The sequence below is a fragment of the Doryrhamphus excisus genome, chromosome 8 (genome assembly GCF_030265055.1).
Source record: "Doryrhamphus excisus isolate RoL2022-K1 chromosome 8, RoL_Dexc_1.0, whole genome shotgun sequence".
Classification (NCBI taxonomy): Eukaryota; Metazoa; Chordata; class Actinopteri; order Syngnathiformes; family Syngnathidae; genus Doryrhamphus; species Doryrhamphus excisus.
In genome coordinates, this window is record NC_080473.1 from 829,709 (window position 1) to 1,118,066 (window position 288,358).

At 41.4% G+C, this 288,358-nt stretch overlaps 11 protein-coding genes and 1 long non-coding RNA gene across 22 annotated transcripts in view; 4 read left to right on the forward strand and 8 right to left on the reverse strand.

Annotated features, from left to right (window-relative positions):
- gbe1b (glucan (1,4-alpha-), branching enzyme 1b) overlaps window positions 1-5,698 on the reverse strand; it is a 94,666-nt gene extending 88,968 nt beyond the window's left edge. The window contains exon 1 of the mRNA XM_058079408.1: window positions 5,465-5,698. Coding sequence (XP_057935391.1) covers window positions 5,465-5,562 — 98 coding nt within the window. The 5' untranslated portion in view covers window positions 5,563-5,698. The remainder of the gene's footprint in view (window positions 1-5,464) is intronic.
- Window positions 5,699-28,186: 22,488 nt separating this feature from the next.
- On the forward strand, window positions 28,187-159,455 carry cadm2b (cell adhesion molecule 2b). 5 transcript variants are annotated; one of them, XM_058079412.1, is made up of 10 exons: window positions 28,187-28,454; window positions 117,830-117,856; window positions 138,222-138,371; window positions 147,719-147,871; window positions 148,024-148,161; window positions 152,815-152,973; window positions 153,248-153,338; window positions 155,078-155,256; window positions 156,444-156,566; window positions 156,642-159,454. In XM_058079412.1, exons 1-10 carry the CDS (start codon window positions 28,385-28,387, stop codon window positions 156,758-156,760), a joined length of 1,209 nt encoding a protein of 402 aa, XP_057935395.1. In that variant the 5' UTR covers window positions 28,187-28,384; the 3' UTR covers window positions 156,761-159,454. The 5 variants fall into 5 exon arrangements, with proteins under 5 accessions (XP_057935395.1, XP_057935396.1, XP_057935398.1 ...); XM_058079413.1 differs by lacking the exon at window positions 117,830-117,856 and having other exon boundaries at window positions 156,642-159,455; XM_058079415.1 differs by lacking the exons at window positions 28,187-28,454; window positions 117,830-117,856 and adding an exon at window positions 44,278-45,200.
- A 13,041-nt stretch (window positions 159,456-172,496) lies between these two features.
- rwdd2b (RWD domain containing 2B) lies at window positions 172,497-176,484 on the reverse strand. Its single transcript, XM_058079488.1, has 4 exons — window positions 175,492-176,484; window positions 175,328-175,395; window positions 173,181-173,546; window positions 172,497-173,113 (listed from the first exon to the last, which is right to left on the reverse strand). The coding sequence occupies exons 1-4, from the start codon at window positions 175,699-175,701 to the stop codon at window positions 172,885-172,887; spliced, it is 873 nt and encodes a 290-aa protein (XP_057935471.1). The 5' UTR covers window positions 175,702-176,484; the 3' UTR covers window positions 172,497-172,884.
- Window positions 175,912-186,317, forward strand: usp16 (ubiquitin specific peptidase 16). 3 transcript variants are annotated; one of them, XM_058079480.1, is made up of 18 exons: window positions 175,912-176,121; window positions 176,264-176,340; window positions 176,417-176,610; window positions 177,479-177,582; window positions 177,669-177,784; window positions 177,903-178,102; window positions 178,168-178,263; window positions 179,093-179,223; window positions 180,831-180,918; window positions 181,451-181,526; window positions 181,593-181,684; window positions 181,783-181,836; window positions 182,714-182,857; window positions 182,926-183,484; window positions 183,560-183,651; window positions 185,577-185,663; window positions 185,751-185,898; window positions 185,975-186,317. In XM_058079480.1, exons 2-18 carry the CDS (start codon window positions 176,280-176,282, stop codon window positions 186,076-186,078), a joined length of 2,346 nt encoding a protein of 781 aa, XP_057935463.1. In that variant the 5' UTR covers window positions 175,912-176,121; window positions 176,264-176,279; the 3' UTR covers window positions 186,079-186,317. The 3 variants fall into 3 exon arrangements, with proteins under 3 accessions (XP_057935463.1, XP_057935462.1, XP_057935464.1); XM_058079479.1 differs by having other exon boundaries at window positions 175,913-176,121; window positions 177,900-178,102; XM_058079481.1 differs by lacking the exon at window positions 178,168-178,263 and having other exon boundaries at window positions 175,913-176,121; window positions 177,900-178,102.
- A 112-nt stretch (window positions 186,318-186,429) lies between these two features.
- LOC131134332 (transcription regulator protein BACH1-like) lies at window positions 186,430-197,957 on the forward strand. The gene is made up of 5 exons (XM_058079484.1): window positions 186,430-186,563; window positions 187,973-188,222; window positions 190,588-191,574; window positions 191,650-191,856; window positions 192,568-197,957. The coding sequence occupies exons 2-5, from the start codon at window positions 187,983-187,985 to the stop codon at window positions 192,757-192,759; spliced, it is 1,626 nt and encodes a 541-aa protein (XP_057935467.1). The 5' UTR covers window positions 186,430-186,563; window positions 187,973-187,982; the 3' UTR covers window positions 192,760-197,957.
- Window positions 196,746-228,575, reverse strand: LOC131134329 (glutamate receptor ionotropic, kainate 1). 2 transcript variants are annotated; one of them, XM_058079476.1, is made up of 16 exons: window positions 228,141-228,574; window positions 211,931-212,098; window positions 211,607-211,864; window positions 209,696-209,877; window positions 209,320-209,373; window positions 207,242-207,415; window positions 206,341-206,484; window positions 202,482-202,589; window positions 202,117-202,158; window positions 201,763-201,876; window positions 199,579-199,782; window positions 199,281-199,504; window positions 199,068-199,186; window positions 198,776-198,993; window positions 197,730-197,955; window positions 196,747-197,660 (listed from the first exon to the last, which is right to left on the reverse strand). In XM_058079476.1, the coding sequence occupies exons 1-16, from the start codon at window positions 228,223-228,225 to the stop codon at window positions 197,371-197,373; spliced, it is 2,610 nt and encodes an 869-aa protein (XP_057935459.1). In that variant the 5' UTR covers window positions 228,226-228,574; the 3' UTR covers window positions 196,747-197,370. The 2 variants fall into 2 exon arrangements, with proteins under 2 accessions (XP_057935460.1, XP_057935459.1); XM_058079477.1 differs by lacking the exon at window positions 202,117-202,158 and having other exon boundaries at window positions 196,746-197,660; window positions 228,141-228,575.
- Window positions 228,576-228,808: 233 nt separating this feature from the next.
- LOC131134338 (uncharacterized) lies at window positions 228,809-261,061 on the forward strand. 2 transcript variants are annotated; one of them, XR_009131381.1, is made up of 4 exons: window positions 228,809-228,955; window positions 229,419-229,528; window positions 252,617-252,741; window positions 260,410-261,061. It is a non-coding gene; the product is annotated as an uncharacterized LOC131134338 (long non-coding RNA). The 2 variants fall into 2 exon arrangements; XR_009131380.1 differs by lacking the exon at window positions 260,410-261,061 and having other exon boundaries at window positions 252,617-253,656.
- LOC131134333 (claudin-8-like) lies at window positions 229,691-232,520 on the reverse strand. The gene has a single exon (XM_058079485.1). It carries the CDS (start codon window positions 232,396-232,398, stop codon window positions 231,343-231,345), a length of 1,056 nt encoding a protein of 351 aa, XP_057935468.1. The 5' UTR covers window positions 232,399-232,520; the 3' UTR covers window positions 229,691-231,342.
- Window positions 234,250-238,075, reverse strand: cldn8.1 (claudin 8.1). Its single transcript, XM_058079489.1, has one exon. It carries the CDS (start codon window positions 235,930-235,932, stop codon window positions 235,159-235,161), a length of 774 nt encoding a protein of 257 aa, XP_057935472.1. The 5' UTR covers window positions 235,933-238,075; the 3' UTR covers window positions 234,250-235,158.
- On the reverse strand, window positions 238,263-239,406 carry LOC131134334 (claudin-8-like). Its single transcript, XM_058079487.1, has one exon. The coding sequence runs from the start codon at window positions 239,357-239,359 to the stop codon at window positions 238,469-238,471; it is 891 nt and encodes a 296-aa protein (XP_057935470.1). The 5' UTR covers window positions 239,360-239,406; the 3' UTR covers window positions 238,263-238,468.
- On the reverse strand, window positions 241,606-242,665 carry LOC131134337 (claudin-4-like). The gene has a single exon (XM_058079490.1). The coding sequence runs from the start codon at window positions 242,489-242,491 to the stop codon at window positions 241,799-241,801; it is 693 nt and encodes a 230-aa protein (XP_057935473.1). The 5' UTR covers window positions 242,492-242,665; the 3' UTR covers window positions 241,606-241,798.
- The window catches only part of tiam1b (TIAM Rac1 associated GEF 1b), a 45,617-nt gene continuing 1,673 nt past the window's right edge, over window positions 244,415-288,358 (reverse strand). The window contains exons 2-29 of one of the 3 annotated variants that reach the window (XM_058079475.1): window positions 282,822-282,960; window positions 269,458-269,536; window positions 268,474-269,371; window positions 267,134-267,596; window positions 266,697-266,869; window positions 266,252-266,476; window positions 265,481-265,666; window positions 264,253-264,399; window positions 264,108-264,182; window positions 263,078-263,248; window positions 262,854-262,958; window positions 262,661-262,742; window positions 262,486-262,572; window positions 262,062-262,274; window positions 260,400-260,500; window positions 258,091-258,135; window positions 254,721-254,909; window positions 253,178-253,246; window positions 252,593-252,718; window positions 250,937-251,045; window positions 250,390-250,569; window positions 249,086-249,204; window positions 248,908-249,016; window positions 248,790-248,848; window positions 248,614-248,719; window positions 248,450-248,537; window positions 248,209-248,381; window positions 244,415-245,820 (exon numbers count right to left, since the gene is read on the reverse strand). In XM_058079475.1, coding sequence (XP_057935458.1) covers window positions 245,387-245,820; window positions 248,209-248,381; window positions 248,450-248,537; window positions 248,614-248,719; window positions 248,790-248,848; window positions 248,908-249,016; window positions 249,086-249,204; window positions 250,390-250,569; window positions 250,937-251,045; window positions 252,593-252,718; window positions 253,178-253,246; window positions 254,721-254,909; window positions 258,091-258,135; window positions 260,400-260,500; window positions 262,062-262,274; window positions 262,486-262,572; window positions 262,661-262,742; window positions 262,854-262,958; window positions 263,078-263,248; window positions 264,108-264,182; window positions 264,253-264,399; window positions 265,481-265,666; window positions 266,252-266,476; window positions 266,697-266,869; window positions 267,134-267,596; window positions 268,474-269,361 — 4,722 coding nt within the window. In that variant the 5' untranslated portion in view covers window positions 269,362-269,371; window positions 269,458-269,536; window positions 282,822-282,960 and the 3' untranslated portion in view covers window positions 244,415-245,386. Of the gene's footprint in view, window positions 245,821-248,208; window positions 248,382-248,449; window positions 248,538-248,613; window positions 248,720-248,789; window positions 248,849-248,907; window positions 249,017-249,085; window positions 249,205-250,389; window positions 250,570-250,936; window positions 251,046-252,592; window positions 252,719-253,177; window positions 253,247-254,720; window positions 254,910-258,090; window positions 258,136-260,399; window positions 260,501-262,061; window positions 262,275-262,485; window positions 262,573-262,660; window positions 262,743-262,853; window positions 262,959-263,077; window positions 263,249-264,107; window positions 264,183-264,252; window positions 264,400-265,480; window positions 265,667-266,251; window positions 266,477-266,696; window positions 266,870-267,133; window positions 267,597-268,473; window positions 269,372-269,457; window positions 269,537-282,508; window positions 282,619-282,821; window positions 282,961-288,358 lie in introns of those variants that run through there. The other 2 variants (XM_058079473.1, XM_058079474.1) reach the window with 2 other exon arrangements.

The following is a 288,358-nucleotide window of genomic DNA, read 5'->3' on the forward strand; positions in this document are numbered from 1 at the left end:
CCTGACATGACACAGTATTTCAAAGGTGAAATGGGGTTTATTAATTAAAACAAGACATGCAATAGGCATCAGAGCAAAATTGGATAGGTGCAGAAATTTGGCCACCCCTGTTGTTTTCTTGATTTGAACACCTCTATCTCCCTAGCGCTGGTCAACTGGACCACAGCGTGGGTTTTGTGCGCTCATTAAGCCTGGCCTTTCAGTGACAGACACATTCAGTCATCTCATCAAAGGTATCTAAGGTGGCCAGTCGCAACTTGGTTCTCTCTGTGAAACTCTTGTGGCGACGGGCAACATGGGGTCAAATGAGCATCGCGGTTTACACAAAGGCTACAAAAAGCTGTCATTTTCCACTGTCTGGAACATAATGAGGTAATGGAAGAGCACAAACACAGTTATTCCTAAGGCCAGAAAAATATCAGAGGCAAGGGCGAAAGGATGGTGAAAACTGTCCAAGACAACCCACAGACTACTACCGAAGAACTACAACATCAACTTGGAGCCCGTTGGCTCAAGTAAGCAAAAGAACATTTGGACAAGCAAGCTTCATTTTGGAATAAAATGCTGAGGTGATGCATATTGCACATCTTGTCTTCATCCAATAAGCCTCATTTTGCTTGTGAAATACCACTGTGTCCATCAGTGATCATGTAAGATACGTAAAAGATAAGGGAACATGGTTTAAAAAAAAAAAAGTTTAAAATGCATAAATATGGTTAGAGCTTTTAAGAGTAGTAATAGTTCATGTTATACATATAAAATTTAGTTGTAAAAGAAAAAAAGACACCCTACTATTTTTTTAATATGTTTGTTTCTAAAATAACCAAATCTCCATTGTTGGCGTTTGGGTGTAATACCGCAAGGTCCACTAGGGGGTGCTAGCAGCGATGGTGGTATAGAGTAGGTGACAAAACGACAGAGGAAGAATAAATCCAGAGGGTGAATATATGACAAGTCATCGTGGATTGTCTTCCTTATTCTGTACCACAGGTTAGTACAAAGTATAGATAATTAATATTTTAACGGCTGTAAAGAGTTTAGAAAGTTGCTAGAGTAAACAGCTGACTGCTAAATGTTTGTTACAAAATGTGTTGTAGAGCATTTGAACATAAGCAAAATGGCTAATGCTAGCCAGCTTTAATGTACAGTTAATAGCATGAAGCAGGCTAATTGAAAAATGTGAAATGTGTCTGGAAACAAATTGGTAATTGTTGATGTAATCATCTTATGATATCTGAAATGTTGGTGGTATAGAGTAGGTGACAAAACGACAGAGGAAGAATAAATCCTGAGGGTGAATATACGTCAAGTCATCGTGGATTGTCCTCCTTATTCTGTACCACAGGATTTTCAAGGCATGCAACCCTCCAAATGAAATAATTCTCCAAATATCTACTGATTTATTCATGAAAATGATTGTCAGGGGTGGCCAAACAATGTAAACTGTAAACTGAATTCTTTGTAAATAAATAATTGGAAGCAGGGGCATAAAGCCCTCATTGGAGCATCACTAATTGTTACAAATGTAAACTCACTCCAAGTGAAATAGCGACCCGTGTTCAGCACACAGAAATCACTGCCGCCGCGGCGGGCAAACGGCTATCAATTCAACGTGCCCCAGTGGGATACAATTATTTGAGTTTCATCAGCGGGGGGGGGGGACGCGTTTGAGGCACGTCTCGAGCTCGGTGAAGCCTGGCAATCCCAAGCTGGGTCTGTGATGGAACTGACACTTCTTATCTCAATGCAAGGCTGGAGCCTGGCACCCATGCTGCAAACGCCGAGCGGGCGGTCGCTTACCTGCCATTTTCACAGATGACAGACTAATGAAAAGCATGTGGCCTTTAATTTGAGGTCTTGTTCCTGAGACTGAGCAGACATGACTGCGTTGTTTTGTTATTACTACGCAGACATCTCAGTAATTACTCGTTTTTTAATTAACACACAGCAGGAAGGAGCAGTTGTACATGTCCTACAGATAGTCTTTGCACCTCAGCAACTAACAAACCACTAAAACCAAAATGTTACATGGCTGCAAATGACATCAGTGGCGCCCGCTATGGGTTGCAGTCAAAGTGTTTTGGAAGACATGCTAGCATAAAGATCAGACCAGTTATCAATTCTCGACACGATGGCGGCTACGTTTTTCAACCAATCTCGCTCAACTTTTACATGCATGTGCTTGTCAGTCCCCTAAAAGTGTGTGCCAAATTTGGCGGCGATTGGTCTAAACCAGGGGTCTCAAACACACGGCCCGCGGGCCAAATGTGGCCCACAGGACACTAGTTTGAGGCCCCCGCCTTGATATGAAAGTTTAATGTTAGTGCGGCCCGCACAAGTTTGATATGGATGCTGTATGGTATCATGTACCCAGAAAAAATGATTACGTTTGATTCATGTTCATGTTAAAGGTTAAATAACTGTTAATAGTTATCCTCCCTATCCGTGTGGATGTGGTAAGTTTTTGGCTATTTAAGTTTAAAGGAAATAACTTGAAGGCTACCGTTTTGGTCGTTAGCTCTCTAGTTTGCGAGTTAGCATGTGTCTCAAGACCCTGCAGTTGCGCAATATGTTGTAAATAAAATATTATGAAAATATTATATTTATGTATTTATTACTGATTGATTGATTTTCTTCATTCTTGATTTGTTCTTCTTGATTCTTTGATTTATTTTTCATCTCATTTTGTGTAAAAAAAATAAAAAGTAAGATATTTGAGAACAGTGGAATGTTTTATCAGAGCTCTTCTTGTAGAAAATTGGAACCAAAGCGAAGTTTTTAAAATGTTTTTGTTTTTAATAAATGCGTTTTTTTTTTTTTTTTGGGAAAACCTGATGCGGCCCAGTCTCACCCAGACCTGAGGTCCAGTGGCCCCCAAGTAAATTGAGTTTGAGATCCCTGGTCTAAACACTCCAAAGTGCAGAGCTCACTGAGGCAATCACACTTAAACGTTGGGGTGTAATAATAATATAATGTTTTTGTCGGAAAAATAATAGCACAAGCTCTTTTTTTTTTTTAAAGAGCAAAAAATGCAATGTAAGGAGAAAAATAAAATATACGAATAATACGCTCTGTCAATGCTAACACAACATTGACATGCAGGCTGTTTTTTTTCTTGAAATATTAAAAAAAATTGTTTTTATGTGTGATTTAAAAGAAGTCAAAGTGGTCCCCACATCTTACGTTTTTTCAAATATGCGGCCCTGAGCGGAAAAGTTAGGACACCCCTGTGATGCCCCATAGACTTACTATGGCAACAGTCCTTCTTGCGTAAAAGACACTTCCTCCTATTTAAACCACTATGCTCACACAGCATAGACTGTGACTGTCATAGACTGACTAGTTACATTTCCAAAATCCTTAACCCCTAACAAAAGTTCTTAAAACAAATGATCATCAAGGCGCTAGTAGGAAGAAATGCAACTTTTCCACCATTAAACCTGCTATACGGGCAGGATGTGTTCAACACCGACTAATTATGGCATTGAACGTTCCTCTGTTCAGCTTTGTTTTCACCTCAGCTAGTAATCAAAATACAGTACGCACAGAATACGACACCATAACTTTTCACTGCAGCCTCCTTCTCTTGTGGTCATATCGCGTAACAACGGGAAAACGAGAAGACATCTGGCAACACTGCGAGTACCTCGCAGTTAAAAGGTCATCCTGTAGCGCTGGAAACAACACGTTGACTGTCATTTGCTTTAAATAGTCACGGTTATTCCGGTCTGTGGGTGATCTAATGTCGTCAACGTGCATCTGATAAGACGTCCAGCATTATTCTAACAGCAGCAGATGTGATTACAACTAGATCGTTATCTGGACAATATACTATAAATCCAATAACATTAGAAATAGGGCTACACGGCGGGGGAGTGGTTAGCACATAGGCCTCACAGCTAGGGGGCCCGAGTTCAATTCCACCCTCGGCCATCTCTGTGGAGTTTGCATGTTCTCCCACATGCTAGGTTAATTGGCGACTCCAAATTGTCCATAGGTATGGATGTGAGTGTGAATGGTCGTTTGTCTATATGTGCCCTGTGATTGGCTGGCGACCAGTCCAGGGTGTACCCCGCCTCTCGCCCGAAGACAGCTGGGATAGGCTCCAGCACCCCCGCCACCCTCGTGAGGATAAGCGGTAGAAAATGAATGAATGAATGAACATTATAAATAGCTTTGATAACTGATAATGAAAAAGAAACGCTTTAATGAGGCGAAACTACCTGTGCTGTGTGGGTGGGCAAATCAAGCGCCCCTTTGCCTCCTGCCTGTCACTTCCCCTGAACTGACTTGTAACAAATGCTCCGCAATTAGTGGTAAAAAAACAAAAAACAAAACATGGAGCACACAAAAAACCTTATCAGCCAATTGCATCGCTGCAGCATTTGAAAAGTGCCTCCATGGCGGCACACGGGCTGCTCGGCGTATGTACCCGTATACAGTGCACCTAGCTGGTCCTCAGCAGGTGTCTCCCTCTGCTCTGTACTCTGTTTCTCCTGATTGCAATGATGTGGTCGTAGTAATATCATTATATTTGATCAGGACCACCAATAGGTACACATGTTCAAATCCCAATTTGTTCCAGTCCTTCTTACTTACAGGTGTTCAGAAACTACCCTACTACCCTCCTGGTAGTCCGGTTTCCTCCCACATTCCAAAAACATGCTAGGTTAATTGGCAACTCCAAATTGTCCATAGGTATGAATGTGAGTGTGAATGGTTGTTTGTCTATATGTGCCCTGTGATTGGCTGGCGACCCAGTGAAGGTGCTGTCTGTCATGGTGATTAGGCAGAACGACAAATGTCATTCAGTTTAATCCATAATTGTGAAAAATACATATATTTGTTGTACAATCTATCAGTAACATATAAATATATGTTATTGGGTGAAAAGGCGTAATTTAGAGCCAATGAGGAATATGACCTTGAAAAACAGTAGCATGCTCCTGTCAATAGAGGATCTTTGATTAGTGTAAATATTGCTTGTGTTGCCATTTGGTGAGGTAAAACTGTGAATGTATGTCAGGTGATTGCACTGACATTACTCAGGTTACAGACTATTCAACTATTTAGATGAATAAAACTGACGTGGAGTGTCACGTACCATGTATGCACGTCAAATGACGTAGCACTGACGTCACCGCGTCTTCTGACAAATGAGCGTTGTCTCCAACTGTCAAACAGCACGTTGGCGAGTGTATTTCAGGGTCGTTCTCTCCCGTTTAATCACACAAGGACAAACCTTCATCGCTTAAGCAAGCGGTAGGTGGACACCAAGGAGCAATGATGTCAAACAAAACGTCACACGTAAACACAGAGAAGTTTTTGAGTGCTGCTAACTTTGTTTTTGTCAAGTGGTTGTGCAGTTTGCTATCACGGAACGGCACGTCAGAGCAAAGTTCACCTTCGTGCACAACATTCGGCGATTAATTTTGCTTTAAATCTCTATCTGGGAAGCATTTACCTCCTCTGGAAGTCCTTCTCGTAAGGCTTGAGGTATGGGTCCATTTGAAGGAGAGTCTTGAAATGAGGAATGGTAACATTATACTCCTGGTCCGCCATGGTTTTCCTTCCCGAGACGAAAGCAATCGAGCACCGAGCGCGGTTCCTTCCCTTTAAGGACTCACGCCGCGGTGGACAAAGAGCAGGAGTGTCCCGAGTGGAACGATTGTTATCGGACGTGACTTTTGTGCAAAGTCCGCCCCATTTCATCAGGCGGCTGTGTTTACTGTGTGGGCCGAGCCGAGCCGATCGTAATCGAATATAGCCGAGTGCGACTGTGACGCCTTGCCAGCTGAGGTCAAAGGACGACGACTATGGTGATAGTTTACATCCACTAATCATTATTATAAGAAGTAGTACCAATAATAAAATGAATGAATGATGAATTTTGAATATTATCAATCAAACTTTATTTGTAGAGCACTTTTCATACATAAAATGTAGCACAAAGTGCTTTACATAAAAAAAAAAACAAGACACACACACACATATGATGCTTGTTTGCCTGAGTACAGAGGAACCTGGTCAGGTCATAATTATTAATTATATTAATAAATACTCCTGGCATAAAATATCCCAAACTACAAATGCACAAACACCACAACTAATGTAAATTAAAAATGTGTCTTTTTGGCATTTGCAGTATTTTTCTTTTCTATTTGTGTTTGATCTTGCATGAATTTGTCGCATTTTCCCATTGCATTTGTTTTACAGAGTATGTGTAGTGTTGCTTTTGGGTAATTTTATTGTACACATCTTTACCTTTAATTGTTATCTAAATCTTTAAACATGTGTTCTGCAAACAAAGACGTTTCTTTCTTCATTCTTCCCCTGCACCGTGGATGTTTTTGCACCCTAATTTGATAGGCTTTACCCCAGACTACCTCACATCAGAGACAGAGCCAACTTAATGGACTGGAGGGGGAAAAAAAAGACAAAAACATAACCTTGCAATGGAGTTGATTAAATGGAATGAAGAATCGGCGCGTCTCTTAAACGTGTCGTCCTTGTCACTAAATGAAGGTTTGACCAGCGCAGGTCACAAAGTGAACGTCATTGGAAGTTACCATCTGTTTGGAATAGATGAGACGCGGGTAACGTCCAGCCGTGAAGGTTATGTCAATAGTCTGTTGTGCGCTGCGAAAGAACAAACCTGAACAAGGGCATGAAGGAAAAACACACGCCAGAAGTAAACTTGGTATATTTACACGGCATCCACATCAGCGGCTTTCCAAGCAGTGTTTTTCCCAATGAATATTGTTCAAATTCTTAATGATGTGACCCCAAAGGCGTTTTCTGTTGTTTTTTGTGCGTTGACCAATTTTAAGGGCGTGCTGGAGTAGAATCCAAATCCAATCCAAGCGATGTTGCATAATGCCTCCTAAAAGGCTCTTCAAAGCAGACGTGCTGGCATGACAACATTGGAATCAAACCCTCTCCCCTCCTACTTGCGTGTTCACCCACATTTCACCCCGAGAAAAATGTGTTTCCATTCCCCGTAGACGTCGCAGCTACAATAATGTATTCATTCTGAGGAACTTCCATCTCGTCTGAAGCCTCAGCTGAAAACATTCCAAGTCGCTCGTAAACCTCACATCCCGACACAACAACAATCCTGTTTTGTTTGGGAAAGACACAAAATGAGATAGGCGTCGCCATGGAAATGTCACCACGCGACTTTTAAAAGAAGTCGAGGCAAACTCGCGTCTCATTTACTCTTAATTGATGTGGGCACGCAAGCATGGCGCTCGCACACGTGGCACGCCTAATGAAAAAACGCAATTACTGGTTCAATACCTGTAATTATTCATCAAAGCACTTCAGTGCATCCAGCCTGAGATTTGCTTCCTGGTGTGTTCAAGCTTCACAAAACACCTCCCGGGCAAAAGTGATGGATGTTAAGCGATAGCGGATTAAGCGAGCCGGTCGCTGAATACTAAAGCTTACACGTGTGAAAAGAGCAGCGGTTAAGACGCTTATTTCCATATATCGCATGTAGAGCTGCAACAATTCAGCAAATTAATCGAAGATTAACCCATCACACAGTTAATTGGCAACTATTTTGGTCATCGATTCACGTTTTTTTAATATAAATGTGTTGAATCTCTGAAATGTGAGCACTATTAAGCAAAAAGCAATACTTATTAGCAAATAGGAGCCATAAAGATCTTATTTATGTGTGATGAAAGTTAGCGTAGCTAGTTTTACAGTTCACGTGTGATAGGCACAGTACTTTTTCTTTTATGTTTGCTTTTTTTTTTTTTGAAGAGCAAGTATTGCTTACCCCGTTGTGAGAAAGTTTGTGATTCACAGACAAGTGAGACATTTACATATGAATTGAAGAGTGATTGCTTTTGAAAATATCTTTGCCAAAGACAATTTGACAGCTGGAGGTGCATATGAAATAGTTGCAAAGGAAAGAATAACAGGGGGGTGGAGAGGTAAAAATCCGATTCCACATAAGCAGTGTTGGCTAAAAAAAAAAAAAAGCAATCACTAGTCACTAGGGGGCAGTGTTTTCCAGAGCGTCAGCAGTCACAACGCTCGTTGCGAGCTGTTTCGCCTCCTGGGTAGTACAGTCAGCCATCCTTCGCCACGTCGCGGTTCTAATTTTGCTGCTGCACTCTCTTATGTTTTTTCAAAAATGTATGAATAAATAAATGACACTGTTTTGTGCTCGAATACGGTCTATTATTAGTAAAAAAATATGCATATTTAAGCAAATTGTACGTATTTTCAAGTGTAAAAACAGCTAAATGAAGTAAAATACAAATACAAGGCATTCAGAAGTATTCAAATTGTGAATGTGGAATTTTACTTTGGCCACTAGGTGTCAGTAATTATTCGGTGAGACGAGCACCAGACTTGATTGCCGGAACATCAGGCTTTTATTGCAGCTTTAAGTTATCTCGGGCACAGGCACAATAATAAAAACATTATCAAATCCTATTATCCTATTATAACAATTATTATATTGTTATTATAATCCTAAAAACACAAGCTACTTTTGTGGCCATATCCCCACCACAAGCTAAACTCTGGACCCCCAATGTCACTTCCTTTCCTGCACATATCCAGAACACATACTGTGACACAAAAGCATGAGTCATAGTTATGTCTTATATGTCTTATTTTGACTGTAGGGGTGTTATTTAATGTGTAGAAGGCTCTAATAATGTTAAACAGTATATTTACAATTTCTTACTTTGTTTGATTATGTCTACTTTAATGGGTTATAGTAGTGTAAAGGTGACTGTAGGGGTGTTGTTCCATGTCTAGAGGGCTCTAATAATGTTCAAATGGGTATTTAGAAGGTGGTAAACAGGTTTCCTAATGTCTTATTTTTGTTATTAGTAAGTCTACTATATTGGGTTATAGGAGTGTATTATAGAATGAGTGTTATTTCATGTCTAGAGATCTCCAATAATGTTAAATAAAACTTATTTAGAAAGTGGTAAACAGGTTTTCCATGTCGAATATGTCAAATTTTTTCTTATAATGTCTTCTATTTTGGGTAATAATTGTGTAAAGGTGACTATAGGGGTGTTATTACATGTCTAGAGGACTCCAATAGTGTTAAAAACTGTATTTATAATGTGGTAAAGGTTTTCTATGCTTTAATTAACAAATGATTCCATTTCTAAATAAGGAATCCTACTTTTCACTGATTGCAGTCGGGTCTGGAACCGATTAACCGCCATAAACGAGGGATTACAGACGTAGCGAACATTATAGATACACAATGGAATGGCGGTTTAATGTTATAGTAATTCACGAGATTTGCCGTAACTGGAAACTAAGAGGGTTATTAATTTTGAGCGGCATTACTGTACATAAGTAAACTATCAGAGTGAGGCATTGAATCCCCAACAAGTTCTACGCATAATCTATCAGCCAGCTTTGCAACTCCCTGGAAAAATGGTCTTATCTTCCCGTCTGATGCCAATGTATGCTAATTAAATGATGTCTGGCGGTCGGGTTGGGCCACAAGGCAGACAGCTTCCGTCTTCGGGGCATCAGATTGGGTGTCAGGGATCAGTGTGCTGAAATATTACAACTCCTAATTCATGTGAAAGAGGGCCGCCACCTCCGAGCGAACGCCACTAAGTGAAAAGGTTAGCGCCATTCACCAGGGATTCGTCGAGAAGCCGGATGATGCTAATGAGAGGTGATAAGTTCACTCCAGGCTTCAATTTCAAGGATGGAGGAGTTGGGATCTCCAAAAAGAAGGCGAGACAGACAGCGGCTCGTAAATGAGAGACATTAGAGGCAGGCGCGGGAGGCGGCGGGCATGGGAAGCGAAAGCGGAGTGTGTGAACACAGGGCATGTGTGCTGACTGCGCCGACATGAAGATGAGATGTTGGAGGTGATAAGTCACAGCTGCCCTTTTCACCACGGCTTGTACCAGAAGTAGCGTGCCAGACGTGCAGTGTGTCCGACGTGCACGATACATTCAGCGATGTCATCATCAGACCTCCTTCCTCCAGGCCACCCTGCCAGGGACGATCGAGCCCCAACAACATGAGCGCATGGATCACACCTCTTCATCCACAGCCACCTGCGTCGGCGTTCCAGGACCACCTGCCAATGCCGAGTAATGGGATGCCCTTCATTAAAAATGTCTACAAACCAACAGGAGGCCACTGAACCGAACACCTTCCTCACTCACAGTGCAACCAAACACAACACAACCCTCAAGGTATGCTGGGCAACTTGCCAGCATGCTTTGTGGCCTATGAAGAAGTTTAGAATTGTATTGCTTTGCATATATATTTACATGTAAGTTCCACTGTGTGTTCCACGTGTTCATTTATTCATTCATTTTCTACCGGGTGGGATTGAACTTGGGTCTTCGAGCTGTGAGGCCTGTGTGCTAACCACTCGACCGCCATGCAACCCCAATCATTCATTCATTCATTCATTCATTTTCTACTGCTTATCCTCACGAGGGTCGCAGGGGTGCTGGAGCCTATCCCAGCTGTCTTCGGGCGAGAGGCGGGGTACACCCTTTTAAAAAAAGATTAAAGACACACCTTTTTAATGAGGCTTTTAACTAATATTTTTTAACTTTTCTTATTTTTTTTATCTTTTTAGTCCTATTTTATGCTCTTAGTCTTCAGCTTTTAACTCCAGTGTTTTGTTTTTATATTTTAAGTCCTATTTTTTACTTTTAGTCTTGAGCTTTTAACTCCAGTGTTTCCTCAAAGGCGGTCCTCCACACTGGGGGTTGTGTCGGGTCTGCTGATGGGGGTGCCGTCCTTGGGTCCCTTCGACCCGGCCGGCTGGGGGTTAATCCCTTTAATGTGGGGGTTCACCCGTCTGTTGGAGTCAGGGGGTCCGGGTGCTGGTCCCCCGATGGCACGGCCTGCGGCTCCTCCCAGTGTGGACGGCCCCAAAGGTGGCCGTTTCCTTGATCCTCAGTGCCATGCCATGTCTCCCTACTGTGTGTGATTGTGTGTGTGTTATTGTGTGTGTGTGTGTCTACTATGGAGGGTGGGAAATAGGGGCTTTCTTTTGTTTCTTTGCTTTTTTCCTTTTAATTGTGGTAATTGTTTTAATTCTGTAAAGCACTTTGTGTTGCATGTCTTTGCAGGAAAAGTGCTATACAAATAAAGTTGATTTGATTTGATTTGACTGGTGGCCAGCCAATCACAGAGCACATATAGACAAACAACCATTCACACTCACATTCATACCTATGGACAATTTGGAGTGGCCAATTAACCTAGCATGTTTTTGGAATGTGGGAGGAAACCGGAGTACCCGGAGAAAACCCACGCATGCACGGGGAGAACATGCAAACTCCACACAGAGATGGCCGAGTGTGGAATCGAACCTGCGCGCTAACCACTCGACCGCCGTGCAGCCTGTTCCACATGTTGTTACTTTTTTCATGTCCCCTGCACTTTTTCAAAAAGCAGTTTTGGCCCCCAATATGTTTTATAGCCCAAAAAGTGTCAATCCATCTATGCATTTTCTATGACCAGGGTCACCGGGGTATGCTGGAGCCTATCCCAGCCGACTTTGGGTGAGAGGCCGTGACACCCCGGACCGTTCGCCAGCCACATCAAGCATTAGGACCATGCGGAAAACAATGAGCTGTGCTTTATGCTTGAGACCGCTCACAAGCTCTTTGGTTGGCTCAACCGATTTTTTGCTAGCGTGTGATTGGCAGGCCCTGCTGTCACTCCATGATCAAGCACTAGCACCAAGTAGAAAACAGCCACTCAAACTGAAATTTGTTTCCTTTTCGGACCTCGCCCAGCTCATCAGTTGGTTTTTATGCTAGCGTGTGATTGGCCGTCCCCACTGTCACTCCATGAGCACCTGGGGGCGCACCTGGTTCATTCATTCATTCACTACCACTTATCCTCACGAGGGTCGCAAGGGTGCTGGAGCCTATCCCAGCTGTCTTCGGGCGAGAGGCGGGGTACACCCTGGACTGGTCGCCAGCCAATCACAGGGCACATATAGACAACCAACCATTCACACTCACATTCATACCTATGGACAATTTGGAGTCGCCAATTAACCTAGCATGTTTTTGGAATGTGGGAGGAAACCGGAGTACCCGGAGAAAGGAACATGCAAACTCAACACAGAGATGCCCGAGCGGAGACTGGAACCGAGGTCTTCCCGATCTCCTGACTGCGTGGACAACATGCAAACCACCGTGCGGCCGCTAGCTAAGAAGCCGAAAACATACCACTTCCACACTAAATGGGAGGATAACTTTCTTGAATGCTTTTACTGCTATTACAACATTGGTTCTGATGCTGCTGTGTTGTGCAATATGCTTGTACTGTAAATAAATGACAGCTATAATTTCTCATGCACACCATTCACACTCACATTCTTACCTATGGACAATTTGGAGTGGCCAATTAACCTAGCATGTTTTTGGAATGTGGGAGGAAACCGGAGTACCCGGAGAAAACCCACGCATGCACGGGGAGAACATGCAAACTCCACACAGAGATGGCCGAGGGTGGAATTGAACTCAGGTCTCCTAGCTGTGAGGTCTGCACGCTAACCACTATACCACCGTGCCGCCCGGTGTTTCGGTTAGTTATTCATATTCACCTGCCATTTCAAGTTGTTAACATTTTAACAGGGCGGCACGGTGGTCTAGGGGTTAGCGCACAGACCTCACAGCGAGGAGACCAGGGTTCAATTCCACCCTCGGGCATCTCTGTGTGGAGTTTGCATGTTCTCCCCGTGCATGCGTGGGTTTTCTCCGGGTACTCCGGTTTCCTCCCACATTCCAAAAACATGCTAGGTTAATTGGCCACTCCAAATTGTCCATAGGTATGAATGTGAGTGTGAATGGTTGTTTGTCTATGTGTGCCCTGTGATTGACTGGCCACCAGTCTAGGGTGTACCCCGCCTTACAGACAGCTGGGATAGGCTCCAGCACCCCCCGCGACCCTCGTGAGGAAAAGCGGTAGAAAATGAATGAATGAATGAACATTTTAACATGTGTTCTGCCTTTAAAAATAATAAACATATTGCATGTTTACATCCATCTTAAAAGTTTCACTTTCTCTTTTTACAAAAGCAATGACATAGTGTCTTGTGCTCAAATGTACTCTAGCTTCAGTGTTGCCAGATGTTTTGTGGCAACAATGGCGATTTCACGTGCTCGTCGCCACAGGTGGCTTTGATGCTGATGATATGTCTCTTTGCCAGCGTCCTCGGATGCAAACAAACACGACTAAATCGGGAGGTGTTCATCACACCTGCGTGGGTGGCTGGATGTAATTATTGCAAACAAGCACAAACGTGTGCGTGCGGAGGAATAGACCACGCACATTTAATTGATGACCGTGCGAGGAGCTGAGCGCTTCAGCGGCCATGTAAGCCACAGATGCTATCAATAAAAATGTCCGTGTAGCCAATATTTTGTCAAAATAGCACCCTGCTCTTGTTTGTGTGCAGGACAGTGCAGGACACCTGGCAACTGCGGGATTTTTTAAAACGTTCATACTAGCAACTATGCAGGCAATGATGTGTCATTTTGCATATTGTTTCCTATTCCATCAATATCAATATGAGTGTGCATGTTTATTCTGTTTTGTCCCTGAATGACAAAACACTGAATGACATCTGTCCCTCAACTGAATGGAATGCAAATGATGGCGATTCCGCCCAAACGCTTTTGTACAACATCCAACATCAATAAGGTGATAATACAATGACCTGGATGACTTAGACCAGGGGTGCTCACACTTTTTCAGCATGCGAGCTACTTTTAAAATGACCGAGTCAAAATGATCTACCCACTACAAAAATGCAAAACATCTATTTATTTTCAAATGTATTGAGGATTATTTGTACGTACAATGTATGTTGATGTACCTTACATAACCAAATGAGCCAATATTGCAAAACACACATAATTAACTATTAACATTTTTTGTAATTACCTGAGTTTACTTTGATGACTTGCACTGAATTGAACCAGCCAGGGATGCATAGTCCGGACAGTAGCTGCTGATAGCCAGCCTCAAGCACACTTCCAAATGTTTATCAGTCATGGATAATATCCGTATCATAATATCCGTATAATATTCCATATCCGTATGGAAGTGATATGTTTTTTGCCTTTTTACTTGGTCCAGTTTTTGCCTTTTTACTTGGTCCAGCTCCTTCACTCATTTTAGTGACCATAAACTTTAGCGAGGGCTTTAAAATCTGACGCAATTGGCCGACTAGCTTAGCACTTTGCATCGTTGTTTACGCATGAGCGGTGACCTAAAGGTCAAAATTCAGTTGTCATCTGACTGGTTGTCCTGTATGTCAATCAAGTAACGGGGATGGATGATAGGCTGACATCGTAAGTTCTGCTGCACTTAGAGACGTTGTTTGATTTGATTGGTCGCCCGAAGGGCAACATTCAGTTGTCATCTGAATGGCTGCCCTGTATGTCAATCAAGTGACGGCATTGATGCTGGGATGATATTTTTTTAATGTCACGCCGCGATCGACCAGCGATCGACCAGTACCACCTCCGCGATCGACCGGTAGATCGCGATCGACTTAATGAGCACCCCTGACTTAGAACGTTGGAAGACGTCATGGTTCTCGCTGAGTTCTCGGTTCAGTGCTGCTTCCTCTGTGCTCGTTACTAACTCAGAGCTCCCATACTTCCTAGTTAGTGTGACGGTTTTCACAGTTAAGGGGTTTTGTTGCAACTTTTCACCAGCATCTTGCTGGCCTGCCTGGGTTCTTTGTTCTTGACTATTTGTAGCTGCTGTATCTGCTTGTGTGGATACCACAATAAAAAAAATTATTAATGAATAAATGATTTGTGCTGCACGGCGGATGAGTGGTTAGCACGCAAATTGTCTCCAAATTGTCCATAGGTATGAATGTGAGTGTGAATGGTTGTTTGTCTATATGTGCCCTGTGATTGGCTGGCCACCAGTCCAGGGTGTACCCCGCCTCTTACCCGAAGACAGCTGGGATAGGCTCCAGCACCCCCGCGACCCTTAAGCGGTAGAAAATGAATGAATGAATGCCTGGTGGACGAGTGGTTAGCACACAGGCCTCACAGCTAGGAGACCCAAGTTCAATCCCACCCTCGGCCATCTCTGTGTGGAGTTTGCATGTTCTCCCCGTGCATGCGTGGGTTTTCTCCGGGTACTCCGGTTTCCTCCCACATTCCAAAAACATGCTAGGTTAATTGGCGACTCCAAATTGTCCATAGGTATGAATGTGAGTGTGAATGGTTGTTTGTCTATATGTGCCCTGTGATTGGCTGGCCACCAGTCCAGGGTGTACCCCGCATTTCGCACAAAGACAGCTGGGATAGGCTCCAGCACCCCCTGCGACCCTCGTGAGGATAAGCGGTAGAAAATTAATGAATGAATGAATGAATCATTGGGGCTGCATGGTGGTCTAGTGGTTTGCACACAGGCCTCACAGCTAGAAGACCCAAGTTCAATCCCACCCTCACCCATCTCTGTGTGGAGTTTGCATGTTCTCCCCGTGCATGCGTGGGTTTTCTCCGGGTACTCCGGTTTCCTCCCACATTCCAAAAACATGCTAGGTTAATTAGCCACTCCAAATTGTCCATAGGTATGAATGTGAGTGTGAATGGTTGTTTGTCTATATGTGCCCTGTGATTGGCTGGCCACCAGTCCAGGGTCTACCCCGCCTTACGCCCGAAGACAGCTGGGATAGGCTCCAGCACCCCCGCGACCCTCGTGAGGAAAAAGCGGTAGAAAATGAATGAATGAATGAATAATATTGACTCCTATTTTGCGGAAATGGACTTATCGCGGTTGGATCTGGAACCAATGATCTCAACAAGGGACGACTGTATTACTATTCTTGTAGATTGTTCTGCAGCATGAGCAGAATAAGGAAACAGGAAGAGGAGGTAGACGAAGAGAGGCTCACGGCTAAGTAGCTGGTCGATGACTACGTAGGGGTAGATGCAACGGAGTGCTGAGGAAGGAGCCGGCATTGCTAATTAAAACTGGTCTACACATTTTTGGACTGTTGAGCCGTGCTCGCCGATGAGCTAGAAACCCGAGTTGGCATCTGGTCGTGTTTCGGGTTCACCCGCACAAGCGGCAGCGGTACATCAGAATAGTCCAGAATATTCCTCACAAACACACAGCGGACATACAGTACCTTCCCAATTTCTGCAAAATGCTACGTGGGGAAATAGGTTTGATCAAAGGGCGGAATCAATCACAAGTCCAAAATGAGAAATGTCGGAACGGCGTGAAAGTCAAAGGAGAACTAATGGTTTGTCTTGCACTGTTAAATATGTTAAACTCTGGGGAAATAATCAGCAGTGGCAGCTTTTTTTTTTCCCTTGGCTGGATCAAAAATACAAATTGGAAAACGTGTTTCAACAAGGCTTCAGTGTGTGTGTGTGTGTGTGTGTGTTTTATGCATACTATTTTGATGCAGGTCTTTGTGCTTCACCCTGTTACCTGCACGAGGAATGGACTGCTTGGTCTAAAATTAGCTTCACAGCATGAGAGCTCTGTGCTGAAAGACCCCGCAGGTGAATTAGCCATTAGCTCCAAAGGCGCACTCACCTCCAAAGACCCATGCTTTCCCAGTGCAGGGAGAAACAGCGCTCATGTGCGTCATTGTCATAAAGCCATAAAAATGTACGCAGTGCCGTGGACATTGGAGGCGCCATCACCATGCAATAAACCGTGCAATAAAATGCAACCAAAATGAAATGACCATGCAATAACATGTAATAAACTGTGCAATAACATGCAAAAAACATGCAATACACCATGTAAGAAACATGCACTAACCATGCAATGAACTGTGCAATAAAATGCAATGAACCATGCAATAACCATCCAATAAACGTGCAATAAACTAGGTAATAAACTTTCACCACGGTGTTGTGCGTGCACCTCGCTTTGAAGGCTTCATTTTGGGTACATTAAGGAAATAAAATGCAAGAGAGCAAACTGCTTTCAATGAAATGAAACAAAAACTGCAGGAAATTCTCCAAGAAATAGTGTGAAATTTCTACTTGTCCTCATATCTTTGTTTGTATTTAAAAAAAATACTCAAAATACTCAAATTGTCATCTTACCATGCACTTTATTCAACTAAAATTACAACTTTTTCCCCTGTAATATTATGACTTGGAAAATGTTAAATTTCTTTTGTAATTTTTGATTTTTTTTCTCTGTATTTTCTCATAAATTATAAAATTTTCGTAAATGTGCAAATTTATGACTTTTTCCATTCTTTGTTCTATACTATTTATTTGGCAAATTGTAACTTTTTTCTCATGATGACAACTTTATTGACATAAAATTCTGAGATTTTTATTTTTCCAAATTTTGACTTTATTAATTAAAATTTTTGGGGGGTAATTTTTCACTTTTTTTGTGAAGCTGCAGTATTTTCTCATAATCATTAAGGGCTAATGTGTTTTTCTCCTAGATGTATGAATTTGGGCTGCATGGTCGGCGAGTGGTTAGCGTGCAGGCCACACAGCTTGGAGACCCGAGTTTGATTCCACCTTCGGCCATCTCTGTGTGGAGTTTGCATGTTCTCCCCGTGCATGCGTGGGTTTTCTCCGGGTACTCCGGTTTCCTCCCACATTCCAAAAACATGCTAGGTTAATTAGCGACTCCAAATTGTCCATAGGTATGAATGTGAGTGTGAATGGTTGTTTGTCTATATGTGCCCTGTGATTGGCTGGCCACCAGTCCAGGGTGTACCCCGCCTCTCGCCCAAAGACAGTTGGGATAGGCTCCAGCACCCCCGCGACCCTTGTGAGGAAAAGCAGTAGAAAATGAATGAATGAATGATGACCGTTCTCTTGAAATGGCCGTGATTTTTTTCATGTGAAACTGAGGTATTTTCTCAAAATTAGACTTTTTGTTGTCACAGAAGGGCAAGTGTACATGTATGACTTTTTCTCAGATGACAGTTTAAGATGTTTTTGTCTTCAAATTGTATGCTTTTTTCATATTCTGACACTCTTCTTGTAATAGTGCATTCTTTGCTTGCAATTAGTTTTTCATGTGAAATGACAACTTTATTATGGTACAATTAACTTTTTTTTATATGACTATATGGTATCCTTGTAAAATGACTGTTATTTATTATAAAAATATTTTTTATTTTTACTTTTTTCCTGTGAAACTGCAGTATTTTTAAGTTTTAAAGTTTTTCTCATACCTAGATAAGTTTCTCAGACTTTTTTTTTTAATTCTGACTTTGTTCTTATAAAATTACACAATATTTCACAATATTAAAACTTTTTTGGGCCTATTTCCTGTAAAAAAAAAAATATTTTTTTGGTCATTTCTGACTTTTTTTCTTGTTTTGGGGCCACAGTAGGGATCAGAGGAAGGTGTTTTGACATAAACAAAGTGAGTTAGGGGCGGCACGGCAGTCGAGTGGTTAGCGCGCAGCTAGGAGGACCAGGGTTCGATTCCATCCTCGGCCATCTCTGTGTGGAGTTTGCATGTTCTCCCCGTGCATGCGTGGGTTTTCTCCGGGTACTCCGGTTTCCTCCCACATTCCAAAAACATGCTAGGTTAATTAGCGACTTCAAATTGTCCATAGGTATGAATGTGAGTGTGAATGGTTGTTTGTCTATATGTGCTCTGTGATTGGCTGGCGACTAGTCCAGGGTGTACCCTGCCTCTCGCCCCAAGACAGCTGGGATAGGCTCCAACACCCCCGCAACCCTCGTGAGGAAAAGCAGTAGAAAATGAATGAATGAAAGTGAGTTAGGTCCAACACAGAGTGCATGGAGTGAGGTTCCCCAGGCTGGAGAAGTTAGCGCATGGTCGGCAAACCTCTCAACTTTGTCTCCCCCCCAACAAGAACTAAGTTAGCTTGGCTGACTTTATTGTGTTAGATGAATTTTTCTTTGCATGCGAGGATCATTATTGGCTATGAGCCGTCTTGTTTTCAGTGGAGTCATTGATGGCTAATTTCCCTTGATCAAGCAAACGTCTTGAGATGCTGATCTCCGTCTGGACTTCCCCGAGGCAGATGAATAATTCATTTCATGCTCTGCTGAATGCAAAATGACACTTTCTGTCTCGGCTTCAGCACTCCATCAGGTTGCCATCAAAGTGTTTCTCGCATCAACCCGCCGACAACTAAAGTCGATGTGCAGGAAGAGTTTTGGCCTCTTCTTTATTGAAATTGCTGAGAAGGATGTTAGTGAAATACTAAACTGGAGGTGTCCAAAGTGCGGCCTTGGGGGGACATTTGTAGCCCACAGCCTTTTTTATTGGCCCTCTGCACATATTACAAATTTAGAAGAAAACTTCTAAGCAGTAGATAAACGGATAAGCGGTAGAAAATGAATGAATGTTTGCATGCTAATGCCTAGCGTGATAGAGTTGTGTCTGCTTAAGTTCATTTTTCATTCATTTTCAATACCGCTTATCCTCAAGGGTCGCAAGAATGCTGGAGCCTATCCCAGCTGTCTTCCGGCGAGAGGAAGGGTACACCCTGGACTGGTGGCCAGCCAATCACAGGGCACATATAGACAAACAACCATTCACACTCACATTCATACCTATGGACAATTTGGAGTGGCTAATTAACCTAGCATGTTTTTGGAATGTGGGAGGAAACCGGAGTACCCGGAGAAAACCCATGCATGCACGGGGAGAACATGCAAACTCCACACCGAGATGCCTGAGCGGAGAATCGAACCCAGCTCTCCAAGCTGTGTGGCCTGCTTAAGTTTATGAAAATTGCAAAATGTGCTATTATACTCATGTTAGCATGTTAACACCTAACATAATGGTCTTCTTATAAATGTCTCCTCTTAAATGGCTAAAAATGCTATTATGCCAATATTAGTATGCTAACACCTAGCATGATAGTGGTTAGTGTTGATGTGTTCACCCAGAAAAATAGCAAAAATGCTTGTAGGTTAACATTAGCATGCTAAGAATGTTTACATGCTAACACTTCCATGATAATGACATGTGTTTGTCTCTACCTATGAAAATTAGTATGCGAGCAATACAACCATGATAACATTAGCATGCTAACACTTAATATGATATTGCTGTTTATATATGTGTCTATACCCATTGAAATAGAAAAACATGCTAGTATGTTAACATTAGCATGCTAAGATTTACCATGATATTGCTGTTTATGTATGTGTCAACCCATGGAAATAGAAAAACATGCTAGTATGTTAACATTAGCATGCTAACACTTACCATGATATTGCTGTTTATGTATGTGTCTACCCATGAAAATAGAAAAACATGCTAGTATGTTAACATTAGCATGTTAAGACTTACCATGATATTGTTGTTTATGTATGTGTCTACCCATGAAAATAGAAAAACATGCTAGTTTGTTAACATTAGCATGCTAACACTTCCCATGATATTGTTGTTTATATATGTGTCTAACTATGAAAATAGAAAAACATGCTAGTGTGTTAACATTAGCATGCTAAGACTTACCATGGCATTGTTCTTTATGTATGTGTCTACCCATGGAAATAGAAAAACATGCTTGTATGTTAACATCAGCATGCTAGGAATGTTAACATGTTAACACTTCCATAGTAATGACATTTGTCTCTACCCATGAAAATTAGCATGCTAGCAATGCAACCATGCTAACATTAGCATGCTAACACTTACCATGATATTGCTGTTTATGTATGTGTCTACCCATGAAAATAGAAAAACATGCTAGTATGTTAACATTAGCATGCTAACACTTACCATAATATTGTTGTTTATGTATGTGTCTACTCCTGAAAATAGAAAAACATGCTAGTATGTTAACATTAGCATGCTAACACAATGATATATTTGTTTATGTATGTGTCTATCCATGAAAATAGAAAAACATGCTAGTATGTTAACATTAGCATGCTAACACAATGATATATTTGTTTATGTATGTGTCTATCCATGAAAATAGAAAAACATGCTAGTATGTCAACATTAGCATGCTAAGACTTAACATGATATTGTTGTTTATGTATGTCTACCCATGAAAATAGAAAAACATGCTAGTATGTTAACATTAGCATGCTAACACTTACCATGATATTGTTGTTTATGTATGTGTCTACCTATTAAAAAAAAAGAAAAACATGCTAGTATGTTAACATTAGCATGCTAAGACTTACCAGGGTATTGTTGTTTATGTATGTGTCTAACTATGAAAATAGAAAAACATGCTAGTATGTTAACATTAGCATGCTAAGACTTACCAGGGTTTTGTTGTTTATGTATGTGTCTATCTAAAAATTCCTCCACAGCAGTAAAAAGGCATAGGAAATAAATAACTTACCCTGGTATTGTTGTTTATGTATGTGTATACCCATGAAAATACAAAAACGTGCTAGTATGTTAACATTAGCATGCTAACACTTACCATGATATTGTTGTTTATGTATGTGTCTACCTAAAAATTCCTCCACAGCAGTAAAAAGGCATAGAAAATAAATAAAAAATTGCACAGTCCCAATCCCAAAAAAGAAAATGCAAACCGCTGCTGAGGAAAGTAACAGCAGGAAAAAAAATGTACAAACTCCAGGCGAGGAGCAAGGAGGACGTCCCACGGCCGTGCTTAAGAAGGCCGGTGAGTAACATGTGGGCTGATGATGATGAAGATGGCAGCTCAGCAACACAGTACATGACAATGACAACATTTATGAAAATAATTCAGAAAGATAGTTGAACTGTTTGGAAAATAAGAGAAATAATATTTTTCACCTCTATGGCGAAACTGTGATGAAATGTAAAAAGGACTTAGCATATCCACGTGATGCTTTACAAAGCATCAAAGTTGCATCCTTTCTTTTTTGTGTGAACCCCCCTGAAGTAAAGATGACTTTTGAAGTGTATTTCTCCATGATGAAATATGTGTGTGTAAAAGCAGGATAAGACCAGCAAATCATCTGGATTCTTTACTGGCGTAGCATGACTTATTTATGACTTTATTTTATTGGTATCACTTTATGTTACTTTGACGCTGGCGAGGCCTGTAATTGCGCCTACCTCAGTCATCATGTTTCCTTGATCAAATTTTAATCTGTGCATGAATTATGCAGCGCGTCTGCATAATGAACCGCTGCAATTCCGGCTTTCTTCAAAAACAAAACTTGGGGAAAAACACAAGTTTCCAACGTGGCATCCAGTTGCTCTTCTCGGGCAAACTTTGTTGTTGGGCATCAGAAGACACAAACTCTCCGCTAATGGACATGCTGCAAAATGTTGAGTCCGCCTTGGCGTTGACCGCGGCGGACTGCCGCACGGCTTTACTTTTTCTTTTTTCTTTGAGTGGTTTCCAAAGAGCGCATGAGTCATTCATTTTAAAAGCTCCGAGGCTTGTGGAGGTCTTAATACGCTCGGTAAGTGGAGGCAAGCTATCAGACTCGGGAGATGGCGAAGGAAGAAACAACACAACACACCGGACCTACTTTGCGACAAAAATGCCACCAAAGTTCAGTTCCAGTAGCAAATGTGTCCACCAGTCTTCCGTTTCCCCAGGAAACACCCGTCTTTTGCCCTTCTTTCCTGTTCTCCAGGTGAGGGCTAACCCTTTTCTTTCAGATGTTCCTTGTTTTCTAATGCAAATCTTATGAGAAATCAACCAAAATCTAAACATACAAAATTCTGTGACACAAATTGAGCTTAGTTGTGGACTCCTATAGAGCAGCCATACACAATAACCAGCACAAAAATCTTTCTAGATCTTCCAGAATCTACACTTGTTCCGCTACATTTCCTTGGATTATGTGCTTCCTGAGAAAATGGTCTGTTTTAATGTATTCCACCCACGGCCCGCCTCCAGGCATGCCCACTCCACTGTGGTTGGTCACACTCTTAAGTGCTTTGGTGTTGTGCCGGTAGGCGTCAAACCAAACTTTCTATGAGATCTTTTTTTTAAATATGTGTGTTTAACATACAGGGGCGGCACGGCGTTCTAGTGGTTAGCACGCAGACCTCACAGCTACGAGACCAGGGTTCAATTCCACCCTCGGCCATCTCTGTGTGGAGTTTGCATGTTCTCCCCGTGCATGCGTGGGTTTTCTCCGGGTACTCCGGTTTCCTCCCACATTCCAAAAACATGCTAGGTTAATTGGCGACTCCAAATTGTCCATAGGTATGAATGTGAGTGTGAATGGTTGTTTGTCTATATGTGCCCTGTGATTGGCTGGCCACCAGTCCAGGGTGTACCCCGCCTCACGCCCGAAGACAGCTGGGATAGGCTTCAGCACCCCCCACGACCCTCGTGAGGAAAAGCGGTAGAAAATGAATGAATGTTTAACATACAACCATATGTGTTGGATCCTGAATCCCATCCGGAAGTAGAGACTGGACAGTCCGAAGTTTCTCAAGAAAAGAGGTGACTTCAAGACGTCTCTCAATGGTAAGTAGCTTTAGCATTTTATTGTTTTCCACAGCATGGGTAACGTCTAATGTGTTTTGCGGGAATACCAGTGTGTAAAAAAACTCGGCTAGAGCCGCTAACTGTGGTAGGAAAGGGCTATTAGCAACCCTGCTCCTTGTATGCACACTCTATAATGCTACACAGACAAGCGCTTTTCCTCCATGACTTACACAAAATAAACACAGTTAGGACACTGATAAACTGTTACTTAGTGCTAGCTCTTCTGACTCTTCCAAGTAACGTTGGTTTCAGCAAGTTTGTGGGCTGTGTTCACAAAATAGTCCAATGTGGAATGCCGTTGACAGATTAAAATTTCTTTTGCTGGTAGGGAATCAGGAAGTCAAACCACTTGTGCCTGATGGTTGCGCCTTCAGGAATTGTAAACAAATGTGGCTTTCCCTTGCTAATAACGTAAACACAGAAGCAGAGCTCGGGGGAAGGCAGAGAGCCTATCCTGCCTAAAGCGCCCATATAAGGAAGCCCACTCTGCTGTGACATCACAAATGTACAGTTTTACCACGCCCCCTGAAAGCGAGCGTTCAGAGCCATCCCAAATGTGCAAACCTCATTTATCGGAAACTTTGAATACAACATTGTAACTACATTTATAGGTCAGAAAAGTGCCAAAAGCAAAATAGATCCCCTTGAATATTCCGTCTTTCTCGTTAAATTCTCAAATAAAACCATTCAGAAATATGAAATTAAACCGACCAACAATGTGAGACAAAATGCCATCAAAGTTTTGCCTCCCAGTTCTCCTCTCGTTGACGTAGTTTCCTGTAAAATGACTATAGCGACGGATAGCCAGGCTTGAGCCACAGCAATCTGCAACCCCCAACCCAGCCTGAGGGGCATTTTTCATTTCAGATTTCCCGTATTTTCACATGCAAAACTCCACAAAAACACTCACTGATGTCACGTCTAATTAAAAAGTATTGATAAACATGTGCTGAGGCCATTCTCCAGCAGAGGTTATTCTACTTTTTCAGGTGATTGGACATGTTTGACCTGAAAAGTACAGGATTTGATGGGCTAATGACACCTCTGTCAGGTACAATGATTGACAGTGATTAAGCGACAATGTTTTTTCCTCCATGTCATTAGACTTCTCATTAGATTACAACTTTTGCCTCTTCTTATTTTTACTTTATTCTTGTAAAATGACTGTGGTTTTTATCAAATTTTCCAACTATTTGGAATTTATTTTCTTGTAAAGTTTCCTTTCATAATTGTTTTCATATTGAAATATAATATATGCTTTTAAAACTACATAATTTTCCTTGTGATATTATGACATTATTTCGATTACTCTTATTGCCAATTTTCTTTTTAATTCCAACTTTTTTCTTAGTATTTTGACTTTGTTTTATTTTTATTTAATTTCTCCTTTCTTCTTGTTTCTTCTCATAATTAGGACTTTATTCCGATAATATTTTGACTCTATTGTCATAACATAACTTTTTCTGCAACCTTGTTTTCACAAATGTACAAATTATTTGTTTTTTTTTGTTTGTCATCATATTATGACTTTATGAAAATTTATATTTATTTTATTTTTATTATTTTATTTTTGTATAATTTATTTTAATATTTCTTTAGTAGCGCTTTAACAATGCTGCTGAAATGACATTATTTTTTCTCTTAATATTAGAAAATGCTAACTTTTTCTTTGTTAGATTGTAACTTTCTTCTTAATATTGTAACTATAAGAACGTTATAGTTGTAAAACTGTGTGGGCCGTGGGTCAATAAAAGAAAAGACAGCAATGGGCTGTAAATGGCTCCTGGGCCACAGTTTGGACCCCCCTGGTATTGCAGCTACAATAACGGACTGTACCATTAGATGCGTTCATGAGCAATGGAGAACAGGTGGCACGGGCCCCACGCTGTTTCCAATGGGTTGCTTATAGCAACTTTCATGTACACAAAGTATGTAAGTCGCCCCGCATCCTTTCGTTTTCATTTGGCCACCTCTGGATGAATTCCAGTAGTTAATGCAGTAAAACGTCAAATGAATGGATTTTCCCAATAATCACAAATCTTCCAGCAAATGGAGTGAATGATAATTGTCATTTCTTCCTCTGCAGCTTTCGGCATTTTTCAGCCTTTGACCCATAACCCATCCCGCTGGAAGCCGTAACGCGTTCAGCACGGTTAACCCACTTGAACCCGCGCGTGCGTCGCAGCCAGACACGGCCGGGCCGCCGTAGAAGCTCGCTTATGATTCACGGCGGAGCGCGCCGCTGGTAGCGATCCAATCCCGGCAGGCCTGAAGGTCACTCCCTCATCACTTCATTAGATCCGTGAGAGCAGATAACTCCCATGTGGCCTCTCCAAACAACTGGGAAAGAAAAGAAGAATGTGCAGGGGCCGACTGGGACGAGAATGTTTGCCGCTGTGCTCTTCTTTGATACGCAAAAGTCACCCATTTGCACAGGAAAGATGGATTTCCTCAAGATTGTGATGATTGGTTCACGTGTCCAACGTAACAGATGCCATATATTGCATCCTAAGTACTCGTACTACAGAGTGGGGCACAAGGACACGTTAACAACACTAGCATATACGTATGTCATGCTAAAGTGCTAACATTGCTAATAATGCTCTATTCATATCGTCGTGAAAAAGCGTCTCTCCGCTCAAATGTGGGCCCAAATTGATCGATTTTAGCACGTTTGGTGTTCATACACGTTTACTGTTATGTCAAAAGGAGCCTTTTGCGTCATCTGGGACCTTTGAGATGTAAAAAATACTTTTTTTGAGGCCCTCATAACAGGCACTAGTAGTGGGCGGTACTACCATTATGAAAAAGCCGAAAGAGAAAGAAGAAGACGTAGAAAACCTACAGTATTTATGACCTTCTAAATATGTTTTTAACATTATTAGACCCCTCTAGACATGAAATAGCACCCCTACAGTCACTTTTATACTGTTATTACTCACATGGCAGACATATGAGAAAATAAGATTTATTAGACGTAGAAAACCTACAGTATTTATGACCTTCTAAATATGTTTTTAACATTATTAGACCCCTCTAGACATGAAATAGCACCCCTACAGTCACCTTTATACTGTTATTACTCACATGGCAGACATATGAGAAAATAAGATATCTTAGACATAGAAAACCTACAGTATTTATGACCTTCTAAATATGTTTTTAACATTATTAGAACCCTCTAGACATGAAATAGCACCCCTACAGTCACTTTTATACTGTTGTTACTCACATGGCAGACATATGAGAAAATAAGATTTATTAGACGTAGAAAACCTACAGTATTTATGACCTTCTAAATATGTTTTTAACATTATTAGACCCCTCTAGACATGAAATAGCACCCCTACAGTCACTTTTATAGTGTTATTACTCACATGGCAGACATATGAGAAAATAAGATATCTTAGACATAGAAAACCTACAGTATTTATGACCTTCTAAATATGTTTTTAACATTATTAGACCCCTCTAGACATGAAATAGCACCCCTACAGTCACCTTTATACTGTTATTACTCACATGGCAGACATATGAGAAAATAAGACTTATTAGACATAGAAAACCTACAGTATTTATGACCTTCTAAGTATGTTTTTAACATTATTAGACCCCTCTAGACATGAAATAGCACCCCTACAGTCACTTTTATACTGTTATTACTCACATGGCAGACATAAGAGAAAATAACATATATATTAGACGTAGAAAACCTACAGTATTTATGACCATTTAAATATGATGTTCAACATTAGAGCCCTCTAGACATGAAATAGCACCCCTACAGTCACCTTTACACTCCTATTACCCATATGGCGTACATAAGACAAAATAAGACACATCTAAATATGATTTTTAACCTAACTGGTGTCCTCTAAACATAAAATTGCACCCCATAGTCATCATTACACTCCTATTACCCAATATACTAGTAGTAGATGTAATAAGAGAAAATATGACTTATTAGCCATAGAAAACCTGTTTAGGATATAGCAAATCTGTTGTGAACCCTCTGATTTTTTACATTAGAGCCTTCTAGACATGAAATAACACCCCTATAGTCACCTTTACACTCCTATTACCCAATCTAGCAGACATAATAAGAGAAAAAAAGATATATCAGACAACAAAACCTGTTTAGGACCTTCTAAATATGTTTTGTTAACATTATTAGAGCTGTCTAAACTTAAAATTATGTTTTTTTTATTTTTGACTTTTTTTTTTTAAGTTTCCAACTATTTTCATTTTGTTCTTGTCAGGTTTCTTCTCACAATTATGACTTCATTCCCATAATATCATAACTTAAAAAAAAGTTCATGCTGCTAAAATTCCTTATTATATTATGACATCATTATCATAAAATTACATATTTTTCTTACTATTTTGACTTTATTCTTGTAAAATTACTGTTACTTTATTCCATGTTTGCATACCGATTTCCCCATCCCAGCGCCATCTACCGGATGTGGTGATGAAGTGCAGCACCTGTGCGCCTCTGCACCTAGGGAATCGAACCTGTGGCTTTAGAGTTGCATGCCACCCAGGCTTCCCGAGCAGCACAATCACTATTGTGATGTTATGGCATCAAAAAGAGTGGAATTGTTTGGACTTGCAGGTGTTCTCCATTGGCTGGCATCCTCCTCGGTTGCCCCGAAGTGGGCGGGGCCTCGGCTCTCCTCAGCCAATTAGAGAGCAGCAGCGGAGCAAAGGGGCTGCACATGCACGCTGCCGAGCCAGCAATCGGCGCCGTCCTGCTCCAGAACGGTACCATCTGCACCCCTCCCACCCCCACCTCCTCTCAGGACCCAGCATCATCATCATCATCATCATCATCACCGCCACCACCACGCAGAGTTCATCCATGTAAAGTCCGGCTCAGTCTCAAACACGAGCGCCCACCTGGATACGCGAGGGAGCGTCCGGTCCACTGAAGGAAGGCAAGGCGAGACGAGTCGAGTGTCGACTTGACACAAGTGAAAGATGATGATGATGATGGTCCAGCAGCACCCGCTCTTCATCCTCTCCAGCCTGTGCGCGTGCATCTTTGGAGGTGAGCGCGGGATGCTGCAGACGGGCGTGGTGTGCGTGTGCGTGTGCGTGGGCCAAAAAAAAAATTCTTAACGTGCTTGTGCGTGTGCGTGTGTCAGAGTCCGCTGTGCAGGAATGCGCGCAAGTTGAATTGTGTGTGTGTGTTTGTGTGTGCGTGCGAGCGAGCGAGTGCGCGCGTGGTGACACAAGTTTGTCGTGTGTGTGTTTGCATGCGTGGGATGGTTGGGGGGGGGGGGGGCAAGTTGTGTCCAAGCGTGTGTCACACAGCTGCAGTCACCTCCACTTTGTCTCCTCATGCGGTATAGCGGGGCACTCAAGGTGCTGTGTGTGTGTGTGTGTGTGTGTGTGTAAAGGTTTTGCAGCCGCGTGCAATTTGTGTATTGATGACCGATTTGCCGGAAGTGAAGTTCGTTGCAATGTGATGTGTCGGTTGTGAGTCAAAGTTAAGATGCTGTCATCAGAGCCAGGTGCGCGTGACGCCCCGATCCCTAAACACCCCCCCCCCCCAAACACCCCCCCCCCCCATTAGTCCCACCCTTGTACGTGCACGGAGCCACCACCCCTCTCTACAAGCTTGCATAAAAACCTAATAATAGAACAAATAAATGTCATTTACCAACAGTATTTTTATTAGATGTCAAAGATTTTATAAATTATTTTATATTACATGTTTATAGCTGAGGTCGAGTGGTTAGCGCGCAGACCTCACAGCTAGGAGACCAGGGTTCAATTCCACCCTCGCCCATCTCTGTGTGGAGTTTGCATGTTCTCCCCGTGCATGCGTGGGTTTTCTCCGGGTACTCCGGTTTCCTCCCACATTCCAAAAACATGCTAGGTTAATTGGCCACTCCAAATTGTCCATAGGTATGAATGTGAGTGTGAATGGTTGTTTGTCTATATGTGCCCTGTGATTGGCTGGCCACCAGTCCAGGGTGTACCCTGCCTCTCGCCCGTAGACAGCTGGGATAGGCTCCAGCACCCCCGCGACCCTCGTTAGGATAAGCGGTAGAAAATGAATGAATGAATGAATGTTTATAGCTGATACATTCTTCTTGTATACACAGAATATACATACATGTTATAATTTAATTCTCAGTTTGGTCCCCCAATAATGTACTCAGTAACATATTTTTGTTGTTGTATTTCCGCGTTTTTCTCTCAGCTTTGTTCATTTTGGACACGTGACACAAACAGCCAGGAATCATCCTAGTAACGGGGACATCATGTCCAATTAGTCGCTGGGTTGCGCTTTTGCCAGAAGGTCTCTCACAACAAAAAAATATAAAAATGTTATGTCACCTTTTAATGAAACTGGGAAAAAAAAATAGAACATCCATCCATCCATTTTCCTCCGCTTATCCGGGTCCGGGTCGTGGGGGCAGCAGTCTTAGAAGGGAAGCCCAGACTTCCCGGTCCCCGGCCACCTCCTCCAGCTCCACCGGGAGGACACCAAGGCGTTCCCAGGCCAGCTGTGAGACATAGTCCCTCCAGCGTGTCCTAGGTCTGCCCCGGGGCCTTTTCCCGGCTGGGCATGCCCGGAACACCTCCCCAGGGAGGCGTCCGGGAGGCATCCGGACTAGATGCCCGAGCCACCTCAACTCAACAAATAGAACATCAGGTTATAAAGTTACTTACAGTCAATAGGACCAAAATGGTCACCTCCTTTACTGTCTGTTTTATGATCACATCGATGTGCTTTGACTTTATACCCTTGGATTTAGTCTGTTTTACAGCTTCTCATACACATACACTCACATAGCACAATCGGAGTTGAGCAACACTTACATATGACTGATGGAAAGACACCGGGAGAAGAGGCATACACAGAAAAGATACGTTATGTTTAAGCCGAAGTTACCCCGTGTGTGCAAGACCACACCCCCCCCCCCCCCCCCCCCCGGCTACTCCGTTTAAAGGGACAGTTTAAAGTAGAGACTTCTAAGTCAGGACTTATTACCAACCTGATGTGCAGGCAGACCCACTTCATGCAGAGGCGGGGTACACCCTGAACTGGTGGCCAGCCAATCACAGGGCACATATAGACAAACAACCATTCACACTCACATTCATACCTATGGACAATTTGAAGTCGCCAATTAACCTAGCATGTTTTTGGAATGTGGGAGGAAACCGGAGTACCCGGAGAAAACCCACTCATGCACGGGGGGAGAACATGCAAACTCCACACAGAGATGCCCGAGGGTGGAATTGAACCCTGGTCCCTAGCTGTGAGGTTTGCGCACTAACCACTTGACCACTGTGCCGCCGTCACTACCTATATTGTTCTTATTTTGTGATGCATTTTTGTTATGCAAACACTTGAAATGGAATCATCCACTACGATCGGGAAGAAAAGAAATAGCTTCGGCTTACCTTTGGACAGTTAGCCAACAAGCTAATTTCTCTCCCACCTTGACGTCTGTAAACATAGACGCAGTGAAGACTGTATTAAGAGGTCTGAAAGCTCTGCGTTCACATCAGATGTGAGTAAATATTGATCTTACCAAGGATGCTGTGTTGTTTGTGTATTTTGGTCCAACTCTCGAGCTTTTGTTTTTATGCCAGCAGACATTATCGTGCATCCAAAAAAGAGTTTTTCAGCACTCGGCATCACAAGTTGGCACGTGCACACAGCTTCAAAAGGATGTTTTGTGAAAAATCCAGCTGTGGATTTTGTTTCTAAACCAGACCAAGATGGCAATGGGAAAGTTTGTAGTTTTATTGGGAGCTAAAGACCTACCTCACGGTCACTGACTTCAGGGAAAGCTGTTGACAAAGCATGTTTTTTTTGGCAATTCTCCAATTGTCTTTGCCACAGTGTGCTTCAAATTTGTGCTGTTTTGTGTTTGAATCCGGTCTTTCAGGGAAATACCGTTTTTTCCGGACTATAAGTCGCACTTTTTTCATAGGTTGGCTGTTCCTGCGACTTATACTCCAGAGCGACTTATAAATGAAAAACTGTTGATGTTACATAAACACTGGACGCCTTTTCTGTTCATGTTTATTTTTTGTGTAGCTAATAACCATTGTGTTAGCATATCTTACACCTATTCAGCCTGTTCTCTATTCTTTTATTGTTAGATCTTGCCTTCCAAGAGGATGTAATGTCTGTTTTGGTCAAGTAATTTGTAAAATAAATTACCTGAAAAAAATGCGACTTATACTCCAGTGCGACTTATGTATGTTTTTTTCTACGTAATAATGAATTTTTGGCCTTGTGTGACTTATACTCCGGAGCGACCAGAAAATATGGTAATAGAATTTAAACCAAATTTTGTGGGTTTTTTTGCCTGAGTAAAACATTTTCAAATTTAAATAAGGCTAAAAGAAGTACCATATCCTCGTGGTTAGCACGCAGACCTCACAGCTAGGAGACGAGGGTTCAATTCCACCCTCGGCCATCTCTGTGTGGAGTTTGCATGTTCTCGTGCATGCGTGGGTTTTCTCCGGGTACTCCGGTTTCCTCCCACATTCCAAAAACATGCTAGGTTAATTGGCCACTCCAAATTGTCCATAGGTATGAATGTGAGTGTGAATGGTTGTTTGTCTATATGTGCCCTGTGATTGGCTGGCCACCAGTCCAGGGTGTACCCCGCCTCTCGCCCCAAAACAGCTGGGATAGGCTCCAGCAACCCCCGCGACCCTCGTGAGGATAAGCGGTAGAAAATGAATGAATGAATGAATAAATGAAGTACCATATCCAAATATAAGGCATTCATAGGTTGTGATATGTGTTGTACGATACTGGTACTAGAATTCAATAATGTTACTTTATTGTTGGGTGAGATACACAAGCACCAGACTTGATCACCAGACAACAGGCTTTCCTTGCAGGTTTGAATGATCTCACAAGAAGCCCAAATATCTAATAATCTAACACGGGCTACTCTTACGGCAGAAAAACTCAACTCTAAACCTCTGACATCACTTCCTGTCTTCCACCCAATGCTATAGAATGTATAGTAATTGTTCCCTGACTAAACACACTGTCACACAATTTGCTGTGCGGCCCAATTTGTGCTTCACAATGTCACGGTATATTTGTTTGAATTTGTTTTCCCTCATTGAACCTGTGTCTCCAGCACTCGTGCAGCCCCAGATTGTGAGGTCACGGCAGCACTCGTGTACGCTACCAGCAGAGTGCTTGATCATAGGCGAGACACAAAGGTCTTGCTACTTACCTTTGTTGCCAGATATTTAGGTAATGATGGATGTGTGTTAAAAGTGACTCTGTACTGCCATGCAAGCTGTACACTGACTACTCTAAAGTATATATATATAACGTGGCTTTCCATAGTATTGTCCCATGTTTATATAAAATAAAATGCTTGCTGAAACGTGAGACTTGCGCTTTTGCATCAGCGCGTTGCCGTCGACCGTGCCTCGTTCTTGTCAGGGCCCACGCTGCTATTTGCAGAATGTGCCGCCCCACCACAGTTTGCTCTGACAGAACAAATAAAAGGCTTGGCTCGCTAACTTTTTGTTAGCACTTCAACCTTGGCGGAGGTCTACCCAAGGATAACTTTCACGCCCACGCGGCCCATTTTTCATTTGGAGCGTATAGCGCAGGTTGGCAGTTGGAACGCCGCTTGATAGCTGTGAAAATTCACTTCTAGTTCAGCTCGGCTGCAAGTCTGTGTGTGTGTGTGTGTGTGTGTGTGTGTGTGTGTGTGATTGTGTGTGTGCGTGCGTGCTCGGAAGAGATCTCCAAATGAATTCATATGGATGGCGAGGGGGAAAGTGAAGCTCAGAGCTGTCACATATGGCGCTTTGCAGCCAGCTAGTGTGTGACACATGCAGCCTACACACACACACACACACACACACACACACACACACACACACACACAGACGCAAAAAAGCCCAAATTGTTACTGAGATAGACAGTCATTAGCTTCCAAGTTAGCAGCTTTATCAAACATGTATTACTAAATCATGCAGTTTTGTCCTATTATTTGTCCTATATTATTTGTCCTATTCATAAAAACACGTTACAAATGTTTCATTGGTTTGCCTCGTGGAAACATTTACAAGAAAATGGTCAAATGAAGTAAAATAGAAACATGAGACATTGAGAAGATACTGTATGTGGTACTGTCCACTGGTCACTAGCTGTCAGTCATGTCACTGTAATGTTGGCTGAGACACACAAGCACCAGACACCTTCTAATGCATGCACAATAATCCCCAACACGAGCTGCGATTGTGGCTGGAACCCACACCAAGCTGAAACTCTGAACCACCTGAACTCCCTTCCTGTACGCCCAGCCCCCCCTCCCCCCCGCCCACACACACACACTAAGCTCCCCTAGCAACACAACACATTTAAAGCAAGGACCACAAGTCTTGTTTATGTCTTATTGTCTCTTCTTATGTCAACTATAGTGGGTGATGGGAGAGTCAAGGTGAACATAGGGGTGTTATTACAAGTCTAGAGGGCTCTAATTATGTCAACAACCTTAGTTAGACTGTTTTAAACACAGTTTCTTTGTCTTAGATGTCTTATTTTCTCTTATGTCTACTATGTTGAGTAATAGGAGTGTAAAGGTGACTATAGGGGTGTTATTTCACTTCTGGAGAGCTCTAATGATATAAACCTAATTTAGAAGGTTGTAAACAGGTTTTCTATGTCTTAGTTGTATTTTATCTTATTATGTTGGGTAATGGGGTTGTAAAGGTGGCTCTAGGGGTGTTATTTCATTTTCTAGAGTGCTCTAATGATGTTAAAAACCTCATTTAGAAGGTTGTAAGGTTTTGTATGTCTTAGATGTATTTGATCTTATTATGTTGGGTAATAGGAGTGTAAAGTGACTATAGGGGTGCTATTTCTATTTCTAGAGGGTTGGTGGGAAAAGAAGTGTCACACCTTCCTTCCAGGTGTGTTCACTGGATGAAATTCTGAAGGCTGGAGACGGCTAGAAGATAAGCTTCTCAGCCCGTCTTTGTCAACGAATGAGTTCAGAACAAATGCATGGCTGTGCTAACGCTCGTCCATCAGGACGCTCCATTAGATTGGCCAGATCAATCCAAGCGTTATTACTGTGTATATGACACCAGACCATAATACTGTACTTTGTCGGCTTGCATACGTTTGAGAGCATTAAGACAAACGTCATGCCCACAGAAGGAGAGCATGTTAAAACGCGCTCATGAAGGCTCCCACAGATAAAAGTAAAGATGCCGAATCCAAGGTGGGAGATAAAAGCCCACAATCTCATGTCCTCATAAAGAGGGATTAGCAGCCTGGACGCCGGCTGCATACCGATGCCTGCTCGCGGCAGGCAGGCAGGGAGATGGAGGGAAAGGAAAAAAACACAACAAAAAAGTGAATGTTATAGAAGATGTGAGGCAGGAAGTAAAAATGATCTTTTTCTACTTCTTCTATTTCTACTTTATTAACATCAATATGGATAAACAACATTTTTATACCTCATAATTCCGCCTAATATGTAATAGTATTAGTCTAAAAGCAATCAACAAGTCTAACCTGTAATAATACCATTCATTTAATAATATATGCTATATTTTATTGGTACATTAGTTCGACCATTTTGAAAAGTACATTTTTCATACAGTGTCATAAAATTATTAATATATACAATTGTAATAAATGTAATTCTGTCATACAAAAAAATAATCCTTGGAAACATAGGATTTTAATATATGTATCATATATATATATATAGTATATCATCTAATAGTCAACAATACAAAATAAGTCTAAGTCTAAAATAAGTTACATTTTCCAAGAGAATTACTGCCAAATAACATTTGCATAATTTTAACAACATGTTAAAATGGGAAAATATACTAACATTGAAAATAAATTATATATATATATATATATGTATATATAAAAAATGATATTATAGATACTAATAGGTGTAATATGTACTATAGTATACAATGAAATAGTACAAGTACAATAGTACCTTTACACTTTTTACACTACAAGTATAAAACATGTACTACAATGACTATACCCTCATAGCAATATTTACACTTGACTCTATATCACATTATTAGTATTCATCAGTATTATATTATACATAATGTATTATAATAGTTTGTATTTTTGTTATTTAAAATTATAACATTACAAAAATAAAATGATATTATAGATACTAATATGTAATATAGTATACAGTAATACATTGAAATGATATACAGCTGTAATATGTTACAGTCAGATTATTTTGGATGATTTTAAAACTACATTTATGAGTATATATATATATATTTATATTTATATAATTATATATTTGGATGATTTTAAAACTACATTTATGAGTGTATATATACTCATAAATGTAGTTTTAAAATCATCCAAAATAATCTGACTACAACATATTACAGCTGTAATATATCATTTCAATGTATTACTGTATACTATAGTGCATATTAGTATCTATAATATCATTTTATTTTTGTAATGTTATAATTTTTTGAAAAATAACAAAAATACAAACTATTATAATACAGTATGTATGATATAATACTGATGAATACTAATAATGTGATATCGAGTCAAGTGTAAATATCGCTATGAGGGTATAGTCATTGTAGTACATGTTTTATACTTGTAGTGTAAAAAGTGTAAAGGTACTACTTGTACTAGTACTATTTCATATAGAAACTTTTTTTTTCCCCCCCACATGGTTGAGCACAGACAAAAAGTGTCACGTTTGAGAAGAAACGAAAGTGACGGCAACATGGAGGAAGTGTCCCACCCCCTGTTGGCAGCTCCTGGGCGTTCTTGCAGAAGGTCTGCGGTTCCCATCCTCCACTGCAACCATATCGCTCATTAACGGCGTCTGGAAGAGTAGCCCATCGTTCCAGAGAGCCGCGAAAAACACTTCCCGTTTATGCTTGTTGCCGCCTAGCCCTCATTTCCTGCAAAGCAGTGCCACCCCCCGCCCCCACGACGAGGGACGCCGGTCCATTTGCTGAAGCGCCGATGCGGAACCGGGATTTACAGCAGCCTTGTGAACGCGGAATTCCACACCAAATGCAACAAAAATAAAAACACGTGCTAATGTTAGCGTAGCCTGATTTCCTGCTGCCCTCAATGTCCTGTTGGATAAAACTTGTCTCCTTGCCGCCTCCTTGTGCCTGATCCAAATACCAGACCGAGGGTCAACATCGTGAATGATGAAATGAAAATAAGCCGTAATAGATACACCGTATATCCCGTCTCGGCTTTCTCATAATGGTAAAAACATGAATATTAGAATCAACTTTGCTCTTTTTTTCACCCATTTTTACTGTTAAATTTTCCACATTTTTCTACTTTTTTTCTTCAATAATCTGCAAATGTTTTTGATGTAATATTATGACTTTACTCCCATAATATTACAATCTTGTTTTAGTTTGCTTCTCGTACTAGCACTTTAAAAAAGGACCAGATTTTTCCTGATATCATCACAATGGATGATTCTCATAGAATGTGGAATTCTTGTTAAATTGTAACTTTATTGCCGACTATACTTTACGGCACTCGTTTTACTGCGTACCTTTTTGGAGTGGAAAAAGGAGGCAAGTAGAGTTGGGAAAAGTGCTTTTGCCCTGCAGGGTCGCCAAAGGAGAGCTCCGACAAGCATGGAGGCCTAATAGCGTCCACTTTGGACCTCTTTTGTGGGCTCACACATGATGAGGCATTTAGCGGAAAGGACATTTGTTGTTTGCTAGGTGACCTTAACCGCCAGAGCTGCTGCAAGCGCCCCACATAATGAGCACGCCGCACCCCGGCAGCCGCCATCACGGCCCCATAAATGCGGCGCACGCGGCAGGCAGGCTTTCTAAATGGACACACCGCACTTGGCGGAGGCCGGATGGAGGAGATGGCTTCCTGCAGACAAATGGCCCACGTGCTCGTCCGAGCAATTCCCCCAAAGTCCTAACCTGAAGGGAAGCTTTGGTGACGCGATAATGCAAAGAACATTCTAATGTCATGTTTGGGTCTTCTTAAAAAACGGATGTCAACCTCCACGTACGAGATTATAGTAATCCTACACACCAATAGTTTTCCTATTTCATATCATTCAGTTTTGTTTTGTACATTTTGCCTTGGTTTTCATACACCGTCTTGGTTACAGTTCCCACCCTCACCTGTTCTCATGAGCTTTGGCTCGTGACTTGACTATGTTACTTACTACTATGCTGGAGCACCCTGGACTGGTGGCCAGCCAATCACAGGGCACATATAGACAAACAACCATTCACACTCACATTCCTACCTATGGACAATTTGGAGTCGCCAATTAACCTAGCATGTTTTTGGAATGTGGGAGGAAACCGGAGGAAACAGAAGGTGCCTCGCTGTTTTACATGCCATCATAATGCATGACGCTCCCTGGGTGATTGGTCGCGCAGGGTGCCAACAGTGTGTGTTGCGGATGCAGGCGTCCTCTGGAGGATAAATAGCAGTAGGAAATTGGTTTGGTGGGATTGGCTCCGCTTGGCCGTTGGTTCCACCCAGGCAGGGGCTGCCTCCGTACTGGGCTGGATGTCATTTATAACGTTCCAAAATACACTCCTCATCCACGTGGTAAAACCAGTGAGACGGCAAAGACGGCAAGGATCTACAGTACACCGTTTGAGGGCCTTAAGGGGGTTCTAAGTAGAACTTCAAAAGGCAAACACAGCAAATGAGAGTGAGACAAAAAGAGTTCAGAGTAAGAAACTTACATTAAGCCAACATTAAAGTGAAACATATGCAAGACTCCTTCCGCCACATAGACATAAATACTCTGTATCCAACTGTTAAGTCATAATTATCACATACAAGGTCATAATTGTGATAAAAAGTCCAAATTATTAGTTACAAGTCATAATTATCACATAAAGAGTCATGATTATGAGAAAGTTGAAATCATGACAAGTCAATTATGAGATAAAAAGGAGAAATCACAAGTTATAAAGTCCAAATTATGGGATAAAAAGGTGAGATTAGGAGATAAAAAGTGTAAATTATGAGAAAGTTGAGAGAAAAAGTCAAAATTGTGACATTACAAAGTCATAATTCAGAGATGAAAAGTTACAATTATGAGGTAAAAAGTCATAATTTTGAGGGAAAAAAAACAAATTATGAGATAAAAAGTCAAAAATATGAGATAAAAAGGAGAGATTACGAGTTAAGTGTCATGATGACCCAAATTATGAGAAAATTTAAATCATGAGACGTCAATTATGAGATTAAAAGGGAGAGCTTACGAGATTAAAAGTCAATTACAGGATTAAAATCATAATTATGAGATAAACCATCATAATTATGGAATTATGAGAAGTCAGTTATGAGATACAAAGTCCAAATTATGAGATTAAGTGTAAATTATGAGACAAAGTCTTAATTGTGAGATCCACAATGCCATATAACATCATGACATTCCAACTAACGTTGCCAATGGTATCGTTCATCGGCCATCATTTGTGGGACACTCATCGTCCAGCCAAAGTCGTTAAGGTGACAGGCTGGTCTGTCTTTCATCGGCATTCCGTGTTCTACTTTTCCGTGTGTCTAAACATAAGCGGGATATTTGAAGTCTGCCGGTGAGCGCCTTTTGCCAGTAGCAAGATGGAATAAGTTTTTTTTTTGTCAGATATTCTTAGCTCCTGCAAGTCTTTGTTATGCCAGATCTACACGCTCCGGAGGGGGGGGGGGGCTGGGATGTGTCACACCGCATCCGTAAGCCGCTGTCATTTGCTCATGAGACAATAGTTGAGTCGGGGAAAAAGTTCATGTTGGGGTTCGAGTGAGATTCCAGCGTGGTGGATTACGTCACGTCTGCAGGAACGGAATTTTTCCCACGGTTCAGCTCTTAATTCACACTTTTTACACCAACACAAATAATGTGCTGACATCATCGAGCATAAGCGTTGTGATTGTGAATGCAGGCATCTACATGGGCCACTAGGTGGCACTGTTGGCTGATACAAGCACCATAAAAAGCTTTTATTGCAGCTCGGAATGATGTCACAAGAAGCACAATCATAATAACGTCATCATCCCAATAATGGGGGCCATGACCCACTTCCTGTCATCTCTCCACCCGCCACTAAGGTCCCCCAGGGAACACATTTACTGTGACACAGAGGAACAGGAGATTTACTTAATCTTAAATGGCTTATTTACTCTTATTATGTCTAAGCTGCCATTACAATACTTCAATGAGACAATAACCACCACATGTGAGTCTGTTATGTTATTTCTGTCTAATATGTCTTATTGTCCTAGAGCAGGGGTGCTCATTAACTCGATCGCGAGCTACCGGTCGATCGCAGAGGTGGTACTGGTCGATCGCTGGTCGATCGCGGCGTGACATTAAAAAAATATCATCCCAGCATCAATGCCGTCACTTGATTGATATACAGGGCAGCCATTCAGATGACAACTGAATGTTGCCCTTCGGGCGACCAATCAAATCAAACAACGTCTCTAAGTGCAGCAGAACTTACGATGTCAGCCTATCATCCATCCCCGTTACTTGATTGACATACAGGACAACCAGTCAGATGACAACTGAATTTTGACCTTTAGGTCACCGCTCATGCGTAAACAACGATGCAAAGTGCTAAGCTAGTCGGCGAATTGCGAGATTTTAAGCCCTCGCTAAAGTTTATGGTCACTAAAATGAGTGAAGGAGCTGGACCAAGTAAAAAGGCAAAAACTGGACCAAGTAAAAAGGCAAAAAACATATCACTTCCATACGGATATGGAATATTATACGGATATTATGATACGGATATTATCCATGACTGATAAACATTTGGAAGTGGGCTTGAGGCTGGCTATCAGCACCTACTGTCCGGACTATGCATCCCTGGCTGGTTCAATTCAGTGCAAGTCATCAAAGTAAACTCAGGTAATTACAAAAAATGTTAATAGTTAATTATGTGTGTTTTGCAATATTGGCTCATTTGGTTATGTAAGGTACATCAACATACATTGTACGTACAAATAATCCTCAATACATTTGAAAATAAATAGATGTTTTGCATTTTTGTAGTGGGTAGATCATTTTGACTCGGTCATTTTAAAAGTAGCTCGCATGCTGAAAAAGTGTGAGCACCCCTGTCCTAGATTCTATCTCCAATATTGGGTAATAGGAGTGTAAAGGTGACTATAAGGGTGTTAATTCATTTCTACAGGGCTCTAATAATGTTAAAAACTGTATCTTTTTTTGAAACTTGAATGTAAATGCTGTGCGTGTTACCTCTATTATCATATATTCGTAAATGACTACCAATAGTGAAGGATTCCCCCCCCCACACACACACAAAAAAGCAGCCATTTTTTAAAAAACAAGAAGAATTCAATCGTGCAAATTAAGCTGAAGGGTGACGGTGCGAGGCTCCAGGGTGCTTGGACAAGATGATCAGTATATTTTCCTACACCATGGAAAGAGATGATGTATCTCCACCGTGAGATGATCTCTTCATCTTCTTCACGTTACATCATCATCACATCAAGCAAAGCCCGTCCTTCCTTCAAGACGGCGAGGATTTGTTTTGCTAATCTGCTGGCAGGTGATCACATTTCCCTTCCCCTCGCATCCGTCCTCAATCAGCACTTGAAAGCTGACGTACGCTCGCGTTTATAGCGTGACTGTCGCTCTGGATGTTTGTCACTTGAGGACTGAGTGGAAGTGATTGGCCAATTAGAGCGCAGACGCTGACAGACGCCGACTTACCTTTGAGTCGTAAACGTGTTTGACTGCGTAAAACCTTGACAAGGTGCGAAACTCTGCCAGAATCTTCCCCCTTGTAGACTTTTCACTGGGAAATTGGAGGGTTTGACTGAAAGTGAAGTTCATGAAAAAAGTCCCTCAGAGCTCAGTTCAGCAAGGATTCTAAGGATTAACAGTACTTTTTCTTAGCCTGTTGTTAAGAAAACGACAAATACTCACGGGGAGTCTGATATCAGATGATGAAGTAGGATACCAAGAAGTAGGATGTCTTATTCATCAATTGGACATTTTCGTAATTAAAGCGTACAAACATATTCATGACCTTTAGAAATGCAATTTTAACATTAGAGCCCTCTAGACATGAGATAACATCCCTATAGTCACTTTTACACACATATTACCCAATGTAGTAAACATAATGAGTGAAAATAATGGCATAGAAAACATTTTTGAACATTATTAGAGCAGTCTACACATTAAATAACACCCCTATAGTCCTACCTACACACGTCTGGTCACATATACACTCATATTTCCCAACATATTACACATAATAAGAAGAAATAAGACATTACACATGTTTAGGACTTTCTAAATACATTTTTAACATTATTAGAGCCCTACAGACATGAAATAACACCCCTATAGTAACCTTTACGTTCATATTAGCCAAAATAGTAGACATAATAAGAGACAATAAGGCATATTAGACATAGAAAACATGTTTACAACCTATGACATAGATTTTTGCACAATATTACAGCCTTCTAGACATGAAATAGCACCCCTATAGTCACCTTTACCCTGCTATTACTCAATATAGTAGACATAATAATTAAAAATAATGCATATTAGACATAGACAGCCTCTTTAGGACCTTCCTAGTTAGTTTATTTTTAACATTAGAGCCCTCTCGACATGAAATAACACCCCTATAGTCACCTTTACCCTGCTATTACGCAATATAGTAGGCATAATAATAAAAGAATTATGCATATTAGACATAGAAAGCCTCTTTAGAACCTTCCTAGTTAGTTTATTTTTAACATTAGAGCCCTCTTGACATGAAATAACACCCCTATAGTCACCTTTACCCTGCTATTACTCAATATAGTAGACATAAGTAAAAATAAGACATTTTATAAAACCTTTTTAGGACCTCCCAAGTTGTTTTTTAACATTAGAGCCTTCCAGACATGAAATAGTACCCCTATAGTCACCTTTACCCTGCTATTACTCAATATAGTAGACACACGTAATAAGTAAAAAAAAATGTTTTAAAGACATTTGAGACATAAAAATCCTTTTTAGGACCTTCTAAGTTATTTTTTTACATTAGACTCTGGAACTGATAGCTGTATTTCCACTGGTTAAAAATGTTTATATTTGGAACTTTTAACCTTTGAATGTAAGTGTTTATTTTTCGATTTTGGGTCTTATGTTGTGCTTTTTGGTGCACACGGCCATCAAAAACCCACCGACCTCAAACGACCTGATAAAAGATAGGACTGGTGCATCAAATTGGTCCTGAAGGCTCGCGTGCACGCCGGCTCGTGTATCTTTGCCTGCATTGATCAAACGTGAAACAGAGCTCTTTAGGCGCGGCTCACGTTAGCAAAGCACTCTCATGGTCCAACGCTCGTGACCCGTGGACTGAACGCCGCCATCAAATTACAATAATGCGTTTGCACATCCAGCCGGCATTGGCGCTGAGAATGAATGTGAAGGTCATGGACCATAAACTTGGTAATGATACTTCAGCCTCAAATAGCTTGACTCGCATCCGGCGCTAACAACTTCACGTACGCAGACGCCCTCGTTGTCTCCTAGCATTACATCTGTACCTAATCAAGTGGCCCGTGAGCGTCCTGGCCTTACTAAATAGTCGATCGGACCTCAAAGCAATCCTTCATTGCTCTTCCCTGTCGAACAGCACACCCACGCTGATGACACAAATTGCCAAGCACCCCCCAGCTCCCTTTTTTTTGTTTTATTTTTATGAAACGGTGCAGTCAATAGCGAGCTTGCAAGACGGCCTAAAGCGGCTTTTCCTGCTGTGGTGTTTATCAAAGTGCACATTATGTGGCGGGACGTAAACAGGCGTAATTACACCATCAATCACCTCAATTAGTTATGGATTATCTTTGGGTAATTGACCCTTTTGTAGCTCAAAGTTAAACTCTAGTGGATCTCCAAGAGACGGGGAGTCAGATTTCTGCTGTATGAATTGAATACGCTGTAAATATCAAAGGCATTTTTGGAAATAAACAACTCCACGGCTTGAAATAATCATGCTGGAAATGCTCTGTGTTGCTAAATGTGATTACAAGCTGTTGTATTTAAGACTCCAAAGGAATCCCTCGCTGTATCACGCTTTTTCATCGTAGTTGAATGCAAATGCAAATTCTACTTATAATTGGCCTAAATGAAGCTAAAGGAAGTATGAAATACAAATACAAGGCAGAAGAAGCATGGTTGGCCACTAGGTGTCGCTGTTTGGTGAGACAGGCACTAGAGCAGGGGTCTCAAACTCAATTTACCTGCGGGCCACTGGAGCTAGGATCTGGGCAAGGCTGGCCGCATCAGGTTTTCCAAAAAAAAAAAAAAAAAAAAACGCATTTATTAAAAACAGAAAAATATACAAACTTTTTCAGTGCTTTGGTTCCGATTTTCTACAAGAAAAGCTCTGATAAAACTGTTCTCAAATATCTTCATTTTTATTTTTCTCCACAAAATAAGATGAAAAATAAATAAACAAATCAAGAATAAAGAAAATCAATCAATCAGTAATATATAAATATAATAATAATAATAATAAAACAGCAAATAATAAAAACTTAAGAAACCACATATAGTTGGTGGGTAGACAAAATATTTTTTCAAATTAAAATTAACAAAGCATTATTAGAGCTTTATTATATACTTTATACTTTTTTTTATTTACAACATATTGCGCAACTGCATGGTCTTGAGACACATGCTAACTCGCAAACTAGAGAGCTAGCGACCTAAACGGTAGCCTTCAAGTTATTTCCTTTCAACTTAAATAGCCAAAAACTTACCACTTCCACACGGATAGGGAGGATAACTATTACCAGTTATTTAACCTTTAACATGAATATTAATCAAACGTAATAATTTTTTCCGAGTACATGATACCATACAGCATCCATATCAAACTTGCACGAGCCGCACTAACATTAAACTTTCATATCAAGGCGGGGGCCTCAAACTAGTGTCCTGCGGGCCACATTTGGCCCGCTTGGCCGCGTGTTTGAGACCCCTGCACTAGAGTCTTAACTCTGGTTCCCTTGGGGACACATTTACTGTGACACTGCTCCAGCACAAGTTTCATTTATGTCTTGCACTTGGGCTGTTTACGATTGTAAAGCCATTTAAAGGTGCAAGGAAGTACGCTTGAAGTATGCTTGTCAGGAAAACACAAGGTACCGCTAACCTGTGTGTGTCTACGTAATATTATTTATATCTAATGTCTTATTTTCTCTAATTATGTCTACTCTATAGGGTAATGCACATGTCAAGGTGACTATAGGGGTGTTATTTTATGTCTGGAGGGCTCTAATATTGTTCAAATGTGCATTTCATTTATTACAATTGAGTGCGCCCTGTGATTGGCTGGCGACCAGTCCAGGGTGTACCCCGCCTTACGCCCGAAGACAGCTGGGATAGGCTCCAGCACCCCCCCCCCCCCGACCCTCGTGAGGAAAAAGCGGTAGAAAATGAATGAATGAATGAATTGAGTGCTACTTCAAAGCAATTCACTTGTTCAGCAAGAACAAAGAAAAGAATTATCCAACATGTACTTACGATGTCGTACTTCTGGTTTTCCAATAATATTGTGACGAACAATTTATTTAGGTTTCTTTGTCATAATAATATTACTTTGAAAAGATTCTTATATAATGTTTCGTGTGGGTGATTAACGGTGGCGGAGTGCAGGTGTGTAATGGGAGGCTCACTTGCCTGATTTGAGCTTCCATTGGTTCACACACCGGAGTGGAAAAGTTGGCAGGTCGACTCGTCGGGAGGAGACGCCAAAGGTAGGCTAAAGCTCCGCATCCATTTGTGGTGTCGCTGTGCCGCTCCTGCGTATGTGCGCCGTTGTGTGCAGTCTTGTGAGTTGATGTTGGGTTAATGGAATCCACGTAGAGTTGAATTGTAGCGCTTTCGCTGAGACAAGAATACTTCCTGTTTTAGCGGGTAGTGCTGCTTGTAGCTTCTGATTGGTTGCTTCCCTGTTCGCATTGCATGTTGGGTGATGTAGTCGTTTAGTTGTCATTGTGGGTGGATTTCAATGTGCGGTGTTATTATAAAACTACAGTACACAACAATACTTCCTGCTAATATTTGATTAGCTTATCTTGAAAACTTAGATTAACTCTTAATTATCTTACGTATAACTACCTATAAAAATTTATAATAAAGACTGGTTTATTGATGTACATTTATACAAATGCATACAGTATATCTACATGTTAGTGTGTATATATATATATGTATATATATATATATTTGTGTGCTATGTACAGTGATATCATGCAATGTCTATTTATTTATTTATCATTTGTGGACAAGTCTGTCGAAAAAAAAATAAAAATAAAATAAATAAATAAATAAGTAAATCAATAAATGTCTACATTGAGTTATAACAACGTGTCCTCCCGGCGATCCCTTTCGCTGGGAAGAAAATAAACAACCGAACAGTATATATATTGTTATCTTTCAAAACATGCTACAATAATGATGTTTTCCCTTATAATATTACAAGTTTATTCTTCTTAAATTGAGTCTTTTTTTTCATCGCTAGAATACAATTTTTTTTCCTCTTAATATTTAGACTTCATTCTCATAAAAATACTTTTTTCCATTTCTTTTTTTGTTTTCCAACTATGTCAACCTTCTAATTCTCACTTCATTCCGGTATTATTATAACTTTTTCCGCAACCTAATTTTCCAATAACATTATCATGTTGTTAATTGTTGTTAAATTTCCAAGTTTTTCTTCTCTCCACAAGCTAATTTCCCCCACAATTGCAACTTTATTTGTGGTTTTGTTTCACTTAACATTACCACAAAAGAAACACCTTTTAATATTTCTACTTACTAGTTTTTTCCTCATAACATTCTGATTTTATTCTTGTAAAATTACAAAGTTTTTCTCTTAATATTTAGATTTTTCTATTGCAGATGTTTTCATTTTTTCTGTTTGTTTTCAAATATAGTATTAGAAAGTGCTGCAGGCCGATAATAAACATCTATGAGCCGCAAACGGCCCTCGGACCGTACTTTGGATAGCCCTGATTTAAAGGCTGGTGTGCAGTTTGAAGTGTTGACTGGGGTTGAGTGGGCGCACTCGTGCGCCAGCATGGACCGATGCAGGTAAACTTGGTGTTTAGTATAATATAAGTTTAGTTTAATAGTTGAATGTAGGAGGCAGCTTCATCGGTGCTGCACAGGGTGGACACCTTTGGTAAAGAACAGCGTGGAGTTCTGTTTGTTCCTTGAAATAGTCTCGGCCAGAATGGAGATGATTTTTACTCCGTACCCTGTGCCAAAGAGTCTGTGGAGAATATTTCAGTGCAACAAGAGCAGAAGAAAGCGCACGTCTGCTCTCAAACGACCCGTCTCCCTGCCGTCCTGGTTGCAAAATGTCAGCTTCTCAATTAGTTTCATTTATTTCGCTGCTTGTTTTTGGAACACTGACAGAGTTTTCTTTTTTCTTTTTGCATAATCTGTGACATTCAAAAAGTAAAATGGCAAGAAGATAAAAGCACAGATTGCATAGATAATCATTTGTGATTTAACTGCTTTTTGTAAACACATCGACTGCTATCATCGATGAAATTCAGCACCGTCGTTGTCTGACTCACTCTCCTAAATGGATAAAGGACGACAAGGATTCTTCCTTTTGGGGGGATTTACTTCTCAAAATGTCTTTGATAGGAAACATCAACTATTATTCTTAGATGTTTTATTTAATGTATATATACAATTACAATAATAATGATTATTAATAGTATGACCAGTCTGGGGTGTACCCCGCCCCTGCTTGAAGTCAGCTGGGATAGGCTCCAGCATCCCCGCGACCCAAGTGGCATAGAATAGTGTTTAAATATAATATATATATATATATATATAAAATATATATAAATAATGTTTACATTCATTTTAGATTGCCAAAATTACAAGGATAAGATATTGTCTCTATCTTTTTAACCAAATAGACAACAAAAAATAAACATGACATAATATGTTTTTAATGTGAATATCATATTACAACAAATTATGGAATCCAAAATATATGTTTTTCATTAAATCAATACTTGTGACATTTTTGGTTGTTTTTTTGTTTAAGAATTCATATTTATAATAATAATTTAATTTAATTTAATTTAATTTAATTTAATTTAATTTAATTTAATTTAATTTAATTTAATTTAATTTAATTTAATTTAATTTAATTTAATTTAATTTAATTTAATTTAATTTAATTTAATTTAATTTAATTTAATTTAATTTAATTTTGAGATAAATGTAAAATAATATGTGTAATAAACAGAATTAATGACCCAATTTTTTGTCATATCATCTTTTGCTTGTGGAGCGTTATGACAGACGAAGGTTTGTGATTTTTGAACTATTGTTTTGGGGTTGAGCGCTAGCAGAGCTAGCAAAGTATCATGAACGACCATCCATCTATTTTTTATGCTGGTTATCCTCAGTAGAGTAGAGTGGCGGGGGTATGCTGGAGCCTATCCCAGCTGTCTTCGGGCGAGAGGCGGGGTACACCCTATATTGGTGGCCAGCCAATCACAGGGCACATATAGACAAACAACCATTCACACTCACATTCATACCTATGGACAATTTGGAGTCGGCAATTAACATGCATGTTTTTGGAAGGTGGGTGAGAACCCACGCACTCACACGGAGAACATGTAAAATTCACGCAGAGATGCCCAAGCATGAAGGTTTCATGCAGAAATTGCTCCAAAACGTGTAAAGACGTGATAGCGATAGCGAATATGTGGTTTAAAGTTCTTGTCTACTTTTGGTGACCTATTTTTTACTAAGCGCTCACCTGGCATCCGCTCCCGATGGCGTCGTCACGATTGGATAACTGCCGCCTTGTGTTCAACGTGTCAGCGCCTTGATGGAGTGTGCGCGTGCACGAGTGTCTTAGACGGCGCCTGCGGGGGGAAGGCCCATGCATGCCGCCCCGATATCTTGTCACCGCGCTCTTCCAAAGAGCTTATCACACGGGGAACATTTTCTGCTCCGCCGCATGTTTGAAGTGAGGTTGTGTTTGCGGAGACGATGTAACACACTTTCTCACCGGAGGAAATTGGCGCCGGGCAACTTTGTTGTGCTGCTGAAGACCAAATGTGTGATCATTTACCGCGGAAATACCACAATTATCTCACATCGACCCAAAGACTCCCATTGACATGGATGCTAATTGGAATTAGCCACTTCTCAAAGGTTATTTTTCATTGATTTGATGACTTCTTTTTTTTCTCCCCATTCAGTAAAAGTTCACTCTACCCACCAAGGGTGTCAGGAAGCGTCGGTGCAGATGTCTCGCAGTCGGCATGAATGTCAAAGCCGTAAGAGCAGATGGCAGGCGCCCAGAGTAAACGTCGCCTAAAGGCGTGCGGGAATGCTTTCTGAAAGCTGGCGTTTGCATCATCTATTTCTCGCTCTTGCATCTTCACTTCCACCAGGTCCGGAATCAAATTTGATGGAAGAAAAGTTGCATTTTTTCTCAACTTAGTTGGGGAGCAAATGCTGACTGTAAACAAACAAATAGGATATTTACGCTGGGCTGCACGGTGGTTGAGTGGTTAGTGCACAGACCTCACAGCTAGGAGACCCAAGTTCAGTCCCATCTCAGCCATCTCTGTGTGGAGTTTGCATGTTCTCCCCGTGCAGGCTAGGTTGTCTATATGTGCCCTGTCATTGGTTGGCCACCAGTGGTGTACCCCGCCTCTCGCCCGAAGACAGCTGGAATAGGCTCCAGCATCCCCCGCAACCCTTGTGAGGATCAGCAGTAGAAAATGAATGCCCTATGGAAGGGGGGTCCAAAATCGGGCGTTATTTCCGGTAGGATATTTACACTGGGCTGCACAGTGTACGAGTGGTTAGTGCGCAGACCTCACAGCTAGAAGACCAGGGTTCAAATTCCACCCTCGGCCATCTCTGTGTGGAGTTTGCATGTTCTCCCCGTGCATGCGTGGGTTTTCTCCGGGTACTCCGGTTTCCTCCCACATTCCAAAAACATGCTAGGTTAATTAGCCACTCCAAATTGTCCATAGGTATGAATGTGAGTGTGAATGGTTGTCTGTCTATATGTGCCCTGTGATTGGCTGGCCAAATACCCCGCCTCTCGCCCGAAGACAGCTGGGATAGGCTCCAGCACCCCCGCGACCCTCGTGAGGAGAAGCGGTGTGCCCTGTGATTGGCTGGCCACCAGTCCATCAGGCCACCTCTCGCCTGAAGACAGCTGGGATAGGCTCCAGCATCCCCCGCGACCCTTGTGAGGTAGAAAATGAATGAATGAATGTGGGGGGGTCCAAACTCGGCCGTTATTTATGATAGGATATTGACACTGAGCTGCACGGTTGACGAGTGGTTAGTGCACAGATGTCACAGCTAGGAGACCCGAGTTCAATCCCAAAGCTGGGATAGGCTCCAGCACCCCCGCAACCCTCATGAGGATAAGCGGTAGAAAATGGATGAATGAATGATATTTACGCTTTACTTCCTGAATGTAAGCCTACTACGTCCACCACGTTGCAGACCACTGCTCTTTCAAGATGTAGGCTTTGCTACACATCTGAAAATGCAGCATGGACCTCTTCCAAGTACCCTTGAGTTGTTTGATCTTTAGTTTTTTCTTCAGGCTGACCTAGGATGTGAGTGTAATGTGATTGTAATGTTAGCACATATACTAGCTATGCTAATGTTTGACTCGGCTTGTACAACCTCACCGGTATTGGACATATCTTCGAAGCTCGCCGTTGTAGACTGGCGATGCACGTTGAAGTCTTTTGCGACAGTGGATTTGAACTCGACTGTTTTGTGCAACAGAGGCTCATTTAGCAACAAAATATAAGACGACCTCAAGCTAGCTTCGCTACACATCTTAAAATAGAGCTTTGCCCGACGATCAGTCACGTTTCATGATTTAGTAACCTTCAGTGAATATGCTAACCTAGCATGATGTGTAATGTTAGCACAAATACAAGGTTAGCATTAACTAGCTATGCTGGTGTTGCTAGCGTCCACTCCTTAGTGTTACTACTTTGGATGTCAGGGCTCTACGTTAAAAACCAAAATGACTTGCCCATGGGGAATCCTTAAGGTGAGAACTACTTGCCCCAACTTGCCCCATGTAAAATGAAAAGTGCCATAATGATATCATATATCAATATATGCTGATAATTCATCAGATAATAGTACTGATGCATTGTATTTGGAGGAATGTCTGAATATTTGTGGAGATGTATGTTAACATGGCAAGCCATGCTACCTTACACATGGTAGTCGTAGTAAGCAGTGATATTTATAAGTTGTGCACCACAATGAAACATTATTGAATAGACACATTTGTGTACTAGTAAAGTGTTTTTAATCCAGAAAAAAAATGCTCAATGGTCAAACAATAATTTGTGAAGCAAAGGTGATAAAAATCCACAGAGAAATGGAAGCGCTAGATTTTGTAGCTTGTGCAAAATCAGCACTTGGTATTGGATCTAATGGGTGGTGTTTCATTGTGACCACTTCAAATTGTCACAGCAATGTGATTCACTCACCTGTGCCATCATTTGATTTGCTAACCGCTAATAAAATACTTGTTTAGGAGGCACTGCTTCATCACTTTTTGCTGTTTTCCTTCACAAGTTGTTGAAGAATTAGACCATGTTGGCAGGGACGCCATGACAGATGTTTTCCTAGTAAAACGATCGCTGATTGGTTGATCGCGAACAAGAACGGGTGTGGGTAAAACGCGGATTGTGGATTACGGACCGCGGTCTAAATAAACGATTCTGATTGGTCCATTTCAAGATTTGCAAGAATTGGTTTGCAAATTACCACCGGAATTACGCAGTCCGTGTTTTACCAACACCCAACAAGAACCGCTTAAAAAAAAACTCTTGGCAGTATGGCATGCTAAAGTGTACTTGCCCGACGGGAATATTAATGATTGGATTTACTCGCCCCAATTTTGTTTTAACTTGCCCCGGGCCATCGGTACATCGTTATTGTCGAGCCCTGGATGTGATCTATGGCATCTGACACACACTTGAGTATTTCAAATCGGTGAAAAGCCTTTAAATTTCATTAGTCTCACATATTGATTTGACCTGGCTGGCCCAGACTAATTCCTGGAGTAATATATTCAGCCATTGGCCTCTTTAATGGTTGAAAGTTTCCTGATTCTTGTGAAAAGCAGTTCTTAAAGACGCCATGAACGATGGAGGATGTTTGCATTGACGAGCCGCCATACTTGGCGATGTTATGTTCATGACCGGCAAGGTGCAAAATGTCACTTAGAAGTTGTGTCGCACGCTCGGTGTGCGGTGCCAGGAGGCGTGGAGACGGGATGTGCGCTGGCGTATGCAATACCACGCCGCCACGCAACAGCTTGCGGGGGCAGAGTGTGACATTATCGCACGACGGAGGCCCCCTTTGTTGTGGGGCCAACGCGGTGCGAGAGCATCGGGATGTCAGTGCGCATCCTCGCTCCATCTGTCTGCACGCATCCGCTGTGAAAACACACAACATCCCCTCTGACATGGCAATTACAAGCGGCTGGCAGAGTGGCGGGCAGCCCGGGGCGGAGATGAAACCAGCTCGCGGCCAAGCATATTGCTCGCATGGCGATGAACTCCGCTATCAGAGCAGATACTGAAAGAGTCAAGACTTGTGAAAGGGTGCCAAAAACTGGTGGAGAACCTGGTTTTATATCCTTCAGTCAACAAGCATTGACGGCTTTTTTGCTTTTTCTTTATTCCGAAAGAAGTTTCAACATGACGGACTCCATTGTCACCTGACATGTCCTCACTTGGTACCTTGTTAGCTTGTCCAGCGCCACTGCGCCCCCCCCTATTGTGTTTACCTGCTGCCATGTCCATCTGCCCCTGTGTTCGGCGGCCCCTGCGTCCCCATGCCACCCACCTGCGTTACCCCACCTGTCTGCAACAGGTCACGCTTATGACCATATTCATTCATTCATTTTCTACCGCTTCTCCTCACGAGGGTCGCGGGGGTGCTGGAGCCTATCCCAGCTGTCTTCGTGCGAGAGGCGGGGTATTTGGCCAGCCAATCACAGGGCACATGTAGACAAACAACCATTCACACTCACATTCATACCTATGGACAATTTGGAGTCGCCAATTAACCTAGCATGTTTTTGGAATGTGGGAGGAAACCGGAGTACCCGGAGAAAACCCACGCATGCACGGGGAGAACATGCAAACTCCACACAGAGATGGCCTGGGGTGGAATTGAACTCGGGTCTCCTAGCTGTGAGGCCTGTGTGCTAAACACTCGACCGCCATGCAGCCCCAATCATTCATTCATTCATTCATTCATTCATTTTCTACCGCTTATCCTCACAAGGGTCGTGGGGGGTGCTGGAGTCTATCCCAGCTGTCTTTGTGCGAAAGGCGGGGTACACCCTGGACTGGTGGCCAGCCAATCACAGGGCACATATAGACAAACAACCATTCACACTCACATTCATACCTATGGACAATTTGGAGTCGCCAATTAACCTAGCATGTTTTTGGAATGTGGGAGGAAACCGGAGTACCCGGAGAAAACCCGGAGAAGAACATGCAAACTCCACACAGAGATGGCCGAGGGTGGAATTGAACCCTGGTCTCCTAGCTGTGAGGTCTGCGCGCTAACCACTCGACCGCCGTGCCGCCCATTTGTGTGTTTTATAGAAATAAATAAGACGTCAACACCGCATTGTTTCCGTTGATCACTTTTTCCGTGCTGGAATGCTTCCTGACAGGAAAGGGCGTGGCAGTCGGGGGCGGTGGACTGTTTTGTCAGATTGGAGCCAAATAAAAGCGGCCATTGAAGAATGAAGTCCTGCTCGAGTCCGCCACTGTGGCACTTCCTTTCAAGTGGATCACGTCAAGGTCACCAATATGGCCGCTGAAAGGAACACGCACAGAAAAGAAACTCTCTCAGGGTGTCTAACTCCGCCCCCTCCGGTATCTTACCTTTGTGCTTGGTTCCCAGAAGGTTGCTTTTAAATCCAAATGTGTAGAAACGTATTGATACACATGAGTGTGTCTTCTTTTTAGGATGGCGGTCGTATTGCCAATTTCCGTATTTCCGATGCAAAGAGACAAGAAACAAAACTCATAAAAGGAGATCAAATCTTTTTAAGGCTGTCAGTGCCACTTTTTTTTACAAGCGTAATTGCGATGTGATGACTTGTTCACCAAAGCTTCTTTCTGTATGACGTTGTGTTTTTGCTACTTAAAATATGTTAGCCGGACGTGTGATGTCCTCTAATGATGGACGTTTTTTTTTTTTTTTTTTTTTATGAAGACAGCTGTCAGACCGTGAAGCATTTTTCTCCAACACCTATTTTTAATATTTGTTTTCCTGGCTTTGTGTTTTCTATTTTCTTCTTTTAATCAAATGTTGAACATCTCATGAATAAGAATTCCAAAGTCTGCCAACTGTTGTATTTTCTTGTTTGTCACAACTTGCTGCTGAAAGAAAATCAATGGCAACTTCTTAGCGAATAAGTCCCAGCAATACAAATCATGTTTGTTTAAGTGTCTATCAGACAATTATTCTGTGTGATTGGCTGTCAAAGAAAAAAAAAATTTTTTATTTTTTTTTTCAAATGAAAGGATTTAAAATGACAGCTCAGGTGCTCGGGTGGCTTATTAGAAATGTCCAAATTGAACACGTTTTTTAAACATAATTGGGATTCATGATTGACTTGACCCGGCTAGCTTATCTTGGTGGCTGTCGGACATCTACTTTGTACTTTGTACTTTTTACGGTCATCATTAGTTGGCTTTTCACTTGACTTAATGAGTTAGGGTTCACTTTTATGCTTGGATATGCACTTGTCAATAAATACTATGAGGTTATCATTCTTATCATTTTATAATATGGTTATAATAATGGTTATAATAATAATAAATAATTATATTAATTAGATAATAATAATTAGATAATAATAATATAATAATAATTATAACACTATGGTTATAATAATAATAATTATTCTAAGAATTCTATTCTGTGTATATTGTCATTTTTTCTGGATTATTTTTTAACAAAATAAAATAACATTGTATATAATATAACATTTTATAATATGGAAATTGTTATTAGGGATGATCCATAATTATCGGCCTGGTATAGGCATGAAAATGTGATATTGGTCATACATTTTTATGGTGTATTTTTTTTTTACGATTTTTGTTATTAGCATAACTGATTTCAATAACAATTAGAATGACACAATTACACACAATTCTAACAATTAGAATAATCTAATAATAGTAACAATCTACAATTATGTTTTGTTTACGTTATTTTTCTGGTTTAATGTTTTAAAAATGTTTAATAATGGAGTAAAGTATTTTATATAATAATATTATATAATTTTATAATAATGTATTATAATATCATACAAACATATTATGTAATATTACATAATATTATTATAATATATAATATGATAATATTATATAATTGTAATTCTATATCTGTTAATGTAAATAATAAAGGTAACATGCTAATCATCAAATACATACGTAATCAGTATATAACGATATGGGACAGAAGGTCAGGTCAAAGATCCACGTCTTTGTGTTGTAGGTGGCCAAGCTCATGAGGATAATAATAATAATAATAATCATGAACCGTCAATCAAATATTCTGCCATGTCGGGGGCCACACTTGGACCACCCCCGCTAGACGGTAAAACATAACAGACAGAAGACAGAAGGTGTCGTCTCAAGTTGAGCGTCGTGAATATCAATTCCAGCCTTTTCTCTCTTCTCATGATCTAGAAAACAAACATGATCGGCGTGGAGGACGGTTCAAACTTGAAAGTGCAGGAAAGTCAACTCGTGCACTCATCCTGTCAAGGTCAACAGCGGGAAGGATGCGCTGCGTCGGCTTTAATTGACTTTGTCTCCATTATCCTCTCGCTCTTCCGCCTGCCATCTTTGTACAGAAACGTGGCGAAGGTCGCTTTGGTATTCAAAGCAGAGCAAAGTGGTGGCAAAGCGTCAACGAGGCGGGCTTGATGAAAGTCTTTGCTTTTAAGTGTTCTTCAGCGTTTCCACACAAACTTTCTTCTTCTTTGCTTTTCCGAGACAAAAACTTATTCCGGGAAATACAACACCTGCTGACGGGAATCATGCACATGCTAACATGATGGTATGAGGCTTCATACACATGCTAACGTGATGGTATGGGGCTTCATACACATGCTAACGTGATGGTATGGGGCTTCATACACATGCTAACGTGATGGTATGGGGCTTCATACACATGCTAACTGGATGCTATGAGGAATCATACACGTTAACATGTGATGATATGAAGATTCATACACATGCTAACATGATGGTATGAGGCTTCATACACATGCTAACGTGATGGTATGAGGCTTCATACACATGCTAACGTGATGGTATGGGGCTTCATACACATGCTAACTGGATGCTATGAGGAATCATACACGTTAACATGTGATGATATGAAGATTCATACACATGCTAAAATATGATATCGGGATTCATACGCATGATAATACATATGATGAGGATGTATACACATTCTAACATGTGCTGGGGATTCTTGCACATGCTAGCATGCGATGGGGATTTCTACACATGCTAGCATGTGGTGGGAATTCATGCACATGCTAGCATGTAATGAAAATTCATGAACATGCTAACGTGATGGGGATTCATGCACATGCTAGCATGTGATGGGGATTCATCAACATGCTAACATGATTGGGATTTCTGCACATGCTAGCATGCGATGGGGATTCATGCACATGCTAGCATGTGATGGGGATTTCTGCACATGCTAGCATGCGATGGGAATTCATGCACATGCTAGCATGTCATGGGGATTTCTGTACATGCTAGCATGTCATGGGGATTTCTGCACATGCTAGCATGCGATAGGGATTCATGAACATGCTAACATGTGATGGGGATTCATGAACATGCTAACGTGATGGGAATTCATGAACATGCTAGCGTGCTGGGAATTCATGAACATGCTAACGTGATGGGAATTCATTAACATGCTAATGTGATGGGGATTCATGAACATGCTAACGTGATGGGGATTCATGAACATGCTAACGTGATGGGGAATTCTGCACATACTAGCATGCGATGGGGATTCATGAACATGCTAACATGCGATGGGGATTCATGAACATGCTAACGTGATGGGGATTCATGAACATGCTAACGTGATGGGGATTCATGCACATGCTAGCATGCGCTGGGGATTCATGCACATGCTAGCATGCGCTGGGGATTCATGCACATGCTAGCATGCGCTGGGGATTCATGCACATGCTAGCATGCGCTGGGGATTCATGCACAGGCTATTATGTAGATAAGGATTATTTAAAGTTCAAGCCCTCCGTCTGGATAAACACCAACATCTGCGTGTTTCTAGGTAGCAATCCAACTTATGCAGCTTCAATTTGCATGGGAAGCTCAACAAGCTCATTTGCTGCACGGTAAACTGCTCCAGACGCTTTGGTTTGTACGCGGCCGCCTCGGCGATGGCTTTATTTGCATTTAAATGCCTTTGACCTTGACACCCCACGCATGCTGCCTCCCTCCTTTGTGGCTCAACACCTTTTTAATTGGCTCATTAGTTGGCGTTTTGGGCTGCAGCTGGCTTGTCATTGTTGTGTAAATTCTAATTGTGTCGGAGACGTACGTTGCTGGTGCGTAATGAAGCTAATGTTTACAGTCACAAAGGTACGCTGTCTTTTCACGCTTTGGTCAAAAGCAGGGCGGCAAGATTGCAGACTGCGAGATGTTCATTCCATTGTCAAATATCCGTTGTTGTACATACACCCCCTCACATTTCAGCAAGGATCTTGTCCAAGGATTGTTTATCAACTCCTATCAAATTGGGTCCGCAGGTAGCGGCACAAACCTGAAGTCCTTCTAAGCACTCGGGAGTTTGACCAATCACAGCAGAGTAGGCATGCCTGGAGGCGGGCCCTGGGTGGAATAAATTAAAACAGACCGTTTTTGTGGGACGCATGAAATCCAAGGAAATACAGCTGAATAGGTGCAGATTCTGGAAGATCTAGAAAGCTTTCTCTGCTGGTTATTGTGTGTAGCTGCTCTATAGGAGTCCACAACTCAATACAAAGGGCCCAAAATAAGCATAATAGGTCCCCTTAAATATTTCAACCCTCTTGTCAAAGGATAGTACTATGGAAAGTAAACATGGATACACTTTAGAGTAGTCAGTGTACAGCATCACTAGCATCACTATGCATTAAAAATGAGGCAACACACAGCAACACACATTGAACATCTCACAATTGTGACCAAAGTGTCAATATTTCCCTCAGTGAACCGCAGCTCCTCAGTACTGGCAGCACTCATGCAACCCCGCATCGTGACGGTAATATGCTTGACCGTACAAAAGATGCAATTACCTTGCGACTCGCTAGTGTAGGAGTTCATGTTTCCCCTCAATGAACCGCAGCTCCCGACAACACTCATGCAAGATATTTTACATAACATTGAATAATTTTCAGTATATAGTTAGTAGTATATACTTCTATACAAGCTTTACACTGAGGCGGGGGATGTTCAAAAATATAATCTGACCGATATTATCGGCCGATATTGGCATCAAAATGATAATTGAGGAGAATAACAGACAAAAGTTGGCTGGACTTGAGTGAGATAAGAATATTATTATGAAACTTCAGTGCAAGTATTACAAGAGAAATTTGACAAGAATAAAGGTAAACATGGACATACGTTGGATGATCGTGGTCCATCCTTCCCAAACGATGACGTTGTCCTGCTGCTCCATCGTTCCCAAACGCATCCCAGCGAGCTGACGACACAGACAAAAAAAAAAGGGTGTACTTTCAGGTAACATAAATATTGGAAGCGGACGGGAATGAGCCTCTGGAGGTTCGGTGATGAAAGCGGCTGAAACGGCTGAAGGCCGCTCGGCTAGCGAAGGAGCGCACGTGCACTTGCACGTGCTCGCGCGGGTCTAAAGCGTTGATTGCTGGTTTGGAGGAGCCTCTCCAGCATCCTCTAATTGCCGCTTAGCGCTTATTTGCACGCTTGAAGCGGCCGCGGCGTTGCTGCAGGTGCGCAGCGGCGGAGACGGGGAGCTTCACGTAAGCTGCTTAAAAAAAATGTCAGCGTTTGCATTCCAGCTTTTACAGCAAGACGGAGAAAGCCGAGGTGCTGCTTGCAGCCAGCAAGCATGTTTTTTCCTGCGGCGGGCTAGGTTCCGCTAGCATTAAGTGCATTTAAATATGTTCACGTGCGGATGGAAATGCTAATCAGCAGCCGCTTAAAGGACAAATGTTAAAACCTCCATCGTTTGGAAAGAAAGAACGTCAGTCTGAAATGTCAAGGCACCGACCGCTTCGTCTTTTTCTACTTTTATTCGACTTTTATTGCATCTGCAAGGAAAGTTCTCATAAAGCCCAGCCGGCAGCGCTTTGCCTTGATGCAATATGTTCTCTTTGGTTTCATCATGCACTTGAAAGATCACTTTGATTGATGGGCAGATGCTCCTCCATCGTGTTTACTCTTTGCCTTTTCAATCAGAAGAACACGGCAATCCTGACACGCTTCCCACAGTCACAATGCCATTAAATGCACCACCTACAACCGGGCAAAATAGCACAAGGAAGGAAAAGGCGTCATGAATGAAGGCGAAATCCGACACAAAAATAATCCATAATTGCACAAAAATAAAGGCAAAATATGCCCTACAAGCCCTACAACTTTCCAATGTTACTTAGTCGTGTGGAAGAGTCAGAAGAGCTAGCACTAAGTAACAGTTTATCAGTGTCCTACTGTTTATTTTGTGTAAGTCATGGAACAAAAGCTCTTGTTTGTGTAGCATTATAGAGTGTGCATACCAGGAGTGGGGTTGCTAATAGTAATAATTTTCCCACCACAATTAGTGGCTTTATCCAAGTTTTTTCACACACTGGTAGTCCTGCAAAACACATTACACGTTGCAGATGCTGTAAAAAAAAAATGCTAAAATGCTAAAGTTGCTTACCATGGAGAGACATCTTGAAGTCACCTCTTTTCTTGAGAAACTTGGGACTGTCTAGTCCAGGGGTGGGCAAACTACGGCCCGGGGGCCACATCCGGCCCGCCAAGTGTTTGAATACGGCCCGCCTGTTCTTTCCAAAGTATTTCATTTAAACTCAACATACAAGCTGGCATCACGGCTTGAGCCAACCTTTTGATGGTGGAAGTGGCTGTTTTATCAATTTCGTTATTTGATGTGGTCTGTTGTTTACAAAATTCATTCATTCATTCATTTTCTACCACTCCAATCTCAAAAAATGATTGTTTGTCTATATGTGCCCTGTGATTGGCTAGCGACCAGTCCAGGGTGTACCCCGCCTCTCGCCCCAAGACAGCTGTTTACAAAATGCTTCTGAAAAAAGGGACACAAACACATAATAATAAAAACAATAATAATAAAATAATTCATTCATTCATTCATTTTGTACCGCTTTTTCCTCACGAGGGTCGCGGGGGATGCTGGAGCCTATCCCAGCTGTCTATGGGCAAGAGGCGGGGTACAACCAGGACGAATCGCCAGCCAATCACAGGGCACATATAGACAAACAACCATTCACACTAACATTCATACCTATGGACAATTTGGAGTCACCAATTAACCTAGCATGTTTTTGGAATGTGGGAGGAAACCGGAGTACCCGGAGAAAACCCACGCATGCACGGGGAGAACATGCAAACTCCACACAGAGATGGCCGAGCGTGGAATTGAACCCTGGTCGCCTCGCTGTGAGGTCTGCGCGCTAACCTAATAATAATAATAATAATAAATGTAATTTATAACGCACTTTACATCAAATAAATGATCTCAAAGTGCACATATAGCAGATTGCATGACACTTTTCCGTGTAAAAATGGACTGTTACGTGTAAAATACTACAGAGTCTGGCCCCCCCTGTCAATTTTGTTAAATCAATGCGGCCCGCGAGTCAAAAAGTTTGCCCACCCCTGGTCTAGTCTCTACTTCCGGATCGGATCCGGGATCCAACACATATGGTTGTATGTTAAACATCGACATTTTAAAAAGATAAATCGCCATTTAATATCTATTCATATATTGTTTATCAACTCCTATCAAATTGGGTCCGCAGGTAGCGGCACAAACCTGAAGTCCTTCCAAGCACTCTGAAGTTTGACCAATCACAGCGGAGTGGGCATGCCTGGAGGCGGGCCGTGGGTGGAATCAATTGAAACAGACCGTTTTTGTGGGAAGCACGAAATCCAAGGAAATACATCTGAATAGGTGCAGATTCTGGAAGATCTAGAAAGCTTTCTGTGCTGGTTATTGTGTGTAGCTGCTCTATAGGAGTCCACAACTCAATACAAAGGGCCCAAAATTAGCATAATAGGCCTCCTTAAATATTTCAATCCTCTGCAACTAAAATGTATTTTTCCTCTTTGCATTACTTCTATGATTTATTCTTCAAAAATTCTGTCTTATTTCAGCCTGATTTTTGGAAACTATTTTCATAAAATGACTTCTTCTATTAATGTTGTCCTTTACAGCGGTAGAACTTTTTCAACAACCTATTTTTCCAAAATATTATTCACAGTTTTGTTTGTTTCTTGTAATATGATAACTTTTTTCTTAAATATATCACGTCCACACCTTAAAAATTATGTTTTTTCTCTTCAAATTTTGAGGTTATTTTTGTAAAATGACAGCTTTTGTTGTCAAACTATTTCAACTTATTTATGACTTTATTCCCAAAATATTTTTACTTTGTTTCCTTAATATTACTTAAACTTAAACTTTTTCTTCAACTTTATTTGAAGTTATTTTAAGTTCTGCAACTTTTAATTTAATTCATTGTTTTGTTTGTTACTCATGATATTAAGGCTTTTTGTTTTTTAAAGTCTTTCCAAACCAAAATGTCAATGTTAAGCTACTAATGTGACATGATTTCCCACTCATAATAATACATTAGTCTTGTAAAATTACTTCCATTTTTCATGTTTGTGTTTTTCTTGTTAAATGACATTTATTTATTGTGTCGTGGGCCAATAATAAAATATAAATACCCCAGGCTCCACTTTGGATTCATACAACAAATGGAGAACAACAGTATAGGAGTGGATGGTGTGTATACTGGTGTATACCGGTGTATACTATACTATACTATACTATAATAATAATAATAATAATAATAATACATTTTATTTGTATAGCGCTTTTCAAGATACTCAAAGACACTTTACAAAAGAATGAAGTTGAATAGAGCAAGTAAACAGAATAAAAGACACACCAAAATACAACATTCATTGGTTAGTACACAGTTAAAAAAAAAAAAAAAAGCGGGGGGGGGGGCACAGCAGTCAGATATAGAAGGTTAGACATTAAAAACAGATTTAAAGAGGTGGGTTTTGAAACTGGGAAGGTCAGGGCAAGCACGGAGTGAATGGGGCAAAGAGTTCCAGAGGGTGGGGGCAGCGATGGAGAAGGCTCTGTCTCCCCAGGTTCGGAGCTTGGTCTTACAGGGGAGTGCCAGGAGGTTGGAGTCTGAGGAGCGAAGGGGACGCGGGGGATTGTGTGGATGGAGGAGGTCTGTGAGATATGGGGGGGTCAGATCGTGGAGGGCTTTGTAGGTGATGAGAAGAATTTTGAAGTGAATGCGTTGGGGAATGGAAAGCCAGTGGAGGTTTTGAAGGACGGGGGTAATGTGTTCACGGGAGCGGGTGGAGGTGAGGAGGTTGTGAATATATTGTAGTTTGTTGAGTATTTTGGACGGTGTACCGTAGAGAATACTGTTGCAGTAGTCCATTCTGGTTGGGATGAATGCATGGATCAGGGATTCAGCGGCAGAGAATGGAAGTGATGGACGGAGTCGAGCTATGTTCTTAAGATGGAAAAATGCAGTCCGGGTTAACTGTTTGATGTGGGGTTCAAGTGAAAGGGTGAAAGGGTCCAGGAGGATACCAAGGTTGCGGATGAGCGGGGATGGAGTGAGGGTGGCGCTGTCAAATTGAAGATGGAAATTATGGGTGGGTGTTGTGATGTTTTTGGGACCGATGATGATAATATCTGTTTTGTCACTATTAAGTTTGAGAAAATTTTGTTCCATCCAAGTTTTGATATCAGCTAAGCAGTTGGTGAGGGTGGAGTAGATGTTGGAGTTGATGGAGGTGGTAGAAATGTATAGTTGAATATCATCAGCGTAGCTGTGGAAATTGAGGCCATGTCGACGGATGATATTGCCAAGTGGAAGGATGTAGAGCAGGGGTCGGCAACCTTTATTATGAAAAGAGCCATTTCACCCCCTTGCTCACTAAAGAAAAATAGCCTGGAGCCGCAAAACATAGTATGTTTAAAACAAAATTGGAGGGAATTTGGGGCTATCAAAGTAGTTCAGATAAGAAAAAAACAAGTTGGAGTACTCTTGCTAGTATTATATTAAATATAAACTTACATAAATATATGTGTAAATTACTGTAAACTTACCTGATACCTGAAGTTCCAATGTCGCTGTTTTATATGATCTCTAATTTATTTTTTAGAATTGTCAAATAGCTTTGGGAAAGTATGAAAAGTATTTATAAAGTATTTTCCTTAATGTTTACCTGTGAGAGAGAACTGAATAGCATCCTGTCTGCTCATCCTTGTACTCATCCAATCACCAGTCAGAACTCAGTCAGGATGCATTCATGGACTCACACAAAGTTGGATTTTTTAAAACTCATTACAAAGACATGCTTTTTCCCCACTGTGGTGTTAAAAATATTCAAGCATTGCAAAGGGAGCCACAACAAAGAGGCTGAAGAGCCACATGCGGCTCTGGAGCCGCGGGTTGCTGACCCCTGATGTAGAGGATCAACTATACTAACTATATAGTATACTAACTATACTATACTATACTATACTATACTGGTGCAGACGGTGGTGTATGTCGGCATGGAAGCATGAAGATATCTTGTTGGAAAAGTGACTATTAGGATTCTGATGACGAAGCGAACGAATGAGCGCGAGCAGCTCGCCACTTTGTGAGCGCGAGCGTGACGTTGTTGTGTGTCGAGTACGTGGCCGTCACGCTGCGTGATAGATGACACTCCGGGGTTTATAGATTTCAGCGTCTTAACACGGTGTTAGTTTAACACTTTTCCGCTTTCCCCACTATTGTATGAATTTTTATTTTATTTTTATTTTTTAGTCGGCGTACAGACGGATGAGGGTGGCTCCCGGGCACGGCGAGGGCGCTGGAGTGCGTCTCGCCTCGACCCTGTCAGGTTGATGGAGTGAATACATTGTAAGAGATAATGGAAACTTTCTATTCGGAATAAAGAGAGGCTCGCTGCTCATTCATCAACATTGATTACTGGATGAGACGCGGCGCTCCTTACAAAGCCTCTGCTGCTGCTGCTGACTTGTGAATAAATAAATGCGGAAGAACAAAAGAGCACTTTTACGGGGGACATCACCCCAATTTGTTGGGAGCTTACAGAGCAGCCCAAACATGGAACTCAGAGGCATGCTCCCTCCAAGCAAACCATGGAATAATGTACCTGATAAATCAGTTAGGTTCCTCCGTCTCTTCCGGCTTTGTGGCTTTACTCCATCACGCTTTTTCAAAATGATATTCCTTCATAAATCATCACTGTTTTCTGGTGGAATACAGCCTGCTATTAGACCAGGGGTGCTCACACTTTTTCAGCATGCGAGCTACTTTTAAAATGACCGAGTCAAAATGATCTACCCACTACAAAAATGCAAAACATCTATTTATTTTCAAATGTATTGAGGATTATTTGTACGTACAATGTATGTTGATGTACCTTACATAACCAAATGAGCCAATATTGCAAAACACACATAATTAACTATTAACATTTTTTGTAATTACCTGAGTTTACTTTGATGACTTGCACTGAATTGAACCAGCCAGGGATGCATAGTCCGGACAGTAGCTGCTGATAGCCAGCCTCAAGCACACTTCCAAATGTTTATCAGTCATGGATAATATCCGTATCATAATATCCGTATAATATTCCATATCCGTATGGAAGTCATATGTTTTTTGCCTTTTTACTTGGTCCAGTTTTTGCCTTTTTACTTGGTCCAGCTCCTTCACTCATTTTAGTGACCATAAACTTTAGCGAGGGCTTAAAATCTCGAATTCGCCGACTAGCTTAGCACTTTGCATTGTTGTTTACGCATGAGCGGTGACCTAAAGGTCAAAATTCAGTTGTCATCTGACTGGTTGTCCTGTATGTCAATCAAGTAACGGGGATGGATGATAGGCTGACATCGTAAGTTCTGCTGCACTTAGAGACGTTGTTTGATTTGATTGGTCGCCCGAAGGGCAACATTCAGTTGTCATCTGAATGGCTGCCCTGTATATCAATCAAGTGACGGCATTGATGCTGGGATGATATTTTTTTAATGTCACGTCGCGATCGACCAGCGATCGACCAGTACCACCTCCGCGATCGACCGGTAGCTCGCGATCGACTTAATGAGCACCCCTGTATTAGACCAAAATATGCATATTCATTCATTCAAATATGTTGTGATTATATGTAGTGTTCTACACGGGTCACTGGGTGTAGCTAATGTTACTTTGATGAGACAATCACCACCACAGGAAGTACTGTACAGAATAGGAAGTGAAAAATGAACAACGAGCTAATATGTCTTATGTGCTGAATATTGTCTTATTATGTATGCTATATTGGCTTATATAGGAGTGTAAAGGTGACTCTGGGTGTTATTTCATGTCAAGAGGGCTCCACAACTGGTAAACAACATTGAGTGGTAAACAGCTTTCTTATTTTGTCTTATTATGTCTACTATATTGGGTCATAGCAGCATAAAGGTGGCTATAGGGGTGTTATTTCATGTCTAGAGGGCTCCAATATTTTTTTTAGTGTATTTAGAAGGTGGTAAACAGGTTTCCTATGTCTTATGTGTCTTATTTGGTCTTAATATGTCTGCTATATCGGGTTATAGGAGTGTAAAGGTGACTATAGAGGTGTTATTTCATGTCTAGAGGGCTCCAAAATATTTTAAAAAGGGTATTTAGAAGGTGGTAAACATGTTTCCCATGTCTCCTGTGTCATATTTTGTCTTATTATGTCCAATATATTGGATAATAGGTGTGTAAAGGTCACTATAGGGGTGTTATTTTATGTCTAGAGGGCTCCAAAATGTTACAAAGTGTAATTGGAAGGTGGTAAACACGTTTCCGATGTCTTATGCATGTATTTTTGTCTTTTTATGTCTGCTATATTTGGTAATAGGAGTGTAAAGGTGACTATAGGGGTGTTATTTTATGTCTAGAGGGCTCCAAAATGTTACAAAGTCTAATTGGAAGGTGGTAAACAAGTTTCCTATGTCTTATGCGTGTATTTTTGTCTTTTTATGTCTAATATATTGGATAATAGGTGTGTAAAGGTCACTATAGGGGTGTTATTTCATGTCTAGAGGGTTCCAAAATGTTACAAAGTGTAATTGGAAGGTGGTAAACAAGTTTCTGATGTCTCATGCGTGTATTTTTGTCTTTTTATGTCCACTATATTTGGTAATAGGTGTGTAAAGGTGACTATAGGGGTGTTATTTAATATCTAGAGGGTTCTAATAATTTTATTATCTCAATATGTGGAAATTACTCTTGTAAAATGAAAATTATTTTACTTTCTGCATGTAAATTTGATTCCCAGAATATTTTAACTCTATTCCCAAAATACTATAATTTTTTTTTTTATGTCTAATATAATAGGTGTGTAAAGGTCACTATAGGGGTGTTATTTCATGTCTAGAGGGCTCCAAAATGTTACAAAGTGTAATTGGAAGGTGGTAAACACGTTTACGATGTCTTATGCATGTATTTTTGTCTTTTTATGTCTACTATATTTGGTAATAGGAGTGTAAAGGTGACTATAGGGGTGTTATTTAATATCTAGAGGTTTCTAATAACTTTTTTTAATCTCAATATGTGGACATTACTCTTGTAAAATGACAACTATTTCCCCCCCCCCCCCTCAATTTTTTTTACTTTCTGCATGTAAATTTGATTCCCATAATATTTTAACTCTATTCCCAAAATGTTATAAAAAACTTTTTATGTCTAATATATTGGATAATAGGTGTGTAAAGGTCACTATAGGGGTGTTATTTCATGTCTAGAGGGCTCCAAAATGTTACAAAGTGTAATTGGAAGGTGGTAAACACGTTTACGATGTCTTATGCGTGTATTTTTGTCTTTTTATGTCTGCTAAATTTGGCAATAGGAGTGTAAAGGTGACTATAGGGGTGTTATTTAATGTCTAGAGGGTTCTAATAATTTTATTATCTCAATATGTGGAAATTACTCTTGTAAAATGACAACTGTTTTTTCACACCCCCTCAATGTTTTAACTTTCCCATAATATTTTAACTTTATTCCCAAAATGTTATAATTTTTTTGCAACTTCTTTTTCCAAAAATGACAACCAAATTTTTTTTTTTTTTATAATATTAAGAACTTTTTGCACTTTTTTCTACTAAATTGGGTTTTTTTTCTTCATCATGTCACATTATTCTTGTAAAATTAGGACTTTTTTCTCACTGGATTGGTGCTTTAGATTCGGTAAAAAAATGGATGACTTGTCATTTTGAGGTTTGAATCTTTGCGGTGTAAATGTAAGCCAATGAAAAGCAGCGAAAGGTCGCTAGCCGGAGTACGTAACGTGTGCGTTCACCATGGTGTCGGATCCGTGTTCAATTAGGTGTCAATTGTCAGGAGCTTTGAGGGCGGCATTGGCGACTGCTGTGGAATAATTGGATGAGGACAATAACGGGCCTGGATGTATTTCCGCGTCCTGTGTGACGACTCTTTTTAATGGGAGACGAGACCCGAGCAAGCCATTAGCCAGATGGGTGGCGCTAACTTCATCTCCAAATGATGTCTTTAGTGCGGCAAATGACCTCATTAGCCGGCTGATAACGCCGCGCCGTGAGCCAGCGCACCACCGTGGCGCCCCCACGTCAAACCGGTTTGCCTCCAATGCCCGTTAGAAGCACAGATGTGAACGCAAAGCAGATCGGGTGATTCCCGCTCTCACCTTGCGTCTCCTCCATAAAGAGTCGTCATGTCCGCTAGGCTATCTTCGTCGTCGTTGTCGTCGTCATCTGGCCGTGTGATGTGCGTCATTTGTTTCCCCATCAGCTTTTATTTCCCATCGTCGATTGGCGTCTGTCAGGAAGTGGAAGATAATGGACTAAACATATGCGTGAAGGTTAAATAAACATCTAACTTCCATCTGGGCACCAAAGCACCTTCTACTTCTTTGGACATCAAACTACATGAGCTTGAATCAGCAGCGCCTCCGCTGGCGGCAGCCGAGCAACGCGCTCCATTTGGACCGGCGCTTCAACATGCCATTCATACACAATTTCCCCAAATGGCTCAGTTATGAAGACTGGCAGGAACGGAGGTGTTATGACGTCCGCGTGCTGAGGAAGGTGGCGTCTGGGCCCCGAGTGCATTCGGCTCCCATCCGTGGCCCTTGGGCGTGAACAGCAAGTGTGAATAATGATGCCGGAGGCCGCGGATGAAGTGCGGATCCATCCATTGTGTTTCCCATCGCCGCGTGCCGGGATGGGCTCCGTGACCCTGAATATCAATCAGGATCAATGATTGATTTCATATTCATGTTTGATAGACTGCTGTGCATCATCATCATCATCCTCACGCCGCCCTGCATGGCCGCTGCTTTGTCATTCTTTTTCTTTTTTTGGGCTTGAAAATGGAAAATGGAGTCTTTATGACACACTCAGGCTTGGAAATTCTTATTTTTAACCAGGAAGTATCTTACATCCTCACCATGCTTTTGAAAAAAATTACACTTTTAATTGACTTTTATTACATAAATGTTTTATTATTAGTTGATTCATTCATCAGTTATTGTTTTTGTATTTATCATTACATTGTTTATTATACATTATTTTACTCTAAGTAGTGTTTGTACAGTATGTATAGGTTTTCAATGCCATTTTATTATTATTATTAGGATTATTATTATCATTCATTCATTCATTTTTTACCACTTATTATTATTATTATTACTATATTTTTTACTGTTGAGCAGAATGAAAAAAGTCAAAAGTTTAGAGACACTTTTGCATCATATTGAATAGAATGCCATTTTATTATGATTATTATGATTATTATTATCATTCATTCATTCATTTTTACCACTTAGTATTATTATTATTACTATATTTTTTACTGTTGAGCAGAATGAAAAAAGTCAAAAGTTTAGAGACACTTTTGCATCATATTGAATAGAATTTTTCACTGGTGTGTACCAGAAAATAAATATTATATAATCACTATCATTATACTTATAATTATTTTTACAATCTTTCTAACAAATGTATTTTGTTTAAAATTTCCCCCATTTTTTTGTTTTGTTTTTTATAATTATTATTGAATTTATATCATAGATGTTTTATTCTAAGTACCGTTTATACCAGGGATTTTATTTTATTTTATTTTATTTTATTTTATTTTATTTTATTTTATTTTATTTTATTTTATTTTATTTTATTTTATTTTATTTTATTTTATTATTATTTTATTTATTATTTATTTTATTTTATTACTAGATAATAATTTAATTAATAAATTAATTTTCATCATTTTCACATTTTATTTGCATGCTCTGGACTGAGCCAAGTGTCTCCAGACTTTTAAGCGAAAAGCCCCAGAGGAGTCGTGCTATTACTGTAAAATGGCGTCCATAGCTGGGGTGAAAGGTCGAAGCAGCTGATAGGCCGTCCCTGGCGTGTTGTTAAAGACGCGTTAAATCACCGACTTTACCTCCCGGATTAACACCATCTTCTCTTGCGGTGCATTAGCGGCAGGGGCGCCTCCAAAGGTGACGCCAATGTCGTATTTCACGGGGCATAACGAGCGCTGCCCGCCTGAGGTTTTAACGCGGGCTCCCTAATGGAGTCAAATGCACGGGATTTACCGAGCGGAAAGGAAAGTGCAATCACATTTATTTACCGCCGCTTCCTCCCTCCGGTGATGAGATTTCATCCTCGCCGGTAGCTAATAAGCTTTTTATCGTCGAGCAGGTTGGCGCCGCTCGTTCTTTGTTGTCCGGGACGGCGGCGCTAACGAACGCGAGGTTGGCGTTTGTTGAAGTGGTTAACTGCCACTACGCATAAGCAGCGATTGCTGGAGTGCAGCACCTGGCTGTCGCCAGCAGAGGCGCTGTTGAGTCTGTAGTAGTTTGTCGTGTGCATCGTTTCACTTCAGTGGCAAAAACAGCCACTGCGGGGTTGGGTTGCTAGTTACACTGCCGTCTAAACCGCGAATTTATTAGCAGCGCTCACAAGCACGCATCACAAATCAGTATCTTTGTCCATTTTTTAAAAATTTCTTTTCGTGGGCTTTTGAGTATTCCGGAGGTGTCAGCAAGGATATTTAGAGGTGAGTTTAATTAGAGCGAGTCGCCTCGGCGGTGCTGGCAAAAGAAAGGAATGCATAATGGCCGCCAGACACACACAAAAAAAGCGTCTTTTATAAGCTTGTCATGCTTTTGATTTGTCCACGCCTTGTCTTCTGCAAATCAGCACGCTCATTTGCAAACTTTATTGTTTTATGCGGAGGCATGTATTGGCCTGCGTCATGGCCCCGGCAGGACTTTGATGACTTCTTTCAGCCGCTTTTACATGACATGCTTGGCGTTTGGTGGATTCCCCCTTGTGGTCCCCTTTAGATATGCCTCATGGCGCTTTCATATTTAAAAAAAAATGTATGGAATCATGGAGGAAGGGGGCACAATAATCCATTAACTGAGCGCTGAAACTCAAATGGATGCTGTGAAATGGTTTGCTGGGGTGCACTGCTGGGCTGCAACCAGCAGAGGCGCTCCAGGCAGCATGGTTCTGACAAACAAAGGCATGGAAAAAGGAGTTCAGAACATTCAGAGAATCTCCCATGCTAGTAAAATGATAGAAAGAAAGATACGCTTTTGAATTTTCAAAGCTTTATTTTTTTTTACACTGAAGTTATGGAAGTGATTTTATTTTTGTTAGAATTTTATGAACGTATTTTCTTGACATAATTTAATGATGGAAATTTCACTGAATAAACATTTGTAAGCAGAAGGCATGTATTTGAAATTCATTTTGTATTATGACTAATATTATGACTACTTGATGCAACTTTTTTTCTTGTTAGAATATTATTTTTTCTATTCATATTTTATCATATTGTTGTGAAATTGCAGCTGTTTATTTCACTTGCTTTTTTAAATTTTCCAACTATTTCAACTTAAATTTACTTGTAATATTGTGACTTTATTCCATGAATATTATGACATTATTAGCATAATATTGTGACTTTATTCCATGAATATTATGACATTATTTGCGTAATATTCTGACTTTATTCTGTTAATATTATGACATTATTTACATAATATTGTGCCTTAATTCTATTAATATTATGAAATTATTTGCATGATATTGTGACTTAATTTCCATAATATTTGGACTTTATTATCATCATATTTTATACTTTTTCCCCAACCATTTTTTCCAGAAATATAACTTAATTTTATTTTTGTTATTTATCATATTATGATATTTTTTAAAAGTCTTTTTATGTTTAATATTTTCAATTATTTATTTATGTATTTATTTATCAGTTATTTTACCTCATAAGATTATGTTGTTCTTGTAAAACTGCAACATTTCCTTGTTAGATGAAAGCTTTTATTCTCTTAATGTTTTGATTTGATGCTTGAAGATGTACCGCAACGTTTTTTTGTTCAGTTTTCTTGTTAAATGAGATTTTTGGAAGGAGCCGCTCAATTTACTTGTAATATTGTGACTTTATTCCATGAATATTATGACATTATTAGCATAATATTGTGACTTTATTCCATGAATATTATGACATTATTTGCGTAATATTCCGACTTTATTCTGTTAATATTCTGACATTATTTACATAATATTGTGACTTAATTCTATTAATATTATGAAATTATTTGCATGATATTGTGACTTAATTTCCATAATATTTGGACTTTATTATCATCATATTTTATACTTTTTCCCCAACCATTTTTTTCCAGAAATATAACTCAATTTTATTTATTTATTTATTTTTTGTTTGTTATTTTACCTCATAAGATTATGTTGTTCTTGTAAAACTGCAACATTTCCTCGTTAGATGAAAGCTTTTATTCTCTTAATGTTTTGATTTGATGCTTGAAGATGTACCGCAACGTTTTTTTTTGTTCAGTTTTCTTGTTGAATGAGATTTTTGGAAGGAGCCGCGGGCCACACCATGGACCCCCCATCTTAGAGTTTGGTGTCTTAAAGGGACTAAATGCACATAAACATCTCAATGGAGATTTTACGCAGCCGTGAAAAAGTTTCCTTCCTGTTAAAGTCTTGATAAAAAAAAAACGTAGCCAAGTCGAGAGACAGACAGGCGTCATTTTCCGAGATGAGGTGTGAGGATTAGAGCTAATCTGTATGGCGTGACCGTTACGGGAACAGCGTGTTTCCTGCCAATCGTGTGATTTTTTTTTTTTCCCTGCCGACTCAGGTCACCTTTTCCAGTCAAGGAGACTTTGAGAGACAATTTCCACTCTGTGTTCCTATTTTGAGAATATGAAAAGTACAATAAGTACTATTTCCTCTCCCTTGGCAGATAGTGACCTCCATACTGAATGTCTGGAGGGCTTGCGAGTCATCGTGCGACTCGGCACCTCACATTTGTACTTTCTCTGAGCAGGATTACACAGAAACTACACACATTTCCATGGTAGTCAGCCATTGTTCTAGAAGTCCAGAGACTTTGCCAGAGCCGCCACACTGCATAATAGAAATAATCCAAAATTCAAAGCCCACAGTAGGTTTGCTCAACACTAGCGCCACCGTCCAGTAAAGTCAGCCTTCCTCACGGCGATGATCAATCATTTACACCATCTTTAATGAATGGAACTAGACACCTGTGGGCACAGTGTAGTATAACTAAGCCCGCAGGCGTCTAGGATGAGGACTCAGGATGGACACATTTGTCCCTCGCAGAATTTGACCTTGATTAGCAGGCTTTATTTGACATTGCTCAAAGCTGCAATCCGCATCAAATGGGCCCTTACAGAATTTGACCTCCATATGGAGGTTATACTTGTCCCTTGTGGACATTGCTTAAAGCTGCAGGCAGTGTCGCATGGGCCCTTACAGAATTTGACCTTCAATTGGGGCTACATTTGTCCCTTGTGGATATTGCTTAAAGCTGCAAGGAATGTCGCATGGGCCCTTACAGAATTTGACCTTCAATTGGGGCTACATTTGTCCCTTGTGGATATTGCTTAAAGCTGCAAGGAATGTCGCATGGGCCCTTACAGAATTTGACCTTCATTGGGGGCTATATTTGTCCCTTGTGGATGTTCCTTAAAGCTGCAATCTGTTTGCGGACATTGCTTGAAGCTGCAATCTGCATCAAATGGGCCCTTGTAGATTTTGACCTGATTATCAGGCTATAGTCGTCCCTTGTTGATGTTGCTTAAAGCTGCAATCTGCGTCAAATGGGCCCTTTCAGAATTTTACGTTCATATGGAGAGCACATTTGTCCCTTGTGGACATTGCTTAAAGCTGCAAGCAGTGTCGCATGGGCCCTTACAGAATTTGACCTTCAATTGGGGCTATATTTGTCCCTTGTGGATGTTCCTTAAAGCTGCAATCTCTGTGTGGACATTGCTTGAAGCTGCAATCTGCATCAAATGGGCCCCTGGCAGAATTTGACCCTGATTAGCAGGCTATAGTTGTCCCTTGTCGACACTGCTTAAAGCTGAAATCTGCTCCAAATGGGCCCTTACAGAATTTAACATCCATTTGGGGGCTATATTTGTCCCTTGTGGGCATGGCTTGAAACTGCAATCTGCATCAAATGGGCGCTTGCAGATTTTGACCTGATTAGCAGGCAATAGTCGTCCCTTGTGGATGTTGCTTAAAGCTGCAATCTGCGTCAAATGGGCCCTTTTAGAATTTTACGTTCATATGGAGAGCACATTTGTCCCTTGTGGACATTGCTTAAAGCTGCAAGCAGTGTCGCATGGGCCCTTACAGAATTTGACCTTCAATTGGGGCTACATTTGTCCCTTGTGGGTATTGCTTAAAGCTGCAAGGAATGTCGCATGGGCCCTTACAGAATTTGACCTTCATTGGGGGCTATATTTGTCCCTTGTGGATGTTCCTTAAAGCTGCAATCTATTTGTGGACATTGCTTGAAGCTGTAATCGGCATCAAATGGGCCCCTGGCAGAATTTGACCCTGATTAGCAGGCTATAGTTGTCCCCTGTGGACACTGCTTAAAGCTGAAATCTGCTCCAAATGGCCCCTTACAGAATCTGACCTCCATATGGGGGCTATATTTGTCCCTTGTGGGCATGGCTTGAAGCTGCTATCTGCATCAAATGGGCCCTTGCAGATTTTGACCTGATTATCAGGCTATAGTCGTCCCTTGTGGATGTTGCTTAAAGCTGCAATCTGCGTCAAATGGGCCCTTTCAGAATTTTACCTCCATATGGAGGATAAATCTGTCCCTTGTGGACATTGCTTAAAGGTGCAATCTGCGTCAAATGGGCCCTTACAGAATTTTACCTCCATGTGGGGGCTATATTTGTCCCTTGTGGACATTGCTTAAAGCTGCAAGCAGTGTCACATGGGCCCGTACAGAATTTGACCTTCATTTGGGGGCTATATTTGTCCCTTGTGGACATTGCCTGAAGCGGCAATCTGCGTCAAATGGGACCTTGCAGAATTTGACCTTGATTAGCGGGCCGTAGTTGTCCCTTGTGGACATTGCTTGAAACGGCAATCTGCGTCAAATGGGCCATTGCCCCTTGCCAAGTTATTGATAACCATCACCTTGCACAGTAGAAATAAACAGAACTACTGAAAATAATTATCTTTAATTATGAACAAGCATTCATCCACAGCGTAAAAATGCCATTCACGATATTAATATTAATATTAATGATATTGTGCACAACAGGAACAAACAGAACAACTGAAAAGATGTCACACTGACCTGATTTTGGCATGAAATCATTTTTATGTCCCTTATGTAGCCTATTTTTTTTTTAAAGTGTTGTTGTTGTCATAAATCATGAAGAGAAGAGGTCACGTTTTGTTTCCACTTCTCTTCCCGACACCTGCCGTTTTGATATGAATCAGACGGCTGCGCGTTGACGGCCGATCACGGCGGCTGTCAGACAGACTTCGGAGGCTCAGCGGCAAACGTGAGATTGATCACATGGACGGTTTGAAGGATGTGACGCTTCCCGGAGGTGATCCATTGCTGGATGGTCACATGACTCGTCAGTACTTGATGGCGCGGTGGGACGGAGAGAACAAAAAGCTGACATTTAACATTGGAAATATCCGCTTGGAAGAAATGGACAGTGGTAACAACATAAGCATAGTCGTGGTCTCCTCCTCCCAATAGTTCGGTGTCTCCCTCATTTGCAACGCCCCTTATCGTGTGCAATTAACCATGTAAAAGTGTAGTACATCCATTATTACTCTTCCTTGATTTCAGACTTTTAATACTTCATACTTCATACTTCAATTAGATCATTAAAATTTTCAAAATATGTAAATTTTCTTCTGAAAAAATCTTCACACACTATCTTCTCGCAATATTATTACTTTTTTTTTATGAATGACAACTTTGTTTTGTAGTTTGTTTTGTTTCCTCTCAATACTGCCCAGCATCCTTCGCCACTGTTGGGCAACTTTTTTTTGTTAGATTGCATTTTCTCCATATTTTGACTTTATTTTCCTAAAATGACTACTGTTTGTTTCACTTTGATTGTTGCTCCTTTAAAAAAATAAATTCACCTAATTCACCTTTTTTGTGTAATTATGACTTTATTCCCATCATATTTTGACTGATTATTATAATGAATATATTTCTATTTTATTTTTCCTCAAGCTATTTATCTAAAAATTACAACTTTATTTTGTTTGGTTGGTTTCTTATCATACTATGACTTTTTTGTCTTTTATATTTCAATTTAATGCGACTAAAATAAAATATTTTTTCCTCATAACATTACTAGTATTTTTTCTCAATATTTTTTTTTTATTTTGTCAAAATTTCAGCTTTTTTTTCATTTTAAGCAATGTTTTTTTTCTCGGAATTATGACTTTATTTGTCCCTTTTAACCTTATTCCTGGAATGTAATGTTTTTCCCAACCTAATATTCCTAAACATTTTTGGTTTCTCATAATATTACAAACTGAAAAAAGTCATATTAGAACGCTATTTTCATAAAAATAACGACTTTTTCTTGTTGGAACGCAACATTTTTGTCATAATATTTTGACTTTATTCATGTAAAATTACTGCAGATTTTTCCATTTTTGCTGGCGTATTTTCTTGTTAAATTGTATTTTTAGAATGTGCTGTGGTCCTTTTAAAGGCCCCAGGGCTGCAGTTTGGACACCCAAGGTATGTTTTTATCATGGTAATAATCATGGAGCGGCGTGGTTCAGGTGGTGGAGTTGTGGTCTTCCACCCTGAAGGTTGCTGGTTCGATCTTCCGTCCTCCCTCGACCATTTCAAAGTATGGCCTCAGTCGTCGTGATGCCAGTTTTGAGCACCTTGGAGGGGAAAAAAAGTGAAAATCTATTTCCATGTATTATTTAATAAGATTTTTTTTTCCCCCTGTCACAAAGTCGGCATCAGCATTCCGCACACACAAAGTTTAAAATATGTCCTCCAGCCACATTACTTGCTTCATTTATTTCTTTATGAGCCATCATTCTTCACTTTCATGCCCTCCTCATTTTATTTCACTTCCCAAAAGCGACTTCAGTGCCTTTCTTGCTCTCCAGATGCTTCCTTGAGCAGTGAGAAGGATTAGCTCTCTAAACAAACATCCCCACCAAGGAGGATGGAAGGTCATCCATCCGTCTGCTTCTCGGTTGGGGTTTTTTCGGGGTCTTTTTTTTTTTTGGAGCACGCGAGCAGAGCGCTGGATACGCCGTCGCACGAGAGAGCGCTCGGCATGGAGATAAATCACAATGACTTTTATTTGCATTCAGCTTCCGTCGGTGTTTGAAGCCGCAGAATTGAATTTTTTTTTTTTTCTCCCCCAGCTCCGTTTGCACGGTCAGGGGCTGTGATCTCACAGCTTGGAGCTTTATTTTATTTATTTCGTTTTATTTTGACCCTTTTTTTTCCTCTCTACGGAAACCTGATTCAGCTCAAATCTATTAAAGCACAACACATTTGCATTCTCACATGAAAATACCGGGCGGGGGGGGGTCCATCAGGGGAACGTTTGAGAGGGCTAGTCTTTGAGCGTTGCTGTAAAACACTAAAAAGCACCGTGCTTTTTTTTTTTTTTTTTTTTTTTTTTAATATATTTTTTTAAATATTTATTAATAATAATTATTTATTTTTTTATTTATGTCACCACAAGTTTGTTGGAAAGTAATGTTAGGAATGGAGCTTAGAGCATGAGACCTGCTAGTCATTATTTCATTGCTCTTAATTGATCGCATTAACTCGCATATAAGACGACCCCTCTTCTTCAAGATCGCTTTTTGCAACCAAAGACAATAAAATAGACATTTAAAATCCACTTTTCAATATCAGAGAAATAATAACGGTTTGGGGCGGCACGGCGGTCGAGTGGTTAGCACACAGACCTCACAGCTAGGAGACCAGGGTTCAATTCCACCCTTAGTGGAGTTTGCATGTTCTTCCCGTGCATGCGTGGGTTTTCTCCGGGTACTCCGGTTTTCCTCCCACATTCCAAAAACATGCTAGGTTAATTGGCCACTCCAAATTGTCCATAGGTATGAATGTGAGTGTGAATGGTTGTTTGTCTATATGTGCCCTGTGATTGGCTGGCCACCATTTCGGGGTGTACCCCGCCTCTCGCCCCAAGACAGCTGGGATAGGCTCCAGCACCCCCGCGACCCTCGTGAGGAAAAGCGGTAGAAAATGAATGAATGAATAAATTCAATATTTTAAGAGGGAAAAAGTCATATTTTGATTTCATTGTGCTTATGATGCCCAGCTGGTCCTAAATATTTTCTTACGTGTAAAACATTAGAAGGTATCAGCACTTCAGTCAACACATAACAAAATAACTTAATAATGTACAATGTGGGCTGCACGGTGGTCTAGTGGTTAGCACACAGGCCTCACAGCGAGGAGACCCAGGTTCAATTCCACCCTCGGGCATCTCTGTGTGGAGTTTGCATGTTCTCCCCGTGCATGCGTGGGTTTTCTCCGGGTACTCCGGTTTCCTCCCACATTCCAAAAACATGCTAGGTTAATTGGCGACTCCAAATTGTCCATAGGTATGAATGTGAGTGTGAATGGTTGTTTGTCTATATGTGCCCTGTGATTGGCTGGCGACCAGTCCAGGGTGTACCCCCGCCTTACACTTTTATATGAAAAAGAAAAAAATGTTGTCATGGAAACAAACATCCAAAATGCATATTTTTGCGGTTTGTGTAAATATGGACGCTTAAAAGCGTTTGAACGTAAGTTACACATGTACATAAAGGAAGTGAGTGTGTGTTTTTTTTTTTTTTGGATGTTGAGCGTCTGCCTCCCGGCCCGGCAGCCTACAGAGTGAGTCTATCACATCTTAAAAAAAATATATAAATAAAAGGCCGTAGCCTCCAGCGCTCCCCAGATTGCTTCCCTCGTGTACAAACACACTCACAATAAACGCTCGTCACTTCCACTTGACCGCACGGGGGGGGGGGGGGGGGCACAATCCCTCCTCCCACTGCCGCCATGACATCAGCCATCAGGCGCTGGCCCGCCTCCAGCCTCCCGCCACGTGACCTTCATGTCCGACAAGCACAGGTGGACTTGCCAAATGTACGATAATAATCATATTTGTATGATCATTTCACCGTCTGTACCATCAATAAGAAAAACACACACTATGCTACTAGCAAACACCAACAGGAAACATCCTGTACTGCACCTCATCTTGTGCATCACCTTGGAAGACGTAGCACAAGTGACGCATGAGCGACGAGCAATGTAGAACGAGTGATGTGCAATGTAGCACAAGCGACTTAGCACGAGTGACGCACGAGTAAAAAGTGACGTAGAACGCGTGATGCACAAATGATGCACAGATTTATCACGAGTGATGCAAACGCGATGTAGCAAGAGTGACGCAGAAGTGAGCAGCAATGTAGCACAAGTGATGAGTGACTAGCACGAGTGACGCACGAGTGAGCAGCGATGTAGCATGAGTGATGCACAAGTGAACACCAACGTAGCACGAGGGGTGTACAATGTAGCACAAGTGAGCAGCAGTGTAGCAGGAGTGACGCACAAGTGAGCAGCAATGTAGCACGAGTGATGGGTGACATAGCATGAGTGACGCAGTGATGTAGCATGAGTGACTCACGTGATGTAGCACAAGTGACGAGCAACGTAGCATGAGTGGTGTACAATATAGATCGAGGGATGCAGAAGTGAGCAGCGATGTAGCACGAGTGATGCACGAGTAAAGAGCAACATAGCACGAGTGGTGTACAATGAAGAATGAGTGCCACAAAAGTGAGCAGCGATGTAGCACGAGTGATGCACAAGTGATGAGTGACATAGCACAGGTGAGAAGCGATGTCGCACAAGTGATGCATGAGTGATATAGCATCAGTGACGCACAAATGAACAGTAACAAGCACGAGTGGTCTACAATGGAGCACAAGTGATGCACAAGCAATGTAGCACGAGTCACGCACAAGTGAAGAGCAACGTAGCACAAGTGGTGTACAGTATAGCACGAGTGACGCAGAAGTGAGCAGTGATTTAGCACGAGTCACGCACAAGTGAAGAGCAATGTAGCACGAGTGGTGTACAATGTAGCTTGAGTGCCGCAAAAGTGAGCAGCAATGTAGCATAAGTGATGAGTGACTAGCACGAGTGACGCACAAGTGAGCAGCGATGTAGCATGAGTGATGCACAAGTGAAGACCAACGTAGCACGAGGGCTGTACAATGTAGCACGAGTGACGCACAAGTGAGCAGCAATGTAGCATGAGTGATGCACAAGTGAAGACCAACGTAGCACGAGGGCTGTACAATGTAGCACGAGTGACGCACAAGTGAGCAGCAATGTAGCACGAGTGACGCACAAGTGAGCAGCAATGTAGCATGAGTGATGCACAAGTGAAGACCAACGTAGCACGAGGGCTGTACAATGTAGCACGAGTGACGCACAAATGAGCAGCAATGTAGCACGAGTGACGCACAAGTGAGCAGCAATGTAGCACGAGTGACGCACAAGTGAGCAGCAATGTAGCATGAGTGATGCACAAGTGAAGACCAACGTAGCACGAGGGCTGTACAATGTAGCACGAGTGACGCACAAGTGAGCAGCAATGTAGCACGAGTGACGCACAAGTGAGCAGCAATGTAGCATGAGTGATGCACAAGTGAAGACCAACGTAGCACGAGGGCTGTACAATGTAGCACGAGTGACGCACAAATGAGCAGCAATGTAGCACGAGTGACGCACAAGTGAGCAGCAATGTAGCACGAGTGATGCACAAGTGAGCAGCAATGTAGCATGAGTGATGCACAAGTGAAGACCAACGTAGCACGAGGGCTGTACAATGTAGCACGAGTGACGCACAAGTGAGCAGCAATGTAGCATGAGTGATGCACAAGTGAAGACCAAGGTAGCACGAGGGGTGTACAATGTAGCTTGAGTGACGCACAAATGAGCAGCAATGTAGCATGAGTGATGCACAAGTGAAGACCAACGTAGCACGAGGGGTGTACAATGTAGCACGAGTGACGCACAAGTGAGCAGCAATGTAGCACGAGTGACGCACAAGTCATCAGTGACATAGCGCGAGAGAGCAACGTAGCACAAGTGATGCATGAGTGACAGGCAAGGTAGCATGAGTGATGCGCATGGAAGCGCGAATGAGGGTGCAGGCTGACGTTGCCTTAGCCGCCATTGTTCACCACTGCCACACAGGAAGCTAAACAGCTCGTCAACAAGAGTAGCGGTTGTTCGCTCTCTGTAAAACACTGCCCCCTGGTGCTTGAGCGCCATTTTTTTTAGCTCAGCCCCACACATACAAACCTAAACCCCATTTTTGGACATATTTGAAGCATTTTTGTACAATATTTCCCCTCAAAATACCATCAATTGAAGCGTCTGCTACGACAGTTTGTCATTTCCCATCTGGCAACGGCGGGCCGCCGGCCCCTCTCGTTAGCTGGGACGCTGCGCGGCGTTCATGTGTGAGTCAACATTGTCCAGCTAATCTGCTCGGCTCCAGCTCGTTAGAAAATGACTGACAAGCGCTGATAAGAGCTCGTTACACATTCACGTCTCACGGTCACGTTCACTTCCCTTCAGTGTTGGGGCGCGGCGCTAAAATCGGCTTGTATTTACTCAGCCTTTAGCACAAAGGCTGCCCATGAAGTACCAACATATATAGTACGTATATAGTACATCACACAAATCTCATGCAGGCTTATCCAAAGTGCTGCTCGAGCCCCAGTTTTGATTGGCTCTTGACTCGTATGCAAGGCCATATTTGCTTCATCAGCTGGAACACAAAGCTAAGATGTGGATGTTTTTTTTTTGCATAAATAATTACATTGGATCTTTAATGTACAAAACATATCAGAAGATGCTATCTTGGTACTTTTGCTAGCACTTTGCTCGTACTTTCATCTTTATGATTTATGGCAGGGGTCGGGAACCTTTTTGGCTAAGAGAGCCATGAAGGCCAGATATATTAAAATGTGTATCTGTGAGAGCCATATACATTTTTTTAAACATTGAATGCAATAAAATGTGTGCATTTTTATGTAAGACCAACAGTTTTAGATATAATGGGCTCTAATTACGTAGACCAGGCACACTACCCCACGCCAAGGGGGTGTGGCCAGCACACTTTCGTGAGCAGCGCAGTGTCTAATAATAAATCAAATACTTGCTGCCATTAATACAACTTCTGCTGCTGCATGGTTTTGCACCGTACTCCGTATATTTCATTCTTTTGGCCATCTTTGTCAGAAGGCTTGGTTCTGCAGCTTTAGCTAGGTGACTATTTGACTAAAGGAGGAAAGTTTACATTTACATCTTAATGACCGAGGTACACTACCGCATTACCCAGTAATAATCAAGTTTTGGTGTTTGACCTGGAAAATATCATCAGGAAAGATGGATATGGTCGGCCGTATTGCAGTAGAAAATAGATGGACGGATTAAAATGCATAAGAAAGTTTTGATTTTTAATATTATTTTTAACAGTGATTTCTGTGATGTTTACTTTAAAATGTTAGCAAAAATACATTTTTATTGTGGTAAGAAATGCTTGAGAGCCAGATACAGTCATCAAAAGAGCCCTACCTGGCTCCCGAGCCATAGGTTCCCTACCTCTGATTTATGGTAATGTTAATGGTAATGGTTTTATTTCATTTGAACATGCATCAGATTACAATTGAGTGCATCACACATGGAGCAAAAGCGCTTGTCTGTGTAGCATTATAGCGTGTGCATACAAGGAGTGGGGTTGCTAATAGCCTTTTCCCACCACTATTAGTGGCTCTACCCGAGTTTTTTTTTTACACACTGGTATTCCCCCAAAACACATTACATGTTACCAATGCGAAAAAAATGCTAAAATGCTAAGGTTGCTTACCATTGAGAGACATCTTGAAGTAACCTCTTTTCTTGAGAAACTTGGGACTGTCCAGTCTATACTTCTGGATCGGATTCGGGCTCCAACACATATGGTTGTATGTTAAACGAAATTTTGGTAATGGTAATGGTAATGGTTTAATTTCATTTGAACATGCATCAGATTACAATTGAATGCATCACATAATCAGTTCCCAGTTCCACATGTCCAAAAGGAGTAGGAAGAAGCAAAGCTTATTAAATCCTACCCCTCTATCTGGTACTTTTACAATCAGTAACTGTTACATTTGTTCACTTCCTGCTTTCTGCTTCCATTCCATGCTTCCATTCCATAGTTTGATTCCACATACTGAAATGCTATGGCTAGCATAACGTAGTCCTAGCATAGAAGTGTTTCAAATGTACTTCTTCCCTGAGATCATATTTCCCCACATTTGTTCACTTCCTGCTTTCCTAATATAATTTCAGTTTTTTTTTTGTTTTTTATTGTACAAAATAATAATATTTAAAAATAAAAATATTTGTTTTTATTTTATAAATTTTTATTTATTTATTTGTATTATTATTTTTTTATTTAATTTTTTACATACGCTAGTTCTTCCCTGAGATCATATTTCTCCTCTCTTGTAGAGAAGTATTGGATGACATTTTTAGCTAATTGCTTATTTTTAGCCTTATGCATTATTTTAGCTGTTTGAAGATGAACTATATCAGCAAGTTTAAATATTTGTGATTTTAGAAATAAGGACTTAGTATGTTCTCTGTATTTAAAAAAAAAAATACACAGAAAACTCAAATATACAGTGTGCTGGAACGCCTCATCAGTGCTTACTGCTTTTATGAAGACAGGAAGGACAAAATGGACAAAAATAGATGTTCTACACGCACATATATTGTCTATGTGTACCCTGCCAGACAATGTTTTTGGAATGTGGGCGGAAACCGGAGTACCCTGAGAACATGGGAATCACTCGGCCACCATAATAATAAACATAGCAGTTGCAATATCCTTCAATCAAAGGATTTTCTAGCTGAATATCTGTCTATAGTGTCCCAAATCTAAAAGAACCACGATTCGTTTTTCTCTGAGATTGAATCCCAGATGGAAGCTGTGTTTGGCTGTGATAACCAAGACAATGTAGCAAAAAAACGATGAAAAACCGATGAAAAATCGATGTTCCGCTGTACTTACAGTAGGTTTGTGTTTGCTGCTTTGTGTACTTGGCCAGCAAATGCCAGGATCATGTTTTCTTTGACTTCCTCCTGATGATAAAGTCGCCGCCACGCCACGCCGGGCCAGATGTCGTGGCGCCGCGTTGTTTGCCTTGGCGCGGCGAGGAGTGAAACATTGTTGTAGGAATGCATTAGCATCCTTCATTACGCCGGCTCCAGTCACAGGCGGGATTATGGAAATGAGCCCTGATATGGGAATCAGTATGCGGGGGGCGTTTGGACGAGCTCGGCGAGGTCCGCAGCCAAGAAAGCGTCACACACAACATGTCTGTCGCTGTGTTTGACTTAGTTTAGCATTTTCTCCGCTGACGCTCTCCATCGTCTGTTTGGATGCGGCTAATTGGACAATGCGACAAAGATGAAAGATTGACTTCTTGTTTGTCTTTTCAACAAATTTGCCAGATTTGAAAAAGGTGAAAATGTCATCTTTTATCACGTCGTCTTCTATCACATCAGCACAGCTGCTTGCAATATGGCGTGTTGCACAAACGCAAACCAAGAGGAGTCAGTAAAGGCATCATCGGCGGAAAGCGACTTCTTTTCATTTAGTTGTTGCAACCACCGTGCGGAAACATACCAAAAGTTGTCATTTGTGAAAAAAAATCAATGCGTTCTTCACTGCAACGGCACAATTTGCTTTTTCTTTGGCCTTTTTGTAGCCTTATTTTCCAAGTGAGACTGACAAACACGTACTATACAAATGACAAATACTACAATTAATACAAATGCTACGTTACTGTAACATTCAACTTATTCTACAGGGTGGCATGGCTCGGGTCAGGGCTCCCAGCTGGATGGTTGCTGGTTCGATCCCGATGTAATGTTACACATATGGTTACATTACAACAATTATTCTCCATTGTACCATACAGTATAGGCTGCACTGGTCCACAAGCTTAAATGGGATATTTAGTACACAGAAATGTGTTGCACAGACTGTTTTTTATTTTTTATTTTTCCCGAACGGTTAACACGCAGGCCTCACAGCTAGGAGACCCGAGTTCAATTCCACCCTCGGTCATCTCTGTGTGGAGTTTGCATGTTCTCCCCGTGCATGTGTGGGTTTTCTCCGGGTACTCCGGTTTCCTCCCACATTCCAAAAACATGCTAGGTTAATTGGCGACTCCAAATTGTCCATAGGTATGAATGTGAGTGTGAATGGTTGTTTGTCTATATGTGCCCTGTGATTGGCTGGCGACCAGTCCAGGGTGTGCCCCAGCCTGCTGACATTTAACTTCAACTATTTCTACTAAGTGTTTGCAAACTTAATTTGACTTTATTGACATAATTTTTTTAACTTTATTCTTGTAATATTTCAACATTTTTTGCAAACTAATTTCCCAAAAATGACAACTCAGTTTCTTTTTCATAATATTATTTGTTGTAAAAATACATCTTTTGTTAATACTTCAACTTTATCCTACTAAAATGAGATTACTTTTCCTGACAATTTTTTTTCCTCGTTAGATTACAACTTTTTTCTTTTAAAACTTAGACAGATTTTCCAATTTTTGCATTTTCTTGTTGAATTATACTACTTTTAGAAGGTGCTGTGGGCTAAACCATGGTCGTCCCTTTGATGGCAGACGAGTGGTTAGCAGGCAGGACTCACAGCTAGGAGACCCGAGTTCAATTCCACTCCATATCTGTGTGGAGATTGCATGAATGTGAGTGTGAATGGTTGTTTGTCTATATGTGCCCTGTGATTGGCTGGCCACCAGTCCAGGGTGTACCCCGCCTCTCGCCCAAAGACAGCTGGGATAGGCTCCAGCAACCCACGCGACCCTCGTGAGGATAAGCGGTAGAAAATGAATGAATGAATGAACAAAGTAAGATTATTCATATGAATGAATATGAAAGAAGGAATGAATTATATATTTATAATATTTTCTAAACCAGTGTGTGTAAGATGCTTAGTTGAAAAGTAGCCTACCAGAAAAGTCATTCATTGCTGTCCTCATCCTCCTCCTGGGAAGTAAAACAACAACTACGGTCGTCCTCTTCGATGTCAGAACCACACAGCCTTGCGATTCCCTCGCCACATGCAAAAAAGGCAAAATGTCTGCTCTGAAGCACACAAGACGATCAATTAGCTGCGTCACTGTACGTATAAGTTGCAGGGTTAAAAAAGTAGCGGCTTCTACACCGGAAATTGCGGTGCTCATATACCATTCCAACTTCTAAATATTCACACATATTGACACATTTTCCGTACATTTTTCAATGTTGCCCCCAATTGGTGGAAGCTTTCATTTTGATTTTTCTGTGCAGGTTATAGAGCGGTCATCTTCCGACCTTATGGTTGCTGGTTCAATCCTTGAATAGATTTGTATTATAATTCTACATTTCAGCATTCCCACGCAATTTCTACTCAAATTGCATCATCCACTTTTGAACATGTGAGTAAAAACCGTAGTTAACTTCTGAGTTAAGTTAAGTATGTCCTATTCCAGGGGTGCTCATTAAGTCGATCGCGAGCTACCGGTCGATCGCGGAGGTGGTACTGGTCGATCGCTGGTCGATCGCGGCGTGACATTAAAAAAATATCATCCCAGCATCAATGCCGTCACTTGATTGATATACAGGGCAGCCATTCAGATGACAACTGAATGTTGCCCTTCGGGCGACCAATCAAATCAAACAACGTCTCTAAGTGCAGCAGAACTTACGATGTCAGCCTATCATCCATCCCCGTTACTTGATTGACATACAGGACAACCAGTCAGATGACAACTGAATTTTGACCTTTAGGTCACCGCTCATGCGTAAACAACGATGCAAAGTGCTAAGCTAGTCGGCGAATTGCGAGATTTTAAGCCCTCGCTAAAGTTTATGGTCACTAAAATGAGTGAAGGAGCTGGACCAAGTAAAAAGGCAAAAACTGGACCAAGTAAAAAGGCAAAAAACATATCACTTCCATACGGATATGGAATATTATACGGATATTATGATACGGATATTATCCATGACTGATAAACATTTGGAAGTGTGCTTGAGGCTGGCTATCAGCAGCTACTGTCCGGACTATGCATCCCTGGCTGGTTCAATTCAGTGCAAGTCATCAAAGTAAACTCAGGTAATTACAAAAAATGTTCATAGTTAATTATGTGTGTTTTGCAATATTGGCTCATTTGGTTATGTAAGGTACATCAACATACATTGTACGTACAAATAATCCTCAATACATTTGAAAATAAATAGATGTTTTGCATTTTTGTAGTGGGTAGATCATTTTGACTCGGTCATTTTAAAAGTAGCTCGCATGCTGAAAAAGTGTGAGCACCCCTGGCTTAAATAGTCTGGAAATGATGGTCAGGGGGGGTCAAACTTCTCAATACTCCACTACACCGTTAGATCCTCCATAGTGATACCATGATCAGATTGAGGATATAAGGCAACATATAAAAACTTTCCATGTCTTTATTCAGCACAGTCCCTTGCTCGGCTTTGCCCGCTTACTAAGAAATGTTACTTAGAAATCAAATGGACTTTAAAATGGGTTATTATGGTAGGTTATGTTCTCCTGCAGGGCTGCTGCACTCGTTTCTGCTTGCCCAGATGTCATGTAGACACCCCCCAGAGGCAAAGACTCTCGGGTTCTACTGGTGTATTGTGTCAGTGGGTCTGCGTGACTTTAAAACGGGACATTTTGACTCGTCCTCGCAGCTCGCCGCCGTCTAAAATAGCAGCAGGATTGTGTATTGAGTCCCAGGAGCCTTGCTGTTGAAGATCTCGCTCCCTTGCATAATCAGCTAACAGAGACGTTTGGCAGCAAAGTGTCGGGTCAAAGAGAATAAGGAAGAGAGAGCTTGGATGCTGCCATCATATCGGCCGCTTCTGTTTGCTCTTTCCGGACGGGGCCGCAGGGGACACAGACATGGTCATCAACAGCTGCCTCGCTCCTCCTGTGTTCCTATTCTGTTATCATCTGAGCCATTTCTGACAGTGTGTGTGTGTGTGTGTGTGTGTGTGTGTGTGTGTGTGTGTGGAGGATTTGCGTACAGGAAGCTGGGTTAAGGTGAAGAGTGACCCGTCATGGCTCAGATGATGCACATTGATCCTTCTGCATCATCTTCATTGATTCTCATTTGCGGTCATTTGTTTCAAAAGAAACTGCACAAATGTTAAAAATCACCAGTGAATAAAGGAAAAAAGTTTTAAAAAAAAGTCATTTCTTCAGAAGTAAGAATAATCATTTTAGTTGCATAGAGTTATGCTATTTTTAAAAAACAACAAAAAGTTGTAATTTTTGGAATATTAGGTTGCGGAAAAAACTAAATGTTATGAAAATAAAGTAAAAAAAAAATGTGGCGGTAAAGTTGTAATAACGAGAATAAGATGTACAAGTACAAATATTGGAAAATTAAAATCATATGTTGTAATTTTTACGTGTATAAGGTCAAAATATTAAGAGAAAAAAGTTGCTGTTTTTTGAGAAACATTAGTACATTAAAATATGATGAGAATAAATAATGTCATTTTAGTAACGTAGAGTTTAAAAGTTGTAATATTATGAAAAACAAAATTGTCATTTTTGGAAAATTAGTTTGGAGAAAAAGTCCAAATAAAGTCAACATATTATGGGAATAAAGTTGTAATATTATGAGAAGTTAGTTTACAAGAAGAAAATTTTGAACATTTTTTAAGACCAGTGTATTTGGTTCCAGAGCTGGACTCTTACATCTAGGGTGAAGTTTGACCAAAGTTTGTCATATGTAAGTGTAATGCATCTCTGATTGTGCTATGTGAGTGTGTATGTCAACAAGGTCTTCTATGAGAAGCTATTAGACTCAATCTAAGAGTGGCACAATAGCAACTGCTAGGCCCTCTAGAAAGAGAGAGAGATTATTGCACCTGTTGTATGTAAGTGTTAGGCAACTTTGATTGTGCTATGTGAGTGTGTATGTCGACAAGGTCTTCTATGAGAAGCTATCAGACTGAATCTAAGAGTGGCACCATAGCAACTACTAGGCCCTCTACAAAGAGAGAGAGATTATTGCACCTGTTGTATGTAAATGTTGGGCAACTTTGATTGTGCTATGTGAGTGTGTATGTCGACAAGGTCTTCTATTAGACTGAATCTAAGGGTGGCACCGTAGCAACTGTTAGGCTCTCTACAAAGAGAGACAGATTATTGCACCTGTCGTATGTGAGTGTAATGCATCTCTGATTGTGCTATGTGAGTGTGTATGCCAACAAGGTCTTCTATGAGAAGCTATCAGACTGAATCTAAGAGTGGCACCGTAGCAACTACTAGGCCCTCTACAAAGAGAGAGAGATTATTGCACCTGTTGTATGTAAGTGTTAGGCAACTTTGATTGTGCTATGTGAGTGTGTATGTCGACAAGGTCTTCTATGAGAAGCTATCAGACTGAATCTAAGAGTGGCACCATAGCAACTACTAGGCCCTCTACAAAGAGAGAGAGATTATTGCACCTGTTGTTTGTAAGTGTTGGGCAACTTTGATTGTGCTATGTGAGTGTGTATGTCGACAAGGTCTTCTATTAGACTGAATCTAAGGGTGGCACCGTAGCAACTGTTAGGCTCTCTACAAAGAGAGACAGATTATTGCACCTGTCGTATGTGAGTGTAACGCATCTCTGATTGTGCTATGTGAGTGTGTATGCCAACAAGGTCTTCTATGAGAAGCTATTAGACTGAATCCAAGGGTGGCACCGTAGCAGCTACTGTGGCCCTCTACAAAGAGAGAGCGATCAGTGCACCTGTTGTATGTAAGTGTTGGGCAACTTTGATTGTGCTATGTGAGTGTGTATGTCGACAAGGTCTTCTATTAGACTGAATCTAAGGGTGGCACCGTAGCAACTGTTAGGCTCTCTACAAAGAGAGACAGATTATTGCACCTGTCGTATGTGAGTGTAACGCATCTCTGATTGTGCTATGTGAGTGTGTATGCCAACAAGGTCTTCTATGAGAAGCTGTTAGACTGAATCCAAGGGTGGCACCGTAGCAGCTACTGTGGCCCTCTACAAAGAGAGAGCGATCAGTGCACCTGTTGTATGTAAGTGTTGGGCAACTTTGATTGTGCTATGTGAGTGTGTATGTCGACAAGGTCTTCTATTAGACTGAATCTAAGGGTGGCACCGTAGCAACTGTTAGGCTCTCTACAAAGAGAGACAGATTATTGCACCTGTCGTATGTGAGTGTAACGCATCTCTGATTGTGCTATGTGAGTGTGTATGCCAACAAGGTCTTCTATTAGACTGAATCTAAGGGTGGCACCGTAGCAACTGTTAGGCTCTCTACAAAGAGAGACAGATTATTGCACCTGTCGTATGTAAGTGTAACGCATCTCTGATTGTGCTATGTGAGTGTGTAAAAATAAAAAAAAAAAGAAGGTGTTGCCATCCATCGGAAAAGGGCACCTGGAGCTCTGCCAACTCTCTGTCAGTCAGCTCGAGATGCGGGAGCTGTGCGTTTGATAATTACTAATTATCCTAATTATAACAGGGGTGCCCTAACGTTTCCCAGCGACGACCTCATAGTGAAACATTTCTCTGAAGCAACACGTGCAGATATGCCAAGATGGTATATCGGCTTTGCTCCTTTTTTCCTCATTTTTTGTAACTTTTCAGATATTTCAGATGTCTTCTTAAATCATCTGTACATTTTCTTCTCATAGTATTATTTTATTCAGATTATATTTTAACTTTTTCCCCAACAAATGACATTCATTTTGTTCTCATACTTCAAAAATTACATATTTTTTATTGAACATTTCAATTTTTATTTTTTCTTATGTTATTATGTGTTTATTCTTAAAATTGCAACTCTTTTCCAAATGACAATACAGCTTTTTATTTGTAATATGTTGACTTTATTCTTATAAATGTTTTTTTCATTTCTGCTGATATTTTTCAACTATTTCTACTTAGTGTTTGCAAACTTAATTTGACTTTATTGACATGATTTTTTTTACTTTATTCTTGTAATATTTAAACTTTTTCTGCAAACTAATTTCCCAAAAATGACAACTTAGTTTGTTTTCTTTTTGATAATATTATTTGTTGTAAAAATACATCTTTTGTTAATACTTCAACTTTATCCTACTAAAATGAGATTACTTTTACTGACAATTTTTCCTCTTTATTCTCATAGATTTTTTTTCCTTGTTAGATTACAACTTTTTTCTTTTAATATTTAGACATATTTTCCAATTTTTGCATATTCTTGTTGAATTATACTACTTTTAGAAGGTGCTATGGGCTACACTATGGACATCCCTTTGTCGTCCATTTGATTGTCGGCTGCATGGTGGTTGAGTGGTCAGCGTGTAGGACTCACAGCTAGTAGACCCGAGTTCAATTCCACCATATCTGTGTGGAGATTGCATGTTTTCCCCATGCATGGGTTTTCTTTGACTCCAAATTGTCCATAAGTATGAATGTGAGTGTGAATGGTTGTTTGTCTATATGTGCCCTGTGATTGGCTGGCCACCAGTCCAGGGTGTAGCCTGCCTCTTGCCCGAAGACAGCTGGGATAGGCTCCAGCACCCCCGCGACCCTCGTGAGCATATTTCCTGTCAGTCAAAGCTTTTGGAAGTAATGAATGAATAATGAAATTAGCGCTGTAGCTACAAAGGTGTGCGTTTGGTGTTTGTTTCTGCTTGCAACTCTGAGACCGGGAATAAGTTCTGGCCATGGTTCTGTGCCATCATGGAAGCGGTGGTGTTGAAGAGGAGCGGTGACTCACGGCTGTGAGTCCCGTCAATCCGGGGCGGCGCCGTGCTTCCGCCGAAAGCGAGCGTCGTCGCTGAGCCGATGATAAGTCTGGCGGAAGTGCCTGCGCTCCCAAAATTGGATCCCTTCCTCCTGTCATGAGTCATTGGTTCTTCTCAGAGATTTGAAACCTCCTCCATCTGGCTCCTCGCGCTGAAATTGAATGAACGCAACAGCTTGTAGAAAACGGAATAATTTGTTATTATTCATGAAGGAACATTGCTTTGCGCGAGCGATACGGCGGCCTGGCCGTGAGCGACTTGTAAACAGGGAAGTTCACAAAGAGAATCCTTATTATTCGGAACATGCGGCAGCAGAGGCGATGCGGTGTCTCCCCAGTGCCGCCGCCTGCCTATAGATTTCCAAATAACCCAGACCTTCATTAGTCCGCTTTCCCTCGGCGGATCCTGGCCCAGATGCTTGTGGCGTAGTAGTTCTGTCAGGCCGAGCTGCCGGTGTCAGAAATAATGGCACTGGAGGTGTGCGGCTTGGAGGGGGGGGGGGGAGAAAAAGTGCGTTGAGTGCACTTTCATTCCCTCCAGGAAAGGAATAATGAAGTACACGCTGGCGCTCGCTGTGGGAAGTGTAATTTCGTTTGCGCACCTGACAGGCCGTGACGTGTGTTGCACAGAACATGATTTATTTGCACGACTATTTCAGTCCGACCTAATTGGACTTTAGTGGCGTCCCGTCGATGCGAGGCGGAAATGTGACGCCTGGGTAGTGTGCTCAGGAAAAAGTTAGGACACCCCTTTGTGTTCCAATGAATGACATTGGTGGCGCCAATTATGGGCTGTGGTCAAATGCTTTGGACGACAAGCTAGCAGACATGTAATACAGATATCTTACAAGTTTTATCGCCATTACACAAATACTCGGTGAATTATGGACAATTACTGTAATTGCTACATCACGACTGCAAAAAAGATGTTTTGTTCGATCACAGACGTCTTTTTCAACCAATCTTGCTCAAAATGAACACACATGTGCTTGTCGGTTCTCCAAATGGGTGTACCAAGTTTCATGACGATTGGCTAAAACAGTGACAGTGAGTGTTTTGTAGTGCTACGGGAGAAACGTCAATTCTGTCTAACCAATGGGGCTTAATGGCGCCACCATGTGGTGTGTTTGTCAGGAAAATAACAGCAGAGACAACACAGTAGGGGTGCATGTTTTGACAAATTGTCGGCCTTTTGTGTGCTTCAGGAGTAGAAGATTTACAACAGGGGTCTCAAACTCAATTTACCTGGGGGCCACTGGAGCTAGGGTCTGGGCGAGGCTGGGCCGCATCAGGTTTTCCAAAAAAAAACAAAAAAACAACGCATTTATTAAAAACAGAAAAATATACAAACTTTTTCAGTGCTTTGGTTCCGATTTTCTACAAGAAAAGCTCTGATAAAACATTCCACTGTTCTCAAATATCTTCATTTTTATTTTTCTACACAAAATAAGATGAAAAATAAATAAACAAATCAAGAATGAAGAAAATCATTTAATCAGTAATAAATAAATATAATAATAATAAAACAGCAAATAATAAAATTAAGAAACCACATATAGTTGGTGGGTAGACAAATTATTTTTTTCCGATTAAAATGAACAAAGCATTATTAGAGCCCTGTAGACATGACAAAACACGACTATAGTCACATTTATACTCTTTTTTTATTTACAACATATTGCGCAACTGCAGGGTCTTGAGACACATGCTAACTCGCAAACTATAGAGCTAGCGACCTAAACGGTAGCCTTCAAGTTATTTCCTTTCAACTTAAATAGTCAAAAACTTACCACTTCCACACGGATAGGGAGGATAACTATTAACAGTTATTTAACCTTTAACATGAACATTAATCAAACTTAATAATTTTTTCTGGGCCGCACTAACATTAACTTTCATATCAAGGCAGGGGCCTCAAACTAGTGTCCTGGGGGCCACATCTGGCCCGCGGGCCGCATGTTTGAGACCCCTGATTTACAACATTTACATGACTGTAAATGACATCTGTGGCCAAATCTATGGACAATTATTGTAATTGCTACGTCACGCTTGTGCCTCTGCAAAGTAAAGACATTTCGCTTCATGGCAGCCATGTTTTTTCTTGCTTTCTTGCTTTTTCTTGCTTTTCTTGTTTCATCTTGCTCAAAATGTACAAATATGTGCTTATCAGAGGTGTGATCTATTTTCGTAGTGATTGGGGTGTATATCCTAGAGTTATAGTGCGTGATTTGTTGTGCTATGTGAGAAATTTCATGTCAAACTACTTTGGAAGATATGTTAGCATACATGTAATACAGATATACTCCAAGTTTTTGTTGCCATTAGACAAATGCTGAATGCCTTATGGACATAGCATACAATACATAGCTTAGCATAGCAATACATAGCAAAGCATGCATAGCATACTGTAGAGTAAAGAGCCATGTTTTTCAACCAATCTTGCTTAAATTTGACAAATATGTGCTTATTAGAGGTGTGATCTATTTTCGTAGTGATTGGGGTGTATATCCTAGAGTTATAGTGCGTGATTTGTTGTGCTATGTGAGAAATTTCATGTCAAACTACTTTGGAAGATATGTTAGCATACATGTAATACAGATATACTCCAAGTTTTGTTGCCATTAGACAAATGCTGAATGCCTTATGGACATAGCATACAATGCATAGCTTAGCATAGCAATACATAGCAAAGCATGCATAGCATACTGTAGAGCAGGGGTGCTCATTAAGTCGATCGCGAGCTACCGGTCGATTGCGGAGGTGGTACTGGTCGATCGCTGGTCGATCGCGGCGTGACATTAAAAAATATCATCCCAGCATCAATGCCGTCACTTGATTGATATACAGGGCAGCCATTCAGATGACAACTGAATGTTGCCCTTCGGGCGACCAATCAAATCAAACAACGTCTCTAAGTGCAGCAGAACTTACCATGTCAGCCTATCATCCATCCCCGTTACTTGATTGACATACAGGACAACCAGTCAGATGACAACTGAATTTTGACCTTTAGGTCACCGCTCATGCGTAAACAACGATGCAAAGTGCTAAGCTAGTCGGCGAATTGCGTTAGATTTTAAGCCCTCGCTAAAGTTTATGGTCACTAAAATGAGTGAAGGAGCTGGACCAAGTAAAAAGGCAAAAACTGGACCAAGTAAAAAGGCAAAAAACATATCACTTCCATACGGATATGGAATATTATACGGATATTATGATACGGATATTATCCATGACTGATAAACATTTGGAAGTGTGCTTGAGGCTGGCTATCAGCAGCTACTGTCCGGACTATGCATCCCTGGCTGGTTCAATTCAGTGCAAGTCATCAAAGTAAACTCAGGTAATTACAAAAAATGTTAATAGTTAATTATGTGTGTTTTGCAATATTGGCTCATTTGGTTATGTAAGGTACATCAACATACATTGTACGTACAAATAATCCTCAATACATTTGAAAATAAATAGATGTTTTGCATTTTTGTAGTGGGTAGATCATTTTGACTCGGTCATTTTAAAAGTAGCTCGCATGCTGAAAAAGTGTGAGCACCCCTGCTGTAGAGTAAAGAGCCATGTTTTTCAACCAATCTTGCTTAAATTTGACACACATGTGCTTGTCAGTCCCCGAAAGGTGTGTACAAAATCTCATTGTGATTGGACACAACACCGTAAGGTTACAGTGAATGATTTATAGAATTTTCAAGTCAATTTGATTTGCTTAGTTGTTAGACTTTGGGATTTAATAACAGCGCCACCATGTGGCTAATTGGTGATACAAATAGTAGCACCAATAACACAATAGGACTGGATGGGCTGACAAATTTTGAGCTTTCTGTGTGTCGCGGTTCAGTAGTGGAAGAGTTCCACGGGCTGTGTTCTTTGTCCCGAGTGTAAATTCCCCAAAGGCTTCACACGTAATGAGACAACACAGTCTCCACCACCTGTGGCCAGATGAAGCCCCGCCCCCCCTCGGCCTCGTCAACAACTTTTGATGGCCGCCCCAGTCTGCGCTTTTATTGCAGCGGAGCTGTGAAATGTTGTTTGGGTTGCAATCTGCCAGCCAATATCTGCTGCCCCTGTAAAAGCAGACCAATTTCTCTTCCTCTCTTATGGGACGCTCATCTGGCGACAGATGCGCCATAACGCCGGCCGCCATACCGCAGAAGCAGTAAATTGGAGTCTTCGCTTCTTGGAGGGTGTAATCGGCTGTCTTACGAGCTTTCAGAGCTTAATTAAGATTTCGGGAGGGGCGGCGTCAAATTTCTGATGATTTGTGATTTGAAATCAGTGAAATATTTTCACGTTGGAGATGAATATTTGGCTGGAGTTTTCACTTCAATTTATTTTCAAAGAACCGCTGTGGTTTTATTGGCGTATTTCTGCATTCAGGTTAGTGACTTTACTCGGAAGCTTTGTGCCGTTTATTGCTATGTCGCCATTAACACGTCTAACGAGGTGGTTTTATGTCTTTTTTTGTTGCTGCTTTAAACGCAAATGTAGTCTTGGTCTTTTGTCCCGGTGCCACAAAAAAGTCAAATTTGGAATTAAAGCAGCAATTTTCCGGTAAAAACATCAAAGCTTGGATTTCAAACCATGAATTAGTGTGACGACAGAAAATCTTATGAGACTTCGGCTCAGTGAACGTTTGATTATTAGCATTTTCTTTATCTTTGTCTTGTCAAAAAAAGTCAATTCTCAAATTTGACAGAACAAATCCATTCAGCAAAAAAAAAATTTCATTATTTTTTTTTACTTAATTATATAATTTATTAAATATTTTAAAATAAATGTAAAATAAAAAAATCTAATTAGTAATAATTCAATTAATACATAATACTAATTTAGAAAAAATATAAAATAATTAGTACTAATTCATTCATTCATTATTACTAAATTTATGAATTAACAATTAATAGATAAAATTAGTAATAATAATAATATTTTATACACAATACTTTTTAAATATATTTTTAAAAAATATATGAAAAAAGTAAAGAAATGTGTCTTCTATTTTATTACTTCCAGGCATTCGCAGGCCACATAAAACAATATGGGGGCTGAATATGGCCCCCGGACCTTGAGTTCACCACCTGTGTTATTTCATGTTTAGGGGTCTCTAAAAATATTAAATAGCGTATTTGGAAGGTTGTAAACAGATCTTCTATGCTCTAACTATATAAATATTTGATTTAAAAATAAGCACTCCTACTTTGCAGAAATTCACTTATCACGGGCGATTAACTGTGATAAAGGAGGGATTACTGTACATTCAATCATAGATAAGCATGTGTTGTATGCTGATGGAGTTTAGCAGCGCTTTGGAAAATGTCAAAAATGGGGTAAAGCTAAAGTTAATATGAATAATAATGTATATAAGTTCTTAGCATGTGGACAGTACATTTACTGAATATCAAGCTTATATTTTCAGGATGTGGCCCTCAGTGGAAGGTTTGGTCATTCATGAGGGATATGATTTATCTCTCAGGTAATGAATGCACCTGAGAAGAAGTCCTGTACAAAACCACAGAAGTGAGTCTTATCTGCCGGCGCGACATGCGACCTGTGGACCCGGGAAATTGGCGGCTTAAAGAGCTCCAATTATGGAAGGCGGCGTGAGAAAATGGTATTTATGGCCATTATCTGGGTTCAACCGTGTCAGCCCGACTCGATTAACTCCTCCAGTGAGGAGTGACTGGGGCGACGCTTCTTATCAGGTGGGATTGGGCCTCTGAGCTGTTTGCCTTTTGTCAGTCACCTAGACTTTCGTATTGACCGCTCTCGTCCGCCAGGCAAAAGTGATATGACGTCTTTGTGTTGTCAACCTGATTTTTAATCTGAAACGTGGGCGTGTCCTGTCATGCTAGGGAACATGGACTCGTCTGATTGACAGATGACTTCTTGGTCACACTTTCATCTTGTCACACTTTATGTCCCTTCAGGGCCACCGTACTTCCTGCTTGTGTTGGACAATGTAGAGCCAAGGCAAACTCTTGGCCACTTTATCTACTCCTGTATAGACATATACACATGTATATATATAGACACATGTATGTATGTATATAAATATACATACATACAGTATTTAATATGTCACTATCAAGCCACAGCCTGGAGTCATTATAGATAAGATAGAGCATTAAAATATATGTTTACAACCTTCTAAATAGGCCTTTTAACATTACTAGAGCCCTCTAGGCATGAAATAACACCCCTATAGTCACTTTACACTCCTATTACCCGATATAGTAGACATAATAGGAGAAATTAAGACACACAAGACATGGAAAACCTGTTTGCGACTTTCTAAATAAGAAACATACGACTTTGGAAACCTGTTTGCGACCTTCTAAATAATACAGTGTTTAACATTGTCAGAGCCCTCTAAACATGAAATAACACCCCTATAGTCACTTTTACACTCCTATTGCCCAATATAGTAGACATAATAAGAGAAAATAAGACACATAAGACATTGAAAACCTGTTTGCGACCTTCTAAATAATAGTGTTTAACATTGTCAGAGCCCTCTAGACATGAAATAACACCCCTATAGTCACTTTTACACTCCTATTGCCCAATATAATAGACATAAAAAGAGAAAATAAGACACATAAGACATTGAACACCTGTTCACGACCTTCTAAATAATATACTTTTGACATTATCAGAGCTCTTTTGACATGAAATAACACCCCTATAGTCACATTTACACTCCTATTGCCCAATGTAGTAGACATAATAAGAGAAAATAAGACACATAAGACATTGAAAACCTGTTTGCGACCTTCTAAATAATACAGTGTTTAACATTGTCAGAGCCCTCTCGACATGAAATAACACCCCTATAGTCACTTTTACACTCCTATTGCCAATATAATAGACATAATAAGAGAAAATAAGACACATAAGACATTGAAAACCTGTTTGCGACCTTCTAAATAATACAGTGTTTAACATTGTCAGAGCCCTCTAGACATGAAATAACACCCCTATAGTCACTTTTACACTCCTATTGCCCAATATAATAGACATAATAAGAGAAAATAAGACACATAAGACATTGAACACCTGTTCACGACCTTTTAAATAATATACTTTTGACAATATGAGAGCCCTTTTGACATGAAATAACACCCCTATAGTCACAGGTACACTCTAAATACCCAATAATTAGAAAATAAGACACAAACAGATTGTATAGAAACAGGACTGTGTAGGAACAGGAAGTAAAATAGGAACAATGTTGATGTGGGAGTCTATGTTATGTCTTATTTATGTCTTAAATGGCTTGTTTTCTCTTATTGAGTCTACTATATTGTGTGAAGGTGACTATAGGGGTGTTATTTCATGTCTAGAGGGCTCTAATGTTTATATCCATATTTAGAAGGTTGTAAGCAAGGTTTGTATGGCTTATGTGTCTTATTTTCTCTTGTTATGTCTACTATACAGGTTAATATGAACGCAAAGGTGCATATAGGGGTGTTATTTCATGTCTAGAGTGCTCTAATGATGTTTAGAACCATATTTAGAAGGTTGTAAACAAGTTTTCTGTACTCAAACTACCAAAATCCCATCAATAACTAAGAAATCCTACTCGGTGGAATTTACTGATCACGATTAACTGCCACAATTAACTGCGATTACTGGAGATTGAATGGTAGCTAAACTTTGCCAAATGGCTATCATTAGCTGACAGCAAACATGGCTAGTACGTGTTTTTACATCGGTGTAGTTGACGTGCTGAAAGCAGGATGAGGGCGGGATGTAACGTTTGTAGTTTGTTGGAATGCCGGCGTCTTTGCCAGAAGTAAAAAAAAACAAAACAAACAAAAGCAAGGAATTCTCCCAATTCGAGAACTCGCTCCTGTGTGAATCTTATTTATGTCTTAAATGTCTTATTTTCTCTTACCATGTGTACTATATTGCCGAATAGGAGTGTAAAGGTGACTATAGGGATGTTATGTCATGTCTAGACGTCTCTAATAATGTTAAAACCCATATTTAGAAGGTAGTAAAGAGGATTTCTATACTGTTTAGCACTTTAAAGACTTTTCTGAATCATCAGAATAAACGTTTATCTAAGCTTTAAGTGCCCTCCCCTTGAAAACAAGCTGTTATTTACAAGTTGTGTCTTCTGGCCAATGGCGCGTGGTCTCAAGGTGACAGCATGGCGGCGGCGGCGGGGCCGGCTGGACGCCCTCAGAGCACAACTTTGATGATGGCTTGTGATGGGCGGCCCAGGTGCCGGAATAACATTAGACCTGCCGGACAGGTGGCACGGCGGCAAAGCGGGGCTCCGAGGCTCAATAACGAGGGCGACGCCAGATAGACCCCCATCTGCTCGCCTGCGCACACGTCCCATCCATTACGTCTCAGCGGCCGAGTCTCCTCGGCGTGAAGAGTGCTCGCTTCCGGCGCCACAGAAACATTTCCACGTCTGTTCAATCCTTGTCAAGCTCCCATCTTGCTTTGCGTGTAACTATTTTTAAAATAAAAATATAATTCTGACACTTAAAGTTCTAACGTCAGCCTGGCAGAGCTACAGTGTACATTTTAAGATCTGTAGCGAAGCCTGTTTTATTATTTTTTTTCTTGCTTGTTTTTTTTTTTATGTAATGGGCGTGGCAACCTTAGATCTATTAAGTATGCATGAGATACTAAAGCATTATAATATGTCAGGATTACAGTACACTAATCCCTCGTTTATCACACTTAATTGGTTCCAGACACCACCGTCATAAGTGATCAATTCCAGCCACGAAAGAATTAAAAAAAAAACTGTTTACCACTTGTAAATACCCTTTTTAACTTTGTTAGACCTCTCTAGATATGAAATAACACCCCCATGGCCACCTTGACACTCCTATTAACTAAATATATTATATTTAGTTATATTAATTAAATATAGTAGACATAACAAGAGAAAATAATAATATTAGACATAGAAAACCTGTTTATGACCTTCTAAATATAGATTTGAACATTATTAGAGCCCTCTCGACATGAAATAACACCCCTATAGTCACCTTTACATTCTTATCGAACAATATAGTGGATATAATAAGAGAAAATACAAATATTAGACATAGAAAACCTGTTTATGACCTTCTAAATATGGTTTTGAACATTATTAGAGCCCTCTAGACATGAAATAACACCCCTATAGTCACCTTAACACTTATTGAACAATATAGTGGATATAGTAAGAGAAAATAAAAATATTAGACATAGAAAACTTGTTTATGACCTTCTAAATATGGATTTGAACATTATTAGAGCCCTCTAGACATGAAATAACACCCCTATAGTCACCTTTACACTGTTATTGAACAATATAGTGGATATAATAAGAATAAATAAAAATATTAGACATAGAAAACCTGTTTATGACCTTCTAATATGGATTTGAACATCATTAGAGCCCTCTAGACATGAAATAACACCCCTATAGTCACCTTAACACTCTTATTGAACAATATAGTGGATATAATAAGAGAAAATAAAAATATTAGACATGGAAAACCTGTTTATGACCTTCTAAATATGGGTTTGAACATTATTAGAGCCCTCTAGACATGAAATAACACCCCTATAGTCACTTTTACACTGTTATTGAACAATATAGTGGATATAATAAGAATAAATAAAAATATTAGACATAGAAAACCTGTTTATGACCTTCTAAATATGGATTTGAATATTATTGGAGCCCTCTAGACATGAAATAACACCCCTATAGTCACCTTAACACTCTTATTGAACAATATAGTGGATATAATAAAAGAAAATAAAAATATTAGACATGGAAAACCTGTTTATGACCTTCTAAATATGGGTTTGAACATTATTAGAGCCCTCTAGACATGAAATAACACCCCTATAGTCACATTTACACTCTTATTGAACAATATAGTGAATATAATAAGAGAAAATAAAAATATTAGACATGGAAAACCTGTTTATGACCTTCTAAATATGGGTTTGAACATTATTAGAGCCCTCTAGACATGAAATAACACCCCTATAGTCACCTTAACACTCCTATTGAACAATATAGTGGATCTAGTAAGAGAAAATAAGACATGTTAGACATAGAAAACCTTTTTTTAACATTATTAGAGCACTCAGGACATGAAATAACACCAGTAACATAATTACATAATTAGTTCTTTTTCACTTCCTCTTTCTGTACAATACTTCATGTGGTGGCAATTGTGTCATTAATGTAACATTACTGACACCTAGTGACCAGAGTGCAATACTACATATCATCACATCTTTGAATGCGTCTTATATTTGGATTTCACTTCATTTAACCATTTTTTTTAGCCAATAGTAGTATTCCTTTCTACGCATGTGATATTCCTGCAGGTCAGAGCATAGAAACCTTTATTAAAATGATTAGAGCCCTCCACATTTGAACTAACACCCCTATAGTCACCTTTATACTTGCATTACCCAGTATAGTAAATGTAATGAGACATAAATAAGAAATAATAAATGGCAGTATTGGGCGTGTTCCTCGTTGTTCTTTTTTTTCGCAGTCAGGGGGGCCCATCCAGTTGGTGGGGCCCATCAGTGGTGACATGAGTCTGTGAGGTCTGGAGGAAGAAGGAGGAAGATGATGTATTTTTCTCACGTTTGGTTGTTAGAACCTCATGAAAAAGTCACGTGCTTCAGCGGGAATGATGAATATCGAGACCTTCTAAGTGGAATTATGTATAGTTGGCTTTGTAGTACTCATGTACTTTGTGTATTCATGAAGTGTAGTACATGCAGCTCTCCAGGCGGCTCTACTGTCTGTGTGGGTTTTTTTTTTTTTTTAATCCACACAAAACGCACCTGGCTGGCCACCCACACTGCTTATAGGCTGCGTTACCAAGGGAACGTTTGCAGAGATCATCTCTTTTCCATTTAAACAGCTAAAGTCTCATTGGTGCCGGACTGGGATTGGAACTAGTTTGGATTCATTGTGCGAAAACTAATAACAACATGCGGCTGAAGATGAGTGTCCTTTTTATGTCATTGCCGTGTTCTAGAGGAGGTTGAGGGGTCGTTACGGCGTGATACATCGTCTTCCGTTGGCTTTTCAAGGCGAGATTGTCTGATAACGGCGTGGACATACACGGGAGGGGGGGTCATGAATAATCCAGTAGCGTCCACGTGGAGCGATTGTATAAGTATTGTCTCGTTGGAGGCCCAACAAGCTCTACTTGGGATTCTCACTCCATCTTGATTGTCCAACACGGAATACTGTACTTTCTTTGGTGTTTGCTGGATGGACCGAAGGTACGGAGCCAGGAGGCGAGGTTTTACCAAGCGAGGGCCACAACTTTGACACAATGTAAGATAGACAAAAGCAGGGGTCTCAAACTCAATTTACTTGGGGGCCACTGGAGCTCGGGTCTGGGTGAGACTGGGCCGCATCAGGTTTTCCAAAAAAAAAACCCCCAAAAAACGCATTTATTAAAAACAAATTTTTTTTTAAAAACTTTGCTTGGTTCCAATTTTCTACAATAAAAGCTCTGATAAAACATTCCACTGTTCTCAAATATCTTAATTTTTATTTTTCTACACAAAATAAGATGAAAAATAAATAAACAAATCAAGAATAAAGAAAATCAATCAATCAGTAATAAATAAATATAATAATAATAATAATAATAATAAAACGCAAATAATAAAAACTTAAGAAAGCACATATAGTTGGTGGGTAGACAAATTATTTTTTCAGATTAAAATGAACAAAGCATTATTAGAGCCCTGTAGACATGACAAAACACGACTATAGTCACATTTATACTCTTTTTATTTACAACATATTGCGCAACTGCAGGGTCTTGAGACACATGCTAACTCGCAAACTCGAGAGCTAGCGACCTAAACGGTAGCCTTCAAGTTATTTCCTTTAAACTTAAATAGCCAAAAACTTACCACTTCCACACGGATAGGGAGGATAACTATTAACAGTTATTTAACCTTTAACATGAACATGAATCAAACGTAATCATTTTTTCTGGGTACATGATACCATACAGCATCCATATCAAACTTGCGCGGGCCGCGCTAACATTAAACTTTCATATCAAGGCGGGGGCCTCAAACTAGTGTCCTGCGGGCCACATTTGGCCCGCGGGTCGCATGTTTGAGGCCCCTGGACAAAGGAGTTCTATAGATTTCAAATAAAAAGCTGCATCGTAGTAGGAACTTTGCTTTTTTCCGTTTTTGCTCGTTTCAACTTTCTTCATAAATAATATTCATAAATAAGTTTCTTCTGGTAATTATGACTTTATGCTAATAACAACTTGGAAAAAAAATGTATTTTTTCTTTAATATTTCAACATTATGCTCCTAAAATGGCATTATTTTTCCCATAATATTTTGACTTTATTTCAATAATATTGTAACTTTTTACCAAACCTAATTTTTACGTTTTTAATTTTTTATTATTATTTAATATTTCAATTTTACACTACAATGTTTTTAATTTTTTCCAATAATATTATGAGATTCTTTTCATAAAGTGACATCTTTGTCTCATTAATGAATAATACCAAGGAAGCCAACAGCAAAATAATATAATAAATCATAATACTGAAGTACAATAAAAAAAAACACAAGTGAATAACTTTTGACAACATTTTTTCCTCATCTTTTCATTTATTCTCTTAAGATTATTTTTATTTTATTTTTTGCCTAATAAAATTTTAATTTTATTTATATGTATTTTATTAATTTATATTTTATTTTTAAAATATTTTTATTTCCAAATATTGCAAGTTTCTTATGAATTATTTTAAAACATAAAAAATATCCTTGGAATATTTTGACTTTGTCTCCATAATATGAAATTTTTTCGCCAAAGTAATTTAGAATTTAGAACTGTTTTGCTGTGTTTGTTTATGCTACAAAAGGTATGTTTTTTTTATGTTTCAGCTTTTTCTCAATTGAGTTCAACTTTATTTCTTTTTCTGCTTTATTCTTGCACAATTATTGCAAGTTTTTCCATTTTTGCTGTTTTTTTTTTTTTTTTATTTACCACGGGCCAAAACTTGGCACCTTGTGTCTTCACGCACGGATAGATGAAAGAAGCCGAAAGCATCCGAGTGGCGGTCCCTAAAAGGTGGCAGCCATACAGGACGTTTCAAGCTTCCTTAATCAGCCATGTGCAGGTAACAGGTGCGGCCTTTTAGCTTTAATGGCCGGGAAAAAGAAGGCCAATGTGCACACGACTGCCTGGAGCGCCTGTCAGCTCGCCACGTCGCCACCTGCTCGTTTTCCACTTCTCGTGGCTCCGGGGGCCGCCTCGCTGGTGCGTCGCTCCACCGCGTCATGTGACCTTAACGCAAACACGCTTTTCATGTTCAGCCCACTTCAGGGGTGCCCAGACTTTTTCCTCAGGAGGGAATAAAACATGAAAGGATATGGATTTGATATGAGTAAATACTGTATCTTCATCTTAGTATAAACTTCATTTTTTTCTCCCAAATATTTCACTTTTCTTCAGAAACAATCTTGGGAAATTTTATTTATTATAACTTTTCCTGTGACCTAATTTTTACAAAAATGACAACTTTAATTTTTTTTTCTCAAAATATTACAACATTGAAAAAAATATATTGATTAGTCATTTTATTTCATTTTATTTTATATTTTATATATATTTTACAAAAATATATATATTTTTTTTAATATTTCAAGTTGATGCTACTAAAATGACATTATATTTCCCTGTAATATTACGAGCTTCTTTTATTTGCTGTTATTGTTTTTTTTTTTACTTTGAAACTATTCTAAGTGTCTTGAGGGTCCTAGAATATTTTCATATTTTTCACATATTTTCTTAACGTTATAACTTTTCCCTCAACTGAATTGTCCAAAAACTTTATTTGTTGTTTATTTTTTCTTACCATATCACAACTGAAAAAAGTTGTTTTCTTTGTTTCGACCTTATGCCACTAAAATGACATTATTTTTCAGTATACTTTATAATACTTTTATCAAAGAATATTTTCACATTTTTCACATATTTTCTTAACGTTATAACTTTTCCCTCAACTGAATTGCCCAAAAATAACCACTTTATTTGTTGTTTATTTTTTCTTACCATAGTACAACTGAAAAAAGTTGTTTTCTTTATTGTTTCGACCTTATGCCACTAAAATGACATTATTTTTCATTATACTTTATAATACTTTTATCAAAGAATACTTTCACATTTTTCACATATTTTCTTAACATTATAACTTTTCCCTCAACTGAATTGCCCAAAAATAACTACCATATTACAACTGAAAAAAGTTGTTTTCTTTATTGCCTCAACCTTATGCCACTAAAATGACATTATTTTTCATTATACTATGATTATACTATAATATTTTTATCTCTTGATATTTTGACCTAATTCTTAAAAATGATTACATGAGTTCTCCATTTTTGCTGTTGTTTTTATTAAGTTTCTACAAATAGCCCCCGGGCGGCACTTTGGACACCCCTTGCCTGTTTATTTCAAGGGGCATCACGTTGAAGGGTTCCTAGGTTTCTGCCGTATCCATGGCAATGCTAATGACATCTTCCGCGGCCATAAAGAAAAGCTGAAGAGTCTCGGAAGACGTTGCAGGCAGGCTGTCTTTCCATCTGCTGGGTCGACACGGCGGAGAAAAAGTCCTTCCTGCAGGAGAGGTCCTCAGGGGCGACCACTAAAGGGGGCAAAGACGTTACTGCTACTTGAGTCTTATTGAAAGAAGAAAAGTGTTGTTCTCTGCTGTACAGCCGAGAACGGATTGATGCTTCCTCCTCGTTATGGAGAGTTTATGGAAATGACCCAGACACCCAACGTGTCAACATCAAGACGAAAATGTCAAGGAAAATATGACATTTTAATACAAAAAAAAATGAAAGGATGCAACTTTGCCACTTTGATATTTAGCACAGCGAACACACGGAGATATGCTTCCGTATATTTCATCTCAGCTTTGGCATGCGGGTGAAAAAGCATTTTATTAATACTACTTCATTTTTAATGCATTTCTTTTTCTTCTCATAATTATGACCTTATATCTAAAATATATGACTTTTTTTTTTTACAAAGACAAGAAAACTTTTTTCTCTTATTTGGACTGCATTTTTCTAATGTTATGACTTATTCCCCAACCTAATTTGGCATAAATTACATTTTTATTTGTTGTTTTTTTCTTTCCCATGATATTATGTCTTATTAAAATATTTTAACTTTATGCTACTAAAATGATATTATTTTGCCTCCAAATATTACAACATTCTTGTCAAATGAAATCATAATATGACTTTTTTCCCTCTTAAAATGTTGAATTTATTCTCCTAATATTACAGCTGTAACTTTATTTTTGTAATTTTTTAGGGGGGGGTGAGATTATGATATTATTCCCACAATTATTTTTTTAAATATTTTCTAAATATTTTTTTTTCCCCAACCTCAGTTTCCAAAGAAAATAGTTTATTCTGGTAAAAAGAAATCTCTTCATACTTCTACTTTATTCTCATAATTTTTTTAAAATTCAAATATTTTTTAATTTTCCAATTTTTTCAGGTTTCTTCTTGGCTTTTTATTTTGTTTTTACAAATATTTTACAAATACTTTCCTGTACATTTTCTTCTCTTACTATTATGTCTTTATTAGCAGAATATTTATTCTTACCCAACCTGGTTTTCCTCTTTAATTTGCTTTTAATAATATAATGACTTTTAAAAAATATTTATTTTAGTCTTTAATATTATAAATATTTCTAATATTTGATATAAAATATTCAACTTAATATTTAAACTTTTTGTCTACTTTAGTTGACATGTTTTTTTTTTGTCATATTATTGTGCAATTACTGCTTTTTTCCCATATTTGCTGTTGTTTTTTAAATTTTATGTCGAGGGGCGCACTTTGGACCCCCCCCGCTCTAGAGCCTACAAACAAACAAATCGAAACAAATCTAAATCAAACAAAGTGACAAATCTAGTGAAGAGGCTTTTGACCACTTGGACCCCCCCCCCCCCCTCCACCATCTAAAAATACACACAGGTGGCTTTGTCAGAAGAGAGTCCATTTGAAAACCCGCCACTGCCCCAAATAGATTGCAGCTCCGTCTTCTGTTGCAAAACTCCATCACCATGCTGCAGAATAAAGAAACTGAATTGTGAGTCTGAAAGGTATGAAACTGTGTGTGTGTGTGTGTGTGTGTGTGTGTGTGTCGCATAAGTATGATATAGTGCAGCACTTGTGCTTGCGGTCACCCCTCCCGAGAGCTTGATGGAATTCACGAACATAGTTGACGGGTTCTTTCTCTGCACCCTACCTTGATACCTTGATGTTGTTATCCTTCAATTCGTTTGAATCAGATCACCAAGAAGAATATGTGACTCTGTGGTGCCTTTTTAATAATAAATAACACGCACGTTTTCGACTTCCTCGATCTAGTTTGCTTTTAAACCATTTTCCTAGCCATGATGAAGACATCTTAGGGAGAGAAATGTATTTGAAACTTGGGAGCGAGCCCAGCAGCCCATAGAATGTTGGGCAAACAAGAGCGTTATGCGCTTCAATGGACTCCCCCTCGCGTCGGGGAGGAAATAAGAAGACTAAAAGACAGCATTGTGTTGAGCTAAGTACGAGCTGGTGTTTGGAATCTAAATGCGCTGCTGTGAAAGCAATCCCTGGCCTCAGTAGTCATCAGCAAATACAGAAAGCAGTCAGCGTGTATTCCCCCGTCGAGACTATTAGCCTCCCAGCCCAGCGCCGACGTCGTCTGGCTACAAATCCGCCGCTTTGTGCGTGCAAATAGTCGGAAATCAAGCAATTTTTTACGGATAGGTCAAATCCAGACAAGGATGTAAAATCTGGCTGTTTTATTTATTTGGAATTCCCATCACGCAAAATCATCTTTGGAATAATGTTTTCTGTCCTGGCGTGCCGGATGAAAATATGACGTCTGATCGGGTGCACGTCTTGATTAAACGGCTGCATCAGCAAATAAAGACGCAGGAGGATTCAGGGCTCCATTAATATCAGTACGACCAAATCACAAATCTTTTTGAAACAAGCACCTGCTGCTCTTTGAGAAGAACTTTCCGTGTTAGCGTCTCCACGCTCGTCCAATAAGACCAGTAAACGTCATGAGATTAGTCTGGGGCTGCACCTGACCACTATTTTCTTCTCGGTCGATTCATTTGAAGCTTGATTCCATGAGTCAGTATGACTCTAACACTAACAGATGAATGATGTTCCAAAATATTCACATTTCAGAGGCTGTCGTCTTTAAATCCAAAAAATGACTAATCAAATACCAAATTAGTAGTCAGTTGATCAGATCATCAATTAATCATCACTGAATGCCTTTCACATTTGAGAGGCTGCAATCAGAGGATATTTACATTTTTTTAATCAAATTAAATTGATTCATCAAAAACCAAAAAGAGTGTTTGTTCAATTGGGTAATTGATTAACCATCGATTAATTGTTGTATCTCTAAAGAAAGGTAAAGGAATTAATATTTGAGAGGTGGAAATCAGAGAATATTTACATTTTGAAATCCAAAACGATTATCAAAGACCAAAATAGTTGTTGATTAATTGCATAATTGATTAACCATCGATTAACTGTTGTAGCTCTCAAGAGATTAAATATATGCACATTTAAGAGGCTGCGATCAGAGGATACGTACATCTTCAAATAAAAAAAATTGACTAATCAAATACCAAATTAATTGCCAGTTGATCCGATAATCAATTAACCATCAATTAATTGTTGTAGCTCTGATTGCAAAAAGTGATTAATCAAAAACCAAAAAGAGTGTTTGTTTAATTGGGTAATTGTTTAACCATCGATTAATTGTTGTATCTCTTAAGAAAGGTAAAGGAATTAATGTTTGAGAGGTGGAAATCAGAGAATATTTACATTTTGAAATCCAAAACGATTAATCAAAGATCAAAACAGTTGGTGATTATTTGGATCATCGATTAGTTGTTGTATCTCTGAATAAAGGTAACAGTATTCACATTACAGAGGTTGAAATCAGAGGATATTTACCTTTTCAAATCAAAAAAACGATTAATCAAAGACCAAAATAGTTGTTGATTAATTGCATAATTGATTAACCATCGATTAACTGTTGTAGCTCTCAAGAGATTAAATATATGCACGTTTAAGAGGCTGCGATCAGAGGATACGTACATCTTCAAATAAAAAAAATGACTAATCAAATACCAAATTAATTGCCAGTTGATCAGATCCTCAATTAACCATCAATTAATTGTTGGCGCTCGAAAGGATCTCACATTTGAGAGGCTGCAATCAGAGGATATTTACATTTTTTTAATCCAAAATTATTTATCAAAGACCAAAAATAGTGGTTGATTAATGGGATAATCGATTAAGCATCGATTAATTGTTGTATCTCTAAAGAAATGTAGAAGTATTCGTATTTGAGAGGTTGAAATTAGATGATATTTACCTTTTGAAAACAAAAACGATTAATCAAAGACCAATATAGTTGTCAATTATTTGGATAATTGATTAATTGTTGCCCTGTGATTGGCTGGCGACCAGTCCGGGGTGTACCCCGCCTCTCGCCCGAAGACAGGTGGGATAGGCTCCAGCACCCCCGCGACCCTCGTGAGGAAAAAGCGGTAGAAAATGAATGAATGAATGAATGATTAATTGTTGTATCGCTGAAGAAATGTAACAGTATTCACATTTCAAAGGTTGAAATCAGAGGATATTTACCTTTAAAAAAAAAAAAAAAAAAGATTAATCAAAGACCAATATAGTTGTCAATTATTTGGATAATCGATTAATTGTTGTATCGCTGAAGAAATGTAACAGTATTCACATTTCAAAGGTTGAAATCAGAGGATATTTACCTTTAAAACAAAAAAAAAAAAAAAGATTAATCAAAGACCAATATAGTTGTCAATTATTTGGATAGTCGATTAATTGTTGTATCGCTGAAGAAATGTAACAGTATTCACATTTCAAAGGTTGAAATCAGAGGATATTTACCTTTAAAAAAAAAAACGATTAATCAAAGGCCATTAATTAATTAATTGGATAATTGATTAACCATCGATTAACTGTTGTAGCTTATCAAGAAATTAAAAAATATGCACATTTAAGAGGCTGAATTGTGATGGTATTTACATTATTCAATCAAAAAGCCTTTAATCGAACAACAAAAAAGATTAATTGGATCAATAGTTGATTCATTGTTGCAGCTTGAGATTTGTCGCTGGTCACGTGTGACCGAAATGTGTTTTTTGTCTTCACGAGACCCGTTTGGACAGTTTGAAACCGGCAATACTGACATCTACAGGGCTTAAGTGGAACAGCATTGTCGCTTAGCTAGACGCCAGCGTTGTACCGCTATCAGGCATTATAGTTGGGCCTTGGCAGCGCTGTCCTTGTTATTATGAGACGTTTAAGGAAAGTTATGGATGTACGAGTCACAATGACCTGAATAATAGCCGTCCTTTTGTGCCTCACATTTATCCTGCCAAAGCCTGCATCCTTTGAAAGGACAAGGCTATGAAAGCACAATAAATATAAAATTGAGGTCCGGGCTGTGTTTGTTTTGAACGACGTGACATAAGCCAATGTGTGCCTTTTTAATACCAAAGCGCAGGTATGAATCCTTCACGGTGATTTACGGACAACATCTTATTACAGCCGCTGTCAAAAAGGCCATTTGAGTCCCAAATGCTGCGTCTTAAAAAGGTAGAGCCGGAGGCAAACAAATCCCTAAAAAAAACAAAGATTTGATTTAAGCGCGGTCGCTAAAGTTCAAGGCTGGAGGAAAGAAAACAACAACAACAACAAAAGGTAATAGATGTCGCGGGTCGGTGTATTGTAGCGTTGGCGCTAGCTTCATCGGAACATCAATCTCCTGTCGGAAAGCCGTGACTCTTGTTCTGGGCCGAGTGATGAATAGACGAGTACATGCAGCACATTAGGAAACATTTCCACTGGCAGCACTTTAAACTTCAACTCTTTCTTCACTCACACGGAACATCATCCGTTAAATATTGGCTTTCAACAATTAGCTTTGACTGAGTGCAGAGAATTATTCCGCTAATAATGCTGTACAAACACTCTCTCATTGTTTCCTTTTCATTTAAGTCCATAAAAAAAAGAGAGGGGCGACCTTCTATATTGCTTTCGGAGTGCCGAGCAGCTAGCCTAACTGGCAGGGGAATGCTAACAATGTCCAAAACAAACATTTCAATCACAGGAACAGAAGGTACTTCTGATTTTTTTTCTTTTAATTCTACTGCACCACAAAGTAATTATCTGCTAACAAACCAACACTGCAGAACAGTCTGGAATTAAACATGCGAGCATGCTAACATAGCAATGTTTAAGAAATGTTATGCTAGTTAACTAGCCAAACAGAAGGTAGTACTGATTTTTTTTCCATCTCTTCCTGACTTCTTTTTTGTTTTGTTTTTTAATGCTACCGCATATCAAAACAAATTATCTGCTAACACTGTAGAACGGTCTGGAATGAAATATGCTAGCATGCTAACATAGCAATGTTTAGGAAATGTTGTGATTTTTTTCCCCTGTCTTCCTGACTTCTTTTTTGTTTGTTTTTTAATGCTACCGCACATCAAACAAATTATCTGCTAACACTGTAGAACGATCTGGAATGAAACATGCTAGCATGCTAACATAGCAATGTTTAAGAAACGTTATGCTAGTTAACTAGCCTAACAGAAGGTAGTACTGTTTTTTTTCCATCTCTTCCTGACTTCTTTTTTGTTTTGTTTTTTAATGCTACCGCACATCAAACAAATTATCGGCTAACACTGTAGAACGGTCTGGAATGTAACATGCTAGCATGCTAACATAGCAATGTTTAAGCTGATTTTTTCCGTCTTCCTGACTTCTTTTTTGTTTAGTTTTTTAATGGTACCGCACATCAAACAAATTATCTGCTAACACTGTTGAACGGTCTGGAATGAAACATGCGACCATGCTAACATAGCAATGTTTAAGAAACGTTATGCTAGTTAACTAGCCTAACAGAAGGTAGTGCTGATTTTTTCCTGACTTTTTTTTTTTAATTCTACGGCACCACAAAGCTAACAAACCAAAACTGCAGAACAGTCTGGAATTAAACATGCGAGCATGCTAACATAGCAATGTTTAAGAAACGTTATGCTAGTTAACTAGCCAAACAGAAGGTAGTACTGATTTTTTTTCCATCTCTTCCTGACTTCTTTTTTGTTTTGTTTTTTAATGCTACCGCATATCAAAACAAATTATCTGCTAACACTGTAGAACGGTCTGGAATGAAATATGCTAGCATGCTAACATAGCAATGTTTAAGAAATGTTGTGATTTTTTTCCCCTGTCTGCCTGACTTCTTTTTTGTTTGTTTTTTAATGCTACCGCACATCAAACAAATTATCTGCTAACACTGTAGAACGATCTGGAATAAAACATGCTAGCATGCTAACATAGCAATGTTTAAGAAACGTTATGCTAGTTAACTAGCCTAACAGAAAGTAGGACTGATTTTTTTCCTGTCTTCCTGCCTTTTTTTTTGTTTTGTTTTTTAATGTTACCACACATCAAATGAATTATCTGCTAACACTGTAGAACGGTCTGGAATGAAACATGCGACCATGCTAACATAGCAATGTTTAAGAAACGTTATGCTAGTTAACTAGCCAAACAGAAGGTAGTGCTGATTTTTTCCTGATTTTTTTTTTAATTCTACGGCACCACAAAGCTAACAAACCAAAACTGCAGAACAGTCTGGAATGAAACATGCTAGCATGCTAACATAGCAATGTTGAAGAAACATTATGCTAGTTAAGTAGTCTAACAAAAGGTAGTGCTGATTTTTTACGGCACCACAAAGTAATTATCTGCTAACAAACCAAAACTGTAGAACGGTCTGGAATGAAACAGGTTAGCATGCTAACATAGCATTGTTTAAGAAACGTTATGCTAGTTAACTAGCCTAACTGAAGGTAGTGCTGTTTTTTTTCCCTGTCTTCCTGACTTCGTTTTTGTTTGTTTTAATGGTACCGCACATCAAACAAATCATCAGCTAACACCGTAGAACGGTTTGGAATAAAACATGCTAGCATGCTAACATAGCAATGTTTAAGAAATGTTATGCTAATTAACTGGCCTAACAGAAACTAGGGCTGATTTTTTCCCTGTCTTCCTGACTTCTTTTTTGTTTTGTTTTTTAATGCTACCGCACATCAAACAAATTATCTGCTAACACTGTAGAACGGTCTGGAATGTAACATGCTAGCATACTAACATAGCAATGTTTAAGAAACGTTATGCTAGTTAACTAGCCTAACGGAAGGTAGTGCTGATTTTTTCCGTCTTCCTGACTTTTTTTTTGTTTTGTTTTTTAATGCTACCGCACATCAAACGAATTATCTGCTAACACTGTAGAACGGTCTAGAATTAAACATGCTAGCATGCTAACATAGCAATGTTTAAGAAACGTTATGCTAATTAACTAGCCTAACAGAAAGTAGGGCTATTTTTTTCCCTGTCTTCCTGAGTTTTTTTTGTTGTTTTTTAATGCTACCGCACATCAAACGAATTATCTGCTAACACTGTAGAACGGTCTGGAATAAAACATGCTAACAGAGGAATTTTTTTATTTTTTTCCCCCAAAATTATTTTTTACGGCTGCCTGTAAAATGTCAAATTCACCAGCTTTTAATTATATCTTGATGTATAATACACTTAATTATATGAAAATATAGCGTTCCAACCTATTTCTACATGCTAACTATAATATTGGACACAGGATCCACTTGTAACTAAATTCCTTGATGGCCTGCTTATCTTAGGAGGATGACATCCATCCATCCTTTTTCGCTTATCCAAGGTTGGCTTGCAGGGGCAGCAGCAGCCTAAAGGCTGGGTTATACTTTCCGCACGAACGAGCCGCACAGAAATCCGCCCGAGAAGCCATGACTCTTTACTCCGTGCGGCGTCTGCTCCCAAACTGCGGTGTATGGAAAACACATGGTCTACCAGGGTACTAAACTCGAGCGGAAGCAGTTTGCCATTCATCCTTCCAACATGGCGACCCTTGTGCATGTATTTATTTGCTGCTGCGGCAGAAAAGGAAGAGAAGGTGGTCCCCTTGTCCTTTAACACCGCAGGGACTTGTACCCTGGCAGGAGAATGTGCTTACCAAAGGTGTGCTGAACATGGCTGAAAACCACACAGGACTTTTGTTCATGCACAGCAAATACAAATATAAATGCCGGTTTTTCAGTTAGAGAATTTCTGGACAGTCTGGTCCACACGAACGCCACATGGAGGGGCGTGTTTGAAAAAGTGACATAATTTGGCAGAAACCAACGTTTCAACGTAGCAGGCAAGCCCACACCTCCCTGTTTCTGGCTACTTCGTCCGGATCCTGTGGTATTCCCAGACCAGTTGTGAGACATAGTCTCTCCAACGTGGCCGGGGTCTTCCCCGAGGCCTCCTACTGATCAGAGGTGCCCTGAGCACCCTAAGCCTTTCTGGTAAGGTATGTTCAGGGAATCTGGAGAGGAGGATCCACCAGATTGAATGTCAGAGTCTGGAGGAGCAGTGCGGTCCAGACCAACTCTATACTCTCGGCAACCGGTCCCAACCAGTCCACATGTGTTTTGTGGACTTGGGGAAGGCATTGCAAGGGCCGGCTGATGTCACAGATACTGTTCAGGACTTTTATGGACAAAAGCCCAGGCGTTGAGGGGATCTGGTTTGGTGGCTGCGGGATTGGGTCCCTGCTTTTTGCAGATGATGTGGTCCTGCTGGTCTCATCAGGCCACGATACTCAACCGGCTGAGGTGAGAATCAGCAGGTCCAAGTCCGAGTCCATGGTTCTCACCCAGAAAAGGTTAGATTGCCATCTCTGGGTTGTGGATGAGATCCTGTCCCAAATGGAGGAGTTGAAGTACATCGGGAAGGATAAAACATGAGATCGTGAGTCGGATTGGTGCGGCATCTGCAGTGACGTGTACCCTGCAACGTTCTGTTATGGTGAAAAGGGAGCTGAGGCCACAGGCAAAGTTCTGAATTCATCAGTCCCGCTACGTTGTTACCCTCACCTGTGGTCAAGAGCTTTGGGTAGTGCCTGAAAGGACAAGGTTTTGTCAGTAGGGTGGCTGGACTCTCCCTTAGAGATAAGTTGAGATAAACGGGATAAACGTCGCTAGATGCGCTGCCAGATAAGGTGACTCGGGTGTCTGGTCAGCATTCCCCCCGGTCACCTCCCTGGGGAGGTGTTCCGGATTTGTCTGACCATAGGAGGCCTCGGGGAAGACCTGTGACACGTTGGAGAGACTATGTCTCTCCACTGGCCTTGGGATCCCCCGCGACCTGACCTCAAATAAGCAGAATAAGATGGATGGAGGGGCGGCACGGCGGTCGAGTGGTTAGCGTGCAGACCTCACAGCTAGGAGAACAGGGTTCAATTCCACCCTGTGTGGAGTTTGCATGTGTGGGTTTTCTCCGGGTCTCCGGGTTTCTCCGGGGTACTCCGGTTTCCTCCCACATTGCAAAAACATGCTAGGTTAATTGGCGACTCCAAATTGTCCATAGGTATGAATGTGAGTGTGAATGGTTGTTTGTCTATATGTGCCCTGTGATTGACTGGCCACCAGTCCAGGGTGTACCCCGCCTCTCGCCCAAATACAGCTGGGATAGGCTCCAGCACCCCCGCGGCCCTCGTGGAATGAATGAATGAAAGATGGATGGAATAGAAATAATTTTTTTACTGTAATGTTTTGATCAATACTTTGTACTCCAAGTGTTATGCTAACATCACTGCCAGGCATGTTTAAAATAGCCAAACATGCTAACATAGCAACACATAGCTGAGCTTTTTACATCCCATAATTCTATGATTCTCTACTGGTGTAGAAATATAACACAAATTAACAACAATATTGTATGCTAAAAAATACAAATATATTCAAATACAAAATACAAACATGGGAATGGTTTGTATGCTAAGCTAGCAATGCTTAGCTAAGTCATCCAACAATAAGCGAGCATGCCATGCAGATATTCAACTATACTAGAAAAAGCTCATCGTATTTAACTACACTGCAGGGTTGTTTGTCATGGTAAATATGCTAGCACTTAGCGTTTCAAGTCATTTTCCGCTAACTTCATTACAACAGTAATTAAATGCACGACTAATCCAAACAGACTGAACGAGGAAGGAAGTCATCATTTTTAAACACTATCTTGGAAAATGACTTTTTTTTTTCTCCCCCTCCCCTTCCGCGCACGCTTGGATTTTCAATATTCTCATTCACATATTTCTGGTTTTACGAGGAGGTCGTATAAGAAGATTAAGTATGTCGATCAGAGTGCTCCTCACAAAAATGCAAAGCGTACAGATAGGGATTATGCTGAATAATGATGAATGGGAAAAGTGTCTTTTCTAGCATAAGGAAGTGCGTGTCCTGCAGGATAATGTGTTCAACATTGGCTTTTGGGATCGCTTTCACTCACAAAGAATGTCATTTGGGAATGTTTACCCTGAATGGGAAGGGATTGGGGGAATATATGAACATTAAGAGTGATGTACTTTTCACTTTGATTCCCTTGATGCTCACCTTTACTCCCTTTTAGAGCACTAATATTTACACTTCATTGACAATATTATGGCGGCACGGTGGTCTAGGGTTTAGCGCACAGACCTCACAGCTAGGAGACGAGGGTTCAATTCCACCCTCAACCATCTCTGTGTGGAGTTTGCATGTTCTCCCCGTGCATGCGTGGGTTTTCTCCGGGTACTCCGGTTTCCTCCCACATTCCAAAAACATGCTAGGTTAATTGGCGACTCCAAATTGTCCATAGGTATGAATGTGAGTGTGAATGGTTGTTTGTCTATATGTGCCCTGTGATTGGCTGGCCACCAGTCCAGGGTGTACCCCGCCTTACGCCCGAAGACAGCTGGGATAGGCTCCAGCACCCCCCCCCCGCGACCCTCGTGAGGAAAAGCGGTAGAAAATGAATGAATGAATGACAATATTATGTACTTATGTCGAATATTCAAACAATATGAAAAATAAAGATAAAAAAAACTGATGCTGTACTATACATAGTAATTCCCTTAATACTCACCTTTTGTAATTTTCTAAACCCTTTAAGAGCGCAAATATTTAAATTTCAATAATTTAAATTATTCATATTATTATATACTTGTATTGTTTAATATTTCAATAATATATGGATAAAAGATAAAATAATAATAATAATATATTTGAATACATTGGTGCAGCACTGTACACTTCATATTCACCTTTTTTTTAAGCTATTCAAAGGCAATTGGAGTGCATAACACTAAGTGTGATGGAAATAAGAGTAATAAGTAAATATATAATACATGATTAACTTTGGAATTTTTGTGTTGACTGCTGATCACTTTAATTCTCTCATTTTCCCCCTCTCTTTTACAGCACTAATACTTCAATATCAATCATTGACAATATTATTATTTATGTGGAAATGTATTTTTTCATTAAAAATGTGAAATTAAGTGTTTATGTAAGGTGGTGTTTGTGTCTGCTAAGACGTTTGTACTACATTAAATATACCTTTCCTCCTGGCCAGATAATTATCACTGTCTTTCTGTCCTCTAACTTCCTGTTTTCTCGCTTTGCCCCCCCTCACGCTATCAGTGGAAGGGACAAAAAGCAAACCTAAAGGTGAGTTATTGCCTCCATTTTCTTGCTACATGATTTATGTTGCACTCGGCGCTCCCAATAAAGTGTGTGCCGTGTGCCTTGGCCTTTATCCCCCCCCCACCCCCCAACCCTCCGCCGGCAAGGCAGTATTAGCATACGGCGCTCGTGGCAAAGCATCTTTTTCTGCTCTCTACTGTTATTTCTTTGCTCACGTACCGTATGAGCGTGCATGTCAGGCCGCACAGCAGGGAGCCACGCTCTGGTGAAAGGGGGGGGGGGGGGGGGGTTTGTTGGTGCTTGTGGTTCAAGGACACTGGGAAGTGTTTTTTTTATTGGCTTTCCTCACATTGATTCTTCCCAGTCGACCTTCACGTTGGTCCATTTTACCCCGAAGAAGTCATGACATTTGTCCTGTGTTGTACAACTGATATTTGAAGTATAATTTCAGCCGAATTATGCATGTAAATGTTGTTACAAGTTACACAACTGGGGGCAAAAAAATACTTTTTTTTTACTTTACATTTTTCATTAACATTTTTTTCTCAAATGTAATAAAAAAAATGTGTATCATTCATTCATTCATTAATTTTCTACCGCTTTTTCCTCGCAAGGGTCGCGGGGGTGCTGGAGCCTATCCCAGCTGTCTTCGGGCGAGAGGCGGGGTACACCCTGGACTGGTGGCCAGCCAATCACAGGCCACATATAGACAAACAACCATTCACACTCACATTCATACCTATGGACAATTTGGAGTCGGCTAATTAACCTAGCATGTTTTTGGAATGTGGGAGGAAATTGGAGTAATGTGTATATTAACAGTATTCATGTGCATATACTGTAGTCTGCATACAGTATATGATACATAGTACAGTATTACAGTATTACATTAATCATCATGTCCTCTAGTTGACCAGGACACAACGCAGTAGTTGAGCCACTTTCCATAGTGGGTACATTGTTATTGTCATTGTTTCCTGCACAAGAAGACCCCCCCCCCCCCCCTTCCTCCACAGAGGGATATTTATTGCCCGTCCTCCCCCAAAACACTGTGTCAAATCACAGGGGAGGAGTTTGCAGAGAAGCACCTGAGTGGAGCGCGGTTACTGTCCTGAAAACTTTATTTGGAAGGGGGGGGGGGGGCAAGTGCTGTTGTTTTTTTCCTGTCTTCTATAATGACCTCTTTAACATTTTAATGAAGTCATTAAAAAGCACGCGAGCATGCACAACATGGCCTCATCTCAAGTCATTACTGACGGAAGCCTTAATTGATAAACAGCGCATGCTGATAATTGCAATTTTGACACGGCTATTTTCACTTAAAAGTGTCCAAAGTGTGGCCCGAGGCCCCATTTGGGGCTTACTGATCTTTATTTATTGGACCCACATCACACTCAACGGTTTGTGTAGAAATTGCTGAAACTGAATCGCTCCATTTTCACTAAGATAGCAAAGATTCATTTGTTGTTTGTTTTTTTTTCATTCGTTTTTGACTTGACATACATTTAATCAGTTTTAGCGTAGTTGCCGTAAATGCTGGACCATTAATCGCACCTGATTATTAGTTGCAACCACCAAATTTAAAGAGATACATGTATAGGCCACGCTTATCTATAAGCCACACGTGTCCACATTGTAACATGGGATATTTACACAGGAAGACAGACTATAAACCTTGCAATCCCACCCACGGTGTTCCCAACATCACTTGTCAGCTCCTGTGAATTAGGTGCTTTTTTCAACAGCTGCCAGCGTCCAAGCAAAAGCTTGATCAAACCTGCTTAAGATTTGTAAGATCAAAACCCGTTCACTGCAGAAGACATGCGATATTAAACTGAAACTCAGAAGTGCAAATTTTATTTGCAGAATTTCTTTTGTGATGTTGAATTGGTTAGAATTGGACGGGTTTTAGAATTTCATTCATTCATTTTCTACCACTTTTCCTCACGAGGGTCGCGGGGGTGCTGGAGCCTATCCCAGCTGTCTTCGGGCGAGAGGCGGGGTACACCCTGGACTGGTGGCCAGCCAATCACAGGGCACATATAGACAAACAACCATTCACACTCACATTCATACCTATGGACAATTTGGAGTGGCCAATTAACCTAGCATGTTTTTGGAATGTGGGAGGAAACCGGAGTACCCGGAGAAAACCCACGCACGCACGGGGAGAACATGCAAAGTCCACACAGAGATGGCCGAGGGTGGAATTGAACCCTGGTCTCCTAGCTGTGAGGTCTGCACGCTAACCACTCGTCCACCGTGCCGCCCAGTTTTAGAATTTGATTTCTCAAATAACTCGAGAAGGCAATTTGAGTAATAATTGCATATGAATGCTGAAGCTGAACTGAAATGCTGGATAGAAAATGTAGAATTTTTTTGTAGAATGTTTGGACATTGGAATGGTTTGGACTGGTTGACAAATGCGGAACTTGTTCATTTTCTGTGGCTGAAAGTGTAGAATGAGGGAAATCTGGACTGTTTTGCATCGTGTCCATGGATCGCCACCGTGTCCTGAATGCACTAGCTAGGTTTTGTCGGATTGGTTGAATGGGATTGAAAAACATGGAACTAATCGTCAGCTTTTGTTGGGTAAAGTTGGGCCAATTCTGACTATTCCCAAATCTGACTTGATTGACTTGATTCCACGTGTGGGCTGCCAGCAGTCACACTTGGGAACGCTGCAAAGAGGCCAAGAAGAGAAGGGACAAGGAGAACATTATTAATCAAAGCTATCACAGTCTTTGCTTTTACCGTAATTACATATGGATTCTCCATAACGGGATCAGCGGGATATGGGAAGGTCTCGTATTTCGCCCTTCAGATTTTGAGGTGTGCCGAGCAGCTTGAGTGAGTTGAAGATGTAAAAGTTAGCAGACATGCCTCACTTTGGACAGGTAATTTAGCCATTAGCTCCCCCCGCTAATGGATCAGAGGGAGATTTAGTGCTAATTAGCCAGCGTTGCGTTAAAGACTTGTTAAATCTTTCCAATCAAGGAGAGGAATAGCTCTTAGCGTGGGGGGAGCGTTATTGGAAGGCGACTTAACAACGTTTGTGTCAGCGTGAGGGATGGCTGCTGGTGACAAATATGACCTTTCCCTCGTTATTGGGACAATTTAGGAATAATGCGTCTTGTTCCTCTTTGGCTGTCACAGAAGGTCAGTGAAGGCGACACCATGTTGACTTCAAGCAGCACCTGATGAATACGTGCCCGCGTCAAGCCGTCACAGTGCTGCCATTATCAACTCTGAGGTTGGAGGCCCGCTCTTCGTGTGTGGACGGGTATACGTATGTGTCGTACGAAATGTACCACATTCCACAACTGAACATGAAGTTATTGACTTGTGGGTGTTGCCTTCGCATGTTGCGGTCACTGCAACTGCAAGTTGTTTTCTATAAGATGTATAATGCTTTACATCAGGGGTGCTCACACTTTTTCAGCATGCGAGCTACTTTTAAAATGACCGAGTCAAAATGATCTACCCACTACAAAAATGCAAAACATCTATTTATTTTCAAATGTATTGAGGATTATTTGTACGTACAATGTATGTTGATGTACCTTACATAACCAAATGAGCCAATATTGCAAAACACACATAATTAACTATTAACATTTTTTGTAATTACCTGAGTTTACTTTGATGACTTGCACTGAATTGAACCAGCCAGGGATGCATAGTCCGGACAGTAGCTGCTGATAGCCAGCCTCAAGCACACTTCCAAATGTTTATCAGTCATGGATAATATCCGTATCATAATATCCGTATAATATTCCATATCCGTATGGAAGTGATATGTTTTTTGCCTTTTTACTTGGTCCAGTTTTTGCCTTTTTACTTGGTCCAGCTCCTTCACTCATTTTAGTGACCATAAACTTTAGCGAGGGCTTTAAAATCTCGCAATTCGCCGACTAGCTTAGCACTTTGCATCGTTGTTTACGCATGAGCGGTGACCTAAAGGTCAAAATTCAGTTGTCATCTGACTGGTTGTCCTGTATGTCAATCAAGTAACGGGGATGGATGATAGGCTGACATCGTAAGTTCTGCTGCACTTAGAGACGTTGTTTGATTTGATTGGTCGCCCGAAGGGCAACATTCAGTTGTCATCTGAATGGCTGCCCTGTATATCAATCAAGTGACGGCATTGATGCTGGGATGATATTTTTTTAATGTCACGCCGCGATCGACCAGCGATCGACCAGTACCACCTCCGCGATCGACCGGTAGCTCGCGATCGACTTAATGAGCACCCCTGTGCTATGGTATCTGTTACACTAAGAAAGAGATACATTGTATATGTCCAAAATGGATCAAGTACACAATAGCGCTTCTTGGAGACACACCCAGCTCATTAGCATTAAAGCTACACATACACATAAAACGCTAACAATACACTGTTGTCACCTCTGACCGTGAAAAAGATGATAATACGGGACATGTGTACATGTACAATTTATCATGATGGTGAATACTGTTTATTTGATATGAACCGTTCTGCGTGTTCATTTCCCTCCCCAGAAAAGGTCAACGCTAACGTGTCGCTTTGGTTGCTGTGGACGGCGGCAGCAAGAAGACGTAAATGCTATAATAAAAAAATGACGGTCTCCATCTTGGTGTGACAGGTAGCCATTATCAAGACAGCGTGATTACAGGTGATGCTGTCCGTCATTGTGTTCAAGAATGCGTGGCGGATGTTCTTTGGTCTTTCCCAAGAAAGTATTCATTGTACCTTGGTTACATGAAGGAGCCTGCGATGGTGTTTAAACAGAGCAGCTGTTAGCCGTGTGAAATTGCTTTCGGGGTCCGTGTTTGTCAAAGGAGGAGAAAGAATGTTTCCTCGGCGGCCAGTGGAGGAGTAATAGATTTCATTAGAAGTGGAGAATATCCTTATTTGCAGCCAGGTGGTGATATAAAAGATTCAAACCTTGGTGAAGTGTGCGGGAGTGAAGGTTAAACGGAAGGTTAAAGATAAATTCCTGAGAAAGGAATATCATTGAAGATGTTTCTTTGTGGGTTCATATTACATGATAACTCACCTGTCGGTGTTGCACGCTATATAGTCGCTTTTGCACAGGTTCAAGAGGCTCACTCATGTTTGTTAATGATGGATGTCGTGGACCATATGGATTGAGCAGCCTGAGCGGGTCCAGGGGGTGTAGCGGTGCCGTGTGGGGTTCTTTGGCATCCAGCGGGTGTCCTGACAGCAAAATTCACTCATCTTTCATCTTGAGCCCGGGCTCAGAAAGGCCAAGAGGCGTTCCTGCGGTGCTAACGCCGCGTCGGCGCTCCTCACGGGCCAAAAGGTCGGAGGATGGCTGCTGGCAAAGTCCTCATCGACGCCATCAATACACACGCTGGACACACCTTTGACAGAGAACGCTGATTAAAATGGATGTAGCGCTACAGGGTCACTTTGTCGCAAGGCCTGTCGACTGACGCTTGTGTCCTCAAATGCATCCATGAAAAACTTAACTCGACTTTTTTTTTTATAATAAAGAATATTCCAAACTCTTTTCTTTGCAAATGTTATACTCTCACCTGTATTTATTGCATCTTAGGTGCTTTTTCATGAACCAGGAAGTAGCATGCTAGCTAACATGGCTGTACCAACAAACATTTTTTACACTTATCTGAATAGCTCCTCGTAATAGTTCTCTCTATTGTTTGACACCATCCTCCATTTTGTTCATATTCCTATGTCATTATCCATGAACCAGCAGGTAGCCTGCTTACCAACATGGATGTACTAGCAAAGATGCAAAGACCCTAGAGCTGTCCTATCTAGTTCTAAACTAGCAAGGACTACAAGAGGTGTTCAATCTAGTTGTAAACATGACCTGCCTCGTACTAATAGAGCTTTCCGATCTAGTCATGTGTGTAAACTGGATAGGACCACAGTAGTTGTCCTATCTAGTTATTGGTATGAACTAGTTAGGACTACTAGATCTGTTTTATCTAGTGTAGTTGTGAACTAGCTAGGACTCTGGAGCTGTCCTATCTACATGAACTATGTACTACTACTTGAGATGTCCTATCTACTCATGAGCATAAATTGGTTAGGACCACAAGAGTTGTCTTATCCAGTCATGACCTAGTGGAAACTACTGGAGCTGTCCTATCTAGTCATGAGCATGAACCAGTTAGAACAACTAGACCTTCTTTATCTAGTTCTGAACCAGCTGGGACTACTACCGTGGTCCTATCGAGTTGTTAGCTAGTATTAATGGAGCTGTCCTATCAAGTCATGAGCATACCGTGGTTGGAGGCACGAGAGTTGTCCTATCTAGTTGTGAACTAGTGACAACTACTGTAGCTGTCCTATCTAGTCATGAGCATGAAGTAGTGAGGACCTGTTTTTATCTAGTTATGAACTCGCTAGGACCCAAGAGCTGTCCTATCTCGTCATGAGCATGAAGTAGTGAGGACCTGTTTTTATCTAGTTGTGAACTAGCTAGGACCCTAGAGCTGTCCTATCTAGCCATGAGCATGAAGTAATGAGGACCTGTTTTTATCTTGTTGTGATCTAGCTAGGACCCTAGAGCTGTCCTATCTAGTCATGAGCATGAAGTAGTGAGGACCTGTTTTTAACTTGTTGTGAACTAGCTAGGACCTGAGAGCTGTCCTATCTAGTCATGAGCATGAAGTAGTGAGGACCTGTTTTTAACTTGTTGTGAACTAGCTAGGACCTGAGAGCTGTCCTATCTAGTCATGGGCATGAAGTAGTGAGGACCTGTTTTTATCTTGTTGTGAACTAGCCAGGACCCTAGAGCTGTCCTATGTAGTCATGAGCATGAAGTAGTGAGGACCTGTTTTTATCTAGTTGTGAACTAGCTAGGACCCTAGAGCTGTCCTATCTAGCCATGAGCATGAAGTAATGAGGACCTGTTTTTATCTTGTTGTGATCTAGCTAGGACCCTAGAGCTGTCCTATCTAGTCATGAGCATGAAGTAGTGAGGACCTGTTTTTAACTTGTTGTGAACTAGCTAGGACCTGAGAGCTGTCCTATCTAGTCATGAGCATGAAGTAGTGAGGACCTGTTTTTAACTTGTTGTGAACTAGCTAGGACCTGAGAGCTGTCCTATCTAGTCATGAGCATGAAGTAGTGAGGACCTGTTTTTATCTAGTTATGAACTCGCTAGGACCCTAGAGCTGTCCTATCTAGTCATGAGCATGAAGTAGTGAGGACCTTTTTTATCTTGTTGTGATCTAGCTAGGACCCGAGAGCTGTCCTATCTAGTCATGAGCATAAACTAGTGAGGACCTGTTTTTAACTTGTTGTGAACTAGCTAGGACCTGAGAGCTGTCCTATCTAGTCATGAGCATGAAGTAGTGAGGACCTGTTTTTATCTAGTTATGAACTCGCTAGGACCCTAGAGCTGTCCTATCTAGTCATGAGCATGAAGTAGTGAGGACCTTTTTTATCTTGTTGTGATCTAGCTAGGACCCGAGAGCTGTCCTATCTAGTCATGAGCATAAACTAGTGAGGACCTGTTTTTAACTTGTTGTGAACTAGCTAGGACCTGAGAGCTGTCCTATCTAGTCATGAGCATGAAGTAGTGAGGACCTGTTTTTATCTAGTTATGAACTCGCTAGGACCCTAGAGCTGTCCTATCTAGTCATGAGCATGAAGTAGTGAGGACCTTTTTTATCTTGTTGTGATCTAGCTAGGACCCGAGAGCTGTCCTATCCAGTCATGGGCATGAAGTAGTGAGAACCTGTTTGATTCTTGTTGTGAACTAGCCAGGACCCGAGAGCTGTCCTATCTAGTCATGAGCATAAACTAGTGAGGACCTGTTTTTATCTTGTTGTGAACTAGCTAGGACCCTAGAGCTGTCCTATCTAGTCATGAGCATGAAGTAGTGAGGACTTAATTTATCTAGTCGTGAGCTAGTTGGTCCCCCAGAGGAAGGCTATCCAGAAGAGAGGCCAAATGTCTTCCCAGACAATGAGAGGAGTCCAGTGGCGATGGCTAAAAGTGTCCTGAGAGAAGTCTACAGTATGTCGCTAAAAAGGTGATAGAAAGTGTCACCGACAGGAGCCAAAAATATTCTCACTCTGCACTTTTCATCTGTGTCTGCTCTCGCGGGAGATGAACTTGAGGGAATGCAGCAAGTTATTTTAAAACTTGTTATTGTGATTTCCTTGAAGAGCGCAGAAAGATTTACACTGAAGGCGCCCTTGCATCATCACCTCCGTGTGCATATAAGATCGGAGCTTGAATAGATAGACCACAGTTTTGAGGAAAGGGGTAACGACACAAGGGAAAAGAGTTGACGTTCAAACCTGAGATCTTTGAAGACGTCGTATCGCGCTCGCAACCAACCAGCTTCTAGCGGTGGAGCTGCGCCGCCATTCCGATGGAAGGAGCCAAGACGAGAGCGAGCAGCCTGGCATCAGGAGTCACATGGGAGACGGCAAAGTCTGTTTTATTTCTCCTCCTCACCACACGCGCCTCCAGAGGCGTGCACTTTTAATTACATGGAATATTTATACACTCTCTCCCAACATGCTGGCAAATAGGCCGCACGCTTTACGCTCGGCCTATTAATTACATTTTTGTCAAGACGCAGCATTAGTGGTGATTAATTCATGTCTTCTCAAGGGATGTTCATGTGTTCATCGGCGAAACACCACAACCAGAAAAGGAAGATGTTTTTATGGATTTCTGCCACATTGTATTGCTCATGTAAATGTGGGCATTCTTTATTTTATTTTTATTTTTTTATTTTTGTTGGAATGGGGAGGAATGGTCTTCCAGTCTTTGAGAGGAGCAGGACAGTGATAGTAATCTGCCAATGAAACTGCTACTCTGTCGGGAGATGATGCTGTGCACTGAACCGTATTGTATTATTTTGGGTACGTGTCAATGGGACATCATTTGGACACCCTTTTCCAATATCTTGCACCTCGTATGCAACCGATAAGATCACCAAAATATTAGAAAGCTACTGTAATGATGAGCTGTAATGCTCAAATCATACGTCTGTAGGTTTTTATTCGTTTCTACAAGTTACCATTTTGTATTGTATATTCATTCATTCATTTTCTACCGCTTATCCTCATGAGGGTTGCGGGGGTGCTGGAGCCTATCCCAGCTGTCTTCCGGCGAGAGGCGGGATACACCCTGGACTGGTGGCCAGACAATCACAGAGCACATATAGACAAACAACCATTCACACTCACATTCATACCTATGGACAATTTGGAGTCGCATGTTTTTAGGAAACCAGAGTACCCGGAAAAAAACCCACGCATGCACAGGGAGAACAGGCAAACTGGCCGAGGGTGGAATTGAACTCTGGTCTCCTAGCGTTGAGGTCTGCATGTTAACCACTCGTCCACCGTGCAGCCCACATTGTACATTATTACTAACCCTAACCGTATTCTAATGTCTTACACGTAAGAAAATATTAGGACCAGCTGGGCATCATAAGCACAATAATAAACATTTTCACATTCATACCTGGGCATTCTTATCTGAAGACAGGCAGATTATTCAACATGAGATGTAATGGTGTACCTAATGTAGTGGTCAGGGAGAGTGTGCAGTAGTTGTGTATGGTCAAATAAATGACTGGTTATTAGTGTGTATTAAAGGGAGGTACCCCAGTTTCTCTTGAACGCTGCCTGCACATTGCAGCGCTACGCTTGAACACTCGCTACGCATTCATCAGCACGCCGCTCGCTGTTATTCGGCGCAGTCAGCTGAACATCTTTGCCGCGCATCTTCCTCCCATTTATTTGATTTTACCCCACATTAAGCAGCGAGATGGCGGCGCTGCGTCATCTGCAGACTCTCTTCTTGTGCGCTCCTCTCATCGATGGTAATAAATCTCTTATTTACATTCATCGCTTGTTGATCCACCTTGCCAGTTGGCTGGGCCACCGCTCCTGTCCTCCTCCTATTGATATTCTCAACGTAGCCGCCCACACTTGCAAGAATCAATAGCCCGCGAGGAGCGTTTTCTTGGCCTCCAAAAATGATAACGCTTGCAATCCATGCAGCGGCGCTCATCTGGAGCTGCTTCTGGAGTGAAGCTACGTGGATGGCTTGCTTGTCCGTGCTCGGCTGGTCTCAGAAGTCGAATGATTTTACAGTAATGTGCGAAAACATGTTCAAAATCAGCTCTTGTTCTCTGAGAGTTGCTATCTTTTAAGGGGCGGTATCGAGTGGGGTGCCTCCATATGTTAAGTCCCAAGCAGTGTGCAGGGGAAATCTGCATCCTTTTCCTGTTGGCCGACACGCTCCGATTCATTTTTAATACCCGACACAAGTTGGCCCATGTGACCCAGGTCAAGGGTCATGTGTGTTTCTTTGCAGCACTCAACAGTCACTGCTGCCAACGGCAACGCAAGGATAGCCATTGATGTTATTGACTTTGAAGGCTCGGCCCATTGATTTGAAATGATATATGAAGTGAAAATGTATTTGCATAGCACCTTACATCATCCCAGTGATGCGCAGGTGCTTCACAAGACACATCAGAACACGATGAAATGAAAATACAGCATCTAAAACACCAGCAGTGATCACATGTTAAACGCCACTCTGCATAAAAACTGATACCTCCGTGATAGACTGTAGCGCAGATGGAAGGCAGGTCCAAAGCTTGGGGGCAAGGGTAGCATAATATTGATCCTACCCTGCCAATCCAATTTTCATAACTCGCCCTCGGGACTCCCAAGGTTGTGTGCTGAGCCCTGGATTGGCTCGCCACGGTTAAAAGATCAGCCGCGTATGCTGGAGCAAAACCATTGATGAACTTGAACGCAAGCAGGAGGACTTTAAAATGTACTGGGAGCCAATGGGAGAGAAAAGCGAGCAGCTGCCTTTTGTACCAACTGGAGCCTGCGGAGGCGGGACCGGTTTACTCCGGTATAGAGGGCATTACAATAATTGAGCCTCCAGCTAATTGAAAGCATGAGTAGCTTTTTCAAGGTCCACTCCTTCACCTTTGCCAAGAGCTTGAAGTGGGACAGACGTGCTCTGACAAACCGACAAACTTAAAGGCTCCTTGAAAGGTCAACTTATATATTCTTTGTTCTACTTTGTTCCATTTTTGGAAACAAACGCAAAATTTTCAAAAATGACATTTATAGTTGATGGCACCAGTCATGACGAGCTCTATTTTCCAGAGGTGACGTCATGGCGGTGACACCTCTCAGCTAAAGCTTTTCTAGGTAGATGGTGGACTTGATTCAGTATATTTTTCATCAAAATAGTCGTGCCAAAACTTTGTGTTGCTGCTGCATGTTCATAATATTTCATAATAATTCATAATATCCCGGTCATAGCATCATTTTATTTTATTTTCCAAAAGGGGAAGGTTTGAGACAACAGTGATCATTTCACTGATGACTGCTATGAAGGAAGACCTCTACAAGTGTGTTGTCATGTCTTTGGGTCAAAGATATTAATAATTCATACGTTTCTTAAGTTAGTTAAAATGAAAGTAATAAATAGCTAAAAGTTCTAATAAATATTGATAAAAACGCTAAGGTTAAAAAGTTAACAGAGTGAGACATCTTCTCTAGAAAGTATCGTTTTCGGCCACTAGAGAGTGAGTGCTCTTGCATTTAGACAAGCTTTGTCATTTTCTCTCGGTGAAAAGCTAGCTAGCCTAACGGCAGAAACGAAACGGGAAACCTCATAAACACGCTGAAAGTTGCTCTAAACGCTTGTTTCTTGGGAAATTATCATCTTTGTAAGTATATTGGTGTATAAAGCACTTACATAGATGCATTTTCTATTTCAAAAGTTGTACTTGTTTTGTCAAGTTCGCTAACTCCATGCTACTGCTAGTTTGCATTTACAGTTGGTGTACGTGTGTTAGCTAACTGTTAGCTGATGTGTGTTTAGCCTAACATGACCAGTATTGGAATTTTATTTTATTTTTTCTGTATGTTTCAGTTACCACTTATTTTTACAAGAAAGCTTCATAATGCAAGAAAAACAAGCCTTGTATGCGGAGTTTTCTTCATTGGTTCGCTAGCTGTCTAGCAGCATACAGACACGTGTTGTTTGGACAGCACAGTCTTGTACATGACTTGTTTACATAACAGGGCTCTACGTTAAAAACAAAATGACTTGCCCATGGGGAATCCTTAAGGTGAGAACTACTTGCCCCAACTTGCCCCATGTAAAATGAAAAGTGCCATAATGTTATCATATATCAATATATGCTGATAATTCATCAGATAATAGTACTGATGCATTGTATTTGGAGGAATGTCTGAATATTTGTGGAGATGTATTTAACATACATCTCCACAAATTTTCAGACATGCTACCTTACACATGGTAGTCGTAGTAAGCAGTGATATTTATAAGTTGTGCACCACAATGAAACATTATTGAATAGACACATTTGTGTACTAGTAAAGTGTTTTTAATCCAGAAAAAAATGCTCAATGGTCAAACAATAATTTGTGAAGCAAAGGTGAGAAAAATACACAGAGAAATGGAAGCGCTAGATTTTGCAGCTTGTGCAAAATCAGCACTTGGTATTGGATCTAATGGGTGGTGTTTCATTGTGACCACTTCAAATTGTCACAGCAATGTGATTCACTCACCTGTGCCATCATTTGATTTGCTGCCGCTAATAAAATACTTGTTTAGGAGGCACTGCTTCATCACTTTTTGCTGTTTTCCTTCACAAGTTGTTGAAGAATTAGACCATGTTGGCATGGACGCCATGATAGATGTTTTCCTAGTAAAACGATCGCTGATTGGTTGATCGCGAACAAGAACGGGTGTGGGTAAAACACGGATTGTGGATTACGGACCGCGGTCTAAATAAACGATTCTGATTGGTCCATTTCAAGATTTGCAAGGATTGGTTTGCAAATTACCACCGGAGTCCGTGTTTTACCAACACCCAACAAGAACCGCTTTAAAAAAAACTCTTGGCAGTACGGCATGCTAAAGTGTACTTGCCCGACGGGAATATTAATGATTGGATTTACTTGCCCCAATTTTGTTTTAACTTGCCCCGGGCCATCGGTACATCGTTATTGTCGAGCCCTGCATAATGTCTTCTAATCACTGTTCCATGATAGCGACAAGACTGTAAAGCATTATAGATCTTACAGAAACATCTTTTCAGCTACTATGTTTGTTTACCTGAGTGATAGTACTCCCATTCCACTTCCAGAAATGAGAATGAACAGCGTTCCCTAATACGAGCTATAGACCCGCCCCCTCCCCTTGCTGTGAAGATATCCCCGTGTTATTACAAAGAGTGACAGCGGAGTGGGCGTGCCTGGAGGCGGGCCATCGGTGGAATAAATTAAAACACACCATTTTGGAAAGCCAAGGAAATACAGCTGGAATAGGTGCAGATTCTGGAAGATCTAGAAAGCTTTCTGTGCGGGTTATGGTGTGTAGCTGCTCTATAGGAGTGTACGACTCAATGAATATAATAGTCCACTTTAAGCAAAGTTGATTCTACAGTTCATTTCTACGAGGTTACACTGCACTCTGTGTGTATGCTAGCAGCCCCGCCTCCACCCAATGATGACAGTGATGACAAAAGGGCTCACTCCGTTCATGCCGTTGTTCTATAGAACAAACGGCAAGATTGTTCATTTTAATTTCATGTGTGATTAATTAATTTATTGTCTAGTGTCTATGTGAAATCGTGTTTTAATCTGTCGAGATCCTGTGTCAGGTGACGTGTCATATGACGTGATGACTGATTTCGAGGTCGGATGTGATTGTGTAACGGTCGGGACTCTGCTGGTTCCAGGCTATGAACCCTGTTCATCTTGAATGCTATCCCGCACATAACGTCAAAGGTTGGATGAGTTCATGTTGTTTCTTCACCGTTTCCACCGACTGTTGTTGACATGGCAAAAAAAACTATCGATTTTGTGGCTCCGTGGGGTCAAATGTCAGAAATAAGCTCTGAGTGGTCGCCACTCAATTCGCCGCTCATCTTCAGAATCCTTTCTTATTTCAAAACAAAGCAAACAAGACTGGTATTGATTTTGAAAGCTGCTTAGCAGAAATCGTGTGAGGCGGATCGGGTGAAAGGTAAAAAGCAGCTGCTTATATATAATACAGTATACAGTACAATATGCAGTACAGTATACAGTACACCCACCCAGGGAGCAATTAGCGGGGAAGATGTTTTGAAGACTATTATTACTCACCACACACAAAAGCAAAGACATAAAAAGGCTCCCAATTTCATGAAAACACATTTTCATTTCCAAACGTGCTCACTTTGACTTCCTGCTTTCTTTAAACAGCCCAGTGAATGTTTCATTTGTTTATACAGCGTCACCGTCTCAGGACGGGCAGACGCCGCTTTCAGCACGCATCATCGTAAAAACACATCACCATCAAACTCCTTCATACTGTAGTACTCATACTTTCATAAGTTGTAATACTGTAGTACTTGTGCTTTCATAAGCTGTAATACTGTAGTACTCATGCTTTCATAAGCTGTAATACTGTAGTATTCATGCTTTTATAAGCTGCTATACTGTAGTATTCATGCTTTAATAATCTGCAATACTGTAGTATTCATGCTTTTATAAGCTGCTATACTGTTGTATTCATGCTTTTATAAGCTGTAATACTGTAGTACTCATGCTTTCATAAGCTGTAATACTGTAGTATTCATGCTTTTATAAGCTGCTATACTGTAGTATTCATGCTTTTATAAGCTGTAATACTGTAGTATTCATGCTTTAATAAGCTGTAATACTGTAGTACTCATGCTTTCATAAGCTGTAATACTGTAGTACTCATGCTTTCATAAGATGTAATACTGTAGTATTCATGCTTTAATAATCTGTAATACTGTAGTATTCATGCTTTAATAAGCTGTAATACTGTAGTACTCGTGCTTTCATAAGCTGCTATACTGTAGTATTCATGCTTTAATAATCTGCAATACTGTAGTATTCATGCTTTTATAAGCTGCTATACTGTAGTATTCATGCTTTTATAAGCTGTAATACTGTAGTACTCATGCTTTCATAAGCTGTAATACTGTAGTATTCATGCTTTTATAAGCTGCTATACTGTAGTATTCATGCTTTTATAAGCTGTAATACTGTAGTACTCATGCTTTAATAAGCTGTAATACTGTAGTACTCATGCTTTCATAAGCTGTAATACTGTAGTACTCATGCTTTCATAAGATGTAATACTGTAGTATTCATGCTTTAATAATCTGTAATACTGTAGTATTCATGCTTTAATAAGCTGTAATACTGTAGTACTCGTGCTTTCATAAGCTGCTATACTGTAGTATTCATGCTTTAATAATCTGCAATACTGTAGTATTCATGCTTTTATAAGCTGCTATACTGTAGTATTCATGCTTTTATAAGCTGTAATACTGTAGTACTCATGCTTTCATAAGCTGTAATACTGTAGTATTCATGCTTTTATAAGCTGCTATACTGTAGTATTCATGCTTTTATAAGCTGTAATACTGTAGTACTCATGCTTTCATAAGCTGTAATACTGTAGTACTCATGCTTTCATAAGCTGTAATACTGTAGTATTCATGCTTTCATAAGCTGTAATACTGTAGTATTCATGCTTTCATAATCTGCAATACTGTAGTATTCATGCTTTTATAAGCTGCTATACTGTAGTATTCATGCTTTCATAAGCCGTAATACTGTAGTATTCATGCTTTCATAAGCTGTAATAGTGTAGTACTCGTGCTTTCACAAGCTGTAATACTGTAGTACTCATGCTTTCATAAGCTGTAATACTGTAGTATTCATGCTTTAATAATCTGCAATACTGTAGTATTCATGCTTTTATAAGATGCTATACTGTAGTATTCATGCTTTTATAAGCTGTAATACTGTAGTACTCATGCTTTCATAAGCTGTAATACTGTAGTACTCATGCTTTCATAAGCTGTAATACTGTAGTATTCATGCTTTAATAATCTGCAATACTGTAGTATTCATGCTTTTATAAGCTGCTATACTGTAGTATTCATGCTTTCATAAGCTGTAATACTGTAGTATTCATGCTTTCATAAGCTGTAATACTGTAGTATTCATGCTTTCATAAGCTGCTATACTGTAGTACTCATGCTTTCATAAGATGTAATACTGTAGTATTCATGCTTTAATAATCTGTAATACTGTAGTATTCATGCTTTCATAAGCTGTAATACTGTAGTACTTATGCTTTCATAAGCTGGAATACTGTAGTATCCATGCTTTCATAAGCTGCTATACTGTAGTATTCATGCTTTCATAAGCTGCTATACTGTAGTATTCATGCTTTCATAAGCTGTAATACTGTAGTATTCATGCTCTCATAATCTGTAATACTGTAGTATTCATGCTTTTAAAAAGATGCTAGACTGTAGTATTCATACTTTCATAAGATGCAATACTGTAGTATTAATGCTTTCATAAGATGTAATACTGTAGTTTTCTTGTTAGAATACTGTAGTATTCATGCTTTCATAAGATTTAAAACTATAGTTTTCATTCCTTAATATTGTTGTATTCATGCTTTCATAAGCTGTAATGTAGTATTCATGCCTTAATATTGTAGTACTCATGCATTAGTAAGTTGTTATACTGTAGTATGCATGCCTTATTACTGTGATACTCATGCTTTCAAAAGCTGTAATACTGTTGTAATCATGCCTTAATATTGTAGTATTCATGCTTTCATAAGCTCTAATACTGTAGTATTCATGCTTTCATAAGCTGTAATACTGTAGTATTCATGCTTTATTACTGTGGTACTCAAGGCTTTTATAAGCTGTAATACTGTAGTATTCATGCCTTGATATTGTAGTATTCAAGCCTTAATACTGTAGTATTCATGCCTTGATACTGTAGTATTCATGCCTTGATACTGTTATATGCATGCTTTCTTAAGCTGTAATAGTATTCATTCCTTACTACTGTGGTACTCATGCTTTCATAAGCTGTAATAATGTAGTGTTCATGCCTTAATACTGTAGTAATGTAATACTGTAGTATTCATGCTTCAATACTGTAGTACTCATGGGTTTAATAAGCTGCAATACTGTATTATTCATGCTTTAGTACTGTAGTACTAAATTTGTGGTTTCAAAAGCTGTAATACTGTAGTATTCATGCTTTAATACTGTAGTAATGTAATACTGTAGTATTCATGCATCAATACTGTAGTACTCATGGTTTTACTAAGCTGCAATGCTGTAGTATCCATGCCCTTATACTTTAGTAGTCTTGGTTTCATAAGATGTAATATGTAGTATGCATGTTTTCATAAAGTATAATACTTTAGTATTCATTGTTAAACAATGAACAATACTGTAGTATTCATGGTTTAATAAAGTACACTCCTGTTTAGCATAATACTGCAATAATCATCATGATAATTACATGAGCTACTGTTGTGACCAGAGCCCGCATCAAACAAAAACTCTCATCTGAATCCCTGACGTCACTTCCTGTTCACACGTCAGGAAGACATTTATTGCAACACAAGTCTATATTATATCCTAAACGTCTTATTGTCTCTTCTTTTATTACTATATTGGGTAATAGGAGTGTCAGGATGACTATAGGGGTGTTATTTCATGTTGAGAGGGCTCTAATCTAATTTTTGTTTTGTTTGTTTCATTTTTCTTCCTGATTACGGAGTCGCCACAGCGGATCTTTTTGATCCGCCGACTGATTTTGGCTTGGATGCCCTTCCTGACGAATACCAATGATGCTTACTAGTGGAGGTTCGAACCTGGGGCGTTTGCTCCCAAGTCCAGAACACTGAGTGAGCTGTAATCATATTAAAACTCATATATAGAGAGTTGTATAGAGGTTTTCTATGCTCTAACTGCATACTGCAAGTAAGAATCCTACTTTGTGGAAATTCACTCATCACGGTCGGGTGTGGGCCCAATGATCTGCCATGAAGGAGGGATTTGTGTATTCTTGGTGGTACCATTGGCGTTTTCAGATGTTTTTATCACATAGTGAGAGTTGGGTCCAAACACAGGGGTTTTTGCAGTTGTGTAAAAGCAGCATGGCGCTCTCGTTGTGTAGAGCATCAAATGAGTGCATTGGACACACACAAACACACAGAGTCAGAAAGTTGAATCCCTGGAATGAAATCATGGAACGAGGACATTGTTGGACGTCTTTTAATGAGCCAAATAAGTAAAAAGTTCCCCTGTGGAACCTGTTCCCGTTCCTATTAATAGTCGGCCTCACCTGGTCCCCGAGCTGCCAAGCAGCGTCCATGAGGACAATGGAGGTCAAGGAAGGTCCAGCGATCTACGGCAATCGGGGTGGGGGGGCCGGCCCTCCGGTGCGAGCTGGACTAATGAGGCGGACAGCTGCTGCCTCCACTGACGTGTCTCTGCGGTCAAGTGTACCTGGGAGGGGGCGGGGACAATGTCACCTATGATGGGGGGGCAGAGAAGCGAGGACGTGCAAACGCACACGCTGCTGTTGACTGCACTCGACTGGGCGAGTTGGGAGAAGACCAGAGGAAGACGCCTGGACTAAGAAAGGTGATTAGGCCTCATTGACAACTTCCAGTCCGTTCAGCACCCAGCTCCAGGTCTGGTCCCTCTAATTAGAGTCTTTTCCAATGAGGGTCCAGAGAGTGGGTGAGACGCTCCGGGGGAGGAAAAGCTTGCATCCCGGAATAACCCAGACACGTCCTGACCTCTGATCCAGTGTCGGTAAAGATATGCCAAGCACGGAAGTCATTTCAAATGGCCCCCAACAACTCAGCGTGGGCGGGGCCAAAGCGGGCCATGGAAAACTTTCCGAAGCAATTAGAACTGCATGGAATTTTATATGAATGCATATAAATGTCATGGGGAAAACCCTATAGCTGTTTATGCTTATGTTGTTTTCTTTCATGATGTTTTGCCATTGCACGGCCACTGAGTGGTTAGTGCGCAGGCCTCACAGCTAGGAGACCCGAGTTCAATTCCACCCTCGGTCATCTCTGTGTGGAGTTTGCATGTTCTCCCCGTGCATGCGTGGGTTTTCTCCGGGTACTCCGGCTTCTTCCCACATCCCACAAAACATGCTAGATATATTGTTTATTGTTTATTCTTAGGGCGGCACGGCGGACGAGTGGTTAGCGCGCAGACCTCACAGCTAGGACACCAGGGTTCAATTCCACCCTCGGCCATCTCTGTGTGGAGTTTGCATGTTCTCCCCGTGCATGCGTGGGTTTTCTCCGGGTACTCCGGTTTCCTCCCACATTCCAAAAACATGCTAGGTTAATTGGCGACTCCAAATTGTCCATAGGTATGAATGTGAGTGTGAATGGTTGTTTGTCTATATGTGCCCTGTGATTGGCTGGCCACCAGTCCAGGGTGTACCCCGCCTCTCGCCCAAAGACAGCTGGGATAGGCTCCAGCACCCCCGCGACCCTCATGAGGAAAAAGCGGTAGAAAATGAATGAATGAATGTTTATTCTTAAAATTGCAACTCTTTTCCTCATGACAATACAGCTTTTTATTTGTAATATTTTAACTTTATTCTTCTAAATGTTTTTTTTTTTCATTTCTGCTGACATTTTTCATTACTTCAACTATGTGTTTGCAAACTTAATTTGACTTTATTCACATTTTTTTTTACTTTATTCTAATTTCACCAAAATGACAACTTAGTTTTCTTTTTCATAATATTATTTGTTGTAAAAATACATCTTTTCTTAATACTTTATCCTACTAAATTGACACAATTTTTCCTCTTTATTCTCATACATTTTTTTTCTTGTAGATTACAACTTTTTTCTTTTAATATGTAGACAGATTTTCCCATTTTTGCATTTTCTTGTTGAATTATACTTTTTTAATCGGTACTGTGGGCTACGCTATGGACATCTTGACATTTGGGGCTGTCTTGAAATGATGAATAGAATTTAGATGATTGTCGGCTGCATGGAGGACGAGTGGTTAGCGCACAGGACTCACAGCTAGTAGACCCGAGTTCAATTCCACCATAATCTGTGTGGCGATTGCATGTTTTCCCCATGCATGGGTTTTCTTTGACTCCAAATTGTCCATAGGTATGAATGTGAGTGTGAATGGTTGTTTGTCTATATGTGCCCTGTGATTGGCTGGCCACCATTCCAGGGTGTACCCCTCCCCTCGCCCGAAGACGCCCTCGTGAGGATAAGCGGTAGAGAAAGAATGAATAAATGTTTTGCCATGGGTTTATTCCCAGCGGTGTTTGAACGCCTCGTAGCCGTGGGGGGCGTATGGAAAAGAGAGGAATCGATGGCGGTGATGTCACCATGGCCACGCATTGACCTCTCTTGGCGTCCGCTTGCGAGGGATGCGTTAATGCCATTCCATAAACGAAAGACATCGTCCTAACGAGCCGTCCCTTCCTGCCACAACCATGACCTCACCTTCTCCTCCTCCCCCCCATACAGGTGGCCAAGGTCAGTTCCCCATCACTCAGAACGTGACGGCGCTGGAGGGCGCGGCCGCCAACATGACCTGCAGGGTGGATTTCAATGACAACACCTCCCTCCAGTGGTCCAACCCCGCACAGCAGACGCTCTTCTTTGGAGACAAGAAAGGTAAGACGATAAGTCACGTCACATGATGCGTTTTTTGTCAGCACTTAACAGCAACATCCGATTTGGGGGGGCGTTGGCTGATGGGGGTCTAATTAGCATTTATCCGCCCTCACGACGGACGTCGCTCTGGGAGGGAAGCCGCTGGAACACGGCCAAACTCAACGATGAATTACAAGCCGGCCGAGCCAAATCCAATTTAAACGTGCGGCGCTGATAAAGTGGAACGGAGGTGAGAGGGAGTGCGCGGCCGTCCTGGAAGGGCTGGAGGTGTTCATCTGTCAGCGTGTTAGCCGCTAATGTAATGTCGTCGCTCGGATGAACCTGAGAGCAGACATAAATACTTTCTCTCGCTGACAAGTGATTGGATTTAGGAAGCCGCATGTGCTTTGTTACATTCATTCTACGTTAAGTTCACTCAATCAGAGCGGGAGGAGGCGTGTATTCTGCAGTCTTTTAGAGTAGTCAGTGTACAGCTTGTTTGTATACAATACGTGTTACTCTGACTTGCTGTGATGATCTGCTCAAGGCTAGAGGCCTCATCTCCCAAAAAAGTGTTTATCAACAAACGAGTACTTGTCAGAGAGACAATTAGCTTAGTGTGTCTGGGCATGTGAGTCTTCCCTTCATCCTCTCAGAAGATTCCTACATGAATTTCCATTTAGCATGACTAGTCATATGCTTTCTCTAGAATCTCTAGAATTTTTTTAAATGTCTTTTATTTGCATTTATTGCATTTGACCTTTATTTAAGGATATTTTATTCTTTTTTTATATCAAGAAATATTAACTGGAATATTAATAATGTTAAGCGGCTTTGATGGCTGCTGGCAAGAAAAGGAGACAAAATCTTTGGTCTTATGTGCTTATCAACAAACAAGTACTAGTCAGAGAGACAATTAGCTTCGTGTGTCTGGGCATGTGAGTCTTCCCTTCATCCTCTCAGGAGATTCCTGCATGAATTCCCATTTAGCATGACTAGTCATATGCTTTCTCTAGAAGCTAGCCGTTCGTGTCGTATAAATTTGTCTCCTTGCATGCAACAAACAGTGTACAATTATGATTTTTAATATAAATTCAAAATAATATATACTTATACACTCGAGAAGTATTTGGTCCCTTTGACTCCAATTATATCATCATAATATTATAATACATCAAGACATCAAATAGTTTTGGAAAAAGGGTTAGTTTTTAGTATAGTGAGTATTTCTTCCAACAATATTAAAACAAACATGGCTGAAGTTATACAAAAAAATGGATGTGCTGAAAGTGAAACAGAATGTGACTTTCATGAGAGGGAATGTCCACCTCTCTGCCGGCTGAGGTTGTTCCCCCAAGGGGGGGTCGGGCGGTTATCGTGGGCGTATGTTTGCATCCCGCACACGTCTCGCGCTCTCCAATGCTAGCGTAGCGTCTCTCACCCAAAGACGCTTTCACAGGCTTGATACGCCGCTGCTGCTTTGTCTTCAACGGGCCGATGCTTTTCAAAGTAGACATAAAACAGACAGAAGAAAGCCTGGAGCTGAGCGTTCAAGATAACGTGTCTGTGGATGCGTTTGCACTTTGATATGAAATGTATCAAAGAAATAGATATTGTTGCCGTCTTCGCCGTGGGGTCACTCTTGGAAAATAGATATTTCATCACAATGATGTTTACCTGCTTAAATAAAGCATATACAAAATTCAACCATTATACTCTTTTTTTGTCCCTTTGTATTGAGTTGGGGCTGCACGGTGATCTTGTGGTTAGCGCACAGACCTCACAGTTAGGAAACCTGGGTTCAATTCCACCCATCTCTGTGTGGAGTTTGCATGTTCTCCCCGTGCATGCGTGGGTTTTCTCCGGGTACTCCGGTTTCCTCCCACATTCCAAAAACATGCTAGGTTAATTGGCCACTCCAAATTGTCCATAGGTATGAATGTGAGTGTGAATGGTTGTTTGTCTATATGTGCCCTGGGATTGGCTGGCCACCAGTCCAGGGTGTACCCCGCCTCTCGCCCGAAGACAGCTGGGATAGGCTCCAGCACCCCCGCGACCCTCGTGAGGCGAAGCGGTAGAAAATGAATGAGAATGAATGAATGAATTGAGTTGTGGACTCCTACAGAGCAGCTACACACAATAACCAGCACACAAAGCTTTCTAGTTCTTCCAGAATCTGCACCTATTCAGCTGTATTTCTTTGGATTTTGTGCTTCCTGTGAAAACAGTCTGTTTTAATGTAATCCACCCACGGCCCGCCTCCAGGCATGTCAACTCCGCTGTGCTTAGAAGGACTTCCGATGCCGCTAGCTGCGAACCCAACTTTATAGGAGTTAATAAATGGTATAGAAGTTGATAATAAATGGCCATTTATCTTTTTTAAATGTCCGCTTTTAACATACAGCCATGTTGTATTCTCAATCCGATCCAGAAGTAGAGACTGGTCAGTCCCTAGTTTCTCAAAAAAAGAGGTTACTTCAAGATGTCTAAGTTCAGCATCTTAGTTTTAGGTTTTCCACAGCATCGATAACATCTAATATGTTTTGCGGGACTACCAGCATTTAAAAACTCGGGTAGAGCCACTAATTGTGGCGGGAAAAGGCTATTAGCAACCCCACTCCTTGTATGCACACGCTATAATGCTACACAGACAAGCCCTTTTGCTCCATGACTTACACAAAATAAAAACAGTTAGGACACTGATAAACTGTTACTTATTGCTTGCACTTCTGGCTCTTCCACACGACCAAGTAACGTTGGAAAGGCGTCGGGCTTCAGCAAAAGTTTGTGGGCTAGTCTAGCTGGATACTGGCCCATGTTCACAAAACAGTCCAGTGTGAAATGCCATTGACAGATTAAAATTCATTTCTTTTGCTGGTAGGGAATCAGGAACTCCAACCACTTGTGCCCGATGGTGGCGTCTGTGGGAATTGTAAACTGTAGCTTTCCCTTATGAGCCATTGCTAGCAATGTAAACCGAGGAGCAGAGTGCTGCCGCTCTGTGACATCACAAAGTGGCAGTTTTACCACGCCTTTTGAAACTGAGCGTTCAGAACCATCCCAAACTTCCTTCAGGGCTCACTTCCAAATGCACAAACCTCATTATCTGAAACTACGGCATTATTTATCATGTTTATCATGAGAATACAACATTCTAACTACATTTATAGGTCAGAAAAGTGGGAAAAGAATAATAGGTCCCCTTTAAATGAAGAAAGAAGAAGAAAATGGGGATATAGGAAAGCAACATTATTATTATTATTTGTATTTTTTAATGTATTTATTATATTGTTTTAAGAAATATTGGAGCAAGAACAGATGCTTGTATTTCTGTACTTATTGATTACATTTTATTTAATTATTTTATTATCAGTGCTAATTATTTTTGCCGATCTTTTAAATGATCATTTTTAACATTGACAAATTGTCCTTTTTTTTATGTATATTTATTTTGTTGGTTTGAATTTTTTTAAATGTCTTTTATTAGCATTTATTGCATTTGACCTTTATTTAAGGATATTTTATTCTTTTTTTATACCAATAAATATTAAATGGAGTATTAATAATGTTAAGCGGCTTTGATGGCTGCTGGCAAGAAAAGGAGACAAAATCTTTGGTCTTTGGATAATTTGTTTAGAATTTTATTCCGCTCCGACTTATTAGAGTGAAAGGCCCTGAAGACTCTCAGACATGATGAAAGAGGACTTTAACAAAAAGAAGAAGCGTGTCTTCTGCAGATACTTAACTCCTTAGTGATGCTTTTGTTATTAGTAAGGATGTGCTAAACACACACTTAGCATTGTCCTTCCATGAAAGCAAGTCGTCGTCGTGCTTGGAATAAATGACATCACCTCTGCAGATGAAAGCTGAGCGGGCCGTGTTCTATATTTGGAGCATCAGAGAGGCTGGACTTCCCTACCATCTTTTGCTTTTAGCTTTGCAGCCACAATTTGTCTGCTCGTCCCTGTCACTTCCTTCCGCGTCCAAAGAGAAGGGATGAGGGCCGCTGGGAAGGAAGTGGTGGCAGGATGACAGCTCAATGGCTTCATGCATCACCCACGAGAGCGTAGAAACTGTGAGACATACTTCTGTGTGTGGGTTAGCGGCTCGGGCAAACTTCAAGGAGCCTCAGAGAGACCTGCAACCTTGACGGGCACCTCGAGTGGGGACGCGTAGATTTGTCTGAAACCACAGTCCTCATCTTTTATGCGTCGCAACAGGAAGACGTGCACAGCTGTAGATGTCCTGGTGAGGGTATCATTCATAAATTAATTATACTTATACAATTATGAATTATAGTCACAGTACAGGTTGTATACCAGTATCGAATTACGAGCTACTGAAAACGAATCAACACACGGCCATTGTCTAAGTAGCTTGCACTGAGGAGCCACGGTTCACGGTGAGAAACATGGACTCCAACTTGTGATATGGCATTGTGAAACCCAGCCTCATCCCCGCCATTTTTCTTAGAATTAAATGCAGTGTAGCAGCATATCATGCATCGTCTTCCTCAAACTTGCCAACAGTACACAAAACAAGAGTTTTTTTCTGGTCTTTTAGCAAAGGAAATTCATCCATTTTCTACCGCTTATCCTCACGAGGGTCGCGGGGGTGCTGGAGCCTATCCCAGCTGTCTTCGGGAGAGAGACGAGGTATACCCTGGACTGGTGGCCAGCCAATCACAGGGCACATATAGACAAACAACCATTCACACTCACATTCATACCTATGGACAATTTGGAGTGGCCAATTAACCTAGCATGTTTTTGGAATGTGGGAGGAAACCGGAGTACCCGGAGAAAACCCACGCATGCACGGGGAGAACATGCAAACTCCACACAGAGATGGCCGAGGGTGGAATTGAACTCAAGTCTCCTAGCTGCACGCTAACCACTCGTCTACCGTGCAACCCGCTTTGTGTGTTATTCTTTTACATATTTATTTTCCTTTATTTCTCCAAATATTCATTCATTCATTTTCTACCGCTTTTCCTCACAAGGGTCGCGGGGGTGCTGGAGCCTATCCCAGCTGTCTTCGGGCATGAGGCGGGGTACACCCTGGACTGGTCGCCAGCCAATCACAGGGCACATATAGACAAACAAACATTCACACTCACATTCATACCTATGGACAATTTAGAGTCACCAATTAACCTAGCATGTTTTTGGAATGTGGGAGGAAACCGGAGTCCCCGAGGGATGGAATTGAACTTGAGTGTCCTAGCTGTGAGGCCTGCGCTCTAACCATTCGACTGCCGTGCAGCCTATATGCTTTATTATTCATTCATTCATTTTCTACCGCTTATCCTCATGAGGGTCGCAGGGGTGCTGGAGCCTATCCCAGCTGTCGTCGGGCGAGAGGCGGGGTACACCCTGGACTGGTGGCCAGCCAATCACAGGGCACATATAGACAAACAACCATTCACACTCACATTCATACCTATGGACAATTTGGAGTGGCCAAATTGTAGTAAAAATTGAAGTAAAGTGGACAAACATATGCTCAATGTTGTTTTTCATGACTCAATGTTGGGAGAATTTGATCATTCTTCAGGTGATGAGTACAATTTTAGTAGCATCTGCCCAGTGGGTGGGGGGGGGGCCTGCAGGGGAGCACGGCCCACCTCTAATGGCGTCCTTCGCAACAAGACTCTCCTTGTCTTAATTGTGGCCGCGTGTGTGGCAGGAAATAATCCCCCCCCCCCCACCCCCCCCACCACCACCACCGCTTGGAGCACTTCCATAGTCACAGTGGCAGGACTTTAATTAGAACAAATGGAGGGCCCAGGCGGAGGGTGGGACGCCCCTGCCGTTGTAGTGTAATCATGTTTCTTGTTCTTCTTCCCTGTGCATGCGTGGGTTTTCTCCGGGGACTCCGGTTTCCTCCCACATTCCAAAAACATGCTAGGTTAATTGGCGACTCCAAATTGTCCATAGGTATGAATGTGAGTGTGAATGGTTGTTTGTCTATATGTGCCCTGTGATTGGCTGGCCACCAGTCCAGGGTGTACCCTGCCTCTTGCCCGAAGACAGCTGGGATAGGCTCCAGCACCCCCGCGACCCTCGTGAGGATAAGCAGTAGAAAATAAAGCATATAGGCTGTACGGCGGACCGAATGGTTAGCGCGCAGGCCTCACAGCTAGAACACCCGAGTTCAATTCCACCCCTCGGGGACTCCGGTTTCCTCCCACATTCCAAAAACATGCTAGGTTAATTGGCGACTCCAAATTGTCCATAGGTATGAATGTGAGTGTGAATGGTTGTTTGTCTATATGTGCCCTGTGATTGGCTGGCCACCAGTCCAGGGTGTACCCCGCCTCTTGCCCGAAGACAGCTGGGATAGCACCCCCGCGGTAGAAAATGAATGAATGAATGAAGATTTTATCTACGGCTTATGGGCAATTAACTGCTAAGTCCCACCATGTCCCATGTCGCTGCAAAGATGTTAATGGCGGCCATGTTTTTCAAGCAACATTTCTCATATTCTCAGTGCCCTAGAGGAGTGTACCAAATTTGGTCGCAATTCAACAAAACGTCTTAATGTTACCTTTGGGGTTTTGTAGTGCTGTGTGAGAAACTTCTGAAGTCAATCCAACTAACTGTATGTGGTATTTGTCAGGAAAATAATAGCATAAGCAACACAGTGGGGGTGCATGTTTTGACAAATTGTCACTCAGAAGATGAGGTATGACTAAGAAGCATGCGGAGTACAACATAGCACCACGGCAGTCTGACCCTCGGAAACAGGAGCGAGGGTCACGGCACGTTCTCGTCCAAGAGAAGCCATACACCCTCTCAGGAGGAGTCCCATGTGTTTGCTGTCACGGCGTGCAGTGCAAACATGACTTAGCATCAGTGGGCAGCAGGTGGGCCGCCGGGAACGGCGCTGTCTGTTTTACTGATTGGAGACAGCCTTGGCGAGGCGTCCGTGTGTGGAGATGTAGTGCGCATTAAGCTGCCAGGCTGCGAGGCCTGCGCGTGTACAAGGTCAGCGTGCAGATTTATGCCTCCTCCTCCTGCTGCGGCGCACAATGAAGAGCGAGCGAGCAACGCGGGCTTTCGGGGAAATGAACCTTTTCATCACATTGATTTCCTCAAGCGCCGGCTAAAACAATCTTTGTCAGACGTTGACATTTGGCTCTGATTGTGACGGATCTGCCCCCGGCTTAGGCCCGTGTGTCTCGGCCCGCGGGCGGCAGCGACGCTAATAGCGGGATTCACACACACACACACACACACACACACACACACACACACGCTCCCTTTTGCGTGAGTAATAGATTACACTTAACTTGGCTTTATTCAACCTGTGAACATGTCAGTGTGGAGAGCTGGTGGCTTCTTGCACTCGTATATCACTCACGTCCACACGTGTCCTGTGGAAAAATCCATAGTTCCCCCTGAGAACCCCTCCTGCTGGTCCTCAGCATTGTGCATATTCATGGTTCATCTCGTATGCTTGTTGGTGGTTCATGTACCGCCTTGCCATTGGCATCACCTTAGTTCTATTAAACTACTCAGGGCTCTACGTTAAAAACCAAAATGACTTGCCCATGGGGAATCCTTAAGGTGAGAACTACTTGCCCGAACTTGCCCCAATCGTCTACGCCCCTCCCTCACCCCCCACACCACCGCCATCCTCGTCCATAGCCTTGTCACTTCCCGCATTGACTATTCTAACGCTCTCCTCTTCGGCCTCCCTCACAAATCCCTCCATAAACTTCAACTGGTTCAGAACTCTGCTGCCCGGATCATCACCAGGACCCCCTCATTCCACCACATCACCCCCATCCTGCAGCAACTCCACTGGCTCCCCGTGACACAAAGAATCACCTACAAAATCCTCCTGTACACCTTCAAGTCCATCCATAACCTTGCCCCCCCTTACCTCTCTGACCTCATCCACACTCTTAAGCCATCCCGTTCCCTCAGATCTTCCTCCTCCATCCATCTCACTGTTCCCTCTGCACGCCTTAGCACTATGGGGAGCAGAGCTTTCAGCCGCTCTGCTCCCCAACTCTGGAACTCATTGCCACCTGACCTCCGTAACTCTGCCACCCTTCCCATTTTCAAATCTCAACTCAAAACCCATCTGTTCAAACTTGCCTATTCCCTCTAACAGTTTCACATGGTCCCCCCTATCCCGATTTCTTGTATGCTTTTATTTATTGTTTGTTGTCTTTTATCTTGTATTTTATATTGGTGTTCTTATCTTCTGTACAGCGACCTTGGGTGTCCTGAAAGGCGCTTTTAAATAAAATGTATTATTATTATTATTATATGTAAAATGAAAAGACTGCCATAATGATATCATATATCAATATATGCTGATAATTCATCAGATAATAGTACTGATGCATTGTATTTGGAGGAATGTCTGAAAATTTGTGTAGATGTATGTTAACATGGCAAGCCATGCTACCTTACACATGGTAGTCGTAGTAAGCAGTGATATTTATAAGTTGTGCACCTCAATGAAACATTATTGAATAGACACATTTGTGTACTAGTAAAGTGTTTTTAATCCAGAAAAAAAATGCTCAATGGTCAAACAATAATTTGTGAAGCAAAGGTGAGAAAAATACACAGAGAAATGGAAGCGCTAGGTTTTGTAGCTTGTGCAAAATCAGCACTTGGTATTGGATCTAATGGGTGGTGTTTCATTGTGACCACTTCAAATTGTCACAGCAATGTGATTCACTCACCTGTGCCATCATTTGATTTGCTGCCGCTAATAAAATACTTGTTTAGGAGGCACTGCTTCATCACTTTTTGCTGTTTTCCTTCACAAGTTGTTGAAGAATTAGACCATGTTGGCAGGGACGCCATGATAGATGTTTTCCTAGTAAAACCATCGCTGATTGGTTGATCGCGAACAAGAACGGGTGTGGGTAAAACACGGATTGTGGATTACGGACGCGGTCTAAATAAACGATTCTGATTGGTCCATTTCAAGATTTGCAAGGATTGGTTTGCAAATTACCATCGGAATTACGCAGTCCGTGTTTTACCAACACCCAACAAGAACCGCTTTAAAAAAAACTCTTGGCAGTACGGCATGCTAAAGTGTACTTGCCCGACGGGAATATTAATGATTGGATTTACTTGCCCCAATTTTGTTTTAACTTGCCCCGGGCCATCGGTACATCGTTATTGTCGAGCCCTGTTGGTGTAAGCGTATACTTTAAGTGGCGGTGTGTTATCAGCGCAGTCGTCAGCGAGGTGACTCAAAGTGTTCATGCGAGTGAAAAATCAATAAAAGTTGAAATCTTGTAATCTCAGACTCTGTGAGATATTTCTGCTCATGTTTTGTTCATTCTCGTGTTTCACCGAGCGCCCTGCGCCATGTGGCCCTTGTCCGTGCAGCTCTGCGAGACAACCGGATCGAGCTGGTGCGAGCGTCCTGGCAGGAGCTCACCATCAGGATCAGCGATGTCAGCCTGGCGGACGAAGGACAGTATACGTGCTCGCTCTTCACCATGCCCGTCAAGACCACCAAGGCCTTCCTCACCGTCTTAGGTCAGCGTTCACTTTCACTCCCGTCCTGTTGTAACGACCACCAACTCAAGTGACCCCTACAACCAGCAGGCATTATTATGGACCACAAAGGACCCTCAATTGGTGCATTACATCACTAATGTAAAACTGTATTATTTATATGATCCAATCAGGAGTACCGGAGCGGCCAGAGATTACGGGTTTCACAAGTCCTGCTTTGGAAGGCGAGGTCATCACTCTGACTTGCACCACGACGGGCAGCAAGCCGGCTGCCAACATCCGGTGGTTCCGGAATGACCAGGAGGTCCAAGGTAAGCTGAGCTTTAAAGGAACACCAACGCCTCTCACTCATTCACTCATTCACTCGTTCATTCGTTCATTAAGAGGTGTATGCTATGCTAGTGTGGTTCGTTTGGTCAAGTCAGAAGACCATCATCCCAAGCCTGGTCTGCACCAAAACATCTGTCTCGGTAGGTCCTCCGTGAGCTACCACCTTAGAGCGGTGGAGGAGTTGGTGTGTCCCAATGATCCTAGGTTTTCAGGGGCTTGCCTACCCCCCATGCCCCTGGCAGTGCCACCCAAGACGAACAGGTCCTAGGGGAGACCAGGCAAAGACTGTGACTGGTTCTGTGCTGGTTCTCTGAGCGTTTCATGATTCTCAGCTGTCGTTTTTGATTCAACTTTCTTACGACCCGGTGGAACATAATATATTTAAAGAGGACACAGGAGGTGGGAAAAAGTAAGTCACCAGAGTTTTATTGAAAGCTAAACTAAGGAAATTGAAAACAAACCCCCTCCCATGCCCAAAGAAACACAAGGACGGTGAGGTGAACAGGTCAACCCTGTACAGGGTTGTCGTCCTACCACCTCACTGCTACCCTAAAAAAACCCACAACAAAGTCCCTAAGCAAAACAAAAACAGGACAGCCGGTCACACCAGGACAAACTAGGACAAAAGAACGAATAACAACACATAAAAACTAGCCTGCTGCTCCACATGAAGCAAGCACACGAGGCATCGGTAGCGGTGCCTCTGATTGGGCAGACCAGAGCGGTGGTTCCGCTTATTAAGAAGGGAGACCAGAGGGTGTGTTCCAAATAGTAGGGTAGGGTACCCTGGAAGTGTGGAGTATCGGGTACCAGTTGATTCGGTTGCTTGGGAGTCCTTTCCAGTGGGCCAGGGTTTCTCTTTGTCACCAATTCTGTTCATTGCCAGGGTGTTGAGGGGATCCGGTTTCCTGGTTGCAGGATCGGGTCTCACGCCACTTTTTGTGGGTGATGTTGTCCTGCCGCCTTCGTAAGATGGATGGTTGATTACACTTTCCCCACACTCAGCAGCTGCCTCCATATTGTGTTTTATAGCTTTCCTCACTCTTATTTTTTGCTGTTTGTGAGGAAAAAACAAACCAACAAAGGCAAACATCTTAAAGAAATAAATGTTTTCTATCGTCGCTTTTGATGCGCGCATCTCTTTAAAGTCATTCCAGTCGCCCGCCGAGACGCAGTGTTGCTCTTTATTGAAGATTTGCCTTCTGTTGCCGCCTCCGTCTGTTGGGCCGACCATGTGATTGATGGCGGCGCGGCCGGGATGTGAAGCCTTCTGGTTGAGATGGAGCACACGTTCGATTCCTGAAGGGCCAGCGAGGAAGGGTTGGGTGTGTGTGGGGGGGGGGGGGGGTCTGTCCATCTCAGCCGAGACGATGAGCCTTTTTTGTGGAGCAATTTGTCAAAAGTTAGCCGCAAACTTTTGATTTTCAGACCACAGAATGCAACATTAGGCACGCCGGCATGGAGCAATGACAAATATTACCTTGAACAAAATAAGAACGCTCTGTTTGGACAAGGATTATATGTTTAGTGTTGTGCTTGTAGTTTGCAGCGGTGGACGCCTTAGCAACAATGTGCAATACTGACAAAATCTAACTGAATTCCATTCCAATAAATAATAAATGAAATACTTGAATAATTAAACAGAACATGTTGGATTATCGTCATATTACATAAGTTGCATTGTGGGAATAAAATTGAATTATTTCATAAGGGAGAAATTTAAATTTTATGAGGAAAAAAATTTAATATTTATATCATAAAATTTGAATTTTATAAGAATTAAACGTGAAAATGTAGGTGAAATTGAAAATGTTCTAGCCATCAGTATTTCATGATGCAGCGGGAAGTTTTGTCAGAATATTGCAATAAAAACAGTTCTATATATTTTTAAACAAATTGTAATCATTTATTGAGGACAAAAATGGTTAGTAACATTGATAACATAAATATTAAAATTATGTAGTAAGAATTCAACAAAAAAAAATCGGGTCAAATTCTGAATTTTTTTGCCTGAGGGTCTGTCAATTTCAGCAAGATGAGAGAATTTTTCGATTAGACTATCACACAATATATAGTTATCTTTTTTTCAATAAATTGTAATTATGAATAAAAAAAAATGTGTAATATTATGGAATTAAAATCATCATTTAAGGCAGTGCTTCTCAATTATTTTCTGTCATAGTCTCCTAAAAGGGGAACTGTACTTTTTTTGGAATTTAGCCCATCATTGCAAATCCCTATTTCAGTGCATTCTAGCGTGAGAAAACTATTTAATATGAGCTAGCTAACAATGGCCGTCATGCGAAATACTATTTTAACACTAAAGCCCTCACAAAAAAACTCTAAATAACGGCAACAGTGTTCCATTTACATAAGTGACTTGTACATCAACCAAGCAACAGCCGTATTATTATTGTAGCAGCTAACATGAAAAACTGTTTTAACGACTCCAAATTGTCCATAGGTATGAATGTGAGTGTGAATGGTTGTTTGTCTATATGTGCCATGTGATTGGCTGGCGACGAGTCTAGGGTGTACCCCGCCTTACGCCGGTGTGCTAATATTGAGTGAATTGTTGTGCCAACCGGTTGGGCGAACACGGCGGCGGTGATCAATCTGTCACACGGAGAACAATGCAGCGTCTGAGGCCCAGACTTAAAAATGTGATTTCCATGTCAAAGTGTCACTGAGAAGGAATGTCAATCAACGCCAAGCGTGTGTCTCTCTTTTTTTTTTTTTTTTGGAGAGTTTGTGCTTTTCAAGCCTTACTTTCCAGAGGACGAGAGCTGGCAGCAGCATGTTGCGTCTTCCTTGACGCCAGCGTGAGCTGTCACTCATGCTCGTCCTCTATCATGTCTTACATTTATTTTACACTCCAATCATTTGTTTTTTCCAACAATTCCCGACATATACGTGCTCAACGTACCAAGCTGAGATTAGCTATCAAAGGTAACAACTTACTGGTATACGTCACCTTCTATTCATTTTATTCAACATAATAATGCTATCTTACTACTATTATAAATAAACATTCAATTCAATGACTAAGTACTGTTTGTTTGGTATTGGTGATGTATTTTGGTAAAGGTTACTTCTTTCTTTCCCATAAAATATCTGGAAATGAAATTGTTGTCGGCTGCATGGTGGTCAAGTGGTTAGCGCGCAGGCCTCACAGCGAAAAGACCCGAGTTCGAGTCCACCCTCGGGCATCTCTGTGTGGAGTTTGCATGTTCTCCCCGTACATGTGTTTTCTCCGGGTACTCCGGTTTCCTCCCACATTCCAAAAACATGCTAGGTTAATTGGCGACTCCAAATTGTCCATAGGTATGAATGTGAGTGTGAATGGTTGTTTGTCTATATGTGCCCTGTGATTGGCTGGCCACCAGTCCAGGGTGTACCCCGCCTCTCGCACGAAGACAGCTGGGATATTCTTGTGAGGATAAGCGGTACAAAATGAATGAAACTGTTGTAATTTGGATGTTCGATATTGGCTTTTTTGCTGAAAACTGATATCCCGATATTGTCCAATTCCAAATTTCCGATACCGACATCAGCCAATACCGATATGTGTAACATGACATATCTCCTGTGGTGGAATAAACACATACAATATGTGTTGTGTACAGCATCGGTTTTCATGATAGGGACAAAATCCGATACCGATGTCGAACGATATCATATTTTTATATGATATTGCGACAATAATTATCAGTATTGTCAAACATCCTTAGTTTTTACGTGTTAAAAAATATTTATATGAGAAACGAGTGTGGATAAAATGTAAATTTTTAATGAAAGTTTTTATTAAAAATATAATTATACTACTGCCCTTTTAACTTTAACTATATTTTAAGTGCTGAAAGTGAGTGAAATTAATATTTTAAAACTTTTTTTAAATGTAAAATATGCTAATTATACTACTGCTGTTTTAACTTAATTTAATTGTGAAAGTATTTAATATAAGAATTAATATTTTTTAATTTTTTTAAATGTTAAATATGATCATTATACTACTGCAACTAAAATGACATTAAATGAGTAGTTTGTTTGATATTAGTGATATACTGTACTAAGACAGTGGTTCCCAAACCTTTTTTTTTTTTTGAGGTGAAATTACTTTACATTCGTTTTTAATTAAGTCAAAAAAGTTATTTAATCTTATAAATATGATAATGAAATTCTACTAGTACAATAATATAAAATGAAATGAAATTATATTTTATATTGGTGAATTATTTTGCGAAAATGTCATTAATTTTTTTTATGAATATTTTAAGAATAAAGTGTTTTTATGTAAAAAAAAAAAGGAGATAAAATGTTGTGAGAAACAAATGAAAAAAAAATAATATTATGAGAATAAAAACAAGAGACTGTAATATGAAATAAGTATGATGAATAACATGTTTGCATTATTAGTGATGTCATGTTTTGCTGTTGAATACATTTCTAATCATTGTTAAAGTTGTAATTTTTGTTCGCAGTATAATATCAATATATTCATTGGAGACAAAAGTTATTATAGTTTATAGTTATTATTTATAAGTTATTATATATTATATGAAATGTGTAAAAAAACAAAAAAAAAAACGACATGAATTGTGGGTGTATTCACTTGGCAATGCCGTCCTCGCCAGGCTCCATGGAGGTGATGTCCACGGGGAAGTCCTTCCTGGTGAGGAGCAGCTTGTACTTCCAGGTGGACAGAGGAGATGATGGCGTGGCCTACACTTGCATGGTGGAACACGTGTCCCTGTCCAGCCCTTACATGACCACCGAAGTCCTGCAGGTCCAATGTGAGTCTCACACATGCACACATTTTGTGCAAAGATGGATTATGCCGAAGATCAGCAATGAGAAGGAAACACTAGACGTGAGATTACACGTATGTGTGCAGCTTTAGCTTTGCATTTCCCTCGGGATTAGCGCAGGATTAGCATGCAGGTAAGGGATTAGCAGCAACGGCAGGCGGGGAAGCGAGCTGCCAATCCCTGGAGAGCCAACTACTGCTTTTATTTCTTTTCTTTTTTTGTAGTTTTTGTCACCACGTCCTGTTCCTCCTCTCTGCAGACGCTCCTCATGTGGAGATCAGACACGCTATGAGCATCCCACAGGAGGGACAGTACTTCAAACTGGAGTGCTTCTCCAGAGGAAACCCCATGTGAGTTGACGCAACCAAGTAGCGCTACACCTTTTCTGCTGCACTCTCCAACTCCGCCCCTTTCATGTCCGACTGCTGGGATTGGTACCCAATACCAGGGTGCCAAAAATGCTTTGGCTTTTGGTATATTATGTTTTAGACACGTTTTTCTCTTATTATGTCTACTATATTGGGTAATAGGAGTGTAAAGGTGACCATAGGGGTGTTATTTTTAATCATTTTTTAAAATTTTATTTAGAAGGTTGTAACAGAGAAGTCAAGAGGGCTTTAATAATGATTAAAAAAACTTATTTACAAGGTCATAACAAGTTTTCTATGTCTAATATGTATTATTTTATCTTATTATGTCTATCATATTGAGTAATAAGAGTGTAAAAGTGACTGTAGGGGTGTTATGTGATGTCTAGAGGGCTCTAAGAATGTCCATAACCATATCTACAAAGTCGTAAACAGATTTTCTTTGCCTAAAATGTCTTATTTTTTCTTTTTATGTCTACTATATTGGGTAATAGGAGTGTAAAGGTGACCATAGGGGTGTTATTTTTAATAATTTTTTAAAAATGTATTTAGAAGGTTGTAACAGAGAAGTCAAGAGGGCTTTAATAATGTTTAAAAAAACTTATTTACAAGGTCATAACAAGTTTTCTATGTCTAATATGTATTATTTTATCTTATTATGTCTATCATATTGAGTAATAAGAGTGTAAAAGTGACTGTAGGGGTGTTATGTGATGTCTAGAGGGCTCTAAGAATGTCCATAACCATATCTACAAAGTCATAAACAGATTTTCTTTGCCTAAAATGTCTTATTTTTTCTTTTTATGTCTACTATATTGGGTAATAGGAGTGTAAAGGTGACCATAGGGGTGTTATTTTTAATCATTTTAAAAAAATGTATTTAGAAGGTTGTAACAGAGAAGTCAAGAGGGCTTTAATAATGATTAAAAAAACTTATTTACAAGGTCATAACAAGTTTTCTATGTCTAATATGTATTATTTTATCTTATTATGTCTATCATATTGAGTAATAAGAGTGTAAAAGTGACTGTAGGGGTGTTATGTGATGTCTAGAGGGCTCTAAGAATGTCCATAACCATATCTACAAAGTCATAAACAGATTTTCTTTGCCTAAAATGTCTTATTTTTTCTTTTTATGTCTACTATATTGGGTAATAGGAGTGTAAAGGTGACCATAGGGGTGTTATTTTTAATAATTTTTAAAAAATGTATGTAGAGGGTCGTAACAGAGAAGTCAAGAGGGCTTTAATAATGTTTCAAATAAACTTATTTACAAGGTCATAACAAGTTTTCTATGTCTAATATGTATTATTTTCTCTTATTATGTCTATCATATTGAGTAATAAGAGTGTAAAAGTGACTGTAGGGGTGTTATGTGATGTCTAGAGGGCTCTAAGAATGTCCATAACCATATCTAGAAAGTCGTAAACAGATTTTCTTTGCCTAAAATGTCTTATTTTTTCTTTGGGTAATAGGAGTGTGAAGGAGTAGGGGTGCTATTTCATGTCCAGAGGGCTCTAATAACATTAAAATATGTATTTAGAAAGCCTAAACAGATTTTCTATGCCCTAACTACTAAAATATTCAATTTTTGAAAAGGAATCCTACCTTGTCGAAATTCTGTAACCAATTACCCACGCTAAACAGGGGCTGTATCACATCCACTTTATAATCTCTGTTATGGATCTCCATTAGAACCTGTCTTGTGTTGACCTCCCCAGACCAGAACCGGTGCTGTGGTCCAAAGACGGAGGCGAGCTGCCCGACATGGAGCGCATGATTGTGGAGGGGAGAGAGCTCACCATCACCACGCTGAACAAAACGGACAACGGCACGTACCGCTGCGAGGCCAGCAACCACCTGGGGACCAGCAGCGCTGAATATGTACTCTTCGTTTACGGTGAGCCTTCTTCTTCTTTCAGACGCGTGCCGCAGAGAAAAGCATTCAAAATGCAATCAATAATGTCAATATTTACATCAACAATAAAGTTGCATCATCCTCTCACAGCTTAACCAATGCCTGGCATAATAATCATGATCATTATCATTTAGAATATTTTGCTGCCATAATTATTATTTCATTATTATATTATTATTTTATAAAGTACAAGGTAATGTCTAGACATGAAGTAACACCCCTATAGTCACTGTTACACTCCTATTGCGCAATATAGTCGACATAATAAGAGAAAATAAGACATATTACACAGTAAAAACCTGTTTCCCGCCTTCTAAATATGGCTTTTAACAAGACTAGAGTCCTGTAGACATGAAATAACACCCCTATAGTCACTGTTGCGCTCCTATTACTCAATATAGTAGACATAATTAGACAAAATAAGAAATATTAGACACAGAAAATGTGTTTACCACCTTCTAAATGTTTTTTTAAATTATTAGAGCCATCTAGACATGAAGTAACACCCCTATAATCACTGTTACGCTCCTATTAGACAATATAGTAGACATAATAAGAGAAAATAAGACATATTACACACTAAAAACCTGTTTACCGCCTTCTAAATATGGCTTTTAACATGACTAGAGTCCTCTAGACATGAAATAACACCCCTATAGTCACTGTTGTGCTCCTATTACTCAACATAGTAGACATAATTAGACAAAACAAGAAATATTAGACACAGAAAATGTGTTTACCACCTTCTAAATATGTTTGTTAATATTATTAGAGCCATCTAGACATGAAGTAACACCCCTATAGTCACGGTTACACTCCAATTAGCCAATATAGTAGACATAATAAGAGAAAATAAGACATATTACACACTAAAAACCTGTTTACCGCCTTCTAAATATGGCTTTTAACATGACTAGAGTCCTCTAGACATGAAATAACACCCCTATAGTCACGGTTACACTCCAGTTAGCCAATATAGTAGACATAATAACAGAAAATAAGACATATGAGGGCTGCAGGGCGGATGACTGGTTAGCACGTAGGCCACACAGCTAGGAGACCTGAGTTCGATTCCAACCTCGGGCATCTCTGTGGGGAGTTTGCATGTCTTTCTGGAGAAAAAGATCCCATTCCGACGTCAGACGTCTCTGTCTTTTGTCTGCTGTCAGATCCGAATGCCATCGGACAGCACGGCCCCGACCACGCGCTAATCGGCGGCGTTGTAGCGGTGGTGGTCTTCATCACGCTGTGTTTGATCATCGTCCTGGGGCGCTACCTCGCTAGACATAAAGGTGAGAGAGCGGCCGAACGAAGCGCGTCACGATTGCATCTTCCTGACGGCCGCGTGTTTTATGTTGTGTGCGCAGGGACGTATCTCACGCATGAGGCCAAAGGGGCGGAGGACGCCCCCGACGCCGACACCGCCATCATCAACGCGGAAGGCAACCACGTGCATGCGGAGGAGAAGAAGGAATATTTCATTTAGGTTTTTTTTGGGGGGGGGTTTTGGACTACAGACATGCAATTTGAAGCTGCCTCAATGTGACCACATGATCGCCCACTTCCTGCTTGATTTCATCGCCATTCACAGGCCACATCTTGGGAGTTGTGTTACCGGGCAGGACTCTTGGATGGAGGCTTTTTTTTTGGGATGTGTACCCCGCCTCAACACTGCATAGCGAGATCCCAAAGTCCACCCGACAAAAAAAAAAAAAAAAAAAAAGAAAAAAGAAGCACAATCTTCCGGTTGTTTGTTGATTGAAGCGGCTATGTCTCGCCGCCATTCCTTTTCCCACTCCGACTTTTTTGCAGAAGAAGACGCTACCGAGTTAAAAGCACAAATTGCGAGAGCTGGACGCAGGAAGCGGAACGCCGAGACCTGGTTCTCGTGTCAGGATTTGAGTCCAGATGGAAGAAGAGCGGCGTCGCCTGGTAGTTTCATGGAAAAAAAAAAACACTGCTCAATATGTGAATATCGCTGTTCTATACTTTGCTGGCGTGAATATTGGTGACGAATATCGTTAAGTCTCGGATCCCTGCGGCGTTTTCGACATTGGAGATTTGGTCCAATGAAAAGCACGTGTTGCCCGTACGGCTTTTTGTCCGGAAATACAAAAAATTGAGAAAAATGTTGGGCAGCGATGATACACAATATTTAAAGTGTTCCATCAAACTTGTTGTTTTTTTTTTTAAGTTTAAGTAGTTTGGCCATGTAAATATCGTGTAAATATTGGACATTTTAGTCAAGAAAAATCAATACTTCTAATTTCATTTTCATATCATTCGCCGTTTTTTGTTTTTTTTTGCTTTTTTCTACAAAGGAGTAGCACGGCCATACTGGAAAGAACATTGAAATAAGTCAAAATGTGAATATTTAAATCCTTTTGAATACAAAAAATAATAATAATAATAATAAAATAATAAATAAATAATTCAAAAAATTAATTCTGTTGGAATTTTAATAGAATGAAGTCATATTACAAAAAAATAATCCATAATTTTATTTTAAAAAGGAAAGAAAGAAGGAAAAATATACCAATGCCATAACTTGATGACAATAGAAATAAAGAGGTACTTTTACGAGCATAAAGTTGATATATTACGAGAAATTCATAATATTGATAAGAATTACTTTTAAAAAAGACTTAATATTACAATAAAAAGTAGAATATCAAAATATATTTGAAAAATAATAATTTTCCAAGAACAAAGTTCTCCTCAAACTGCAAGAAATTGCATTGTAATTTTAGTATTAAAATATATGGATCCGAATTTATGAGGAAAATGTAAGAATGTGGTAATTTGGACGTAACTGAGCATGAGCGTCACGTCGTGAATGACGTCATCTTACAAGAATGACTTCATAAGAAAAGAATAAAGTCTTTGACAATATATATATTGTGACAATATAAAAATAAAGTTGGAATTCCAAGACATTATCGCGTAATATCATATATTTCATGATATAACACATGATAATGCCATTTTATGACAACAAAGTCATGCTTCCATGTGAGAATATTACTATAATTACTAATATTATTACAAGATTTAGTGGAATAATGTGCCAAAAATAAATCAACAAGTAGGTATTAGGATCATTTTATAACAATACAGTTGTTATTTAATAAATGATGGCTCATATCATTACAAGAATGAATGGAATATTATGACAATGAGGTTGAAATATTACAGGAAGTTAATGTAAATGTATGAGAATGATATTGTAGTATTACAAGAATGACGGTAATAAGACGAGGGAAAAAGTCTGAATGTTACCTCAGGAGAGCCAAAATGGATACCGCTGTAACATCAACATATGATGTACAAAAACATTATTACAGTATTTGAAAATATGGGATGACTTGCTCACTTGTTAATATAAAATTGTGGCCATTTTTCCTCTTAATACTGACGCTGATGTTGTCATTTCCCAAATTTGTCATGTGATTGTAATGTTTTGTTTTTTTTTCCGTGTGGCTCCAAAGACTCCTTCAAGCTGGGATTGGAATGTTGGGGGGTGGGGAGGGTGTATTTATTTATGTATTTATGACCATAATTGCCACGTCGTATATAATCCAGAGTATTCTAGCTGTCCTTACTAGTACAGTAGTGGTCTTAGGTTCTTATTTCTCTTGTATTGATCATCAAAATGGACACAAGGATCACCGTTATGGCCTTTGAGTTTGCTGCAAACGTTGGTGAATCAAACCCGCCGTCGCTGTATAAAAGTCACATGACGCACCAACGCTTCTTTTCACGCCATCAAGAACTCATTTTGTAGAAAAACAAGAAAATTACAAAAACATTTTGAAATTGCTGTAAGTAATTCGCTTTTTATGAGGGGTGTGTGTGTGCGTGTGTGTGTGTGTGAAAATGGGTGTGCGTGTCATTCTTTTCTTCCTGGCTTAATATGAAATATTGATTTTTCAACTATGCCACTGTAAAGACGCAGTGTAGAGACACGCGGAAAAGAACCAGAAGATTAAAATAAGAATTGAAAGTGTCAACTTGTTATTGTCTGTTCTTCTTCTATTTTCCTTGTGAATGTGACTTTTACGGAGGAAAGAAGAAGAACCCTGCTGTCAGTCACAAAGGTCATCCATGTCACCTGGCCACCGCATCACGAGCAAGAACCCTGTTGCTTTTGGTAAGGTCAGAGGTCAACGCACTGATGTTTGTTTAAAGGCCAACATGTTAAAAAAAACGTCCCAAAGTGCTTTCCAGTCTGAGCTGCCGCTTCATCATTGTGCTACTGGGTTCTCATTCTACTGTGCTATCTTGTACCATGCTAACGTGTTGTCATGCTAACATGCTGCTATGCGACTATGCTGCCATGCTACTGTGCTACCATGCTGACATGTTATCACGCTACCGTGCTATCATGCCAACATGTCATTGTGCTATCTTGCTAAAATACTACTATGCTACTGTGTAATCATGCTAACATGTTAGCATGCTGTTATGCTGCTATGTGGCCATGGTACCGTGCTATCATGCTACCGTGCTATCATGTCGATGTGCTATTGTGCTATCTTGCTAAAATACTACTATGCTACTGTGTAATCATGCTAACATGTTAGCATGCTGTTATGCTGCTATGCGACCATGCTACCGTGCTACCATGCTGACATGCTATCATGCTATCATGTCGATGTGCTATTGTGCTATCTTGCTAAAATACTGTTATGCTACTGTGTAATCATGCTAACATGCTGTTATGCTACTATGCTACCATGCTACTGTGCTACTACGCTACCATTCTACCATATTATTGTGCTTTCATGCTATTATGCTAACATGCTGCTATGCGACTATGCTGCCATGCTACTGTGCTACCATGCTGACATGTTATCACGCTACCGTGCTATCATGCCAACATGTTATTGTGCTATCTTGCTAAAATACTACTATGCTACTGTGTAATCATGCTAACATGTTAGCATGCTGTTATGCTGCTATGCGACCATGCTACCATGCTGACATGCTATCATGCTACCGTGCTATCATGTCGATGTGCTATTGTGCTATCTTGCTAAAATACTGTTATGCTACTGTGTAATCATGCTAACATGCTGTTATGCTACTATGCTCGGTATGCTACTGTGCTACTACGCTACCATTCTACCATACTATTGTGCTTTCATGCTATTATGCTAACATGCTGCTATGCGACTATGCTGCCATGCTACTGTGCTACCATGCTGACATGTTATCACGCTACCGTGCTATCATGCCAACATGTTATTGTGCTATCTTGCTAAAATACTACTATGCTACTGTGTAATCATGCTAACATGTTAGCATGCTGTTATGCTGCTATGCGACCATGCTACCGTGCTACCATGCTGACATGCTATCATGCTATCATGTTGATGTGCTATTGTGCTATCTTGCTAAAATACTGTTATGCTACTGTGTAATCATGCTAACATGCTGTTATGCTACTATGCTCGGTATGCTACTGTGCTACTACGCTACCATTCTACCATACTATTGTGCTTTCATGCTATTATGCTACCATGCTGCTATGCGACTATGCTGCCATGCTACTGTGCTACCATGCTGACATGTTATCACGCTACCGTGCTATCATGCCAACATGTCATTGTGCTATCTTGCTAAAATACTACTATGCTACTGTGTAATCATGCTAACATGTTAGCATGCTGTTATGCTGCTATGCGACCATGCTACCGTGCTACCATGCTGACATGCTATCATGCTACCGTGCTATCATGTCGATGTGCTATTGTGCTATCTTGCTAAAATACTGTTATGCTACTGTGTAATCATGCTAACATGCTGTTATGCTACTATGCTACCATGCTACTGTGCTACTACGCTACCATTCTACCATATTATTGTGCTTTCATGCTATTATGCTAACATGCTGCTATGCGACTATGCTGCCATGCTACTGTGCTACCATGCTGACATGTTATCACGCTACCGTGCTATCATGCCAACATGTTATTGTGCTATCTTGCTAAAATACTACTATGCTACTGTGTAATCATGCTAACATGTTAGCATGCTGTTATGCTGCTATGCGACCATGCTACCGTGCTACCATGCTGACATGCTATCATGCTACCGTGCTATCATGTCGATGTGCTATTGTGCTATCTTGCTAAAATACTGTTATGCTACTGTGTAATCATGCTAACATGCTGTTATGCTACTATGCTACCATGCTACTGTGCTACTACGCTACCATTCTACCATACTATTGTGCTTTCATGCTATTATGCTACCATGCTGCTATACTACAGTGCTACTATGCTACTATACGACTGTGCTATCACGCTACCGTGCTATCATGCTGACATGTTATTGTGCTATCTTGCTAAAATACTATTATGCTACTGTGTAATCATACTAACATGTTAGCATGCTCTTATGCTGCTATGCGACCATGCTACTGTGCTATCATGTTGACATGCTATCACGCTACCATGCTATCATGTCAACGTGCTATTGTGCTATCTTGCTAAAATACTATTATGCTACTGTGTAATCATGCTAACATGTAAACATGTTAGCATGATTACACATGCTTGATTACCATGCTACTGTGCGACTACGCTACCATTCTACCATACTATTATGCTTTCATGCTATTATGCTACCATGCTGCTATCACATTACTGTGCTATCATGCCGACATGCTATTGTGCTATCTTGCTAAAATACTATTATGCTACTGTGTAATCATGCTAACACGTTTACATGCTATCATGCTGTTATGCTACTATGTGACCATGCCACTGTGCTACTACGCTACCATTCTACCATACTATTGTACTTTCATGCTATTATGCTACCATGCTGCTATACTACAGTGCTACTATGCTTTCATACCACTGTGCTATCACGCTACCGTGCTATCATGCCGACATGCTATTGTGCTATCTTGCAAAAATACTGTTATGCTACTGTGTAATCATGCTAACATGTTCACATGCTATCATGCTAACATACTAGTATACTATACTTTCATGCTAACATGCTATTATGCTTCTGTGCCACCACGCTATCTTGCTACCCTGCTATCATGCAACTGTGCTATCAGGCTACTGTGCCAACACGCTACAATACTGTCATGCCAACATGCTACTATGCCATCATGCTACCATGCTATCATGTTCTCCATACTATCCTATCATGCTATAGTGCCATCACATGACCATACTATGGTTCTGTGCTATCGTATTACCATGTTATCATGTTGCCATACTAACATGGTCCACCTGTGTGGACCATGGATACCAGGTCAGGTTCTCCAGGGAGTTGATGTCCTCCTTCAGAGAGGAAGTCTTCCTTATGGACAGAAGTCTATCCTCCCCACTAGCTCTCCGGTTACTCCCGGGAAACTTCCACATTTTACCCTTCTTTTTGCCCACATGTTGCCCTGTATTTGCCCCCCACCCACCCATCTCCCCAATTCGTTTATAGTATGTTATCTTTCATGAATTCAAGAAAAGAAAAGTCTAGGATGTTGACATGGGCTTGTTTCAGTTATTGGTCGGCTTGGCTGGAAGAGGCGTCATGCAGATGTCAGCACCACTTCTCTAATGTCGAAACCCCCCCCACCCCCCCACTACCACCCCCCAACAGAGCAACAAAAGTGGAGGAGAAGCACTTTGTAATTCAACATGGAGCTCAGGTTTGCCAGGCTTTAATTGGAAGCGAAATGATTGTGCTTTATCGATCCCGCCAGGGGAACGAGGTCATTAAAGGACCACGTTGTGGCGCTACGTGCTAAAAGACCAATGAGGGCTGCAATGCGTAGATAAAAGAAGCAACATCTTGTGTACTGTACCCACTGTACATATACATATATATATGTATTATTATTTTTGTAAGGATGGCTGCACTGGGCTTGAGCGGTTAGCATGCAGACCCAAGTTCGATTCCGCCCTAGGGACTCCGGCTTCCTCCCACATTCCAAAAACATGCTAGGTTAATTAATGACTCCAAATTGTCCATAGGTATGAATGTGAGTGTGAATGGTTGTTTGTCTATATGTGCCCTGTGATTGGCTGGCCACCAGTCCAGGGTGTACCCCGCCTCTCGCCCCAAGACAGCTGGGATAGACTCCAGCACCCCCGCGACCCTCGTGAGGGTAAGCGGTAGAAAATGAATGAATTTTTGTAAAGGCAACATTTCTTTCATTGAATGCGTCTTCTGAATGCCTTATATTTGAATTTGACTTCATTTTTCTGCTTAAAAATGCTTCATTAGGCAAAAACAGCCATGAAATATTGTTTAAATGTGCATATTTTTTGAACTAATAAGCCGTATTCAACCCTGAAAAGTGGCGAGGTGAACGGTATTTGAGGCAAATGGTGCTCACATTAGATGCAACAGCCGGTCCAAATGATGGTGTTAAATAACCGTGAGGCTGCAGTCATTAGGATGCTCCATTCTTGTGCTGCCGTTGACCTTGAGCGTAATGTTGCTTCCCAGCAGACTCATGTGAGACCGTTATCAACACTCTCTCCGGCCAACCATCTGCCGGCTCCGCGCCACGACGCCTCATCCCCGCCTCAGCACAAACAAACAGCACTCTGGCTATCACAATCCTCGGCTTTATTAAAAGCTCACTGCTCCGTTAAGCTCCAAATTGACACCGCGGTGAATAATGGCGGGCGGGAAATGGTGCTAAGAAGCTATTATCGTTTCGTAATTGGATATCCAGGGATGTGTGTCATGTAAAATGTTGCACCGAAACGTAGAGTTCCCCTTGAAAATGAGAGAAGCGCACCCTGGGCTATGTAACAATTACAGCATGACCTCCGCCAAGGCCTCCTACGAGGAAAGCGATGCCTCTCCGTGCCTGGTGGCAAGCATCCGTATCAGTGGTGATGCTCACAATGAGCGCTTATCATGGTCCCACACTCTCCCAGAAAAGTCCTTCAGGGGTGCATTGGTATCTTAAGAAACATTATTACTTTTAACATATTAGCTTCACAAGTGTGGAGAACATTAAGTCTGTGCGATTGAACGCTCGGCATGTGCTACTTACTTCAAAAGTGTTTTTTTTTTTTTTATTCCTAATCGCTAAGACGACAGCGTTTTTTTACTCCCCTTTTTGTATCCGACAGCGCTGCTGTAGATAAGTGACAAGTGGAGAAAAAGCTCTCAGAGTGTTGAAACACTTCCAGTAGGAGAACAGCGAGGTCCTTTTTAAAGCGGAAATAACAAGTAATTGCGCTCGTTTTCACTATCCGAGCATGTAAATTGGCTTGTGTAATTCTCCGGCTAAGGAAGTCAAAGGACAAAAAAAGACGGAGAGGCACGGTACAGAACACACAAGAAGGTTTTTAATTTCAGATTATCAACGCCGACGTACACACCGCTCACAGCCGCAAGTCTATAATCACCACAATACGGAGGAGAAGTTTTCTTTGCTAATGTTTTGGAATCTTTGCAGTCGGTGATCTGTGGCCAATCAGGGGCTGCAAACAGTAGAAAATGGAATTCATATTTTGTCAATATTCTCAATCTTCTTGCCGAAAATGTCGACTTAGTGAAGCGCGACAAGGGAATTGTTGAGAGTTCATTGTTGGAACGCTCAGATAGTCCAGCACTGGTTTGGAACATAAGAAACTGAATTACAACGTTGGTTCAAATTATTATTATTGTTATAATTGTTAAAACTGACCTTTTTTGGCTCTCAAAGATGATTTCATTTCATAATGTTCAGGAAAAATACACATGGTCGCTGTGAAGTGAGCCCACCTTTTGCAGCACAGGGTCAATATATTCCCTGAGTACTTCAACACTACAAAATTGCAGTGTAAACAAACAGAATTATATTTTGGATGCTAAACAAGTGGGCCAAGGCATTTTGGTTGTTAACCAAAAAAAAATGTGCTAACCAGGGCGGACATTAACCGAGGTACCACTGTAGTTTCAAAGTTTACTGGTTGGATTTGATACTGTATAGAAAAATCTAGATCATATTGACTTGTAACTTGCATGCTGAAAAAGTGAGCGCAGAAAAAAAAGCAGAATTTTTACGAGAATATAGAAAAATCTAAAATAATAAAAAATATTTTAAAAAATATAAAAAAAGGTTGTATTCCAACCAGAAAAAAACATGTTTTTTTTTAACTTTTATTGGGAAAAAATGAAGGTGAATTTCGTAAAAAATAGGTTGATGGGGAAGTTATAAAGTTACAAAAATATATAATTTTTAAAAGAAATATTTTTTAATGAAAAAAAGAGCAGACTCAAGCTGATACCAATACACTTTTTCACCTACTGTATGTCCCAAAGCTGGTGCAGTTTTTTTTTTTCTTCAAATATATATATATATGTACATGTTCTCCCCGTGCATGCGTGGGTTTTCTCCGGGTACTCCGGTTTTCTCCCACATTCCAAAAACATGCTAGGTTAATTGGCCACTCCAAATTGTCCATAGGTATGAATGTGAGTGTGAATGGTTGTTTGTCTATATGTGCCCTGTGATTGGCTGGCCACCAGTCCAGGGTGTATCCCGCCTCTCGCCCAAAGACAGCTGGGATAGGCTCCAGCACCCCCCACGACCCTCGTGAGGATAAGCAGTAGAAAATTAATGAATTAATGAAAGATTTACAAATAAATATTTGTCAAAAATGAAAAATACAGCAAAGACTCAAGCTGATACCACTACACTTTTTCACGTACCAAAGCTGAGATGTAGTTTTTTTTCTTGAAATATACTGTACATAACGTATTTGTACATGTACATGTGTTACTTTACAAAATATCAAAGTGGTAATTATGTGGCCCTGGGTGGAAAAAGTTGGGACACCCCTGCTAAGTACAGTACTACAGTTGACTACATGGCGTACTGTATTCCCTGCATACTCCAAAGGGGGCATCACGGTGATATATCCGCTCCCACTGAGAGACTATTGCGTAACAGATGTAAACCATCAGACTGATTTAGTCACCATTATTGGAGATAAACCCGTTGCATAATGTCGCCTTAAATCACACTCCCTCCAACGCAGCGCGCCGTGAAGCCTCGGTTGACGTATCGCCCCAGCACGCCTCGTCAGCTGGATCAGGTTATCCCGAGACGCGCGTTGCCTAATCACACCGGATGAGTTAAAAGCGGTGTCGGGGGCCTGACACTCGTGACGGAGCACCGACAAACTTCGGAGGCATAAAAATGATGCGCAACAGAGAACAGGAAGCCGGCAGCGGATGCATCAACGCGCCATTAGGCGGATGAATGTATGCGCGCGCAGACAATTCCCTTGTTTGCCGCACGAGCTCTTCCCACTTTGCGAGTCGGGCCGCGTGCAGCCTCGTGGATGGATGATGACTGCGAGCGACCTGCTCACTGTATTCAAAAGTCATTCATCCTCCGCCGCGCGTCTTTAAATAGTCCGCCCAGGGATGCTCTGTCTGTCCTTTGATTTATTCTATATTGTGTTTTTGCAGCTAATTAAAACAAACCTCCCCCGCAGCGTTTGGCTCCATCCAGAAAGCATGGACGCCCCGGGGAGAGTACATAACGGGAAATCTTGTCTTGGGGAGTCTTTTGGGTGCGGGCAGGTGGGGGGTTGGGGGTGTAGTACCTGTGGCATAAGGTATGCAATAAATAATATGCCATCTGTTTGGTTTTCAGCACTTGAGCTCCCTCCAAAGAATCCACCAGAGACTTAATTAAAGTTGGAATATCAGCAAGCGGGATGCTGATATTCCTCCAATCAAATGACAGCTATAGAATATCACAGCATCTGTTTGATTGAGATTAATTCCTCTTGAAAGGGAAACAACGCAGACATATTTTTTATGGCATTTCACATGTTTTTACTGCTTTTAAGTCATTATTTTGAAGCTAGTATTTTTCAAACAATCTGCATATAGCGTATGGAGAGACGGGACGACGTGGCCTTAAAATAATCAGCCAGTGGGAAAAGCACAACGGAAATAGTGATGAGACTGGCACGGCCACTCCAAAAAACAAGCTGTGGTTAAATGAACAACTAATTGGATACTTGATGCGTTCAAGTGCTTTAATGAGACATTTGGAATTAACTTTACTCAGGAGGCGGTCAGACATGGCTCTTACTCTATTAGTAGTACTGGTGTATGTTTGGACTTCCTGAAAGACCAGCGATTTTTAACTGGTGGGTGGCGGGTCTTTGCCTGGGAATAAAAATAAATCATCGTATCCATTTTTTATGCAGCTGGATGTCATCCATTGACCCTCCTCAAGGCAGAAATGACGCTGTGGAGTGGTTTAGTGGTTAGTGCAGTCAGTTGGTTTCAGACCCGTCCGCAAGACCCATCTACAATATAGGAGATTCAATGTTTTCAATGTTAATGAATGGAATATTTTTGGATTTCGAGCATTGAAATCCTGTCTATGACTTTCCACATTTGGTTTCTAATATTTAAAGCCCTACAGACATGAAATAGGACCCCTACAGTCACCTTTACACTCCATTTATTTACTGTTTACACCACAGCAAGCTAGCGAGCTAACCGGTTAGCCTTTCATTCATTCATTCATTCATTTTCTACCGCTTTTCCTCACGAGTGTCACGAGCCTATCCCAGCTGTCTTCGGGTGAGAGGCAAACAACCATTCACACTCACATTCATACCTATGGACAATTTGGAGTCGGCAATTAACCTAGCATGTTTTTGGAATGTGGGAGGAAACCGGAGTACCCGGAGAAAACCCACGCATGCACGGGGAGAACATGCAAACTCCACACAGAGATCACCAATGGTGGAATTGAACCCTGGTCTCCTAGCTGTGAGGTCTGCGTGCCAACCACACGACCGCCGTGCCGCCCGCATAATATAAACTAATATATATAGTAATATATAAAATATATATATGTATAAACTGCATATTTAACCCAACAGTTGATATTTTGGTTTGGAATACTTGACCGCTGTGCAGCCCAGCCTTTCATTTATTTCTTCTAAACTGAAGAAGTTAAAACATCAAATATCGTATGTTTTGCGCCATTACTACTGCCTAGCGACCAGAATACTACATATCACTTGTATTTCAATATGTTCAGCGTAATAATGGACCATAGTCTACCACAAAACAGCAACTATTTTTGTATTAATTTCTGAAAAATGTGATATAGCAATCATATAGCAATAATCGAAGTGCGATACTGTGAGGGATGATGACCGTCGTGTACTACCATGAAGATGTTGAATGTGCCCATCTTGTCTTTTGTTGAGCTTTAGAAAGTGGTTGTTTGCTAATTTATTACAGTGGACCTTTCATTAGCGCGTTTTTCAGTTAAAATGGAAAGTTTAGGCCACGGTTGGTGTTGCGTGGTTCCGTCTGCATGTCTGTTACCGTGCCACACGTAGATGTACCTTGTGTAATACATCATTGTCGCCTAGTGAGTCGATCCCGTCTGTATACCTCCACACAACGCTCCCACCCAAAAAATCCCAGCAGTGTTTCGATGTGAACAGGTCCTGAGGGTGCCAGTATGAGTACAGTTTGGTGTAAATGTGAAAACACACTAATGCACTCTTGTAGCTATAAGACACGTGTCGTTGTGTAATCTAAACGCTACATATACAACATGTAGAAAATCACATTGGGGATTGTCTACAAAGCTCCTCTCTAAACATGTGACAACACTGCATGGAAAAAGCGGGGAAGCACCAGTGGGATTGTACTAGGTTGAATAGTTCCAGAGCGGCGTGCCAGTCGTCGTTTACGATGCCAGTCAGCGAGATAGCGAGCCTCGGGGATTACTGCAGCCAGACAGCTTCGTAAGACAACTGATTAGATCGTAGCCAGAAGAGAGAAAATGTTTAATCCCGCCGATATTTAGTATTCATGGGAAGGATCGCCGCACAAGGGTTCACCTTCAAGGGGTCATCGGGAGAGAGGGGGCCGGAATCCCAAAAAGCTGCCGGGCAAAGTTTCCCCACACTAGGACAGATTTGTGGTTTTAATTGCTTTGACAAGCAAGTTTACTTTGGAGGATTTCAGTGAAAGTGCCAATCAAGGACGTGAGTTCTGTGGTTTGCCTCTTGAGACTGTTGACTTAAAAAAAAACACAGTCAAGCTTTGGAAGCGGCACAATAAATATATCTGTCGCCTCTGTAGTGTATACACTAGTTCTCAAGCAAAGTTTGGAAACTCTTCATCGTAATTCTGCTCTGCCGAAGTCACACAAGACAATATTGTTTATATTATCTTTGCTCTGACTGGGAGCCAGCTACGGAGACACGATGAAATCCCTGTGTTGAAACAGCGCGCCGTGGTGCCGCAAACTAATTCAATTATATGCCTCACCAGTCCAATAGACCTACAGAATTGGGCTTTTGTCTGACGAAAACAAAGAAAAAATACCAGGAAATCGTGTATGAATGAAGTTTTAGCGGAGAAAAAAAGAGATTTTCACAAAGAGTTGGCCGTAGAACAAGGGATGATGGACGCTTCCCGCAGTAATTTGCCAAGCTATTTGCTTGCATTAACGAGAGCTCCTATTATCTATGCATCTTCAAAGACACTCCAAAATGACTATAATGGGGACATGATGGCGTCGGGCCAAGTAGGGCAAACATCAGGAAAAAAAAGCCTCGAAGAAAAGAACAGTGGAACGTTTTTAAAAATAAAGATGGCGGTGTAAGCACAACATTGCTGCACTGTTAGCGCTGCTATCGTGAAGATGTCCATTAGCGACTTGCTAACCGTGCAGATTAAAAAGTACTCCATTTACTGCAAGTAATATGGTTTCTTTGAGTTCTTTATAGTCATTCAATAGTGTCTACCTGTCCACCTAATGAGAACACTGACGTAGCTAGCAAACCTAGCTAGTAGGCTAACACGCTTATATAATCATGAACCTTTGCAGATTAAAAAGGTTATGAATAGTAACAAAAGCACGTGTTCATATTTGACTGAATGTGTGTGTGTGTCTTGAAGATGTTAGCAACTCGCTAGATACTCGAAAAGTACTTAATTTACCAGTTTCTTTGAGTTCTATACAGTCATTCAGTAGAGTAGTCGATATCATCCACCTAGAAAAAAAGCCTTGAAGAAAAGAACAATGGAGTGTTTTTAAAAGTAAAGGTGGCGGTGTAAGCACAACATTGCTGCACTGTTAGCGCTGCTATCGTGAAGATGTCCATTAGCGACTTGCTAACCGTGCAGATTAAAAAGTACTCCATTTACTGCAAGTAATATGGTTTCTTTGAGTTCTTTATAATCATTCAATAGTGTCTACCTGTCCACCTAATGAGAACACTGACGTAGCTAGCAAACCTAGCTAGTAGGCTAACACGCTTATATAATCATGAACCTTTGCAGATTAAAAAGGTTATGAATAGTAACAAAAGCACTAGTTCATATTTGACTGAATGTGTGTGTGTCTTGAAGATGTTAGCAACTCGCTAGATACTCGAAAAGTACTTCATTTACCAGTTTCTTTGAGTTCTATACAGTCATTCAGTAGAGTAGTCGATATCATCCACCTAGAAAAAAAGCCTTGAAGAAAAGAACAATGGAGTGTTTTTAAAAGTAAAGGTGGCGGTGTAAGCACAACATTGCTGCACTGTTAGCGCTGCTATCGTGAAGATGTCCATTAGCGACTTGCTAGCCGTGCAGATTAAAAAGTACTCCATTTACTGTAAGTAATATGGTTTCTTTGAGTTCTTTATAGTCATTCAATAGTGTCTACCTGTTGGATGATACCATCCACCTAACGAGAACACTGACGTCTCCAGGCAAGATGTCTCTTTAGCCAGCAAACCTAGCTAGTAGGCTAACACGCTAATCATGAAACTTTGCGGATTAAAAAGGTTATGAATCGTAACAAAAGCACTAGTTCATATTTGACTGAATGTGTGTGTGTCTTGAAGATGTTAGCAACTCGCTAAACACTCGAACGGAAAAAGTACTTCATTTACCAGTTTCTTTGAGTTCTATACAGTCATTCAGTAGAGTAGACGATACCATCCACCAAGAAAAAAAGCCTAGAAGAAAAGAACAATGGTGAGTTTTTAAAAGTAACGGCGGCGGTGTAAGCACAACATTGCTGTTATTGCTGTTAGCGCTGCTATAGTGAAGAAGTAAGTTAGCGACTTGCTAGCTATGCAAATTAAAGCTAGCAAGAATATCGACATCCCGAGACAAGCTGCATCTTTCGCTAAAAAAATTAGCTTGTAGTCTATCACTGTTGTATAATCATGACACATCATAGTAATAGTTACTAAAGCGCTAGGTCATTAATATTTATATTAATATCAGTGCTCCTATATTTGCGACTCGCTACCCACTCAAAAGAAAAAATACTAGGTAGTCGCTGTAGTCCCTCGAATAAAAAGTACTCAATTTAAGTAATAATTTGAGTTCCATATAGTTATTCAGTAGTGTCTAACTTTTACATGATACCATCTACCTAGCAAGAACATTGATATCTACAGGCAAGATATATCTACAGTATAGTTAGCAAAACTACAGTATAGCTAGCAAAACAAAGCTTTGTGAATTCCAAGGGTTAAGAATAGCAACTAAAGCACTAGGTTGTGGTATTAACACTGCAAAGGCAAAAAGGGAAGCTACAGCGAGGTTGTGGGTGACAATAACAGGAAGAAAGTACGTCGTGATGAGCGACCCGTTACCTGTATTGATCAGGATCGTTAATGACCTGCACAACAAGCGTAGGCACAGAGAGCTGGTCAATAACGCTGCTCCAATGTCAATGATCTAGAAACAATGCTTCTACGTGGCTTCAACAACAGCCTGATTGATGAGGTTGTGTTTTGTGGGGTTTTTTTTATTTTGTAAAATGGGTCGGAATTGTTACTTAAATAATAAAATGGAAGCAACACTATGGTATTAAGAAGACATTTAGTTGCTTTAGAGTAGGTTTTCAGCACTTCTGAGTGTGGCCTAGTTTAGTCAGTGGCTAATGAGCTAGCATTGTCTAGCGTTTTAGTGATTGACGCCATTGAGCTCAGGCAGCGGGTTTAATGGTTGAACAGTGCCATCTGCTGGACACAGCAGGACAAGCACACAGAGGCTGCTCTTCTAGAAGCAATCTGACGGGCTAACTTTTAAAGTTAAAATACATAGTGGTGTCACAGACGTGACTGTAGATATTTTACCATATACTTATAATAATAAAAGCTGTGACTTGCCCATAGTAAATGTTTTTTCCAGTTATGTTTTTAATGAATGTGTGATTGTTATCTGGGTTATTAGCAATTAAAACACCATGGTGCGTATTCCCTAGTTTTAATTGGAGTGTGAGGACACAGAGCATTGATCTGCCTTATCGTTAAAAGTAAATTAGACAGTGATGTTATCGCTATAATTCTTGGGATTAAATCAATAGACTTAATAAAAGAAGATGTCCAGATAGCCCAAATAGAACCGGACAGAGGTATCATTAGTGAAGCAAACGGGCTCCGCGGGGCATGCAGCGCTATTAAAATTGCAAATAGGAATTATCCATGACAACATCTTCATGGTCCTCTGGAGAAATATTGCTTTGAGCCATGACCGTAAGTGTGGAAGCATAATTACAAACATGTTCTTTTGGCTTTACATCCCAGAGTAGTTGGCTCTATCGCTTCATCGCTAGTTTGCAAATGAACTACATTCCCTCTACCTGCCTTCGATACCGAAATACATTTGGAAGACATCGCAGCAGCCTTTCTCCTGCAAAAACCGGTAGAGTAGGCCCAGGTCCATGTGGTTGCCTCTGGTCCCGTGAGGGTCAAACACGGCCTCCTCAAAGCCTGAGAACTTGCGCAGGGAGTCCACACTTCTGCCCAGCAGGGAAATGTCTTCTCTGTGTCGAATCATGATCCGCTTCCATGTCAGAAGCTTCACTCTGTCCCAGGATAACAAGGTGAGACACTACAGCGATGAACAAACATCCGCGTACAAACAGAAGTTACCTGGACCAGAACTCCTCGCAGGCCGGCTGTGGACCCTCCACACAAACAATCCCAGGCTTCCCAGGCATGCTGAACCCAGTCAAGCCGAGCTCTTTGGCCCACTCCAAGATGTTCTTCCTCTTGGTGCTGTTGTAGATGTGATGGCTGTAGATCCACAGTCGACTGAAGGCTTCCTGCCGCTGCGGCGAGGCCGCGTCCCTCTCGGGGGGCACCGATGAGCCCCTCTTGTTACCGAAGCCCTGCAGGTTGTCTCTCAGCCAGTCCACCGCTGACAGCACGCACACTTCCCCCAGGCAGGCTTCCGTGAGGTACGCGTTGAGACCGGCGTGCAGCTGCGTCCGCTGGGCTCGGCTCAGTCCAGAAGACCTGAGGCAAGCACGGTATGTCACACGGGATCACCGTGTTCCACATCTAGACTTTTCTACTCAATACATCTCTGCAAGGCATTGAAAATACATGGAAATACTACTGCAAAACATAATAGAGCATGTACAGTATATTACTGTGTACAATTAAGGCAGGGCCCAACAAAGAGTGGAGTGGGGTCCATTTGCAGTCAGCGGCTAGTTTTTCCACATTCGAATACATATAATTGTACCAAAAAAAACAGCAAACATTGGAAAAAAATAAGTGAAAATATGAAGAAAAAACTGGGAAGCTAATGTACTAATAACCTGATCCAGGGATGTGCAAGCTTTTTCACCGACGGCCACATAGTGAAAAAAGAAAACTATAATTGACTATATTAACATAATATAACTTTTTACACAGCCTAATTTTCCAAAAATTACAACTTTATTTTGTTTTGTTTATGTCTCATAATATTATGACTTTGAAATAACTTATTTTTTTCTTCCCTATTTCAACTCTATGCTACTCAAATGACCTTATTTTTCCCTCATAATATTACAAGTTTACTGCGGACGAGTGGTTAGCGCGCAGGCCAAACAGCTAGGAGACCTGAGTTCGATTCCACCCTCGGCCATCTCTGTGTGGAGTTTGCATGTTCTCCCCGTGCATGCGTGGGGTTTTTCCAGGTACTCCGGTTTCCTCCCACATTCCAAAAACATGCTAGGTTAATTGGCGACTCCAAATTGTCCATAGGTATGAAAGTGAGTGTGAATGGTTGTTTGTCTATATGTGCCCTGTGATTGGCTGCCGACCAGTCCAGCGGTGTACCCCGCCTCTCGCCTGAAGACAACTGGGATAGGTTCCAGCACCCGCGCGTCCCTCGTGAGAATAAACGGTAGAAAATGAATGAATATTACAAGTTTGTTTTTGTCAAATTGGGTCATTTTTTTCTTGAAAAAGTCATATTCTTGACTTAATATTTTGACTTTATTCTCATAAAACTACAGCTGTTTTTTTTTCAACCATTTCAACTTTCTCCTTGTAAATAATCGTCTACTAATTGTATGATTTTGTTCACATTATACAGTATGTTTTCCAGAAATGACAAGTATATTTTGTTTTATTTCTCATACGACTTTTAAAAAACTGATATTCTTCTTGAATATTTCAACTGTATTCTACTAAAGTGACATTATTTTTTCTCATAATATTACAAGTACATTTTCGCAAAGTTGCAACACTTTTTCTTGTTAGAATACAAGTTTTTTCTCATAATATTTTTATTCTCGTAAAATTACAGTAGTTTTGACTTTTTACTGCGTTTTTTTTTTCATTTTTAAAAACCATTTCCACTTTCTTTGTAAATTTTCTTCTAATAATTATGACATTTATTCCCATAATATTTTGACTTTATTCCAATTGTATACATTTTCCCCAATGTAATTTAAAAAATTATCACAGTGTTATTCCCGTATTCCTTTTAAATCAAGTTCTGCGTGCATTGTGACCTTTTTTATTTGTTTACAGAAAAAAATCATATCATAGCATATATAGAAAATATAGTTATTCATGTTGTTACTGTCCACCTGTTGTGCTTAATTGATATTTGTACATTTTAGAATATTTATAATAGATTTACTGTAGTAACAACAATAATAGGGAAAACGAAGATATATATAATATGTAAGGTAATTATATATTGCATAATAAGTTTATATCTGCAATATGTTTTTAAATACTATCATGCATGCTGATTTTTGAACATATAAAAGTCAAATAAATCAAATGTGGCTCACCTGACTGTTAACTCTGGGATGATACTGGGATATTCTGATGGAAAGGTACAGGACAGTAGAAAATCCACCTGTGAAGATTGGAGAAGTGTCAAGAACATCGTGGAACATATGTGAGAACTTTAGTCAAAGTAATAATCGGTGACATATTGTATTGTGTCGCTTACTCCCTCGGTGCTGTCATCCTGTAGCTTCTGCTTGATGACGAACTGGGGTCTGGAGGACGGAGGTGGTGATGATGATGACCCGTCCACGTAGTCGCGGAGCTCGGCCATGGCCAGGTGGTCCACAATCTCCAACTCTTCATGCGTGGGGAACATGCTGCTGAGAAGTTCTATCTCTGCAAGCTGAGATGCAGCCCACTCTTGGAACGACATGCTAACTATAGCTACCGAATGGTTAGTTATTAGACAATTGCAGCGTCTACGTGTTGTTTTTCATGTTTAAATGACTGTTTTTCAGCCAATATCAACAACACGTACACGTTGAATACGCCCACGGAAGCCGCATACGCTCAAAACTCAGCTTAGCATGCTAGCGACTGAGGCTTGTTGCCAACCGGAACATTTTAAGCGACGCACAGGAAGTGCTCGTACCGGACAATAGAAAACTGTCACTTTGGTTTTTGTTCCCCCTTCTCATCCGCATGCTGCCAAATCATTTTTTCGCGGTATTTGTCCAAATTCCCACACTTTCATGGATAATTTGCAAAGATAACCACGTGTGGATTAAAGATGGCGTCTGCTAAAAGTACGCGAAAGTGAAAGTGTGACGTGTTCCGCCTCTGTTTGTGCCCAGTAAGTGTACCTACCGGGGAGGCGATTCACGTTGGGTCGTTACGTTGACGAATCCGGCTTTGAACTAATTCGCATACGTGGTGGATTTTAAGCAATATTACAAACAACGTGTTATGTGTTTTGCTTTTGTGTCTCCTCGCAGCGGCGCATAGGCGAGCATGGGCAAGAAAAGGGCTAAGGACAGAGGCTCCAGAGAGGATGATGACGTTGAGATGATAGGTAAGCACTCTTGACACTTGAACGCATTCCTTCAAATGATGCTTGTCTGCGGTCATTTGTTTCGTCCTCGGTCCAGTTTGCAGGCACATTAGGAAAGGAGCAGACCAAACTGTCCTGAAGAAGATATCTGGGAACTCCGATTGGACAAGTTGCCAGGATTGTAAACATGAAGAAAACAAGGAGAACATCTGCACCGGCCCTTCTAGGGACGCAGAGGATGAGAAAGAAGCAGCGACATCCGTGTGGATGTGCATGAAATGTGGCCACCGAGTGAGTGTCCATGTGGAATGTTGATTTTTATCAACTCTGCTGCATTTACTCAAACTTTTTTCACTAAAAATATAATATATGGTATTCAACCCAGCAGACAGCATTCAGGTTTGGATGTTTCACTATATGTCTTGTAAAATCTTTTGAGATTACAGCATATTTTAGAAGCTTTTTGTCAAATCCAAACAGGTAAAAAAAAAATCAGACTATAAAAATACCTACATAGTCAACCCAGCCCACAGTGTTTTGTTTTAAATGTTTGAAGTCACAAAAACTCTTGAAAATTATACTTTAGAAACTTTTTTATGTGAAATCTAAGCTGGTAAAATCCCAGAATATAAACGTATTTGACCCACATTACATTTTGGTTTCAAATATTTGAATTATATCTCATAATATGTCATGGAAACTCTTTAAAATTATACTTCAGAAGCTGTTAGTGAACTCAAAGCTGGTAAAAAATAGCATAATATAAACTACGATATATAATATATGCATATATATATGGGTGTGATATATAAAATATATGTGTGTGTGTGTGTATGTATATATATGTGTGTGTATATATATATATATATATATATGTGTGTATATATATATATATATGTGTGTGTGTGTATATGTGTGTATATATATATATATATATATATATATATATATATATACTGAATATTTAACCCAACAGTTGATATTTTGGTATGGAATACTTGAGCTAAGCCCTGTAATATGTTACAAATATCCTTTTAAAAGTATTTTGAAGCTGGTAACAATACAAGAATGTAAAAATAAGCTACGTATTTTGGTTTGGAATATTTGAGGTACATTACACAGTCTTTGTGTTGGATAACAAAAAGTTATGTTCTTGAAGGGATGTGGGCGAAGCTCTGAGAACCAGCACGCCATCAAACATTATGAAACCCCTCGCTCGGATCCTCACTGCGTGGTCATCAGTTTGGACAGCTGGAGCGTTTGGTGAGACGGCCAATCAGTGACGGCACTTCCTGTGAGCGGAATTCTATCACTATTGTTTGTTCACCGCGGTTGGCCAACCCTCTCAGGTGCTACGAGTGCGACGACGAAGTCCAGTACTCCAGAAGCAGTCAGCTGGCTCAGCTGGTGAACAACATCAAAAAGAAATCACAGTCGGATCTGGTAGACAACGCACAGAAAATAGGTAACACCACGCTGGAACCTGTATGAGGTCAAACAAAAAAAAAAAACAAATGTTCTCACAGTTAACAATGGGAATACAATTGCACACTTTAAATCTTTTTGTCCACTGACTGAAGAAGCCAGCGCTGTGGAGGAATCTCGAAAGCAAGCCCTGGAGGAAGACGAGGACAAGGAGAACAAGGAGAACCAGAGGCGTGACAGGAAAAGCGCCAAGACGGAGCCTCGGAACTCCATCAGTGCAGCGGAAGACAGCAGCGGCGTTCCCGTGAGGGGACTGAGCAACCTGGGAAACACGTGCTTCTTCAATGCCGTCATCCAGGTGAGCAGCGATGGACACCTAAGCGAGAGAAAGGCTAAAAATCCGTGGCTAATTCTTCTTTGCAGAACCTCTCTCAGACACATCTGCTGAGGCAGACTCTCAGCAAAGTTATAGACGACAAGACCGAGCTGAGCGTCCCACCTGCTGTCACCTCCACACTGGTGTGTCACCATGCCTTCTTAACTGCTCTTTAGTCTTTCCTTTTATCATTTAGGTTAATTGGTTCCGGACCCGACAGTGATAAGTGAGTTTCCGCCAAGTAGGATTCCTTTTTTAGAAATTGAATATTTTTGGAGTTATCGCTTAGAAAACCTTTCAAATACTCTTTCAAACATAATTAGAGCTCGCTAGACATGAAATAACACCCCTATAGTCGCCCTTCTTACCCTTTATCGTACACACAATAGGAGAAAATAAGACTCATATGTTAGCATTGGGAGTTTGCATGTTCTCCCCGTGCATGCGTGGGTTTTCTCCGGGTACTCCGGTTTCCTCCCACATTCCAAAAACATGCTAGGTTAATTGGCGACTCCAAATTGTCCATAGGTATGAATGTGAGTGTGAATGGTTGTTTGTCTATATGTGCCCTGTGATTGGCTGGCCACCAGTCTAGGGTGTACCCCGCCTTACGCCCGAAGACAGCTGGGATAGGCTCCAGCACCCCCGCGACCCTCGTGAGGAAAAGCGGTAGAAAATGAATGAATGAATGAATGTTAGCATTGGGACAGTTGCTTGTCTTTGCTTCTTTTTTTTTACTTCCTGTTTCTGCACACGACTTCCTGCGGTGGCCATTGATATTACTGACACCCAGTGACCTGTGTTGAACACCCATATCATCACAGTGTCTTTGAATGCATCTTCTCAATTCCTTAAATTTTTGATTTTAATTCATTTTGACATCTTTAAAAATGCCTCATTTAATCTACACAGTGAAGAGTGAAGCTGCGAGGGATCACTGTTTGATATCTATTTTTATGTTTTGGAGCGCAGAAGCCTGTTGTGGTGCAACTGGACCAGCCTGGATCGCTGACTGTGGCCATGTATCAGCTGCTCAATGAGATCCAAGATTCAAAGAAGGGCGTGGTGACGCCGCGGGAGCTGTTCACACAAGTTTGTAAAAAGTGAGCACTTTCTTTTCCTCCTGGGAAATACCAATGGAAATCCATTGAACCTGAGCCAAAATGTCTTAGTATCTTAAAGCCTTTACCGACAGTTTCCAAAAACTCAGACTCTGAGTTTGTGTGTAGACTGGTAAAGCTGAGCTTTTTGTGTGTGCCACAACTGGTCGTACGGGCTTCTGCAGCGGCGCTACCAACAAAGACAGGGTGCGAGTGTGATGTGCTGACGTTTGTGTCGTAGACCAGTCGCAGAGGCTCTTTGTCATGTCAGACAAACTCTACGGGCACTTGGTATGCCTTTGTGTGTCTTTTGTTGTTCTGCTGGTGTCAGGTTTGGCCAGAGTGTCCGTATCCTTGTTGTGCACCGCTCGTACATAATTAGGGCACCTAACACTTTTTCAGATATTTCTGAAAAATCTGGCCTTAAAGCGGACCCATTGTGCTTATTTTTTAACCCTTTGTATTGAGTTGTGGACTCCAATAGAGCAGCTACACACAATAACCAGCACAGAAAGCGTTCTAGATCTTCCAGAGCAGGGGTGCTCACACTTTTTCAGCATGCGAGCTACTTTTAAAATGACCGAGTCAAAATGATCTACCCACTACAAAAATGCAAAACATCTATTTATTTTCAAATGTATTGAGGATTATTTGTACGTACAATGTATGTTGATGTACCTTACATAACCAAATGAGCCAATATTGCAAAACACACATAATTAACTATTAACATTTTTTGTAATTACCTGAGTTTACTTTGATGACTTGCACTGAATTGAACCAGCCAGGGATGCATAGTCCGGACAGTAGCTGCTGATAGCCAGCCTCAAGCACACTTCCAAATGTTTATGAGTCATGGATAATATCCGTATCACAATATCCATATAATATTCCATATCCGTATGGAAGTGATATGTTTTTTGCCTTTTTACTTGGTCCAGTTTTTGCCTTTTTACTTGGTCCAGCTCCTTCACTCATTTTAGTGACCATAAACTTTAGCGAGGGCTTTAAAATCTCGCAATTCGCCGACTAGCTTAGCACTTTGCATCGTTGTTTACGCATGAGCGGTGACCTAAAGGTCAAAATTCAGTTGTCATCTGACTGGTTGTCCTGTATGTCAATCAAGTAACGGGGATGGATGATAGGCTGACATCGTAAGTTCTGCTGCACTTAGAGACGTTGTTTGATTTGATTGGTCGCCCGAAGGGCAACATTCAGTTGTCATCTGAATGGCTGCCCTGTATATCAATCAAGTGACGGCATTGATGCTGGGATGATATTTTTTTAATGTCACGCCACGATCGACCAGCGATCGACCAGTACCACCTCCGCGATCGACCGGTAGCTCGCGATCGACTTAATGAGCACCCCTGTTCCAGAGCATAATAGGTCCCCTTTAAGTTGAGTTGTAATGTACGAACGAAAACATGAACTGCAAAGTACAAAAGTAATGTTGGTCATCGTAGCTATTCTTCCAGCTACATACTAGTCTGCCGTATGCACGTACCTAGTTTTTTTTTTTCCTCTGAGATTTTTTTTTTGGGTGGTATAAGTTTTTGCCACTTTTGAGGTATAATTGTCCGGCCAAACACGACGTCTTGTGTGTGCAGGGCTACAAGGTTCAAGGGCTTTCAGCAGCAGGACAGCCAGGAGCTCCTGCGCTACCTGTTGGACGGGATGAGAGCGGAGGAGACCAAAGTATGCACACTCACACCCAAAGCACACACTGTCCCCAACAGGACTGCAATGCATCTCTGACTAGATCGAGTCTAATTTACAATGCTGTCCGCTATACGCTGCTGTAATGGCAAGCTGCAGTGCCAGTCCCATTATAGTGTGTTCATGAGCTGGGGTGAAACGGTAGTGCCATATTTATTAAAAAAAGAAGAAAACATTTAGTGCCAAATCTATCTGTGGCAGTCCAAATTGATTACTGACGGGCCACTACAAATGTATGACTATAGGGGAAACACTGGGTTCTGTGTATGGAAATTTGTTGTTTGTATTTTTTATCTAATTCCTTAATTTAACTAGATTAAAAATGTGTTGTATGTATGTACCATATTAGCTAATGGGACTGTAAAGGTGACTATAGGGGTGTTGTTCTATGTCCAGGGGGCTCTAATAATGTTAAAAAGCCTATTTAGAAGATGGTAAAGAGGTTTTCTATGCTGTAGGTATCGCAATATCCGATGAATAAATAAGGAATTCTTGAAATGATTGTTTTTAGAGGGTTAGCGTTGCCGTCACAGAGGCACTCAAGCAATCGGTCACGGATGGAGAGCAGCTCAAGTCTGTTGTGAAAGGTAGGCTGCAATGTTGCACTGTTAGGTGGAAAGGTCGTCATTTAACGGCAAGCTTTTGAACTGCAGAGTACGAGAGAAACGGCATCCCCAAGAACTTTGTCGATCAGGTGTTTGGCGGCGAAATGACCAGCACGATCATGTGTCAGCAGTGTAAGACGGTCAGTGTCGCCATCCGTATTAAAAACGGCATCACAACGTTGCAGCGTGAAAAACGGGAAAGGACGATGCTAACCGGCCTCTTGTTTTGCTCTCGCAGGTCTCTGTGGTCACTGAGATGTTTCTGGACCTTTCTCTTCCTGTGTCTGATCAAGTAAAGATTTGTATTGTACACGCTTTTCACATAAGTTAATTATGCATACTTTAAATAGATATCTTATTGATTAGTTTCCTTTTTAGACACAACTTCATCGGTCTTACTTGAGAATAAGGGTGAATGTTTATATTTTCTATTTTTAACATTTTCACACAAATGTTGGTTATTATAAAAAAAATTGAATTTCACGGCTTCACTCTATCATGGTTTTATTTATTTTATTAATAGATTCTGTTTTTGTGGTTGAATATGGCCAATAATTAGTAAAGAAAAATGAGTAGTTCAGCACTTTTGACATATTTTTGGTCTAAATTAAGCATTTTCAAGCATAACTACACAGTAAAAGGCATTCAGAAGGCATTGTGAGGATATGTGGTATTGTATACCGGTCACTAGTCAGTCAGTAATGATATATTGAAGCTGAAAATTTTGTACATAAACTGGATTTTAAAAAACAAGAAGGAACTCTCCCACTGTCAACATTATAGTCTTATTTTCCCTTATGTTTACCATGTTGGGTAAAAGGAGTGTAAAGCTGACTATAGGGGTGTTATTTCATGTCTAAAGGGCTCTAATAATGTTAAAAGGCCTATATAGACGGTGGGAAACTGGATTTCTACAATAATATATCTTATTTTTTCCTATTGTGTTTACTATATTGGCTAATAGGAGCGTAACAGTGACTATCTCTAGCTATGAAATATTCTATTGATAAATCAAGAATCCAACTTTGCAGAAATTCTCTGGGTCAGGTAGCAATGGTATTAAGTGTAGCCAAGATGCTCAGGCCCTGCTTGAATTTGACATATGGAAACAATCTGCCGGATTTTAGTTTGCTTTTTTTAGGTGTTTATGTCCATATCTATTCCAACAGGGTTACAGGAAGAACCAGAAGAAAGTGGTCCAGAAAGGCCGCGACATGAGCGAGGACGGCAGGGAAAGTCAAAGTGAAGACGTTCCCACGGGGAGCAAGTACCAGCAGAAGAAAGCCAAGAAGCAGGCCAAGAAGCAAGCAAAGGTGACCCTTTGGAAGGCTTTGCTTGAGGTGGTGTTTGTAGATCTAACTGCTTTAATTTGTATTTTCAGCATCAAAAGAGGCAGCAGAAGCTGGAGAGCAGAGTCATTTTGAGCAGTGTGACATCGTCAAGCGGCACGGAGCGCCAACAGGGCGGCTCTGCTGAGGTTGCTGAGAATTCTGCGCAGGCAAGCAACCTGAACACCAAAGAGGAGGTCCGGCCTGACGAGGAGAAAGACGACTCATCAATCAATCGCTTCGTCACCTTAACCGAGACGCGGCGCTCCGACGCCACCTTTCAAGACGACGACGAAGACGATGCCGATGCTCGGCTGGTTGGCGAGATGGAGAAAATCAACCTGAACGATGCCTTCATCGACTCGTACGTGTTGGAAACGTGTGTTGAGAGCGAGGATGAAGCGCAGGAGGAGGCCAAGGAATACACAGTAGTCAACCAGGACCCGGAGCTGGCCTTCCAGACTCTGGCCAGCAGGGCTTCCCCCGACACGCAGGAGTGCTCGGTGGAGTCGTGTCTGTTCCACTTCACAGAAGAAGAAACCCTCAGCCAGAACAACAGCCTCCTGTGCGTCACCTGCACCAAACGGCAGGCTAGCAAGGACAAAGCTGCAGGTAGAAGACGAATGACACGAGTGCACGCCTCAGGCCGGGCGGGAGTCACCTCGCTCCTGTGTTCTTCCTTTCCAGGATCTAAGAACATCTACACTGAAGCCTTGAAGCAAATGCTTATTTCCTCTCCACCGCCGGTTCTGACGCTTCACCTGAAGAGATTTCAACAGGTAATCCAGCAAGATGATATTAGTTCACACTGGGGGTGTCCTAACTTTCTCCAGCGAGTGCCAAACAGAAGTAGGGTGGTCTTCAACTCGGGAAACGTTTTTTTGTTTAGTGTTTCCAGCAAGTGAGCGTATTACTAACATTGTCTTCAAGCGCAAGTGGGGATATCACACATCAGAAATAGGAATAACACTGCTCAAAAACATCTCATATCCACTATAAGCGATGTTGACTTCTTTATTAAAGCAAATTAGGCTGATTGGTATGACATTAGGCTATCTATGACTAAATCAAAGACATTCTATGTAAAAACCCTGCCCCCTTTTAGTCGGAATGGTACAATCTTGATCACATGACATTTTCATGCTGTAATGATGGCGGTGCAAAAGTCAGCCTTTTGTTAGAAATAGAACACTGGGGGTCTTGATGGCAGATGCTGAAACACTGCATCAACAGTATGCAGAACGTCACTACTGCCACCTGTTGCCCACACCCCGAACAGCAGCGCACAACCCTACACCCTTTGTTACAACAGTCAACTATTCTAAGATGCCTACATACACATATAGTATATTCTTCTTTAGCATTTCACTTATGCTACTAAAATGACATTATTTTCCTTATCATATTACGAGTTCGGCGGATGAGTGGTTAGGGCGCAGGCCACACAGCTAGGAGACCCGAGTTCGATTCCACACTCGGCCATTATCAAGCCAGGGCTCTTGTTGTAACAAACAGCACAAAAACGTCAGCTGTTTCTATATGGAGTTTGCATGCCCCCCCCCCCCCGTGCATGCGTGGGTTTTCTCCGGAGACTCCGGTTTCCTCCCACATTCCAAAAACATGCTCGGTTAATTGGTGACTCCAAATTGTCCATAGGTATGAATGTGAGTGTGAATGGTTGTTTGTTTATATGTGCCCTGTGATTGGCTGGCGACCAGTCCAGGGTGTACCCCGCCTCTCGCCTGAAGACAGCTGGGATAGGCTCCAGCACCTCCTGACCCTTGTGAGGATAAGCAGTAGAAAATGAATGAATTTTGCGTGTTTATTTTATTTTTAGTCAACTTTTTTTTCTGGAAATATTTTTCTCATAATTATGACTTTATTACCATAATATTTTAACATTATCCTTGTAACATTAACTTTTTTTGCACCTTATTTTCAAAAAGTGATTGACACTTTATTTTTTATTTCTCATAATATTACGACTTAAATTTTTTTTTCATTTTCTTTCATTCAACTTTATACTACTATAATTACTCTGTCTTTATATTCATAACATTATGGTTTTTCTTGTTTGATTACAACTTTTTTTCTCATATTTGGACTTTATTCTTGTAAAATTACTGGTGATTTTTCTATTTTTGCTGGTGCTATTGTTGTGTTTTATTTTATTTTCTTAAAAGGGACCTATTATGCTCTTTCCACTTTTCTGACCTATAAATGTACTTAGAATGTTGTATTCTCGTGTTAAACCATGCCAAAGTTTCAGATAATGAGGTTTGCGCATTTGGATGGCTGACATCAGTGAGACAGACCTCCTTATATGGGCGTGCCTGGGTACAAGCTGTAGGCCTGCCTCCTCCTCGCTGTTTTGTCTTAGGAGTGTAACCAATCACAGTTCAATGGGCATGCCTGGAGGTGGGCCGTGGGTAGAATAAATAAAAACAAACCGTTTTCGAAATCCAAGGAAACCCAGCTGGAATAGGTGCAGTTTCTGAAAGATGTAGAAAGCTTTTTGTGTGGATTATGGTGTGTAGCTGCTCCATAGTAGTCCACAATTCAATACAAAAGGCCAGGAAACTTGCATAATAGGTCCCCTTTAAATTATATTTTTAAAATGTCACATAAAAAAAGCAGCCGTGGGCTGCACTTCTCGTGGAACTGCAGCGTGTCTTCTGTTCAATGCCTCCTTCTTTGTCTGTAGAACGGCTACAGTATATGTAAGGTGAACCGACATGTCCCCTTCCCTCTTATACTGGATCTCGCCCCTTTTTGTGCCCTCAAAAGTAAGGCAAGTACAACATTTCTTCATCTTTTGGTTGCAGCTTTGGAATGAGGTGATAATAGAACAGCTAAGATTTTTTTTTCCTTCTTTCAGAACGTGCCAGAAGGTGAAAATCATATTTTGTACAGCCTGTACGGCATCGTAGAGCACAGCGGCACAATGAGGTCCGGTCACTACAAGGCGTACGTGAAAGTACGACAGCAGAGCTGCGTCTCATCCTCCGGCAGACTGGTGGCAGAAGGTGGGTGCACACAGCGTGAGCGGTGTTATCCTAAGGCGTATTGATGGTGTTCTGCAGCCCGTGTCCCATCTTGCAGGAGGATCGTGGTTCCACATCAGCGACACGAGCGTGCAGCCCGTGAGCGAGAGCAAAGTGCAGAGCAGCCAAGCCTACCTCCTGTTCTACGAGAGGCTACGCTAATCACAAACAGTGCCTCTCATAGCTCTTCATCATATGGAGTCTCGCCCTATCTCAGCTTCTTTTCTATGTCAGCGACTCTCAACTGAGCTGTGATGAAATTATTATGACTTCTCAGTGGACATTTATTCAGTTGGTGTTGGGAGATCAACCACAAGTTAGCAGCTGTATTTCCCCCCCAGTCATGGGAATGTGTCAAGATGTGCAAACAAAGTCATAAATAGATTTTTACACAATCATTAACTTTCGTTTTCCTTGAGGGTGTGTGTCGTTTTAAAGAAATAAACTTAAATGTTGCATTAATATGTAAAAAAAAATACAATACTATAAGACTTCACGTGTCATGCTGCAGTGTGCTGGTTTGTGCACTACGCATGCGCAAAAGCCTGCTTCTCCTTTTGCTGACTGTGGTTCCGGATGGGCAGATTCGTCGCGACCGAAACTACACAAATGGTACCCTTAACAAGCTTAACAAGCTGACACAAAAGGTCGGTACTCGTGTTTCTTATTATTCATAACTACTTACAGTTCAAGTAAATAGTACGTTGATTTTTTTTAATCAAGTTTACGCTCGCCTGTGCTGTAGTAACGTTGACTCAAGTCGATAACGGCCTCGCCTATAAGAGTAAAAAAAAAAGCTCATGAATACTTTCTGGCGTTTTTGAACATGGTCACATAAGTTTAATGAATATTGTTTGACCATTTAACGACAAAATGAACACACACGGTGTAAACTTTGAATTTGACTTTTTCGCTGTGGTCGCTCAAGTTGTCCAAACATGAGTCAGCATTTTCGACTTTTTTCGACGAGCTTACATTTCAAGCTAAACCAGCTATTATATGGAGTTTATTTGGATATTTAGCCTTATAAACACAGCTTATGTAGTTTATACAGGAATTTAGTTCTGATAGTGTGGCCAAAGCAGGGTAGCTATTGGTTTACAATAAACCATATAAATCTAATACACCATACTCTTAACAAATCGGACACTTCATTGGGGTACACCTTTATTATCTAATCAATACAGGAGCGTCTATCTCCCTTTGCGGATTCACGAACAATTGTGGAGCTGCACTGAATTATGTTGAGGTTTCTACTATTTTGTCCCTCAAATGTAGCTAATTCACTAACATACATCTCTGACGTGTCAATCAAAAACAGACCATTGCACTGTGTTGGTGTACCTAATAAAATGTCCACTAAGTATAGTCTGCAAAAGTAGTCTTAGCTTAATATCATTATTTAATATTGTATACATATTGTATACTGTATAGTGTTGCAAAAGTGTTGTCTGACCTCATGATTAAGTTAAAACTATTTTTTTTGTTTATTTTTTTTACAGTTGGAAGTGGTAATTCTGTGGGGTATTTATTGTTAAGGCACAATATCCATCCATTTTCTATATAGCTCATATAGAAAGGTTGCGGGGGTATGCTGGAGCCTATCCCAGCTAACTTCGGGTGAGAGGCGGGTAGCTAAGGCACAATATTTCTGTGATATTTAATTATAGATTATATTGTTTATATATAATGTGTATATATTTTTTTGTCTGTGATTTATAGTATTTTATGTTATGTAAATGTACTTGATCGTGGGCAATCAACATCTCCAAAAAAGCTGATTTTCTGGAGCATATTTTGCCATTTACTCACTTAACATAACTAAGGATGACGAGCAAGTTGTATTTATTAAGTGTTTATTTTTCTTTCCTGAGCGCCGCCACTGCCGTATTACATCATACATTATGTCATATTTACCAGGATCCAATACAAGAGCTGTAAAATCTTTCTTTGCAAAGCAAAGGCCTAGTCATTTCGTAATGTTTATTATTGTGGTTGTACTTTGCATCGCTGCATCATACTAAGGGCTATTTCTAATATTTGGACTCTCACGTAGAGAGTTGACCATGTTCCTCCAAGGTCAGCGTGCCTCGGTGTTCACCTTTCAGTCGGCCGTGCACAGCGCTCACGTGCTGCAGTGTCTCAACGAGCAGCGGCAGCGGGACGTCTTGTGTGACGTGACTGTGGTGGTGGAGGACAGGAGCTTTCGGGCCCACTCCTCCGTCTTGGCCTCCTGTAGCGAGTACTTCCACAGCTGTATTGCCGGCGACTCCAGACACAATGCCGTTGTCACCCTGCCTCACAAGGTCAGTGTCGATAGCTCCTTTTGGAAAAGCTGCATTTATTAAAAACAAAAAGTGATTATATGATTTTAGTATGTGTATAAATGTACATGTCACTATTAAGAGGAAACGGACGCCTGGAGTCCCTTTTAAAAGCTCCCTTACATTATTCATCATCTTTGCTAGTATATGTTATATATTGTTTGCAATTATGCTCTACATTGTTTAATTTTTTTAAGAAAAAGGTAAATTCACAAAAAAAATGCTTTTATACCAGCCTTGACAAGCTAGCTCTCGCAGTATCCAGAAGTGACGTCACCGGGGTCAGCTAAAACAGAGTCAATATATTTTTCATCATATTTTTCATTTTGGTCATGCCAAAATGTTGTGTTGCTGCTGGATGTTCACGGTATCCCACTGATACTGTAAGTTTTTAATTTCCAAAAGAGGAAGGTTTAAGACAGAAATGGAGGAAGCAATTGCAGAGAAGGAGAGACAGATGGACGCCCACCTCCAGTTCTGTTTTTTTCAGTGAACATATCACTGAATCACTTAGCATTCTGTGTTTCGAAGGTGACCAGTCGTCATCTCCACATCTTTAAGGCTGAATCCCAATTCTACCCCTTTGCTCTTGTCTTACCTCTTACCCGTCGGTTTTACGTGTTCACGAGAATCAAGTGGTGTCCCAATTCTGCTTAAACCAAGGGGTAAGTGCTAAGGGCTAAACATCCCTTCATAGCAAGTGTGGTCCCCGGCCACCCTAGAAACGAAGGGGAACACTTGCTAAGAAGACAGAAGTGCGGAAACCAAAAGAAACATAAAAATGTAAGTAATTTCACAATAATTCAGTTTCATAGTAACGTCATTCATGTTTTATTATGTACTCAATAAGTTGCTACTCCACGTAAATATTTGCTGTGAATTATAGCCACCCCAGTCCACCAGCAATTGATATGGTGAGATATGTTTATTGTTTATTATCAGTATGGATGGTCAAGTGAGCTAAATTAAAGATGTAAACATGGCCGTATGTGGACAGCACAACGCAATTATTAATTATTATTATCATTAAACTTCATACAGCTTTAGGAATCTAACCTTGTCCATCTAATTTTTTTACTATCACTCTATATTTGTTTTCGGCACACTTTTGCTATGTTACTATTATGATTGTATTTACAATGATTTGATATTTGTAGCCCATCAATCATGCATGTGTGTTATTCCTGCAGGAGATGCCGAGCCAAGTGAAGTCAGCACACAGCATTCCAGTATCATTCCAAAGCTACAATCTCACTATAGAAAAGTCAAATACAACAAAATGCAATTCTGTTTTTTCTCATGAAAACAATCTGAGAGAGAACGTCAATGATAGGAGGAGAGCTTGGCCAAATTAACCTTTGCAAGCCAAAATGATGCTTGATAATGTTTATACATTTGTTGATGAAGTTTTTGATGTTATTATTTCTGTTTCATATGCATATGTGATACATTCTATTTTTATGTTGTTACAGTGCTGCTTGTAAGCTGTTATTTATTACATTTGATTTGCAATAAATGTTACAATATGTAAAATGAAGGGCGATGATGTAATAATAATCAAGTGGTGTCCCATTTCTTTGTGGTTTTGTTCCCTTGGCCCTAGGTTTGATGGGTTAAGACGAAGGGGAAGGGCTAATGGATAGAATTGGGATTCAGCCTAAGGTTTAAGTTCATGTTCTAATAGTTCTCTATTTTATCTATAAATGAAAAACAATTGATAAACTTTTAAAAAAATTATAAACTATTGACACATGACTGAAATCTTGGTTATGACTATAAACATTCTCCTGCTGTCTCGTACAGCGCTATGTTTGGTAAGATGCGTGATTGTACTTCGATGGCGTCACTTCTGGAAATGTTTGCAAAGTTACTGTTCGCTTTCAAAAATGGAACGATGTAGAACATAATGAGGTCATTGCTTCCTGCATCTGTCAAACAGATAACAAGAACAAATCCACAATTCTGTGCAATAACTGTGCAATAACTAGTGCAATAAAGCAAAGCAGTAAATAAGTGTATATAACTTCTTAATTTGCATTTCCTTGACTTAACACTTTCTCTGCTCTTGTGCGCTCTTGTAATTTTGCTTCTGTAAACCTGCAATATATCCTTGTGGGACTAATAAAGGCATATCTTATCTTCATTAAAAACAATGTCTAACATATTTAAGCCACGTAGATAAATAATGCCAGGGACCCTTTAAGAGTCCTGCTCAGTATTGTCTGGACAGGCTTAGACAGCAAGTCTAAGTACAGGTACCTGTGCTGTGTTGAGTCTGTGAGGCGCATTTGGTGATTTGCTGACAGTTTTAGATGTTCTTAGCAATGTTCCACCCTTCCTGCCTCAGGTGACGGTGCAAGGCTTCGAACCTCTGCTGCAGTTTGCCTACACGTCCAAGTTGCTCTTCAGCAAAGAAAACATCCACGCCGTTCAAAGCTGCGCAAAATTCCTGGGATTTCACAACCTGGAGTTGGCGTGCTTTGATTTCCTAATCCCAAAGTTTTCTGAGGGTAAGCCGCATGAAGTCAAGCAGGCAGTGTGCTGTCAAGGTCGTGACCAGGCCACGAGCGGGGCAAAGTCGCAAACGGACTTCACTCATCTGCTCCCTCGCGGCAGAGATGGCGACTTCTGCTTGGAGACCTGCGGCCCTCAGATGCCCTCCTTACCACTGGAACTATCAGCCAGCGTTGTTTGTCCCATGTTGTCGTTGCCTGATCAGGATGCAGCAGGTCACCCTTCTCAGATGTGTTTGGCCGTTGAAGACGTTTGCAGCCAAAGCCAGGTGAGTCTGACCGACTGCGGGTTGCCGTGTGAGCTCTCAGCAGAGGAGGACTTGGACCCACAAGATCTGATGCAGCCAGGAGTTGAAGACGCTGTGGAAAGACTTGGCATGGACCCAAACTGTGGCCTCGGTTCTTGTCCTCTCGGCTCCGAAGCTTGTGCTCAGTTGTTAGAACAGAGCCAGCCAGACAAAGACGAGGGATTCCCAGGGAGAAGCAGAGAGGAGAGGGAAGTGGCCGAACATCTGGCCAAGGGATTTTGGTCCGACCTGTGCCAGTCTCAGGCTCAGACTCTCCCCCCGTTGGACTCTGTGGACCACAGTAGTCCAGAAAAAGCCTCAGAATTCCATTGGCTCAAACAGCTGGACCTGAGCTCCAATCCAGCAGACTGTCCCTTTCTCAGGGAGCTTGACGCAAGCGAGGACCCAAACTCACGCACCGACACTCTGTCCCAGTCGGAGAAGAGCCCTTGTGTATCCTCGCTCAACTCCGGGGAGGATTCAGACATGGACACGGATGGAGATACGGAAGCTAACAGCAGAAGAGCAGCAGAGGTCATCCTCACGTTCCCAACTGCATGATTGATATGCATTTCAAATCAAACCAATAACGTCTGTGCCACTCTGCAGATGCAACTTCCATTCCCAGTGGAGCAGATTTCGGCGCTGAGTCGCAGCGCCTTCCAGCAGCTCCTCAAGCGCCATCACATGAGCCCGGAGCAGCTGGAGTTTGTCCACGACGTCCGCAGGCGCAGCAAAAACCGTGCGGCAGCACAGCGGTGTAGGAAGAGGAAGATGGAAAGCATACACCAGCTGGACGGTGAAATCAAAATATTAGTAAGTGTCATTCAACCATCAAGAATAGACCAATGACCAACAACCACTCATAGCGTCAGCAGCAAATTCTAACTTGGATGTCAGGGATGTCCAAGAAAAATATTTGGAAAATGTTAAACTGGGCGGCACGGCGGTCGAGTGGTTAGTGCGCAGACCTCACAGCTAGGAGACCAGGGTTCAATTCCACCCTCGGGCATCTCTGTGTGGAGTTTGCATGTTCTCCCATGCGTGGGTTTTCTCCGGGTACTCCGGTTTCCTCCCACATTCCAAAAACATGCTAGGTTAATTGGCGACTCCAAATTGTCCATAGGTATGAATGTGAGTGTGAATGGTTGTTTGTCTATATGTGCCCTGTGATTGGCTGGCGACCAGTCCAGGGTGTACCCCGCCTTACGCCCGAAGACAGCTGGGATAGGCTCCAGCACCCCCACGACCCACGTGAGGAAAAAGCGGTAGAAAATGAATGAATGTTAAGCTGCAGAAAAAATGGAGACGAAAGAGCAAAGTTGATACTAATACAGTAAACCTCGGATATATCGGACTCGGATATATCGGAAATTCGCTCACAACGGACAGATAAAAAAGAACCGATTTTTCTGTAATGCATTTCCAATAAAAATTCATTGCATATATCGGATTTTTTATAACGGATTTCGCCTATTTCGGACAAAATCTCCAGTCCCGTTCCAATGCATTGTGATGTTCTTCCAGAAAAGCGAGAAAGAGAAGCTGCTTCAGGAGCGAGCAGAGCTGGAGCAGAACCTGGAGGAAACCCGCCAGAGTCTGTGCAGGTTGTGTAAGAGCGTGGAGCTCACCTCAGACCAGGACCACATGCAGTTCCTGGCCAAGCTCTCCTCTCCCGACTCCTCCCCCCTACCACACGCTGCCTGTAACAACAAGTAAGGCCTCGTGGGGAAAGTGGTGAGTTGATCTTTAGAGTCTCAGCAGGCTGGACGTTCAAAAGAAGGTCTCTTTTCTTATCAATCATATCCAGGGACTTCCATCCAGACTTGTTTTTTGCTTTGGCCGAATCTGACCCTGAGAGGAAAATATATCCATACTGTATTTGTTGAATGCTTTACTGTAGCACAGTGATGACCAAGCAGGTTATCAGTCTTCAACCTAATAAGAATTGTTTGATTTCTCAGGGAAAACTCCCCTCCTCCTAACTCTCACACCTCAACAAATACTCCCAATGATTCTTCTGGTCTTGTCTGGTACTGCGTTATTGCACCTTGCTGCCCTTTCATGGAACAGATATGCAAATCAGCACTAACTGAGCTTTGACTGTAGGATACTGTCACTACTATATGACATGATCAATAACATTAGATCAAACAGTAGATAGGGATGGTTCCAGCATACCTTAAAGTGTTACATGAGTACACGTGAGAAAACATGCTCATCCATGCAAAATGTGCCTTGTGTGAAACAAAAAATGCATTTTTTCTCTCATTCTGAAGCACTGTTGCACATTAACCCAGAGCCTTTATTGATAGCCATGCCACTTTTTATCTAATGATTCTCATTGTAATAAAGACTGTTTGTTTGCCTACATGCTTTCAAATGGTCATGTGAAACACCAACACTGTGCCAGGAGGTGGCAGTACAAGTCAACATGTTAGTCATTACTCTTACTGCATCCTCCTGGGCCTCAGACTTCTTCCACTGAGGGCCACATATAGTTAGGAGATCAGGAAGATCTGGGCTCAAATCTCCATCACATTTCAGTGTGGAGTTAGCATGTTCTCCCTGTGCGTGCTTGGGTAGTCCGGTTTCCTCCCACATTCCAAAAACATGCATGTTACGTTCATTGGCAACAAACTGTCCATACTTATGAATGTGAATGTGAATGGTTGTTTGTCTATATGTGCCCTGCCATTGGCTGGCGACCAGTCCAAGGTGTACGCCGACTCTCGCCCAAAGTCAGCTGGGATAGGCTCCAGCATACCCCCGCCACCCTAGTGAGGTTAAGCGGTATAGAAAGATGGCTGGGTAAGTCTTAACGAGATAAAAAGTGGAAATTATAATATGTGATGAAGGTTCTTGTAAAAAAGGAGGCACATGCGCCGTTTGTATCTCATAATTTCCACTTTTTTTCTTGTCTCTTTTATCTTCTTTCAGTGGTAAATTTATTTTCAAAATTCTGACTTTATTACCATAATATTTAGACTTTATTTTCGTATTATTACCAAAAATTACAACTTTGTTGCTTGTTTTTAAATAATATTATGTCTTAACTTTGTTTTTAATATTTCAGTTCTATGCTACTGAAAGAGCATTATTTCCCCCCATACAACGAGTTCATTCTGGTTTTGATTTTTTTTCTGAATATTTTGACTTTATTGTACAATTTCTGGTGTTTTTTTTCATTTGCTTTTTTTATACATAATTTGCCAAATATTTAATCTTTTGTTCACATCTTGTAATGTTAGGACTTTAATCCCATAATATTTTGACCTTTTCCTCTTAATATTATTACTTTTTCCTCACAAACATCCAAACATTTTAACTTCATTGTTTGTTTCTCACAAACGATAAAAATGATATTTCTAGAATGTGAATAAAAAAATGTAGCCACAAGCCATATACCTGTATGGCCCCCAGGCCACACTTTGGACACCCCCGGTGTCCTGTCATCTTCTAGAAATAAGATCACACACACGCAAAGCTGCAAGTCAAAAGGATTGCACGATGATGACAACATCACAGACATGAGATATCATGTCCCTGTGCTGGCTGGCGTGACACACATGGGAAGAAAATCCTCAAGTTGCCACTCATCAAAAGTCACCTTCAATTACTTTCACTTGCACTTCCACTCAAATTAGGGTTCTCCCATCCCGGTGCTTGGGTCTTCAATGTACCGTTTTGTATGGTAATGCAAGAGGAAGAAAAAAAGTCTGATGATCCTGTTTTTTGTTTCGTTTTTTTTTTGTGAGCAACACGGGGAAGGAAGAGACTTGATTTGAGGAGGAAGCAGCTGTGCGGCATGGCAAGGTCAGAGGCTGCTAATCCGCGGCCTCATTCATGCGAGATTAAAAACCTGCTCCCAGTTCTGATTAAGAACGCAGGGTTAGAAGATTAAAGGCCGGCAAACAAAATGAAAGCAGTTTTAAGCCCAATCCTGGAATTCATCAGAATACCAAAACCTTAACCGGTCATTACAAGGCCAGATTAATGCAAAGAACACTTGAAGTGGATACGTCTTGATATGTGTCTTCTCCACCCAACCTGCCATTGATAAAATACCCAAACCATACACTCGCTTGTTTCACATTGTTTTGATAGACTGCATGGCTTGTTTGCTTCTTACGGTGCTTCCTTTTCACAATTATACCTGTGATTATCCCGTGAAAAGCAAGAGTCGCGAGTAAAGGATTAGGAAACAGGGGGATTAGAAATTAATTAAAACATCTGGAGGTTTGTCCTCTTGCAAACGTATGCTAAATCACTTGTATTGCAAGCAATGGAATTCTGAGGGCAAAAATTGCTGCAACAGTAGCTTTCATTTTGCAGCCAAACAATACGCTTCTTAATTGGATGACTTTGGTGTTCATAGCAGTTCACGCTGTTGAATGAACTTTTCTTGCTAGTATTATGCCACGCTGATCCACAGCCTCCAATGCGGATATTCTCTTGCAGGGGTCACAGTGTTACCCTGAGAAAGACACAATACTTGACTATCATTCCCAACATAAGGTCCACGACCTCTTAGTGACACAACATTAATCGTATAAGCTGTTTAGCGACTGTATCCTGATTGCACGCCGCCGTCTCTATGAACTTCATTTTCAGGGTAGTATTTCATTGACAGGATTATGGAAAGGAGGGGCATAATACTGTAATCTCCCACTGAAGTGAGACACACCAGAGGACGTAACGACCCCAGCGAGCCAGCACCCCGGTCTTTGTATATGTCAGATTAACTAAGAAAAGAATGTACTTTTAGAGATGGCGTTTTAGAGTCCTCGCTTTTGTTGAATAGGAGAAGTAAAAGAACAGTATCCTTAGATGCTGAAACAAATGTAATTGTATCGCTTTGCAGTCGAGTGGGAAGTGGCTAAGACGAGAATCAACACCTACAATTCATAGTCGATGGTTTTCACCTGGAATGCACCAAGTGGAGGAGTTTCACATGATTCACCATTTCTGCTTAAATATCAAAATGTAAATTTAAATTCACAAAAATGACATTTATAATTCATGTTGATGAGCTAGCTCTGGCAGTTCAGTCTCATTTCCGGAAGTGATGTCATGGGGGTTATACCTCTTAGCTAAAGCAAAATAAACAAACACTTGTTCAGGTAAATACTGGACTTGGGTCAGTATATTTTTCATCTAAATAGTATCTATGCCAAAATGTGTTGCTGCTGGATGTTCGCAATATCTAAGTGACTGTAAGTATGTTTTCTTTTCCAAAAGAGGAAAGTTTAAGACAACAATGGACAAAGCAAGTGCAGAGAATGAGAAATAATGAAATTAGGCTGAACTGCTGGCGCCATGAACTATAAATGTCATTTTTGCAAATTTACAGTTCGCTTTCAAAGAAGACAAGAAAAAGAAAAAAGGACAAGATCACAGATACAAGTGGCCCGGAATAAGTTTCCTCTCTAGCGTGGTTGGGTTGTCCCTCAGAACTGCTGCTCCTCCGCATTATAGGAGCCTGTTGAGGTGGCTCTGGCATCTGATCAAGATGCCTCCCAGACGCCTCCCCGGGAGAAGACCCAGAACCTGTTGGAGAGACTATGTCTCTCAGCTGGCCTGGGAACACTTCAGGGAGCTGGATGAAGCAGCGGGGGAAGGGAAGTCTAGGCTTCCTTGCTTAGGGTGCTGCACCCGAGACCCGACCTTGGCTAAGCAGACATACATAGAGGGATAGATGGACAAATGTACTGTGATAGAGTAACCGTTACGTGATTACCGTTGTGAAGCACGAGAAAGTTTCAAAGAAGTTAAGACTTGTTCTTGTAAGATGTCAAATGTTACGTGTGAGATCCAACGCCAGGCAAGGAAAAGACACAAGCATCAGTATGAGGGTTAAAAGGATGTAATGTTCTCACGTAACTTATTTTTCCCATTCTGAAACAATGCTGATGAGACACCAACATGCTCAAAAAAACAAAAAAAAAAACACAAAGTAACTTGATAAATACAACTGATTTAGAAACAATTATCATTGGTAAAATGAAAAGCTCTTTCAAAATACATGAGCATGTATAAGTGTTTGTTTTAAATACGGGAATGCTTAGCATCACTTGCCTACAAAAACAGGAATGACATTCTTTTCCTGTAAAACAGCAAGGCCATGGTCAAGCATCGTGGTGTCAAATCCTCCCAAAGGGTTTTAATGTATTCCGATTAAAATATTCATGAGCTCTACATCAAAACTACAGAAAACACTAAACTCTAAAAGTTCTGATTGTAACAATGCGGTTCGACACATTCACAGAGTTCACCATGGAACCTCAAAGTTGTGTCGAGTTCAAGTCCTCCAGCATCCCCAACAATGCGTCAATACTTGTTGTGCCATTCGCACTGGCCGACACTGACCTCCTCGATGTCCAGGTTCTTTCTGGACTTGTAGATAAACTCTCCGATGGCGACAAAAACGGAAAGGACTAGTCCGGCCGCCAGCACGATGAATATGCCCCCAATGTTCTCCACACCCAGAGCGCTGGCCTCTTTGCTGTCCTCCTCGGGGCAACCGTTTCCCCTCCACCATTTCTCCTTCATCATGTGCAGCTTGCCTTCCTCCTGAAGCTGCAGGATGGCAATGGTCACTTTGTCTCTGTAAGGTGAACCTGCGGAAATGTATAAAAAACATTCTCATGATGGGCTTTCCTGTCATTGCTGTGATCAATATCCCGTACCGATTGGCGTTCCCACGCCGTAGCCCTTTGAATCTATCAGACCTCCGATCTGCGTGAGGTTGCAGTTGCGCTGGCTGATGTACTCTATGCTAGTAGACTCCATCAGCAGAGCGTAGTCAGTGGTGAGGACCCGCTGGATGCCCTCGCGGTTGTTCTTCACCAAAGCTGTGTTTTTCCTGCTGCTCATAAAGGCCCACATCTTCTCATAGGTGGAGATCTTGGATTTCTGTTGTAACACAGATAATAGCTCAACAGTGGAAGGTCTAGACCAGGGGTGGGCAAACCACAGCCCGGGGGCCACATGCGGCCCACCAAGCGTTTGAATCCGGCCCGCCAGTTGCTTTCTCAGTATCTCAACTTTTAACATACAAGCTGGCAACATGACTTGCAAGTCGGATTAAAAAAAAACACACAAAAAAGTAAAATTCAATTTCGTAATTTGATGTGGTCTGATGTTTAAAGTGCTCCTGAAAAAAGGGACACGAGAACATACAGCTGTTAGTATGACACTTTTACAAATAAATTAGACAACTAATTCAATGCAGAATGTTAGAATAGAATTATAAGCGTAAAATGTTGTGTGTGTTAAATATATTTTCCGGGCGCCCCGGACAATTTTTGTTAACTCAATGCGGCCCACGAGTCAAAAAGTTTGCCCACCCCTGGTCTAGACCATGCGCCTCAGAACCTAAAATCCTTTGCTAACAGCAGGCCATCACTGGACAATAGCAATGAAAACATTACCATTTTGGCTGCAGTATTAACTTAAATGGATGCAAACTACCATTTGCCTGCTTTGCCTCACGTAAATAGTCACTCAATTCTTTCAAGGATTTATGTTTGTGGGTTTTGACCTCAGTCAACAACCACCCCTGACTCATGATCTTCCGGTCCATCAAATTATTATTGCATGTGAAAGGCTCTGTGACTCCCTCTCCTACGCCATAACTTTGACTAGGATGAAAACGTGTTAGGCTAGAAAGTTTACTTGTTCCACCAGTAGAGTCAATGCATCGTGCTTATTTGTTGTATTTGTTACCGGTTACCTTAAAAAAAGTCATGGTGGAGCCGTCTCTTACGGCGCCGTACTCTATTTTGGTTTGCTTGGCCAAGTCATCTGCAGAGTCGATAGGCGAGTCCATCCTCTCCACAGTGAGGAAGGCGGCCAAGTTGGCAGTGTAGGATGATATAATGATCAGTGTAAAGAACCACCAGATTCCACCCACTATCCTTGTAGAGAGGGCCTTGGGCATCAACTCAGACCCTGAAAGGTGCCACAAAAATCATTTGGCACTGAAACAACCAATCGTTCAATGACAGACTTCTGAAGAAGCTTACCTTGCTGCATGAGTGCTCCAACGCCAAACCACACACTGTTTATGAGGGTAAAATTGTTTTCAACCACGTCTGAGTCTGGGTTGCAGGGGTGAGGATTGTACCATTCATAGGGGGTGAACCTGGATGACCAAACAGATACCATTGCAAATTTGTGTCTTTAGGGTGTCGCTTATTGCTTTTGGTTCTGGTTCCATGCAAATGAAACCACGTTACCTGGCGATGACAAAGAGCACACAGCTCACACCAAGGCAGGCCAGCAACACATACATCCAGATATCAGGAGACAGTGGGTTGAGGAAGGAGAAAACCCCTGGATTGGTGCCGTTGGGTTTGTGGTAGAGGATACTGATCCCCAGAGTCATGAAGGGCTTGGAGAAATCTATCACCTTTTCCCTCACATAGGTGATGGTGAGGGGAGCCACTGCCAGATCAGCCACCTGGTGACCGTGACAAGCACCATTAAAAATCTCTGCCGGATCACTTCAACGTCCTCCAGTGTGAAGGCACTTACATGGTCGATAAGTTCGCGCACCATGCCGTTCCACTCCCCTTTGTCATTCTGGGCACCATATTTACCGTCTGACACCAGCTTGACCTCGTAGGAGAAGCCCAAAATGTTGGAAAGCTCCTTGAGGAGGTCCAGACAGTAGCCCTCGAAGCGGTCGTTTCCATACAGCGGCTTATCAGACTTCTTGTACATCACGTAAGGATTTTCCTGCAACGGGACATAGCAGTCCTTCCATAAAGGGGAACTATTATGCTCATTTTTCGGCCCTTTGTATTGAGTTGTGGACTCCTATAGAGCAGCTACACATGATAACCAGCACACAAAGTTTTCTAGTTCTTCCAGAATCTGCACCTATTCAGATGTATTCAGATTAAAATGCATGCCTTTTGCTGGTAGGGAATCAGGAACTCCAGCCACTTGTGCCTGATAGTGACGTCTTTAGGAATTGTAAACAAATGTGGTGTTCCCTTTCGAGGCTTTGCTAGCAAGTAAACTGCACAGCAGCGCTTAGGGGAGGGCAAGAGAGTTTATACAGTACGTAAGGAAGTCCACCCCTCTGTGACATCACAAAGGGGCAGTTTTACCACACCTTATGAAACCAAGCGTTCAGAGCCATCCTAAACTTCTTCGTTTAACACGAGAATACTACATTCTCACTTACTTTATAGGTCAGAAAAGTGGAAAAAGCACAATAGGTCCCCTTTAAAATGTGCAAATGCATCATTCAATATCTATATCTTCTTCGGGGATATGTACTGTACGTATATTGGGTCCATAGTCGTAGTTTTCCCTAATTTTCTATGTGGTTCAAAACACTGTTCACATGTTTGTGTAAATTTTCAGTCATGCAGGTCATGGTAGTCCGCAAAGGTTGAATTAAGGCAACTGGACTCTTGTTGAAGACGTTTCACCTTTAATCCATAAGGTCTCAAACACATGGCACAACATAGGACAGCGATTTCTTTGGGCCCAGAGTCAGCAGTTAATTTGCATCTTAAAAAGAGGGGACCATGTTGTCCAGATTCTGGATAGGGAGGGCCGATGGCTTGAAATGGGCGTCAAATAAGCCATCTATGTTAAACCACAACAGCCTTCCAAACAGAGGACTAAGTTTGCACCCCAAAGATTGTTTCATTCCACAGGAAGAGTGGCCCCTAACAAGGTGTTTTGCCACGAGGCAGACAAACAACCTATTGCTATGTAGGATTGTTCATCAGCCATGCCATGCAACGACCCTATTGTGACCACACCCACCAGGGACATAAACCAGGGAAACACCACACTTAAAAATGTAGAACTTCTTGGATTAAAGGTGAACGTCTTCAACAAACAAACAGTTTCATTGGATCTTACTCTTTTATTGGACCTGTTTTTTTATGCTTTTGTGGTACATATCAAGTCAACTCAAGTTTATTTAAATAGCCCTTAATCATAAAAGAGCCTCAAAGAGCTTTATAAGCTGGCAACAATAAACAACAATTGACATCCCCTGATCTGAACGCCCATCCGGGCAAGGAAAAGCTCAAAGTCCAGGGAGTCGAGTTTGGGGGACTTGGGTTCTTGTCTCTGCTGTTTGCAGATGATGATCCTGGTGGCCTCGTCAGGTTGTGACCTTCAGTGTTTACTGGGGCCGTTTGTGAAACTTCTGAGAAAGCGCCTCCAAATATGAGGCCATGGTTGATTGCAACCTTTGATTTGGGAGCGAGGTTTTCGAGCGTGAGACCGACATGTGGATCGCCGGACCTTCTGCAGTAATGCAGTTGCTGTACCAGACCATCGTAGTGAAGAGAGAGCTGAGCCAGAAGGCAAAGCTCTCAATTTACCAGTCGATCTATGTTCCCACCCTCACCTATGGTCACGTAGGGTGAGGAGCTCAGTCATCCGGCAGGGGCTCAGAGTAGAGCATCCAGAGCTCAGAGTGGATCCAATCCACGTGCCTCCTGTACGTCTCCCTTGTGTGGGCATGCCCAGCTGGGAGAAGGCCCAATGGCAGACCTAGGACACCCTGGAGGGTTTATATCTCACAGCTGGCCTAGCAAGTGACCAGAGACGAGGAAGCCTGGACTTCTCTACTGAGACTGTTGCCCCTTCTTCCCGGACCCGGATAAGAAGAGGATTATGGATGGGTGGATGGAGAATGGATAGACAGATGGATAGATGTATGGATGGATATTTTATTTGCCGTACCAGAATAGTGGTGACAATGAGGGTCCTGTTGGCCATGGAGTCTGTGACGTTGGTACCCATGTCCTTGTTGTTTTCTGTTAAATTAAGGCCAGTTTGGGAGTTCCATACACCAATCTGTGAGGATAGAAATCACAACTGACAATTAAACCTTGCCGTTCTGTTCCGTGAGCCATAATCAACACACGGAACATCAAAAGAAGGGGGTAAAAAAACAAAATCAAATCACAACAGATGAGAGACCAGACGTGGACACATTGAGGACCGGGGAAGGACAATTACGGAGGAGAGCGACAAGTCCATTAGTAAACAGCGTTACTATTCCTTTAGTCTGCTTGGGGCAGCTAAAGTACAGACCTTTTTCCACACTTTATTCAGGCGATTGTTGCCCGCGATTATCTTGCAGAAACAATAAAGAAAGAGCACTTTTAAGTTGATAGCATTGGGAAAAGGTAGCACAATTAACTGGGAGCTTTGACTAGAAAACAAATCTAAATAATACATGCTGCTATTTATAGTGTCTTTACTTTTATGGCAAGAAGCTGCAAAAAAAATAAAAAATAGAACAGCTTTGTCGATGATCAAAGACATTATAACGATGTTCTTTGTGTTGTTTTACAGGTTTAATTATTTCAATCTGGCATTTAGCTAGCTTTTGTCATGCTTGAGTATCTAATCTACAAGGGTCTACTCAGGCGACTGAAGCGGGTCAGACGGTTCACCTTCTCCAAGCCGTCCTCCTTGAGGCTGATCACGTCTAAATCAAAATCTTTCCGCAAGCCGTCTGTCTTGTTTATGATGATTTGTCCCGTTAAGCCGTTCCACTGCGCCTGCGGTTGACAAAGAAAGCGCACAAAACACCACCAATGAATCTCAATTTATTTTCTGGAAATTGTCATACATCATAATGCTAAATCCAATAGAAGCCTCGGTAAACAAGTATTTGGGAAATGAATTATGGATGAGTGGAGCGACATTAGGCGCCATGAGCAGTGACAAAGGCGTCTTAATGGGCATGTCTGCTTTGGCTGGAGAGTGTGTGTGTGTGTGTGTGTGTGTGTGTGTGTGTGTAGTGATATAAATGGAACGGGCAGGCTTGGCCTCTTGTCTGAGTGGAGAGCAGTGGGTGGGCAGCGGTACTTGGTAATGAAGTCAGCTCCATCGAGCTGAAATCTCAGTTAAAAGACGCCTTGTATGTGAAGCTTTTATTGCCTCATTGTCACTCTCAAATAATCCTATCCATTTTACATGAATATGTCACCGTTGGTGCCGCACGGTGGACGAGTGGTTAGCATGCTGGCCCCACGGTAAGGAAATCAGGAAGACCTGGGTTGGAATCTCTGTGTGGAGTTTGCGTGTTCTCCCTGTGCATGTGTTGGTTTTCTTCGGGTACTCAGGTTCATTGTACCCAGGTATGAGTGTGAATGGTTGTTTGTCTAGTATATGTGCCCTGTGATTGGCTGGCAACTAGTCTAGGGTGTACCCCGCCTTTCACCCAAAGGATAGGCTAATGAGGATAAGTGTTCTAGAAAATGGATGGATGTCGCCGTTTGTGAAAGTTCTCATTACAGTCGTGCCCTCACTCTGGATTTTTAGTCAATCAAATTTTGGGGGTAAAATTATGTAAAAAGTTCACAAAATTCAGTTACATAAATTCAGCGCTTTGGAATAAAGAAAGAAGAGAACCTTCACATGTGAACACTTTTAAGTGAAATCAACGCTAGATAGCTTAGCCCTCGACTGCCTGCTCTGGCGATTGTGGGTAAATTGTCACAATCTGCACTATTCTGCCCCCTGTTGTCTCTATTCTGTCCTGCAGCAGACTCCTGCCTTGTTCTCCGGGTCTGCACACCTGTTGCCCATCAGCCATTAGGCCTTCATATGCCACTCTGCTTCCATTGTTCCTCTGTCAGATCGTTTGCTTTGCCATGCCTGCACATTGCACGCTTCATTTTTGCTCCTGACCTTTTGTCTCTCTGCCTTGTAATTCTTTCGTTGTACTATTAAATCATTTTTACATTTGTCTTGGGGTCCTCAACTCCTGGCACCAGGGCCACCCAGCGTAACGTAGCCTCCGTAACCCACCGTCACATTTGGGCAATGTGCAGTGGAACGCTAAAAAAGATAAACATGAAACGCGAAATAAATATGTTCACAAATACAAATTAACTTCCTTCTTCTTTTTTCGTTTACCGTCACAAACAAGATTTTAGACGAGGGACCCGCTGCTCGTTGCTCGTTCATATCAGACTCTAAAAGTGTCCAATAGCACCAGAAAAGTTGCTCGATTTGTTACCAGTTTCTCACAAGAGGCGGCTCATGACCAGTGTGTTGAGAAAGAATACCGCAGGGTACCCAGCATGCCTTGCGGAAATATTGGCTTGTACACTTGTTGATAAAGTGCATTCTTTTGTGTTTCTTTGTGATCATCCACTGTCCTTTCCACACAGATACGACAGTTATTCTCGGATGAAGCTAATAGTGTTGTTTTGAAAGCAGACATTCCTGCGCGGTGTTTTAAATGAAAGCCAAATGAAAAGCATTTGGGAAATAACGCATGCTGTGTATTTCATTTATGTCCGCAAACATGATACATAACTTCTTCTCTTCCAAGTCTTACTGCACACATCTGTGACCGCTAAATCCAGATGAATTGCTGCCATTAAGTCGCCGTTTTTTTTTTTTTTTTTTTGTAAATCCTCACCAATCAAACGTGTCTGTGTGTTGTTGATGATGTTCTGGCATCATTAGTGTGCAACGCTCATGACAAGAACCCACATGACATAAAGGATGAGAATGATGTAGAGGCGCTAATAAACACGCTGCACAGTCAAACCAACCTTGATGGTATTTTTACTGGCATCTTTTCACAAGTTCAGTAATCCCTCGTTTATTGCTGTTAATTAGTTCCAGACTCAACCTGGATAAATGAATTTCCACAATGTAGGATTCCTTATTTAAAAATGGAACATTTTTGTAGTTAGTGCATTGAAAACCTGTGTTAGACCTTCTAAATATGTTTATAAAAAATTTTAGAGCCCTCCAGGCATGAAATAACACCCCTATAGTCACCTTTACACTCTTATTACCCAATATAGTAGACATGATCAGAGAAACTAAGACATAAATAAGACTGTATGATGCGGTAAATGTTTTCCGGTGCTAGGAAAGCTGAATGGTGAGCTAACAGGAAGTGACATTGGGAGTTTGGAGTTGACTTTTATCCTGGCCTATGTAACAACCACAACAGTACCACATGTCAGGGATTAGGGATGCGAGCTACATATTTTTTTCAAGCCAACACTACGGTGGCCGAGAAGTGCAAAACAGGCACTTTAACAAAAAGCCAAACAAAGGGAATGCACCAAATCCCAGAGTTATGGGATGTGATAAGTTTTGTACCAATTAACTCCAGGGAGTTGGTACATTCTGGTTAATGTTGGTGTAATTTCAGTTACAGGGACTGTACCACTGTAAGATTAGATTAGATTAGATTAGATTAGATTTATTTGTCCAGGGGAGATTCGTCTTCATTGACATTACATTACAATGACAATATTCCAAAGACCACAGATCACATACTACAACGGTATACCATCATTAAAATATTTGATGCACTCCTGTAGTACACCTCCTGCTTCCGTCTGGTAAGTACCATTTAACAACTCCCAACGACCGGCCACAAAACGGGCAAAACATGATGCCAATGTCCCGCCACAACTCTAAATCTTACCACTTCCTGTCTCCACCAGAGCGTCATTGCAGCACACCAGCAGGCATAGCAGATTAAATTAAAATGGGACAAAATGCATTATGGGAAAACATTCATTCATTCATTCATTTTCTACCGCTTTTTCCTCACGAGGTGCTGGAGCCTATCCCAGCTGTCTTCGGGCGTAAGGCGGGGTACACCCTGGACTGGTCGCCAGCCAATCACAGGGCACATATAGACAAACAACCATTCACACTCACATTCATACTTATGGACAATTTGGAGTCGCCAATTAACCTAGCATGTTTTTGGAATGTGGGAGGAAACCGGAGTACCCGGAGAAAACCCATGCATGCACGGGGAGAACATGCAAACTCCACACAGAGATGCCCGAGGGTGGAATTGAACCCTAGTCTCCTAGCTGTGAGGTCTGTGCGCTAACCCCTAGACCACGTGCCGCCCCTATGGGAAAACATATTCAACCAAAATCAAATTAAATTGGTACTTGTATTGTATATTTTCTAGCTACCTTTTCAGTGTTAAGTTGCTGCGTGATGAGTTTAGCGATTTTTTTTTTTAGCTTGTCTGGATTTCACTGATGGCTCGTGATTGGCTACTGCTAGAGAAAGAGCTACAGTTCCCTCACTGACTCGCAAGCGGCACAGCATTTCAACGATTAGTAGTAGTTCTGAAGTAACAGAGATGCGACAAGATTAGAACATAGGCATAAATAAACTATAATATAAGCTTTACTTACTGTATACTGTATCTGCTTTTGCATGAAAGGAAATGAAGTGATGGATGGATGCGGTGTATTGGGGATAGAGGAGGTTGTGCAAGGGTGGTATTGTGTAAAAAAGTAAACTCACGTCTTTGAGCATGTTCATGAAGCGTGCTCCAAAGCGCCAGGGCTTGTGTCGGTGGCACTGAAGCGAACTGACCGTGATCTGTGCGGCCCGTTGCGAGGCGGCCGCCACCATGTAGACGGCGTCATACATCAGAGATGCTTCCGTCTGCAAAGACACGCCCCCTCATCAACATTCACAGTTACGGAACAATTGGCTGGGGCCTAAGTGGTCCTTTTACACAATCACAAAGCAGCGCCGTCGCTTGCTGTGCTCAGACTCCCGACGTTTGCTGACAGGAGCTCCAATTAAATGTTGTGTTTCCCAAAATAGATCTGCTGTTTGCGAGTTTCCATGTCTTCTCCCGGTGATTCAATCGGGATATTTGGAACGGCCTCGTTTCACATCCCAGTTCACAAGCAACATTAGCATGCGGGGTAATGATGTTTTTTTTTTTGTTAGCATTTACACAACCGTAAATAACCTCAAGCCTTTAATGACCCTCATTATAAGAAGATAAACAAGTAAATGTGGGAATGAAAGGAGCTGCTGCACAAACCCTTAGACTGTCAAAATATGTCCTACTTATTTATTCTTTGGTCCTCAACACTTCCATCACTAACATCTTTAAAGGAAGAGGCACCATCCTTATATGAGACATGAACACACGTCTTTCTTTTCTGAGGGTTGTAAAGATATAAAAACAGCTAAAAAGAGGTAGCCAAGAATGCATGTCCTGGGACGCACCTGTAAAAAACCTCCAAAAAGCGCCAACAACGCCCCATTGACATCATGTGAACCAACAGCTACAGCGACATTGTTACTATTATTGTGTGAATCCGTAACTGCTAGCATGCTAACACATAGCATAATAGCGCAATGTACCAGGAACGCTAAATGTCCTGATTGAGTTGTCCAATCTCACCGTCATCATTCCCTCCATCATTCCCGTCTCGGCTTTGGAGGGAGCCTGCAGTCGCTCCATGGACCACCTCTCCACCACCGAGGCCACCTGAGGGCTATCGATGTTGAGCAGCCGGAATCCCGTCATGTTGACCCCGCTGTAGCGGTACGGCTCCAGATCCAGTGCAAACAGGTCCTGCAGAGACGCGACATTGACGTCATCCCTTTGCAACGTCGAGGGAGACAATAAGTGAGTAAACCACTCAAAAAGGAAAATAAATATCATGTGCAAAACAACTTCATGAAGCCACCGAATGGAAAATTTACAATTTGTTAGAGAATAATGAGACGTACAATTGAATCAAACAGAATCAGACGCCATCATGAACACATGGCTAGAGAAAATTCATTCTGAGACAATGAAGGGCAGACTCGCATGCCTAGACACCCAAAGCAGGTGATAAGCACGTGGAGGACTTGGGCAAAAGATAGTGGGCCTCTTGTGTCGAGCAGGTAGTCACAGCAAGTCAGTGTCACATTAATGTGTCATGTATTTTTATGTATGTTAGAGCAGTGATTTTCAACCACTGTGCCGCGGCACACTAGTGTACCTTGAGAAACCGTCAGGTGTGCCGTGAGGAATTATCCATTATCACTTTTTATAATTAACATTTATTAATCATTTGCAAATATGATGTCAATACCCATTATGTCAATAGTATACATGGACCCAAATATTCCAATTCACTTTGGTTTATTTGCTCAAACGGAAAGAATTGAACAGGGATGGAATATTCCTTTAACCAATCCGATTGAGGGATCTTGTACCCGCTCAAACGGAAAGTTGTCAGGGTGCGTTCTTCTTCCTGGTGTTTTTCTTCTTCTGTTGTTTATTGGCGGTTGGCAAGCAGCTTTCGTATGCATTAGCGCCATCTGTGCAACAGAATCTAAACCCTTCTATACGCCATTCACAAGTCCAGTTTTATTAAAAAAGAAAATATATATCTATATAAAACATGTCCTGAGTTTAATTATAAATTTAAACGAAAAATATAAATTTTTAAATTATCCCGGGTGCGTTCTTTCAGCGCATGCTCAGATATGACGTAACACGCAGATCCAGATGTTCTTCATTTTTAAAAATGGAGGCCAGCAATCGGCACTGGACTAAGAAAAGATTGTTTTTGATTCAAACTAAATTTCAAGACTGAACAGACGAAAAACTGGCAATACGGAGTTATTCCAACAAGTGAAAGAATAACTCGGGGAAGTCGGTATCACGTGATGTTGATGTTTACGTTTTACTGGGCATGCCCTATTGACTATTCTGTTTGATTTTCACGGCGCATGTAGACAAGAGATTGGAATATTCCTTTCTATGGATACCATTGTTTCCCGAAAGGTCATTCGGAAAGAGAAAAAGTGGTGGCTACTGTGGAGTGTCTGTGGTGTAAAGACTGGCATAGCGATGTAATATTGGTCCGTGTGGCAACACCTACCTTGTTCCTCCGATTTACTTATTGATGCACGTGTGAGGTCGTGGTGACATTTTGTAACATTTTTGGTTGGTGGTGTGCCACAAGATTTTTCCAATGTAAAAAAACGTGCCGTGGCTCAAAAAAGGTTGATAATCACTGTGTTAGAGGGTGCATTGTCAGAAATAATATTAGAAATGCTGGGGTGTGAGGCCCACATAATGAAACTTTGATATTTTGTAAAGCTTACTAAGAGATTTTCGGTTCTCTTTGATATGATGCTGTCATATTATGACATAATTCCCATAGCATTATAACTTCCTCTGTAAGCTACTCATAGTATTATGGGGAAAAAATTATGTAGAATTTCATTTTCTTGAATAACTTCTTAGCATCTCGCTGTGTGTTGCTTTCCAAAGTATCAAAGTGGCAAAGTTGCATCTTTTCATTTTTCACTGGAGGGAAAAGCATTGGGATCCACATTACGGTGGCGTCTCTGGTGGAAAACCCGCATCTACACTTGGGCTGGATTAGTCGGATTAGCATACCAAGAGTCGTCATCAGATCACAGCCTTCAGTGCCTTTCAAATGACCTTTAGGTGTTTTACAGCGGGTGCTTCCTTACCAGCGTGGTGAAGAAGAAGTGGTAATATTCCGTCATCATCCCCATGGATAGGATCTACACGGAGAGGGAAAAGATGTCATGATATCATGTCGGCGCTTTCAAAGTGCAGCTTTATCCACCAAAGCAACGTTAGCCGCTATCCAAGAGGGTGCACGCAATGTTAGCGTGGTGTTTGCAATTAATTTTGCGTGCAGATTTTGCTTCTAAACGTGTGTATGTCTCGCTCCGAAATAGGCTCTGCTGGGATTTGGATATAAACACAGGATTTCTGCAGAGGAATGGAATTTGACTAATCTCGCACACGGTCAAGATAAGCCAAAATAACCAAGGAAGACATTGAAAGTTGGAACGGGCCTCCTTGGCCGGGCGTTCTCACCTGCTTGAGCACATCGGCGGACGTTTGGTAGGAGCAGTCAAAGATGACGTAAAACTCCTTCCCTTTCTTCATTTCCTTCAAGAGAGGACGCGCGTCTTTGCTTCCCGTGGGCAGCTGGCGGATCTTGATTTTAATGCTGTATCTGGACGGGGCTTTGATCAACTCTTGCAAACGAATCAGACCTTCGATACAAATGGAGCATGTCAACGCGAACCAGTGGCCATGGCTCATGCCTTTTTTTGTGTAAATAAAATACTGTAAATCATACATGAAACAAATATTTTGTGTAATGTGGCGTAAATAGCAGTCATGTGACTAATAGAATCTAAATTTCAGACTCAACCACCACTTAGGATTCAATGTTAAGAAATGGAATTTTCATTATTGGAGCATAGAAAACCTGTTCACAACTTTCTAAATATATTCTTAGAGCCCTCCAGATGTGAAATAACACCCCTACAGTCACATTTAAACTCCTGTTGTCGTCGTTTACATCACATTGGGCAACTCTTATGCTGCAGGGACTCTAGATGGTTGCTAGCTAGCAGGCAAACCATTCATTCATTCATTCAATTTCTACCGCTTATCCTCACAAGGGTCGTGGGGGTGCTGGAGCCTATCCCAGTTGTCTTCAGGCGAGAGGCGGGGTACACCCTGGACTGGTGGCCAGTCAATCACAGGGCACATATAGACAAACAACCATTCACACTCTCATTCATACCTATGGACAATTTGGAGTCGCCAATTAACCTAGCATGTTTTTGGAATGTGGGAGGAAACCGGAGTACTCGGAGAAAACCCACGCATGCACGGGGAAAACATGCAAACTCCACACAGAGATTGAACCCTGGTCTCCTAGCTCAACCGCCGTGCAGCCTAGCTTTGAATTTATTTCTTCTAAACTTAAGAAGCTAAAAAAAACTACCACTTCCACATGGAAGGGGAGGATAACTTTCTTTCACTCAATCATGTGGGACATGGCATGTTAAGGTAATGTCATGTATGCCGATGTTGTGTGTCATTACTACCATCTAGTGGCCTCGTTTATCACAGTTTATTGGTTCCAGACCCTACTGTGATAAGTGAATTTCCACAAAGTAGTAAACATAATAAGATGAAATAAGACATCAAAGACATAATATATATATAAAACATAACATTATTAGTACTTCCTGCCGTAGCAGTTTTCTATCAACAATTATATTACTGACACCCAGTGGCCAGTGTAAAAAAAACACATATCATCACAAAGTCTATCAATGCATCTTCTGAATGCCTTATATTTGTATTTTACTCAATTTAGCCATTTTTATGTTGGAAAAGGCAAAACACGTGTACATTTTGCTCAAATTAGCATATCTTTGAGGGACCATTATATTACAAAAATTAAGCTGATTTGTTGGAGAAAGGCCTGTACGCATTCAGCATTTGTTGAAGTTAACTGCAAACCTCTGGACCAAAAATAGAGTACAACCAATCACCACATAGTTGCAATTTAGCATCTGGGATTGACAAGATTTCCCACTTTGTCTGACAGTCCTTGAACGCATCATAGCTGTGTGCTGAGAAGCAGTGGAGGAATCCCTCGCAGCTTTTCAAAAATATATTCCTTAACAAATCACTGTTTTGTCACCAAATATAGCCTAGAATTAATCAAAAACTATCCATACTTTTTTACAATTTCATTTTTTTTGCCTAAATTAAGCATTTTCAAGCATAAAAATGGCTAACTAAAGTAAATAAACTATAACAGATATAAAGCATTCAGAAGATGAATCCAAATGATGATGATATGTGGTATTCTAAATTGACTATAGGGGTGTTATTTCATGTCTGGGGGCCTCTAATAATGTTAAAAAAGATGCTGTATATGTCCAGTATGTGTGGACGGACTGCAGTAACGCCACTCACCCGTGGCGTCCTCGTAGACGACCGTAACGGTCTTCCACTTGTAGTACTGTACCACGTCCAGCACCGCTCGACTTATGGAGGCGTATTCGGGGTAGAGGTTAATGTAGAAGCTGTCTTTGTTGTCCACTGACGGGTGTTTCCAGCGTGTCTGAATGTGAGGGACTTCCAGGGCGTTGCAGATGGACTGGACCGCGCTGACCGACGAGCTGTGGGAGGGCCCAAACACGGCGCCAACGCCCAGCGCCAACTGGTCGCAGGCTGAAAAGGCCAAAACGGTTTGAATGACGGAACACAACTAAGAAAACCAAAAGGTGAGGTTCTTACCTCTGCGGGACGCCTCGAAGCTGTCAAATAAATTTATTCTCTGGATGTCGTAGGTTAGCGTGGTGTTTGGCATTAAGGTTCGATTCCGGTTGATGTTGGTGACCGCAAATTTAAAGGCCAGCTCCTCCACACTGATGGGCTCGTTCTCCAGAGTCTCGAAGATGCCGCCTGCGTGAAGAGTCGAACCGAGGTACATGCAAACAAAGTCATGATTGGGTACCTGCTCGTTTAGTAGCAGGGAGGTATTTGGTGATTTGGGGGTCCATTGGGGGCCCTACATCCTTGTACTGCACTGACAAAATTTTATTTCTCTTTTAAATTGTATTTTTAGATTATTTTAATTATGTTAATCACTCACATTTGTGTGGCGTAAATCCGTTTTTATGGGATGTTTAGGGACCCCTGGAAATCTTGCGTCCCTAGGCAATTGCCTGTGTTTGCCTGATAGTAAGTTGGCCCCTGTTTAGTCGAATTTATTGAGTTTATTTATTATAAACAAATAGACTAACCACATACTGTAGACCAGACTGGTGAAAACCTTCCAGTAATAAAAATGAAAGGGAAATATGGTTTATTATTGCACTTAAAAAAGGTTTTGCGTTCATTATTCCATTTGAATCGACTAATATTTGTACACATTAACAATTATCTGCTCAAGGCCAGAGGACTCTTGTCTCCAGAATGAGTCCTCCACATGCTGATCACCTGATTCAAATAGACTTGGGTGTCTAGGCATGTGAGTCTGCCCTTCACAAGAGGAGGACATAACCCCTCCCCAACAGCAGGCTTTTACTTGACTGACACTTTGATCAACTCTCTCACTCACAGTGCAACCAAAAGTAACATAATGACTGGAATATGGAGGTATCAGAATAACACGGAACAATTCGTACACATTCATTCATTCATTCATTTTCTACCGCTTTTTCCTCACGAGGGTCGTGGGGGTGCTGGAGCCTATCCCAGGTGTCTTCGGGCGTAAGGCGGGGTACACCCTGGACTGGTGGCCAGCCAATCACAGAGCACATATAGACAAACAACCATTCACACTCACATTCATACTTATGGACAATTTGGTGTCACCAATTAACCTAGCATGTTTTTGGAATGTGGGAGGAAACCGGAGTACCCGGAGAAAACCCACGCATGCACGGGGAGAACATGCAAACTCCACACAGAGATGGCCGAGGGTGGAATTGAACTCGGGTCTCCTAGCTTTGTGGCCTGCATGCTAAAGACTCGGCCTGCTCGTAGTAATATTCATTCATTTTTATATACTGTATGCTAACTTTCTATAAACACTTTTTAACATCATTAGAGCCCTGTAATATATACACCCTGATATAACACCCCTATATTCACCTTTACGCTCCTATTATTCAAACAGCTAACCAGTCAGTCTTGAATTTCTTTGAAATTTAAGAAGCAAAATCTTACCACTTCCACACGGAATGGGGGGAAAAGTTAGTTTCACTCTATCATGTGGGACATGGCTGATTTCACGCACTTCATGCTAACTCTCAGCTCCTTTTCACTGCACTCTAACTTTTACTTCCTGGTTCGTGGAGGATGACACCGGATTTATAACGGTTCATTGGTTCCAGACCCGGCTGCGATATCGGAATATTTTCACAGTTAGAGCATAGAAAACCTGTTTAAATACTGTGTTGTTTTTAACATTAATAGAGGCCATTAAACATGAAATAACACCCCTATAGTCACATTTACATTTCAATTACAACACATTACGCAACTCCCATGCTGTAAGCACTCGAATCGGCTGTGAGCTAGCGAGCTAACCAGTGAGTGGTAGGTTTTTGGCTTCTTGAGTTTAGAAGAAAGTAATTCCTCACAGAATCAGGTACTATAATTACTGCCACACAGTGACCATGATCGTAAATATCACCTGCATTTCCATATGTTTTGACGTATAACAGACATACAGCCAGGGGCGTCACTAGGTTCTGAGGACAGGGATGCACTGGATATGAACGAATGTAGTAGACATTCCAAAAAATCCAAATAACGAACAAGAATCGGGATATAACTTTCCCACTTTTGTACAGATTTAGTAGAGATACTCAATTGTTTTAGGCCACCATTAAATTTACACAAGTACACATAATCAATACTGCAAAACCGCTGCTCAAGCTCTGCAACCATTCTGTCCAGTGGACAGTGATAATAATCATTATTATATTATTAATTCGCCTATTATTATTTCTATCATCATTATTATTCTTCTGATTATTACTACTACTACTACTACTAGTAGTAGGCTAGTATTAGCCTGCTTATTGGCTTGATTATTAGCCTGCTTTTGTTCTATTATATGAAATTTGTCAGAGAGTTTTTTTGTAAAAAAAATCTCTGACATTTTTTTTGTAAAAAAAAATCTAATTATTTAGGGGGGCTTCAGTAATTCAATAATTTTGCACTATTATATGAAATTTGTCAGAGATTTTTTTTTTTTTAAAAAGCAATTTAAAAAATCAATAAAAATATCAAATTATTTAGGGGGACTTCAGTAATTCAATAATTTTGCCCTACTATATGAAATTTGTCAGAGATTTTTTTTGTAAAAAAAAATCAATAAAAAATATCAAATTATTTAGGGGGGCTTCAGTAATTCAATAATTTTGCCCTACTATATGAAATTTGTCAGAGATTTTTTTTGTAAAAAAAATCAATAAAAAATATCAAATTATTTAGGGGGGCTTCAGTAATTCAATAATTTTGCCCTACTATATGAAATTTGTCAGAGATTTTTTTTGTAAAAAAAAATCAATAAAAAATATCAAATTATTTAGGGGGGCTTCAGTAATTCAATAATTTTGCACTACTATGTGAAATTTGTCAGAGATTTTTTTTGTAAAAAAAATCAATAAAAAATATCAAATTATTTAGGGGGGCTTCAGTAATTCAATAATTTTGCCCTACTATATGAAATTTGTCAGAGATTTTTTTTGTAAAAAAAAAATCAATAAAAAATATCAAATTATTTAGGGGGGCTTCAGTAATTCAATAATTTTGCCCTACTATATGAAATTTGTCAGAGATTTTTTTTGTAAAAAAAAAATCAATAAAAAATATCAAATTATTTAGGGGGGCTTCAGTAATTCAATAATTTTGCCCTACTATATGAAATTTGTCAGAGATTTTTTTTGTAAAAAAATATCAATAAAAAATATCAAATTATTTAGGGGGGCTTCAGTAATTCAATAATTATGCCCTAGTATATGAAATTTGTCAGAGATTTTTTTTGTAAAAAAAAATCAATAAAAAATATCAAATTATTTAGGGGGGCTTCAGTAATTCAATAATTTTGCACTACTATGTGAAATTTGTCAGAGATTTTTTTTGTAAAAAAAAATCAATTTAAAAAATCAATAAAAATATCAAATTATTTAGGGGGACTTCAGTAATTCAATAATTTTGCAATCCGTCCACACATACTGGACATATACAGCATCTTTTTAACATTATTAGAGGCCCCCAATAAAAAATATCAAATTGCTGAAACCCCCCTAAAATAGGCCTAATGATGCCACTGTAAACAGCCATAATTGTTAATTAATTGATCTTTTGAAAACCGCGATATAGCGAGAGATCAATAAACGAACCTCGATATTGCAAGGGACGACTGACCATTCATTCATTTGTGATGGTGGACAGGCAACAGGGCGTAGTGATACGATGGGACAGAAGGGGGGGGGTTTAACAATTTAATGCCAAAATATCCCATCTCTCCCTTTAATACAGGTAAGCCAACCCATATGCAGATATGCTAAAAAGGTGTATGTATTTAAACCCTTTAAACATATATAATCATGTAACATGTAACAAAAAGGTTTTCCAGTGGTGATAGTTTGACCCTGGAATGGATGAATTTGACGTCCACCATTTCAAATGAGCGTCTGCTGCAGTTTGCAGAAAGGACAAAAAGCAGAAAATGAACGCTTTCACCTCACTTTAATGTGCATAAAAAAACGAGAGAGGTCATGCAGTCGTGTACGAAAAATCCAATTAGGAGAAGGTATTTCTTGTTTTTTTTTTTTTTTCCACCCACGTGGAGACCTTGATTGTGAATGACCTTTTTCTTTGGCGGCTGCGGCGCCTCAAAGCCCAAACTGAGAGAGCCTTGTCTGCTGGCTAAAAGCATGCTCACAAGTGCTAATCCTAATTACGGCCACCGAGCCTCGGCAAGCGGCCGCTATAGGAGCACTGGTTAAAAATACTTCCTAATTCTGGGACTTCACGAGAAACAAGTCCAGCCTCCCGAGGGCACCTTCTTTCAGCGCAGACAGCAAACAAGCGCATGAGGTGGTTTCCAATCAGCCATTTTTTTTGTTGTTTTCCTCATCTCTTTACTAGACACCTCCAAACAGATGGTCCGCTCCGCACACAAGGCCAAAATAGCAGCAACACAAAACTAGATTTACTGATTTACATCTCAGTAGCCCAGATCTAATCATACACATAAAATCACATTATCTCCAGAAGGCTGCTAAGACAAGAATGAAGGCATCAGGGAAATTTTGCAGCAATAATAGCGAGAATACATTATTATCATTACTTCTAACATTTGGCTGAATAAAGTGAGCAAGATATTACAATCATTACATGCAAAACATGTCATTTTGTGACATACGTACTATAATGTCCTGTGATTGAACAGTCCATATATTGCTTGGCAGGACTAATTCATCTATTCTATAGTCTACCTTAATCCGGTGGGACGATAAGAAATGCTGCAATCACAAACAATGCAAGCATCAAAAATAAATTCTAAAGGGAAATGCTACAAATGGCACAAAACGTTCATTCATTCATTTATTTTCTACCTCACGAGGGTCGCGGGGGTGCTGGAGCCTATCCCAGCTGTCTTCAGGCGAGAGGCGGGGTACACCCTGGACTGGTGGCCAGCCAATCACAGGGCACATATAGACAAACAACCATTCACACTCACATTCATACCTATGGACAATTTGGAGTGGCCAATTAACCTAGCATGTTTTTGGAATGTGGGAGGAAACAAACAACACATGGTTCCCCAGGCTACCAGTTGATGTTATCCAAGCTACCAGGCTGTTAGCCAAGCTACCAGGCAGTTAGCCATGCTAACCAGAAATTACCTAAGCTACCTGGAAGTTATTCAAGCTCCCAGGTAGTTAGCCATGCCACCTACAAGTTAACCAAACTACCAGGAAGTTAGCCATGCTACACGGAAATTACCTAAGATACCTGGAAGTTATTCAAACTACCAGGAAGTTATCCATGCTAACCAGAAATTACCCAAGCTACCTGGAAGTTATTCAAGCTACCAGGTAGTTAGCCATGCCACCTAGACGTTAACCAAACTACCAGGAAGTTAGCCATGCTAACCAGAAATTACCTAAGTTACCTGGAAGTTATTCAAACTACCAGGTAGGTAGCCATGCCACCTAGAAGTTAACCAAACTACCAGGAAGTTAGCCATGCTACCCAGAAATTACCTAAGCTACCTGGAAGTTATTCAAGCTACCAGTTAGGTAGCCATGCCACCTAGAAGTTAACCAAACTACCAGGAAGTTAGCCATGCTACCGGAAGCTATCCAAGCTACCAGGAAGTTAGCCATGCTACCACAAGGTTATTCATGCAAACAGGAAGTTATCCATGCTCCCAGGCCATGGTTCTCAGTCAGAAAAGACTGGATTGCACCCTTCGGGATGAACGTAGCCCCAGGCGGACTTCACTAGTGAGAGAAGACTGGAGTGTCAGATCGACAGGTGGACCGGCACAGCTTCTGCAGTAACATGGTCGCCACCAGGACCGTGGTTTTGAATAGAGAACCAAAATGGACGGCGAAGCTTAGCAGTTGATCTGCAGTACGTTCCACCCTCACATGGATCATGGATCTAATGGATCATAGACCAGAACAGCAAAATCAGAGGACTCTCGGTCTTCTAGAGCAGGGGTGCTCATTAAGTCGATCGCGATCTACCGGTCGATCGCGGAGGTGGTACTGGTCGATCGCTGGTCGATCGCGGCGTGACATTAAAAAAATATCATCCCAGCATCAATGCCGTCACTTGATTGATATACAGGGCAGCCATTCAGATGACAACTGAATGTTGCCCTTCGGGCGACCAATCAAATCAAACAACGTCTCTAAGTGCAGCAGAACTTACGATGTCAGCCTATCATCCATCCCCGTTACTTGATTGACATACAGGACAACCAGTCAGATGACAACTGAATTTTGACCTTTAGGTCACCGCTCATGCGTAAACAACGATGCAAAGTGCTAAGCTAGTCGGCGAATTGCGAGATTTTAAGCCCTCGCTAAAGTTTATGGTCACTAAAATGAGTGAAGGAGCTGGACCAAGTAAAAAGGCAAAAACTGGACCAAGTAAAAAGGCAAAAAACATATCACTTCCATACGGATATGGAATATTATACGGATATTATGATACGGATATTATCCATGACTGATAAACATTTGGAAGTGTGCTTGAGGCTGGCTATCAGCAGCTACTGTCCGGACTATGCATCCCTGGCTGGTTCAATTCAGTGCAAGTCATCAAAGTAAACTCAGGTAATTACAAAAAATGTTAATAGTTAATTATGTGTGTTTTGCAATATTGGCTCATTTGGTTATGTAAGGTACATCAACATACATTGTACGTACAAATAATCCTCAATACATTTGAAAATAAATAGATGTTTTGCATTTTTGTAGTGGGTAGATCATTTTGACTCGGTCATTTTAAAAGTAGCTCGCATGCTGAAAAAGTGTGAGCACCCCTGTTCTAGAGGAACCAGTTGAGGTGGCTCTAGTTCTAGTCTGGATGCCTACTGGCCGCCTCTCGGGTGCATTGTTGCGATCATGGCGATTATGTCTCACAGCTGGCCTGGGAACGCCGCTGAGCCAAGACGGTGGTCTGGGACCGGAAAGTCTGGACTTCCCAACTGAGTAAGTGGAAAAAATTGATTGCTGGACATAATCCAGTATAATGTAGCAAGAGTTGACACAGGAAGTGCAATGTTAAATCCTTTACACCAATAAAGATGTTGAAAATAAAAGAATATCGTCCGAGGGAAAGACAACAAGACACATGGAGTTAGAATCCATCAGGAAGAAAGGGAAAAACGATCCATTCATGCAAACTAACAAGCTGAACCTCTTCCACATTTCCCTTCCAAGCTACAATAGTTTTCTTGATTCATTGTCACGGCCGTTAGTGTGCAATTCAGCATAAAGAGCGCTGGTCCAAACAATCAGTAACATCAAATCAGCCTCAGGCAACACGCAACAGAAGCATAATGACTCCATGGAAGGACACGCAGCTCTTTGTTATTAAAAAGAGGGAAGAAGCTGATGTTTTTATAGATCAGGAAATGAGTTTGAAGATAGAAGATGCGAGTTGCAAACGCTGCTTCGGCCACGAGCAGGCGTGTTATCTTCCTCTGGAAAGCTCATTAGAACCACGCGGCTTCGTACCGACTCATTATGCCGCTGCATTCGTCCGCCTCGCTCGATTTTTAAATCCCAAAAGTTGGAAGTTCTGTTTGCACACAACTGAGATCAGAGTTCTGGGGGGGGGGGGTCAACATTAGTGCTGACCTGCCGACATGTCTGAATTTGTCATACTCAGGATGCGGTGTGACTCTTGACTACGTTTTTTTTCCCTGCTTTCAATTTCAAATTCAGTCTTTATAGTACACATCAACAAATAGATATGATCATTCATTACTCATTCATTCATTCATTCATTATTCATTCATTACATTATATGGATGCTGTATGGTATCATGTACCCAGAAAAAATTATTACGTTTGATTCATGTTCATGTTAAAGGTTAAATAACTGTTAATAGTTATCCTCCCTATCCGTGTGGAAGTGGTAAGTTTTTGGCTATTTCAGTTTAAAGGAAATAACTTGAAGGCTACCGTTTAGGTCGCTAGCTCTCGAGTTTGCGAGTTAGCATGTGTCTCAAGACCCTGCAGTTGCGCAATATGTTGTAAATAAAAAGAGTATAAATGTGACTATAGTCGTGTTTTGTCATGTCTACAGGGCTCTAATAATGCTTTGTTCATTTTAATCTGAAAAAAATAATTTGTCTACCCACCAACTATATGTGGTTTATTAAGTTTTTATTATTCATTCATTCATTCATTTTCCAACGCTTTTTCCTCACAAGGGTCGCGGGGGTGCTGGAGCCTATCCCAGCTTTCTTGAGGCGAGAGGCGGGGTACACCCTGGACTGGTCGCCAGCCTACAAAACCCCAAATGTAACATTAAGACGTTTTGTTGAATTGCGACCAAATTTGGTACACTCCTCTAGGGCACTGAGAATATGAGAAATGTTGCTTGAAAAACATGGCCGCCATTAACATCTTTGCAGCGACATGGGACATGGTGGGACTTAGCAGTTAATTGCCCATAAGCCGTAGATAAAATCTTCATTCATTCATTCATTTTCTACCGCTTATCCTCACGAGGGTCGTGGAGGTGCTGGAGCCTATCCCAGCTGTCTTCGGGCAAGAGGCGGGGTACACCCTGGACTGGTGGCCAGCCAATCACAGGGCACATATAGACAAACAACCATTCACACTCACATTCATACCTATGGACAATTTGGAGTCGCTAATTAACCTAGCATGTTTTTGGAATGTGGGAGGAAACCGGAGTACCCGGAGAAAACCCACTCATGCACGGGGAGAACATGCAAACTCCACACAGAGATGGCCGAGGGTGGAATTGAACCCTGGTCTCCTAGCTGTGAGGTCTGCGCGCTAACCACTCGACCGCCGTGCCGCCTAGATATAATCAGTCTGTCAATATTTCTGACAGAAAATAATCGAGAGCCACTGCATTACTGTAATGTTCTGCTTACTCCACATGGTGATATTCCCCATTGTTGGTTCGATCCCGTTTGATCTCCATGATTCATATTTTCTGTGACATTTTTCCTCATTGAACATGAATGGACAATTTCAATGTGTTACATTTAATATGACTGAACATTCTGCGCACTGTGACATGGTTTGGGTTGTAGAGTTGTCGTCTCTCCACCTAATGGTTGCTGGTTCAATTCTAAATCCGGGAATCAATTTCAACACACTTCTAGGATATTTCAATAGTCTACATTTCAGTTCAGCTTCAACATTTCCGAATTCACACACAATTTCAACTGAAATCTAGCTAGTTTCGTTTATTTTTACTTTTTATGTGAAAACATAATTAATGATTTATATTCAAAGAAAAAAAATGTAACGGACAATTTCAATGTCACCCACCTACTGGTGGAAATTCAAGTTACATTTAACATGACGTAACATTCTGTGCACTGTGACATGGTTTGGGTTGTAGAGTGGTGGTCTCTCCACCTGATGGTTGCTGGTTCAATTCTAAATCCGGGAATCAATTTCAACGCACTTCTCGGATATTTCAATATTCATTCTACATTTCAGTTCAGCTTCAACATTTCAGAATTCACACGCAATTTCAACTAAAATATACCTAGCTCCGTTTATTTTTACTTTTGATGTGAAAACTTACTTAATTAATGATTATATAAAATATATATAATGATAATATTTAGACCTAGTGACATTTAATAATGAATGGATTATTAAAACTAGCAAAAGAGTTACAGTTTGCTTCATTTCTCCAATGAATCAATACAGTGGAACATCCACTTCCATCATTCATTTGTTCCAAAAGGTCTGACAAAAGCCAAAACATCTGAAAACTGAGTCAATATTTCCCATAAGAAGTCATGTAAAACCAATTAATCCATTCCAGATGCCCGAAAAAAACATTTTGTAGAGAAAAATGACAGTTTAACATACAGAATATAATAATAAACATCAAATGGATAAAACTTATTGTTGACGCGGACATCCGGTACATTCTGGTGAGATGGTGACTAGTTTGTCACCGAGGCAAGGTTTAAGGGAAATTTTCGACAAAAAATTATTCTTGTGGCGTACGAAAAAAGATAGATCATAAAAACTACTTTGAGTGTGTTCTCAACTCCTGTTTCCGTGCCAGTGTTGTATTGTACAGAACAATGTCATCCAGGGAACTTGATGATGTCATGTTGGAAAATGATTCACGCAACAAATTGCTATTTTTTTTACTGTTATTGCGAGGAAAAGTGATCTGATTGTTAATAGGGCAGACAGCGCTGTGGGGCAATGCATGCTGGGAGGTCAGGAAAACAAGGAAGTGTGCTTATGCTGCAGGGGGACAAGCAGTGATTAGCCTGCAGCTACGTTGCTTCTGTTCCCTTCCCTTCAGAGCTCAGATGAAGATGAAGAGCATCTCGAAGCTCGAAGTACTATAAGGTATACTACTTTTTGTGTGTGTGTGTTTACTGAAGTGTGTACATGTAACTGACACCTGACACCTTGAGAGTCATGCTAGGCATCGAATAGCTCAACGCCTAGCGCTCTCAACTCTCATCCTGACGATCCTGGTTTGAGCGCAGGACGGAATTGGTTGGCCGAACCAGGCGGGTTACATACACGATACCGAGATTGATGCATTGTACCGCGTTTCAGAAAGCCCCTTAGGGTGTAGCTTTATGTAAAACAGGCTTTTGATTGGTGGACGGAGAACTGAACACTTCTATTCCCCTGATTGACAGACATTCATTCATTCATTTTCTACCGCTTTTCCTCACGAGAGTCGTAGCCTATCCCAGCTGTCTTCGGGCGAGAGGCGGGGTACACCCTGGACTGGGCGCCAGCCAATCACAGGGTATATGTACAGTGAAGAAAATAAGTATTTGAACACCCTGCTATTTTGCTATTTCTCCCACTTAGAAATCATGGAGGGGTCTGAAATTTTCATCGTAGGTGCATGTCCACTGTGAGAGAGATAAACTAAAAAGAAAAATCCAGAAATCACAATGCATGATTTTTTAACAATTTATTTGTGTGATACAGCTGCAAATAAGTATTTGAACACCTGTGTATCATCTAGAATTCTGACCCTGAAAGACCTGTTAGTCTGCCCATTAGAAGTCCACCTGCACTCCATGTATCATCCTGAATCAGATGCACCTGTTTGAGGTCGTTAGCTGCATAAAGACACCTGTCCACCCCATACAATCAGTAAGACTTTAACTTGTAACATGGCGAAGACCAAAGAGCTGTCCAAAGACACCAGAGACAAAATTGTACACCTCCACAAGGCTGGAAAGGGCTACGGAGCAATTACCAAGCAGCTTGGTGAAAAAAGGTCCACTGTTGGAGCTATCATTAGAAAATGGAAGAAGCTAAACATGACGGTCAATCTCAATCGGAGTGGAGCCCCATGCAAGATATCACCTCGTGGGGTCTCAATGATTCTAAGAAAGGTGAGGAATCAGCCCAGAACTACACGACAGGACTTGGTCAATGACCTGAAAAGAGCTGGGACCACCGTTTCCAAGGTTACTGTAGGTAATACACTAAGACGTCATGATGTGAAATCATGCATGGCACGAAAGGTTCCCCTGCTTAAACCAGCACATGTCAAGGCCCGTCTTAAGTTTGCATATGACCATTTGGATGATACAGAGGAGTCATGGGAGAAAGTTTTATGGTCAGATGAGACCAAAATAGAACTTTTTGGTCATAATTCCAATAAGCGTGTTTGGAGGAAGAAGAATGAAGAGTACAATCCGAAGAACACCATCCCTACTGTGAAGCATGGGGGTGGTAGCATCATGCTTTGGGGGTGTTTTTCTGCACATGGGACAGGACGAGTGCACTGCATTAAAGAGAGGATGACTGGGGCCGTGTATTGTGAGATTTTGGGGAACAACCTCCTTCCCTCTGTCAGAGCATTGAAGATGGGTCGTGGCTGGGTCTTCCAACACGACAACGACCCGAAGCACACAGCCAGGAAAACCAAGGAGTGGCTCCGTAAGAAGCATATCAAGGTTCTAGCATGGCCCAGCCAGTCTCCAGACCTGAACCCAATCGAAAATCTTTGGAGGGAGCTCAAACTCCGTGTTTCTCAGCGACAGCCCAGAAACCTGACTGATCTAGAGAAGATCTGTGTGGAGGAGTGGGCCAAGATCCCTCCTGCAGTGTGTGCAAACCTGGTGAAAAACTACAGGAAACGTTTGACCTCTGTAATAGCAAACAAAGGCTACTGTACCAAATATTAACATTCATTTTCTCAGGTGTTCAAATACTTATTAGCAGCTGTATCACACAAATAAATTGTTAAAAAAATCATGCATTGTGATTTCTGGATTTTTCTTTTTAGTTTATCTCTCTCACAGTGGACATGCACCTACGATGAAAATTTCAGACCCCTCCATGATTTCTAAGTGGGAGAAATAGCAAAATAGCAGGGTGTTCAAATACTTATTTTCTTCACTGTATATAGACAAACAACCATTCACACTCACATTCATACCTATGGACAATTTGGAGTCGCCAATTAACCTAGCATGTTTTTGGAATGTGGGAGGAAACCGGAGTACCCGGAGAAAACCCACGCATGCACGGGGAGAACATGCAAACTCCACACAGAGATCACCAAGGGTGGTCTCCTAGCTGTGAGATCTGCGTGCCAACCACTTGACCGCCGTACAGCCCAGCCTTTAATTCATTTCTTCTAAACTTAAAAAGACATCAAATATCGTATGTTTTGTGCCATTACTATTGCCTAGTGACCAGAATACTACATATCACTTGTATTTCAATATGTTCAGAGTAATAATGAACCATAGTCTACCACAAAACAATTCATAGTCATTTGTAGTTCTTGTTCTGAGACTCAACCGCTGTTGAACTTATTGAAAGATTACGTTGTGTAATCTTGTCGTTGTATCAAACTATGATGTCACGCTGGTAATTCTTGGAATTGATCTTGTTTGGTTCCCTTAGCTGATCCATACCGTTCCACTGCTTACTGTGTTGCAGTGGAAACAGCGACAAGAAGATTTACTGTACCAAACCAGAACACAGCAAGCCGAACTGAACCGTACCACTCAGTAGACACATGACTAAACTGATTGTTTGTTTCCGATTAGCGTCCGTCACTTTTACGACGTGCATTTCTTCCGTGAAAGGGAGTCTTTTAGGAAGAAAAAGGACAATGATGTAGTGTTTTACTTTCTCCTCCCTCTCTAAACCAAGCACACCAGGATCTTTCCAACTTGGGCCCAGGCCAGCCTCGAGAATGAATGAGGCGGTCCGAAGCGGCCTACGATCCTCGTTTGATCTGGAGTACTGAGCTCTCTTTGTTTGACTGGTGACATCCAACATTTCCACTGAATAAATTAAGGGATTGTGTTTTGGTTTCTGCATGACGATGAACAAGATGAAGATCATCACATCATCAGATATAGACGTAGAGATCGATATTGCAACTTTGGCAAGGAAAACCCTCCCCAGTACTCGCTGCCATATGTGAAGAGTTTCAGCATAAAGACGATTAGTGTTTGCTTGTTTAAGGGCTTTGATGGGAGGACGGGGGGATTTAACCATTATTACCAACCCCAGTGAGAAGAGTGAAAGCCCGTCCCAATCTGACGCCGACACTTGCCAAGGCAGAGGACTGTTAATTGGAGCGGGCCTGGCACCATATGGGAGAGATTAGCATGTGATGAGAATGACAAAGATTAGGCCTCCCGGAGACTAGCAGATGATTGAGACAGATTAGCGACATAGAGCACAGATTGACACGGGAAGAGCGGCGCCGACCTGCTAGTCTGTAAAGTTTCACAACGGATGTCGGAGCGGGACGGTGGGGGTAAGGCTGAGCACCGCCCTGCTGACCGTTGAAGGGATTTCGTCCACCGAGAAGACATCTGTTTGTTTGAATTCAGTTTTGGATAAATCTACCTGGATTAGTTGTATCTGTTTCAATGCTAGTGTTCCAGACAACGTTGCTGTGCTCAATTTGACCTGCAATTAATCAACAATCAATTTTGCCCAATCAGATTCTTTGCAAACAATTCATCGTAGATCAGTAGGTATTTTTCCAAAGATGTTTAAGCAAACAAATGTTTATTCTGTTACATTCATAAGGTGTGGAAGTTATCTTTAATGTCAACTAAATCTAAACTGATTTGAGCAACAATCTTATCCCGAGAATTTGCAGTCACCAATAAATATGTTTGGATTATGGAGTTAGAGTTATGTTTAATGGGTTGGGGTTAGGGTTAGGCATAGGGGGTTAAGGTTGGGGTTGGGTTAGGGTTATGCGTTCAGGGTAAGGGTTAGAGTTTGGGGTTAGTGTTAGAGGTTAGGTTAGGTTAGGTTAGGTTAAAGTGGGGGTTATGTGACTGGGGTTGGGGTTAGGGTTATGTTTAGAGGATTAGGGTTAGGCTAGGGTTGGGGTTAGGTTTACGGGATTAATGTTGGGGTTGGGTTAAGGTTATGGGGTTAGTGTAAGGGTTAGAGTTTGGGGTAAGTGTTGGAAGTTAGGGTTATGGGTTTAGAGTTAGAGTAGAGGTTATGTGACTGGGGTTGGGGTGAGGGTTATGTTTAAAGGATTAGGGTTAGGTTAGGGGTTAGGTTTAGGGGATTAAGGTTAGGGTTGAGTTAGGGTTATGTTTAGAGGATTAGGGTTAGGTTATTGTTAGGTTTAGGGGATTAAGGTTGGGGTAAGATTATGGGGTTAGTGTCAGAAGTTAGGGTTTTAGGTTTGGGGTTAGGGTAGAGGTTATGTGACTGGGGTTGGGGTGAGGGTTGTGTTTAGCGAATTAGGGTTAGGTTAGGGGTGAGGTTTAGGGGATTAAGGTTAGGGTTGAGTTAGGGTTATGTTTAGAGGATTAGGGTTAGGTTAGTGTTAGGTTTAGGGGATTAAGGTTGGGGTAAGATTATGGGGTTAGTGTTAGAAGTTAGGGTTATAGGTTTAGGGTTAGAGTAGAGGTTATGCGACTGGGGTTGGGGTGAGGGTTATGTTTAGAGGATTAGGGTTCGATAAGGGGTTAGGTTTAGGGGATTAAGGTTGGAGTTGAGTTAGGGTTATGTTTAGAGGATTAGGGTTAGGTTAGTGTTAGGTTTAGGGGATTAAGGTTGGGGTTGGGGTAAGATTATGGGGTTAGTGTTCGAAGTTAGGGCTATAGGTTTAGGGTTAGGGCAAATGTATGTGACTTGGGTTGGGGTGAGGGTTATGTTTAGAGGATTAGGGTTCGATAAGGGGTTAGGTTTAGGGGATTAAGGTTGGGGTTGAGTTAGGGTTATGTTTAGACGATTAGGGTTAGGTTAGTGTTAGGTTTAGGGGATTAAGGTTGGGGTTGGGGTTAGAGGTTAGTGTTGGGGTTACGGGTTTAGGGTTACGTGGTTAGGGTTGTAGTTAGGGGTTACAATAAAGCAGTTTAAAATAGTTTAACCCCAATCCAGGTTTCCTTGGGAGTGCTCTTGTTTAAAAAGTAATCTTTGTGAAGCAGCGTCATCAAGAGGTTTTACTCGCTGGCAGTCTAGCATCTAATTGCGTGCTTTTATTGAGGTTGCATCAGAAATGAACAAAGCCGTGTCCGCGTTTCCCTCTAATTATGTGCTGCCTCCCGACCCTTTCTTGTCAACTTTCAAAGGGCTCATCTGTAAACTGGAATGACTCTCACTAGGAGGAGGGAGGCCAGATTTAAAAGTGGCCAGCCCCACTCGAGTGGTTATTCCATAGCTGTGTGTGTATCCATTTCCCTTGGCCTAGGGCCAACGATGGGCCGGTGCCAACCGTGATGTATTCAAATGCATCGGTCCTGCTCTGACCCGCTCTGTCAACATGGACCAGCCTTGGGAGACTCTGGCAACAGAACACCAGAGCGGATTAACATGATTTTGGATCTTGTTCCACTGAGGCACAACACAGACCCTCAGGACAATGATGATGATCATTATTATTATTGGAACACATAATCCAGGCAGGATGCTAATGAAAAGTAATACAGAAGTTCTATATATAGTATTAGATTGACTTTAATTCAGAAGTAGTCATTAGAGGTGCGAAAGCAATCCCTGGTTATAGAACAGGGGTGTGATTTTTTTTCTTCAGGGGGACCCAAACTAATTAATCAAAAGGATATGTGGGTAATTTTGATATTTTAAATAATGCTAAAGCCAAGCCAACCAAAGTAATGAGTTACACAGTGGTGACAAAGCGTATTATTATCAACATTTCAGCTTACTTTAGACTAATTCTTAACAAATCAACATAAAAAGAATGAGGTTTTGGGTTACGGTGTTCATCTTATTCAGATAATACTCACCAATCCTCAAGACCTGCTGCCAACTGAGCCAGAACTCTGCTATCAAGTAGAGCAGAGACAATAACAGTCCTTTCCTCTTCGCCATGGTCCTCCCTCAGGGGTCCAAACGAACATGGATATCACTTTTCCTGCCCCAGGTAACTCATGCTGAGATCTTGCCAGTTCTTTTATCACTGACCACAACAAACTGGCCCCCGACCCGCATCCTTGTCTCACATGTCATGATGAGGAATAAAATAGAAACATTCCAAGTGTTGTCGTTTCTCTGCAAAATCTCCTGATTGTATAACTTTAAAATCCTTCACGCGTCACATGGCTTTTTGTATCCCATTGTGTCACCATAGCATCTTTTTTCCCGGTGCAGAGTTGAATAGAAGGATGCAACTGATGTAGGAGGAGGACCGCCAGGATGCCCCCAGCTACCAAGTCAGCATTGACAGGAAACACGGCTTCCGGTTGTGCATTTCAAAGTAAAGCAAACTCGAGCAAACGCTCTCGCGAAGAAAGAAAAAAGGCTGCATTTATGGGGACGAGGCAATACATTGTGTAACGAATGTTCATTGTAAGGCTGTAGTGGTTATTTTTATCGTACGAAAGGCTGTACACCAAGCCGGCAGTTTTCCGGAAATTGTAGCTCTTACTGTGAAGAGCACGCTGTGGTCGTTTCCGGTTTTGCTGCGGCTGCGTGTGGCTGCCTCCCGTGCAGGCGCCCAATTCAGGGCGCAGGCGAACCGCTGATCCGCTAACATGGATACGTCGTGAAGATTAACTTCAAATCTGTCAGTGTGGTCGACCTCGACAACGTCTTTGCTTCGGTACACCGAGGAATGATGATTAAAATCTTTGCCTTGCAGTATGTGATGCAAACGCAAATCTAATCTTCCAACTGGTCGCTGCCTTGAAGATTAACTGTCTCGAACTGCCGATTCGACACAGTCTCGGAGTCAAATTGAAGATTATTCCTGTTCATCTAACTTACTTTTTCCCCTTGAAACAAAATTGAAAGAAACGATACCATGTTGCGGAGCTTTTAAGATATCAACAAGGCATTAGTTAATGTAGTTCTCCAAAAAGCGACCATTTTGAAGACTCGATTACGATACATTAATGAATTCTTCAACTAGATATAGTGGCTTAAATATTAAAGTTTACACATACAGTAAGGGAGTTGTGCCACGTTTTTTTCATATTCAGTTTTATATCGACGAAAGTGCACATGGGGAACGTACGAACATATCGCTTGCCGCAGCCTGCTAATTGTTTGTGTTTGTGAAACAGGAAATGAAACAGTTGATTGACACGCGCCAATTTTCCTGTCAGACACCTACTGATGAGACATGGAAGAATCGTCACTATCTTCTCACCGTGTTATTTGGCGACATCTAACGGTGAGTAAAGGCAGTACTCACCTTAGCTTGATTCCAACTGTACAGTATGTATAAGACCAAGGCCGTCCAAACCACATAGTGACAAATGAAACTTTGACATTTTGTAAAGCAATATACTAAGAGGTTATATATATTTCAAGAAGAAACTGCACCTCAGCTTTGTCATATACTGCAGATACATCTAAAAAAATTTTAATATCATTAAGAAGTTCAATATTTTTTGTCACTGATTTCAAAATGTATTATACAGATATATATTACACATACAGTGAAACATTTCAAACATTTATTTATTTATTATAAAGTTTTGATGATTTTGTCTTATAGATAATGAAAACCCAAATGCTGTGTCTCAGAAAATTTGAATATTACATAAGATCAATGAAAAAAAATGATATTTTAAACAGAAAAGTATGTCAATTTCCATGCACTCAATACTTGGCTGGGCCTCCTTTTGCATGAATTACTGCATCAATGCGGCGTGGCATGGAAGCGATCAGCATGTGGCCCGGGTTGCTTTGATAGCAGCCTTCAGGTCATCTAGTACATTGTTGGTTCTGGTGTCTCTCAGCTTACTCTTTACAATACTTCCCAGATTCTCTATGGGGTTCAGATCAGGTGAGGTTGCCGGCCAATCAGCACAGTAACACAATGGTCGTTGAACCAGTTTTTGGTACCTTTGGCAATGTGGGCAGGTGGTAAGTCCTGCTGGAAAATGAAATTGGGATCCCCACAAAGCTTGTCATGGGAAGCATGAAGTGCTTTAAAATGTCCTGGTAGAGGGCTATGTTGACTGTGCACCGTGGACCGGCACCAGTAGATGGGGTGGCTCCCCAAATCATCAATGACTGTGGTGGAAACTTCACACTGGACTTCAAACTGGGCTTGAAGTGTGACACTGGACTTCAGTGTGAAGTCTCCACAGTCAGTGATGATTTTTTTTTAAAGTTTTTTTTTAGTTTTCATGTTAAATTATATTTTTGGAATGTACCACCGGCCAATAACTGTACATTGGACACACCTGATGTAGGTAATGTTCTGGTCTGGCTGTCCTGGAAGTGTGCCAAGTGTAATTTTCAATAATTTATTAAATAATTTATTCAAAATTATTTAAATTATTTGCACAAATTACTGTTTACGCTGTACATTGTTGTTCATACTTGATGTAATCTATTTACTCTCCACATTATTATTATTATTATTTATTATTATTACACAGGAGCCAGGCAACGACATTTCGTTGGCAAAATCTATCTATCTATCTATCCATCCATCCATCCATCCATCCATCGTTTTGGTGGTTTTGTGTGTTTTTGTGTGTTTTTGGAATTCGCAGCATGTTCCTTATACAGTTCTTTTATGTTAGTGTAGTGTTAGTGTTAGTTTGGATCATCTTGTGTTTGGAATGTTTGTGGCTTACCCCTTTGGGCCATTGTTCAGGTTTCATCTGTCTTGTCTTTGGAAATGTGATACCACCCTGGCGCCACACAAACAGGTTTGTAAGTGAGCAAGCCAGCGCCTTCCCACTACAAACAGTTTAATTTGAGTGTTTGCAGCTCTTTTTATTACCTATGTGCCTGTGATACATAAATTCACTCATGGAAAACCCATAAAATGCTGTATGAAAATGGTTTCCAACAGCATTGACATCAGCAAGTCAAGCTACATGCGTCCATGATGCCCTCTAGTGGCTGTGAAGGTGTAAAGCATCAGAATGTTCAGTCAATAGGTACAATACATATAAATATCTAATTTTGATATTTTAGAGATAATGTTGCCTTTGGCTGGCTTTGCTACAAAAAGGCAAGTTTTCCTCAAATGTACATTCCTACGCCGCTCCCACTGTGAGACCCTGGTTCAATTCTGGAAGCTTTGTATTGAATGACAACCGGAGTTTGAGGTGCGGGCTGGAAACTGGACTGGTAGGACACGGAGGGATTGAACGGCGTGCTGTTGTGACTGGTGTACAAGGAGTTGATCGGCGTGTACAGGCTTTCGACCGGGATGGAACTTCTCAGGGATGAATGTTGGACCATGCTGCCTGGATACAAGAGCGATGCTCCTTCAGGCTGACCAGGGTTGAAGACGACCGGTGTTGTGACAAGTGTGGCGTCGCTCGTCGGCAATTGAGGATTGACGATCTGACGTGCAGCATAGCTGGGCTGCAGGGAGGGTTGGTAGGCGTTGGATCTGATGCTGGAAACATTTGAAATGGGCTGATACATCATCGGAACAGGCTTCCTCAGCGTGGCCTCATAGCCTAGCGAGTTTTCCGGGTGGTAAAGACCTTTTGACCTTTTGTCTGATGCCTGACGGCTGCAGATGAACAACAAGGCAGAGCTGAAAAGAACAGCTCCCGTCACCCAGCCAATGTAAAGAGCCTCCCCCAGTTCTCTTCTCTGGGCATCAATCAACAAAGGGTTGTAGAAATCCCGGATGATCACATGACCCGTCCACGACACAGGGATGAAGACGCAGACGCATGCCAGCAGCTGCATGCCACCCGCCACCGACAGAATCACATTTTTTGCTCTTTCGTTACCCCGAAAACACGTGGTGCACCGCAGTCCCAACATGGCGACCATGAGACCCAGTCCGGACAAGGCCACCGAGCAGCACATGAGACCCCTGGCCGCCTGGAGCTCCGGAGGCAGGAAGAGGAGGGAGTCGTACACCTTACACTGCATCCTTATGTTGCCCTGGCGGTAGCAGTTCATCCACAAGCCCTCCCAGCGGGTCTCCATGACGATGATGTTCTCCCCGATGAACGCCGTTACCTTCCACATGGGCATACCGGTGGTGGCGGCCGCGCCGATCAGCCCCACCAGGCCGATGCACATTGCGGCTATCTCAGCGATTCCTTCAACCATTGCGCAGAGGATTGTAATCCAGGTGTTTAGATCCAAAACAGCACAACTAAATCCCCATGTTTGAGTCCATCTTGGAGTAGGACCTCACAGGAAGGCGCCCCACGCTCAACTGATGCGTTTGTGGACAGTACAGCGAGCTTTGTTATGGGAAAGATGCTTTGTAGGCTTTAGTTGGTCAGAAGGATGAGGGTTATTTTGTGTTTATGGTTCCTCTGGCTTTACTGGTATGATCACATACACAGGCTGTATACTGGTATAGTCACTTACGCAGGCTGTATACTGGTATAGTCACCTACACAGGCTGTATACTAGTATAGTCACCTACACAGGCTGTATACTAGTATAGTCACCTACACAGGCTGTATACTGGTATAGTCACCTACACAGGCTGTATACTGGTATAGTCACCTACACAGGCTGTATACTGGTATAGTCACCTACACAGGCTGTATACTAGTATAGTCACCTACACAGGCTGTATACTAGTATAGTCATTACACAGGCTGTATACTAGTATAGTCACTTACACAGGCTGTATACTAGTATAGTCACCTACACAGGCTGTATACTGGTATAGTCACCTACACAGGCTGTATACTGGTATAGTCACCTACACAGGCTGTATACTAGTATAGTCATTACACAGGCTGTATACTGGTATAGTCACCTACACAGGCTGTATACTGGTATAGTCACCTACACAGGCTGTATACTGGTATAGTCACCTACACAGGCTGTATACTGGTATAGTCACCTACACAGGCTGTATACTGGTATAGTCACCTACACAGGCTGTATACTGGTATAGTCACCTACACAGGCTGTATACTGGTATAGTCACCTACACAGGCTGTATACTGGTATAGTCACTTACACAGGCTGTATACTGGTATGATCACATACACAGGCTGTATACTGGTATAGTCACCTACACAGGCTGTATACTGGTATAGTCACCTACACAGGCTGTATACTGGTATAGTCACCTACACAGGCTGTATACTGGTATGATCACATACACAGGCTGTATACTGGTATAGTCACCTACACAGGCTGTATACTGGTATAGTCACCTACACAGGCTGTATACTGGTATAGTCACCTACACAGGCTGTATACTGGTATAGTCACATACACAGGCTGTATACTGGTATAGTCACCTACACAACAATAGCAGAAACCGTTTATAGCGTCTGTGGCAAAGTACGAAGGCACACGTCTTAGTGAATGAATGAATATTGGATTATCGTTTGGTGGTTGAATACGGCCTATTATTGGTCATAAAATATGCATAATCAACCCTTGCATATTTTTGGCCCAAATTAAAACTTTTGAAGCATAAAAATTGCAAAATGAAGTAAAATACAAATATGAGGCATTCAGACGACACATTAAAATATGTAGAGTTCTACAATTGTCACTAGGTGTCAGTAATGTGCAGGTGATGAAACAATAGCCACTAAAGGAATATCAAACAGGAAAAAAGGAACAGCAACAAGAAATTCTCCCAATAATGCCATTGTTATTTTGTGTTATTTATGTCTTGTATGTTTTATTTTCTCTTATGTCTACCGTAATGGGTAATACAAGCGTGAAGGTGACTATAGGGGTGTTATTTAATGTCTACGGGGCTCTAATAATGATAAAAGCCGCATTTGAAAGGGCATAAACAGGTTTTCTATGCTCTAACTATGAAAGTTTGCCATTTATAAATAAGGAATCATACTCATCATCGGGTCTTGAACCAATTAACCGGGTTGAATGATGGATTACTGTACTTATGTATAAAAATATAAATTCAAGCAGGCATTAATAAAACATGTTGATATAACTTTATTTCACATGAACAAATATAGTTTAATGGTGAGCTTCTCATGAAAAAAATCAGTGTTTCTCATAGGAGCAACGGTGAGGATAATATAAATACATAATTGTCTAATCATCCATGAAGCATTTGGAAAAAAGTGAGTGAAAAACAAAAAAACATCTTTTGTTGCTTATTTTTGACGTTTATGTTTTTTTGGTTATTTTTTTTTTAATGTAAGAAACAAAAGTGTGAGGGCTTTTAGATTGGGAGCAGAGCCCGTAGGAAGGGGATTCACTCTGTGCATTGCTTTCAGCATCAACGGAGTGAGCACTTGTCAGTCAAACAGTGTCTGTCTCGTTGGGTGGAGGCGGAACCGCTAGCATACACACAGAGTTCAGAAGAGTGCAACTTAGTAGAAATGATATGCGATATGAGATTGATCAATAGTTGAGGAGTTAAGATATCTGCCAGTGCAGTCAAGCACCTGTGGAAGTGGACCGTACAGGCATTGTTGTTGACTTGTATCTCTATTCAAAGCCACTTGCAAATTGTGGTCACATGATCACGCTGGATCGTGGCTCTAGAGACTCTACGCTCTTTGCAAACACACGAGAGTGTCCCCACCTTGAACAAACAGTAGTCGTATTGACTCACATTTATCTTTGTTTTCCATCTAACTCTGACCTATGTGGCAGGCGTGTTACACGGTTTGCTACAAAAACTGCAAAATCCAGAACTGACTTTAGCATTGTGTTGTAATATCATAACATCAAAAATGACATAACCTAGCATGGACTCTAAAAACCCTTTTCAAATGCACCTGCCTTTCCAACGACAGTTACAGAGCCTTTCTAGGGCCAATACAAAATGGATTTAGAAAGTTGTTTACATTTAGTTCATACATAAAATGGATGGTATGATGTGTTTGTCCCAGTCGGTGCCTCAGTCAGTGTTCAAAGATAGGCCACTCCACTGCGCACAGATGGGTACCTGGACTGGTAGCTGTAGTTGGTAGATGGATGTCTAGACAGGACCGGCTGGGCTTGAGCTTGTGGGAGCAGCACCAGCTGTTGAGGCTGCAGGGGCTGGATGGGGGTCGGAGGGTACGCCAAGTAGTCTGAGTCCCTGGAGTATACGTACTTCCTCGGATCTCGGTCTTCCGACTGTATATTACAACAAGTAAACATGCATCCTCCGGCGAAGAGGAAGGCGCCGGCCACCCATCCGATGTAGAGAGCCTCCCCCAGTTCTCTACGCTGGGCATCGAGCAGTAAGGGGTTGTAGAAATCCCGGATGATGACGTGACCGGTCCAGGACACAGGGATCAGGACGCAGATGCATGACAGGAAGATCATGGATCCGGCGATGATGAGCACTATGCGCTTGGCTCGATCGTCGTTCCGAATGCATGACGTGCACTGCAGCCCCAACAAGCTCACCAGCACGCCCAGACCGCCTAGGGCCAGAGCGCAGCACATGAGGCCCCGTGCTGCTTGGAGGTCGGGTGGCAAGGCCAGGAGAGAGTCGTACACCTTGCACTGCATCCTGATGTCGGCCTGCTTGAAGCAGTTCATCCACAAACCCTCGTAGCGGGTCTCGAAAACGATTATATTCTCGCCGATGAAGGCCGTGACTCGCCACATGGGCATGCCGGTGCTCGCCGCCACACCTATCAGCCCGATTAGGGTCACGAGAAGACCCAGCAGCTCCAGTGCTGAGTTGGCCATCCTGTCCTCCTAACCAGACTCTCTGTTAGGAAGCAGTGGAGTCCTGCTGGGAGGTAGTCGCATCCCAGCGGGGTGGGAGGAGCAGCAAGGTGTTCACCATTTCTGTGTACAGGACATCAAGACGGGAGGGGCGGGGACTGTGACCCGTTACTAGGAGACCAATACCCCTCAGGCCACTGTTTTCTTTATGCGGCGAACAGGAAACGCTGCAAACTGCCGCTTGACACAGGTCTCACTTTACATCCTGACGCCAGGTGTTTTAGACCCCTTAAGAGAAGCGTAGCTGCTTTTTGAAAAGGATTACAACACACCTCTTCATCAAGTCATCATCAATAAGAGGTTGGACTAAAGGTTTGTGGCTCACGGTTTCATGAATCAGGCTGATTTGTGTTTGAATATGGCCTAATATTTTTTTAGCATAGATAGATACATATTAAGATACACAAAAGTACACTAGTTACAGAGGAATCGTGGCACATACATTTAGAGTAGTTACTGAGGAACTAAGGTACATACATTCAGAGTAGTTTATGAGGAACTAATGAGTAGAGCCGTTACCGGGGAACTAAGGCACATAGTTTAGAGTAGTTACTCAGGAACTAATAAGTGGAGTAGTTACTGGAGAACTAAGACACATACATTTAGAGTAGTTATGGAGGAACTAACAAGTAGAGTAGTTAGTGAGGAACTAAGGCACATACATTTAGAGTAGTTATGGAGGAACTAACGAGTAGAGTAGTGAGGAACTAAGGCACATACATTTAGAGTAGTTACTAAGGAACTAATAGGTGGAGTAGTTACTGGCGAACTAAGACATACATTTAGAGTAGTTATGGAGGAACTAACAAGTAGAGTAGTTGGTGAGGAACTAAGGCACATACATTTAGAGTAGTTATGGAGGAACTAACGAGTAGAGTAGTGAAGAACTAAGGCACATGTGTTTAGAGTAGTTTCTGAGGAACTAATAGGTGGAGTAGTTACTGGGGAACTAAGACACATTTAGAGTAGTTACTCGGGAACTAATAAGTGGAGTGGTTACTGGGGAACTAAGGCACATACATTTAGAGTAGTTATGGAGGAACTAACGAGTAGAGTAGTGAAGAACTAAGACACATATATTTAAAGTAGTTTCTGAGGAACTAATAGGTGGAGTAGTTACTGGGGAACTAAGACACATTTAGGGTAGTTACTCGGGAACTAATAAGTGGAGTAGTTACTGGATAACTAAGACACATACATTTAGAGTAGTTATGGAGGAACTAACGAGTTGAGTAGTTAGTGAGGAACTAAGGCACATACATTTAGAGTAGTTATGGAGGAACCAACAAGTAGAGTAGTGAGGAACTAAGGCACATACGTTTAGAGTAGTTGCTGAGGAACTAATAGGTGGAGTAGTTACTGGGGAACTAAGACACATACATTTAGAGTAGTTATTGAGGAACTAATGAGTAGAGTAGTTAGTAAGGAACTAAGGCACAAAGTACATTTATAGCAACACACACAAGCATGAGTCTTATTTATATCTTAGATGTCATATTTTACTCCTATTATATCTTCTATTTTGGGTAATAGGAGTGTAAAGGTGACTATAGGGGTGTTATTTGATGTCTAGAGGGCTCTAATAATAAAAAGCTTCTTAGAAGGTCTTAAACAGGGTTTTAGCTATGAAAATATTGGCTTTATGAATAAGGACTACAACTATGTATTTCAAACTAGCAAAGAGTACATTTGGAAAACAGGAAGTGAACAAATGTATTACAATTGACGTGAAACGAATGGGGTTAGGATGAAATAAGCTGCTCTTTTTTGGATGTGTGGAACTGAATGTGACTTGTATGCATGTTCAAAATAAATGAAACCATTAGAAATAGCCTAATTGGTGGAAATTGACTCATCGCGGTCGGTTGTGGAACCAATGAAGCGCCATAAATGAGGGATTATTGGAACAATCCATACACTTGAAATGTATTGAAATGATAAGGGCATATTTGAGTACATTTCCAGGATCATATGAGTACACTCTTGGCCAGGTCCAGTTTTTAGTAATAAAAATATGGTCAGCCCAGATTGCTGTCCTGTGGGAGACACTGCAGTGATTGTGTGAAAGTGATTTGTCTCTAAATGGGCTCTGTGATTGACGGGTGACCAGCACTTTTTACTGTGACAAGTGTTAGGAAAATGAAATGTATGCTGTTGTTATGCAGGCGACTAACCCATGACATCCTGTGGGTGGACCTGGGACAGTGTTCAGGTTCAACCGGTTTAGCCACATAACTGAAAACAATGGAGAAAACGTGTTTCCGTTTGAGTCAAACAAAATCAACAGGCTTTTTTTTCCCCCTCCTCTGCCTCCATTTATTGACCACGGTCATGGCCCAGTGGAAAAAAGTATGTACATTTCAAATTCAGAGAGAAATCATGTGGTGGTAGTGTATGTTCTCTGAAAGACCCGGCGTTATGGCGTTAAAGCGCAGTCATCATGGTATGCACATGCACAGATGCTTGTGCCAAAAAGGCCATTGTGCAGTCTCCTTCTCTAGTACTGAACCGGGGTGTAGGCTACAGACCCTGTTGGGGGTGCGGAGTAGGCAGGCTGGGAGGTGTACGGGGGCTGGTAGGGTTGGTAAGTGTACGGTTGGTACGTGGAGCCGGGCTGGTAGGCGTATGAGCCGGGGTTGTATATGATCCTCTGGTCGGGCTCCTGGGTGCGTGGGGCGTGGCGGCACAGCAGGATCACCCCGGCTGAGAAAAGCAAGGCCGAGGTCACCCAGCCGATGTAGAGGGCTTCGCCGAGCTCTCGTCGCTGGGCGTCGATTAGCAAAGGGTTGTAAAACTCCCTGATGATGACGTGGCCCGTCCAGGACACGGGAATCAGCGTGGTGATGCAGGCCAAGAGGAAGAGGGCGCCCCCAGCCACCAGAACGATGTGCTTGGTACGAGCGCGGTGGTCCACCACTTTGGTGCACTTCATCCCCACGGCCGAGACGACGAGGGCGAAGACGGTCAAAGCCACCGAGCTACACATGAGGCCGCGGGCCGCTTGGAGGTCGGGCGGCAGAAACAGAAGGGAGTCGTAGACCTTACACTGCATCCTGATGTTAGCCTGGCGGTAGCAGTTCATCCACAGGCCTTCCCAACGTGTCTCCATGACGATGATGTTCTCCTCGATGAAGGCCGTCACTCTCCACATGGGAAGACCTGTCACAGCCGCCACGCCGATGAGTCCGATGAAGCCGATGATGAGCGCCACCACCTCGCAGCAGATAGCGTACTTCTTCTTCCGCTTTTCAATTTTCTTTTTCTCCTCGTACACCGAGTCCTGGTACTCCGTGTAGGACTGTGGCGCCTTCTCGTCGTAGTTGTAGTAGGAGCCGGCGTACGACAGCGGCGGCTTAGTGTATCCGCTGTAAGCGGTGTAAGAGGCCATGACGATCGCACCGGGGAGCGCACTGTCAGCGCTCTCACGAGGCAGGAGACGAATCTGAGAAGAGGAACAAGTCCAGGAAGTTATACACCCACAAAAATGCTAACGACGCAGGGTGGCGGTCGAGCTGGTTGAGCCGCCCCAACGGTCCTCAGCTGTTTTGAAGGAGTTCACTCAGCCTTCAATCAAAACACTTGTATCACACCACCTTTGCACGTGGTGGTCTTCTCAATATCAGTCAGGATGGTAGAGCACAGACCTCCGCCAGGGAAAGTAGTCCCCATAGTAGTCCCCATAACCCATCCTTTGTCTTTAATGCATCATCATCTGAGAAATCAACGAAATGAAGTAGGATTTATCTGACAATGTCAACAGAAGTGAAACTAAAACCTAGAAACTCCACCCCAGCAACAGTTTCACTGGAAATGTTTTCCCTCATCTGGTCCAAAGATCAACCAGATGGATTCAATCAGGTAGTGGTCACCATCACACGGACTGGAGCGTCTCTTTTTGTCATTCATTTCTTCTAAATGGCCAGACAATTACCAGTTGATTAATAGACCAATGATCTGCATTTGTAAACAAAAAAAACAGGATTTACATTCAAGTATTTTTGGGAGGGGTCAACACTGATGTGATCGAGTGTTGATCAGAGTGACGTCCTGGGGGAGGAAAGCGTCTGTTTGCCTAGTTGTGTTGGTGTACAGTGCTCAGTAGTTTGTGTGTGTGTGTGAGGGGTCTTCAATGATGGAGGAAAGTCATAAAAAATGCATGGACAGGAACGTGTAGGGTTCTTTGTTAGGGCAGGTCAAAGGGACCAGTTTGTTATGTTTGTAATGTCAAGTATTGAAGGAAAAGTGAGACCGTGTACAAACATCCTGGTGAAAACCTTCAACCAAAAACTGGGTCCTATGACAACCCAGTTTTTACCGACTTGGTCAAAGTTCCGATTTAAAAACAGAACTCCTAGACAATCAAGTTACGGTATGTGCTGACACAATCAAATGTTTTTTTTTCGGTGTGGAAATACAGAATAGGGGTTTCTAAGTCATAAGGACCTTCAAATTAAAAGTCCATGAAACCTGAGGTTCACTTTTTTTCATGGACTTTTTTCTTTTTTTTATGTCAACTGTCAACAACCAATATAGAAAAACATCATTTTACAAGAATATTATAATAAATATTTGAAAAAAAACCTAGCAAATTTGGAAAAAAAAACATTTTACAAGAATAAAGTCTAAATATGAACAGAAAAAAGTCAACTTTACATGAATAAACTCATAATATTACGAGGAAAAATATGTCATTTTAGTAGCATAGAGATGAAAATAAAAGTTGGAATTGTTGGAAAATTAGATTAGGGGAAAGTAATAATATTATGGGAATAAATTGAAAGTATTACCAAAAAATATTTACAAAGATTACTTAAGAAAAAAGTTGAAAATAGTTGGAAAACGTAAAAGAAACTGCAGAAATTGATTCATTTTACATGAATAAAGTCAAAAAAATATTATAATAAAAAAGTCATAATATAACAAAAAAAAAGTCACAAAAACAGGTAATATTATGTGGAAGAAATATTAAAATTTATTTTTTTTAAAGCGTATTCATGAGAAACAAAACAAAGTGAAATTGTCATTTTTGGACAATTCAATCGGGCCAAAGTTCAAATATTATGGGAATAAATTGAAAGTATTACCAAAAAATATTTACAAAGATTACTTAAGAAAAAAGTTGAAAATAGTTGGAAAACGTAAAAGAAACTGCAGAAATTGATTCATTTTACATGAATAAAGTCAAAATATTATAATAAAAAAGTCATAATATCACCAAAAAAATCACAAAAACAGGTAATATTATGTGGAAGAAATATTAAAATTTATTTTTTTTTAAAGCGTATTCATGAGAAACAAAACAAAGTGAAATTGTCATTTTTGGACAAAGTTCAAATATTATGGGAATAAATACATCAATATTTGGGAAATATGCAAAAATGGAGTTTGATATGAAAATGGCCTTTTTAACCGACTGTAAATTCCAAAGCTGAGATGAAAGTCTTAGCATGTACGTACATGTGTGGCTTTACTTAGTGGCAAAGTGGCATCCTTTCATTTTTCACAATGTGAACTGATGTCACTGATGACTTTAGATTAATCACTTAAGGAACTAATTAGTTGCAGCCATGTGCTGAGATCTGTTTTCGGTGATGTGCGTGCTTTCTTTGGCAAAATGGAGGAAACAAAGCAGAATACAGTAGAATAATTAAATAATTTATTCTCATTTTCCAGCGCACGTATACATCCGTGCAATTATCATTTCATATCCAAAGTACATTTCAGCGAATTTCGGAATGATGACCAGCAGAACTTCCCGGGAAGCGTTTCTAGCCGAAAAGTGATGCGTCCAGGAATGATGCCAAAGCTAAAGAATCCCAAGCAGACGTCAGACGTATTCGTGATGCTTGTGGAAGCTGGAGGGCGCCCTGCTGCTGTGCACGCTGCTGGCTCTCCCGGCGTCAGTGGGCAAGGTGGTGAGGTAGGCCCCCGAGTAGGGTCGGTACTCCTTGGACCTGCGTTTGTTGAAGCTGAGCAGCAGGATGATGCCGGCGGCCAGCAGAAGAGCGCAGCTGGCCCAGCCGATGAAGAGGGACGCCCCCAGCTCGCGCTTGCGAGAATCCACCACCACCGGGTTGTAGAAGTTCCTGATGACGGTGTGGGCCACCCAGGAGACGGGGATGAGCGTGACCAGGCAGGCCAGCAGGAACAAGCTCCCGGCGAAGGCCATGGTGATGTTCTTGGCTCGCTCGTTGCCCTCGCAGCAATTGGTCCTCTTCATAGTGAAGCCCGCGATGAAGAGCGCTATCACCACTAGCACAATGGCGACCACCATGAGGCCGCGGGCGGCCTGCAGCTCGGGGGAGAGGATGAGCAGCGAGTCGTACACCTTGCACTGCATCTTGATGTCCGCCTGGTTGAAGCAGTTCATCCACAGGCCCTCCCACAGCACCTCCATCACGATGAGGTTGGCGCCGATGAAAGCCGAGACCCGCCACATGGGCATGGCCGTGGCCGCCACCGCGCCAAACAGGCCCAGGAAGCCCAGGACCATGGCCAGGATTTCCAGCTTGGCCCTCATGTCCGCCTGCACGTCAAATGGAGCGACTACTCAGCTGCCGTGTTTTTGCTCGGCTGATGATATCGCCGCGCTCGCTATGTCATCATTCTGGTTTTCAGTAGGCCGGCTCAGTTTGGTTTGGACCCAAAACGGTGCATCTGCACCTGCCCCTCCCGTTGTGCCACCCTACTTGGATGCTGGAAGTATAATCATGCCGCACGGTCACATGACGCGACTGAGATAAGAAAAGGAATTCACTACCCGCCGCCCCCACGCCGCCCACCACGGTCGCCGTGTTTGTGACGGCCAGAAAAAGCAAACCCAAACAACTCAGCCGCATCTCGCAAAACAGGAACAGAAACCCAAAAACCGGTCGGACGGGTTCGCTGAGCGATACCGACACGGCGTGACAGACAACATCCAAGTCAATACACACTTCAGACGTGGTGACATCACACTCGTGTTTGCCACGCTCTTTCATTTTGACTCCAACTGAAATATAGGAATACATTCTTCCCATCAGAAATAATGTAGATCCAAAGTTGGAACCAGAATGAAGTCCAAATATTAGAGGACAAAAATTTATGAAGACAATGAATGAATTTTTCAAGCAGACAGTTGAAATATATTTTTTTTATAGTTTTAATAGTCAAGAAAAAACATTGTAAATGGAAAAAGCAGCTTTAATTTGACACAAATAAAGTCCAAATGTTAATATCATATTTAATAATATCATATATAATATAACATTAACATATTATAGAATAATATGTAATATTTTAAAAGTTGTCAAATAAGTCAAATTATGATGTGAAAAAAGTTGAAATGTCACACGAAATGTGTAATATGACAAAAAATAATGTAATTTTAGTAGCGTGGCATTGAAATATTGAAATAAAAAATATGTTATTTTTTAAAAAGTAATAATGGAAGAAACAAAACAAAAAAGCTTACATTTTTGGAAAATTATTTTGGGTAAAAAAAAATTAAATAAAGGCAAAATATTGTGGGAATAAAGTCATAATATTACAAAAATAACTTTAAATTACTAGATTATCAGATTATGAAGATTATTTCTGGAGAAAATTTCCCCACTTACAAATTTCCCCACTGAGGGACGAATAAAGGCATATCTTAATCTTAAGGCATATCTTAAAATTTAAATATTTAGATATTTTTTATAGATAAAAAATAGCTGTCGTTTTTTGAGCAAAAATATTAAGAAAAAAAGTTGTATTCTAAGTTTCAATTTTCCGAGGATAAACTGGTCCTGAGGTGTACTGCTCGGGTTTTAGGTGATTGAAAAGTGGTCCCCCATTTGAGGCTTAATTTGGACTGTTGTGGCTGGAAAAGGTGACGAATGGGACGTTTATTCAAATGAAGATGAGGTTGTGACGTTTTTTTCTGCCAAGTCATGTTGAGGGCGTATGTTGTCATTGTTTACAAGAGCAGGGAATTAGTGCAGTGTTGGGTTTTGCCGCTAGAGGGGCGTAAAGAGTCATTTGTCTTGTTTGCACTGGAAGCGTATGATTTTCCCTTCTTATGCCTACAATATTGCATAATAGACTGTAAAGGTGATTATATGGGTGTTATTTAGGCAGGTTAGTTATGCAAATTCACTTCTTGTGGTCACTTCTATATATATATATATATATATATATATATATATATATATATATATATATATATATATATATATATATATATATATATATATATATATATATATATATATATATAATTTTTGTAAATTGTCTTTTCATCATACAGTATTATGCAGTATTATGACTTTATTCCCCTAATATTCTAACTTCCCCCCCAAACGAGTTTTTAAAAATTCCATCTTGACTTATTTCCTTCCCCTCATAATACGACTCAACATAATTCAATTTCAAAATAACATAGAACCTAAATATTTGAACTCTTTGCTACTAAAATGACATTATTTTCCCTCATAATATATACGTTTATTCTCATAAAATGTAGACTTTTTTCCTCCTTAGAATATGACTTTTCTCTGAATATGTTCACTTTATTTTTGTAAAATTACAGGGTTTTTTTTTCCATTTCTGCTGTAACGTCCCCTGGAGCCGGTTTTCAAAGAAGCACGGCCTGGTGAGGAATATTCAATATGTGATTCATGCGTGGTCACACGTCACCATCTGCTGTAGGAAACAAGTGTCTTTATTATGATAGCAATACATTTTATGTACAGGCATGGTAATAATATTATAATAATGATAATAAAAATGCAGTCAATTATTTCATCACATTTGGACTACTATCTTTCCCCCTCTGATTGCTGGAACAAATTTGCACTGTCCTATAAAAAGCAAATACTCTTGCTAACAAATACATTTACAAATCAATAAATAATATATATTTATATATATATTAAAAAAACATTGCTTTGTAATCCAGTGATTTGAAACCATTTTTTTTTTAAACAACAGCTGTGCAAATTCCCGCCACTGGAGCGTGCACGAGACTAAAGTTAAACATCATCAATGACTGTTCTTTGAAAGGCAACACTAGAAGCAAAACAAGAAAGGTTTCACAGTAAAAGATGAAGGAATATTCAAGTAAAACAGGATTATGTTAACATGAAAATCCCACTAGCCTCCGCCGCTAACTGTTAGCAAAAATACTATCCGACGCAACAAAAGCAGGCTAAAAGCTGTAAAGTAAATATTTGACGATATTTCAGTTGACTATGCTATGATTTCTTCCATGTCTGGGAGGACAAATATAAGGTTGTCAAGGTCACGCAAAGAAAACAAACCCATTTGGCAACAGCAGGCGGGGCTGCAGAGCGCCGCTCTCGTGTGCAAAGCATGCCGGTCACGATGGGATCCATGATTGTACTGTTCGTCCAAACGATGAGTCAGCTTTTTCCGCTCGACCGTCCAAAGCGTGTCAGTCTGGCGAGCATTCAGGATGCTCCCGCCGTACCCACACGTGTGCGTCCTCGGAGGGCTCGCCGAGCGCCTCGCTGCCCTCCGCTTCCCCGCTCTCCAGAGAAAGCGACGCCACGGAAGCATCGAGGTGGACGGCTCCCGTCGTCCTCCGCCGTCCCGACTCGTCGTCCTCGTCGCTCAGGATGTCCGTCTCCTTGACCTCCTCGGGGTCTTCGTATTCTTTGAGGTCAAACTGTTCTTCCACCCAGCGGTCCGTGTCGCCAGATTCCGCCGATGCCCGCCGCCGGTCTCGCCGGGCCCCCAACCCGTCTGCGTCCTGAGGCGGCGAGGCGAGGTCCTGCTCGGGCTCGCCGTCATATACGATGTCGGTGTCGATGGTGAAGCGGTTGCGCACCAGCTTCCTCCGTCCCAGCGTCCTCGTTGGCGCAGACGCTGTGGGAAAAATCACAGCAGCACTTTTTATTTTCTTGCTTCACAAAAAGAACCTCGAGAAAGTCAAAGCTAGTTGTGGAAAAGTGAAAGTTAAGCTTGTGTGAGTGAAAACATTTTCTGTCTCTTCTTTTTTTCCTCACCAGTCATATGTAAGTGTTGTGCAAGTCTGATTGTGCTATGTGAGTGTGTTGTGCAGAAAGTGAAAGTTAAGCTTGTGTGAGTGAAAACATTTTCTGTCTCTTCTTTTTTTCCTCACCAGTCATATGTAAGTGTTGTGCAAGTCTGATTGTGCTATGTGAGTGTGTTGTGTAGAAAGTGAAAGTTAAGCTTGTGTGAGTGAAAACATTTTCTGTCTCTTCTTTTTTCCCTCACCAGTCATATGTAAGTGTTGTGCAAGTCTGATTGTGCTATGTGAGTGTGTTGCGTAGAAAGTGAAAGTTAAGCTTGTGTGAGTGAAAACATTGTCTGTCTCTTCTTCTGATATTTCCCCACCAGTCATATGTAAGTGTTGTGCAAGTCTGATTGTGCTATGTGAGTGTGTTGTGTAGAAAGTGAAAGTTAAGCTTGTGTGAGTGAAAACATTGTCTGTCTCTTCTTTTTTCTCACCAGTCATATGTAAGTGTTGTGCAAGTCTGATTGTGCTATGTGAGTGTGTTGTCTAGAAAGTGAATTTAAGCTTGTGTGAATGAAAACATTGTCTGTCTCTTCTTCTGATATTTCCCTCACCAGTCATATGTAAGTGTTGTGCAAGTCTGATTGTGCTATGTGAGTGTGTTGTGTAGAAAGTGAAAGTTAAGCTTGTGTGAGTGAAAACATTTTCTGTCTCTTCTTTTTTTCCCTCACCAGTCATATGTAAGTGTTGTGCAAGTCTGATTGTGCTATGTGAGTGTGTTGTGTAGAAAGTGAAAGTTAAGCTTGTGTGAGTGAAAACATTGTCTCTTCTTTTTTTCTCACCAGTCATATGTAAGTGTTGTGCAAGTCTGATTGTGCTATGTGAGTGTGTTGTCTAGAAAGTGAATTTAAGCTTGTGTGAGTGAAAACATTGTCTCTTCTTTTTTTCTCACCAGTCATATGTAAGTGTTGTGCAAGTCTGATTGTGCTATGTGAGTGTGTTGTGTAGAAAGTGAAAGTTAAGCTTGTGTGAATGAAAACATTGTCTGTCTCTTCTTCTGATATTTCCCCACCAGTCATATGTAAGTGTTGTGCAAGTCTGATTGTGCTATGTGAGTGTGTTGTCTAGAAAGTGAATTTAAGCTTGTGTGAATGAAAAGATTGTCTGTCTCTTCTTCTGATATTTCCCCACCAGTCATATGTAAGTGTTGTGCAAGTCAGATTGTGCTATGAGTGTGTTGCGTAGAAAGTGAAAGTTAAGCATGTGTGAGTGAAAACATTGTCTGTCTCTTCTTCTGATATTTCCCCACCAGTCATATGTAAGTGTTGTGCAAGTCTGATTGTGCTATGTGAGTGTGTTGTGTAGAAAGTGAAAGTTAAGCTTGTGTGAATGAAAACATTGTCTGTCTCTTCTTCTGATATTTCCCCACCAGTCATATGTAAGTGTTGTGCTTGTCTGATTATGCCATGTGAGTGTGTTGTGCAGAAAGTGAAAGTTAAGCTTGTGTGAGTGAAAACATTGTCTCTTCTTCTGATATTTCCCCACCAGTCATATGTAAGTGTTGTGCAAGTCTGATTGTGCTATGTGAGTGTGTTGTGTAGAAAGTGAAAGTCAAGCTTTTTCTTTGTGTGATATTATGACTTTATGTAATGTTTGGACTTTATTTTGACAATATAACCTTTCCACAAACTCATTTCCCCCCCAAAAATGAGTAATAATATTATATTATTATAAAATTATATTATAATAATATTATAATATAATAATGTAATTATAATATATAAAAATATTTATTTTTTCTTTCATATTTCAACTCTGTGCTACTAAACTGACATCAATATTTATTCTTGTAAAGTTGTGCCTTTTTGTCTAGTTAAAATATGTCTTCATTCCCATAATATTTTGACTTTATTCTCTTAACACAGCCAAATTTTCTAAAAAAGTACTAAAAAGAACAACTTTATTTGTGTTTGTTTGTCTTTTTTTACGTTTATATGATTCCTCCTCATGATGACATAATGACTTGTACAATGACAATGTTTGACTGTGTTCTCCTAAAATGACAGCTGTGACCTGAAGTTACCTTTTTAGTTGTTGCATAGAACCTCAGTGAGGCCAAACGCTGTCTTGTAGCGAATAAAAGTCCTAATTCAAATCCAATCCCACATGAAAAGGAACGACTTGTCCAAAGCATTTCCTGGGATTGCATCACACTGGGCCTTTTTTGTCTCGACGGCGTGAAAACGAGGCTGCGAGCGCCACGCGGCGGGACGTACCTGCTCGGTTGATGACGGGACGGGCACCTTTCAGCGCGCACAGGCGCTTGCCCCCGAAGGGCACATACTGCTGGCTGAGGGGCAAACTCTCCGTCTTCAGCAGCTGCCGCCGGTGCTTCTCTCGCAGGATGGAGTGCACCGTCTTCAGGAAGTCTTTGCGGCTCTCCGGAGAGCTGAGGGAGAAGAACGGTCACATGACGCCGGCGCTGCAAGACGCCAGAGAGGTTTCGTGAATCCTCACCTGCAACACAGCTGGAACGCCCTCTCCGGCCGGCCCTCTGACTCCGACTTTGTGTGCACGATCTCGCACACGGACGTGCCCTCCACATCTGGGGAGGAAACCATGCATGTGTTATGTGAACGACTACAACGTATGTACCCCGGCGGGCGTGGGATTGTACAAACCCGCGTTCGCTAACGATCTGACTTGGAGAGCGTCTGTGGGAATCATGTGGCGGTATCGGAAGGGGTCTTTCTCCTCGGAAGACATGGACGCTCGATGGGAGCCACCCTTATGGAATGGAAAAACACCATTATTCAAGTTGCCGTCAGGAGCTTTTATTGTGAAATAGGCCACGTACCATTTTCTTTTTCTGTTTGGACCCGTCCTTGCACACAAAGACAACGGCCGTTTTGAAGACTGAAAGAAAGTAGGTGTCACGCGAGCACAGGTCATCAGTCAAGGTAGGCGTGTCATACCAAAAGTGGCCATCTGGGGCTCCCTCTTCCACTTTCCTAAGGATGCGGGTGGGTTGATCCAGGTCACGCTGGTGTGGAGCAGCAAGTCGCCCATGGACAAGTCGGCCACCTGTGGATGAAGGTCAAACATCACCAACATGTCCCCTTTGTCCCAACCGGCCGCCATCTTGTGATGTACCTCCTTCTTGTCGGCGCTCTGCTCGGTGATGAGCTGGTCGAACACGGCGCCGAACTCCTCGTGGATCTTCTGCATCTCGTTGATGTGGCTGGCCACTTTGTTCATGGCTTTCATGGCCACTGAGGACAAACGCTCACGGTTAGTTTAACGCAGGCGTGTCCCGCAGTGCGTGCTAAAAATGGCATTGAACAAGAACACTACCAAATATGAAACAAAACTACCAATAATGTTGCCATTTTTGGGAAATGAAATTGTGGAAAAAGGTATGACAATAAAATCCACATATTAAGAGAACAAAGTCATAATTACGAGAAGAAAATTGTCACATAAAAGTCTGAATTATTTCGAGATAGGAAAGGAGATGAAGTAACAATTATGAGATAAAGTCATCATTAGAAGATAAAACCAATAAATGATGAGCTAAATCGAGATTGTGAGATAAAAAGTCATCAGTTTTAATATAAAAAGTCACAATTAAAGTCACAGTTAAAGTCGTAATTGCAATAATTGTCGTATGCAAATTTCCCCACTGAGGGACGAATAAAGGCATATCTTATCTTATCTCAATATCTTATCTTATCTTAATTATGAGATAAAATTATGAAGTGAACGTCCAAAATAGGAGAAAAATAGTCAGAATTACGCAATAAAGTCATAATCATGCAACAAGAAAGTCATCATTATAAGATAGAAAGTCAAACTTATGAGATAGGAAAGGCATAATTATAATATACATTGAAATTATGAGATAAAATGTTAAAATAAAGTTGAAAATTTTTGAAATATTAAAGAAAACAAGCAAAAATAAAAGTAATTTTAGGAAAATTGGGTTGCTGTGTTATGTAAATTGCGAGAATAAAGTCAGAATGATGAGAAAAAAATATCCTACCAAAAAGTAAAAATAGTTAGAAATTATTAAAAAAAAAAACCACTTGCAGAAATTGAAATAACAGCTGTAATTTTACGAGAATAAAGTAAAAAAATTAAGAGAAATTTTTCTCATTTTAACAGGAAAATAAGTAGCAATTTTGTGATAATAACATGAGATTGGTGAACAGTAGCAATATCATGAGAATAAAATATAAAGTATGAATAAAATATTTGGATCATTTCAAAAGTTGGTAACAGAAAAAGAGCAAAGATTGAAGTTGATACTGATCGTGTTTTTTCACCTCCTGGATCGGACAAGGCTGGAATGAAGTACTAAAACATGCTAGCATATCGTTACAACATATCAAAGTGGCAGCCTTTCAGTTTTCATTTTTGGACACCCCCGCTTTGGTGCGCCATGGTGCGCCTCTCACCGTCCAGGTGGTAGTGCTCCTCGCTGTCCGGGTCGGTGAGCGAGTAGAGCTCCTTGAGCAGCAGAGGATACTTGAGGACCCGCTGGATGGGCTTGATCAGGTAGGACTCCAGCGTGGACGAATGCTGCTGCTTGGGGTTGCGCTCGTCCAGGAAGGCCTTGAAGTCGGGGTCGCTTTTGGCTGCGGAGGATCGGAAAAGCGCCATTAAAGACCTTGACACTTCTTACGTTTAAGGCACTTTGGTACTGTCACTGTTAGGGAGTGGGAACTAGCTTTCTGGAGCAAATGAGCAAATATGGGCTAAAAACCTTTGTGGAATTGACCGTGGGAAAGCAAGCAACAGGTGTTCAACTTGAGACGTGAGTTCATGAACGTGTGACGTTGCTGGTACGCTGAACAGCAGCGCCAGCAGGCAAGTACGCAGAGGTCAAATGCACGACGCCGGGCCTGACAGCTCCGCGCCGGAGATTTATGGCCGCCGCCGGCAGACGTCAGACGGCCCTGCGAGCAACAGGGTGCAACGTGGAGCCGAGGTGCGTTCACTCACCCTTGACCAGGACCTTGGGGACCTTGGTGTGGCTGGCACAGAAAGCGCTGTAGATCTTAAAGCGGTCTGCGTAGTACAGGAAGGAGCCCCCCAGGGAGAAGAGGATTTTCTACCATAAGAGGAGGGAGGAGTTACATGGCTGAAAAAATGTATCGTGCATTGTTTCTTTCTTTTTTAATCATTTTAATCAGATTAAATGAATTAATCACCATTTGCAATTCTACTTAACAGTGTCTTAATTGACAGATAATATGGGAGCCTGTTTACACCACTGAAAGACAAAAACATGCCAATACTAAGTAATAATGATGAGATTAAACATTGAAATTATGAGATTAACAATAGAAATGACGAGATTAGAAAGTCATAATTATACAATTTTGCAATAAAATTCATAATTATGAGACAAAATGTTGAGATTAAAATTATGAGATTGAAACCAAAAAGCATGAAAACAAAACTATCAGATAAAGTGAATTATTAGACAAAAAATCCAAAATATTAGATAAAAAATCATAATTATAAGATAAAAAGTCTACATTTTTAGATTGAAAACTGAAATGAGATGAGCAAGTCATAATCACAAGGTAAAAAATGTAAATCTTGAGATAAAAAGTCAAAATTATGAGATATGAAAGTCAAAACTATGAGGTAAATATAATTATGAGATACAAGGTCAAAATTATGACACAAAAAGTCATAATTATTAGCGTGAAAATTATGACATTGAAAGTCAAAATAATTGGTTATTCTGACATAAAAAAATGTAATTATGAGATTAAAGGTAAAAAAAGAGATAAAGTCATTAAAAGATAAAAAGTCAAAAATACTCGGTAAAGTCAAAACTATGAGATAGGAAAATCAATTATGAGACTAAAAAAAATATGTAAGGTAATTTTAACTTTCTATCTTATAATGTTTTATGGCATAATTGTTTTTATTCCATATTTTTGATTTAGCATTGGGGTTTCTTTTTCAGTTTTTTTTCCTGACCATGTCCAAGTGAACTGAACGTTTAAATAAAGTTATAAAATAGCACACGTGTCTTTAGTAGAACATTTGAATCCACTTTTATGAACAATGCAGGGTTGCGTTCTAAGACACCAAGTAATTTAAGGTACAATCAGTGTATTTCAGTGTATTTTCTGTGTTTTCCCAGCATACCTAAATGCAGCAATTTGTACTTCCGCATTAACAGTTATGACGTGAATGATGCTAATATCCAATTGTGAATTCTTTTTGTTCATTTAGACCACACACAGATGTTAGTCTGATGTTCGAAATGTCCCTGAATGCACCTTGCGGTTGTGAAGCGACAATGAGGAAGTGTAGTTCCGAGGGACTAGAGATGATTTTCTAAGATGGGGATGTATTTATGGTGTTGGAATTGCCCTGCTGTTGGCGTCTTCAGGTCAGAATAAAGTTAAAATGTTAAAATATGTATAACTTATACAAGCGCGTGTAGCAACCGTAACCGTCGTAACGGAGATACTGTATGTGGCTTGCCATGGTGCGCGTGCGGCAGTTATGCCAAAAAAAATGTTAACTCAATTAATGAAATAAAGTAGTTACCACCGTAAATACCAGCCCAACCTTTTAAATAATGTATATTAATGCATCGTGTGTGTGTGTGTGTGTGTTACTGATTACTGATACCTTAAACTGCTCCACTCTCTCCAGCTTCTCCAGATCCGGAACCAGTCTGGTTCCGTCTTCCAGCGTCTTGAGAAACTCCACCTGGAACTCCACCATTTCTGGCAGATTCCCGAAGAGAACATCCAACTGGAAGAAAAACGAAGAGTGAGGTTTGATATCGACTATTTATTATCTATTTACCGTGGGTGTCGGTCAAAGTTAACACGGTAGTATTTTGCTGCAACACACATGTAAAGCGTCTTTCCGTGGGCATACCGTGTCACTCCATTGCTGCAGAAATCCTTCTTTATGGACTCCAGTTAGCAACCTTTATTGACCTACTCATTTCTAGTGGCTTTTCGTACAAGTTTTAGATAGTATGAAGCAGATGGTGCACACAAATGTCCAAGTAGCACATGCAGGTGTTAAAAATTTTTTTTTTTAAAAAAACATTCCATCCTCCTCATCATTCAGCACTCTTGTCCTCACACAAAGCCATCCATCCTGTGATTATGTAACCCACTTTTACAAGCTCCAGCATCAGCACTGCAGAGCCGCACACACACACACACACACACACACACACAGAGTATGTATTTGACTTACCTCATCCTGAGTCAGAAATGTCTCTTTCTGCAGCGGACTGAGATATCTCCCAATCAGGCAGTTGAGGTCCTGCAAAAAAGTGTTGGGTCAGTGCATTTACATCATGAATTTTGCCCCTCTGACCTTGTAGACAGCCAATAAAGCCACCTTTTATTTGTGGTTTTGTTTAAAGATAATATTCAACTAAATCCGACCCATTGGTGTTGTAAATATTATATAAAAGTAGAAGGGATTAAAAGACAATAGCTATTATTCCTATTATTTGCTTCATTCTGTTAAGATTCAGTGTTGCCGACAGGGCTGCGATCTATTTGTGGCAGTTGTGTGTCAGACGTAATGGTCAAATTTGCATAATTGTATGTGAGAGGAAAGAAAAAGAGGCTAAATAATGTGGAAAAACAAAACAATTATGTTTATAACTTCAGAGCTTTCTTCTTTCGCTTCCTTGTCTTTTTTATGTCATAAACAAGACAGAGCTACCTGCAGGTTCTAATCTAATTTTGTGACTTGTGGTTTGTCAGATGAATTAATTAATGACATTATTTAATGAATCTTGCATGTTTTGTGTGTTAGTTTAAGGCACAAGTGAAGCCTTTTCCAGCAAAAAAATGTCAAATGAAGAAGAATACTAATATAAGGCATTCAGAAGATGCATTCAAAGACGCATTAAAGATGGGACAATAGCCGCTGCAGGAATATTGTACATAAACTGGACATAAAAACAAACCTTCCCATGCATGTTTGAGTCTATATCACGTCATATTTACATCTTTTGTCTTATTTTCTTTTATTACGTCTACTATATCGGGTAATAGGAGTGGAAAGATGACTATAGGGGTGTTATTTCAGGTCTAGAGGGCTCTACTATGTAAAAAATCACATTTAGAAGGTTGTGAACAAGTTTTCCTTGCTCTACCAATGAAAATATTCTATTTATAAATAAGCAATCCTATTTTCTGGAAATTCACTTATCAGGGTCGGGTCTGGGACCAGGCACCCGGGATAAGCGAGAGATGACTGCACCTGCTTTCATGGCAGAGATGCCAAAAGTCTACACTAGATTTCTTTTTAGAGCTCTTTCTTGAGGGGTCTGACGACTTGCTGAATGTAGCGACAATTTATCTAAGCTAGCAACAGCGATCCCTCCTGCTGTTTCTTCTTCTTCTCTGGCAGCCCGGCTGTGTTATCGTGTGTTTATGAACGAGGGGGAACAGGCAGCGTCAAATCAAAAGATAAATGAACGTGGGGGGGAAACAGAGATTAGGACTGAAAAATTGTGCCTCAGGTAATTAAGTTTTATTTTGTGTGGCCATGAGCTCCATTAGCATTCATCAACCACGAGCCTAGCACACGCAGAAGGTAAATCCACTTTCATGCACTATTACATTTCAGTAACATGTCCTCCTCAATCAAGCCCACAAAAGGTCACTAAAAGCACACACGTGGCACAGCTGCCCCCCCCCCCCCCCCCGTACCTTTTTTTTTTTTTTTAAACTTATGTAACAATGACGCATACGGACACAAAGACGGAAGGGACACTAACTTTGACGTAGGTGCGCTCCGTCTCCACCAGCTCACTGATGACTTTGCGGAGCTTGTCGGCGTCCGAGAGCTGTCGGAGGGCGGCGATGGGCGGCGGGAAGGGCGAGTCCGGGCTGGGCGAGGAGGACATGCACTCTGGGGGATTCATGTCATGGAGGCTGCGGCAGAAAGCGGCCACCTGCTCTGTATTCTAATAAAAACACAGAAAAACAATGATAGCAGAAGCCGCAGCGGCGGATGGGAACTTCCAGCGTGCACTGACTCAGGAGTGGAGTGTGCATGCATGCAGAGGAGCTGCAGAGGCGGCTCTCAACAATAAAAAAAAAAATCCTATCATTTGCTATTTTTGAGTGTGTAGCTCTGTTTCACTCCTGGGTGTTTTCCTCCCACTGAGGGCGCCGCCGTAAGTGACTCATCTCTTTCACGCCATCGGAAATCTACACACAACATACAGGAGCGGGTTGTCTTGGAAACCAGCCCTGATGTGCTTTATTAAGACTATAATTTGGGGGTCAGAAATAGACCCCCGCCCCGTTCGTGATCCCATCCATCACTCAGTGACAGTAGCTGACAGCGACCTTTGCCTGTCAAATACATAACACGCTGAAACAAGTTGACATTTTAAGTCACCGTGCTCACATACAGCAACTCTATAGAACAACTTTATGGGGGGGGGCTGACGCCACTTGATGTCAACTTTTAAACCCTCACTGGCCACTTGATTAAGTACACAAGTAATGTAATGTACAGTAATCCATTTCCACTTAACGCTTCACTCTTATCCCAGGTTGTTCAAAAATATATGAATAAGGCATGCTGTGTCATAGTTGAATACAACAAATATGCATATTGAAGCAAAATGCATATAGTTTTTTTTCAAGCATTTTCAAGCCTGAAATGGCTACATGCTGTAAAATACATATATAAGGAATATTCAAAGACGTGATGATACAGTATTTAGAGGTAGACCAAGACGTTAATGGATCAATAACATCACCATATGGAACAGCAAATGCAATCATAACTTCAAATTAGCAGCCGAAGACCGATGCTACTGGCGAACCACAACCTAAAAGATGGAACTTATTGATGATGTGTATGTAGTATTGTACATTTTTCACTAGGTGTCAGTCATGTTACATTGATATGACAATATCTATGGCAGGAAGTACTGTACCAGAAACCCAAAGTAAGAAAATGCTAACATGTATTAGTCTATGTACGTCTTATTTTTTCTTATTATGACTGTAAAGGTGAATATAGGGGTGTTATTTAATGTCCAAAAGGCTCTAATAATGTTAAAAGTGCACAGTGTATGTATTAGACTGATGATAATATGACACCCTGGCCGCCAGTCCAAGGTGTACCCAAAGTCAGCTGGGATAGGCTCCAGCATACCCCCGCTACCTAGTGGATAGCATAGAAAATGGATGGATGACACCCTTCACGGTGAGCCCAAATGAGGGTTCCAGTCTAACGGCCCATCGAGTCTAAATGACTTCCTGCATGTTCCCTGTCAGGGATTTAACAGCCCAGGCGGACTTGACACCATCACGGTCGCGGCTCATTAACGCCTTGGCAGCATTGCACCCAGGAGGCTGGCGGTGGGGGGGGAGCAATCATTAGGGGAGAAGGCCAAGAGGTATAAGTGATGACGGTACATTTACATGACAATCTAGTAAACATGTTTCTAAACATGGATAAGTACTCTTTCCAAATTCACCATCACCTGCAATGTGCACGCAGTCCTGCGGTTGGCCGTTTCCTTTTGTGAAGAAACACAGCACGCATGCGCACAAACCACCTGTTTTCTTTTAAATAGTTGACCAGCATTACCGGATAACACTTTGGCTAAAAATTGCACAACACACCCAACAGAATGTTGAAAAGGTGATGACGGTATCAGACGAGACACCATAGTGACACACAGAAGCATAGACCATCTGAAGCCACAGCAGAAGGATAAAAGAGCAGCATGTGGCTGCAGAGCCGCGGGTTGCAGACCCCTTCCCTTGAGGACCCAAATCAATATGAAGCAAAGAGTTAGTGGTCTTCTGTGCAAAGTATCAATAAAGTCACGGCTTTCCAAATGTGTGTAAATATCCTGTTTGGCCTAAACCACAGATAATACACCTGCTTTCATGGATGACTAAGGTAAATAATCACATTTAAAATGCTGGAATTACAAGATAATGAGATTTAAATACCAAAATAGTTGTATAAATAAAGTTAAATAATAATCTGGTGATCATCAAATCGTTGAATGGTGCCCTAGGTGCTTGACAAGGGTAAAAACAAAAAAATAAGAACAACATAATATCAAATTAAGATAAAAACACTAAGAACAAAATCCAGATCCAAGCACGGAATCACAAATAAAATACATACAATCATCATATGCCAAAAGCCGGTCTCACTAAATTAGTTTTTTAATTGATAATTGACTGTAGTAGACCTTAAGGAGGGTTGAAGGGAGTTCCAAAAGAGAGCTTTACAAACTGGCAACAATCGACTGGTGGAGTTTGCATGTTCTCCCCGTGCATATGTTTTCCGGGTATTCCGGTTTCCTCCCACATTCCAAAAACATGCTAGGTTAATTGCCGACTCCATATTGTCCATAGGTATGAATGTGAGTGTGAATGGTTGTCTATATGTGCCCTGTGATTGGCTGGCCACCAGTCCAGGGTGTACCCCGCCTCTCGCCCGAAGACAGCTGGGATAGGCTCCAGCACCCCCGCGACCCTTGTGAGGATAAGCTGTAGAAAATTAATAAATGAACGCGAGACAGCAAATAAAAATATGCATGGAAAATCATGTCAACAAGCGGCTGAAGTTTGCAAAATCCTTTCTTAGAACGAATTCAAAATTCTAGAACTAAGTCACATGGCTAGTTTCACTTGCTGTTATGTCGACATGAGTCAGTCAATGCGAGGGGCGGCGACTGCAAGAGTTTCTGCAGTACACATGATACTGTAGTACATTACGCGTTGTGAAGTTAGACGCAGGACATTGACCTCGCACGTCCTTGCTTTCCACAGGTTAGATTGAATGAGTGAGTATCTTTGTCTAAGAACCACTTTAATGTTTTTACCCTCCAAAACACTGTTGCCACGTAAACCAACAGCCAACAATCACACAGACTGTATGCGTTCTGTTACATCAGTGTACTACAAACAGATACCACCAGCAATTTCCAACGAAAATCTGATTCAAAGAAGCAGCTACAAAGTACTCCTGATGGGGCAGGAAGGAGGACGCCCCACACGCCGTGAAGGAAGCTAAAAGCAATTTTTTTAGAGGTAAAATATGACAACCCGCTCAGACTACAAGCGCACGTCTAGCAGAACCCACAAGAAAAAGTGGAAGCTCACCAGATGAAGCATGTCAAAGACCGAGTCTGATGAACGTTTCCTGGGCTGACTCCACTTCAAAGCGGACATGACTGCACGCAAAAAAAAAACAAACTCCGCACTTTGCAATCTCAAGTCTTCATGGCACGTCTGCAGCAGCAAGCAGACCTCCTCGTTTTGTCAACAGAAAACAAACAGCAGGTACTCGGGAAGATAGAAGGACGAGCGAAGATGCTCGGCTGCCTCCTCTCCGCCCACCACCACTTCTCCCACTCCTTTTGGTCTCACTGCAATGCTCCCTCCCCTCACTGAAGACCTGACTAAGTGCAGCAGTGTGGTAATACAGCCTTGATCGTCTCCCAGCACGGGAAAAGAGATTGAAAAAGGGAGTAAATGATGGGAAGGAATCTCCTCAGGGTGGAGGTAGGGCAGGATTGGCTACATCTGAATATGAATGCAGGGTTTCAGGAAGTTGGTGTGGGGGGCAGTGAGCTGCAGGAACAACTGGTCCTGGAGGTTTGGCATTTAAATCATCTCGATGAAGCAAGGAACGAGGGGTTCTCGTTTTGCAGACATCCTTTGTCCTGCGTCTTCTTAAAACCGGCAACCATTTGTCTCAAAAGACAGCAATTAAGGTGTGGCAGAGAAGGATTATGATGATTTCACTAACCTAACAGAAAAAGATCATTTGAGCAGTGTTCATGTAATCCGGATGAAAAGCCTCAATATTCATCCTCGGGTCATACAAGGGTACAACACAAACTGTTTTACTTATGCAAGCGACAAATTAACATAACTAACCCTGACCCCAAAACCTGAATCCAAACTCCAACTGATATACAGTAAACCTCGGATATATCGGATTCAATTGTTCCCACTGGTTTTGTCCGATATAAGCGAAATCCGTTATATGCGTATACCGGAAAATGTCCGTTTTACGCATATATCGGATTTATATCCGGTATATGCGTAAATCGGATTTTATCCGTTACAAAAAGGCACTTCCTTGACTATGTTTCCAATGTACCTGGACTGGGCAATGAAAAGAGATGTAAGGTCATGAGAATTGAACTTTATTGGACTCTGAGCATAAATAAACAAATTGTTAATTAAGCTAGGCCCTGTTACGCCCGTCAGGCCTACGTTATTTCCAATAGTGAGGTTAAGATCTCATTCACTGCTGTGCTAGTATTATTGACGTCACTCACTTTTATATTTGTTGGAACGGGACTGGAGATTTTGTCCGAAATAGGTGAAATCCGTTATAAAAAAATCCGATATATGCAATGAATTTTTATTGGAAATGCATTACAGAAAAATCGGTTCTTTTTTATCTGTCCGTTGTGAGCGAATTTCCGATATATCCGAGTCCGATGTATCCGAGGTTTACTGTACATAACCTGAGCCTAACCACAACCTGAAACCCAGTGGTTCTGAATTATGTTCTGTTGTGCCCCCGAGAGGGATAGGAGATCACGCAAGTAGGACTAAGCCTAACCCCTCCCGAGATACCTAACCTCAACACTACCACTGGCCAAAACCCCAAGCCCAACACGAACCCCAACAGGGGCGGGTTGTGGGTCATCTCCCATCCTAAAGATTAGGGGTCAAACCTCTGTCTTCCTGTGATATCAAAGGAGTCCTTGAGCAGGATACCGACTGCTGCATCATCAGTATGTAAATGAGGTGAATCTTTGCAGGTAGAAAAGTGGGGTTTTTTTAACTCAAAGCCCATTTAACACAACCTTACAATGATTTAAAACAATGAAAAGTGATCTTCACCGACATTAACAGAGGTAATAATGTGACCAGGTTGAGAATGCAATGCATGCTGGGAAGCCGAAGCTTCTGTCAGCGGCTTTCCCGCCTGTTCTCAGAAGAAAATCTCACTGCGGGTGAAAAGCACCAAATGTTGCGTCCGGGAAGGAGTGCTCGCTGAACGTCTGGCACCAGAGCCTGCTCGCCAAGCGAGGTGGTAGATAGCGCTTGCTGCACGCCAGAACAAAAGCTGCTAAATGTCCGTTCTGCTACTTTTGTTTCCTGGCTAAGTTTGTCTTCAATGTTTCATCGCAGCTTGTGTGATTAAACCTCAGAAATCAAAACAATGAACACATAAAGCACGGTCGATTGTATTGAACCTAGCAAGCACTTAGTTATGTGGGCACTGATTTCATATTTAGGATTCTCTTCATCTTCATGTGTCACTACCACATTTGGAACATTAAAGACAATCATGTGTGAAGAAATAGGATGTAAGAAAGATTTCCACATCAACATAAGACAGAAAAAGGAGCAAAGGATGAACAGTTTACAAACAGATGTTGGCTTACCTTTCTGCAGTCGTCAAACTGACCGAAGATCTCCGAGTCATCATCCAAGCTGTCTCCAGAACTCTCCAGCAGCAGCCCGACGCCATCATCAAGGATGTCTTCTGCGATAGACAATGATCCCACGTCAAGTCGCTGTGTCTTCCTGGTCCCAACCCTAACCCCATCCAGAAAGAAAACCCAGCCCTAAAGTAACCTTCTACCCTAACTCGGCATAACCCAGCCATAAAGAATACTCCAATCCAAACACTTAACCTAAGCCCAAGTCCTAGAGAAGCCTCCAATCCTAACCCTCATCCATAGAAACAACCTCTACCCTGACAGTCAACCTAATTCCAATCCTACCCCTAAACCCAGTTTGAAAGAAAACCCCAACCCTAACACTCAACCTACCCTCAAAGGTTCGCTGTGGAGCAGGGGTCTCAAACACGCGGCCCGCGGGCCAAATGTGGCCCGCAGGACACTCGTTTGAGGCCCCCGCCTTGATATGAAAGTTTAATGTTAGTGCGGCCCGCGCAAGTTTGATATGGATGCTGTATGGTATCATGTACCCAGAAAAAATTATTACGTTTGATTCATGTTCATGTTAAAGGTTAAATAACTGTTAATAGTTATCCTCCCTATCCGTGTGGAAGTGGTAAGTTTTTGGCTATTTCAGTTTAAAGGAAATAACTTGAAGGCTACCGTTTAGGTCGCTAGCTCTCTAGTTTGCGAGTTAGCATGTGTCTCAAGACCCTGCAGTTGCGCAATATGTTGTAAATAAAAAGAGTATAAATGTGACTATAGTCGTGTTTTGTCATGTCTACAGGGCTCTAATAATGCTTTGTTCATTTTAATCTGAAAAAAATAATTTGTCTACCCACCAACTATATGTGGTTTATTAAGTTTTTATTATTCATTCATTCATTCATTTTCTACCGCTTTTCCTCACGAGGGTCGCGGGGGGTGCTGGAGCCTATCCCAGCTGTCTTCGGGCGAGAGGCGGGGTACACCCTGGACTGGTCGCCAGCCAATCACAGGGCACATATAGACAAACAACCATTCACACTCACATTCATACCTATGGACAATTTGGAGTGGCCAATTAACCTAGCATGTTTTTGGAATGTGGGAGGAAACCGGAGTACCCGGAGAAAACCCACGCATGCACGGGGAGAACATGCAAACTCCACACAGAGATGCCCGAGGGTGGAATTGAACCCTGGTCTCCTAGCTGTGAGGTCTGTGTGCTAACCACTAGACCGCAGGTTTTATTATTATTATTATATTTATTTATTACTGATTTTCTTTACTCTTGATTTGTTTATTTATTTTTCATCTTATGTTGTGCAGAAAAATAAAAATTAAGATATTTCAGAACAGTGGAATGTTTTATCAGAGCTTTTATTGTAGAAAATCCGAACGCACTGAAAAAGTTTGTATATTTTTCTGTTTTTAATTAATGCGTTTTTTTTTTTTTGGAAAACCTGATGCGGCACAGCCTTGCCCAGCCCCTAGCTCCAGTGGCCCCCAGGTAAATTGAGTTTGAGACCCTTGCTGTAGAGTCAAACAGACTGGAGTGGAACACTGCCCAACAGCCTATGTCATGACTGGCAACTTTTTCTTGGCCTTGGCTGAGGTAACGGCTCTGGTAAAGACTGGTGTTGTGTTTTAACCGGTGGGCACCTTGACTCTGGGAGAAGATGTCCGTGTAGAGGTCTTCCTCCACGTCGGAGCGTCTTGGCGGGAGGAAGCACAGTTGACGCCGGTCCACGGGAGGTAACGTGTTGACGGTCAGCGCCAGGGACGACCGGGAGAACGCCACCTTCATGTCGGAGAAGTCGAGACTGTGGGCCTCCTTCCCGTTCAGCTCCAGTATCTCGTCGCCCGCGTTCAGACCTGCGCAACAGAGAACCATTTTTTTATACTCGCACACGAGAGCTGCTTCAAATGCTGCCGAGTTCTTGGCCAAGGCCAATGAGTCCTTTAGACCTGCTCGCTTCTATGGAAATAGACTTTTGAATAAAAGCACTTCTAAAGGACACTGACAAAACATTAACATGAAACAGCTCATCCATTGACAGGAAGTTGAGATGGCATTGCAACAGACCTTTAGCGAAGGCTAATCCACCCGCCCTCACGTCTGTGATGTAAAGCTGCTGCACTCGGTCCTCCTCCACCACGGAGATGGAGAAACCTGGAGGAGGGAGAGTGGTTACATAAAAAGCCAGACACAAGCAGGAATACATCTGAATCATTTGTACAAGTCAAGTACAAGTCCCTACCATAACCGATCATGCACGACTCGTCTCGGTCAAACTGGACCACTTTTGTTATCTTGGAGCAGAGCTCAACTTCCTTGTAAAGCTGTTGGGACAGAGGTTCATATGGAAAACGATTTCTGTTCCCGCGGATCAATAGTTTTGTGTGTTTTAGATAAAAGCAGCTTCTCGTGTCGGCATGTGTATGTTTACATACCAGGTCACAGATGTCCTCCTCCGGTTTGGGGATGTAGAACTGGACTTGGTTATCAATGAGGAATTTAAGACGTAAGTAGTGCTTGGTGGGATCCAGCTGGTGGGCCTGCAACATGATAACAACAAACAGTAAAAAAACAACAAGAACATATGAATTCTGTGGTTGTAGACTACCATTATACCAGATGGTAAAGATCACTATGTGTTTTAGAGTCATTCATCAACCTTGCATATGGTTTCCAGCACGCACAGCGCCGACTCTCCAGGTTGGATGATTGTCAGCACCGGCTGGTCGTTTGGCAGACACACCCAGGAGGGGGTGAGGTGGTCAGGGACCCAGATGTCGCTTTCCGTGCTGGGCCGTGGAAGACCCTTGCCAGATTCCTCCTCGCTGGTCTGCAACAGTGGACGCACAACGATGATTAAAAAGTAGGTAGTCATTTTAGAGTTAGTTGTTCTGTGACCTTCCCTCCATGGGGATATGGTCAGATTTCAGATTCGCCTCACAATAACATCAGTATTGATTGGATGATCAGAGCCAAACAGATAGTAATGGTCTGGAAAGGAGGATAGATTTTGTCTTGAAATATTAAGTGACTAGCGCATAGGCCACACACCTAGGAGACCCGAGTTCAATTCCACCCTCGACCATCTCTGTGTGGAGTTTGCATGTTCTCCCCGTGCATGCGTGGGTTTTCTTCGGGTACTCCGGTTTCCTCCCACATTCCAAAAACATGCTAGGTTAATTGCCGACTCCAAATTGTCCACAGGTATGAATGTGAGTGTGAATGGTTGTTTGTCTATATGTGCCCTGTGATTGGCTGGCCACCAGTCCAGGGTGTACCCCGCCTCTCGCCCGAAGACAGCTGGGATAGACTCCAGCCCCCCCCCCGCAACTCTCGTGAGGATAAGCGGTAGAAAATGAATGAATGATTGATTATAAGCTTTTTTTCTAGTCATGTTCCATTGTGTGTTTACTGTCTTCCTGTGCCAAACACACCAGGACAATTACCAATTTTACTTGACCAATTTCCGCCATGTAAAGCCTCGTAGGCAGTTTGAGGTCTGCATTTGTAGTTTGGGTTGACAGGGAACGTAAGTGCGTTTTGGTCATCGTGCTACCACACTTCATTATGCCGCGCCTGCGAGGTTCAAAGACTTGCAAATTGAGCTCATGCAAACTCCCAAATAAACAAAGCGGAACAACCTGCCTTGTATGCGCTTCGGGCGAGCTAATCAATAAAAGTGTGCTAACCTGGTGAGCCTTGGCAGAGTCAGTGTATGTTCCATCTGCAGGCTTTTTCACAAGCACTTCACCATCAGCAAACACCTGCGGTGACAAACGTTAACATTAGTGCACGACAAGAAAGCGAAAGAGAGTTAACTGTTGGCACACAAACCTGGTTGATGCTGGGGTGAGCTTTCGTCTTCTTTTTGGACGTGGTGTCCAGACCCCAGAGCGAGGAGAAACGGCTCTTGCGCTTGCTGCATGAGCGGGACATGGCGTGTGCTCGCCGCCTCACGCCCGTCTCCATGCGGGCTGCCACCTGACATGCAAAAAAAAAAAAAAAAAAAGAGATGATCAGATTTTTGGAACATGTAACTATTTGGTAGAACAAAGTCAATGATCCTGGTTGCACCGTGCTCAGCGGTGGAGCAAAAGTTCACAGATGAAATAATGCACGTGAGAGCCTTAACACTAAACTAAACTTCTGGATCAGCAGCAGATATTCAGATGTAAGTTCTCGTGGCGGAAAATGTGACTACATCGCAACGCGTGGGAGTATCAGAGAGAAAAAAAACGATTACTATTGCACCCTGCTGGTGTAGTGTAGCTCCAACGCCCACATGCCTGGCAACTCCGGCACACGTTGGCGGCGAGGGGCCACGCAGAGATCTGGAAAACGTCTCAAATAGAACTTTTCCTGCACTGCTTTTTGCTGCACGGTCATGTGACCTCAGTGCAGACGTAGGAGGGCATCACAGAGCCTCCTGAGCGGGTGGACGCCCCCCGTGTCAGACCCCCGGTGCAGAAATAAGACAGTTGTTCCCAAAGCATGGAACAAACCGCATGCCTGCGGCTGTTGTTGTGTTCAGCCCTGACAGAAAATGTTTTGAACTTGTGGATTATGGATACAATATTTGACTTTTACATGAAATACTATTGTATTTTAATACTCTGATATATATGTTCTGTAATGCCAATATTATCCAAATCATTCTTACACTATTTTATCATTCATACTCCTTCATAGGTTTGCACACAAGTATAACATGTAAAGTAATTATGACAAATTTATATAATTTAAAAAACTTTTCAGGAAACGTTCCGGCAATTTAAAGTTTACTGTCAGATCTTTGGATTTCATTTTAATTTTCCTTATATTTTCATATTTAAAATGTGTATATTTAATTTATTTATGGTGAATAGTACTTAAATACCTTTAATTGCAACAACCAAACATGTTTTAGTGCATACAGGAGGTGTGCTAATTGTGTGCCTGAGTGGAGGTGAGAATTTGAACAGGAAGTTGTCTTCTTATCAAGATTATGTTTTTTTTTTTAATAAAAAAAAAAGTAACCTGCAATAAATCCCCTTGAATTCAACTCTGGAGAGGAACTACTCACCAGAGCGTGGAAGGACGAGACGGAGAATATCCCCAGCCGCCCCATGGCCAGCTTGGTGGGGCGAGAGGCGAAGGCCAGGAGACGCTTGGGGTTGGGCAGCTCACCGCCCTGCAGACTGGCCAGGTAGCACCGGAAGCGAAAGAGATCCATATGGAACTGCTCCAGGTTCTGCTCCCATAGGAAGATCTGTGAAGCAACACGGTTAACTGTTCATCGGGTTTCATCACACAAGCTCCTCTGGACGGACGTTTAGTGGGGCAGTGGAGCGACACATTCTGCTTATTCAAATGCACCGCTCCCAGTTTTGGCTGCGGTGTTTGGAAGAGGCGAGCCGACGTCGGTTGCCAAGTGGCCCAGAGACAAGACAGAAACAATAACGCACATTCCACTAGCTTGCCAATGTTTCAGCCGGGCTCTTTATCTATACACTTCAAGCACAATGTGGAACCTGACATTGACCCAATGATTCTGATGGGTCACCCAACAGAACCATAAGCCTGGCAGGCACTACAAAGGCCACAGTTTAAGCAGACCCAAGAAAGGCCATTCATATGCAGAGAATGATGAATGTTGCCAACTGCATACGGTGGCAAACATTCACCGGTCACTACATAAAACCACTACGACTACAACCTTGTAATGTATTACCTCAAAACTGAACATTACCACCTTTAGAAAGGCATAGTTTCTCATGCAAATCCACTGGATGTCACCTGACTCAAATTTTGGATATTTGGATTTCCTTGCATTGCAAATAATAAATGCCCGTACCTGATCCAAGATGGTCTTCCTCTTCTTGACCTCGGTGACAGCCGACAATTGCATGTCGCCCATCTTCTTCATCTTCTCATCCATGTCGATCTTCTGCTCCAGCTTCTTAAGCTCGGCACGGAGCAGGCGCACCGTGTCCTCACGGTGGTGCTGGCGGGCCACGGCAGTGGCGCACGCCGAGTGAATGGCTGTGATCCAGTTCTCCAGCTCTGTTTGGCTGCACGTCTATGGTGGGGGGGGGGGGGCATAAACGGTACATATTAAGCAGGAGTAAAAAACACAGATGGAGACGGTAAAGTATTGGGACAGCAGGAGAACGTGAAAGCAAAGGTCTGGCTTAGATGAAGATTTAAGGTTGAAGCCAAGTCAAACTCCGGACTGATCACTCAACTGATTATGTGTCGTGTCCCAATACTTTTGTTCATATAGGTGACCTTTCTCTCACCTGGAACAAGAACGCATCTCCCAGCGAGTTGCTGAGACAGAACACAAAGTCCTTCTTGGGATGCTCGGGCACCGCCTGGACTATACTGTTCTCCACCCAGATGGCGTGCTTGGGGACGCTGTTGTTGTCGATACCCGAGCGGCCGTCGGTCTCGTAGAAGAACAAAGTGCAGCCTGAGTTATGAAAAAAAGAGGAAAGGAGTTCATGGTTCCATTTAAAAGCAGGAGATCCCTGATCTGAAGAGGAGTGACAATGAAAGATTTCATTCTGCTCTCTAGTGGCCGATGGTAAGAAGTGCAGCATGGCAGACCTCCCATGACACACAAAATACATCCCAGTATCTGCACCTTTATCCAGATCCTCATCAAAATGACGTGGCTTCCTCCCTGGACATTTCTTCACCCCTCTACAAAATTTGATTGAAATCGAGGACAAACCTTTAAGGGACACCCAGTAGCTCTTCCACTTGCGTCTGGTGGCAGACTCCACTTTCTTGTTCTTCTTGTGCACAAGGAAATTCTTGACGGCAAGCCTTCCCGCTTTGCGCACCATCCCCTGCGTGGCGCCCAGTAACGGGTCCGAGTGGTAGGCGGAGCTCATGGTGCTCTGCTCGTCGCTCAGGGCCGCCTCCTCCAAGCTCTCCGTCTGGCAGGAACTCATCTCCAGCTCCTGGCGGAAGTTCTCGTAGACGCCCTGCACGCAGTCGCCAGGCCCGCCGCTACCACCTCCTCCGCCGCCATTGCTGCTGCCACTGTCGCTGCCGGCGAACATGCTGCCACCCGCAGCCGAGCATACAGAGAAGGAGGCGGACATGGTCTTGTAGCGGCGGGACTCAGCCTCGGCCGTCACCCCATCGATGCCGCTGTCCTCGTACTCGCTGCCCTCGCCGGCTGTGACATCCTGTGACATGGCAGAGGCCCGTGACAGGTGAGACGGCATAGTGACCTCTTACTCGTCATCACAGCCCGACCAGTCATACCCTACACAGAACCTAGCCGCTCACGTCAGACATGTTGCAAACTACAGCAGACTTTTCTCCCTTTAAAACGTTTCTGCTCTAAACGGGACCACCGCTGTTGTTGCAGTGCAGGCTGCCCTCGCTGTGGCACCGCCAGGTCTGCCCCGCTCCTACACACATGGCCAAAGGCTCCTGGGAGATGAAGGGGGGGGAACGCTGAGCTGGGTATCTCCATGTGGTCACGTGACCCAATCATGCGCTGGGAGGGGGGCCGCGGGGGCGCCTCGCAGTGACAAGGCCACCATGCACAGTATTTTTACTGTGACACTCTTCCACGGGCCTCTGCTCGTTTGCATAACAAAAGGCGGAGGCATTTCAAAACGGGGGGAGTGACTTTAAGCTCACACCCCCTCCCTCTTTCTCTCTACTGGACCAAGAAAAACAACCAGTGAAAAAATGGGAGCTTTCCTTCAACTGTTAATGGGATTGTGTGTGTTACGCAGTAGAAAAAACACTGACACATGAAGAGGACGGGGGGGCGGGGGGTCTTGTTTGTGTGGTGCCACCAGGCTGCATTAACATTCTGGACCTGTTTCCATCTTCTCATTTGGAGAACAAACAGGAGCCATGACACAGCCTCGCCTCGGGCCCACTGACATGACACACTGGGTGTCGTTTACACAAAACAGCGCTTGGTGTCTGAAAACACTTGAAAGCGGGACTGAAGGTGGTCATTGTGCACCAAACTCAAAAACCCAAGAAGAACTCTACCATTTGTAAGAGAACATGAATGTATCAAAGAAAGATCTCGTGTCTTACCTGGATGGTCTGCGCCCTCCTGCCCTGCATGCCCGGCCCGGCACACACGGCGACTTGGAGGCCGCTCAGACCTTCAGAGAGACAATGGGAGCGCCGACACGGCAGGGTGTAGGCGCTGTAGGTGTTGCCCTCCTCCTCTGAGATCATCTTATTGTCGCCGTCCCTGGTGGCCCGTTTGGCATACCGGCTATGGGGTTGCCTGCGACCGGGCGCCTTCTGGTTGTACAGCTCGTCCAGAGAGTTTGCTCGATCATCCGCGGGGCTGGACTGAAGGAGGCCTTCGCAGTCGGTCAAATCCCGCTCGTGTCCCGGTGTGATCATCTCCTCGGTGCTGGTCAGGTGTTCTTGGCTGAGGTCCGAGAGGGAGAACTCCAGGCTGTCATCCCGCCACGTGTCCGCTGACTTGGATCGCTTCTTCTTGAAGCTGCCCGGCTCCTTGGCGCTGTCCCGTATGTCCTGGAGGTACGTAACCTCACTTGCGTACAAGTCCTCGTCTTGCACTTCCTCCGCCGTGGGCCCGGGGAGGGTTATCAACATGGTGTTGACGTGCGCCGTGGGACTCGTCAGGTCGTGGTGGAAAGACATCGGCCTCAGGTTCATGGACACACGGTCCACCCAAATGGGGCTTCCAAAGTCTGGCAGTACGTTGGTCTCGTTGAAAGGCTCCAGACCATTTTCAGCCAGGGACTGCGGGATGCTGGGCGTGCTGCTGGAACGCGTGCTGGTCTCAGAGTTCCTGTGCTCTATCTTTCCTGACGAGGCGTGCCGACAGCGCCTGGACTGCTTGTTGGAGATGCGAAGAGACCGGGACATATGCTTACGTGACAAATAGCCACGCTCTGTGCCATAGAAGGCATGGTCCCCGTGCTGGCTCTCCACATTTCCCATGATTCAGAAGCTGCAGAGAGGAGACCAATAGCTTACTGAAATAGGAATTCTACTGTTAAAAAGAAACATGTGCAACATGTGTGGCAAGTAGCCTACCTGCAGGATGGATGTGACTTTTCAAACATGTTGCTCATCAGAGAGTCTGGAATTTCAGCCCTTGTTACAATCCACAAAGCTGCAAGAGAAGACATAGATTAACTCAGAATATTTTTTATAATATTCACAGCTTGAAATCAAGACTCCTGGGTGCACGTGGAGTGTTTGTGTGTGAATAGCTTGGAATTCAATATGGCAGTAATGACAACATGAACACCAGCGTCATTTTGAAAGATTTGGAAGTGACAATCCAGCAAGGAGTGATGTTCTGTGGACCGTGACAATGCACCCAAGTGGACTCCTCCACTTTTTCTTATCTCTTTTCTCTTGCCTCTAGGCTGCAAAGTAAAAAAAAAATGGCCCTGGGAGCATCAACAGATGGGACGAGAGATTAACTAGATTAATGTGTGCACCCGTCCTCTCAGGACAGCCCCCTTGGGGGTGTGTTGCATTTGCGTGCATCTCCAAAGCAGGACGAGTGGGAGCCCAACCCTCTGCTGCTGATGCTTGCCTGCACAGAGGTTGGAGTTGGAGGGGTAGTTTATGTTACGTAAACTGCTGCTGACCCCATTTTTTTTGCTCCCATTTTTTTTTTTGCTGCCTTTCCCTTCATTCTGCTCTCGCATCACCCCTCCCTCGCCAGCAGTGCACAGTGTTTGATCACTGAAGGACGTCCATGCTTTATCAGCCCGCAGCTTATTGGCTGTGACATTCACCAAGAAAAAAAAAAAAAAAAACTTGGAAAGGCCAAATCTCTTAATGACTCCGGGATACTGAAGAACCTAAGGAACACGCAGTTCAGGAACATCACTTGAGAGCTGAGCTTGGTCCAAAAATGTAATAGCGCTGTCAATGACCTACTTTGCCACTAGGTGGAGCGGTTGTACTCTGAGACCTGCCAACCTTGAAGAAATGTCATGATTATGATGGTAATTAAAGAGAGAAGGGGCGTGTTAGTGCAGCTAGAACTAATTGATGCATGACAACAGTCAGAATTTGGAGGCCTTCGCGGTGGCTGGCCGCTCTCTGAACTGCACCACCAGCCGAGCAATCAGCGTCACCACGGCTCAAGGATGTACATACGGCACAGTCATTGGTCATTTTCAAGGAAAAATGTCACAGACAATACTGGGTTATGGAAAATGTGGGAAGTCCTGATAGATAGCCTACATGTCCTGAATAAACAGAACATGTTGATATGGGAATGGTTGGGAAACGTGTGAGTAGTTAGTCGGCACTGGTCTTCTCCAGTTGACCATTAACAAGTCAGATGTTGGAGTCTGGATCAAAATGCAGACCTGGCATGACCCTAACAAGGATGAACACCGCTTTTATATATGTAAGCCTGCAGCTACCCCCACCATCCACATGTAAATCTAAATCATTAGCAGATCATCAACATCTTATTCAGGTTATACCAAGCAGTGTGTTTTTTTTTTACTTGAGTGAGTTTAAAGAGACAACGCTGCAGTGATGTCATCGGATCCTTTAGGACAGGGGTCTCAAACAAGCGGCCCGCGGGCCAAATGTGGTCCGCAGGACACTAGTTTGAGGCCCCCACCTTGATATGAAAGTTTAATGTTAGCGCGGCCCGCGCAAGTTTGATATGGATGCTGTATGGTATCATGTACCCAGAAAAAATTATTACGTTTGATTAATGTTCATGTTAAAGGTTAAATAACTGTTAATAGTTAACCTCCCTACCCGTGTGGAAGTGGTAAATTTTTGGCTATTTAAGTTTAAAGGAAATAACTTGAAGGCTACCGTTTAGGTCGCTAGCTCTCTAGTTTGCGAGTTAGCATGTGTCTCAAGACCCTGCAGTTGCGCAATATGTTGTAAATAAAAAGAGTATAAATGTGACTATAGTCGTGTTTTGTCATGTCTACAGGGCTCTAATAATGCTTTGTTCATTTTTATCGAAAAAAATAATTTGTCTACCCACCAACTATATGTGGTTTCTCAAGTTTTTATTATTTGCCGTTTTATTATTATTATTATTATTATATTTATTTATTTATTACTGATTGATTTTCTTTATTCTTGATTTCTTTATTTATTTTTCATCTTATTTTGTGTAGAAAAATAAAAAGTAAGATATTTGAGAACAGTGGAATGTTTTATCAGAGCTTTTATTGTAGAAAATTGGAACCAAAGCGAAGTTTTTTAATTTTTTTTGTTCTTAATAAATGTGGGTTTTTTGGGGGTTTTTTTAAAAACCTGATGCGGCCCAGTCTCACCCAGACCCGAGCTCCAGTGGCCCCCAAGTAAATTGAGTTTGAGACCCCTGCTTTAGGATCTCACACAGCATCCTTGCCAATTTCATGCCGCTCCCAGTCACTAGAGGGCATAACTTTGGTTACATCATCAGCTACGTATCTCTGAGCTCCACATAATTGTCACTTTTTACAAGCACCCCCGTACCACTCAAATATGCGACGGGGTACATTGAAGACGCCATTGTTCTTAAACAGCACCTGATATTTGACAAGCGCTGAGGCCTGTGGGAACACGCGCGGGAGAAGAAAAATGTCCAAAGCGTCACCTGTATGAGAACCCGCTGAAGGACAAAAGCTATCAAGATGCCTGCTGTCATTTCAAGGAAAGGCTGAACATTCTCACCCTGCAGCAAAAAATCCAAAAGAATTTACAGCACACGGCTACGCTGGCGATGTAAGAACACAAACTCTTCCATGAGGTAACAGAAGAAATGGTGGGAGGTTGAAGGAAGTCTCATTTGAAGCTCACTCGAGTGGTGAGAGGCAAGAATGTAGCGGACCAAGGAGTGACAAGCTCCAACACACCAGCCTGTAATCTGAACACTTGAGTGCGGGGAGATAATAACACTGCTAGTTGAAGAGTTACCCCTGGGGGGGGGGGGGGGGTAGCAGGGGCGCTACTCACATTTCTGGGGTGGTATACTTCACTTAGCTGTAAACAGCTGCCTAGCTTGAAGTTCCCAATGTCTCTCTCTCTCTCTGCAGCTGGTAGTGGACAAATAGCCACACTTGGCTGGGGGGTCATGTGATCAGACCACCGTAGGAGGAGATAAAGTCTCACTGACTGAGTTTTGAGGCTGTAGAGGCATAATTGTATGTTGATGTTGTTGTTCCAGGAAATAGCATACACTATGCAAAATAGTGCATGATATGCTGCTTGCTAATGTCATTTAAAAGAACACAAATCACATTGGACCCAAAATGTCCAAAAAAAAAAAGTCATCTTTGGAGAAATAGCAATACTGGGCTAGAGTCATGTGACCATTCTACGGTAGGAGTACGTAGATAAAAGTCAGGCTTGTGACTGCGTCGGCTTCATTTCATGTTGTTGTCCCAGAAATAAAACACTATGCACGGCAATGCATGATGTGCTTCTTGCTCGGCTAACAAATAGCGTTGCTATGGCGATGTCTTGTGATGGATATTGTTATCCTTATGTCACATGATCAATAGCCACCTGCATTATTACAGAAATTGTACATACAGTTGTGCAAGGTAATTGGCTGAATAAATATAAACAGCAAAGCCACGAATGTAAGCGCTAACTGCTAGCAAAATTGGCCTTTATTGCAACATCCTGTTTTGACAACAACATAATTATGATACTTTTGTAACCAACAGGTTTGTACAAGCACTGGAAAGGTAGCATTAGCGCTCATGTTAAAAAACAGGTGTCCTGGCTGGTCCGCTAATTTGTAGACAGTTGCAATGAGAGAGACAATGTTGTTGACTGCAGATTGGTACGGTCATTGTCTATTAAACACATACCAATATAGCAACAACATGGACACCATGAAGACAGACAACATGGACACCATGAAGACAGACAACATGGACACCATGAACACAGACAACATGGACACCATGACGACAGACTACATAGACACTATGAAGACAGACAACATGGACACCATGAAGAGAAACAACATGGACACCATGAAGACAGACAACATGGACACCATGAAGACAGACAACATGGACACCATGAAAACAGACAACATGGACACCATAAAGAGAAACAACATGGACACCATGAAAACAGACAACATGGACACCATAAAGAGAAACAACATGGACACCATGACGACAAACTACATAGACACCATGAAGACAGACAACATGGACACCATGAAGACAGACTACATGGACACCATGACGACAAACTACATAGACACCATGAAGACAGACAACATGGACACCATGAAGACAGACTACATAGACACCATGAAGACAGACAACATGGACACCATGAAGACAGACAACATGGACACCATAAAGACAGACTCCATGGACACTATAAAGACAGACAACATGGACACCATGAACACAGACAACATGGACACCATGAACACAGACAACATGGACACCATGAAGACAGACAACATGGACACAATAAAGAGAGACAACATGGACACAATAAAGACTGACAACATGGACACAATAAAGAGAGACAACATGGACACAATAAAGACTGACTACATGGACACAATAAAGAGAGACAAGCCCTAAATTGGATTCGCTTCAGGATTGATTTTCATGAATGGCAGGGCCGCCTGCGACCCCGTCTGACCCCATGTGGGCGGCTCAGGTGGCTTTGTGGTAATAAGAGCTTGATAGTCATTTGCATAGATATTTAGTTAGTGCACGGGGGGCGGGGGCCGGGGGGCGGGAGGGGGATGCCAGTGCATGTCGTACTCAATAATCCCAACTCTGTGCCATAACTTATGTTAAATATGAATACAATCACTCATGATGATTAACTTTACAAAGCCGTGTACTGGGGGTGTCACAAGATCTCATGAGATTAAATCGTGAGTCTGATGAGCTCTCGGCCCGGGACGATAATAAAGTCATTAAGTAATCACACATGAATTGAAAATGAACTGGATCATTTTACTGCCCTCCGTAATTTTATTGCCAAGCTTGCGTGTCTGGTTTCCTCAAGACGAGAGCTCACTCTGTGCATTAATGTTCCATAGAACAACAGCATACAGTCTATTTACATCAGGGGTGCTCACACTTTTTCAGCATGCGAGCTACTTTTAAAATGACCGAGTCAAAATGATCTACCCACTACAAAAATGCAAAACATCTATTTATTTTCAAATGTATTGAGGATTATTTGTACGTACAATGTATGTTGATGTACCTTACATAACCAAATGAGCCAATATTGCAAAACACACATAATTAACTATTAACATTTTTTGTAATGACCTGAGTTTACTTTGATGACTTGCACTGAATTGAACCAGCCAGGGATGCATAGTCCGGACAGTAGCTGCTGATAGCCAGCCTCAAGCACACTTCCAAATGTTTATCAGTCATGGATAATATCCGTATCATAATATCCGTATAATATTCCATATCCGTATGGAAGTGATATGTTTTTTGCCTTTTTACTTGGTCCAGTTTTTGCCTTTTTACTTGGTCCAGCTCCTTCACTCATTTTAGTGACCATAAACTTTAGCGAGGGCTTAAAATCTGACGCAATTCGCCGACTAGCTTAGCACTTTGCATCGTTGTTTACGCATGAGCGGTGACCTAAAGGTCAAAATTCAGTTGTCATCTGACTGGTTGTCCTGTATGTCAATCAAGTAACGGGGATGGATGATAGGCTGACATCGTAAGTTCTGCTGCACTTAGAGACGTTGTTTGATTTGATTGGTCGCCCGAAGGGCAACATTCAGTTGTCATCTGAATGGCTGCCCTGTATATCAATCATTGATGCTGGGATGATATTTTTTTAATGTCACGCCGCGATCGACCAGCGATCGACCAGTACCACCTCCGCGATCGACCGGTAGCTCGCGATCGACTTAATGAGCACCCCTGATTTACATCAATGGGTGGAGGCGGGGCCGCTAGCATACACACAGAATGTAGTAGAGTGTAGTGTAACGTAGTAGAAATTGCAATATAGTGTAAATATTTTCTAATGGTACTTTTCTTAAAAGTAGAGTGAACATCTCATCTCATAGACCTCATGCAGTGTCTCCTAACACCATACTGTACCTACAGGTACACCAACCCATGGATAGATACTGTACATGCAGTACATACATATTGTATACTTTGAGCTTTTAGGACATGATTTAAGTAAGTAAGTCATGTTTTAAGGCAGCTGCTGTATAGTACGACTTTTTATGGATGTTACGTATTATCATCGCATCATCATCAAGGTGCACCACGAGGTGTAAATGGTGTCCATACACAAACATCACGTACGACTCTACATAGAGCACCAGAAGAGATCATGAGAATATTACTGCAAGTAGTACTTGCAGGATGGGGTGGATATAGTATGTGCAACAGCTGGCGTTGTTTAAACTCGGACACGTCCTTTGTGCAAGCGGCGGCGGCGTCCGGCTGCTGCTTCTGTTGCCGTAGGCGACCTTCAGCCGACTGCTGCTCCTTTAAGTCAACACGTTGTTGCGTTCCTCTCACCAAAGACTCCACCGTCTGGTTGTCTTAGCCGGCGGCCACAGAGGAAACGACCACAATGTATCCCACCTCTAAGTCATCAGAACTTTGCCCTTGAAGCTTCAAATAGAACAACAATGAACATCAGCTTGGCTGCACGGTGTACGAGTGGTTAGCACGCAGGCCTCACAGCTAGAAAACCTGAGTTCAATTCCAGCCTGGAGTTTGCATGTTCTCCCCGCGCATGCGTGGGTTTTCTCCGGGTACTCCGGTTTCCTCCCACATTCCAAAAACATGCTAGGTTAAATGGCGACTCAAAATTATCCATAGGTATGAATGTGAGTGTGAATGGTTGTTTGTCTATATGTGCCCTGTGATTGGCTGGCCACCAGTCCAGGGTGTACCCCGCACCCCCGCGACCCTCATGAGAATGAATGAATGAATGAATGAACATCAACTCTACGTGGGCAACGACGACTAAGCTCTAGCAGCAACCTCATGATTTAAACAGTTACTTAGTTAGTGCCCGCAAGGCATGCTGGGTACTGTAGCTGGAACTTCCCTCCCATAGTTGATTAAATATTCGAAAGAAGCTGTTTCTTTTTCCAGTTGGGAACTGATATTTTCCTGAAACTTACCAATGTTCTACTGCTGTGGACGCCATGTTTATATAACCATAGAACACAATATTCTGTGTGCCTTGAAAGATCAGTCAAATGGTCTAAAATGGTGGCTATCAGCACACACCAACGGGGAAGCCACGAAACATCACCTGTGTTATCCATCCATTTTCTATACCGCTTATCCTCACGAGGGTCGAGGGAAGAGTCAATAACTTCCTGTTCTGTTGTTCAAGTTTAAAAACATGAGAAAAAGCTACACAAACGCAGAGTACCGCGTCACCTAACAGTGCCACAGATACATTGCAGTCCTGTGGGAAACGCCAGCTCTTTCATTGTTACACGACAACAACACAGCTGTAAAAGCGCCAGCATGAGCAGATGGACCATAAAAAAAAATATCACCATCATCATCACCACCACCATCATCAGGTGACCAAAGGTGTGACCTATCAGAGCACATCCTGCTAGGAGGTCTTTAGCCCCTCATTGGCACACTTTCAAGTCCTTAAGCAGCTGTTAATGCCTGACACACACACACATACACTTTCAAGACAAAAGGGTGAGGAGTCGTTTCATCTGTGTCCTACAAGTGAGGGAGGGGGGGGGGGGGGGGGCTATGTGCTAAAAGGGAGCCTTACGTGTGATTTTCCCCGCCTTCCCAGCGTTGACCATTTTGCTAGTAGCTGGTACATGCATGCACTTATCAATTGTTTATTATATTAATCGTTTATTCATTCATTCATTCATTCATTTTCTAACCGCTTATCCTCACAAGGGTCGCGGGGGTGCTGGAGCCTATCCCAGCTGTCTTTGGGCGAGAGGCGGGGTACACCCTGGACTGGTGGCCAGCCAATCACAGGGCACATATAGACAAACAACCATTCACACTCACATTCATACCTATGGACAATTTGGAGTGGCCAATTAACCTAGCATGTTTTTGGAATGTGGGAGGAAACCGGAGTACCCGGAGAAAACCCACGCATGCACGGGGAGAACATGCAAACTCCACACAAAGATGGCCGAGGGTGGGATTGAACTTGGGTCTCCGAGCTGTGAGGTCTGCGCGCTAACCACTTGTGCAGCATTTTGGTTTACTCCATCCTTATTTAGTGTGAGCGACCTTCTTGGCAGGATCCATTGAGAACACAGCTGGGCTCATGCAGTCTAGAATAACATGACAAGATGGCCGCCAGGTTGTATGTATGCTAACCTGAAGATGTTTGCATTCATTTTAGCTGAGGTTCTCCTCTATTAGTAAATGACTGGTAAACTGACTTACAGTGAATTAATTGCGTGCAGACCTCACAGCTAGGAGACCAGGGTTCAATTCCACTCTCGGCCATCTCTGTGTGGAGTTTGCATGTTCTCCCCGTGCATGCGTGGGTTTTCTCCGGGTACTCCGGTTTCCTCCCACATTCCAAAAACATGCTAGGTTAATTGCCGACTCCAAATTGTCCATAGGTATGAATGTGAGTGTGAATGGTTGTTTGTCTATATAGCGACCAGTCCAGGGTGTACCCCGCCTCTCGCCTGAAGACAGCTGGGATAGGCTCCAGCACCATCGCGAGGGTAAGCAGTAGAAAATGAATGAATGAATGAGATGTTTGCTGTTTTCTGAGAAAAAACATACTAATATATTTTATAGCCCAAAAGCTGTAAATGTGCAGGAAATGTGCACCACTGTCCATATTTGGACAAGATGGCCCGCACTTTGGACACCTCCTGTACCACACCAACCACTCGTACTAGTGCACTATTGTACGATTTCCACGCCTACTGGTACTGGGACACACCTGATAATCAATAATTTTATCAATCATGTTGGATCATTTATTTCCATGCATCCCCAATGAGTGACAAAAGTGCATTTTGGTTTCCCCTGGCGACGTGGGAGCATCATCTTGTCCTCACATGCTTCACATTCCTCCCTCTCTTACACACACATGTGCGCAAGACGTTTTTACGATGACAGATTGCCGATTGAAGGTATCACAGCGGCGACCCAGTGGTTAGCCAAGCTCCATCTGCTAGGTCTGTGCAGGGAGCTGGTGGTGGGGTCGGGGATGGGGGGGGTCTCCAAGGTGGGGGCTCGATTACTGACTGAAGTGAAACATTAGTGGCGACAAACGTGCAGGATTAGTTTGTGGTACAGTAAAGTCCTCAATTAGAGATATACAGTATGAGGCCACTCTATATGGACAAAAGTATTGGGACATGTACAGGTGGCAAAAATGTGAACTTGTGTCCCTTTGTGAGGTCAGAGGTCGTCCCTGTTGGCCTCTTAAACACCAAAGTCATCCAAGCATTCCTTGCTTTGTGCACCGAGGAAGAGAAAAGGATCTTCCCCCAAAAACATGGAAGCATACGACTTTCCCACAACATGACCAATCACATTTGTAGCAAAATAATTAGTTGAATGCAAATTTGACAATAACTTTTCCAAGCATTCAAGACTTCTAAATGGAATATTTTGGTACTAGAAAACCACATACTTTTTAAACTATATTAGAGCCCTCTAGACATGAACTAAAACCCCTATATCACCTTTACACTCCTATTATCCAATATAGTAGACATAATAAGAACAAATACGACATATTAGACACATAAAACCGATTTACGACCTTCTAAATATGGTTTTAACATGATTAGAGGCTTCTATACATGATATAACATCCCTATAGTCACCTTTACATTTCTAGTACCCAATTTTGTAAACATAATACGAGAAAATAAGACATATTTGGCACAGAATACAACCTTCTAAAGATGTTTTTTAACGTTATTATAAATAAGTGCAAGGGGAACTGAGTGGTGGGCGGACAGGAAGTGATATCAGAGGTTCAGAGTTGAGTTTTAGCTTACTTTATCTCATAATTTATCTTGTAATTTCAGGTTTTTATCTCGTCATTTTTTCTTTTTATCTTAATTTAACTTTTACTTTTTTAAGATAAATCTTTTGATCTCATAATTATGACTTTTTGTCTCATAATCTTTACTTTTTATCTCATGACTTCAACGTTTTAGCTGATAATTTGGACTTTTATCTCATAATTATTACTTTTTGTGTCGTAATTTTGACTTTTTAGCATATGAGTTCAATTTTTTATCTCATAATGTTGACTTTTATCTCATAATTATGACTTTGTGTCTCATAATTTCAACTTTTTGTCTCAATTTGATCTTTTTAGTTCATATGGCGGAAAGGGGTTTCCATACAATCCGCCTAATCCCAGAAATCCATGTCCAATCCAATCTTGTGTCCCTTTGTGAGGTCAGAGGTCGTCCCTGTTGGCCTCTTAAACACCAAAGTCATCCAAGCATTCCTTGCTTTGTGCACCGAGGAAGAGAAAAGGATCTTCCCCAAAAACATGGAAGCATACGACTTTCCCACAACATGACCAATCACATTTGTAGCAAAATAATTAGTTGAATGCAAATTTGACAATAACTTTTCCAAGCATTCAAGACTCCATTGAGATTTTGCTGAATTTAAGAGTCATTTTGCCAAGTGGGTCATTCATGCGCTAATGTCCCCACACTGCCTGCTGGCAGAAAAAAACATCACCACGGCACTAAAAGCCTGCAAAGTGCATCCCAAATGTCTTTTTCCTCATCTGCCACGTTGGCTTCTAGGTCAGTAAATGAGGACTTGACTGCACTCCAAACGCTTTGGGGTCAAGGTCCTGCCTCGTTCTCATCGCTTCCTGAAATATTGATGAGGACGACACGGGAGGGGGCCACACAATGTCAAGAGAATGTTCCTCTTCCTTTTTGAGGAGTTGCATGCATTACTTGGACATGGAGACACCCCCCCCCCCCGGAGCGTTACTTCCACCATTACACGCCCGCACCGTCTCTCTCCGCTTTGTTGCGTTGTGCACTCGAGCGGCGCCATGCTGCATCTACATGACGACTCGCACAAGTAGACGCTACGATCCTGAAGGAGTCCCACACAAACTGTTGCTGTCGCATCTCTTATTCCAGCATATCTCATCACGTGCGTATATGCTTTCGAGCAGTCAGTGCTACAGTACAGCTGCTACAGTAGGGTAGACGTACTATCCACACACGCAGCCTTTATCGTCTCAACTGTCAATCAATTATGCTTCCAAAAGAAGTTGACTCAACCTTTTTAGTTGTTTCGTGTTCATACATACAGAGTTGTTCACTTCTTTTTACACTTGGATGTGGTCCAAATGTTACTACTGTTAAAATTGCTGCAGAGATTTAGGATGGCCACAGTTTGACTCTGGAACAGATTGTTCCTATTTCTGTTATTGCTTTTTCATGTTCTGGTATTTTGGCTTGTTTTATTAATTTTGTTGTAGGCTGCAATCTTGCATATTTGATGAAAATACACACGTTCATCAAATTAAACATCTAAAAATAATTAAAGCATGAAATAAAATCATTACAAAGAAAGAAAATATTTTATAAAAAATAAATGCTAATGAAAACAGTTTTAACATAAAAAATGTAGAAAAATAAAACCTACTTTTATGAATAATAAAAACAATATTTTAAAAAATGAAACACTTTTTAATACAAATAAAAATAAAGAAATAACCTCTATTTTACAAATAATATAAATAAATAAAATTATTTGTTAATAATAAATAAATGATATATACTACATTGATAATAAAGGAATAAAAAAACTACTTCTGTAAAAAATAAATAATGAAAAGAAACTTTAGAAATATAAATAATAAAAAATAAACGTAATTTTATCAATGTTATAAATAAATAAATAAATTGTCTAATTGTCATTGTCATTTTTATTAATCAATGAATAATCAAGAGATAAACTTTTGTAAAATAAAATAAATTGTAAAAATAAACTTTTAAATCTAAATAATAAAGATTCTATTCTATAAGTAATTCTATAAGTAAATACATTTTTTTACATTCATTGAAATAAAGAAATAAACCCTTTTTAAAGATAAATAAATAAATGCCTAATTTTATAAAGAATTAATAAAGAAAATGAAATCACTTTTTATAAAGAAAAATAAGTACATCAATATAAAAAAAGACACATTTTTAAAGTACAAACAACCTACTTTTATTCAAATAAGTTATAAAAATAAATCCTTTTAATATAAATAATAAATAACCTCAAACTATTTTATAAGTAAATAATACACTTTTTTTCAATAAATCATTTTTGACGGAAGATAAGTAACGAAGAAGAACGAAATAAGGCCTCCTGGGAGCAGCATTGAAGGAGAAGATACACACAGCAAGCTTTCGCATCCAAATGGGGTGCTTTGTCCTTATGGAGGCTCCAGGTGAGAGCACAACACCGACGTGCTAACAAGCTAACGGAGCAGCTGATGAGGTGCAAACATCAACAATGCCAGCTTTGTTCCTGCGCACAATTACAAGAGATTATTTCCCTCCTCAAGAGGCCAACTTCTTTAGCGGAATGTTGCAGCGACAACAACAAGAAGGTCGCTAACAAAAACGACTTCTGCGTTGTTTTAAACTCAACAAGAGAAGCTCTGTGGTCCTGAAGACAAGGCCTCGCAGGTCAACACATTTCCATAACCATGACACCAGATGAGCATTTCTCACCGCAGGGGTGGGGGGGGGGGGACACAAAGGCAGCATTTGAAATGAACTCACACATCATAAAAGTCCTCCTACAGGACGCCGCCTGAGGATTCCTTCTTGACTTTGACCAGCTCACATTTGCAATTCATCATCTGGCCGTATCAGCATCACAAAAACACACACACACACACACACACACACACACACACCAGGTGGCTTCTACAGGTAGGAACATGACATGGAAGCCCCACCCTGAATGGGAACACACGTGGAAATGCTAGAAGACGCTAAGAAATAAAGTAGGATAAAACGATGTTGGCAGGCCATATGTTCACTCAGTGGGTGTGCATGCCGGGCAGGGGGGGGGTCACGTTTGTCACCACACACACACACACACACACGCACACACACACACACACACACACAGTATGAAATGTATGAACTTACTGTCTAAAAGTGGAGTCCTGCATGAAAGACTGCTGATTCCTTCCTGCTCGGGGTGACTTGAAGAAGTGAGGGAGGGATGGACGCAGCCACTGTTTGTAAATGCCCCCTCCCTCACACACCACTCCCACCCTCTTATGATCCCACCCCCCCCCCACCCAGCCAAACCTACAGGCAGCCGGAATGTTCCCTCCCTCGTCTGCGCTCTAATTGCAGGGAAGGCATGGAGTTAGCACGCCGAGGCGGACACAAGCGTCCAAACCAGACGAAAGGAAACCCCGCATGGCTTTGCAAAAACATTGGAAGTGTGACTGACCGGGATGGCTGGATGGCTGTTGTCATGGCAGCAGTGATGTCATGTGACAATCACGTCAGCGGTGACAGCCGCGCCAGACGAGGAAGAGGAAGCGGCGCGCCGACGTCGGATGCGTGGACACACGCCGGAGAGTCAAAACCTGGATACACAAAACAAAGAAGGAGGGGCTCCATCAGGAATCAGGATGAACGTGCACACTGACAGAAGTATCTAAACCCCAAAATGCAAATGGTAGAGCCCGACATAGCAAGTACATTTCTGCTCAGCAGCATTCCTTATTTCTAAATGGAATATTTTGGTACTAGAAAACCACATACTTTTTAAACTATATTAGAGCCCTCTAGACATGAACTAAAACCCCTATATCACCTTTACGCTCCTATTATCCAATATAGTAGACATAATAAGAACAAATACGACATATTAGACACATAAAACCGATTTACGACCTTCTAAATATGGTTTTAACATGATTAGAGGCTTCTATACATGATATAACATCCCTATAGTCACCTTTACATTTCTAGTACCCAATTTTGTAAACATAATACGAGAAAATAAGACATATTTGGCACAGAATACAACCTTCTAAAGATGTTTTTTAACGTTATTCTAAATAAGTGCAAGGGGAACTGAGTGGTGGGCGGACAGGAAGTGATATCAGAGGTTCAGAGTTGAGTTTTAGCTTACTTTATCTCATAATTTATCTTGTAATTTCAGGTTTTTATCTCGTCATTTTTTTCTTTTTATCTTAATTTAACTTTTACTTTTTTAAGATAAATCTTTTGATCTCATAATTATGACTTTTTGTCTCATAATCTTTACTTTTTATCTCATGACTTCAACGTTTTAGCTGATAATTTTGACTTTTATCTCATAATTATTACTTTTTGTGTCGTAATTTTGACTTTTTAGCATATGAGTTCAACTTTTTATCTCATAATGTTGACTTTTATCTCATAATTATGACTTTGTGTCTCATAATTTCAACTTTTTGTCTCAATTTGATCTTTTTAGTTCAGATGGCGGAAAGGGGTTTCCATACAATCCGCCTAATCCCAGAAATCCATGAAACAGGAAGTAGCCAGCTAGCAAACAAAGCAATGAACAAGCTAACCAACAACATGACTTAATACTTTTGTTTTTCACGCCACAACAATCCAGCTAAATTGCATACAAATGTCGATGTATCATATAGTGTGATATTTGTCTTCATTGCTGTTATTTTTGGAGTTAGCGAGTGGCCACTTCCTGTTTGCTGAATCACAACTGCGTGTTTCTGCCAAAATGTAACGCAACCACCATTCAAGGGATGATCAATCAACAAATGAATTTGAGATTATAATGATGATAGGCTTTAGCCGTCTAAGCCAGGGGTGCTCACACTTTTTCAGCATGCGAGCTACTTTTAAAATGACCGAGTCAAAATGATCTACCCACTACAAAAATGCAAAACATCTATTTATTTTCAAATGTATTGAGGATTATTTGTACGTACAATGTATGTTGATGTACCTTACATAACCAAATGAGCCAATATTGCAAAACACACATAATTAACTATTAACATTTTTTGTAATGACCTGAGTTTACTTTGATGACTTGCACTGAATTGAACCAGCCAGGGATGCATAGTCCGGACAGTAGCTGCTGATAGCCAGCCTCAAGCACACTTCCAAATGTTTATCAGTCATGGATAATATCCGTATCATAATATCCGTATAATATTCCATATCCGTATGGAAGTCATATGTTTTTTGCCTTTTTACTTGGTCCAGTTTTTGCCTTTTTACTTGGTCCAGCTCCTTCACTCATTTTAGTGACCATAAACTTTAGCGAGGGCTTAAAATCTGACGCAATTCGCCGACTAGCTTAGCACTTTGCATCGTTGTTTACGCATGAGCGGTGACCTAAAGGTCAAAATTCAGTTGTCATCTGACTGGTTGTCCTGTATGTCAATCAAGTAACGGGGATGGATGATAGGCTGACATCGTAAGTTCTGCTGCACTTAGAGACGTTGTTTGATTTGATTGGTCGCCCGAAGGGCAACATTCAGTTGTCATCTGAATGGCTGCCCTGTATATCAATCAAGTGACGGCATTGATGCTGGGATGATATTTTTTTAATGTCACGCCGCGATCGACCAGCGATCGACCAGTACCACCTCCGCGATCGACCGGTAGCTCGCGATCGACTTAATGAGCACCCCTGGTCTAAGCTGTCTTAAGTGTGAAGCTAGCATGAAAATGAAAAAAAGCCTTTTGAAAAGCATCAATTTGCCAGCGCAACACTTCCAAGCGCTCATCGCCACCCGGCTGTCAGCTTTCGTTCACGTGTCTGTCAATCAAGAACACACCGTGGGAAGCGTTTGTCAGGTTCTGATGCCTTCAGTGTGGTGGCTCGGCGTCACCACGGCGACAAGATGCTTGAAATCCATCATGTTTGTTACACAATACGCACAATCAGACGCAATGGATGCTAGCTATGCTAGCTTGTCTGTTTTTCTATATAAACGTCCAATATTTTCATGTTGTGTTAAGAGTTTGGACTAAGAATGTGTGGATGAGCCACACAGAGATGCTGACGCTGTTCAGATATTAGCATCAACGTGCTTCAGTCAGGATCATTGTGACATAACTCCACTAAAACCAAAGCAGAGCTCTTTAGAGTTGTTCTCGCTTTTTACCTCAAAATGGAGCCCAAACACAGAAGGAGTCTCGGTGCCTTGAGGCCACGGGGACCTTAGAACTTTTGTCTGGCGGTGCTAGCTTGAAGTAAAAGGTTAGCTAATCATTGACTGAACGCGTCGCTCTTGTTGTCAGTGAGCGACCGTGGGGAGAAATTCTCCAAAGTAGAATCACGCCTTCAACAATCCACTGTGGCACACGTCTCAGTCCAACGAACAAACAGGAAGTCCCAGTCAACGTCTTGTAGATTCAAGATCACTTCAGCAGCAGACTGTCAGACGCTATTAGCATTAGCATTAGCATACAGAACTAATGGATGGTTCATCCAGTCTTGGAGGTTTTTGCAAACTTTGAAGATAATATTCATTTTTAAACTAAGCAAGATTTTGAGTTTGACCGCCATGTCGCCATACTTCTTTTATCACTAAACCTGAAGATATATAACCATATTATATCTCTTGTATTTTTATGGAAGATTAAAGACCGTTTACTCTTTAAAGAAAATGTGAACAAATCTAAGATGCGTTCTTTAACTCAGTCGATACCAAAGACAAATGTATACGTTTTATACACCAACAACCGTTTTTTTTGCTAGGTTCTATGTTTATGTAGCCGTAGAAGATATAATAGTAGATAATATTGTGTCTAAAGGGTCTAAAATGGCCGCTAGTGAAAGGGTTGTCTTTTGCAGTTGTAAATGCTAACGCCAGTTTAGTATTTGCGGACCAAACTTTGACGAACCCAATGTTCATGAAAGACAGTTTAAGTGTTCATTGAACTAAACCCATTTTTATAAAACAAAAATGAAAGCCAGTTGAGTAGTTTTAGTCATACAAAGGCACCTATGCTATGCTAGCTATGGTCTTCAACAAAATAAAATGTTGTGTTTAGGTAAACAGTTGAAATGGGAGCCATGCTGGGTTGAGTGCAAGCGTAAAGAACCTGAAGAAGGTCTTGAGAGCGGTAAAGAGTGATGAAAAACAAGGCAGACATGAAAGCAGCGTTCCAGCCAGGAACAGAGCGGCATAGAGATCATTAGCTAGAGGATTCCTTGCAGCCGAGGCCTCTCAAGAGTCCACATCAAAGACACCAAAATCATTTAGCATTCAAGAGGAAGACGCAGAAACCTTCACGCCTTACAGGAAAAAGATGCAGGCCGGTCTTTTTGGCTTCTGCTACTGGTAGTCCTCTTAATGGGGGCCACTGGTGCCATCTGGCAACACCTGCCAGGCCAATTGAAGGCACACAAAGTCCTTAGGAGCTCCTCCAGGCTGGCTTTGGAGGAACTACGACTCCACGGTACCTACTGGGCTCCTCATGACTCTACTGGAAATACAGCCCTACCTCCGCGTTCGGCATTCGTTCATTTAGGGGTTAGGATTAGGGTTTAGGATGAGTGGTTAGGGGTTAGGATTAGGGTTTAGGATGAGTGGTCAGGGGTTAGGATTAGGGTTTAGGATGAGTGGTCAGGGGTTAGGATTAGGGTTTAGCATTAGCGGTCAGTGGTTAGGATTAGTTTTAGGAGTTAGGGTTAAGATTTAGGATTAGGGTTTAGCATTAGCGGTCAGTGGTTAGGATTAGTTTTAGGAGTTAGGGTTAAGATTTAGGATTAGGGTTTAGGATGAGTGGTTAGGGGTTAGGATTAGGGTTTAGCATTAGCGGTCAGTGGTTAGGATTAGTTTTAGGAGTTAGGGTTAAGATTTAGGATTAGGGTTTAGCATTAGCGGTCAGTGGTTAGGATTAGGGTTTAGCATTAGCGGTCAGTGGTTAGGATTAGTTTTAGGAGTTAGGGTTAAGATTTAGGATTAGGGTTTAGGATTCGTGTTTAGGGTTTCGGATTAGTTTTAGGAGTTAGGGTTAGGTGTCAGGAGTAGGGACGAGTTATGGTCGTCCAAGATTGTATAAGAAGCAGGTGAACTGGTGTAATATTTTAGTAATGAATATTGATGTATTTCCATATTTATCATCCATGCCATACTTAGTGACAGACAGAAAATTGTGTAGCGGGTCATTTCAAATTCATCCCTGTGATGGACGGCGTTAACCCGACTCAAAGCTAACCTCTCCAATCCAATAAATGATTGATCCCCCAGCGAGGCGGACGTCCATCTCCATGCGTCTGTCAAGCGTGGCTGCGAAGCGGGAACAGGAACAAGGCGGACCTGAAGCCTTTTTGCCGGCTTGTCATGTTGCGCCAAAGAGCGTGACCGCAGCGTGCCGCCCCGGAAAACACCGGCAGGCGGAGGCCTCGCTCGGACTGAACGGCAGCCAACCGGAACGCATCGTGGCAGACCGACGCCGCCTCAAAGGAGGCTTTGAAGGGTTGCTTTGAAGAGCATTTTTATTGATATTCAATATTTATTTGTGTAACAATATTAACATTAATTATGTTGATTTTTTTTCTTTTTACAAACTTTTTTAATATTAATATTATTAATAAGGGCTGCACGCCGGCCGAGTAGTTAACACGCAGGCCACACAGGTAGGAGACCCAAGTTCGATTCCACCCTCCGGCATCCCACATTCCAAAAACATGCTAGGTTAATTGGCGACTCCAAATTGTCCGTAGGTATGAATGTGAGTGTGAATGGTTGTTTGTCTATATGTGCCCTGTGATTGGCTGGCCACCAGTCCAGGGTGTACCCCAGCTGGGATAGGCTCCAGCACACCTGTGAGGATACGCGGTAGAAAATGAATGAATGAATCATTAATATATAGCAATCGTAAACCTAATAGAAACAATGTATCGTATTTATTTATTCGAAACAACAAACTGATTTCAAATAATCATATGCCTGGTACTCTCTGCAATTGAGTAAACAAATTTTTCTATTTGAGGAGTATTTTGGC

Coding starts and splice junctions, on each gene's coding strand:
- LOC131134332 (XM_058079484.1), top strand. CDS start 187,983: ATGTTCCTCCAAGGTCAGCGTGCCTCGGTGTTCACCTTTCAGTCGGCC. Junction 188,223..190,587: donor TTGTCACCCTGCCTCACAAG/GTCAGTGTCGAT, acceptor TTCCTGCCTCAG/GTGACGGTGCAAGGCTTCGA. Junction 191,857..192,567: donor ACGGTGAAATCAAAATATTA/GTAAGTGTCATT, acceptor ATGTTCTTCCAG/AAAAGCGAGAAAGAGAAGCT.
- LOC131134337 (XM_058079490.1), bottom strand. CDS start 242,491: ATGAGGGCCAAGCTGGAAATCCTGGCCATGGTCCTGGGCTTCCTGGGC.
- LOC131134329 (XM_058079476.1), bottom strand. CDS start 228,225: ATGGCGAAGAGGAAAGGACTGTTATTGTCTCTGCTCTACTTGATAGCA. Junction 206,485..207,241: donor TGATGGAGGGAATGATGACG/GTGAGATTGGAC, acceptor GTGTCTTTGCAG/ACGGAAGCATCTCTGATGTA. Junction 198,994..199,067: donor TGGAGCACTCATGCAGCAAG/GTAAGCTTCTTC, acceptor GGCACCTTTCAG/GGTCTGAGTTGATGCCCAAG.
- LOC131134334 (XM_058079487.1), bottom strand. CDS start 239,359: ATGGCCTCTTACACCGCTTACAGCGGATACACTAAGCCGCCGCTGTCG.
- LOC131134333 (XM_058079485.1), bottom strand. CDS start 232,398: ATGGTTGAAGGAATCGCTGAGATAGCCGCAATGTGCATCGGCCTGGTG.
- rwdd2b (XM_058079488.1), bottom strand. CDS start 175,701: ATGTCGTTCCAAGAGTGGGCTGCATCTCAGCTTGCAGAGATAGAACTT. Junction 175,396..175,491: donor AGGATGACAGCACCGAGGGA/GTAAGCGACACA, acceptor CAATCTTCACAG/GTGGATTTTCTACTGTCCTG. Junction 173,547..175,327: donor ATCCCAGAGTTAACAGTCAG/GTGAGCCACATT, acceptor TGCTTGCCTCAG/GTCTTCTGGACTGAGCCGAG.
- usp16 (XM_058079479.1), top strand. CDS start 176,280: ATGGGCAAGAAAAGGGCTAAGGACAGAGGCTCCAGAGAGGATGATGAC. Junction 177,583..177,668: donor TTGGACAGCTGGAGCGTTTG/GTGAGACGGCCA, acceptor CAACCCTCTCAG/GTGCTACGAGTGCGACGACG. Junction 178,103..178,167: donor TCTTCAATGCCGTCATCCAG/GTGAGCAGCGAT, acceptor TCTTCTTTGCAG/AACCTCTCTCAGACACATCT.
- cldn8.1 (XM_058079489.1), bottom strand. CDS start 235,932: ATGGCCAACTCAGCACTGGAGCTGCTGGGTCTTCTCGTGACCCTAATC.
- cadm2b (XM_058079412.1), top strand. CDS start 28,385: ATGATGATGATGATGGTCCAGCAGCACCCGCTCTTCATCCTCTCCAGC. Junction 28,455..117,829: donor GTGCGCGTGCATCTTTGGAG/GTGAGCGCGGGA, acceptor TCACGCTATCAG/TGGAAGGGACAAAAAGCAAA. Junction 153,339..155,077: donor TTCTCCAGAGGAAACCCCAT/GTGAGTTGACGC, acceptor TGACCTCCCCAG/ACCAGAACCGGTGCTGTGGT.